The sequence below is a fragment of the Barbus barbus genome, assembly GCF_936440315.1.
Source record: "Barbus barbus genome assembly, chromosome: 18".
Lineage (NCBI taxonomy): Eukaryota > Metazoa > Chordata > Actinopteri > Cypriniformes > Cyprinidae > Barbus > Barbus barbus.
The window spans coordinates 8315571-8587929 of record NC_136746.1 but is presented as its reverse complement, the minus strand read 5'-3'; the positions used below and the strand labels follow the sequence as shown (position 1 = coordinate 8587929).

General features: G+C 37.3%; 5 protein-coding genes across 7 annotated transcripts; 3 read left to right on the top strand and 2 right to left on the bottom strand.

Annotated features, from left to right (window-relative positions):
• Positions 1–10137: 10137 nt before the first annotated feature.
• calm2a (calmodulin 2a (phosphorylase kinase, delta)) lies at positions 10138–14982 on the bottom strand. The gene is made up of 6 exons (XM_079440071.1): positions 14625–14982; positions 13714–13744; positions 11728–11871; positions 11527–11633; positions 11313–11448; positions 10138–11114 (listed from the first exon to the last, which is right to left on the bottom strand). Exons 1-6 carry the CDS (start codon positions 14625–14627, stop codon positions 11086–11088), a joined length of 450 nt encoding a protein of 149 aa, XP_079296197.1. The 5' UTR covers positions 14628–14982; the 3' UTR covers positions 10138–11085.
• Positions 14983–58343: 43361 nt separating this feature from the next.
• Positions 58344–63842, top strand: LOC306884027 (epithelial cell adhesion molecule-like). Of its 2 annotated transcripts, none has more exons than XM_079439630.1 (10): positions 58344–58505; positions 61616–61687; positions 61925–62026; positions 62287–62545; positions 62680–62745; positions 62833–62896; positions 62979–63077; positions 63163–63360; positions 63432–63476; positions 63568–63842. In XM_079439630.1, the coding sequence occupies exons 2-10, from the start codon at positions 61633–61635 to the stop codon at positions 63592–63594; spliced, it is 915 nt and encodes a 304-aa protein (XP_079295756.1). In that variant the 5' UTR covers positions 58344–58505; positions 61616–61632; the 3' UTR covers positions 63595–63842. The 2 variants fall into 2 exon arrangements, with proteins under 2 accessions (XP_079295756.1, XP_079295755.1); XM_079439629.1 differs by lacking the exon at positions 58344–58505 and adding an exon at positions 61333–61497.
• Positions 63843–67398: 3556 nt separating this feature from the next.
• On the bottom strand, positions 67399–100382 carry LOC306884026 (pleckstrin homology domain-containing family H member 2-like). The gene is made up of 29 exons (XM_079439628.1): positions 100204–100382; positions 97614–97751; positions 87547–87609; positions 86406–86555; positions 86242–86325; positions 86083–86164; positions 84784–84987; positions 82004–82800; positions 81841–81916; positions 80563–80657; positions 80263–80434; positions 79543–79679; positions 79346–79459; positions 79097–79183; positions 78838–78996; positions 77596–77829; positions 76751–76859; positions 74438–74550; positions 74177–74356; positions 73962–74059; positions 73706–73883; positions 72309–72464; positions 72130–72227; positions 71902–72043; positions 70244–70389; positions 70023–70152; positions 69834–69917; positions 69586–69735; positions 67399–68787 (listed from the first exon to the last, which is right to left on the bottom strand). Exons 2-29 carry the CDS (start codon positions 97731–97733, stop codon positions 68614–68616), a joined length of 4332 nt encoding a protein of 1443 aa, XP_079295754.1. The 5' UTR covers positions 97734–97751; positions 100204–100382; the 3' UTR covers positions 67399–68613.
• Positions 100383–100536: 154 nt separating this feature from the next.
• LOC306884461 (tRNA (32-2'-O)-methyltransferase regulator THADA-like) lies at positions 100537–193644 on the top strand. Its single transcript, XM_079440333.1, has 38 exons — positions 100537–100643; positions 100878–100958; positions 101028–101134; positions 101210–101343; positions 101477–101625; positions 102168–102200; positions 102285–102333; positions 102467–102663; positions 102799–102893; positions 102981–103204; positions 104435–105138; positions 105488–105642; positions 105755–105910; positions 105999–106094; positions 107468–107591; positions 107979–108121; positions 108201–108432; positions 109454–109589; positions 109681–109817; positions 110551–110712; positions 111012–111178; positions 120724–120833; positions 124150–124282; positions 128008–128130; positions 128222–128344; positions 130663–130754; positions 137904–137993; positions 141171–141302; positions 152535–152703; positions 160455–160567; positions 162793–162875; positions 171058–171455; positions 173977–174101; positions 180050–180122; positions 181470–181629; positions 181736–181858; positions 191272–191441; positions 192441–193644. Exons 2-38 carry the CDS (start codon positions 100886–100888, stop codon positions 192744–192746), a joined length of 5796 nt encoding a protein of 1931 aa, XP_079296459.1. The 5' UTR covers positions 100537–100643; positions 100878–100885; the 3' UTR covers positions 192747–193644.
• Positions 193645–194323: 679 nt separating this feature from the next.
• LOC306884399 (mRNA decay activator protein ZFP36L2-A-like) lies at positions 194324–197495 on the top strand. Of its 2 annotated transcripts, none has more exons than XM_079440215.1 (2): positions 194324–194644; positions 194775–197495. In XM_079440215.1, exons 1-2 carry the CDS (start codon positions 194552–194554, stop codon positions 195873–195875), a joined length of 1194 nt encoding a protein of 397 aa, XP_079296341.1. In that variant the 5' UTR covers positions 194324–194551; the 3' UTR covers positions 195876–197495. The 2 variants fall into 2 exon arrangements, with proteins under 2 accessions (XP_079296341.1, XP_079296342.1); XM_079440216.1 differs by having other exon boundaries at positions 194366–194644; positions 194778–197488.
• The last annotated feature ends 74864 nt before the right edge of the window (positions 197496–272359 follow it).

Below are 272359 nucleotides of genomic sequence, written 5' to 3'. Positions count from 1 at the left end.
TTTGTGGTAGTAGGTAGGTTGTAAATGACGGACGTGCTGGTGTTTTAAATGGGTCGTATAACGGCAAATCAAATGTTGTCATTCTGCTTATCCTTCCAAAGATTCTTAAAGTTATAAACGTGGCTGAAGTTTACTATTAGAAATATATACTATTAGATATATATCTTGATGCGCGAAAATAGCTAAAACTGAAATAACATTAGTATAAATCTAAAAAAGAAACCAATTTAGACATGTTTATGAAAAATAAAAATGACATTGTTACTAAAACTTAACCTAAAATTAAATTATTTTAGATTAAATTATTTAAAATTAAATTACAAGTAAATATAAAATAAGAAGTAATTGAAAATATTAATTAAAACCGTAAAAATGTCTTAATTATAATAAAATAACAAAATCTGACCAAACAATTATTCAGCACATTTCAGCATGAATTATTTTATTAATCTGTCATAATGGGAGACAGTTACTAAAGAAAAAGCAATATTACTCATTGCATATGCAAAGAGGACATGACAAAAATCAGAAATACCCATTTAATTTTTAGAATCAGAAAGAGGATGAAAATGGTCATTAAAAACACTGGTTTGAGTGGTGGTGGGGATTTACAAACTTTAAAAAAAATGATGATATGACCACTTTAAATGTATTGATTGTCATTGTTTTCAATGTCGTTAACCTTGCATTCACCCTCACATTCGGAGTGCTCAATCAGTTCTTGTTCTCAGTATATGGACAAAATAAGCTGCTACACAATTTGTGCTGTTCATATTTCACAAACAATAGTACCACTCCCTGCTGTCCTGATCCCAGACCATCCTCTTTAAAGTATTATGAGTCATATAATAGACCTGTGATATAGTACCAGCACCTGACCATTGCAATGTAACATGATACGAAGCCTCCAAACACTTTTGTCTTGTGTGATATTGACTCTGAACCTGACCCTGTTAGAAAAGACATGAAGCCCTACAGTGTCACCTGACTGCACATTAGTCTCGTTCACATTCTATTTTGGGAAGAATGGAAATGGTCACCATCTTAGCGGTGCACTTATCTTGGGCACGGGTATACTAATTTTGTACTGACTTTGTGCAGTTGTTGATTTGACCCCAATAGTTTTGGTTTCCCTTCTTTTATAAAACAGTATATATGAGCAATATCACACTAGCAGCCGCGTGATATCGCTCTATACCAGCATGGCTGTGATTCGGCTGTAGACACGAGATGCATGCATTTGACTAATGTTTCTCTATCGCTCTCTCAATGTATAACCCACACGGAGACTACATTCTCAGTCTCATTAATGTCAGCAGAATTATTCAGGACCTCAACAATGGAGTTAATCTAGCTATTGGTGTGAGAGTGTTGTAAACAGCTGTTTTATTGTGTGACACTGACCTCTTTGTTCAGGCTGAATGAGTTATGTGAGTGTGAGAGTCATCACAAAGCTTTGTGCATTATCCATGTTTTTCCTACGCCCCATAACACTTTGCACAAATTATAGGAGTAACTTCCGTTTACACTGTAAACAATCAGCAAAAGGTTCGCTCTGTGAATGCAATAGCAAGCATTTTCCAAAAACTGGGTCCAATGCGGTGACATTATTTTACTCACCCTTCAACCATCGATCATTAAAAGGAAATTTAAAAGTGTAAAAGCATTAACAAATTACTTTCAACATACCGTGAGTAATTCCTAAAGATCCTCCTTCTATCCACAGCAATATTACGGACGTGTTAAATATCATTATAGTAATATATGTATATATTTAGTAACAATTACATTTTACAGCATCCGTGTGAAATCAAACCTGGAAAGAAAATGAATGAAAATTTACAGCCCATTCAGTCAAAATGACGGATAAGGATTATTTGTAGCACAATCTTATGATTTGAAATGATTTGTTACAGTCTTTTTGAACGGAACTTCCCTAAACCGGAAGTTCCTCACATAATTTTAAATACAGTGGGCTCGTTTGGAAAAAGGTGGATATGGGCGGTCAGAGCATGACTAATAGAGATAGCAATGAAACCTTGCATTGTGAAATTAAAGTGTGTGAAAATGTATTAAATGTGCACCTGTAATATACTTTCATCTTAAAATAATATTTTTAAAAATATGTATTTCATAATCATTTTTAATTGATTTGTACCCTTTTAAGAGGGGAGCATTTAAACAATTATTCACAGGTGAAGCAACATCATGGATAAAGGTTGAATCACTATTGAATTTTGTTTTGATTTTTCAAATGGAATCAATGTAAATATGGCAATGTTGTTTCAATGTCTCTTCAATATCTTGTTAAACTTTCAGTGTAGACATACATCTTTTGTTAACTTTTTTTTTTACAACAATTCAGAATTATTGATTTTTTGTTCCAATGTTAAAACAACAGCTGGCAGCACTGTATTTCAACTACATTTCAACACTGAAGGTCAGTGGGAAACACTTTAATTGCAAAAGAATGGGAAATAATAAAAAAGCAATATATGAAGTTCAAGGTATGTTGCGAAAAAGGAGGTCATGGGCCCAGTCCACTTTGACATCAGTGCTAAGCCGCTGACCTTTGTGCCATGTGGTCTCATACACACCTGACCCTGGAGTTCCCTGTCAAAAACAGGCAAAATAGCAAGGTTTTGACATTTTTAACATCATTTCACTCAAAAACATGTACTTCCTTCCTCTATATGATGGTCAATACACTGGCTGTGGTGTTTTTTGGCCTTAAAACTGGTTTTGCTGTTTATAGCTTACCGAGTGCATGCTTTACAGCCGTGGTACAGTAGACCTAAAGCAGGAAGTGACTGCAATGCATGGTCTTGGGTTGTAATGTCCAGGTGCTGGTCCCTCCTTCTAAATCCGTCAGTGGAAGTCAATGAAACAAAAGAGAAATGATCCTTTTAGGACCTCTTTTAGAATTTCGGACCATATTAGTTTAAGTCACTACTCGCTTCCATTGTATGGAATAGAGCAGCTAGGACATTCTGTTAAACTTCTCCTTTTGGCTGAGCTATTATTTAAAGATCCAAAATTAAATTAGAAGATCAAATCCCCAAAAAAGCAATTCATCAACTTTAGCTTTAATGCATAAACACCAATAGGCCTATTTATTTGCTTTCAAAAGTGTAGTTGAGAAAACGCCTGTGCTAGAAAAGCTGTCTGCTATCATTATATGCCATTTGACTCCCCCGGCGGCTTCACTTGATCCAGCTGGCCTGTGCTGTGGTGTGTAGTGGGTTGAACTGTGCCGGAGGTGTTAATGCTGGCCGCAGGGGAGCTCAGTTCCCTCTGCCTGCTTGCCGATGAGGTCAGCTTCCAATGGTCTTAGAGCCCTCATGCCGTTGCGCCCTTCTTCTATGTTACGACCAGCCAGCTCGACATTCCCCTGGATAAGAGCGGATAGCTGTGCCATAGTGCACATGTCTGTAGAGGCACTGAGCTATTATTTCATTACGGGTGTAATGAGTCCTGTCTAGAAGGGCCAAATTCAACACCCTCCACTGCCAGCAACTCACAACTCCGCAAAGAAAAATACGATATTAGTAATTAAAAAAAACTATTTCATTATATTTTCAAATGTTGGATCTGTGAAGGCCAAAATGACCCAGCAATGATAAGGTCTTTATAGTATCTCATTTGTTCTCTTAGGTATCAATTAGGTTAAATTACACCTTTCCCCTGTTCGAAATACCCTGGTAATTGAGTTTTAGAAACAAGAGACCTTTTTTCATCAAATAACCTGAACTATGCTATCCACATTAATTTTATAGCTCTATATGCTTACTTTGCCAACAACTGTCTTATTACATGTCTATTTTTATATCTCCTAAGAAATACTATCAGAGGGTTCTGAGATTAGCACACAGCCTGATGTTACAGTCCAACAGCATTGGGACGTGTCACTATTTGAATCACTCCACTTGTCTGTTTTTGTATGTTGCAGACAGACTCACTTCCAGAATAACATTTTCCTGATAATTTACTCACTCCTATGTCATCCAAGATGTTCATGTCTTTCTTCAGTCGAAAAAGAAATGAAGGTTTTTGAGGAAAACATTCCAGGATTTTTCTCCATATAGTGGACTTCAATGGGAGGCGACGAGTTGAAGGTCCAAATTGCAGTTTCAGTGCAGCTTCAAAGGGCTCGACACGATCCCAGCTGAGGAATAAGGGTCTTATCTGTCGAAGCGATCGGTCAATTTCTAAAAAAATATATTAATTTATCTACTTTTTAACAACAAATGCTCGTCTTGCACTAGCTCTGTGATGCGCATGCGCGTTTTCTGCTTCTCCATAAGTTTATTGTGTTCAGAAAGACTTGAAAGTCTGGTAGTGTGTGATGCCTAGTATAACCACTTACAATATTGGCAAGTGTACGATGTCTAGTGTTTTAATATATGTTCAGAAGAAGTGTTTTGTGTATTACAGTCTTAAGCTATAAAAGATCATCCAGCGAGTAATAGAATTTGGCTGTTTGCTGCTGATCTGCCATCTTAAGAATAAGCTTGAGGTTTCTTAGCTACTTAACCTTTGACAAAACACTTGTCTTACATGAAATGACACACTCTTACAACCACACAAAGCCCTAACGTTCAGTCTAATGAGACCCAGAGGATGACTTAGCATCCTCACTGTTCCGTCAACACCAGACAGCTGCCAGCACAGCTCGAATAACCAGCCAACACGCCACTGAAGCCATGGTGCAACACTGACGCACAGCAGTGAAACTCACTCACAGGAAACTAGATGCTTTAGAAAACATTCTGGGCAAAAACAGGAAAAGCATTTAATATGCACATAATAGATTAGTTTACCGGGAGAAAGCTGACCCTCTGTACCACTGATCGGAACATCACGTGTCTGCAATAAGAGACCAGTGTCATAATACAAGACAATAAAACGGTGCAGACAGGCTGGAGGAGAGGAAAGAGTCAACAGACAGGTGAAACGCTACAGGCCTCAACAATAGGTCAGACTGTGATTCAGATTTGTACTTGCTCTGCTAATATTTTATTGGCCCCATTACAAAAATAATGCATTGTATGTATTTACTTATTCATTTATATTCTCATTTACGGTAAAATGGGTAGTTGACATGAAATTTACAGCACTTTTATCACTGTCCTGTCATGTGACCTTCTATAATTCAGAAGTCTGTGAAGTACTTGGGTAACTGTATTTCATACTATTTTGAGGAACTTGTGTACTACTGAAACTGAATACTTTTACTCAATCGCATTTTTTAAGAAGTAGTCATACCTTTCAGTTGCATTTTCAGATAACACATTTGACTGGTCATTATGAAGCAATATGTCCTCTCATTTCTTCTTATTTAGTGGAAAAAATCTCCACTGTTTCTTGATTTCAGCAGTAAATTTCCAAAGCTATGAAAAAGTGTTAACTTTTTATTTAAGGCCTTTTAGAACAATTAAATTGAGTAAACTTTGAACATTAGATATTTGGCTTGATACTTCAACGCTAAATTGATTAATTGTCCACATTAGTTAAACTATTTACTGAATTTTAGGAATTGAATGTTCCTCTACGTTTAACCAGTGTTAAAGGTATGTTTTTGAGCTACTTTAGTATAATTTAAAGCTTGTTTAGTCTTATTTTAAATCATTTTAAGTTATCACAAGTTGACCCCGGAAGCCTGGTTGAGAACCACTGCTCTAGAATTCATCTAAAACATTTAAACAAGTCTACAACAGCAAGTAATGTAAATGTCTTGCAGCATTTAAAATGAACTAGTGATTACAAAGATTATTTAAAACGTTCAGAAGAAATGATAACAAGTTACAGGACCTAAGATAACTTATGTCAATTTTAACACTTTTTTGTCAACTGTATGTCAATATATGTCTGTATAAGTTTTTCCCCACAATAAAAAAAGTAACAAATAATTTGGAAAGTTGTTTAAATCAGCAGCAACAGTGTTCAGGTAAGTACATCACAGAAAGCCAGAAACACATGGATTTGAGCATCAAGTGCAAATGCAATGGAAAGCACCATGAGAAGTTAATATCCTGCGTTAAACACACACAAACACCACATAAACCAATTGTTTTCACATACTGAGTGTGAGCTCCAGCCACTGATTATCACATAAATATGTTGCCTGTTTTTAGTGTCAGGTACTAAGAAACTTCAGCGTAATGCTGTTTACACTAAACATATACATACATGTCATGGAATAAAAGGCAGAATGTTGTAGCCACCTTGAGGAACGTTTTAATGCTTAGAAATGATTGGGGTCAGGGGTGCAACAAACAGCTATTTGTTTACATTCAGCTGTCTTAATTAAAACTCTGTCACATTGAATTCTGGGCAAAGTTATAAAGCATAGAAACCAATTCTGAACAGTGGTATAATTACCTCATCAGATTTCTGAATCAATTTGTTGAAACCTGTAGACCAGAAACACCTACCGGCCGGAAAATGTAGGCCTTTTGTGGGAAAATGTAGGTTTTTCCATTCCAATTGACCATATGCACTTGTTCCGTTCCATTCATTTTCCTATGTCAACATGCGCTATACTGTCTAACTGTTAAGAAGGTTCAGTTTTTAAAAATGCATCTCAAAACTCACATCTCACTGCACTATCGTACTTTTAACAGTAAAAAGCATTCTGTGTGATTCGTGTGAACTGCGTTCGTTCAGCTGGCTATATTTTGTTCTGTGTGTTGACCCTGCATTTTGTTCCATTTCACTGCACTGTAATACATATAAAAAGGTCAACAAAATTATATGGAGTCATTAAGATTTTAATCTGGAACATGTTTATTTTTTATGTTTTTCAGCCAAAATGTCCTTACCGCAACGTTACGATAACGTTCATTATATACATTTTTCTTTTTTTAATTTCTATAAAAAATTTAAATAGCTTTTTCAAATGTTGTGCAGTTTTGTAAATACTGATATTAAAAAGTAATATACAAAATACGGGATTTCATGGTTTTCTCTATGCCATATAAAATTTAGACTAACCTTAGATGTCAGTTGTTTCCATACACACTAAAGATAACATATTTAGCTTTTTATGACAGATGTTGCAATTTCAATGTGTAAATCATCTCAACTTAAGTGTTAAAACATTTTTTTGCAAATAAAAATATGAAAAAATAAATAAAGCTACGGTAATGACATCTTGTGTCGGTAAGGACACAATGTTAAAGTGCCATGAAATCAAAAATAGGCTACTCTAGAGAACAACAGTATAAAAGAAAAAGAATAGACTGAATATTAAATATAGACTGAATATTTGTAATTTAATATACAGTAAACCTTGAACTTGTCTCTACTGCAACACCTAAATTTGCTGCGGTAAAGACATCTTGCAGAAATGACATTTTTGCTAATATTGCAGCTAATTGGGAGCATTTAGTTGAGAAAAAAAAAGATAATTAAATAATACAAAAAATTTAAGATGCTGTAAATTAATATGTATATTAATCAATTCCATGTCAAATTGCAATTCAATTAGCTTATTTTATGTATCTCAACATTGTGAACAGAGTTGTGGGACATGAACAAAAAGTGGTGTTTGGACCTATAAATGCTTCATAATTTTATATTAAATCACATTAATCATATATTTGTGTAATGACACTGTGAATATATTTATAAAGCATCATATGACAAATTTTAACGTAAATCTAAAATTTCACTGCTGGGACTTAAAAGTGCACGTAGTTGCGGCATGAGTTGAAATGCTGGTGATGTCAGGGCACAGGGCACTGATTTCGGTGACTGACTGACCTTATCCCTGAGGCCCAAAGTGTGGATGTCTGGTCTGGGGCAGCTTTTGAAGAGCAAGTTGCCTGGCGCCGCAGAGCCTCATTGGTTGAGTCGGTGAAGTTATATGCTCCAGGCAATAGCATGTCCCCTCAACGCACAGTCGACATGAGGGTGTTTCACTCGGGGCCTTTGAAGCTATACGTCCTATGCACAGGGTTAAGACCCATCTCCTCTATGAAGTCCCGAATGTGGTAACTGCCAGGAATGGGATAGTCCTGGTGGAAGAAAGAGGAGACCTATTTTACACCAGTTTCACGCCTAACATGATTCCTTGGGGTACTACACTGAATATTATGTGCTTTTGTAAAATAGGAAATCCACATTCACATCCAAAGGGCTATTAATCTACATGATGTGAAGCCCAAAGTTTAAGAAACGGCTGGACTGAAAACAAAATTGTATCGATAGTAGGTTTATAATGCTTTTTTTTCCATGGCAAAAATAAGGTCTACTTGCAGCTATACGGTGCTGCTTATGCAGGCAGTGTGAAAGCTGTAACCTGTTAATATGAGAACCAAAATAAATACAAGCTGCTTTCGTGTGTGCTTTGAAACAGGCCTTATGTTTGCCACTTGTACACCAAAAATGCACATAAATGTTTCAGAACAAGTGTTCTTGTTATTTTTAACTCTTTGCTGGATATTTCGTAAAATATCACCTACCTTAAGTGTTTCTCCACCACCCACTTCTGTCAGTGTACATTTCTTTCAGTTTCAGAATAAAAACAACTTTTTTCAGAATACTTTGATGAATTTAAGTTTAAAAGAACATTTTTGTACAATTATAAATGTGTTTACTGTCACTTGATCAATTGAACGCATCCTTGCTTTGTAAGAGTATTAATAAATCAATTAAAAAAAAAACCATTATTGTCATCAAACCTTTGTAGGTGCACATTGATCCAACTCAGATCAAACACGTTTGTTAGAAAATTACTAGAAGGTGTGTTTGGTGAGGGTTGGAACGAAACCCCTTAAACTCTGCATGACTGAAGATCCCTGTGCAATAGAGAAATATGGTCTTCCACCGCAGTAAATGTGAAAACTTACCCCATCTATACCTTTTCCTTTGGGTAATGTTTTCTCTCTTCCTGTGGTCATACTTCTGTTGTTCCTGTTTGTCTTCTGTAACAGACACCTCAAGGACAAGAAGCGTTGCTTAGATACTAACACTATTTAACTATTAATCAAGAGTACTGAATACACAAGTTCTGCTATTTGTTTGCTCCCTTATTCATTAGTTACATTTGCTGATTTAGTTTGATATTGTAAAAAAAGTATCTTGATTAGTTTGTACATCAAAATTCTGAAATTTCAATCTAAATTCAGTCATTTCTTATCATTTTTTTTTCCAGACTAGATAAACTGCTATTTTACTCATTCTGTATGTACATATGTTACGTTAGACAACAAAACTAGTCATAAGTAGCAATAGCCAACAATACATTGTATGGATCAAAATGATTGATTTTTCTTTTATGCCAAAATTAATCAGGATATTAAGATCACATTCCATGAAGATATTTTGTAAATTTCCTACCATAAATATATCAAAACTTAATTTTTGATTAGTAATATGCATTGTCAAGAACTTGGACAACTTCTCAATATTTAGATTGTTTTGCACCCTCAGATTCCAGATTTTCAAATGGTTATGTCTCGACTAAATATTGTCCTGTCCAGTCATCCTTATGACTGGTTTTGTGGTCCAGGGTCACATATGATTCAATTTCTCATAAAGAATCTGCAGAGTTCTGCAAAAAAAAAAATCAGCCAAACTTAAATCTAAGTTGCTGAAACGATTTAAAATAGTTTGATTTATATAAACGCGTTTGCAAGGGTTTGTCACGCATGAATAACAGCAAAGAAAGCAGCTCTCTCTGGGAGTTTAGGGCAGAATGATCTGCTCTGTTGTTAGGTGACCAGGAACACATGCTTCTAACAAGCAGCTGAAGGGCCCAGTGTTTACTGTTTGTCAGAGCTGTCTCTCGTACCAGTGCACTTCAACACTGACATACCGTGAATAACCAAGCCATGCTTCACGGCTTACTGCGATTATTGTAATGAGCTCATGAAAAAAAAAAAAAAAAAATCAGTGTAACATTCTCATACTTTTGCTCTGCATTACCCAAAACGCTCCTCTAGTGTTAGTCTAGAAAATCTTTAAACCAAATGCATGCATGCTGCTTTATAGAGGTCTAATAACTTCGCTAATATTGTGTAACACTAGGTCTTAGTACAGCATACTCCAAAGATACATAAAAACAACTAGCCCCACAGCTACATTTCTGAATAACACATATTTATAGTCAATGGAATAATGACATACAACATTTGTCATTCAAGAGTACTTTAATGAGCTTTTTTGACATGGAGGCCTCACCCCAATCCTTTCCTGTGTATACACATTTTTTCCAGCTGACTCAGAGACGCATTGAATAGTGATTTACAAATGAATCATTTCAACTATTACAATAAATATTGTAAACATCTCGGTTAAATTAGCGGTTTCAAACCACTATAAATCAGCTCTGGGATGCATAATGATTAACATAAGAGTTTTTAATTAGATGCTAAAAGACGCATCGCAAACAAAGAAACTTTTCAGTATGGGTAAATAGTAAATTTTATTGGAAAACAAATATACAACTTGGAATGGACTATCTGAGGCATGACAATGCCATTAAGCGGCTTTTAAAAAAAAAAGAAACGAAGAAGTAAAGAAAGAAAAAAAATAGTGTGAATAAGTGAATAAAACATTTAAAAGCATTGTAAGATTCAAACTAGTTCTTGGTATAGAACAGCAGATACAAAAAGAGTTTATGTACGAGTATCTTGTAGATACACCCGTGTCTTTTTTTTTTTTGCAGTAGTGCAATGCTGAGAAATTTCATATATATATTATATACTTTGTCCATAGTCCATGCAGAGTTACTCCTCTACATTGATGCCATGCCAGCGTCGCTGCCAAGAGACAACCAGCTGGCAGGTCTCCACTCTTGCTACGCATGAGGAGGGTAGACAGACGTGACGTGAGGTTTTTTTGCACGTCACAACCCCCTCTTCGCGGCAACAAGCACCTGATCGTGTAACCGCACCGCCACTCCAAAAACACGATGACAGCAAAAGAAAGGGACATGAGGACTGAAGATCCTATGCAGTTTACATGCAGTTCCTTTGGACAGCCGGGAGGAGGAAGGGGAGGGGACTTAACGTTTTACAGATAAATTAAACAGAAAAAAGGCAAATTATTTATAGAAGAGAGAGGATCTGTACAAGGCCTTCATTTCGCCGTCATCATCTGTACAAATTCTGTGGAGACAGAGAACGTGTTAGTCCGTTTCCGAAAGAGGAGACGATTTCATCCGTGAAGTAAAGTTGCATGTCTTGTGGAAATCTTATTGGCCCAGAAATCCCAATTAAACAAACCACGTTCTGATAAGCTGTGATCGCGCAGTCTCACTCTTATTGAGGACGAGTTGTTATAAATCAACTTCACAATGAACTCACCTTCGTAGTTAACCTGTCCGTCTCCATCAATGTCTGCTTCTCTGATCATCTCATCAACCTCTTCGTCGGTCAACTTCTCTCCGAGGTTTGTCATGACGTGACGCAGTTCAGCTGCGCTGATGTAGCCATTCCCATCCTAAAGCACAGGATATCCAGGTCAGCAACTGCACGTGACTTCACGTGTGGCGCTATTCTGGAACAGGACGAGCTTTACCTTATCAAAGACACGGAATGCTTCTCTGATCTCCTCCTCGCTGTCTGTGTCCTTCATCTTCCTCGCCATCATGGTCAGGAACTCTGGGAAGTCTATCGTCCCATTTCCTGTGCAGAAAGCAGAAGTATTTATTTTTTAACAAGCCCCAACTTTTATCATTCAACACTTGGGTCGAGGATGGATGCTCACAGTCGTCCTTACCATCAGCATCCACTTCATTGATCATGTCTTGCAGCTCAGCCTCTGTTGGATTCTGTCCGAGCGAGCGCATGACAGTACCCAGCTCTTTGGTTGTGATGGTGCCATCGCCGTCCTTGTCAAAGAGTGAGAAAGCCTCTTTGAATTCTGCGAAGGGTGACAGATAAATGAAGCAGGACCTTGTATTAACAGAATCTCCCAAAGATAAACAAACACTGAACACAACAGACACAGAGGAACCAGTGGGGCCAGTTCCGAAGAAGGGATGCCCTTCTTTACACATTCACTTCCAAAACAAGCTTTTTCAGATATTAATGCCAAAGAAGCTTGAAGCCAAAGAGCATTTAAAGTCAACATGACGCATACTGACTTTGTTTACATTAACGAATGTTCCTGGTCTTAATGAACAATCGATTCATCAGTGCCTGTTGTTCTAAAGAAAACAAATGTTTTAGCTTTTTGGCTGACATAAATCCATAAGGCTTCATTCTGGAAAATAACGGCCACTTTTACAAATCAAACCAACAACATATCCTGATGAATATTTGCTTTCACTGAAATTCACGCTGCATTCAGAAAAAATAGAATTTTGGAAGCAAACAAAGTTTCATGTCAGCTTTAAAATGTATGATCAGAGAGACAACTACAGAAAGCAACAGCAAAGCTGTCCATACTCACAATGAATATTACAGTATGCACACACACACACACACACAAAAAACTCTACATACACGCCTCCATTGCTACATTAATCTGTAATTATCAGTTTATTACACAAGACACACGCAGGAAGAACAAGTGTGACACCAAAACTAGAACAGGCTTGAATGACTAAAATGGAAAACAAAAGTCCCAGACATCAATTCCTCTAAAGAGAAAAGTGATGCATCTATGTAAAAATGCCACTGGCTGCTACAACGGCCTGTCCCCGTGCAAACAAAACCTTACCCTGCTTCTATGCAAACCATCAACTCAGAGGCACGGTTTCTATTGAGATCCAGCACTTGTGACCTCACTCTGTTCCTATGGAGACCCGCTGAACCATATGGAGATCTAATGCTGTGACCCCATTGAGCTGATATAGGATCTAGACTTCAGAGCAGTATGGAAACACTGTCGTGACCTCACACGATCTCCAGGGAAGCACACTTCAGTGACTAGGTCTCCATGGATAAACCACCATGACCTCACTGTCGCTATAGTGACCGGCCACAATGACCTAAATGGTTTCACAGCCTATGTGTTTGAGGTTCTCAACTGTAATCGCACAACCACGGTTAAAACATTAGTAAAAAACAAAAGCCGTGCATCTTGAAAGTGAGAGGTTTCACATCCATTTTCTTCCAATGTATTTAGAATAGACTGGATGGCCTTTGCACGTAACACCAGAAACATGAACCCCAAAATATTTCTGTTGACATAAACGAGCACACTATCACAATTCTAGCTCATATAAGATACACAGAGAAAAACAGAATTCACAAATTTAACACTTGGCTACTTAAAGTTACCTAAATAAGCCAAACACCCTAGAAATGCATTATAATGACAGCATGTCCCACCCATACAAGTCCATCATGATAGCGGAACCTGCAATATTAGGTCATAAATGACTCAAACTGAACCAGCGCCTGGTGAAACAGTAACTTCACGTCAAAGCCATCGAGATGTTCAGTCCAACAGGGGACACACCCTTGTTCCTCGGTGCCTGCAGTTACTAACTCTCTCCAACAGAGAAGAGGGTGTGCTCATCGAAAACTACAAGCCCTGGGAATTACTCATTCACTAAGTCTTAAACACTGGTGTTACAGGTTTCCCAACACAACAACCTGTCCATTCATTCAGGGAATGTGTCCCGACCGAGTCTCAAGGCTCGCCATAAAAGGAAATAAGATAAATCCACGGAGAGAGGGGGGCGGAGAAGGGGGTAAAACCACCGAATCCACACCACCGGCCACGTGCAAGTGGACAGGAGGGGGTATATCTTACCGGCAATCTGCTCTTCTGTCAACTGGTCAGCCTGCAAAGAAGAAAAAGAGAAGACACACACTGAAAACGAGGATGACACCTCATCTAAAAATGTACAAATCAGCCATCAGAAAACATATACTGATCCACTATTAATAGCAAAATTGGTGGCTTAAAACACAGACGTCACAAAAGATCAGATTCTCTTCTATTAAAGGAATAATTCACCCCAGAATTAGACAGAATGACAGCTTCATTCGCTTTCATTATGTGTGTGTGTGTGTGTGTGTGTGTGTGGGGGGGGGGGGGGGGGGGGGTATTAGACCCTTACATCTCCTTTTGTCTTCCAAATTAGAAAGTCAATCAGTCTTATGAATTTATAGCAACACGAGAGTCAATAAATGCCAGTTTTCATTTTGGGATGAACTATGCCAAACTGCAGAAGGTGGCGCAACCCCTCTTAAAGTCTTTGTACTGCTTTATTCATTTAAAGATGGTTAAATTAAAAGACCACAGACATCAAATGCTTTCCATATAAGTATATATATATATATAGTATATATATATTCAAACATGAGCTAAAAGCGCGACAGAAATGCGCCATATTTGCAGCTGACGCGCCTGTATTCGCCATCAATGAAGCTTTTCCAAGCTGTTGCTTTAAATTATTACAAGTTACAGCAAGAACTGAATATTTAACTTGATGTTTACATACGAAATTAAATGCCTACGCCTACATAAAACCACGGCAGAAGACTGCCTGCTACTAAACCATATCACTCCCATAAATTAAAGGAAAATTATACACAGCCATTCAATATCAAGGAACTGTATGCCGACTGTAACGCGCATTATTTTACATATGCTGACTATAATAACTGCGTTTTGCACTAAATAAACAGTGAAGTTAAAATATAACAGTTTTTACTCACCATCGCGCTGTTTTAACAGATGTATCTCCACACAGAACAACAGTCCGCAGCTGGCAAACAAACAGGATGCACTCATACAGAGCAAGACGCGCCTTTAATGGTCGCTTATAGACTCCTCCCCCTGCTCTCTCTACATCCGCCAACACACTTCCTTCCCTATCAGAAACGATCGTCAAAAATATCACTATTGTGATGCCTGAACGTGCAATACAGAGTACCGTGGATCTTATACGATAGCGACGTCTTCAAATCGCAAAGATGTGCCAAATGCAGAGAGCTGGACCTGTTTTTAGCGGAACTAACTAACCGGCGGACTCATACATTCTGCTAAAGTGTGATGCGGCAATAGCAGTACTGTACGCTATGGCCAGGAGAGGCGGCTTCTGATTGGTCCTTTCGCAGCCGCAATGCGTCACTCGCTAAGATCCGAGTAGAGCTGCATTCCCAGCTAGACTCACTCACTCACTACACATCAGAACCAGGGCTTGTGGCAGGAATGCCACGGAAAGGGACAAATTTAATCAACTATTTAAAATATTAGGGGGGAATTTATGATATGTAATATTTTATATATTTAATAATATTATTTTCTGAGCTTATCACATTTATTATGTGTTGACTGAACATAAATTGTTATGATGCAATGAAAACTGGCTTGAAAATCGACACCCTAATGTTGCCTATTAAAAATAATAATTAAAAAGTTCATTTTTGACACTACATCAAGTCATGCACACGGAGATAGTGTAGCATTTAAGCATCAAGTGATCTAAGACACATTTACATTTTTTTTTTTTTTTTATGATGATAAAAGCAAATGATTCACTACAATCATTAGGAGTGGCAAGCAATGTGGAGAAGCAAAAAATTTCTCCACATATTCAGGATTGAGCCCCATAATACATTATTAATCAAATCATCAAAAAACATAACGGTCAACCGCTAATCTGAATATTGTGGGGAGCGTGTCGTTATCGATGCAACTTGAAGAAAAATTTATTAAATCTATAGGCCGGCATATAGTAGGCCACAGAGCATTGCATGTAATATTATGCCTTTAATGTAATCAATTAAATAAAACATGGTTGAACTGATCCCGCTCTGTTAAAAGGATTTGAACATTAGTTATGGAGAGCAATCCACTTAATTTCTTTATCAGATTGATTTGGCAAGGACGGACCGCTGCAAGCTTTGCAGAAAGTCTGCCTAAAATGTTTTATATATGGCATGAAGAATAAAGCATTTAGAGGCATTGGCAATTAAAAGCCCCTGTGACGATTCAGATCCCATTAATAGGACATATACATCAACTGAAGTAGAATAAAATTCGGCTTGATTGCAATTAAACCACATGGTTATGGAGATATAAAACATCTCACTGTATTAGATCCATAGCTCCTCGTAACAGGTTATGAGCAAGTGACTGACGGTGACTGATGCTTTCGGCGTGCATGCAATCGAGTGTAACATCAGCTGAGACAGGCTCATCTAGCGATATGTCAGATGTGGCATAAGGAGCAGCAGGTTTGTGGGCACACGTACAGTAGACGCTAGGCCTGCTTGTGCTCATTGAATGCATGGGAGTATCTGATGGCCTGCTTCTCTATGCTTGGCTGCCTGGCTCTCTCTCTCCCACTGGCCACCTGTCTCTGGACCAAACCCAGGGAAGCTGCAGGTGGGAGAGAGTTGAAACTCCAGGGTCAGTTTGAGACTATCACAACAGGCCTTGTAACAAAACATGAGGTTTTTGTCCATGCAATGAAGATCAGGGACCAGAGTTGTTCTGGACACCACTGACTTTCACTGCATGGAGAAAAATAGTTGAAACAAACAAATGTACAGAGGTCGTTTTTTTTTTATCAGTGGCCTACAGAACAACAAGAGGACAGTTAAAATGGGCTTATTAAAAAATAAATAAAAAGTTATTGCAATTGATATCATATAACCAGGTATCTGCAGGATTTTTAAAATCAAATTTAAGACATTTAAAGACCTGCACTTCACATTTCAGCCTTTAAACATTTTTTAAGAAAAGGAATGAGTCAAAAGTATTAGTTATTGTATTAATTTAAACAATTATTATCAATTAATTATTATATTATCTAACAAATATATCTTAGTGTCTTAATTGTTTATATTTTTATCATGCATTAGATTCTCGTCGATCCATCGGTTCACATATAACAAATATGTAGCAAAAATAGCAGATGCGGGCTTATTAAAAATGCATATTCGTTCTCTGCCAGCAGGTGTCACTCTCGGAACTGCAGAAATATAGCGGTTTCCCCGGTAACCGCATTTCCCAAAACAGCAGCGCCTGACTTTGATACATTCAGCGGTCATATTTATTCAGTGAAATCATAGCCTTTTACGTTTAATCGCATTATTAATCTATATAGCAATTCTTGTCTTTCCGTCTCCAAATTTAGGACCTCTTATAATTAAGACTTTTTGTACCAAGAGTTTTCATGGCCTTAAATTTAAACAATTGAACTGAAGACTTTTTAAGGACCCGCGGAAACCCTAAGAACATAGTTCAGTGCAAACATTTCTGTCATGCATTTAGCAAAAAGTTTTTGTTGACTATGCAATTTACCTTTAAAATCTGAGGAAAGTGCAACTCTGCCGTTGTTTGTGAGCAGTGGTGTGATGGCGATTTAAATAAAAATATAGATTTCCAAATATATGGGTATCCCCTTGAACTTGGTAAAAAGATATTCTGTTTACCATCTTGACTGGAAAATACTGCTTTCATGCTCAGTTTTTCATTTATTATTTGCTATTCCAAATGTTTTAAAATGTATCACCCAAGTCTAATATGATCCAGCGGGCCGTATTTAAAGACACTGCAGGCCGTATACGCCAGTTGCCCATCCCTGTCATAGATTGTAGTTGAAATCATGTTGGTTAGAAATGACATCAAGCAGGTTGTGGAGTGATAACTTCTGCTAATTAATCCATTCAAGATCAAATTAATGTCAAATTATAATCATGGCATTTGAGGAATGTTTCGCTATTGTTCTCTGTTGTATTTTGCAGGTTTCCTTATTATGCACGCATGCGTTCTTCAAAAACACTATACTGATGTAGAATGAAATTGGTTATTTGTGGAATGAAAGATCAAGATTGTACATTAACTTGCTTACTTTGCTCAAGTGCATGATCTATTTATGTTTTATAATCTTAGGTTGAGAGCTGTAGTTCCAACCACACAACTTTGCGATGCTGTTTGCAAATGTTTGTTAGAACTATGGATTTTGGAAACACCGAATCATTGAACTGTGTTGGAATGATGGAACTTGTGACCATAGTTGGCTAACATACTTTTGAGAAATGCACCTCTGGTTTGGAATAAACATAAGTGCAATTAAAGCACGATAGAATTTTCATTTTTAGGTTAACTATGCCTTTAAACTGACCACAACATGTTCCCAGATTGCATAATTAACATGAAATTGTTGATTCATAAATAGATGCAAACATTCACACACAAACAGGAAGCTTACAATCCACACCCATATGCATAAACACAGACAGACACACACATACGGTACGCAAGCGCACCATTTAGCAATCCTTATAAGTAACTGCTTCAGTGTCCACTTGGCACTTGCCACCGTCTCTGCTGCCTAATCCCCAACACAGTGGCGTCTATTCATTCAAATCTGCGTTTCTACCCTGGGATTGCAACTCATAGAGAAGATTATGCAACAAAGAAAGGAGAAACATCATAAAGGGCCTTGCTATATAAATCACAAGGGGAAGTTAAGCTGGATTCAGAATGAGCATGAATGCACAGTCTTGAAGAAGAGGAAGAAACAAACATATTTGTAACAATGGCTAAATGTTAACATGTTCTAAGGCTTTCTGTGTATTTTAGCTTTGAATGAGATCCTCTTGTTTAATATAAAGATGTTTTTTTATTAGGAAGTTCTTCACCTACTCCAACATACAGTACTGGGGATTTGTTTCAAGTCAGAGTTTAATGTGAAAATAACCAAATAGATGTATAAAATTGGTCCTTGAAATATTTTATATAGCAAAAGACTATATATTAAAATGATCCTGCCTTCTGATTGACCAATACAGAATTGCAGCCTTGCAATTCCATTCCATCAGTCACCATAGTGACAAAATATTGACCTTAAATAGCTAACATATTTACTTATTAAAATAAAGATTAGCCTACATTAAAAAATCGATGAAGTCATAATGAAACAGAAGCAGACAGATATTTTCTTTCATATTGTGATGTACATCCATGTGAAACTGATTATCGAAAAAGGGAGGTCGGGACTTGGTTTTGTACATCAGTTATTGATTGGATTGAGCTAAATCTGAATGCATGCTTGCAGTCGATTGTATGAAACGGGGCAAAGTTTAACCAGACTAAATGATTCTCGATACATCACCAGAGATATGTCTGTAGTTTCACCAGATTGAAATTACACGGTCAACAAAATGTAAAAAATGAAAATGCATGGATTAATCATTCAATTTGTAATATATATCATCAATATGCCTGTCGCTCTGCACCAACACCTATTCTCTGTGACGTCTACAGATAAATGAAAATCTAATTAAATTCATATGCTTTTGAGAGTAACATTGTCATGAAGGCACCATTGTGGGTGTTAAGAATTTCAATCTCGAGCTATTTTGAGTTAACGTGGCGGTATGCTTTGAGCATGTTTGAACGTAAAACTGCATGACGTGTTTGCCCTACAATAGTTTTGGGTAGTGCTTGAGCGATGGTACCATACGTGGGCTGTAGTGTGAAGGCAAGTCGTTTATGTATATACTTCTCTAAATGTGTTGTTCTCTTGAAATGACTCACTCTTCCATGTTTTTTCAAGCCCATTTATCCGCTCGGCGCTTGGCTCTTCTCTTGTGAAGCATGCAGAAATGTGCCACTTTAAGGAAGGGAGGCCTTATCTGCCACATAACATTCCAGATCTTTACACAGTTCTCATACCTTGAGCATTTCTAGGCAAGACAAGGCAAGACTACACAGGGTCAGGCACTCAAAATACATCGCAAAACACCACTTTACAGGAAGCAGACTGCATATTTCTCCTCTTAAGGGCAAATGTTGAGAACCGCGAGGCATGCTCCGGTTTGTTCGCTGTAGGAGTCTTCATCAAATGGCTTGTGGGAGTGGATACTGAGGCCAGAGCAGGTGTCTGGGTGTAGATGTCCGCCTGTGTAACTGGAGGTTGTGTCGTCTTTAATTTATGAAGCCTGACAATGCTGGAGGGGATAGAGTTGGTTTTCAGGGGTGTATGAGGATGTTAAGCTCAACAAGAATGTACAGTGGTGGTTTCAGATGGTAATACCATGGATTTTTTTATTTAATTATTAAAATATTAATGTAGCATGTTCACATATTACTGCAAGAATACCATCCAAACAACAAGCTATTGTGGCCAAAAAATTAAGAATGCTTGGTAACATTTTAGTATAGGGACCAATTCTCAGTTGCTTATTAGCATGCCTATTATTAACATACTGGCTGTTTATTAATATTAATAAAGCACATATTCTGCATGACCATATTCTACATCCTTAATCTTACCCAATACCTAAACTTAACAACTACCATACTAACTATTAATAAGCAACAAATTAGTAGTTTATTGAGGCAAAAGTCGTAGTTAATGGTTTGTTAATAGCGAGAATTGGACCTTAAAATAAAGTGTGACTGAATTCTCTCTCACGTCTTTGTCACAATTTACAGTAACTAAATTAAAACAAGGTAATAAATTAGTACAATGTAGCCACTTATTTAGCTCCTACAAGCTACTTGTAACAAGGACATACAATGATGGTATCAGATGGTAATAACATTGTACTAAATGATTATACAAATATTGATGTAGCATGGTTTTTATATACTCCATAGTAATATACAATGTATAAAAAATATAGAGCTCTGCATAACATGCGGGCAGGGGTGGATCTAGAAATTAATGTTATGGGTGGCAAAGGGGTGGCATAGGGTCTATGAGGGGTGACAACACTAAAGCAAGCCCCCATGCATAGTTTTTGGGGATTTATTGTCTGACATGCACAGTTGTTGACAAGAGTAACACTTTTGAATTTCCTAACATTAGAAAGAAATACAATAATATCAAAGCACTGAAACTGGATCAGTTTTGAAAACTGTTTGAATTTCTGTTATTACCAGAGGTGGGCATGTCTGTAATCACCCACACTATCAATAGTCTAGCAATACCCCAGCAACTGCATAGCAAGAGCCTAGCAACCACCCAGAATATCCTGAAACCAGAAACACTTTAGCAAACATCTAGAACATCTAACTAACCAAACTGTTTATGTTTCTTAAACAAGACTTTAAGACGAGCAAGCATAAATTTGCCTTTCACATTTTTCAATCTAGTTATTACAGGTATTCTTTGTTCATTTAAATGGGGAGTCATCTCAATTATCACCAGTAAAGTATGGAGTACCACAAGGATCTGTCCTAGGTCCTCTGTTATTTTCAATATACATGTTGCCCCTTGGTAATATTATTAGAAAATACTGGATTAGTTTTCATTGTTATGCTGATGATACTCAACTAAATATCTCAACAAGACCAGATGAAACTAAACTAAACTATCTAAGATAATAGATTGTGTAAAAAATTTAAAAGATTGGATGACCAATAATTTCCTCCTATTACATTCAGATAAGACAGAGATATTACTTATTGGACCAATAAACAGTTCACAGAATCTCTTGGATTACAATTTGCAACTAGACGGATGTACTGGTATGTCCTCTAAAGTCACAAATCTGGGTGTTATATTAGACAGCAACTTGTCCTTTGAAAATCATATTTCCCATGTTACAAAAACAGCATTCTTCCATCTTAGAAACATTTCCTGTAGAGCTGCTTTGCAACGATTTGTATCGTAAAAAGCGCTATACAAATAAACTTGACCTTGAATTCTTAAATGCTTACACACAATTCAAATACACAGATGACTTTCCTGCCAAGTGAACACTCATGAGATCAATAACACTTAACAAAAAACTCTTATTAGGATTCAGGAATTATTTTTGCAGCTCAATGTCCATTACATTATTCAACATAAATGAAATTACAGATAATACTAATAATAATAATAAAAATAATTCAGCAATGAACTTTTGGGAACAGATCATTTCCATTTTACTACTGTAAAGTAATCTTGCAGTAGATGAAAAACACTAGAAAAGTTCAAATACCAAATAATTGTTTATGAACTTGGTATGCACCACAATACAGTACAGTAAACAATAAAATAAAAAAAGTAAATTCAGCATCCTCTGCACATTTGGTCAAATTTCATTACAGTATACAGCACTGTAGCAGTTTCTTGGTCTCCTGACTCAAGACTAGCTATACAGTATATCTAGGCAGTCATTTCCCAGTTCTGCTAACAGTGCACATAAAAAATGGTTACAAATAAAATTTGAGTCACACGTTTGAAGGTGTACAACATTTGCTACAGTTTACTGTACAGAATAGTGAAATTTCCATCATCGAATGTACTGGTACTGTACTGTAATTATACTGAATGTGAAAGTATAAAACCCATGTATATTATTCATTCAGCTCTCTCCTCTCTCAATTGCTAGGATGCAGAGATTCTGATCGGTCACCAGTTTTGCTACCTAATGTTTAACTTACTCATTGTTAAACTTTTTGAGAAATGTGTCTTTGTTTTGAGAACTGAATTAATGGTTTGGGAAAATAGGCAAACTAAATCAGTTATATTATGTTAACAATCGAGAAAACTGCAATACAAGATTCTTACCTAACTCTGCTATTAGTTTTCGTGATCGGCATCTTCTTATTGATTTCATGTTATTGTTTCCTCCGATATGGCAGAAAGGCCTATATCTATGAAAAAAGTGGAGCGAGCGGTTCACCAAACAATTACGGGATGAATCTCAGACATATCCGGATGGGATTGGATTCTCAGAGGGCTTCTGAATAAACCGAGAAGACAAGATATTGTGACCATGAATTAATAATTTGTTCCCATGATTGATTTATTTGTTTCCTTGTTTTAGGTACATTGTTTGTGGATACTTTGTATTAATTAATTCCCTTGCTTTGCCATGACTTACACTAAGTAAATTAAAATGAGGGAACAAATTACTGCAATGTGGCCACTTATTTACCATTTACAAGAATGCGCAGTAGTGGTAGCAGATGGTAATACTATAGTATTTTTGATTTATACCATAACAATAATTAAAATATTCTTGTAGCATGGTTTACATGCTGCTCCAAGAATACCATGGCACAATGTCTCAAAAATACAGAGCCCCATATGACATGCGTGGGATGAAAACAAGATATCGTGTCCATGAATTAAGAAATTGTTCCTTTGACTTATTAATTTGTTCCCTCAGTTAAGGTACATTGTGGCCACATTATACTAATTCGTTCCCTTGTTTTACTTAAATCATGGACAAGACTTAGAATAACAAATTAAAATGAGGGAACAAATTAGTACAATGTAGCCACGTTTTAAATAAAAGGGGTCATATGATGCGATTTCAAGTGTTCCTTTCTCTTTGGAGTGTTACAAGCTGTTTGTGCATAGATAAGCTCAACCCAAATATTAGAGTGTGTGCAGCGCATTTTATAAAGGACTATTTCCTGAACCTGGGAGTAGCCTGCCAGCTATGCTCAGGCTGTTTCTATAAAGCGGGGCAATTCCAACTTTGCAAGGACAGTCTGGCGCTTCTGACTCACAGCCTGTAAGTAGGTTTTCTTATTTAAAGAATTTGCCACTGACTATTCAAACACGAGTTTTGAGTAGTGTAGAGTAGTGCTTGTTGTTTGTCGTTTTTCCGATCACAAATGCAGACATGGTAATGTTTATGCGGCGCGATGCGTAAAAAGACAGTATTAGTCTTTATTATCAGTAATTATGTCCCTACTGGATGCAACAAATGCCTTGTTTATAATGGGTTTTATTGTTTTTGTGTCGTCACGCCGGGACACTTCATCACAATCCGGTGAGGGGCGTAACATTTCCGACTCACGCTTGAGGTATTTAGCCAATCACAATGCACTGGATAGCTGGCCAATCAGAGCACGCTTCGCTTCTCAGAACAATGGGCTTTGTAAAAATCGAAGCGTTTCAGAAAGGCGGGGCATAGAGGAGCAACAATAATGCACTGTATGTGGAAAATTATGTTGAACCTTAAACCGCATTAACACATTGCATTACACCAAATACACAAAATAATGTTCTTTTTAGCAACGTCATACTACAATATGGCCATTTATTTAACTCTTACTTCTATGAGAACAGTTGTGATATCATATGGTAATACCATGGTATTTTTGACTTGTACCATGGTAGCAAATAATTAAAATATAATTGTTTTAGTTAAATTATGGCCACAATTTAAAATACCTAAATTGAATCAAGGGAACAAATTAGCACAACGTCGCCACAATTTAAGGAAAATTTTTATGCACTATATCTCTTCTTGTAGTTTAAACAGTAGAACATAGCACTAGCAACCCCAAGGTCATGGGTCTGATTCCCAGGCAAAACAAGAATGGATTAAATGTGTACGTTGAATGCAAAGTAAGTAGCTTTGGATAAAAGTGCCTTTTAAATGCATAAATGTTACTGTTATTTACTACAATATGACCACTATTGAACTAAAACAAAGGAACAAATTATTACAACATGGCCATGAATGAATAAGTAGTAGGAAATTTATTCTTAATTTGTGTCTACAATACCTATTTATTTTCTCATGCTGGTCTTCATACAAAAACACATACTTTTTATTATCGATCCTTATGTCTGCAGAGTTGTGAGAGTCTATTAAAACCATTAAGCTCTTGTGCATCCAATAGCGATGTGGGCTGTTTAAAACAGCATAAGTACTTTCACCCTCGAGTTCAGTAAAGATTTACAGCCAGATGTTGTTGCATTCATGCTGTTTCTTAACTGCTCTGTTACACTTAGATTGAAAAGCTGTACTCAGCATTACTCAGAGCCCAACTCTGGATTAAAGTGTTGGCAAAAAGCAAGTCGAGGGCTTGCAGAAATTACGTAAAGGGGAGATAAGACCGGAGCATGAAAGAGCTTAGTTCACATCCCAAACTTTATAGTTTTATGGCTGGGAGATAAACGCTTGCAAAGTGCAGAGTCCAATGGCAAGACCATAAGAGCAACCAATAGCTCTTTCTTTTAAGAGTTTACTGCTTCAGTGTGGCAAACAATCCAGATTCAACTAGGCATCACTTTTGATCCCCAGGTAATATAACTTCATGCCATTAAACAATGTCACTAAAAACAGGAAGAGAAAATGGGTGTCAAAAAGACATAGGCCTATTGAGTCTTATCTGAATGGAAAAAAGGGTTGTGAATAGAAGCTTGTTGTTTCCAGGTAACCTGAAAAGTTAACATACCTAAGTGACAGTCGTACACCCAGGTTGCACCTTTCAAAATATGCAATAACATTACTTTTGTTTGGGCCTCGGAGATCCTAAATATAAAAGATGAATAAATGCAAATGATTTGAATTCAAACTGATCCAATGCATCGCATTGGATTCTTGTTTATTTATTTTTTTCAAAGAAGTGTTCACTGAAAGGGAACCAAAAATGGTTCTTCGGTCACAATTCTTGCTATTAATAAACAATTAACTATGAGTTTTGCCTCAATAAACTCCTAATTTGCTGCTTATTAATAGTTAGTAAGCTAGTTATTGAGCTAAGGTATTGGGTAGGAATAGGGATGTAGAATGCAGAAATGTGCTTTATAATAAACAGCCAATATGTTAATATTAGGCATGTTAATAAGCAACTAGTTAATAGTGAGAATAGGTGTTACCGGTTTTTCTATTGCATCGCAACAAAAAAGTGCGTACTATATTGAACACATTTATGAAAAGTGCATGTTTGCTTTTTGACACAAAAGGACACCCTGCCCTTGACCCCCTCTCCCTGTGTGGGCCTTCCTCTGCAGTGCAGGGCTGCAAACAATTCTGATGATCTCATCTGGCAGGCGCCACCACACACACACACACACACACACTGCATAGGGAGAAGTGCAGGTGTCTGCCTGGTGCCTCTTGTGATTGACTGTCTGCTCTCCACATCACAGAAAGATGCTGCCGCCACCCAGGGGTGAAGAGTACACAGTACACTTTCACAACACGTATGTACAAAAAGTCTGAGACCTTCGACCGTGCATATAAAATGCAATTTATCCCAAAGCTGAATTTTCAGCATTATTATTTCAGTCTTCAGTGTCACATGATCCTTTAAAATCATTCTAATATGTTGATTTGTTGTTCAAGAAACATTTCTTATTATTAGGCTATCAATGATGAAAACAGTTGTGCTGCTTAATATTTTTGTGCAAACCCTGTTATAGCATAATTAAAGTATTATTTTAAGACATTTATGCAAAATATATTCTACTCAAATTGTTATGCTAATGATAACATTTGTAATAAAAACTACTAATATAATTAATAGAAAATAATGAAAGATAGATGTATATTCATTGGTTAGATGTCTCAGAGTTTTAGACCCCACTGTATGCTGTAAAAATCATGTTTCCTCACACATTCAGTTTTTAAAAGGAAACATCCAGTAGTCTATTAAAAAAGAAATTTTTATTTTATTTTATTTGACAAAAGAGTACTAGTGTATGTAGAAATATCATAACCATTGCTAAGTATTTTAAGACAAAGTGTTTGAATGGGTTTGATGGTGCCTTATGTGTGTTTACAGACAACATACATACACAGTTGCTTTGCTTTCAACAGGAAAATTTTGACGATGAGATAAAAAATGTAATGTAGAATGCCATATTTCACGCCCAAACTAAGGGGAAAATGTATTACAGAACCATTTTTGTTGTATTTGACATTATTTCATAACATGAATGCACATTTTACCACTATTCTAGTAAGTAAAATGCATCCAGACCTTATAAAATTTTGAGTGGTCCTAAAATGTACCTAATTTCCCTAAATGTAACCATATTTCCAGCAATACCAGCAACTGATGTCTCTCCTCTTACATAAACATATTTAAATGGTAGCTTTGTTTTTTAAGGTCAGTGCTACAGAAGTGCAACTAATGCATGTCAACTGATAATTTTGTTGAAATTTGATGAGAACACATATATTATTTTCTTCACAAGAGTTAATAATTCAGCAGAGCTTGTTGCTCACAGATCGCTCCATGTTTGTTTTGCATGTGTTCTTTCACTTTCACAAATGAAAAAGTCAGCAGTCTCTGTTTAATATAAATAATATCATGCTGGGATTTCTTTTTAAACACAAATGTACATCTGCACTGATGCTGCATGAACCACACGGGGCCTGTGTTATCGATACCGGCGCTTCTGTTGAGGAGTGAGGTTATTATCAATGATACGTGGGCTAAAGTGGGTGAAGTACTGCAGAGAGGGGTTGTCATAGTTGGACGGAGGGTTGAACTGCTCCTGAATGTACTCGGGCAGCAGATGAGGAATACTTGATGGAAAGAGAGAGAGATAGAGAGAGTTAAGATCTAGCATGTAAGCATCCACATATTGTAAATGTCGTTGTATGTGTGATCAGGACACTCACTCCCCAGAGATGGTTTTCTTGCGTGAGCAGCAGCAGAAGCAGGCAAGCGCCGCCAGCAATAGCAGCAGAAGGAGGGGGATACCAATGCCCAGGACCAGCCCCAAAATTAATGACCTCTTATCCTCCGCAGTCTGAGTACCCGTCAGGTCTGTGCGGTTAACACTGTTCCAGTCTGAAGTGGAGGAGAAAAACAAATTTTGGTGAAAAATCTAATGACCAGACTCACACAGAGCCTGAACGCTGTTTTCTGGTGATGCTCTTACCAAAACTGCACGACTGTGATTCCTCCTTTAGATCAGTGCCATTGCACACACACCTGTAGCCCCCATAGGTGTTGACACACTGGGCTGTTTTTGAACACGGAGGCTCTTTTGTCGTACATTCATCAAGGTCTAAAGAAAACAAAGAATACAAAGTTTAAAGACAAGCAGTAGAACTTAAGACCTCATAAGCACAGTGGAATTACAGGTTATTATCTTATATGTAAGTTAATTCCAGTAGCAAAATACAATTGGTCGAATAGTGTTTCAAGAGGGCTGATATTCAGTACAACAGCACTGTTTGCTTTCACCGTTTATAGCGTTTGATGTCTGTGTTCCAGATAGACTGTCGGTGTGTGTGTTAGTGGTGGAGATGTTTCATTGAGTCTTTCTGCAGGTTACATTTTTATACCAGTAGGTGGCGACAAGTGACTGTCTTTATTAGTGAGTCATTTAATAACTCAAGGATTTGTTCAAAAACACTGTTGCATTCAGGAACAAAACAAGGTACTGTCTTTGTGAGTGGGTCACTGACTCATTCCCTGAAGGATTCATTCAACAATTTGCTCAAAAACACTGTTTTATTCTCGTACGAAATATGTGATTTTCTTCATGAGTGAATCATTGAATCATTCACTCAATGATTCATTCAAAAACACTGATTCATTCAAGAACAAAATGTCTTATTTTCTTTATAAACGAGTCATTGATTCATTCACACAAACAATATGCTCAAATACTGATTTATTCAAGAACATTCTTCATGAATGAGACACCCATTCACTGAACAAATTTGTTAAAGGGGTCATATGATGCGATTTCCAGTTTTCTTGTCTCTTTGGAGTGTTACAAGCTGATTATGCATAGATAAGATCCCTGAAGTTGCAAAGACTAGAGTCTCAAAACCAAAGACATATTCTTTATCGAAGTTAAGACTTGTCCACGCCCCCTTAAAACGGCTCGTTCAAACACGCCCCCACATGTCTACGTCACCATGTGGAAATATTTACGTAATGCCACCCCAAATGTTCTCACAGAGAAAGAAGGCATGGTTTCAGTAACCGCAGTAGTGTTGATGCAGCCATGACAGGGAGACGCTGTGAGTTTCTATGCGAAAGCAAAAGCACTTTATTTGGCCTTCCGAAAGTAGATGCAATTAGTAATCATTAAGATTACTTACAACAGCAACGCATTTTTTGGACGACCGTTTCGTGAACCTAGGAGAGGAGGTAATTCTGACTTTGCTATGACAATCTGGCACTTCTGAAACAGCGTCTGTAAATATGTTTTGTATTAATTTAAGTTTAAGTTTATTACTAAGTATATTAGTATTTGCTGTTGACTGTTCAAGTGCAGAGTTTTGCGTGTCGTGTGTGTGTGTTTGTGTTTGTGTGTGTAGAGGGAGAGAGAGAGAGACAGGGTCACATCACAGTGGAGTCAGCAATCTTAATCGCGGCTTGTGTTCAAACACATACGAGCATCATCACTGCATCTGACACGCGACTCTGTTCCCCTTTCGGGCTTGAACTGATGGTAAAACAAAGGACATTACTAACTGTCTTTACTTTTATTTTGAAAGCTGAAGCTCACGACTGTTGTAAGGGGCGTTACATTTCGGGCGCATGCTTGTGGTGTTCGGCCAATCACAATGCTCTGTGCCAGTTGGCCAATCAGAACAGACTGCGCTTGTCGTAAGGAGGGACTTTGTAGAAAACGAAGTGTTTGAGAGAGGCGGGGCATAGAGGACCTACAATAATGTACAGTATTTAAAAAATATTGTGTTTTTTGAACATTAAAGCATGTCGACATATTCTGTTACACCAAATACACAAAATAATGATCTTTAAATGAGCATCATATGACCCCTTTAAAATAATAATAATATTAATAATAATAATAATAACATTAATTCTCGGACTACTACAGATGATACTTAATGAGAGAGTCTTTAAATCAATAAACAATACTGATTCATTCAGACACAAAATTACTATGAGCTGCTCTACTATCACATGCAGCAGCTGGCTTTGTTTCGAATATATTTCATTGGCAGAGCAAAAACAGACAAATTAATTGGCAATATGGTTTGATATGGTTTGATCACACTCACTTTTGATAAAGCAGTGATTGGCCAATCAAAAGCAAACCGTACACAGAGTCATGTAAAAAGTGAAAATCAAATGTTTTAGTATGTTCTTACCGTCCACAGAGGCTGAACGGATGCCGTAGTACTGACTGACTCGGCTCAGATAGTCCATGACATACCAGTGCGGCGTATCACTGGACACATTGATCCTGTACTCATTCTGCCCACCTGCTGATGCTGAATCTGGAGCTATAGCACTGGCATTGTAGAACTTGTTCTGGAAACCCATTGATAGGATCTCCTCCAGCTGCAGAGCATGCAGAAATTAATGTGAGCTGTAGTGTTAATGACATGCCATGTCTGAATTTATCTGACATTTTCACAACTCAGATATATGCACTGACCTTACTAAGTTCCGGTGCTGATGCCTGATTTCCCCAGCCCAAGGACACGTTAAAAACATTCCATCCTAAAGAAAAAAAAGCATTTTTGTTGATTCATAAATTATGAAACCTAGGGTACGGTTTGCAGGAAAGGATATGGGGCAGTTTTCCCTGCCTCTGTTTTTGATATCCCCCTTCAAGTCGTTAATTTTTAGGGGCCAAGCACCGAAGGTGTTCTTCTTTTTTGTCTTTTTCTGCTCTGTAAGTCTATGGCAGCCCATAGAACCATATTGTAAAAAGTTGTGAAATTTGTCAGAGAGTGGACAGTCTGAACATGAACCAAGCCAAATTTGGAGTCTCTAACTCAAACCCTCTAGTGCCACCACTTGTCCAAATTTGGACTCATGTTTGTGCTAATAACTTTTGAACTGTAAAAGGCTAGAAACAAAATATGTGTTTCCTCTGATTCCTTGGCTCAAGATGATTGCATTCCTTGGCTAGACAAATGCACCTTATAACATAATTTTCCATCCTAAATTTTTTTTCCACCGTTTTCAATAAAAAACCAACTACTTTTTCACGTGCAAATTAATTTGTCGAAGAGCGGATGTGAGACTATATATCTGCAATGCTTTAGCATTCCCTGCACAGTGTTATCTAGTGGTCAGGAGATATTTTTATGAAAGTAAATTTGGTGCAAAACAACTGAGCGTCTGTGACAGCAGAATTTGTAGTTGTAGAGAATAGCCACACGTGTGTATCAGCAAATTTGAAGCCACAGACAAACACAACACAACAGTTACACCTTCTCGAATCCTTCATTGCAGGTACACAAATACAATTCTACGAATCCCAAATCAAGAAACTTGTACGCTCACATGTTTTGCTACTAGTGATGCAGTGAATATGGTGCAAAACACACTCACACACCTGCATCAAAAATGTGAAGTCACGGACGAATTTTGTACATCCACAAATCAGTATTTGAATTCTTGCAATGAGATTTGCACACTTGTAGAATGTTTTCTTACTTATATATGTTTTTTTCTCAGATGCCTTTTCTTCTGAACGGTTTGGCCAAAAAATCACTAGACTGGTCTCTTTGCATGGCAGCCATTTTGAATTTTGACAAAAAATGCCATATTTTGCATTGGCTTTTCTGTACGAAACTTGGTATGTGTCTACTCAACCACCACCTTGTGGTAAAAAAAAACACATTTCTTAACATTTCATGATTCCTTGGATCATGTTGAGAACATCAATATCAGTTATGGCATAACTTCCTGTCTGGCATTTTGATCTATATTGAAAACCTGCTTTTTCGTATTCCTCCTAGATTGTTGGTCCGATTTTCACCAAATTTGCCTCAAATCATCTTCAGAATTCAAGTTGATAGTTTAAATATTTTTCATTTACCGCATCAACAATTTGATGGCATGATGCCAAACTGCATCTGAGGCTTTATATCTCTGTAGAGCTTTGACATACTGACACCAAACTTTATGCGTGTCATCATCACCTCACACTGACCACAACCCATCAATTTGGTAACATCACCACCTAAGTTAATCAATAAAACAGCCTCACCTGTAGGATTAGCAGAGTCACCTAAAAAAGTAAAATAAAACAAAAGTGAAACATAAAAACAGTCAGTCATGTAATGAAGCTATTGGTTTAACTGATTGAAAGTTTCAAAATCTTGTTTTCTTCAATCGGTTACCTGTGTACAGTAAATGTAAAGTTAAAGTCATGTTGATCAGTTGTGAAATTAAAACCACTTACCACAGCCATCGGTATCTCTGGTCTTCTGATAACGGCATGAGCAGCGCACTGATCCCGGCATGTTCACACATTCAAACTTGGCGTTGGGACAGGCCGAGGGGTCCAGACACTCGTTAATATCTGTGGGTAAAATAAAGCATGCGTGACTGCAAGCGTGTCTCAGAGAGTGACTGTTAGCATGTTCATTGTTGTGGCATACCTTCACACTGTTTTCCATCACCTCTGTAGCCACGCTTACATTTACATGTGTAGTTGTAGCCGGTGCTGGTGCAGTCTGCCATTTCATGACAGGGGAAGGGGAACGGAGGGAGGCAGAAGTCTGTGGGACAGAGTTAGACAAACTTGGTTTAAGAAAAAATGATTATAACGGCTCTAAAATCTCATTTGAAGCTGTTGCAATGAAGAATAGCAAAATAAGTGTGCCTTTTAAATAACTACTCACCATTTTCAAAGCACTTGTATCCTTGTTTGCCCTGGTGAACAGTCGGAGGAGGGCACGGTCCACATGTGAACAGGTCTCCTTCTTTCGGTCTTATGCATTCAACACCAGGAAAACAGGGTTTGCCTTTACACACATCTACTCTGTTATCACAGTACTTGCCACTGAAACCCGATGGACAAAGACATCCCACAATCTAGATGTAAACACACAGAAAAACATGTTTAGGAAGCATTACAGAGCACCACTGCCCAGCCAACATTTGTATGTGGGGCCCATATGGGTATGAAGTGGGCTGAAAAATGGGCCCCATGTAGGATTGTCCGCGGGTTACATAATGGCCCCATGTTAATTGCCCAGATGAATTTCATGTAGGATTGTACTTCGTACTAGGTGGGACCCAAGTGGGCAACATGCACAAAACCCATATTGATCCCAGCTTTATGTACAGAACTGAACGCCACATACTGATTAACTTAGAATTCACCTGGTGACTTGTACACTCTAAATAAAGCTGTAGGTAAAATAAAATAAAATAAAGCTGACGTTATATATTTTTAGCCAAATATTTTGCACTATACTACTTAATTAATCAGTTTTTTTTTTCAAGATATATACACAACAGTTAAAAGTTTTGGGTCATTACACTTTTTTTTAAAGAAATTAATTATGTTATTCAGCAAGTATGCATTAAATTGCACAAACAAATGAGACATTTATAATGTTAAAAAGATTTCCATTTCAAATAAACACTGTTCTTTTTCAACCTTTCTATTCATCAAGAATTCCTGATGTATATAAATCAAGCACCACAAGGAAACCAACGTTGACTATAATAATAAGAAATGTTTCTTGAGCAGCACCATATTAGAACGATCTCTGAAGGATCATGTGACACAATTCAACATTGTATCACTCGAATAAATTTATTCAAACAGAAAACAATTATTTAAGACTGTAATAATATTTTACAGTATTACTGTTTTTTACTGTATTTTTGCTTCCAACCGGTGGTATCACACCCAATTTAAATCTAAAGTCTCTCTGCATGTTCACCTGAAACTTTCCCTGCAGATGGTTCTCAACCACGCTGTCGTACTGGCAGCTTCCTCCGTTCATACAGTTACAGAGCTGCAGAACAGGGGTGATCACAGAGCTGGATGTTTGATCGCTCACTTGAACTGTCAGATTGACTGGCTGAATACCAGAAGGGGTCCACGTGAAGATACCATCACCTTCCGAATGCAAATAAACCAATGAAATATTGATGCACCAAAATGTAGAGCATGCATGGCATTCGTTTTACAGGCATTATAATACTTTAGACATAGATCTAACAGATGATCTCACTGACGTGTGTATTACTTTGTAAGCAGACTAAGTTTATAAAAAGTATGCTTTGCAATAAATCATACCGCTGCCAATGGTGACCCGTGGAGAGCGCGGTAAAGCAATGGAGAAGGTGATTGGGTCTCTGTTTGGATCCTGCGCCTTGAACCGAACTCTAACTGCACTATTGACTTTACACATGATAACAAATGGCTCTGTCACAATGGGTGGCAGGTTTCCTGTTGAACACAAGCAAAGGGAGAGAATCGTTAAAATGTCCTAGACAGTGAATGAATGAATGTATGAAAAAATAAATGAACAATTATTGTGACTAACAAGAGGACAATTTTATCATTCACAATTGTAAAACACATATGTGACCCTGGACCACAAAACTAGCCTTAAGTGTACATTTTTCGAAATTGAGATTTATACATGATCTGAAAGCGGAATAAATAAGCTTTGCATTGATGTATGGTTTGTTGGGATCGGACAGCATTTGGCAGAGATACAACTATTTAAAAATCTGGAATCTGAGGGTGCATCTAAATATTGAGAAAATCGCCTTTAAAGTTGTCCAAACGAAGTTCTTAGCAATGCATATTACTAATCAAAAATGTAGTTTGTATATGTAAATGTAGATATATTTACAGTGGGAAATGTATAAAATATCTTCACGGAACATGATCTTTACTTAATATCCTAATGATTTTAGGCATAAAAGAAAAATCGATAATTGTGACCCATGCAATGTATTTTTGGCTATTGCTACAAATATACCCGTGTGACTTAAGACTGGTTTTGTGCTCCAGGGTCACATATTAGAAGAATTTAAAAATAAATGTTTGAGTTCAAATTGAGATTTCTTTGGTGCTGTAATATACTGTGCTAAAAATCTGAGTACAGCTTGAAATACTGTTATGGTGTCTTCTGAGCAAGTCTTTTTTTCATTTAAAAAAAATCATGGTTTCGTTTAATCTCATTAGTAACAACTGACATTAAATTTCCTTTTTGATTTTTCTTTCCCAAGTGATAAGCATAAAACAGTACCAAAAAAGACAAAAGTTTGGGGTTAGTAAGAATTATTATAATTTTTTTTAAGAAATTGATACAGTACTTTTGCATTATATTCATTAAAACTGGGAGTAAATATATCTATAATGTATGAAATCTAAAATAATTATATTCCAAATACATGCTGTTCTTTAGAAAGTTCTATTCACCAAGAATACAGTATATGTGTGTGTGTGTGTGTGTGTGTGTGTGTGTGTGTGTATTGTGGTTTTTACAAAAAAAAAAAAAACTGTACAATTATTTGCACATTGATAATAATAAGAAACGTTTCTTGAGCAGCATATTAGAATGATTTCTGAAGGATTATGTGACACTGAAGACTGGAGTAATGATGCTGAAAATTCAACATTGCAACACATAAATAAATTACATTTTAAAGTATATTCAACTAGAAAACAGATATTTTAAATAGTAATATTTCCCAATGTTACTGTTTTTACTGTATTTTTGATCAAATAAATGCAGCCTTGGTGATGATAAGAGACTTCTTTCAAAAATATTAAAACATCTTGCCAACCCCATTTTTTAGTTTAGTAAAGTTTTTAGTTAGGTTAATATATCTTTGTGCTTTAGATGAAGGTCAGTTGATGCAGATGATCAGCTAACCGTAAATTTGAGCTCGGCTCTGAAGCTGCTGCTGGTCTTTCTGAACATCCTGTCCGAGGATAATGTTTCCTGTGGCCAGGATGTCATGCACACACTGCATGCTGCCCTGGCATGTCTGACTGTGTTTGGCCAGCACATCTGGGCTCACTGAGGACATCAGTTTCTCTGTCATGACGGGACTGAATGAAGCACTAGGAGGCTCTGACAACAGAAGACTCTCTGGAGCAGGAACAGCCCCTGTGGAAAACAATCAGACAAGGAAGAAACCATAAGTACAGTGACCAATAAAATTGAAATCTTAAAGGAATATATACAGTATATGAATTTTCTTAGTATTTCAACATAGAACAAAACAGAAACTCCTTAAAACAACTTGAAACTCGTATAACAACATATTTGATTTCCTTCCACTGTCCAGCAGCAACATTATTTCAGTATAATACAGTAAGAAATAGTAAAAAAAAGTCTTTATTTAATTTATCCAGTAGGAACTTATTCGATTCTTACAGGATTCTGATTCCAAATTCTGATTCTAACACGAATCCTGTATATATTTCTTCCATACTATTTGATCCACGGTACACAATATTAAAAATGGATGAATGGCAGTTCATAATAATGGTAAATGCTTACCCTTGTAAAAAAACCAAAAAAAAGAGTACACGTAAGGATACTTTTAAAAAGAATACCTATTAAGGAAATAATATAGACTGAAGTGCAAACTAAATGTAATATTTTGGAAATGCATTATATTTACAATTAAATGAAAACGTATTATAGTTTACATTTATATTAAATGCAATTAGTTGAACTCAAGAGTGCCATTTTTGACCCACAAGTAGGGCTAAGGTACATCTGTATATGTAATTTCATAATTACTTCTATTGTCTTTGAAATATGGTTAAAATACTGCTGAATGTACTGACAAACATTTATGGTAAACTAAAATATAAAATGCTATTTCTGTTGAAACTTGTATGTTATGTATTTAAATAGCCTACATTTGTAATGAAGAAGTTGCAACTTAAATTTGAAATATTTTAACTTTGAATGCAATATCAAATAACACTACAATTAAAATGGCAGGCTAATCCAGTACTTTACATATGCTTTAGTGTGTTAGTCAACACATCAAAATGTGTACTTCTTTAAATATTATTAAAACGTAATGATTTAAAATGTACTTTTAGTAAAAGACATTTTTACAAAGTGCACTTTTTAAGTGGTCTTATCTTCCAGTTTCTTAAGCCTAGTCCCAGACTAAAATGTAAGTCTGAGCTGTTTCAACTGAAAGAAACTTGCACTGATTGATCTTTAAATATTTCAGTGCCTTTGTTTTGTGTCAAGATGGATACCAGTAATGTTTTTTCGAAGGCACATTTATAAAAATGACTTAAATGTCCTAATTGAACTATGGCCTAATCCTGGCTTAGTTTTAGTCATGAAAGTGTCTGTCTTCAAGTAAACTTAATTGGCCATTTATTTCTTTAATATTATAGCCTATTATCTGCAAGTACCATTTTTTTAAATATACTTTTAAGATACACAAAAAAGTTGCAGTTTCTACAATATTTAACATTTTCACACAAATATTGAATCCGGCTGTAAAGTTCACACACATGACTGCCCAAAGGGAAGCAGACTCTCTTCAGAGGGGACGTTGTTATTTAGAGAAGGCACCATATGGCCATTGGAGAGCAGAAAGTCATCGGTCCTGTTGGCGGTCCAGTGTCCCAGCAAACCCAGTGTACGGTTGTAGAACCTCTGTGGGACCTCCACCAGAGCGCTGAGCCTCCTAGCATTGCCTCTCCACACGAGCACGTATAAGCCCTCGCCATAAACCACTGCACAGCGGCTCACAGAGGTACAGCGCACAGCAAAGCCCCGCTCATTTACAAGCACCACTCCTGTTAGAACAGCAGAGAGCGCTCGGTTAAATCTAAACAGGAGCTGCATCAAAAATCCCTATATAGTAGGCAAAAAAATAACAGCATATGAAAGGAGCTGTATGTCTGAATTCACAGTATTCATAAAACATTTGACGTACTATTTCCTGCGAGATTCTGAAGTGCACATCTGATTGACACTGATAATGTGGGAAAAGCATTTAACAAGAGCCAGGAAACATGAAAACACCTTCAAAACTATTTAAAATGCATCCCTGGATGCTTATGGTATGCCATATGTACATTTGTGTTACTTCATAGGTATGATTATTGTTCTAAAATATGGAAAACAGAGACTTTTTTCTCTGATTGATGTTGCAAATAGAAGGACAGCATTATTATTTCTTTGCTTCAGCAAGTGAAAACGTTTAAATGCTTCTTACCAACAGACACGGGAATGACCTCATCATTAACCAAAATCTTAAGTCCATCCCCAGATTCAGCACATCGCCACTCCATCTTTCGAAAAATTATTTTACAACCTTTACATTGTGGACACACTCATTTATGCATGTAGATCTATATTTAAGCTGAAATGTCAGACTCACCTTTCCAGCACCCTGATAGAAGGCGGCTAATCGTACCAGAGCAGGCACAAGTTTGGGCTGCCCGTTGACCACTAGAACTTCTGTTTGTCCCTGCAGGGTGAAGATGTTTGAACCCGTGCTGGAGGAGAGACGGACTATAACGTACTCCCCCAAACCTTTGAAGCTATACTCACTCCCGTCAAAGGTAATAAAGTGGAGACTACCGTATACCATGCCTGGATGAAAAAGAGTACAACAGAGACTCTTTAAAGATACTTCCTTGTCAATATGAGCTTCAGTTTTATATATATATATATATATATATATATATTCAATCAAGCAGTAGTCATAAGGACTGTAAAAGTGATCGAAACTGGCAAAGAAAATGCAATCATAGATTATATAAATATGTAATAATGATGCACAATATACAGGAACCATATCAGTTATGCATACTCATTTGCCCTGTATTTACATGTAGATTACCTTTAAAAACATTAATAGTTTAATAATGAATATAATCTTAAGCAAAGTTCAAAATGACTATTTCATACTGTACATATAGTGTTAGATGCATGTAGCATTTCAAATGACTGATTTAAGTTTTTAAGGTTTTATTTTTAATTTTATGTAAACTACATACTCTGAAAATTTTTTGTGTAGGATTTACTTTACTCAGAAATTGCTAGTAAATTTCATAAACAATTATGAAGAAATGGAAAGTAACATCCTGAATTAAATGTGAAATTGTGAAGTAGAAAGACTAAAATAGTAGCAATAATCTTTGTTTTATTTATCATTTTGAAAAAAAAAATTTTTTTTTACAGTACTCTAGCATTTTAATATAACCCATATATCATTTACTGGCCATAACGTGACAATAATTATCGGCTTATTGGTATCAACTAAAATGTAATATCTGTGCACCCAGAATAATAATTTACTACAATATTCAATGCATTACATTTAATTTATTATCCAAAGTGCAATTCTCGACATACTTTCAGATGTTTAATCCATCAAACTCAGATCCCCAATCTACTTTGAGTGCTGTGCTCCACAATTTGAAAATAATTGTAGATGTCACCAAATTGTGACCACATTTCAGATTTCTTGATGTGTTGTGCAAGTAAGGAACCCCAATGAAATCAAATCATCTCCAGAGCAAATATTTACACCCTTGGTAGTCATACATAATCGATTTGATGAGGTCTAGAGCTCTTACCAATGCCTGGTGCTCCCCGGTTCCCAGGTATACTGCTGTCAGAGCTGTTCCAGCTGTACCCTTGGCACCGGTCAAGTGGTCTCTTTGCCAAGTAAATGTCACACAGAGAAGACTGAACACAGCACCACTGGAAGGGTAAAAGATCCTTGTCTAGTAACAAAGACAGCATGAAAAAAAGTCAAATCAATGATCAGGTAACACGATTACAGGTTCAACTTACAAAGCCAAAACTTCATAAGAAGAAATTATATTTGAAATGGCTTTACCTATATGTTGTTGCATCTTGTCCTCAGTATAGTACCGTTCACTGTATCCAGCCAGCAGGGGGCCCTCTGGATCATACACACATCTCTTTCCTGCCTTTTGTTTGTTATACAGGACAGACTGAAAGACACGGCCCCTGCTGCCACCCCACCTAAGAGCTCTCAGATCCCTCACTTGTGCCATCTGTTCTGACGGGAGAGTCTCAAGGCTAAAAGCCAGGTCCTCCTGCGCTTGAGCCCGAGTGCAGGGACATGGTGCCAGTCCTAATGCCCATTCTTTAGGATCTGGCTCACTGAAGGCCCATACCTGGCATTGCCTCTGAGGATCCGAGCTGACTTCAGAAGAGCCTGTCAGGTCATACACCAGCTGCCCCAGTTTGCCTGTGTTACCCATGGCAGTCTGGGGACGATAACGCCCTCCTGGGCCAAACAGGTTGTTTGGTGGCTTTGGAATCTCATTGTGAAAGTTGCTCTTGCCATCAGTGTAGCCTATAAGAGCATTATGATCAGTCCTCTGTCCTGGACCCCAGTTCATGTCGCTGTAGCGGAGCAGAGCAAATGAACGTAGTCCATCTGTGGTCAGAATGCACTGGAAGGTGTTGGTCTGTGGAGGACGTTAGGATGATTATTATACAGTAAAATTTAAAGGCCTTTAAAACAGGACCTACTTGCCAGGATAAAAGTATTTTAACTTTGAAATATCTGTCTTAAGAACCCCATGGTTTCTTCTATTCCATTCTGTGTAGCTGTGTTTGAAAACAAGAATGCATCCTGCATGAACAGCCTATTAGTCATTGCAAAAAACAATTCCCAGGATTTTTCTAATAATACAAACTAGGACAGAGAGTGGGGGTTTGGGTGGGGACAGCAACACTACACCAAGTCCATAAATCTACTACCCATATCAGGAACTAGTGAGAGAAAGGATGTAGCTTTCTCATTGTGTAAGATGAGACCATAACCCCCAATTTTATTTTCACTGTTGACTGAAATAACTTTGCAACATTGAATGAAGGTCTTATGGGTTTGGAACAACATGAGTGTGAGTAATTAATGACAGAATTTTTATTTTTGGGTGAACTATACCTTTAATGTAAATTTATCATCTTACAGGCAAAAGTAATAGGCCTACATCTTATTGCTTAGAAAAATAATGGCACACCTCTCCTCAACAAGCCATGCTATTTTTTGTGTCATTCATCATCCATGTCCACAGTACAAATGGTGTGGGATTAGTTACATGCTAAAGTTTACAACTTTGGTTTAGTTTGTTCAAATCCCTCTAATTATAAGCAATATTAATAATATTGCAGTAGCAAACATTCATAATTATAGCTACGGTTGCTGTAGTTCCTTTTGTGTGTATTCATTCATCTAACACTCACCTCAGAGAAGTTGATCTTTTGATACGACACAGGCATAACGTGATCCCATGTGATTTTCAGTATCCAGGAGGGGGAAAAGGGGGGTTTGCCCCTTTGAGTCTCAAATTTGCTAACATCTTGTGCTGTTCGTTGAAATATTGCCTCAGCATAGATGTCAGATACATTGTGCAGGCTGTATTCCTGTTGGACAGAAAGGGAGAATATCCTTCAAGGTAATTACCACGAAAATACAGTGTATTGTTCTATTTCTACAAAAAAGGGAAATTTTTACTTAAGTGAAACTTAAAAATGGTTAAATGTTAAATTAATGTTAAATTAATTTCTACAATATGCATTAATTAATGTCAATATGCACACCATTTGTTAACACAGTTTGTTTAAAAATAGTAATTTTATTATCGGTACAGCACCTTCATAACCAGGTCAACAACCATGTTTTTACATTATTAATACAGTATAATTAAAAAAAAAGCGTAGTAGAAGCATAGCCACAAAATGTTGCATTACTTATTGCAATGCTAACCTGGTATAGCAGTTTTCCATCCCCGAGTGTAAGGTCAGCATCGTCCCAGAACACAGCCAGCATGGGCTGGCCCTCATTACCATTGAAACCCTCTGGGAATGGAGCAGGGAGCAACAGTTTCTCATTCTCACTGACCGACTGGAACTCAACCAAGCCATTATCTGAAAACTGAAAATGTTCATATATCAAGAAACTGTTAACCTTTAAAATGTGAACACAGGTAAGCCTAACTGTAAGTAGACACTGTGTTTCCCATAAAAGCTATATATGGTATATTAGTTTGTTAATTTCAGATATATTACCCTGCTCACCACTAAATGGCTATTAAAACGTGAACAGTTAATTGTGCATGCTTACAAACAGTCGCTCATATATTTTGCCCATGAATGGAAAGCCTGCAGGAGGAGTGATGTATGGAGAATTTCCATCTGCCTCTGTCTTTGGCAACCCAGCATCACCTGCTTCCTCTCCAAATGGATACAGGTCACTTTCTGTGAAAATATATACAAAATACACCCCATGGGGTCAAGGTTTGGTTGGTTAGAATGGGCATTTAGCCACTGCTGACTACACCATCTGGTCACAAAAAAAAATTGTGTGATTAGGTTGACCAGTACACAACATAACATGTTGGCATTCTCTGTCTGGAAAATAAGTTTAGTAAGTTTAAGTTCATTAAGTTCATGATATGACTGGAATCTCGAGTCATGTAAGTGTGCATCATTTACTTGCACCAAAGTATTTTAGCACCAAAGTGCCAAAAGTCAGAGAGAGACACAAAGGGACAGAGAGAATGAGAAAAAATAAATACAGAGGTATTATTTTATATTGAAATATTATATTCATGATTGTAATATAATACCCACCCATTGGCGGCAGCTGTGGGCAGTGGGTATCTCTGGTAGAGCAGGCACAGCTGTAAGATCCTACGAAATTGGTGCAAATTCTGTTGCCATAACACACGTCAGGAGCGATACACTCATTCTGGTCTATGCATCCATCCATTCCTTGCCCATTTCTGGTTGAGGCATCCCATCCGTTGCCACACTGGCATTGAAAACCACCTGCAGAGTTGTAGCATGTGGCAGCAGGATGGCATCCACCCCTATTGGACTGACATTCGTCTAGATCCACACAAAGAGACCCTAGTGCAATAAAACCTGGTGCACATACACATACATAAGATCCAGGGGTATTGATGCATTGGCTTGACTTGTGGCAACGTAAGGGTGATTTGGAACACTCATCAATGTCTTTACAGTGTGTCCCATTTCCAGTGTAACCTAAGTGACACTGGCATGTAAAAGAGCCCACTGTGTTCCAGCATCTTGCCATGGGGTGGCAGGTAGAGTTATTCGCACATTCATTATTGTCAATGCAGGTACCATTTTCCTCATGATGTCCTGGTGGACAAGAGCACTGGTATGATCCAGGTTCATTGATGCATACCTGATCGGGACGGCAAATTGTGTTCAAATTCTGGCATTCATCTATATCTGTACATCTTTGGCCCTGGGCTTTAAAACCAGTTGCACATGGACACTGGAAAGACCCTGCTGTATTTACACATACAGCGTTGGCAGTGCAGGGACTGTTATTTGCAAGGCATTCATCAATGTCTTGACACACGGTTCTGTTAAGAACGTAACCCAAGTTGCAATTACATTCATAAGACCCAGGGATATTGACACATGTAGAGTGAGGTTGACATATGGATTCATTCTTTTCACACTCATCTATGTCAAGACACCTAGTGTCATTGCTCCAGAATCCTTTGTTACAAGCACAGTAGAATGAGCCAATTGTGTTAATGCAATTCCCATAAGTGCAGAGTGGGCCAAACTCTGGGTGTGAGCACTCATCTATATCCTCACATTGGGTACTACTGGTACCATTAGAGGAAAATCCATGATCACAAAGGCACAGAAATGAACCTTCAGTGTTGACACAGACACTGTGGTCTGAACATGTAGAATTGTTCAGGCATTCATCAACATCCTCACAGACTGTCTGATTGCCTGCATACCCATCCCAGCATTCACAGAAATACCATCCTGCTGTGTTTTGGCAGTTGGAGGCATTTGGGCACTGTGCTTTCCCTGTGGCACATTCATCAACATCCAAACACAGAGAGTTGTTAGAGTAAAGGAAACCACTATTACATGAACAATTATACCCTCCCTCTTTATTGTGGCAGGTGCTGTTGTCAGGGCAAGTGAAGGTTCCTACACTGCACTCATTTATGTCTTCACAGTGTGTCCCGTTGTAATGGTAACCTTCCCAGCAGTCACAACGAAAGGACCCTTCTGTATTGAAACATTGGGACAACTCTGGGCAAGCTCCTGTTTGTGCACATTCATCTACATCCCGACAGTCTCTACCATTCCCAAGAAACCCTTCCTTGCAGGAGCAATAGTTTGACCCACGGATGTTTTTGCACTCAGCATGGGTGTTGCATGCATTGGTTACATTTTTACAGTCTCTCTCATTCACACAGGTACCCAAACCATAGACTAGACCAAGGGTGCATGTGCATGTATATGTTCCAGGAAAGTTTTGGCAGGTCATGTTGTTCTCACAGATTGAGGGTGACAAGCACTCATCCACATCCTCACAAGTAAACCCATCTCCTTGGTATCCTTCCATGCACTTGCAAAGGTAGGATCCCTCTGTGTTGTTGCACATGGCAAGAAGGCTGCAGCTATGGGGTAAAGTTGAGTTTTCATTACACTCGTCCACATCTTGGCAATCAAACCCAGATCCAGTCATGCCAAAGGGACAGGTACAGTTGTAGGAGCCAGGGGAGTTAGTGCAGCTGGCAGCTGGGTGGCATCCTCCATGTTGGGATTGGCACTCATTAATGTCTATAAGTCATCCAAAATGGGACAGGGTTAGCAAAGAGGTGCAAAAAATAATTTAGAAATGGAAGAAATACTTACCAGAGCAGTTTTTTCCATCCCCAGTGAAGCCGTTGAGACAGGAACACAGGTGACTGCCAATTGTGTTGACACAATGTGCAAACTTGCTGCAGTTATTGACTCCAGATTCACATTCATCCACATCTGAAAGGTTGGGAAAAGAGTAATGTGAGAAGAAAAGACTGAAAGAATATTACCATTCCCTGGCTAACTGAACCCAGGAACTTGGATTATGTAAATATAAATGTGTTTTTATAAATGCAAGTTTATTGCACATACCTATGCATTCTGTTCCGCTAAGAGTGTAACCCACTTTGCAAATGCAATCAAAGGATCCTGGGTTATTGACACATTGTGTCTCTTTCTTTGGGCACACATTCTCTTCACATTCATCGATGTCTGAGCAAGTGAGTCCATCCCCTTTGAATCCCACATCACACACACACTGATACTTTGAAGGTGTAGGATGACACAGTCCATGTGGATGGCAGGCAGGATCACATTCACGACTAGGGAGAACACAAGTGTTGTTGTATGCTACTGTGCCATTCAGACAAGAACAGACATATGATCCAGGGGAATTGACACATACAGAGACGACTGGGCAAGTAATTTTTGAAAGAGCACATTCATCCATGTCTGTACAGATAGAACCATCTCCTGTAAAGCCCTGGTGACATACGCACAAGAAGTCACCAGCATAATTGTAGCAGTTGGCATGTAGATGGCACATACCCTCAATTGAACATTCATTTATATCTTCACATGCAATGCCATTTCCTGAGAAGCCATGATTGCAGGTGCATGAAAAGGAGCCTTCTAAATTCAAGCATGTGCCATTCTGGTGACAAGGCTTCTGCTGTTCACATTCATCAATATCAGAGCAGTCTGAATCCTTAGTGATTCGACTGAAGCCTGTTTTACACTGGCATGAATATGACCCTTCCACGTTTGAGCACTGCTCATTGATGCCACAAGCCTTTTCAGGTACCTGGCATTCATCTATGTCCTGGCAGGTGGTATGATTAACTAGCTGAAAGCCTGAGGGGCAAACACAAGAGAAAGACCCCTTGCTGTTTAAACATTGTGCTCTGTTTCTGCAGCCACCGTTATCAACAAGACACTCGTCCACATCTGTGCACTGCGATACACCATTCCCTGTGTATCCCACCATACAACTGCAGTTGTATTTCCCTGGTACATTAATACAGTGTGCATTAACATGGCACCGCTTTCCTGTGGCACACTCATCCACATCCTCGCATATTAACCCATCACCTTCGAAACCAGATACACATGCGCAGATGAATGAACCAGGTAAGTTTTCACAAGAGGCGTAAGCACTGCAATGTCCTATGGCACATTCATTCACATCTATACACTGGGTTTGGTTAAAGCTGTAGCCTGGACCACAGTCACAGAAGAATGAACCTGGCGTGTTGACACATGCAGTTTTTGCTGGGCAAATGTTATTGATGGCACATTCGTCAATGTCAGTACACTTTGAACCTGTGCCCAGGAACCCTGGGCGGCAAGTGCATTGATAGCTTCCTAGCAAATTGGCACATATTGCGTTGGGGTCACAGCTGTTCTTTCTGTCACACTCATTAATGTCTATGCACGTCAAGCCATTCCCCGCAAATCCATCGGGACAAGTACAACGAAATGAGCCTGGCAAGTTTGTACATTCAGCAAATAAGCTGCAGAAGTTGATTTCACATTCATCTATGTCCTCACATGTCTTTCCGTTGCTTTGGTAGCCATTGTTGCAGAGGCAGGTGTAGGTTCCTGGCAGGTTCTTGCAACCTTTGTACCCAAAGAAAGCAGAGCACACATTTGGAGTCTCAGAGCACTCATCAACGTCTAGGCAGAGATAATTTCCATTGCCTTTGTAGCCAGCATTGCATGTGCACACGTAGGAGCCAGGGTTGTTGGTGCAAGTGGCATTCCAGTGGCAGATTCCCGGTCTTGCGCACTCATTATCATCATTGCACTCAAATCCATTTCCAGTGAAACCAGACTTGCAACTGCAGTCTCTTCCTCCATCTCTGTTGGTGCAAAGCGCATTAACATGGCATCCACCATTATCAATTTGACACTCATTGATATCTTGGCATTCGAAACCATCGCCAAAATAACCTTTTTGGCATGAACAGGTGTAACTGCCCAGAGTGTTACTGCAGACCGCTTCTGCATGGCAGCTGTGTAGACCAGTTGTACACTCATCGATGTCCTGGCATTGCACTCCAGTGCCCCTGTATCCCATTCGGCACATGCAGACAAACTTATCATCACGTTTTTTGAAGCAATCTGCGTTTTCATGACATATGCTCCCTGCAGTTGCACAGTCACTAAGATCCGCAACTGTGTAGACAGAATGAATAAGAGGTGGGTAAGTCTGGCAATAAGTGACTGTATTCTGTAACTGTGCCTTGATCAAAAGTAGAGGACTCTGATCTTGACCATGCTACTCACCTGCAGATGTGTGCCTGAGCATGAAACACAGGCAAAGCAGATACAGCAGCAGACTCCTGCAAGAGAAAGTCAACAAAATATGAAGTCACAAAAAATAACAAAAATCGACACTAAAGCTGGTGTTTCAGTAGTTGATTTTCTGTGTAGGCCTCATGTACTTCTGGAGCTTTAGCAGCTTCACTGACTCTACTCCCTGTTAAGTTAATGACTTTAGGCTGTGGCAGGTGACCAGTTGAGTCAATGATTTGCTCACATTTGATTTGATCCAAAAAAAAATTCCTCAGAAAAAGCAAAAGCAACATACTGCTAATTTTGATTGTGTCCATGATGATTGTTTAATTTGGCAGTTTTCTGGGCTTCACTGAAAGAAAATGACTTAAAGAACAGAAACTTCAGCCTATTTTGTTGAATTTAATTATTTTTGCATCAAAGCTCCATTTTTTAACTTCTGTTCTGACGCTACAGGAAATGGTGTGTCAAAGGAAATGTTTTAGAAGCCTTTTTTGATACACTGCATCAGAATTTGGAGGCAACCCAGAGCCACCTCAGAGCTCAGTGTGAAGATATAATTTCTTTTCAATTCTTTTTTTTTAACATGTCATTAACATGACTCCCTAAATGGGAAGAAAATGTCTTGATGTGAGTAATTAGGTGAATTCCTAGTGGTTACTTATATGCATGTATATCTTTACATCTATAGAGTTACATCTATCAAGATGAACCAGTTCACAGAGAGATTGTGATTACTTTTTTTCTAAGCCTCAATTCATGGGCACAAAAAGGGATGGACATGTTCATTCCACAGAAAAATAACTTTGTTAGAAACCTAAGACATCCTACTGCTCTTGAAGAAGTCATTTGTACTACCATTTTGCCATCTCTAATATCCACAATGTAAATTTCAAGATGATAGCATTTCTCATTATCATAGCTCTCTGAAGTTGTATTGATTAATTGATGTGATAATAATTGTAATGTTCTATTTCAAATAAAGACTAGTATCACTGAGAAAAAAGAAACAAAGAGTTTCTCAAGTTTGGTAACTGAAGTCAACATGGAAGATGTCCTGAATAGGAAAAATGGAGACAATAATCCCCTATCTCTGACTGTATTAGATGCTGAAAGTTTTACTTCCGTGTGCGTCAGATTCAGTCATTGTTTGTCTGATGGAATCTACTGTATAGAAATCCATGTGGTGCATCAGAATCAAATTACATCAAGATGTGTCTCTGGCATACTAAGAACCTACTCGAAAGAACATCCTTCTCAACATCACAACATGGCTGAACATCATTACCCAAAAAGTATATTTAGCATTACAGATTGGAATTGTGTTACGACTGAAATTACCCATTAAAACAAGTGTGAGACAATTGTTATGTAATGTAATATAAAGTTTTTTCTAAAATCCTCCTAGTCTGTCCATATCAATACATCAAATAGAATTTTCTCAGTATTCAGAACATACACATTCATGTATGTTCTGAATATCATATACATCATGTGTATAATCTGGAACTCATATTATAGTATGATTAGAGTAAACTGTTATTTGCTCAATTCTGTATTTGTGATCTGAAAATAAATCATGAGCGATAATCTATAGCTCTTATTAGACAGATTTAGCACTTAACACTTTTACAGAAACAAGCCAACAATTTCCAGTTTTACTTTAAAGGAACCTGACAAACAAAAATAATCAATTTAAATCAGTACTTACAGCATATCTCACAGATGGCTGGTTGTCCTATAAGGTGGACATTCGTACAGAGAGCGAGTGGGTCCTTCTCAGGATTCAGAAAGTATGTGACTTCCCTTTTCTATGGACTCTTCTGCCCAAGTTACAACACTTTGTCCTTCCTGGTACAAAGCATAATGACCCATCTCAGCACCTGAGACATCCTAAACCAGCATAATAGGCAACACCCAGATATCCCTATGATTATGTTTCTCTCTCCTAGTAAGTGTACTACTCCCATTGGGCTTTAACTTGCCTCTGGGTGTAAAATAAAGGTTGGGGCAATAAAGACCAGCATTCAATAGTCAGTGTTTTGTGTTGAGAGAACCTTTACCTCATACACAAATACTAGATTATTATTACACGGGATGGACTTGGTCTACAAATCAGCCCTTGATTTATAGCTTAAAGGCCCATGACAGCCCTCTGGTGGATAAGCATCACACACATATAATTCAAAGTATTTGGTTCAATTTGCATGATATACTGGAAGTGTATTTCTATATAGCCCTATGTTAGATGCTTTCTTATAATTTAATTGAAATATAATTCTATCATGATTCATGACAACTCTCAGAGGGATTGGCATGGTAATGTACATGACAATGTTAATGTGTTAAGTCTTGATGGAATAGATTTGTTACGCTGCTGCTGCGGCAGAGCAAGTAGATACTTGCTGCCAATACATGATCCACAACATGCTGCTGTGAGCATGTAAGAATTACTGCTGCTGCACATATAACATACGTGAAATATCCCCCATATAGGGTAAACATACCTATTACTCTCACTAAAATCTACATTGAGACAATTTTAGTGCACAAGATATCGGTTTCAGTACAAGAGTTCTTAAAATAAAATATGAATCTCTCACACAATAATATTTTATTTTATTTTAAATGAAATAAAGCATTTCAATTAAGATGTACATAATTAAATGCAAAAGTCTGGCTGTGCTTAATGTGTATAGTACATTTAAACACATTGCAACATTGTTATAAACATATACACATTACAAATTAGGTCTAATACCATCGATAAAACCACAAAGCTGACACAGCTATGTATAATTACAATATAAAGTCATTGTGAGTGTTATTGTTATTAATATTATTTTCTAAAATAAGGCACATGATGCAATAAAAGTGCACATGTGACCAGGGGCGTGTCTAGAGGGGTGGCACTAGAGTAAACCAGTAAGTTATTAAGTTACCAATATATTACCAATAGAGTAGATAATATATTGAGTATGATGAGTATGAAGAGCTGTAGAGTATGAAGAGAATGAAGAATATGTAGAGTATGAAGTATGTAGAGTAAGAGTATGTAGAGTATGAAGAGTTGACAAGGTGGCGCCACTCATGGCAGCCTCCGTGGCATTGTCCGCAGTTGTTTTTATGTTTTTGTTAGTTTGTCCTGTCTTTAGTTATATCCCTGCAATCAGTTTCACCAGAGACAAATTGCTGGACATTCAGCAGTACACACAACCTGATATGTAATCGGTTTTCGATTATTCTGATGTTTTGCTGGACATTGCAGTCGGCGGAGTGGCGGCGCTGATGAAACGCAGGACGCGCAGATGGGGGAAGCTCAGACAGTGCAGATTTCGAATGCCGTTGCCTGGCGAATATTCGCTCTCTACCCAACAAAACGGACAAAATCCTTCCTTCTGCTTTCCCGGACAAATAAGGATTTCTCACACTCTGCTGTGCTGTGTTTCACGGAAACCTGGCTGAATGTGTAGAAGATTTTTATTAGTCAAAATATGAATTAATCAAGTATAATTAATGTGAATCTAACCACTTGTGTATTAAGTTATATTTCCAATATAAGCATATGCCTGTGTGTTAAGGGCTCGCATGGAGGGCATGTTCTGACCCTTATGATGGAAAACATATGTGGAAATACAAAGAAGGCTTCTTTCCTTAAACACGTCTAGGAGCCTTCTCTCTAGGGAAAGAACATATGTATAAATATTGCCAAAAAAGGAAATATGCACATGTATGAAATGTTCTGAACACGCCTAGAAGATAGACTATATAAAGAGAAACTCAGAGAACGTTGGGAGGACTGTTCTGCAGAAGACTCCTCAGCTTTATTGTCTTGTTATAATAAAGTCTATTTTCTGGCATCAAAACCCCACAAGACTCTAAGAGTGATTCTTCAGAAAGAAGGGAAACCACCACAAATGATGCCATTCCAGACAGCGCGCTTCATCTGCCGATTTTTCAGCTGTTTAGAGCGAACCGCGACGCAGATTCAACGGGGAAATCTCGTGGAGGTGGGACATGCTTTTACATCAATGAGAGGTGGTGTACAGACGTAACAGTGTTAAAGAAGATGTGCTGTTCAGATCTAGAAGTGCTATTCATTAACTGTAAGCCTTTCTACTCGCTGTGGGAGTTTTGCTCGTTCATTCTCGTGAGTGTTGGCTTTAGAGAAACTCGCTGATCTGATCAACAACACCCAGACTCTGTTTTACCGGAGACAGTAATATATTGGATCACTGTTACACAGCAATATAAGATGCATATCACTCTGTCCCACGGGCAGCTTTAGGACTCTCTGATCACAGTTTGGTTCATCTTATACCAACCTACAGGCAGAAACTGAAATCAGCTAAACCTGTATTAAGGGCTGTTAAAAGATGGACTAATGAAACTAAGCGGGTTTTACAAGCCTGTTTCCACCTCACTGATTGGAGTGTATTTGAAGCTGCTGCAAACGATCTGGACGAGCTCACAGAGACTGTAACATCTTATATCAGTTTCTGTGAAGATGTGTGCATTCCTACCAGGACTCATTTAACCTACAACAACGACAAACTGTGGTTCACTGCAAAACTCAGACAGCTCCATCAGCTCAGCCAACATGTCCATGTGGGCCCCACGTGGGATTTATCTGGGCCATACAGGCGTCAACTGGGCATGGGTTCAGAGTGGGCACTTTGATGGGCTGAATATGTCCCAGTTAGGTTGCCCATTATTGTTTATTTGTGGGTCCCATATTGGCCACATTTGGGCTATATTAGGCTATATTTATAGTTACAAGAATTTAGTTTTTTGCAGTTGATTTATTTTTATGCAATTATGGGTAACTACATTACTCTAACAATTGAATAAATTGATAAGATTTTAAGTATTTCATGTGTTTTTAAAGGATTATATCATAATGTACTGTATAGACCAATCCAAGACTGTTTATTTTAGGAATTTCATTTTTTTTTTTTCAAATTTATTTATTTATAAGCATCTCCAAAAAAGTAGGCCTACTCAAAAGTTTTTTTTTCTTCTTATAATCTAAAATCACTTGTGTTATGCAGTCATTACATCATGTGAAGATTGGCGTGCGTGTCTTCCCGCCAGTTCTCATTTAAAAAAAAAACGGTTTGCCACTCGCCACCAGTGTTGCCAGATTGGGCGGGTTTTGAATTTGATTGTGCGGGTAAATATTGGCTTGGGCGGGTGGACAAAATTTGGGCTGGTTTTTGGTCAGTTTGGCGGTTTTCAAAACTTATAAATTGTATAGGCGTAATTTGTTAACAAACAAGCCCAAGTGTGCATATATAGCCTACTGCATGCATCCAATCAGTCATCACAAAGTTACTAAACACACACAAGCTGCAAAGACGACTGGTGCTGACGTCATGGCCGCACTTTTAGCCAATCACTCAGCAGACAGATGTGATGATTCATGAGCAACGGGTTTTTAGCGCGATAACGGATCTGATTTTGGATGTATAACTGTAAGTGATCATAATGCCTATATATAAGTTCGATGGTAAAGAGCGGAGAATGTTTTAACTCTCAAAAGGTGAATTACACCTGTTAAGGGAGATGACGGCTATCACTGCAACTCAGAGCACAGTAAAATTATTTAATCAAAATCTATTTATATCTATACAATCCTGTCTTTTATCTTTTAAACGGACCAGATTGGTAGCCTGTATTCTTTAAAGACGCTGGACTTGTTAGTTTTGACTGTGCAAAATTCTTTATTAGCCTTTGTTCAATATGAACTTCATGAAAGACTTAGTTCTGTGTGGAATTATAGAGCAACACGAAGGTAAGAGCATTATTGTTCTTGTTTTGACTGTCATTGTGTGTGCATGAACGAGTGTGAAATACCTATAATTACGTTGCTTATTCTGATCACTTATATTGGGCACTTTTTTGCATTTAAATTCTGATTGTTGACATTGAAAATGATGCATGTGTTTTTCAAGGGTATCGGTTAATTTCTTGATTACCGTTTTGACAATGTCTGCTTGCATATTTTAATCATATTTGGTAGTAAACTCTAGGCCTAATCTTTCAAGGTAAGATTTATATGAAATTTTATATTAGCTGAGTTACTGCTGCTTTTATCTAACTGGATATTTTTTTCCACGCGGCGCGTCTGGTGGACCGGCAGGGAGACTCATCGTGAAGGCGAAAGTCTTAAGAGTGTGTTAAATGGGTAGGTATACATTAAAATGCATGTATACACTTTTCTTAATTGTCTTGTATGTATTATTTTAATGTAACTTACTCACTTTCCCAGTAAAGCTGTGCTAACTATTTTCCTCCCGCAGCGCGCTGGCAGACTGGCAGGGAGACTCGCGAAGACGAAAAGCCCTACGAATACTTTAAATAGATAGGTGAATGTTAAAACACTTGCAGTCGCATCATTTGTCTTATACCAATGCTATTTGCAATGTATAAATATGTAGAGTAGAGTTAATAAATGTCTGTAACTAACATCGGATCGGGACATCGGGTGCTCATCTCTCAGTTAAGCCGTGCTAAGCAGCATTTCTCTAAAAAATCTACATGGGCCCCACCTAGAGCCCACTATGGACCCATCATGTGCCCCTATGGGCTAACACACATGGGGCCCAAGTGGAGCCGGACAAAATTGTATGGGTCCCATTTGGGTTGCCCATGCAGCGCGCAAGTGGCAGCCCATGAAAAACCCACATGGGGCCCACGTGGAAATGTTGGCTGGGAGGCCAAAGAAGATGTTTACAGGAAGGGGGACAAAGTCTTGTATAAACAGGCTAAATACACACCGGAAAAGGAGATCAGAGTGGCAAAGAGGAATTATTCTGAAAAACTAAGGATTCAGTTCACTTCCAGCGACTCGGCATCAGTTTGGAAAGGTCTGAAAGAGATCACCAACTACAAGACACCATCCCCCAGCACTGTGGAGAATCAACAACTGGCAGTCGATCTGAATGAGTTCTTGAAAAAACACCCCACACCCGCTCTGAACAGCTCTCCACACAACCATTAACACATCCAGCAACCCCCCTGGTTGGCTGGCCCACCTGAAGGACATTCCTGGACCCTTACTGGATCCTCTTCAGTTTGCCTACAGAGCAAACAGGTCTGTGGACGATGCAGTCAACATGGGACTGCATTATGCATTATGCAACATCTTGACAGACCAGGGACATATGTGAGGATCCTGTTTGTGGACTTCAGCTCGGCCTTTAACACTATCATTCCAAACCACTTCAATAACTTTCTGGTTCAGCTCAGCTACCAAATCTGACCTCAAAAGACTACAGAGGGTAGTCCGGACTGCTGAGCGAATCATTGGTACAACCCTCCCCACTCTCCAAGAACTGTATTCATCCAGAGTGAGCAAAAGGGCTGGCAAAATCACTCTGGACCCCTCACATCCAGAACACTCCCTCTTTGAACTGTTGCCGTCTGGCACAGAAACAGTTTCTTCCCTCAGGCAATCCATCTCATGAACACTTGACAATAATCGTGGAACACATAACACTATTATACACTTATATACTTACTTATCTAACACATACTTAGTTTACATTTTGAATTTGCACATAATATACATACAAAACTGTCTATTGTATTACACCTGTACATGCAACTGTCAGTTTGTATATTGTTATTCCCTATTTACTTGTTCTATTTTTATTCTTTTATTATCTGTGTTTTCTGTTCTGTCACTGTCATCCTGTTGCACTGCGGAAGCTTCTGTCACGAAAACAAATTCCTCGTATGTGTAAACATACCTGGCAATAAAGCTCATTCTGATTCTGATTCTTTTCATGTCCTTTTATATACAACTCTTATGTTCTGTAACTCGTAAGTCCTTCTATCACAAGGGACTGCCTTATACACAGAGGCACTGTCATGTTAGAATAGAAAAGGGTCCTGTCCAAACTGTTGCTATAAAATTAAAAGCACACAATTCCCAAGAATATCATTATATGCTTTAACATTAAGATTTGTACTCTGTACAAATCTTAATGTTGTACTGTTGTACTCTTAATGTTTTGTACTTTGTATAGAAATGACTAAAGTAGTCAAACATGTTTATTAGAAGGGGGTGGCCCAATACGTTTGGCAATACAGTGTATATATATGTGCCTATATATATATATATGAATTTTTGCCTTGTGCAAGGTTTCTTGCCATAAATTAAAAACATTAGCTCACTGAAGATGTTAACTACCAATTTGAGGAGGAAATTGTGTTATATAATGAAAGGATGCGTGATGTACACTTTTCTGTAAACTGACCCCCCCCAAAAAACATTTTTTTTGTACCACTTGTAACGTTTGGTTGAATGGGAAAGCCCGTTTTCATTGATTTAGGGTAGTGCAAGAATATTTACTGTATTGTACAAGTTAGCTCATACTTTGATACAAATTTATATGCAATATTTCCTTTTCTGTTCATCATCATTAAGAGCCCATGTTTTTTTCTGGTCAACTTTATTTCTCAGTTCATAAATCCATCCACAATTCATACAATACAACACATGTAACTGAAGTAAAAGAAGGCTTGAAGTCTAAAAGGCATTGAAAACATTTAAAAATCAAATAGACAAGTAAAAAAAATGCTTCAGGTCGAAAATAAATAAATAAAATAAAATGTTGGGTGGCCCCATCACCAATTAACTTTTTTTTACCAATTTAACCTGCACAAACCTTTAAACAGAAACATGAATATGGTTTATTACTGCAACAAAAACAGTACAAACAAACAACAACAAAAAAACGCTTTTAAAATGCTTTTATTTTCAAAATGCTTCTATTTCAGATTTTTATTTTAGCAAAATCTAGCTAGTTCATGAATATTTTGTGCTCGATTAGGGCTTGCACAAATAAAAAGGTTGGAAACCACTGATTTAGGGCATAGGGAGCATATTCAGTGGTTCTCTACGAGGTCTATCATTTTATTAATTAGCAAAGACTTTAAGCACTGTCCCAATCACCCAAAATCATGCTGTCCCATGATCCACCCAAATTGAGTTTGAGTGGGTGGGACAAAATAAAAACAACCTGATTCTGAAAATAGAAACATGATATTAACACATTCTTACTGGTTTTGTAGAAGCAGTGCATCATATTTATGTTTCTTTCAAAAGTATAATACAGCAGCTATGACAATTTTAGGACCTTATTATGAAAACTAGCAAAAGATTATGTAATTTTCCTCAGTTCATGCCAAAGCCACTAGAAGGCCAAGCCTGCAATCTGCCGTCGAAAAAGCATAACGGCTAAAGCTAACTCTTCCGGTCTGGCAGCATGTGGGAAAGGAGAACAGAGGCTGTTGTTTTTGAATGGATGTCAATGGACGAGAGGCTTCACTACGCTGAATAAACAGCTTTTTAGCCTAAACAGCTCATCATTTATTGAATCGACAGCCTATCTGCTAATCTACAACATGTTTTACACCAACCAATACTTTTGAATTGAACTATTTTTAGAGTTAACCATGAAACCAATGCTGTTTTATAAGAGAGGAAGTCACTGACTTTTTGCGACAGGTGGGATTCAGTTTATGGCACTTCTCATTCATTCCTGTGGTATCTGTAAATGACTAATGAGTGTCACACAACTCTGACTGAAATTCTATGATGTCATGGCTGTAATGTGATTGGTTATTAAGGCGCATGTGATTGAATCACATCACTCCCCCCACTGACAATTCCTGGTGGACCTGAGACTCGAACCCACAACCTTCAGGTTACAAGGCCGACTCTCTATCCATTAGGCCACGACTGCCCCTTAATGTGAAGTTTAATGGCATTCAGTGTTAGCATTTTAGGTCCATGTGTTCCCCAAGGGTTTTCATGTGACTTAAATTAAAATTGTAATAGGCCCATATAACTTAAAGCGTTTTAAAGGGGTCATAGGATGCAAAATTCACTTTATACGTTGTTTGAACATAAATGTGTGTTGGAATTGTGTGTATACATCCATCCTATAATGATAAAAATCCAGCCAGTGGTTATTTTAAAATACCCTTTCTCAAATCAGGCTGTACTGAGATTCCTGCCAGAATGGCGTAGTTCTGTACAGGCCCCTCCCACGACAGTTGATTGACAAGACTGTCTTACCTTAAACCCGCCCTGAGTGAGCTGTCGTCTGTCCACCATTGTGTCGACTCTGGTGCAGGGTAAGACAAGAATGTCTCAGATTGTGTGATTGAGGTGTTTTGTTGTTGGATGTAATAATGAACATAGCAGTTGTCATTTACTCCGGACATCTGAGCTGCTGAAGATGCAGAGGATTAACGTTAATTTGAAGGGAATGCGCCGATCCCCGATCTGCCTAAATGCGTCAATGTTCGCGCAAATCATTCGTGATCCGGCTTCATCTACAGAAGAAGTGAGTATACAGTTTATGAATCTTTGCAAATCGCCTTTCCTAATAACGTGCAAGTTAGCCAGTTTCGCGGCTAAAGTAAACAGTACTGCTTGTCACCCCACAGAAGAGCAATTAAAGGAACATGGACTAGAATGGCTTGCTAAAAACAGAGCTGATTTTGACATGGTAAAAAAGGTGGGGTTTTTTACACTACCAGTGAGAAATTTTAACCAAAGTATGTTATAGACTTTTCATTTAGAGCCTAAAGTATCATATCAACTTGTGGAAAATGGGCATCCGATAACTCCTTTAAAGGATAAAAGATATTCTCAAGTTTTGTTCTACAGCTTCATTTCACACAAGCTACATAATAAAAGCGTTGGTTAAAAAAAATAAATCATAACTTTTAGTATGAGCTCAATAAGTAGGCTATAATACAAGTTGAAAAATACTCTTTGTTTGTTTTCAGCAGTACAGCAGCAAGTATTCAGCAGTTCAAGTTATTCAGTTGTTTTTACTTTTTTTTTTCCCCCCTTGTTTGGATCACAAATACTTCGTCCACAGAAATAAATAAAACTTTAACATATTTCATAATCATTAAATTTCCCCATAACTTTCATAAACTTTTTTAAATAAAAATTGCCAGTTGCCCTGACCAAGGTTGCTTTATAAAACAGAAAACAGCGCCTTACCACAGCGACGGAAGTGGCTACTTTGTGGCCAAACGTCTGCCACAGTCTGTCAAATTTTCAAAAGTGTGAAATAATGTTTCAGCATCACAAATAGCCTCCTTTGCTGTTGATCGTGAGAAAAAGAAGTCGAGATCACAAGAAAATTAATTCATGATCACGTGAAAACAAGAAGAAAAAAATTAATAATGCATGGCCGCTTAGAACTTCTGTAGGAATATGTTGAACTACTTTATTGTTTAATTTCACACACAAATGGAAAAGACAAAGTATCTGTTTCTGTTCAGTTAAACCTGTTAACTGTCACCCGTCCCCTCTGCGGGACACCTAAATTTACTTCACTATTTTACAATTAAATCCTAATCTAATCAAACTATACAAACGATATATCATTGGAAAGGTCTAAGACTCCTAAATAGATATTTTTCCACCTTTTTTGTTAAAAAATTATGTAGGCAAATTAATAGATTAATTTATGACAAGAGTGCACCTGAAAAATCTACATCAACAGGAGTTCTGACATTTTTCCTAGTTGCCTTTTTCCCTCTCACGCTTTAGAAATCATAAGAAACGATATAGTTGAAAACTTAAAATCTCAAAATTCATCCTTTGAAACCCATTTTAAAATCAGACATTGCATTACCATGGAAATGGTACATGAAAATCATGTTACAAAATGTTTTCGTTCATGAATTATAAACATTTAAGTTTGAATAGTGCTCTATAATCTCTATGTTCAAAACTGTGAGTGACAGTTAAGGGGTTTTTTAAGCAAAATTTTAACAGTTAAGCATTTACTAAACTAGTGAGATATCAATAATACAGATGCACTCTTGGAAACCACTACATTTTGTGTGGTGAGAACAGCTAAACAGGAAGCTGCTGCTAACAAATCAGAATGTGTTTATTTAAATTAAAGAGAGAACTATAAAAGAGAGATGGGTGACCTACCAGTTATTTTAGAGCATAACTATTCCACCTTAATTTCCAGATTGTGTGAATTCTGAGTGAGTATATTGTCTTTTAATTTAGTTTTGGTTGTTTAACATGCTTAAGTTTCTTCAGATAAAGAAAAAAAATGTATAGGTTAAATTATGGTCAGATGTTTTAGTGCTGTTTCTATGACGTTTACAAATATTAACAAGCTAACTTTAGAAACTGCTACAGATTCAATGTAAATGATGTGTAATAATAGTAGTAATAAAAGACATTTTATGTAGCCATAGCTGTTTGTTTAGGAAATAGTGTGTGTGTGTGTGTGGGGGGGGGGGGTCTAAATCTTAAACTAAAACTAAGACTAGAAATAATTTAGAACACATAATTGCTTTCAAGCTTTATGAGCACATATGAAATGTAACGTTTTGAGAAGCTTAAGTGATTATAGAGCTTTTCAATGGATTCAGCTTTGTTCTGTAACAAACAAGATTGCCATATTCTGGTGAGTGAGACCTTTGATAAAGTTTGTGTGTGTGTGCGTGTGTGTGTGTGTGAAAATAAAATATGACCTGCAGAGTCTGTTGTTCTTAGTTGCAACAGAATCAAGTCACACCTTAGAAGTGCAATCCTGAACATTTAAAAATGTAACACATGGTGTAGTCACAAAATATAAGACACAGTATCACTGAAGGAAAACATATAAGATGGAGATATGCAATGGAACATAGTTGTGTTAACCACATATTTTTGTTCAAACACAAGCAATGAGGACAGATCAAAACAATGTGTGACATCTTGAAATGTTTTTATGAAGGAGAGTGTGATAAATAGGCTGCAAATTTAAATTTGACTCTAGATATTCCCCGACATTTTTACATTAAGAGAATAGGTTTTATAACCATAGAGCTATACAGTAAGCGAAGTTTCACATCCATAAAGGCTCTGGCACATTAAAAACTTAAGTTAGAGCCTAAAATAGAAAGCACAACAAAACAAGCATTAAGCATCTACGAGATGTTGTTAGAGATACTACAGAGAATATGACGTCAGTTTCGGTGTTGTTGTGGGTATCAGTCGGGAAGGGTGTGTCCATTTTACAAATTGATCAGCTTTGACAGCGCTGTGTTTCTCATGAAGTCATAATACTGTACATGACAAAGATGAAATTTACGACGCAGTCCAAAAGGTTTCTGGAGAAGCTTCCAGTTTTGCTCTAAACACCTATAGCATACTATTAAAATATCCTGACTGTAAAATGCTCAGAAAGTATGACTGGCGGTTGGGCCACACTTCTGTCCAAACTTGTTCACCTGGTTTTGGCTGCATTCTTTGAGAAACACATTCAGAGAGAGAGAGAGTGTTGATGTCTAGTTGAAAGAATTCAACTAACACTTAATGTCTCATTACTGACCATTAACGCTATTGTATGTGACTCTGTTAGTGCCATTCTATCACCTATCTTCTTTTGACAGACACTGTAGTGGCATGACCTATGTTTATGCAAAACCAATTCTCTAGGTGTAACATTTATTAGATTTTTTTGCAATATGTGGCTCAAAATGTCATATTATATTTCCACAGGTTTATCGGCTGTAATTGCAAGGGGTTTAGAACTCTACTTTTTCAAAACTATGTAAATTAAGGAATGGGCATTTTAGCTGTTGTGTTTGAATTTATTGTGGTTATCAAATGTAAACAATTATTGTCACATGCCATCATCCACCCAAACCCAAAATTAGGATACATTGTGTGGGTCAAAATTATAGATTTTACTTTTATGCCAAAAATCATTAGGATATTAAATAAAGATCATGATCCATGAAGATATTTAGTAAATTTCCTATCGTAAATATATAAAAAATGTAATTTTGATTAGTAATATGCATTGCTAAGAACTTCATTTGGACAACTTTAAAGGCAATTTTCTCAGCATTTTTTTTTCTTTCACCCTCAGATTCCAGATTTTCAAATAGTTGTATCTCAGCCAAATATTGTCCTAACAAACCATACATCAAAGGAAAGCTTATTTATTCAGCTTAATCTCAATTTTTAAATAAATGGACACTTGACTGGTTTTGTGGTCCAGGGTCACAAATGTCTGTACACTGTTCCATTTTTTCAAAGCCCCATATAGTCAGGCATGATATATATATATATATATATATATATATATATATATATATATATATATATATATATATATATATATATATATAAGCTTTTTATTTATATATTTATTTTTAACTTGTAAATTAAAAGCTTGTATTGTATATTACATTGAACAAGAGAATAGTTTATTCTGATTTAGATACCGGTCAGTCATTTAAAATGAACAATGATCAAATGTAACTGTGAAAAAGGGTACATTTAAGTTACTTAAAACAGTTTGTAGTCATGTAATTTTTTAAGTCTTACAAGTTCAGTTTTTTTTCTTTAATTAGACTTTTATTCTTTACTCTTTAATAAGACTTTTATCATTTTATTGTGTTTTTCTTTCCATATTCATATTCTTCAATATTTTTGTTCTTAAATTATTTTAAAAATGCATTATTACGTTTTTGTTTCGTTATGCATAAGGCATTTGGAATCACTATTTTGAATGAAATGCAAGCAGTATTTTAGAAATTATAGAAATATTGTCCTATAGTCACCTTTCATTATGGTTTTGTTTCTAGTCTTTGTCATATGCAGCAAATGCTGCAGTTTCACCTGGCAGTACTGGAGTTGCATATGTTGAGTTTCAACCGAGAATCTTGTAGGTGCTTTACATTTCCAAAATGGAGATAGAAAGTTTTGCGTTCACTCTCGATGCGTCAAATGGCCATATATGGTCACGGGCGGAACAAGAGGTGAGGCGTTTTAGAGCTAACTCCGCCCATTTGCACCTGACGTCACTTTACTCAAACAGGTATACATAATTTGACACCTGTTGCGCGTTTAGATCAGTCGTTTGGAGGGGAAGAGAGAGGATATCTGCGGGATCTATTCCTAATTAAGCTCGAGATTTAACAAAAAGCGGAATAACTCTTTCTGGTCGGATTTCTAGTTTTTCTTAAAGCTTTGGTAAGAAGACTTTATTGTTTAAAGACTGGTTGAATTGCGTGGAGGTTCTGGAGATTAATGCACGCATCAGTTCCTCATACGGAGTGATTTCTAACGCCGAAACTATTTGTTTTTTCAGTCCTCTCTAATACCAAGATGAAGGTTTTAGTCGCCTTGGTTGTTGCGGTGTTAGTGGAAGTGGCCGCCTCATGTAAGTAACAACTATTTTAACTTAAATTAAAACGAGATGTTTAAAAGTAAACTAAATCGGGTTAAACTATGACAAACTGTTTAATCCTAGTCGATAACTTTGTAGTTAGCAGGCAAACAACCATGAGCTGGATCCAGGGTGTGGTTCAGTATGTGGGGGTGGGGGAGCTCTACTTGGACTGGGTTATGCGTTTCAGCAAAACAATTGTCTTTTTTTTTTTTTTTTTTTGTCAAACAGGTACTTGTAACAATATGAAATGGGCCAGATGTGAAGAACCGCCATGCCAGTGCACTCTTCAATTTTCTAGCACACTCAAGCAGCCGATTGATTGTACAAAATGTGAGTTTTCCCTTATTTGCACTTAAAATTGGTAACTATCTTATTGGTAATTTTTGGCCCCCTTACGACAATGCTAAAGTTTTTTTCAAATGTTTTAAGTTGGTTTAACTTGTCTCCCAGTCTGGTTTTAGAGGAGTTTTGACGTCTTGCCTAAACTAGCTGAGCTCCAGATTCCCTATCTCCTACAAACCAGGCAGGTTTAAGGCACTTTGTTCCTCCCATCAAATGTGGTAAACGTCTTAATTTCTCCCTACCCACAGTGATTCCCAAGTGCTTCCTCATGAAAGCAGAGATGTATCGTGCCAGGAACAACATGACCACAAGATCAATTGGTGGCAAGCCAGTAGAATCTGCCTTTGTGGACAATGATGGCATCTATGACCCAGAGTGTGAGAGTAATGGAAAGTTCAAGGCCGTCCAGTGTAACGGCACTGAAGTGTGCTGGTGCGTCAACAGCGCCGGTGTGCGCAGAAGTGACAAGGGAGACAAGAACCTCAAGTGTGAGCCTGTGGAGACCTAGTGAGTGCACTTTTGTTGTCAACAGGATGTTCTTCTGACTGACACGCCTAGTATAAAGTGTGGTTAGAATGGTACTGCTGTTTGTGGAAGGAAGCAAGACTTGTAAATTGACACTGCCATGTGTTCTCCTCTAGTTGGGTTCGTATGGAACTGAAGCATAAAGATGTGCCTGCTACTGACGAGGTTGCCAAATGGAAGACGTATGTTACTATTGATTTCTAGGGTCTTGCTGGAACATGTAATATGAAGCTTGTCTTGTTTTGCTGATGTTTTTGTTATTTTTACAGTGGAATTGAAAATGTTTTATTGGAACGTTACAAGTTGCCAAAGACACTTGTGTCTGAGGTTCAGGTAAGCATTTACCATTGTCATCCAGCCCCTTAACTTTTGCTTGTGGTACACAGCCTAACAAAACCCACTTCCTCTTTCCCAGTATGACAAAGCTGGCCGTGTCATTGTTGTGGATGTGAAAAAGCCCATTGGAACTAGTGATCCAGACCTGTCCCTCATGACTTACTACATGGAGAAGGATGTGAGTCCCATTGATGATTTCTCAGTTGTAATGCCTGATATTTATATTTTGTAACTTGTGTGCAAAAATTCATGTGACTTCACAGGTCAAAGCTCTGCCACTCTTTATATCCTCTGACCCATTCGAAGTCAGTGTTGAGGGATCAAAGGTGCCCATGGAGAACATCCTGGTGTACTATGTAGATGAAAAGGCACCCACCTTTACCATGCAGAAGCTGACTGGTGGTATCATTGCTGTCATTGTGGTGGTCAGCTTGATTGTGATCGCAGGGCTTCTGGCTACTGTAAGTGCCATTTCTTCTTGGTTTCTTAAGGTAATGTGTGCTTGTAATCTAACTGTTCCTCCTCTTTTTAGTTCTTCCTCGCACGGCAACAGAAGGCCAAGTACAGTAAAGCACAGGTTGGTTTATTTCAGCATGATCTAAACTTTATTTTTTTTTTCTCCTCAAAAGGAAGCAAGCTTGTTAACACGTTTCCTTCTGTTCTTGCAGCCCAGAGAACTGGAGACCATGTCTTAAAGCTGTTAATGACCTCTCACTTGAGTCTGATGCTGGGATGTGCCCAGTGCTGAAGCTTAGACCTGCTGCACGTTTGCTTGTAACCTTTTATTAGAAATTAAGTGTCTTACATGCAGAGTACAGTTTTTGTTTTTAATGGTTTCTGTTACTTTTCTATTTAATGAGGGCTCACTTTCAATTGGATCAATGTTTTAAACACTGTACAGTTTGTGACTTGTAAATTTTTAATAAAATTTGTTTTAAACATTGTCATGCAAGTTCTTAATATTCCGGCATGTGGTAGTCTTAGTAAATCAAAATCCTTTTTTCTATAGAACTGTAATGGTGTTGCTAAATGAAAAGGACTATCCTAGCACAAAACAATCCCTAGCTTTTGTTTGCAACCATGATTTGTCCTTTTCAGCCCAGGGCAAGCAGTTGAGCTGCACCTGTTCTCTGCCTTATGAGATTCACCTCAATTCAAATGTGATGGAAACTTGTTGAATGGGACTAGTTTTAGCGTGACTCACTTGTCTAAATGTAAATGATGCAGTGTCAAGTAGACAATTCTGCATTGCAAAACTATTTCATGTGAATGTGAATCACTACAGGAACAAATAGAAAAAAAAATAGAATAACATGCGGTAAACGACAGAACTGCTTGTGCTACAAACTGGAATGATTGACAAATGCCATTTTGCATTATCAAGCAGCATAGTGGACTGGTTTTGTACTGTTAATGTAAGCGCAAGCTTTGGGAATTGTCAGTTATAAATGGTGGCGTGTGCATTATCCACTTTTTTTTTACTTCTAAGCATGTGTTTTAAATAATATAGGGTCTAATAATAGCCCCCTAAAACCTGTGCATTTGTACGAACCTTTTTCTTTCAAAATGTAAAACAATGAGGCTGTTTAACTTGAAGTTGCTGACCATTCAAGTGCTCAGAAAGACTAATAATTAAACCCACGAGAGAGCCGTGTACAGAGCGGTTTGAAATACAGGTCAGACCTGTTGCTCAAGTTTCGGGCAACGAAGTTCCTATATCATTGTGGTATGACTTATGCAAAGTTCTGACTAACAAAGACTACAACCTCCTCCCAGGAACCAGGAAGCTGTGTTTACACAAATTCTGTTTTGGTTGAAGAGTTTGTCAGGTTTTAACAGGCACATTAATGAATGACTAACGAATTCGTATTGAGAAGCTTTCCCACACTTGCTAATGGCACGCGCTACAATGTGTAACACTCTGCAAAAATGTTGCTGCATTCATTTTGTGTGACCTAATGAAATATTGTGAGCTTTTATTGAAGCAGTCAAAGTGGCATAGGTCCAAACTAAATCTGACTTATTTTTTTCAAGAGAAATCTCCAAACAATAGCTTGGCTGGCATTCCCTTGCCTTGAATTCTTTGCCTTTTCGTCTAGTCCCCCAGTATATTTCCCATAAGAGCCTAGATCGTTTGTTTCTCAGACTAGTTGAGACCGGTTTGGGTGGATCACGTTGCCCTCCCCCATCCGCACTCGCACCTGAGTTAGAAGTCACACAGTCTCTGTGTTTCCATGGCAGAAAAGGAGGGATTAAATGACAAAGCCTATCAGACGAGTGTGGGTCACGGTAAGGAGGGACATTTTCACGAGGATGGTTCACCCTCACCTGTTTGGACAGAGTCAACAGTGTTTAAAAGTTATTTAAAAGCAGTACACTAAAATTCACGCGATTCCTTTTAAACAAGTCACTGTTGTTAAGGTTTTGTTACATCTTTGGCTTTAGAGTATATAAGTCATCATCTTAAGTAGTTTTCAGATTTCAGGTGTTTATGTAGATCACTAGATATTCTGCATTCCTGCTTAAATAATAAAACGGCAGAGGATGACAACAACTCAGCCTATAACATGATTTAAAGTGTGAATGGTTCCAAGTAACGTACCGACGTAACTGTAAAATGGATTTTAATCAGTGTGACGATGTGAGGCAATCAACCAGTGGAACAAGAAGAAATGCTCCTATAAAAACAACTTTGTGCCAAATGGGAGGTTGTGACATGGGGAGAATATCTGGTTTTTAATTTCAATAGATTATTGGGGAAATATCAAGGAGTGTGGCAGCCAAGGCAACACAACAAAACAGTCATTTGGGTAATATATAAAATGAGTTTGCATCATCAGAACACTGATGACAAGTAACCAAACAATCATTCACATCCTGTGCAATTTTTTTTCCTCGGTCTCTCATGGTTGAATAAATGATATTACATGGCATACACAGCTGTTATCTGGTGAACTGTAGCTTTGTTGAATTCTTGAGAAGTATAGGTACACAGTTGTTAAGTTTAAATCGATCCAAAAGTGACAAACAGGATATTTATAATGTTGGAAAATAATTCCAATTTAAATAAAAGCTGTTCTTTTTACATTTCTATTTATCAAAGAATCACGGTTTGAAGCAGCATAACTGTTTTCAACATTGATAATAATAATAATAATAAATGTTTCTTGAGCAGCAAATCAATTTTAGAAAGATTTCTGAAGGATCATGTGACACTGAAGACTCGATGCTGAAGATTTAGCTTTGCATGCAAAAGTAATTTAAAATAGAAAACTTTTATTTTTAATTTTGCAATATTTCACAATATTAAAATGTTTACCGTATTTTTGATTAAATAAATAGAGCCTTAGTGAGCATAAGAGATTAATGCCCCCGAACTTGTGAAACGAAGTATATTAACATAACTTAGAATGAATTTCTACCAAATTATGTATCTATTTGAAAAAAAATAAAATAAATAAATATAAAAATCTAACTTTCCTTTTTGAGTAAGGACATTTATTTAAAGCTGCATAATAGATGATAGAAAATACACTTTAAGAAATAAATACAATTTGCTATGACATCATCTGTCGCAGTATACCTTGTTCATTAATGTCAGTAATGCTTTGGTATTCTAAAAAACAAAACAAAGCAAAGCCTTCCAGTTTCTATCTCCTGCAGTGAATCTTTTTATGAATCTCACACCCCATATTCATTACACCAGTACAATATGTACTCTCAAAAACACCTCAGCTGTCCTACGGTATATGACTCCATGTTAGCTTCCAAAGACCACATGTATTGTTTGGTAGTGCACTTCCTGTTTTATCATAATCCATGCATTCTCTCTGCATGCTTCAACATGCTAACGTGAGAAGAGATTACAGCGAAGGGAGGTTGCAGAACTCTAGTGTTACTCATTCTGTTTGAACTCATTTTCAATTCCAGTTTAGTCAACTTCATGTCGTAATAATGTATGGCCTACATATGTAGTGTACTTGATATAATGATGGAAGGAAATGTTGTTTACTTAGTGTTTTGGGTTTCTATATTTCTTGTAGGGCATGGGCGATTTTTCTGATTTTATCGATTTATTCGAATAAAAAATTTTTTTAAAGTATTTTTCTTGATTATTTCTGAACATTTGTAAAAGATGTAGTTGTAGTTCATGCATCTTTTCACCATTTTCCATCATGCATAATTTTTTGTTTAAAATTTACATCATGTTGACAACTTCCTGTGTGCTGCACTTGGAATAGAAGTTTCGTTAACAAGAGCGTTAATAAAAAAACAAGTTACTTGAATCACGTTGTAGTTACATTTTCAATTTGACTGGTTAAAAATCGTGAATCGGTCAAACGTTCTGAAAAAATAAAGATTTGAATTTTAAGATTTTGCCATATCGCCCAGCCCTAATTTATTGCAAAAGAGATTGTTGGTAAAGCCTGAACAATAAATAAAATAAATAAAACAAATTGATGTATTTGGGTGAATCTCATGAAAACTGAAGAACAGTTCTGGCCATATTTATTTATTTATTTTTGTCTTGGGGAAAAATTAAGATCCTTTGACATTTTCTTGACAATTATGCACATTTCAACCAAAAAATGTCATTACCATAATTCATAATTCAAATTTAAAGACATCAATACTGTACAAAACTCTACTTGTAAAAGTCAGCATAAATTAATAAATTACGCAGTGTTTTGTACAGTATTGTTGCTTTTTTTAATATATACACACACACATACATATATATGAGAATTGAGAATGTGCATTACAAAAAAACTCTCAAAAAGTACAATGTCTGGACAAAATATGTTAATGACAATTAGGTGGAAAATGTCATAAAAATACGTCACAGTGCGAACAAACAAAAGCACACTTCATTTCTATATACAAAATACTATTTGTTTTGATTATTTCTGGGGTGAACTTGACTTGGACATGTTCATGAGATCTCACCCATAATGTTGAGAACTACTGTCAGTCATGTCACCCTCAGCCGCAACAGGAAGCATAAGATGATTTTTTTTTTCAACAATTCATCTCTGGATCAGCATAGCGTCATTTTGGAGAATATCCACTGAACACTGAATACGCCGCGCCACACAGATACACCGTTTTCATTCAAATCAAAGCGTAAACAAACATAGATGATGTATCCGTTTGCTGCGGCTGACACAGAACAGCATATGCAGTTTGTGTTCAGCGGATATTCTCCAAAATGACGCTACGCTGACGCAGAGGAGACGAATTGTTGAATAAAATCTTTTTTTTTTCTTTGCGTACAAAAAGTATTCTCGTAGCTTCATAACGTTACGGTTGAACCACTGATGGCAGATGGACTATTCTGACAATGTTTTTTTTATATTTTTCTAGGCTTTGACAATGTTAATTGTTTGGCAGTCAATGGGACAGTCACAAGCCTCCTGGGTTTCATCCAAAATATCTTATTCATTCCAAAATATCTTATATATTTTTAAATAGTGTTCCGAAGACGAACAAAGCTTTTATGGGTTTGGAACGATATGGGGGTAAGTGATTAATGACAAAATTTTCATTTTGGGGGTTAAAAGAAATACATCTCTTATTTCATTTTCAGATCCCCTTTGATGTGAACCAGTGTGTTGCAAATATGGTTTTGAACACTAGCCAGGGATTTTGAACTGGGATCAACTAATGAACTAGGGAATATGTCCTAAGTGAACACCAACACATACTGTGAATGCTTAAAGGAGGGTGGGTGCTTTGCTGGGTCTGCAGGCGGCTGGAGGAGACTTGCTCTTCTTCATCTCTCCAGATAGAGCCAGCAGCAGGGCTGGGGCAGACAGGTGGTGCGCTGCTGCTTTTTGTTGTTGTGTGCAGTTAATGTAGCTGGCTATGAGCAACGTCACGTCTCGAACCTAAACAACACAAGGAAAGCAGAGAAATGCTGTGTCACGCTATAATATACATAGCAAACAGAAGTACACATGAGTCTGTGTGTTTCTGTGTACTTTGGTGTGTGTGTGTGTGTGTGTTTTCTCTCTATGTGTAAAAGAGAATATACTGTATGTACAATTATGTTCAAACGTTGCTAAGATTTTTTTTTTGCTTTTGAACATAGTCTTTTATTCTCACCAGGGCTGCATTTATTTGATCAGAACAGTAAAACAGTAATAATGTTACAATTTAAAATAACTGTGTTCTATTTTAATATGTTTTAAAATGTAATTTATTTCTGTGATGGTAAAGCTGAATTTTCAGTATCATTACTATAGTCTTCAGTCTCACATGATCCTTCAGAAATCATACTGATATGCTGATTTGATCCTCAAGATACATTTCTTATTATTATCAATGTTAAAAACAGTTGTGCTGCTTAATATTTTTCAGAAACCATCTTTTCAGGACTCTTAAAGTAAACTCACCCTCCACTTGTTCCCAACCTGTATTAATTTTGGGGTGTACTGTACCTTTAATTAAATAGGAAGTTCAAAACAGCAGCAACCGTTTGAAACAATAAAATCTGATAAATTTTAATGCGTCTTTGCTGCATGAAAGTATTAATTTCTTTAAATGTATTTTCTTACTGGCCCCAGACTTTTGAACAGTAGTGAAAAAAACAACAACTGAATATTTCATATCATTTTCACACAAATTACAACTCTCCCTACAACAACAAAAAGAAAAAGACTCTTCTAAGAGAACTAAATACCTACCTTTGACGGGGCCATGGCAAACAGATGCTTCTCTGTAGACTTATCTTTGGATGTGTTGGTGGCAGAACTCAGAGCTACTACCAGCATAAAGTCCTGACCACACGCTCCAAATGTCACGATGCTTTTATAAGGGTAGGACGCAAGGACTTTCTAGAAAACAAGCAGTGAAAACTCATCTTAGCTCTTCACTAACAACATGAAGTGATTTGGAAATACTGTGAAACACTGTAGAGAATGTGTTCACTTACTACAGAGTTGAACTCTAGCATGTTGACTCCATCTTCATGTACTGCCAGCCAAACACGCACGTTCTTCTGTGATGTACTTACAGACTGCAGGGAGAAAGAGAGTGAGATTAAGAAATAATGCCACAGCATTTACACTTTTTTGAGTATTTAAATTGTACAAATCACCTTTAGCCTTAGAGAAACACTCACCTCAGCCTCAAATAGTTTGGCTCCAAAAAATGACCACTTACGAGCCACGGTCAGGTAGATTCGTATGCACTCTGATGAACTCCGACCCCTCAGAGATGCCCATCGGGCAGAGAGCCTTTGCAGCAACTGCCTGTGACGCATGCGTTTCAGTGCGTAAGATAATCAAACAGATTCGTCGTGTTCATATTTGTGGTTATGGGATGCACTGGAGGCATAAATACCTCATTTGTTCCTCAGTGCTGGAATTTCGGTATTGCTTCGGGTAGAAACGCTCAAAAACCTGTTTCAGGGTCTGGTTAGATTTAGTCTGTGCAGCTCCTGAACTACCTGGACTAGAAAATGGACGCTCAAAGTCCCCAAACTCCACCTGTACGACACAAAAAATTTATATATATATATATATATATATATATATATATATATATATATATATGTATATATAAAAATGTAAATGAAGCCTACATTAGGTCAATTAAGATTTTTTTGGATGGTGACATTATTTCTCTGACCATTAAGCATATTTCTTCTCAAATTATCATTACTGTAATGTGATATATCATCCATTACCAAATGATTGTAGAACAATAACTTTCTTTTAAAAACAGTACAATAAATACCAATGTGATGTATAAATACTGTTAATTAAATTTGTATACTTTTTGGCAAGTTACACAAATGATTAATAGTAATGATTAAATTCACATTAATGAAAACACACACACACACACAAAATTAACTGTTCCTAAAGCTTAGCTTATTTTTTGTATTTGTAAGTGATTTATAATGGATAGGTGTTTTACCATGACATCGTGATTTTTTTACTTTCCAAATGTCTTTTATGCATAGTTTGCATTGTTTTACTTTATGTCCCAGTCTTAAAATTTTAAAAATGTAAAAACTCCATTCAACTCCATCCATTCAACATTAATTATGCTTAAATCTATGATGGGTCTAAGCTAAATTTGTTAATTGTTTCATTATTTATCATGTGTAAATGATTTATATAATTTTTACACAAATTACTTTTATTTTTAAATTGGTTTTGAATTGACCTCGAAAAAAAATTGTACCTAAAATTGAGCTTGTTTTCTTCAGATATTGCTGTAAGAAATTTATTTCAGACAGGAATTGGATGGGAATCATACAATTCAAAGATTTTGGTTCTAAAAGGATACTGTTAATATTTTGTTAGCATTTGTAGAGCTGAGGGAGCTAATTTGTGTTTCTGACATTAAAAGAACATTCATTAAATTAATTCAGAATTCATTCAAAAAACTAGTTCATAATCCTCATATATTGTAAATCAGACTGTTTCAGTTGCATTGCATGTTTGTTGATACGTGCAACCAGCAAGGATAACAGAAAAATGTATTGTCTTGTATTATTTTATGGCACCGTCTTTCTCTAAAAAAAAAAAAAAAAAAAAAAAAAAAAAAAAGATATTTTTTGAATGGTGCAGTAGATTAAGTAGCAATGCAGGAAACACTTTCACAGTATTTTAGTATCATGGAAATCATTTGCTTCAAGCTATTTTTAAAAATAGAAAAGGTTCTGAGTAACTGTACTACTACCTGACTCCTATCACTGAGATAAAAACAGCCCTAGGCTGTGGAAACAATGAAAAGAGACAGGATCACCCCACATCTTTTAGCAAATAAAAAAAAAACTAGCCAATCAGATCCACGGTGAGCCTGAGAGTCATTTTGTTTGAGCATTTGAGTTTGCTGACATTGGGTTGGTCGATGTGTCTTTGGAGGTGTGGTTTCAGACAGACGGTGTGATTTTAAATGTAGTGGGCTGTTTAATTAAATGACAAAGTTAGGTAATATATAACAGGTTTGTGAGATGCATTAATATTCTGAGGAGCAGCACTGTGTACCTGAGCAAGCAGGGCGGCCATTTCTAAAGCAAGCTCTTTGTTGACAGGGAAGTGACCAGCTGTAATTTCTTCATTTGTTTGGTACGCCAAAAGCAAACGCTCTCTCTCGGTCTCCCCTCTCATCTGCTGGGAGAAGTATAACCTAGAGGAAACAAACTAGTGGTTAGTCACAAATTATGGGCTTTTGGAAATAGGTATTTTGTTTATGCTTAGGAATCTGTACTCTACCGGTTCTTATAAGTGAGTTTCACCGTCCTGGCGTTCTCGGATTTGCCTGTGTGCTGCTCCTTCGAGACCTGCTCCCATTTTGAAATAATGTCACAGATCTGAGGACACAGCACATTTTTTAAGATAAAGACACAAAGTACAGTTTCTAAAATAATAGGGTGTTTTTGTGTGAGTCTCACCTTCAGGTTTCCCTGAAGACAGTGCTCAAGGTCTTTGCCAGTGGGGTCGTCAGAATAAAGGCTGAAACCAGACTGACCAGTTTTCCTCATGCCCGTGTCCTGGTTCAGCTGACTCTGGAACTCCTCCACCGTGGTTGAAGCATCAAAACTAACAACCTGACACACACAAGACGGTTAAATTAGACAGATTACCTGCTGTGTGTAATTGACTTTTTACCAGTGAATTTCCATGACTTTTGCAGTTTTTCATGGTTAGTGGATCAAGATTTAATAATATTTTACAGAGTGGTGTGGATGAGGAAGTTTTTTTTTCTCACTTAAAGAAATTAATACTTATATTCAGCATACCGAGCATATATCACAATTCTTTTCAATAAGTAGTAGTGCTGGGCAGCGATTAATCGCATTCAAAATAAAAGTTTTTGTTTTTATAATTTGTGTGTGTACTGTATATTTATTATGTATATATAAAAACACACACATACAGTATTATTTTGAAAATATTTACATGTATTAACATGTATATATTTATATTCATATAATTTATATTATATATAAATATATTTAATATAATACAAACATAACGTATTTCTCTTAAATGTATACATGCATGTGTGTTTATTTAGATATACATAATAAATATACACAGTACACACACATAAACATTATGATGTACACAAAAACGTTTATTTTGGATGCGATTAATCGTTGCCCAGCACTAATAATAAGAAATATGTTTGAGTACCAAATCATCATATTAAACTGATTTCTGAAGGATCATGTAACACTGAAGATCTGAGTAATTATGCAGAAAATTCAGCTTTGCCATCACAGCAATACATTACATTTTAAAATATATTCAAATAGAAAAAAGTTATTTTGAACTGCAATTATATTTTGCTATTTTTACTGTGATATGTTTTAAGATTTGTTGAGAGCCGAGCATAACTAGAAAAAAAAATACTGTAATTCTCATTCAAATTAAAATTCAATGATACATCTAAGTTTTACATGACTATGGTATTATTATTATTATTTTTTGAAGAATCTTCATGCAGCTTTTTTCCTATAAGTTTGACAGATACTGAAAAGCAACTAGCATAAATAATCATTTGTTGCTTTGGGTATCAAACTCAAGTTGTTAACATCATGCTTTTCCATTCAAGCTACAGGAAAATGATTCATAGTGAATACATAAAGATACAACATGCATAATAAACTGTTATAATATTAATTAATATTTTTTAAAACTACTTTTATAATACTTTATTTTTTTTAAATAATATTAAAAAGAGCTGCATGAAGATGTAGAAGACCATAAGGATGAGTAAATAACAGATTTCTATTTCTAAATGAACTGTTCTTTCATCATGAGGCTGTTTTGCATATGTGTGGACCTGGTAGGTGTTGTTAAGGAAGTGTACAGGGACGCTGAAAGGCAGAGAGTGATGATAAGGGTTCCTGAGTAAGATTGATAGGATCTCCATTCGTGACGATCGGGCTTGCCGATCCCCCTTCTGCTGCGTCCGCTCCAATGAGCGCTGACAGTAAATGGCATACTTTCCTACTTCCGTCCTGGGAAAAAAGCAGAGACTAAGCGACTGTGTGCTGTGCTTCCAGGAATCCTAAAATATAGTTTCTGTTTTTATTTACCTGGAATCTCCATGCCTTTTGAGATGAACCTGCAAATACCAAAGAATGGGAGGCGTGGGCAGGAAAAGCCCGACACACAGAGCCAGGAACTGCCATCCCTGTGTTACAGAACATGGAAACAAGTCAAGACATCTCATGTGGCTTCACTCCCAAGATGAGGAGAAACACAAAACAAAAGCAATCACTCCCTCTAGTGGTGTGTGTTCAGATCTGACCTGCAGGGGTCCTGGCGGTCCGTGCGGCTGCCTCTTCCGTGTCTGTTTGATAAGCTGGCAGTAGATCTCGTTCTGCAGCTCTGGGTGGGTGAGACACACTTGTAGAGCACACTGGGCAAGAGTCACGTGATAATCTATGGCTGGAGTGTCAATGGCCACGTTAATGAAGAGCTGACATGTCTGTAAAAAAAGAAAAGGAGTGTTTCTCCCTGTTTTTTAAGGGTTGTTCCCTCCAAATGTGTATTGAATGAAGAGTTTAACCTTAAAGAGCTTGATGGCTTCGGTTTGTAGAGCTTGTGAAGGAAGGGTGGTGAGTGGAGACGGTAGCCCTTCCTTAGTGAAGCAGAGCATCGGGTATCTCCAGAGCTGAGACCCTGAGAAACAACGGGACAAACATTGGACATTAAATTGTTTTTATGTAGCTACAGTTTAAAAGGGCAGAATGGGGTTGAAGTAAACAAGTTGTGAATAAACTGAATTTATGATGTAATGTTTGCCATGCTTATATTTAATAACATATGTCAAATCAGTCTCAGCCTCAAGCAGCACACCCACACACCACAGTCCTTTCATTTAGAGGTGTTTACCACCGCACTAATGCTTGAGGCCCCAGAGATTTGAGGGACCCCTGCTTGCCATAAGGAACTGAATAAACCAGTTAGTTACTGCATTACATTATAGTCTTGTTGGCTTATAGTATATGTAACCGCATGAAAATTAAAACAGACACTTAAACTTAGGTCTTAACCTTTTTGACTCCAAGGCCCCCCATTATCTACAACATTATTTGAAGGGCTGAATGTTCTTCAGGATTCCCACTCTTTTTAACCAATTTACACAACTTTTCCAGTTGTTCATCATTTACTGAATAAAGACTAAGAACGACAATTTAAGAATATTTTTTAGAATACAACCTGAATTCCGGAAATGTTGGGATGTTTTTTTTTTATTTGAATAAAATGAAAACTAAAAGAATTTCAAATCACATGAGCCAATATTTTATTCAAATTAGAACATAGATAACAAATGTTTAAACTGATACATTTTATGCACAAAATGAACTCATTTTAAATTTGATGCTTGCTAGAGGTCTCAAAATAGTTGGGACGGGGGCATGGGGCATGTTGCAGCATTTCCTCTTCTTTTCAAAACAGTTTGAAGACGTCTGGGCATCGAGGTTATGAGTTTCTGGGAATTTGGTCCCATTCTTGCCTGATATAGGTTTCCAGCTGCTGAAGAGTTCTTGGTCATCTTTGACGTATTTTTCGTTTAATGATGCACCAAATGTTCTGTATAGATGAAAGATCTGGACTGCAGGCAGGCCACTTCAGAAGTACTCTTCTACTACGAAGCCATGCTGTTGTAATAGCTGCAGTATGTGGTTTTGCATTGTCCTGCTGAAATACACAAGGCCTTCCCTGAAACAGACGTTGTCTGGAGGGGAGCATATGTTGCTCTAAAACCTTTATATAACTTCTATTTATATTAAACCTTTATATAGGCTTCAGCATTCATAGTGCCTTCAAAAACATGCAAGCTGCCTATATCGTATGCACTTATGCACCCCCATACCATCAGAGCCACTGGCTTTTGAACTGAATGCTGATAACATGCTGGAAGGTCTCCCTCCTGTTTAATCCAGAGGACATGGTATCAGTGATTTCCAACAAGAATGTCAAATTTGGACTCGTCTGACCATAGAACACTTTTCCACTTTGAAACAGTCCATTTTAAATGAGCCTTGGCCCACAGGACAGGACGACGCTTCTGGACCATGTTCACAAATGGTTTCCTTTTTGCACGATAGAGCTTTAGTTGGCATCTGCAGATGGCACGGCGGATTGTGTTTAGCGATAGTGGTTTCTGGAAGTATTCCTGAGCCCATTTAGTAATGTCAATGACAGAATCATGCCGATGAATGATGCGGAGACGTCTGAGAGCCTGAAGACCACGGACATCCAACAAAGGTCTTCGGCCTTATCCCTTACGCACAGAGATTTCTCCAGTTTCTCTGAATCTTTTGATGATGTTATGCATTGTAGATGATGAGATTTGTAAAGCCTTTGCAATTTGAGATTAAGGAATGTTGTTTTTAAAGTATTCCACAATCTTTTTACACACTCTTTCACAGATTGGAGAGCCTATGCCCATCTTTACTTCTGAGAGACTCTGCCTCTCTAAGACATCGCTTTCATAGCTAATCATATTACAGACTTGATGTTGATTAGCTTAATTAGCTGCTAGATGTCCTCCCAGCTGAATCTTTTCAAAATGTCTTGCATTTTCAGTCCTTTAGAGAGCTAGTGTTAATTAGGTTTATTAAGAAATGTATTTCTATTTCAATAATTGTACTATTGTTCTGTAAAATAAAAAGAGAGAACTTATTGATAATAATAATAATAATAATAATAATAATTGAGATTCCGGTTTCATTATTTGAATGATATACTGGGATTCATATCCCATAGCTGATTTTTCAACAGGTGGCATGTCTTCCCCTTATATTTTCTGTGACTGATGTGAGATATTCGATCACAATTAAATATAGGAAATGAATACAGATCTGAGACTTACCTGGATCTCCCTCTATGCTGAGCAGTTTACCAATTATTTGCTCGAACTCAGTCCCCACCTGCCCCACTGCGGTGCCCGCGGCCATGGACAAATGGTACAGCCAGGCCGTCTACAGGACAGGAGCACAGACAGACAGGCAACAATGACATTTCGTTTCATGAACTCCCCAAACATTTAGGATTATCTTTGAATATATTCCTTTTCTGTGCCATGATGAAATTAGATCCTTTGTTAAATAGAAGTACACATACTAAAACCATACTTTTAAAAGGAGTACTATGTAAATAATATACATTAAAGTAATAATTAAATAACATCAGACTGTTAATTGCATGTAATTTACAATTAACTGAAAATGATTCAAGTTTAAATTTCTAAATGTAGTAGGACTGAAATACATCATGTAATTTCATAATTACTTTTATTATCTTTGAAATATGGATAATGTGTACTGCTGAATGTATTAAGAAGCATTTAAGGTAAAATAAAGCATACTTTAATGCCATTTCTACATGTTTAATGTTTTAATTTATACAGTATATAAACATATTTCATATATTTAAATATATTGAAATAACACATTTGTAATGGAGTTACAATTTACTAACTTTACAACTTAGTTAACTAATTTTCCAAATTACAAATTATTAATTTAGTCACGAAAATGTGCTCACTTGCATTTTTATTTCATTTATTTTACATTGTCTACAAGTACAGTTTTAAAAAATATACTTATAAAATCTGAAATTCACATCCAGCACAATTAAGTGCACTTGTTTTTCACAAGGGATGTGCAACAGTTATTTGTGGCTCTATTTCAACTAAATTCATTATGGCTTGCCTACCTTCTCATAAGGAGAGTCGATGAGCAGGTATGTCAGGTCCTGATTCACTGACTGAATGGAGAGCGTGTACTGAGCAGGGACTTCAGCTACGTCACATGATTTATGCACTTCCTCCACACGAGCCTCCCACAGTTTGATCTGACCCAGAGGAAACTTGTCTTCTTGATTTCTGAAGTAGTAGAGAGTCTTCCCAAACAGCGCACACCACACATGCTTTGAGTAGCCATGCTTCACCTTAAAGAGTCAGAGACAAAAATGTTATTAACAGCTACAACTTGATACTGTATATATTTTTATATATTATATCTGGGTGGCTTATGGTTCAAACTGGTAAAGTGACCTGACCAGCACAGTACTAACATCTTTCATGCTTTCATTTCTCAATTTTTTTTTTATATCAGTTTAAAAAGTTTATTTAAAAAATCAATTTACAGAGATTAAACAAGTGATGACAAATTTTTTTGTTTTGTCCAGGAAAGAAATGTAAATTTATTTAACATGTTAACAGCTATCACTTTACAAATCTGTTTTTGAATTTGGAGTAGAAAAACAACACATCTTTATTTAAATAATTTAATATTTAGTATTATAGGCTATTCTTTCCAGCAATAATATACACAGTAAACCATTATGAAAAGCAAAATCCATAAAACAGCAGCAATGAAAAAAGATTATCAAACAATTATTTTGGACAACAGCAAATGAAATAGAAACATTTACACTACTGTTGTTGAAAATTTGTTGCTTTTTTAAAAGAAATTAACAATTTAATGAAAATAATTTTTCAGCGAGGATGCATCAAATTATTCAAAAGTGACACTATCAACATGTATAATGTATAAAATATTTTTTTTTCAAATAATTGCTGTTCTTTTGAACTTTCCATTTATCAAAGAATCCTGAAAAACGCTCATCACGCTTTCCATAAAAATATCAAAGAGCACAACTGTTTTCATCACTGATAATGATAAATGTTTCTTGAGCTGGAAATCAGCATATTAGAATGATTTCTGAAGGATCATGTGACACTGAAAACTGGAGTGATGATGCTGATAATTCAGCTTTGCATCACAGGAATTTAAAAAAATATGTTCAAATAGAAAACAGCTATTTTAAATTATAATAATATTTCACAATATTACTGCTATACTGTAATGCAAACTTGGTGAAGATAAGAGACATTAAACAAAAACTTTTGAACAGTAACATATCTAAAAAAAAAAATTCTTTCCAACAGTATACCTTTGTCAGATGTCCTTTCATAACGGGCCGTGTGTCAGGGTGAGTGAAGAGCGGACTAGCAGCTTTGATCCTCAGGATGCTCTGCAGGACCCTCAGCCACTCCTCCAGCAGGTTTGGGGAGTCTGCCTTCAGATTACACACACTCTTACCCGTCACCACCTGAAGGGAAGCATCATCAACATCATGGATGGACATGTGAAATAATCTGAGACGCATGAACAAACATTCTCTCACACACACACACACACACACACTTTACCTGAAGCATCTGTTTGCCATCACCACGAGCTATAGTGCTGCATGCGTTCAGCTCAATCTGACCTTGGGGTTTACGGATCACGTCACTCTATGAAACAAAATCAAAGATCCACAGGAGATGTAGGAAATACAGAATGTATAATAAGAATAAAACAAAAAATTAATATAAGAACTTTATGAATGAAATAAAGAATAAAACAGAACAACCATAAGAAATAAAATAAGAGATAAATGAGTCATTTAAACTGACTGGTGATTTGTAGTAGAGAAGCTCCCCATCCTTCAGAACAAACCAGTGTCTCTTCCACGTCTTCTTCCACGTCTTTACCATCTTGAGCAGGTACCCAGACTTCTCCATAGACTCCTGGAACACGAAACATTCTCATTTGGTCTGACCTCTGTGTGTGTGTGTGTGTGTGTGTGTGTGTGTGTGTGTATGGGTCTTACAGTCTTGCCGTTGTCAGTGCTGGAGGAGCAGGTCTTTGGGAGTTTGTTTTCAGGTTCAGAGCACTCTGTGTCAGTGGAGTAAGCATCAGGAGGAATGGCGTAGTCACACTCAGATGTCATAGAAGACAATGACACAGCTGAGAAAAACAACACGTTCAGTGACTGGGGGGGGGGGGGGGGGGGGGGGGGGTTGGTGGTCTCTGAAATCCATTTTATTTTTCCCAAATTCTGTGTGTTACATTTGAATTTCTCTGGATATGGTTTTAAAGGGTTAATTTAATCAGCAAAAAACAAAAAAACAAACAAAAAAAACATGGTCTATTCTGTTTAATTTACAAAACTTAAACTATTTAATATTTTGAAATCAATGAAAATAAGGGTTGCTAAAGTTAAAAAGTAAAACGATAACAAAAAAAATTACTTGAAATAAAATAAATGTTAACTGAAATAAAATATACAAAAATAATAAACTTATTTTATTTCAGCTAGTTGAACAATATTTGAAGGCTTACATGCTAAAGTTTTACTGCATTATTTACATAATTACTAAAATTATTAATAATTAACTAATATTATTTAGTTGATATTTTTATTTTCATATCAAAATAAAACAGTTACAATATTTTTTGCTATGGTACCGAACTTGGTACAGAGAATTGTGTAATTTTACTAGTATTGGTACTGACTACTGAAATTTTGGTACCATGAAAACACATGTACCTCTCTTAAGTGAGCGGGGGCTTTCATGGCTACTGCTCTTGTGTGACTCTGATCCAGAGGTCTGGGAGTTCTCCTCCTCTCCAGAATTAGACTGACCCTCCTCCGAACTGTCCTCCTCCTCAGAACTAGACGACTCCACGGAGAACTGACTGGTGCTTAACAAAGTCGCTTTCTATGAGAGTAAAAAACACACATTGCATTCATGAATATGTAATTCAAATATTTCCTTCTATTACTGATAGAAGTGCTGACTCTTACACACACACACACACACACACACACACACACACAGGCTCCTACCCCTTTGTGTGTGGCAAAGACAGGTGTGCTTGTGTTCCTGTAGATGAGGGATGTGTAGAGCATGTAGGCGGTGCATGAGGATGGGTGGGAGGAGTCTGGAAGAAGAGGATTGGACATTTTCACTAGCCGTTAGTAAATGCACAATATGATTTAGGCAAGTAGAAATGTTTCTTGAGTACTTTGTTGGTCCTGGACTGATATTTACATTTCTATGCAACAATCATTGTCCAAACTCAATCCCATAACCAAAAACTAAAACTATAGCTCCTAAAATCAAAAGGATTAGAGGTAGATAAGGACATTTGGACAGCTGATGCAGGAACATGTCCAACTTGGGTAAATCACTATGAATATGCACATCATGTGTACCAGTAATATGACTACTGAATCAAAATTGGCAAGCTGTTGGTGTTCTTACTTTGCGCCATTAAAATTAGTTTTACATATGATAAGGACTCTAATAATTCTGCCTTCTAATTGTAGTAATTCAAGGGAAATTGCGTGAATCTCCAAAATTTGACCAAAGCTTTTTTTTTTATATATAATTTTTTTTTTGTAACATTAGTAATTACACAAATTGTACATTGTAATGTAATTAAATTTTTAAATTTCCTTCCCACAAATATCTGCCAATAAGGCAAAAAAGTAATGCAAAATAAAATACTTTTTCATTTTAATTTAATTTCTAAAAATTATAAAATACTAACTGTAAAATATACACAATTCAAATTAAATTCATATTTGAATAATAAAATGTTTATTTAAATTGTAATATAAATTTGTTAAGCCAATCTGATTTTTAATTTCAGAATTTAATCTATGCAAATTTTAAAATTAATAAAACTTTTTTTTTTTTGCATTTTGGGAATCTTATAGCCAGAATGCAAAAATTCTTATCGGTCTTAAAAATAGGATTGCTTTTTATTGCAAAATAAAGAAAATTTAAAGAAATATTTTTTATATTTATAAACTAGCTGTAAACTGGCAGTATTTCTAGTTATACAATGGCTGAGGTCACACAACTCATACAAATGCTATTCTGTTTGATTTCTTTTGCTATTTGTGCAAATCTGAGCACAAAAATTATATTTGTTGAAGTTTCCATCACTATAGAAGATTACTAAATTATGACAACTTCTGCTTCTGAAATGCATAACATCGGTTTGGATTTTTCCTCAATAAGTGAATGTGAATGACAATGAAGATACAAAATGATTGGCTGGATTGAGAATATGTGAAAATGTACACCCCCCCCCCCCAACCCAAAAAAACACACACCTTTATTAGCTACATCTGTGCACGACGTCTCTGACAGACGAATTCCAGATTTTGCCACAGCATATATTCTGCTCTCCTGGAGATAACATGAAACTACAAATTTACCACATGAACCAAAATGACAGAAATTCCTATTAGTTGTACTATTTGTGGCATGACTCACCCAAGAGGGCAGTCTGTGCAGCGGAGGGGTCGGAGGTTTACTCCCAGGCACGGCTGCAGAGGTGTCGGGTGTTTCTGGTTCCTCAGGTGGCACTTCAGCTGAGGGCACATCAACATGCTCTCGTTCACCAGTCTCCATCTTTTGCTCTTGGCCCATGTCCTTTTCCTGAGGCCGTAGAGGACGTAGCATGCTGATGGCATTTCGTGTCCGCCCATGGGTGGCTTCACTGTACAGCGGAGGCTGACTCAGATGCTTTTTAGCCAATGCCAAACTAACATTAAACGCATTTGGATTGCGCAGTCGGGGCTGTTTGGGGGAGGCTGGAGTGTCTTGGGAGTCCTGGGATGGGGTGGGTCTCTTTGGTGTGAGAGCTGGAGTTAATATGGGGCTGGGAGTGTTTGTGTCACTGGAGGATGACGAGGAATCAAGACATTGTGACTGGAAGCGTTTATTCAGCTCATCTGAGTATCCATCCTCAGCGTCCATCTTCTTGCTGTCTTTTTTTGAAGAGCTCTTGGTGCCAGGAAGGCAAAGTCTGGAGCACTCCACGCGCTGCATGTCATCGTCAAACAGCGAGCTGCTGTCGTCTGAGGCTGTGTGGTAGGTCTCACTAGCGGGTCGACTGAAACGCAAACCTCCAAACAGACTCCTCTCCCCTTCAGAGGCAGCAGTGGACAGGATAGAGGACACACCACAGGACAGTGTGTGTCTGGTACTGTCCCGCTCATCCTCTGATCCTGCCTTAGGGCAACGGCCAACACACTCTGTTTCTGGACAATCTTGTTTCATTCCAGAATCTGGATCAGACCAAACACACAGACTTGGTTAATATGTGAATACATGTAGTAAGTACTAGATATATTAAAAGACATCTCTGATTCAAAATGTCAAAATGCTGATAAATGGATCAATTGATTCAATTTTGCAAATCACTGTCAAGTCATTCATTTCAATGAATGAGATTCAAGACAAATGACTCATTTGAGTGGTTCATTTAGTGAGTCAAAATGATTCTTGAACAAATTACTCTTTTTAGTCAGTTCTGAATCAAAAACAGAAAAAGCTTTGAGAGAATTTCACTCTCTAGATATATGTTGATATTGATAGGGAAATGCAATTGATGGATCAAAACGATGGCTTCTCATTTGAAGTTGACACACATATATAAGAGTAGCAAATACAGTTGGGCAAAAAAGTATTTAGTCAGCCACCAATTGTGCAAGTTCTCCCACTTAAAAAGATGAGAGAGGCCTGTAATTTTCATCATAGGTACACTTCAACTATGAGAGACAGAATGGGGGGAAAGAATCCAGGAAATCACATTGTAGGATTTTTAAAGAATTTATTTGCAAATTATGGTGGAAAATAAGTATTTGGTCAATAACAAAAGTTAATCTCAATACTTTGTTATATACCCTTTGTTGGCAATGGCAGAGGTCAAACGTTTTCTCTAAGTCTTCACAAGGTTTTCACACACTGTTGCTGGTATTTTGGCCCATTCCTCCATGCAGATCTCCTCTAGAGCAGTGATGCTTTGGGGATGTCGCTGGGCAACACGGACTTTCAACTCCCTCCAAATATTTTCTATGGGGTTGAGATCTGGAGACTGGCTAGGCCGCTACAGGACCTTGAAATGCTTCTTACGAAGCCACTCCTTCATTGCCCGGGCGGTGTGTTTGGGATCATTGTCATGCTGAAAGACCCAGCCACGTTTCATCTTCAATGCCCTTTCTGATGGAAGGAGGTTTTCACTCAAAATCTCACGATACATGGCCCCATTCATTCTTTCCTTTACACGGAGCAGTCGTCCTGGTCCCTTTGCAGAAAAACAGCCCCAAAGCATGATGTTTCCACCCATGCTTCACAGTAGGTATGGTGTTCTTTGGATGCAACTCAGCATTCTTTCTCCTCCAAACACGACGAGTTGAGTTTTTACCAAAAAGTTCTATTTTGGTATCTGACCATACATCTGACCATATGACATTCTCCCAATCCTCTTCTGGATCATCGTAATGCTCTCTAGCAAACTTCAGTCGGGCCCGGACATGTACTGGCTTAAGCAGGGGGACACGTCTGGCACTGCAGGATTTGAGTCCCTGGCGGCGTAGTGTGTTACTGATGGTAGCCTTTGTTACTTTGGTCCCAGCTCTCTGCAGGTCATTCACTAGGTCCCCCCGTGTGGTTCTGGGATTTTTTCTCACCGTTCTTGTGATCATTTTGACCCCACGGGGTGAGATCTTGCATGGAGCCCCAGATCGAGGGAGATTATCAGTGGTCTTGTATGTCTTCCATTTTCTAATAATTGCTCCCACAGTTGATTTCTTCACACCAAGCTGCTTTCCTATTGCAGATTCAGTCTTCCCAGCCTGGTGCAGGTCTACAATTTTGTTTCTGGTGTCCTTCGACAGCTCTTTGGTCTTGGCCATAGCGGAGTTTGGAGTGTGACTGTTTGAGGTTGTGGACAGGTGTCTTTTATACTGATAACGAGTTCAAACAGGTGCCATTAATACAGGTAACGATTGGAGGAATGGACAGTGTTGAAATCAGTTGAGCTGCTTATTATTTTTGCGGAAACCATGATACAAATTCTTTGATAAATAGAAAGCAAAAAAAAAAAAAAAGAATTCATTTGAAAAACATTTTTTGTAACACTGTAAAAGTCTTTACTTTCACTTCTGATCTTTTAACATGTCCTTGCTGTATTATGAATTATGTATTACTCAGATTATGAACTAATACTTTCAGTCAAACAGCTACAGATATCATATCAGTCTTCTGACCAGTAGAGGGTCTCCTGCAGTCTGTGTGTGTGGGGTCACCATCCGGCAGGGTGCTGATGCTCTTCTGGGACGGCTCTGGGCCCGTCAGTACCTGAGGGCTCTTCCCTCTGATTTGGAAACAGCCAAAAGTCAGATTGCTGAGCCGCTGGGCCTCACCCACATTGGGCTGGATTGAACCACCAGAACCCAAAGTCAGCTCCATGGCTAAAACACATCACAAAAACATGACACTTAATAGCTCCATTTCATCACTGGAAAAATGATACAAAATTTCCTGTATCTTTTTAAAACTTATGCTGTGCTTGTTAACCCAATTCCTGTTATTTATTTATTTACATATTACATTACATATGTATTTATTTGCTGTTGTTTAGCTTGTATTCATTGCTTTGTATATAAAAACTGAAAACAATATATAAAAAATAATAAAGCACACTACATTTTGGGATAAATGCAGTGTGCTTTGTTTTATACTGCACATGTTGGCAAAGTTCTGTACTGTGTACAGTGTGCACAATATGCATGCTACATACTCAGTGTTCATTTTTACATAGTGTTTGTTTAAACTGCCCCTATTATGGATTTTTGAAAATGACCTTTCATGCAGTGTGTAACACAGCTCTAAGTGAATGAAAACATCCTGCAAAGTTTTAAATCTGAAAGTGCACCATGTATAAAGTTATTGTCTCTCAAAAGAAAGAGCTGACTCTGAATCATTGAAAAGAGTTGTTTTTAAAACGAATCTCAAGCCGTTTCATGTTGATGTCAACATGAAACATTAGCATATTGCCCGCCCTTAATTCATTCTTTGCCACTAGGTGTAGCTTTTAGAGCAGTAAAAATAGCGGTTTCACCGGTAACGCTGCACACAAAGCAGCACTGCTCACAAATGCTGCTTTATCAGGCATTACAGGCCAGATGAAATGAAAATGAGACCAATTGGACCAATCAGCGCAGATTAGCGTCACTCAAAGGAGGGGTTTGGAAATATGAATCATTGAGCGAATTGTTTGGGAGTCATTGAGCAAATAAGGTAAAAATAAATGCATATTATAAGACAATGAAAGTGTTTTTTGACCTTGCATGCATGTCAAGCTGTTGTTGGGGACTCTCAAATCAAAATATGAACCTTTCATTACCCATAGGGGCACTTTAAGTCATAGTTTTGATGAAAAATTTATCGGACAGGCCTAACCCTGGACATACTGCAGAACCAGCAGGAATAATGTGGTAGAATGCTATTTTGAAAACACAGTAGCCATGGCTTAACTTGCTATGAATGATTACATGCATGAATACCTTGCAGTCGTCTTCTCAGGTCTTGTATCTCAGCCTCCTGTTGTTGGTTGATCTCTCTCAGGGAGGCATTCTCTATATCAAACTACAAGAGTGAAACATTTACACAATTTCCTTCCACCTATTCTAGAACAAACACACGTACAAAAAGCATGAACATACTTCATTCAGCTTCCTCATGACCCATTCTTTGATCTTTGCTGCTTTTTCTTCAACCGTCTTGGCATCTTGGATTCGGTTCTGTTTCTGAAGGTGTAATGTAATGGATTTAAATAAGCCTCTAAGATGCAAACCTGATGGTTTTAGAGACTGGAGTTGGGACTGACCTGTTCATCCAGCTGTTGCTCTAGGGTGGCAATAAGCTCGTCTTTCTCCTGCAGTAGTGCTTGAAGATTTTGACAGCGCCTGAACAACCGCAGCTCTGAATCACTCGACTGGATGTCTGATGACTTTAGACGCTCTTCCATCCATTGCACCTAGTAATGGTTATATTATTATATAAAAAATAAAAATTACAGGGGTTGGACAAAATAATTAAAATAATGTGAACACCCATTATTATGGGTGTTAATATAATTTGTGTAGACTACAGAGAAAATTTGTGGTTCCGTTGTTTCTCCTGCCTCCTCCTCCTCAGATTTGACACTCACATGGGTTGCCAGATTGACACGCTACAAGAACAAGCGCAATTTACAATGGAAGGTGACGAGCCTTACACACTGCAAGTTGATGAACCGATTTACTCGTATTTAAATATTACTCTGTTCATAGATCTTTTTAGATGGATTCCAAGGCTTTTTAGTTCCAGTAGAATCTAGAATCTCACTGCAAAACGCTGTGTTTTCCACCACCTGGCAACCCAGGGAGTCGAAATACTAATGGGTAAATTGGCAGTGGGCGGAATCACACAGACCAAAACAAAAACATTCATGGAACCACATTTCAAAACAGAATAATTGAGAAACATGTATGTAACCTTAGCATGTTACCTAAATATTTGCAAACATATTTTGGTATTTTTATGCTTCAGTACAGTCAAAAAAAATTACATACAGCACCTTTAATAAAGGAATATTGCCTATTTCCAAGGTGTTCACATTATTTTGTTCCACCCCTGTGAATGATTAATATAAATTCTAATATAGTTTTGTTGAAATTATCCTTTAAATGTTGTCACCTGACCATTTTACTCCCAATAAAATGGTGTTTACTAATTTGAGGCATTTTCGTTGATGATAATATGCAAAATGATGAAAACTTTGACAAACCATAATAACATAAAACCTTTTTGTCAAGAAATATTTTCATATACATTTGTCACATTACATTAGTATTAATTGTACCAAAAATAATCAAATCATTTAGCAAGCCATTTAGGTAAAGAATCATAATTTAAATAAATCATTGTCAGTGCAGATACTTAACATTCCTAATATCGGATGAAATGTCCAAGAGAGTGTTATTTACCTGCTGGTTGGCCTCATATGCCCGACGCTCGGCTTCCAGTACCTGCGTCTCCAACTGCTGCATCTGAGAGAGAGCAAGAAGCACTGTTTAAATGAATGAGCCATGCTTGTGCATTAATATGTATACATATGAGAATTTACATCAAAACTTTCCTCATGCATAACATTTTCCATACAAATATCCTTCTGTGCTGGGATTTGATCTTTTAAAACATGTACTCGTCTCATAGCATAGTATTGGCAGGAATGCAGCACATCCATTTGCAAATCATTTTTATCATAGCTGGAATGTCATGCTATATTACTGTTAATGTTATTCCTTTAAGCCTTTTATTTTTATTTTTTTCAGATGAAAAGACCATGAGAGAAAATTGTTTATAAAGTTACGGAAATTAAAAAAACTACCAAGCAAAAACATTTCCCCCAAAACTGAAGCTGTGTTGTATTGGTTTCATTTTTGGACTGTATTGTATGTGCAGTCACAATTATAGTTGTGTATGCAGAAAAAAAAGTGGTAAACCAGAGGTAATGATTTAGTTACCGGTCATTTTGATGATTATTTCCTGTCATCAAATTCAGTGAAATTTCGGGGAATTTTGACCACTGTATTTCCAATCCTCATATTTTCAAGTTAATCTCTATTATAAATTCCCTAATCCACTTGCCAGTGTCATAAAAGTCTCACTCCACACATTCTGTGGCTTCGTTGTGCTCATCAGATTGGAGTTTGCTGAATGGGTCTTGGAGACTGAATGTGGACAACTAGTACAAATGTATTATATTTAAAATACTTTTTTCCCCCCATCACACATCACAACTTGTTTTTGTTTTTTTTAAAGAAGAAAAATGAGATGAGCTGAACAAATTTTATAATCCAACGTGCTTTATTGGAAGAACAACACGAGAAACATACTTTATCAAAATATTTCTGCATTTTTTCACATTATAATATTAAAAATATATTTTTTTTAATTATGGTAATTAGAGGTTGACTATTTGTCATAAAAAAGAGAGAATTCTATTAATTCTGCTTAAAAATATTTTATTGTTAGACAAAAAACAAAATGATATATATGCAAAAAGGTGCCGTTTTTAATCATTATGCAAAATCCCTTGACATACTACGATAGCATATGTGCTTTCCAATTTAATATATTTTTCTTATTACAGTATTGTTCAGGGTTAGCTGCTACTGCGTGGAGTGAGGAACAAAGAGACGTGGATAAACTCACACAACAGTCTTTAATAAGAATCCAAGGGCTAAGACAGGGCAGGCAGGAACACAAGTAGCACATAACACAGATATGCGAGGACGTTTACACCGAACACTCGACACAGGAAAACACAGGGCTTAAATAACCAGGGAGTAAATGAGGAAATTAATGGAACACAGCTGAAACTAATGAACAATCAAACACAGGGAGAAACTAGGTCACGGAGCACATGGGAAACAAACACATTCAGACAGTCCAATATTCCTGACAAGTACTGAGAATGTCATTTTTATTGACGGCATTGTGGTAATGATATATTAGGGGGTGCCTAATTGTCCAAAATAAATAAATAAAATAAAATCAATGTCTATAAATTTGCTTCATTTTCTGGCATTTCCTTTATTATAACTGAGAATTATTTTAAGATGGAAAAAAAGTATATTTATGTGGAAAGGTGCAACATTTTTTTGCTTTCTTTTTGGTGCTTTATCGATATAAAACCCCAAATATTACTAATAATATTATATTACTAATATATATATATATTTTTAGAATTATTATATTATTAATATAATATTATTTTTCACATTAGAGTACTGCAAATATCAATTTAATTGGATAACGTTAATGGACAGAAAAAATCTTTTAAGTAATTATTTTGTCTTATGTCTTTTTGACTTTGGGGTTAAATTACCATGATTAGCATAACACCATACAAAATTTGTGAGACATAACACCGAACATTTTGGGGTTAAATTCGCTTGTTCTGTGTTATGCGCTTGTTTCTGCTTTGGCAGGAGCTCCATCAACAACCTGTTTCTCTTCAAACAGTTCCCAAAGGACAGCAGACAAATATGACCTAACACACTGCTAATAGTTACCGCTGCACTCATATTTTCCACTGTACCCCATACAAAAGTGTTTTTATGCATCTCTGTGTATTTGACCCAATGGTATTCTGATCTTTCTAACAGCCTCTTTTCTTTACAAGCCTCCATCATTAAAGAGGTTTAATAAGTCCCAACACACAAAAGCACTATTGACAAAACTATCTTAATGATGACTCTGAGCCAGTCCAGTCCATGTTCTGCTCTAGTCCTTAAGTTAAAGCAGATTTTGTTGGATTTGTTAATGGTGCATTAGTCAGAGCTTGATGAATGACGTAAATCTCTGATTTGAAGTTGGAAGTTAAAAAGATTCACAGACTCTGGTTAGTTTTCCATGATAGAAGTCCATTGATATTCAAGGTTTAGAGAGCCAATGCCTACCGGACTAAACCAAAGGGTGTGTCCACCAAAACAGACTGATGGTCAGAAATACATCACACACTCATTATCTCTGTTGTCCACACACAGCCACTATCCCCACAGACTATTCATACACACAAGCTTAATGTGGAACTAACTATATGTATGTTTATACCACAACAACCACACACACACACGGGTACACAGTACACACCCAACCTCATCTGTGGTCAAGCTGGTCCACCATTGCCCAATGGTGCAGATATAGAATATAAAAAATAACAGAGTAATTACAGACTGTTCTGAGAACAGCTGCACAAACCCAGACAGACTCTGAATGGTTCAGCCACAGGTTAGCGCTACATATTAACGTGCTATTTTCTTGTCTTGGTGAAGACTTGGTGCTTGAATCATCTGATTGCCTGGTGCTACATACACTAACATTCACACATTTTTTTATTTATTATTATTTTAAAGAAATGTATGCTTTTATTCAGCAAAGATTCATTACACTGATCAAAAGGGGACGACATTTATAATGTATGTTCTTTTGAGCTTTCTCTTCATCAGAGGATCCAGAATATCACACAGATAAACTAATCACTAATAAAGCAGATTACTCAGGACCTCGGAAAAAGAGTTGATGTCGCTCATCAAAGCTAGAAAAGGTTACAAAACCATCTCTAAAGAGTTTGGATTCCAGTCAGACAGACTGTGTACGAATGGAGGAAACTCAAGACCACTGTTACCTTCCTGAGAAGTGGTCGACCAACAAAGACCACTCCAAAGCAGAACGTGTAATAGTCTGTGAGGTTGGTAACTTCTAAGCAACTAAACGCCTTTCTCACATTGGCTAATGTTAATGTTCATGAGCCCACCATCAGGAGAACACTAAGCAACCATGGTGTGCATGGCAGAGTTGCAAGATGAAATCCACTGTTCTCCAAAGAGAAAATTGCTTGCTAAAGATCAGGTGGACAAGCCAGAGGACTACTGGAGAAAGGTTTAATGCATGCATGAAACCAAAATGGAACACATTGGTTTAAATGAGAAGCTATTATGTTCAGAGAAAAGAATACCCTGCATTCCAGCTTAAGAATCTTATCCCATCTGTGAAACATGGTGGTGGTATCATGGCTTGGGCCTGTTTTGTGATTAAATAATCACATTGTGATTAAAAGCTGTCAAAACCTAAAAGATAAATTTTTTCCCCCACATTTAGCAGCAATATTGACAAATTCCACTAAGTTTTTGACTGATCTGCAGTGTCAGTCCGATTTGGTACTCTGATAATTCAAACAATTCAGTACGCAAGTGAGCTGTCCAATTGACTCGGAATGAATCACAAACTAATTCAGTGATCTCACAATATCTAGTTTTTCTTCTTCATGTCATGAGCAGGGCTCCATACAAAAGTGCATTGTTCTTTTTGACCAGGAGATGGTGCTCTAGGAGGACAATGGGGTGATTTGAAGCAACAAAGTGACCAGCATCATTCATTTTCAAAGATATATGGCAATTACTGGTGAAGCAAGCTATAGAGACTGCTGATGATGAGACAAAGCTCGACTTTATGTAAATGAGTGGTGACGGCCAATGGGAGTGCTGTAAACCAAAACAAATAAAAAACCTTCATGGATGCTTTCATCAGTTTGCACATGTAAACTTCACATTTCCATCAACAGCTCTTTGAATCTTCTACAATCCCCCTCACTTCTCTGCTCCATACGCTCCTGGCTACAGTCAGTCTTCCATTCCATGCATTCCATCCTCGGCCTTCTGTGGCCGGCCCGCCCTGCACCCCTCAACCGGCCTTCCTCCACAGGCCAGCTCACAAAGCCTGTCTGTGTGACAGCCTTCACTGCACCACAGCTCCAAATTCCCCAGCGTCACCCGGCCTTCTGCTCCACACTGCACTCATCTGTGTCCTGCAGCAGCACACTGTATACTACACTAGAAGCTCGCGTTTCCATTCTAGTCGAATCCCTTGCTAAAGATAGCACTGAAATAGATGGCTATTTATTATGGGGCTAAATTCTGAAATACCATTAAACTTTTATTTCACATATGTGACCCTGGAGCACAAAACCAGTCACCAGATTTTTTTGCACACTCAGATTCCAGATTTTCAAATAGCTGTATCTCGACCAAATATTGTCCTATCCTGCCAAACCATATATAACCATACATAAACCTAAATTAAAAAAAAAAAAAAGACTGGTTTTGTGGTCCAGGGTCAAATATATGGAAACATCTAATTTTATATAAAATAAATTATATTAATTATTATCAATATTAATATAATATTGCTCATTTTTAGTTTGTGTCAGCTAATTCATTGACTAAAGTTAACAAATGTTACCAATTATACATACATTAAAGCTCTAATAGTGTGTACAAAAAGAGACTAATACAATCTAAACATTTTCCAGATAATAGTAGTATCAATATAAAACGCAAATATATAATTTTGTAGAGGTATATATATAATTTTGTAGAGGTATATATATATATATATATATATATATATATATATATATATATATATATATATATATATATATATATATATATATATATATATATATATATATATATATATATATTGTAGGCCTGTTGAAGAAATGTCTAAACAGAGACTCAAGCCTTAGAAACATATCACAATAAAACAATGCCTGTAACATCACTGAATCGTACAATGTTCTCTCTGGCTACTGCCACCCAAATGTGGAATCAATCTGAGGGTGTTGCTAACCAACAACAGCTTCCTGCTTCACATAATGTGCTCTCAGTGTGAGAACACAAGTTCATATGTATTTGACTGCACTTGAAAGTTGCCATAATGGTTTAAAAGAAAGGTTTGCATCTGTTCATAAGCAGGATATGGTGTAGGCACTGAAGTCTTCATGTGCGCCTTTGTGACATTTTTTGAGGATGGCTCACAGCGAAAGTCCATTACTGTTTTGAGTTTCTTTACATGATGAACAATTGCTGTCCAAGTCTGGTTGATTCATTTAAACTTCACCAAACAGGATGTAAACCAGGGGAGAAAATGACCTACATTTCTCCCAACAAACCACACTTGGATTAGCATATATGTGTTTGTGTATGTATTTAGCATGCTAACTTCCTGTATAGCACGAGGCCAGGCATTTCCTCCCTTGGGAGTCTCAGTGATTAAAGGAAAGTTTGTTTTGCCACATGGTTCGTATGTCTTTCTCCTCCCATTTTACTCCCTCTCTTTCCCTTTCACTCTTATACCTTCTCATCCGTCCTACAACAAGACGTGTAAAACGCGTAAATCATAGTTTGAGACAACCCACTGATTAGGAGAGATAAATAGGGTCTACTGTCCCAAATCAGATACGTTTCGCTTTATATGCTCTATACATAAAGCAATATAAAAAAAGACAGAATAAGAGAATATCTTTTCACCTATAAACAGGCTAAATATTTGTAACATTTTATACAACAGTTATATTCATTCATATTTCAGATAGACTGTCAGTCTGTGAGGAATTTCTTTTTCTGCAGGCTACATCTTTACATCAGAACAAGCCATCTTCATGACTGAGTCATTTGAATCACTTTGAACTGATTCATTCAAAAATACTGATTCACTGTGGAACAAAACGTATGACTGTCTTTATAAGTGAGTCATTGAATAATTCACTCAACCGATTAGTTCAAAATCACTGATTTGTTGAGGAACGAAACACTACATGTAAGTGTGGGACCTTTTCAGTAGGTGTGTGCGATATATAACGTCTGCAATAATATCGTAATTGTTGATTTAACGATGTGAAATTTGACATTATCAAGTATTTTGCAAAAACCAAACAAAACAGCTACGGAGTGCATGCATACATTAGCCTACGTGATGAAGTGGGTTAAACAGTGCACGTGCGCATTTAGAGTGTGTTCTTTCACTGCATGATTTCAAAAATCCAAGATTTACATCATTTCATATATTTCACACAAAGAATGCCATTTTTCTTCAAAAATAAGCATGATTACAAATGTGATATTGGTTTGATACAACAGTTCAATAAACAATAAGTTAATATTAAGAGACTTACGTTTTAGACACCATATTGCCTGCTTTTGCCCCATTTCGCCAACAAAAAATAATTCCAAACAGCTACAGCACTGTTTTGCATCTCTGAGCAACATGACGATGCCTGCGTCCCAATGTGCATACTATCCATCCTAAATTCTATGTGATAGTAGTCATTTTCAATACTTTTTAGGGAAGATAGGGTGGATAGTATGCACATTGGGATGCAGGGGGTGTTTCGTTCCTGAATGAATCAACTGTTTAAATAATTTGGTTCAGTCGCAATGACTCACTTATTAACAGTGATTTTCTGCCACCTACTGGTGGTTTTAATTTCACATTTAAAGTCATTTTCATTTTTAAAATAATTTAAAATATCAGTATTCTACGGAGCCCCTTAGAGCTCATGGTGGTGGAAAGATTTCGGACTTTGCATTCTCTAGTTTTGCGAGGGAACGCAAAAGTTTTGCGAGAGAACGCAACGTTTTGCGAGAGAACGCAAAAGATTTGAAAAATATTTTTTCCTCCCACCCCAATTTTTTTTTCACCCACCCCGAAATCTTTCCACCACCATGAGCTCTTAGGGGCTCCGTAGTATTCAATGTTTTATGTTTAAAATGTCAAAAAAATTAGTATTTGTAACTGGTTAAAGCACTCCATGTCCCTCTGAGCTGCATTAAATAGTGTGTAAATACATATAAATGCCACTTCGAATGCAACTTCTGCAAAGATTAATTTTGATGATAATGGTTTCATTTGTTTGGTCACAGCCTAAATGTCATATTATCTTAATTGACTGATTAAATGTAACAATTCGACTCAAAAGATGCATACTTTTAGAAAAAATGGCTTTATTAAAGGTAAAAATCAATTTAAACTTATATGAAAAGATTAATTAATCACTGATGTGAACTGACCACCCAGAATATGAAGAATATCAAAACCTGCAGCTGTCCACGGTAGTCAGATATCAGCACAATAACACACTCTGCAAAATATTGTCTAATTATCGTTATCGAAAAAACAATATTGAGATATAATTTTTTTTCAATATCGCACACCCCTACTTTTCAGTGAATCTTTCTGCAGGTTACGCCAGAATGTTGTGCCATCTTTATGCGGTAGGTAAGTGACCTTCTTTATGAATGATTCAATAACTCACTTATAAAGACAGACAATCTTGATACGTCACTTCACAGGAAGTGGAGAGGGAAATTTAAAGCAATTTGAACAACTGGTTCAAAAACTGATTTAAGACCGAAACAACTGACTGCCTTTATAAGTGAGTCATTGAATCATTCACTAAACCTATTAGTTCAAAAACACTCTCTTTAGAAAACAACACTCTCTTTAGACTGGAATCTCATTCAAGATGTTGGAATACCCTTTGAAGTCCACTTCGCAGGGCACTTAGGTTCAAAAGGAGCGCACCTACTGTCTTAATAAGTGAGTCATTTAATCATTCACTTAACCAATTTGTTCAAAATCACAGATTCATCGTGTAAAGAAACGCCACTACTGTTTGTTGCTCAGAGATGGACAACTGTTCTTTTGTGAACTATTTTAGTTGGAGCAAAAATAGACAAAGTAACTGGTAATATTATGTGTAAAATGTAAGTAACTAACATTGTTGTAATATAGTTTCAATAGTAACATTGTTTATTAAACTGCATAAAACTGTGATTTAAATCTTATGTTACAATCTAGACTGCAAATTTGTTCCAAAAGCACTGTGCTTTAAATGAGGTTGAGGCCTATTCACTCAAAGAGCGATAACGATAATCTAATTCTATGAGAATAGTGAAATCTGTTTCTTGAGTAAATAGCAAATAACGTTAATGTCTAATATATTTATTGTTATAATTCTCTTTATAGTTATTGTTCTTGGTGTAAATGGGCCTTTAATTTAATGACACAACTTAATAGCAGGTTTTAGCATCACAGGATGCAAAAATTCTCTCTACGAAGTCTTAATTCACCTCCTTTAAAGTGCCGTTGCTTAAAACACAGCTTTAAAAATCTACATAAACTAGTCGCCCCTTTATTTGATTATTTGGGTGACTAGTTGATCATCCTGCCCATTCCTACTTCTCTACTTTCTTTATCCTGTGTCTCAATCCTTCCCATTCATCCTCTTCCTCTGTTTTTTTTTCCACCACAGGATTAATCTCTGACATATCCTCAGCTTAGACATATCCTCAGCTATGCTTCCCAGCTATCTGTGTTTTAACAGCTCAGCTGATCCAGGACCTACAGTGAGAGGACAATTCAGGAAAGAGGCCCTATGTAAACATTTAATGGCAGCTTTTAGTCACTGCAATAAGGGATTCTGTCCACATATGCAAGGGAGGAATAATAGATGGCACACATAAGTAAGGCAAGACGCTACCCAGCTGCTATCAATAATATGCCTACTGATGAAGGAATGAGAAACAATTACAATAAGATTCTCATATGATGAAATCATACACTTGAATCAGCATCATTGGGGTTATGATGCTGATTCATCACGCTTACTGAGACCGAGGCTGCATTCAAAATTACGCATTCACAGTATGTGAAAAGATATGTCCGAATTCACACTATTCATAAAATAATACGACTACGAGACAAGTATGCAGATCACATACTTCTGACAAATTCCTGAAGTGCATGCTTTGCTATCCCATGAGGCCATGGGAGAGGAGTTGTGAATCAACTCAAACTGGTTATTTTTGTTTTCTTTTGCACACAAAATGTACTCTCGTAGTTTCGTAAAATTACAGTTGAAGCACTGATGTCCCATTTTACAGATGTCCTTGAGCCTTGATCGTGGTAGTACCCTTGCTGTCTATGCAGGGTCAGAAAGCTCTCGGATTTCATCAAAAAATATCTTAATTTGTGTTTCGAAGATAAACGAAGGTCTGATGGATTTGAAATGACATGAGGGTGAGTAATTAATTACAGAATTTTCATTTTTGGCTGAACTATCCCTTTAAAACTATGAGATTTGGGGAACCACCAATCGTTAAAATTGCTTAAGAAAGATCATCATCACAATAGCTGACTATACATTTCCTAAACTTTACCTCTCCCCAAGGGCAAGACATATAAAGCACCCGAATACGTCCTGAGTCTGTAATTCAAAGAGGATTCTGCTATCCCAGAATGCAGCAGTCTGGAGCCCTGTGGTCAGGCGTCTGTTTATATTAACCTCTAATCTACTCTCCCTCGAGATAGGCCAAAGAAACAGGCCATGGCACGCATATACACACACACTCTTTCGTGGAAATGAGCAAATACTTTAATAGGTGGCTTCTTTGCCTTTCCTAGAATTCCCTTCGATTGAGTATCTCGGCAATATAAATACAGGCGGGAATTAGCAGGGCGGTGACAGTTACAGACAAATCATATGCCTGTTCTGTTATTACTTTAATAAAAGATGGCTGGGGTACGTTGAGTTTTACTTGCTCAGCATGCGGTCTGATGTAATGATTTTTAAAGGTCCAAGAGCAGACCAGCAAGCCGAGTGAAGGGACTCTGGGACCGAGATGTAGTGCGTTTGACTGACCTTTTCTGCCGTGAGCTCTCGGATCACGCTCATCTGTCCACGGAACTTGAAGAGCAGGGCCTCAAGCGCCATGTATTTCTCTTTCCACTCCCCGCCTGCGCTTTCATCGCCCTCCGACATGCCGTCACCCCTCAGGCCCTGTCACATCACACAACATGAGGCACACTCAAGAAGATAAACTATGAATCAGATGTAGGAATGGCTGGGTGATATATACCAAATCAACTATCTTGATATTTTTCAGCCTCTTCATGATATTTGATATACATCTTTGCTCTAAGGAACCATGCTTTTGACCAACCAGCCACATTTCAACATTGAAATATGGTTAAGATAATGTTTTTTCAGCACTGAAAAACATTGAAACAATACCTAATGTGGTAAAAACATTGTTTGTTCGCTTATGGTGAAAATGAAGATGTTTAAACAATGTTGGAATATCAATGAACGTTGTTTCCTTTTGCAAAATTGAAACAAAATTCAACTGATTAAACCTTGATCCATGACCTTGAGTCACACATTGAAAATAACATCCATAAACATCCATTTAAAAATAGTGTAAGCATGTATCCACATAATTATCTACATGCATTTTACTGAAACATTGTAGAACATGAAAAATGTCAAAATTTGTCTCATGACATGGTCTTTCGGAAACGTATTGGCCAAACAAACAAGTCGGTGTGTGACTGACCTTCAAATGTAAAAACAATATCAGTTGCTGTTTCAATGGTGAAAAAACATTGGAATAATATTGAAACAATGTTTAATGGTTGTAAAAAGTACTTAGAAATCAAAATACTTGTATAAATTAGTGCTGCCAAATGATTAATCGCGATTTGTTTACATAATATATGTATGCTGTTTATATTTATTATGTATATATAAATACACACACACATGCATGTATATATTTTGAAAACATTTACATGTTTATATTTTCATAAACTTTATATTTTAAATAAATATATTTAATATATAAACATAACATTTTTCTGAAATATATACTTGCATGTGTGTGTATTTATATATACATAACAAATATAAACAGCATATATACATATATTATGTAAACAAAAACCTTTATTATGGATTAATCGCTTGACAGCACTAGTATAAACACTTAAAATACCAATAAATCAACACTGAAATTAATTCACGCATATCAAAAAGATGTTGAAACACAACATTGCAATATCAACATTAATTTAATTTGCAATATCAAAACAAAATTCAACAGTGATTCATCTTCGATCCATGATGAGTACAGACTGACATCTAAAAATAATCATCATTATGAATTGCAAAATTTAATTCTTTTAACATTTGGACAAAAGAATCTGTCTCCTCCTTTCTGCAAAAATATGCTTCTTCCACATTTTGGGTTTTCACAGCTTCCCATGTTTCACAGAACTCATCATTACATTTGTTTGGTCACGCACAGATGTAAATGAACAGTGAATATTCTGAATAGGATGCTTATTTGACACAGAATTCTGATTAAGTGTATGCCAGCTGTCGATATTAACTGAAATGCTCATATAGCTGTATGCCATGTAAGGTACATTTGAACTTTAATCAGTTGGAAAGAAACTGCATTGGTTGGAAAGAGAGGCAGTGAAACATTCTTGGTCTCGAATGGCCAAAGTAAGTGTTTGAGGGCCAGGCAGGCAGAGCCCTGGACAAACTGACCACCACTACAAAAACAAACCCTACCAGCCAGCACTGATGCACCATCATAACACTTTTCCATCATAAAAGTTTAATTATGAAAAACATGTGTCAACTGATGCAAAGCAGGTGGGGGAAAGCACAACAGCAATGTGTGACAACACATTTCACTACAACTTCTCTTAAACTTTTGGTTATAATAAGCTCTCATTATAGCACTGGCACAGGCACAAAGAGAGTGCAAACATGCACTGAGCTCAATTAAGCTGTCCTGGTAAATAAGACTGAGGTTTTGACTCTTAACCAATGTGGATAAAAACAACATCTTTTACTGTGGAACTAACTTCTTAAGAGGAAAATGTAGGGAAAGTGAGCCAAAGTGGATAACAGGGTCATTATGTAGATCTAGAATAAAAGGATTTGTGCATGGAAGATCAGGAAGTTAATATATACAGTGCAGTATGTGAGGAAACGGCTCCTTTCCTAATCATGAAAAGTAGAAATATGTGTTTAGCAATGAGTTCTACAATATGATACACATATGATGCATATGTTGTGAATTACACTGTTGAGTCATATTAAAGGTTCTGTCAGTTCCACCACATAACACAGATCAAATATGCAGTGATTCAACATAGCATTATATATATGTATATATATATATATATATATATATATATATATATATATATATATATATATATATATATATATATATATATATAATTTTTTTTTCACTTTTAAAACAATCAGCAGGCTACATTTCATTTTAGAATGTATTTTCATCTAAATATATAATATTGCACTTTCATATTTGAATAAGTAGAAATAGAAACTTCAATACTTTAATATCGTATTCCCTTTACCAAGAAACAAAAACAACACTTTTTTTGTTAATAGTTAAAGATTTTATCCTTACCCGGCAATCAGTGTTACAGTACTGGAGATGGAACTGGTTTCACACCATAATAAAAAATAGTATTCCGTCTTGTCGTAGTCGTTATTGCACTAATATTGATATAATTATGATATAAAGAGCGAATGTTTTCTAGCTTGAAGTTTTCACTCCAGCATCGTCCTGTGGAAGTGGGCGGGACCGGGGGCGTGTTTTTACGAGCACGTACAATCAAACTATTGTAGGCGTGGTTAGGGAATGGCGATGTAACGATTGATTGACTTTGTTGTGGACCAATCACGCATCAGAAGTAGTCTGCCTGAACCAATCATCTTTGAGCTGGGCGGGTCTTCCAGCGCGACCCCGGAATTGACGCGTCACACGTGTTTGTTGTGTTGCTGTGGAAATACTTATTTCTACATGCAGCGTTGATCTTTTTCACCGGTACTTACTTTGTTACAAAGGTATGACAGTATATCATGTCTCAGAATGTTTTGAATGTGTAGTAGTTCGGGGTGGAGGAGAATGTAATATAAATAGCTGCAGGAAACAGTAATTGACGAGCACTAGGTAACAATAGGTTGAGCCAGAGCTGTTATAACTTCCTTAAGTCGATCTTCAGCACTTGTTGTATGATCGTTGTAAGTAATTATACATTTAATTTATGATACACATCTGCAGTTGTTGTTATGTCTCAGATCTAGTCATGGTTGTGAAGAAGAAAACACCTAAAGTGGAGGCTGTAGCTTTGGATGATGTCCAGCTGAAGAGTCTGACAGGTAAGTGACAGAAATCAAGTTTTAGTGGTTGTGCATGAGTTACCTGTAATATTTCATGCTTTCTCTCAGATTCCCTGTCTGTGGAGGGGGACAGTAGATCCACAGAGCTTGCTCAGGTTCTGAAGGACAGTTTATCATCCTCTGACCCTGTTGAGCAGATCCAGCTCATCTCTAAGGTAAAGATCATCATTGAGTTATACTGAATGTATTGCAATCGTACAACACTTCATTGGTTTGTATGTTGACTGCAGGCAGGCTTCCTGTTGGAGCAGTTGAGAGAGGATGAGTCCCCTATGGGTCCTTTAGTGCAGGCTTGCCTGAGCACACTAGCGTTCCTGTTTACCACACTGCCAGCTAAGAACCCACTTAAGAGAGCCGTAGCAAGGTTCCCACATTTCTCTATCACTCATACTACTGGAAAATCAATAACTCTTATTTGAATGTGATTGACGTCTGTGTGCTTTGTTTACATATATTTATCTATTTAACACTAGCATTAACTTTTTCTTTGTTATCAGTGCACTAGGAAGTGGCCCGGATTGGCTGCAGGAGCAGACTGTTGGATGTTTGTCTGAGAGCCTGTCTTCATGTCTCTGCTCTACGAGCACAGATCACTGCTCACACTTAACAAATAGCATCACTTCCTGTCTGGATGGCTTTAAAATCGGTATGTTTGAGTGACGTAATTTTAAAGATTATTTCATGACACACGCTGCTTCAAAAGTTTGGAATCATTAAGTGTTTTTTTTTATCAGCAAGTATGCATTAATTAAACTTGACACTAAATGCATTCATAATAACAAAATCATGTAATTTACAATTACAACATTTTCAATTTTAAATAAACATTGTGCTTTTAAACTTTCTATTTTTTCAGAGAGTCCTGAAAAAAAAAATATAATGATTTTCACAAAATTACTTGGCAACACAACTAGTTTCAACATTGCTGATGATGATAAGAAATGTTTCTTGAGCAGCATATTAGAATGATTTGTGAAGGATCATGTGACACTGAAGACTGGAGTAATGATGCTGACAATGTAGCTTTACAATCACAGGAATACATTGCATTAAACGCCAATTTTAAGTTACACTAATATTTAACAATATTTCTGTTTTTACTGTATTTTTGAAAATGAAATGTTACCGACCCCAAGTGGTAGTGTGTGCGTTGTAATGTATATTAAAATTGTTCTGCTTGGTTTACAGGTGAGAAATGTATTCACCGTTTGCTAGCAGAAGGTTAGTATACAAGTTAAATCCTTTGGCTTATCTTGACTTTCTCCTTTCTGCAAACTCGGTCACAATTATTTTTTTTTCTCATAGTCCTCCAGTTCTTCCAAAGGATTTTGAATTCTTATGTGGAGCAGAACAGGTAAACTGTTCGCTATTGTATTGTATAATGTGCTGTATGCATGGAAGAACATGCTGACATCTAATTCCTATTACCCAGAATTCTTCTTTTATTTGTATCTTGTTTTGTTATTGACTTTTGATGTGTTGTTCAGGGGTTTGTCTGGTCGTCATGTGGCCCAGGCTCAGCTGATGCAGTCGTGTCTGGCAGCGGTGAAGGCCTCAATGCTGGTGGTTCAGAGGTCTCAGGAAGCCATCAGTACTGCAGTGCTTTCAGCTTCAGATGACCAATCTGATCTACATCAGGCTCTCAGTGGACTGCTCAGCTGCTATACATGTATCTTGGCTGATGGTAAAGACCATCTATAGACCACTTTATTCTTCAGATGCAACTTCACATTGAGTGTTTTTGTATTTCTTTACACTTTTTTTATATATTGTATTTATGTAGATTTTTGTATTATACTTAAGTTCTTTTCCCATCTAGAGGAGTTTGTTCAGACGGTCCAGAGCACTGCTGGGATGGCTGTTGTTTTGCTCATCAGATCTATTATGGGCAACGGAGATGATGTAGCTGTCATAGTAAGTGAGAAGCAAGAAGCTTATTCTATACTCTCTCTCTCCATTCCTGGCTGTGGAAGTGCTGTTAAGTGTGAAGTGTGTTTCTAGGTTGCGAGTCTCCTGCAGTGTTCAGTTGATGCAGGCAGCATCGCTCCCCAGTGGCTGAGACAGAGCTGTGCAGGTCTGTATGAGAGCAGCAGGCCTGCAGCGGTGGCTCTGTATCTCAGTCATGGAGCTCTGGCTATGCTCAGCTGGAGAGGAAAGACTCTTGGTCCACAGGCCGAGAAACTGCTGCTGCTCATACCTGAAGTACTCCTGTCTCTAGATACAAGGTACTAAAGCATACCAAATGCATTCACTAAAAAGGACATGCAAAACTACATCATTTTAGTCAGTGGGTTTTCTGAATGAGGGATTTGTTTGCAAAATTAAATAACTGCACTTGCTACAGCCTAAAGAAATATTATTTACTTTCTATTAAGTTGACAGCGTATTTTTTTCTTCCCACAGTTGTGTATAAACTTGAAGATTAACATTTTCTATTCAATTTTATATACACTACCTTTCAAAAGTTTGAAATTGGAAAAATTTAAAATGTTTTTGAAAGAAGTCTCTTATGCTCACCAAGGCTGCATTTATTTGGTCAAAAATACAGGAAAACAGTAATATTGTGAAGTATTATTACAACTTAAAATAGCGGTTTTCTTTTTTAATATATTTTCAAATGTAATTTATTCCTGTGCAAAGCTGAATTTTTAGCATCGTTACTCCAGTCCTCAGTGTCACATGATCCTTTAGAAATTTGCTGATTTGATTTGCTGCTCAATAAATAAATAAATAAATTAATTCTTATCAATTGTTTCTAATTATCAGTTGTTATCAACCGTTAAAACAGTTGTGCTGCTTAATACTTACTGTGGAAATTGAAATACATTTTCTTTAGGAGAATATTCTTTGATGAATAAAAAGTTCAAAAGAAAAGTATTTATTTGAATAGAAATCTTTATTTTAACATGATAAATATCTTAACTGTCACCTTTTCAATTTAAATCATCCATGCTGAAAGTTGAAAATATTAAAATAATAAAAAAAAAATACTGAGAAACGGTAGTGTATATTCATAATTTTTATGTTTTTCCACAATAATATTTCTGAAGCTGCATTACAGTAAATACCGTGAATATTTACAGAGCAAGCTAAAAGTGACAGGAAATGAGAAACTCCCTGGAAAGACATAATATAAACCATTTTAAAAACTCTAAAAACCCTCCTTTTCTATCAACCATTTTTATGTTAAAAGGACAAAAAGATGAAAATATTTGTAGTATTTTTCTCTTCACATTTGTTTTTGGTAAAAATGAATGTCAATAGAAAATAATGATTAATCTTGTAGTTTCAGTTGTGAGAAAGCAAAATGAGACAGTAGTAATACATTTAAATTCAAGTTGCATAACTAAATTCATCCCCCTAATTCACATCGTACTACTGAGCTTAGTTGATTTTGAAGTTGATCAGCCTGGATTTCCATTTGAACTGCTCTTCATCATTGATCTCTCTCTCAGAGTGAAGGAGTCCAGTACGGTGATGGTAGTGGCTCGGGTTTTGACACTTTGGAGTGGAGCTGCGGTTGACTGCGTCCGGGTGGACACATGTCCCCCTCTCCTTCGCCCGTCTCTAATCGGAGGCTCTTCTCTAATTGCACGCCTTCACCACCACATCTACGCCCACTGGGAGCACCCTCTGGACGGGGTTCGGCACCAGATGTGCTCCATGTTTCAGAACCTCCTCACGCTCCACCAGCACTGCAGTGAGCACAAGTCCGATCCCACCGGTGACCCTTACATCACCCAGCTCACCCAGGACCTTCTAACGCTGGAGTGGCATATGAAAGGGAAGTACGGCACACTGGGCTGCCTGGTGGAGCATTTAGGAGCAGAGTATTTACTCAAGCTTGATGGTGGCCTGCCACCCAGGCTGCTGGGTCTGATGGGGGATCAGACGATGGCACCATACGCCAGCGACCTTCTGGAGAAGCTGTTTGTCAGCCATAAGGCCCAGTTGTGTGCACGGTTTAGGGATGAGGATGCCTGGATAGATGGGTGGCATAAAGTTTGGGTGAGGCCTCTGCTAAAGGTACTGTGCACAGCCCGATTGGATCAAACCACTTATATACTGGACTACTTCCTGCCCAAACTGCTACGCTGCAACCCTTCCAGCCTTAGCCACATGGTACAAGCCCTGCAGGAGATGCCAGCTTGCACTGAGGGTAAGAGTCTTGTGTATATACAGTACCGAAAGATTGGGGTCAGTAAGACTTTTTTTAAAAATTGTTTTAATTTATTTAGTTTTTATTCAGCAAGGGCATTAAACTAATCAAAGTGACAGTAAAAACATATTGTAATGTTACAAAAGATTTTATTTAAAAAAATGCGAAATAGTAAGCAGTACAAATGTTTTCGCCATTATAATAATAGCAGTGTTTCTTTAGAAGCAAGTCAGTATATTAAAATGAAAACAGTGTTATCGAATTTGAATGAGGATTTTGAGGAATGAGGAGTATTGTGTAGAACTTATTTAGTTTTATTTTTTGTAAGTGTTAAGTGTTTGTTCCTCAGGGTCAAATGGCAGCAGAGGTGCGTTGGGGGCTTTGATGACGTGTCTGCGGGCAGCCCGGTCTCAGGGTGTTCTCAAGTCTGTGGAGGAGGAATTGTGGGGTGGCCTAGTGCCGCTCCCACTAATGCAACAGGCTCTGGTGCACAAACACGAGCAGGTAGACAGGAACCACATTATATTTTACTGTACCTTTAATAGTTAATGTCTGACATGCTAAACTGTCATTTCTATAACACAAAGCGAAATGAAGGCTGTTTATATGAATTCAGGTGCGAATGGATGCTCTGGGCTTGGTATGTGAGAGCCATCGCAGCACAGAAACTCTGTCCAGACAGGAAATAGAGCTGATCCGCCACTTCCTGCCCTTTAATCTAAACAGTCAGTCACCAGGAGTCAGACAGCAGACTGTCAGTCTGTTAAAGAAGGTAGAAAATGATGACAGCCCAAGCTTTGATTGGCCGGAGGGCATTGTAAGCGTGTTCTGATTGGCTCGTGTCTGTTTTATGTTGTCAGCTCTTGTGTAGGGTGAAGGACAGCACTCAGCTGCTGCAAAAGAAACTGGACCAACATCACAACCACGAAGACCAGCAAGTTTTCAACATGTACCAGGTAGAACTGTGATACTAACTGAGCTGTAAGATAAACTCCACAGACAGGAGATTCATTGATTCTTACTCAATAGACATTTTTGCATTTGAAACTGATCAGATAACTGACTAAACCAAAAAGTTGCATGGAAAATATAGATAAGGAGTGAATTTAGAAGTCTAAACAACAAGAAGTGCCAAGGAACATCAGGAACCAAGTGATAAGAGTCCTCTGATTACACAGACATTGAGTGATGCGTTAAACACAGGAGACACGCATGAAGCAATAAACATTAAGATAACAGAAGAAAAATGTGTTTTTTTTTCCATTAGCAGGAGTTCTGTTAGTTGTGATGAATATATTGGCAATTTTCCACTTTTTTTTTTTTTTTTTTCGTGAGTTATTAAACATCATCGCGCCATACTCTTGCTTTTACGGGTTTAGACGCCATGGGGGTAAGTAATTAATGACAAAATTTTCATTTTGGGGTGGAGTAACCCTTTAAAGGGGACATGAACTGCCTTTGTTTTTTTATTTTGCACTGTTCTCTGAGGTCCACTTATAAAATTATGAAGATTTTTACACAAAAAACATCATAATTTAGAAGTAAAAGGCTATTTTCTTTCCTGATTTGACCCCCCCCCCCCCCTCTCATCTGAATGCTTTGTTAGAATAGGCATGGCAGATTGTAGACGCGGAAGTAAATGCCCACTGCTATGATTGGCTAACAGTTGAGTGTTTGACTGTGTACATTCCTCATAGATGGAAGCTGTAGGCTAAAAACACAAAAATATGCAGTATACATATCAAACGATGTGTAATAACAGACAAAGCAAAAGTGACTATGTAATAAAAACAGTTACTCACACTTGTGTGTTGCAACATTACTGTCGGATCCAATATAGTCAGCACAGCATCGTCTTTTAGTTTCAGTCTTTCTTAAAATCCTGTGTTGAATTGAGCCTTGTTTCTAAACGAATCTGTGGTAAAATGAAGTGAACAAAAGACCAAGTTCTCACTGATGTGGTCTGGCACTTCATTTAAACAAAGTTATTCAAAAAAAGTTTATAGTTTGGTTTCTGCATAGACCTGCGTTTTGTCCCTCTTTATTTACACTACATGCGTGAATCGGTAGGCGGGGCTAGACAGGCAGTGATGTAGAAGCAGGTGTTGATCATCTTTTGCAGAAGCGGGGTTTAGCCACACTATTATGTCATAGAGTAGAACATTTGACAAGCTGTTGTTTTGGCTACAGTATAAGCTGTTTTTAGACTAACGAGAAAATTTTGAGTTCTGAAACTTACAGGACGTTTTTATATCAAAAGATCAAGGGAATTTGACCCCGAGGGAATTTTGACCCCTTTAAACTGAAAATCAATTTTCTCTCTTATCAGGAGTTTCTGCGCTGGTTCTGTGAGACGCTCTTCCAGGTGTTTCACCCAGGAGCCTCATTCTCCAGGTGTCTAATGGCTCTACACCTGCTGGGGCTGATCGCTGAGCATTTCACATTTAACACAGGTATTTTTATAACTTTTTCTTGCACAAGGATGTCACCTTAAGTGGTCAACCGAAATATTGCCAATACTAATATTATTGGTCGATATACAGTATGCCATTCTTTTAAATTTATTGCTGTTTTTAATTATTGTTGGTAAAATAAAAATCTGTTTATCTGTTTACAGGTTTATCAAGTTAAAATAATTTCCCCCTAATTATTTCTAATAATTTTAGCGCATATTATGTAAAATAAATATTATTATTGCAGAAGTATTCCTGTCTAACTATCTTTAAATAGCATGGTATCATATATCAGCCGCCAGCCGCCCTGCCATCTATTCACTACTTCTACTCACCTCAGTATACATAGATTCATCTGTTCACCTCTTTTTTTTTTGTTTTTTTCAGGCTGTGGCTTTGCTCTTGGAGAGTCAGTGAGCTTTTGTCATGCTCAGGCTGTGCTGTGCTGTCTTGCAAACAACTTTCTTGAAGTCAAACAGCTCGCCTGCAACCTCTTACAAAAACTGCCCCCCGCAGCAGTGCGACTCCAGGTCAGTGTGGAAGTAAGAGTCTGAGACTAGTATTGAGCTATGTTCAAATTAACATGAATGCATGTCCTCCTCTGTGTAGGAGCCGGAGAGGCTTCAGTCTTTGCTTCAGGTTGCTCTGGACCTCAGCACCAGCACCAAACCCTTCGACAGCGTCACTGCCGCTCATATTCTCAACCTGCTGCTGCACCAACCGGGTCTGAAGGATGCGTTACTCAGCTGTATCCAGAAGCAGCACGTCCCTGTCCAGCCACCAGCACTGATCCAGTCCCAGACATCTGAGGCTTCCAGTCTGGAGCAGAACACCTTGGCAGGTACGCTAGTGTTAGATGACCATCACTCAAGATTGGTTTATGATCCAGGCTGTCATGTGAAAGATTGTAGGTTAAAGCAGGATATCAATTTTCAAGACTTCATAATTTCTATAATTTAATTGTGAACTTTAAAATTGCAAAATACATGTACAAGACTTCAAAAACCAAGTGTCCATTCTTAAAGGGACAGTTCATCCAAAAAATAAAATTGGCATCAGTTATGCACAGTCACATCTTTCTAAACCCATAAGACTTTAAAAAGATCTTGTACCTTTTTGTTTTGAAGATAAATGAATGGAAAACCTGACAGGTCCCAAAAATTGAAATTCCATGAAACCAAAGCTTTGAAAAAAGTTTATGAAGACTTTCATTGTAAAATGAATCCTTATGAATCGAGCGGTTTAATCAAAGTCTTCTGAAGAGACGTGATGACTATTTAATTAACAGATTTTATTTAGGTTTTTCACATTTTATTTGCTTCCTCCATTGAACATTTATATAACCAACTTTTTGAACCTTTTTTTAAATTTATTTTAAATTAACTTTTTGAATTATGAAGGTTTAGCTTACTTGTGGAGGGACCAAATCTTTCTGGTTATAGTAAAAATATCTTCATTTGTGTTTTGAAGATTAATGTAAGTGCATTTTGAAAGACATGAGGATGAGTACTTTTTTATTTTTATTCGCCCTATAAGCTAGAATTTTCAGAAATATACTTGAAAATGATATATATACATTATTTAGAATTTTCATCCTAACAATTGTAACACTACTACTGCTATTATCAATAATAATAATAATATTACTGATTTTTAATATACAGGTAATTATTTTGATTAATGTTTTGTAGAAAACAAAGATTCAAACACAAAATATACATTACCAATATACATGAGTGGAAATGACCAGGGAGACTTTTGCGGTTGTTTTAACTCTATACATTTATCTAAATTTAATTGTGTATATGTATGTATCTAACAAATGTATGTCTAAATTTGAGAGCATATCTGTGATGATTCAGTGGTACAGTGGCTGATGGTGTGTCTGAAGGAAGAGGTTTTGAAGGCCGAGTCGTCACTTCTGCAGGCTGCTGCTTCCTATCCTTTATATGGCAGAGCTCACTGCATCACTGCAGTCCTGCAGCAGCTCAACACTGGGTACATCTACACACACTTGTCTATTACAGAGGCCTTTGCATTCCTTTTGTTTGGTGTGTGTGTGGTTGATATGATATTTCTGTGTATTTAGATCACTTGTACTGTTGTCTGAGTGGAGGGCTGTTGTGTCAGAGCTCATAGGCCTGTGCTACAGGATGTCTGATGTCGTGTCACCTGTGGTTCAGAGCTCTTCCCCTGAGGGCCTCATTCCCATGGATACAGAGTCTGGTAAATGCATCTAACACTGTCTTAACCAGCTGGCAGCACTGGTAGACATTTTGTCTGTCGCTTGATTTGCCGCTCGTTTGCCGTGGTAATGGGTGGTATGTAATATGTGACAGTAGAAATGTCAACTGATTGCTATACTGTATAGATTGTGATTGCTACACATGAGAGGGACGTGTTAAAAACATGTAGTAATACTAAAAATGTAAAGCGGGACATGTTCCAAGAAAGTTAAGGCGAGGAAGAACATCTTAGTTTGTGTTGCTGACCAAAAAGAACAAAAGTTTTATGTTCAGTTGTCCAGCAATATCACAACTTGGCACTTTCATATAGAATTACATACATACATACATTTAAAACTTGACATTTCTGTAGTTACATTGTGTACTAAGACCAATGGAAAATGAAAAGTTGCGATTTTCTAGGCCGATATGGCTAGGAACTACACTCTTGTTCCGGCGTAATAATCAAGGAACTTTGCTGCCATACAATGAGTGCCTGAAAGTAGTCCCCAGCTCAGTAGCTTATGATATAGCTGTAGACTACTTTCAGGAGCTGAGTGATATCATTGCACCTGCTGCACTCATGGTACGGCAGCAAAGTTCCTTGATTATAGGAACATTACATTTCAATGTAGCATTGTGCATGGTTAGGAGTCAGGACAGTATATTGTCCCACTTTAAATCTGTCAATTGCATGTATGTGATAACCATACATATTTTTCTTCTCTCCACAGAGACCTCTGCTGGCCTCCAGAAGATCCTGCAGGAGATTCAACCTCGTGACACAAATGATTTTTTCACTAGTGCCAGAGAGCTAGACCCCAGCGAGAGCGACTGTAACAGTGAACAGAAAGAGCCAGAGAATGCAGTTCATAAACCACAATCCTGTAACAGCGGTACAAACACATCGCCCTTCACTAAATACAGTTCAAACACATCTACAATAGCATCTGTATCAAAAAATGTTTTTTAACTCAAATTTCATACATTCAGACACGTCATAAATTCACTAGTATTATATCTATAGGAAACACACTCATATTTTAATCATTATACTTTGTGGACCCAGAATTGATTTACATTGACTTGTTGTAATACATGTTCTGTCCATGAGAGGCCAACATTTGATCAGCGTTTTGCGAGTGTTTATTTGGGTGTGTGTGTGTGTGTGTGTGTGTGTATTTGTGTTGTCTAGGTGGCGGTGACGGAGAGGCCTATCGAGTCACCGCTCAGATGGTGCTGGTGTGTTGCTGGAGGACCATGAAAGAGGTGTCCATGTTGCTGGGTCATCTGTGTCAGAGCATGCCTCTGCGCTGTTCTCTCACACATGCTGACGGTAGAGGAGTCGTCACAGAGGGCCAGGTCAGTCGACAGGTGTCACCTAATCTAGCATTCATTGTCTGACATGCATACACACGCTCATCTCAAAGAGACCGTTTTGATGGAAGCCACCGAGCCTCCCTCAAGCCAAGATCTCGGTTACATAAGCGAGTGAGATATAATGGAGAACTGTACCTCATGCCGTTGAGTGGAGACTTTTTCCAGTAAGCTGATCTTTTTGAGCTCAGGGCCGAGAGATGAGACATCATGGTAATTGCTAATACAGGCTTAAATATGGTCTAGCATATTTAACAGCCCCTGAAGAGGCGTCAGGAAATGTGATCACGGTGAATACAACTTCATTTGCCATAAAATTGAGCCTGGCGGCCATTAAAAAGAGAACGTCAAATGTATTTCCAGTACAGACTCAAAGACTCTGTTCTAAACCCTGGGGACTAGGCTTCCTTCTGAGGTAGCACCCTATCCACAATATGTCTTAACTTGCATATAATAATGATGATAATAATAATCATAATTTTAAGGGATAGTTCACCCAAAATTTTATATTTCACTTGGTCCAAAAGAGTATACATTTCTTTCTTCTGTTAAACACAAAAGCAAATATTTTGAAGAATGTTGGTAACTAAAAAGTATTTTTTCTGTACTATGGAAGTCAATGGTTACCGTCAACTGTTTGGTTACCAACATTCTTCAAAATATTTGCTTTTGTGTTCAACAGCTGAAAGAAATTAAAGAGTAAATGATGACAGAATTGTAATTTTTGGATAAATAAATAAATTATAAAAAAATTGTTTATACTATATTATACTATTATATTATATATTGTACTAATATTATATTAAATGATATACAGTTAGGTCCATATTTGCACACTGACACAACTTTCATAATTTCAGCTAAATTTTAATAAACCGTAGTAAATAAATAAATAATATATATATATATATTTTTTTTTTAAATAAATATAGACTGTAATCATTGATATAAATGATAAAATCCGAAGACTATTTAATATTTCTGTTCAATAAAACCATTCAACTATGAGTTATCTCATAATTAAAAAAAAACATAAATTGTCAGAAACAATATACGGGCCATAGGTAGAATTATACCTTTTGGTACATGACGCCCACTGTAGTGGACAGATATATTTTCTGTTACAGAAAAAAAATTATAAGAAACATTAATTAAAATCTGGATGAAAGTATTTCTGACATCCTATTTAGGTGAAAAATATTTTTTGTACCTGTCTGATTTTCTGAGAATAACATGATTTAACACTTATTCCTGAGGTACTTGGTGCATCTCCTCTTTCCTCCGCCTTTTTGAATATATTATGCAATATCTCAAAACAAAAAAGATATACTAAGACAATAATTAAATGAAATCATAGACAACACGTTGGTGGTTCGCCAGTTTGTGGTTGGGACCTGGTGCTACAACTTAAATGGTTCAAAACGGCTTCCAAATATCTGTCCACTGTAGTGGACACCGTTCATGAAAGGGTTAAAAAGTGAGAATTGTGAAAATTACATAATCTAGGACCTTTATACAGTGAGTGCCATTGTAAAGATTGTAAATCTATCCATCACAGCCTCATAAGACATACATAAGATGCCTTTGTATTTGGCTAAAATGAGGTATGGTATATGATTTTGCTCCATATGGTTCAGGACAGTGAAAAGCACCAGCTGCCTGCGCTTAGCAGTGCAGTTATTTTCCGTCGGCAGTAGTTTAAACCATGTGAATGTATATGTTGTCTCCTGCTGTGCCCGTCTACAATTAACATGTGCCCTCTTAGCATAGAGCTTTCATTTCAGACCAGCCTGCTGTTTAATGGGCCGACTACCTTTCCTATCCTGCATTCTTTTCAAATGGCTTCCTTTTTCCCTGAAGAGCCGAACCACTTCACACAGAACTCATTCAGCAGCTTTTTACACCTGAGTCTCTGGCAGCACCTTGGTCCTGTGTGCCAGTACGATACATAAACATCAACACTTCCTACATCCTGGTATATGCTCAAAATCTCATGGGTGACTTAAAGCCACAAGCACTTAGAGTACAATGTGAACGTGTTTGTACCAGTTTGCAACCGTGTACGTTGAACAGGGCAAAAAAATAAAAAATAGCTTGGTGTAAAGTAAAAATTTCCTCTCTCAAATAGGCCGTGTCCTGAAACCTACTGCCCTTAAAGCCAAAAATCATCTTTTACTCAACCTTGAGTTGTTACAAACACATTTTTTTCTGTGGAAAAGAAGAGGAGATATTAGTCAGATATTTTCCATACAATGAAAATGAATAGGAACAGATGCTGTTGAGCTTAAAAACAAAACACTGAAATGAGTGGTTTTAAGAAGTTTTTTTTAATTTAATTAGACTTTTTTTTGTTTTCTTTTAGTTTTTTAATTAATTTGTTTTATAAAGCTTTATGTTTTTGTACTTTAGCATCGTTTTATTTAATTTAAGCATTTCATGTTTAATGGTTGTAGGTTTTTATACCGGTAATATACCATGTATCAAATATATATTTTTTTGGATATGTTTATTTTACTTCAGGTAGTTTTGGAGTCATTAAAATGTATTTAATGTAGTTTCAGTTGACACTTTAGTTTTAATTTTAATTTCACAGTCTGAAGCCAAAATGCAAGCCATTATTTGTGTAAAATCATAAGATCTTTTAACCGATGAAGTGGAAATGCAAAAGTGCAAATAAGATTTGAGAGGTACATTAGAGGCTTTTCAGAGATTTTTAGTGAGTAGCAGGTTAAATTTCAAACTCTTTCTCACACAAAACGAATGCATGACTTGAGAAGAATATATTGCATACATATGGCCATTGCATGTCATTTTTGAAGCTCTGACTCAATTTTAAGGCATCTGACCCAATATGATTGTGGGTTTCTTTTGTAGCACATCCTGTGGAGAGCAGCTTTTCAGTTTAAGAGGCAGAAGGTTTAAACTCTTAAATTAGTTTTTGATGTCTTAAGCTAAGAGCATAGCTTCGGCCAAAACCAGACAGCTTGATCAAATGTTCCCACTTTGTTTTTCGTGATAGATCGCTATATTTTCCAAATCCAGAAATTAGCGAGGGAGTGAGCAGACTTTGCAAGATCTTTGCACATACAGAAAAATGAAGCAATAAATCCTAAGAACTGTTACTTGATATCTGTGCGAAGGTTTCAGAATGGGCCTCGGCGAGCGCGTTTATGTGTCGGTGCGATTGTTATTTTCCCTGCTCTGTCCTGCTGAATGACCTCAGCGCTTTAACAGATGGAGTGGAGTTATTCAGTAATGTCACCATGGCATATTCGCCTGTTATATAAAGGATGATCTAATGATGCTGCCGGGGTCCACATGGCTTGTGTTTGCGGTTTGTGTTTATGCCTCGTACTACATCTTTTTCCAGACCGCATTTCTTCGGAGGGATCGGGCCGAGCGTGTGTTTATGACAGCAAAATTTCTGTTTCCCAAACGTGTGTGTCCTGCATCCTGTTATGTCCTCCGTCTCTGTGGAAACCCGGCACATGTTTTCGGACTGCGGAGGAGCCATGGCAACTGCAAACAGTTAGTCACATCCCAGTGATGGATAATTCCTTGAGTTGAGAGGAAACTGCCTCTCGGTAGGGGATCATTGTGGTACCCGAAGAAGTCATACTCTGGTCATTTGAATATCAAATCTGACAGTTTCTATTGCGTAGGTAGCCTTTGAGAAAGAAAGTTGGTGGTCCTTTTCATTTGTTTCGAGATCATGTTTGGTTTGCATAGATGGGCTAATCCGGAGCTAAAGTTGGGTCTGTCTGGCTCTCCCATGGCTTTGGTTAAGATGGGGGTCTCTCCGTCCCCTTTGGGCTGAGCTGAGAGTCTTGTGAGCAATTTGGATAATCCAGGGCCCTTATAAGCTTTAAGTGCTGTTGGAGCGCCTCACTCTGTTTACAAGTTGGTTGCATTAGCTTGAACTGTTCTGAGAGCTGATAGTGATTATAAATGAATACTTTTAGCACGGCTTTGCAATTTTTCATGGGTGAAATTATCGAATGCAATAATATGACCCTGGACCACAAAACCAGTCTTAAGTGTAATTTTTCCGAAATTGAGATTTATACATCATCTGAAAGCTGAATAAATAAGCTTAGGATAGAACAACATTTGGCCGAGATACAACTATTTGAAAATCTGGAATCTGAGGGTACAAAAAAAATCTAAATATTGAGAAAATCGCCTTTAAAGTTTTCCAAATTAAGTTCTTAGCAATGCATAGTACTAATCAAAGAAGTTTTGATATATTTGAGGTAAGAAATTTACAAAATATCTTCATGGAACATGATCTGTTCTTAATATCCTATTAGTGATGTCAAATGATTAATCGCGATTAATAGCATCCAAAATAAAAGTTTTTGTTTACATAATATATTATTTGTACTGTGTATATTTATTATGTCTATACAAATACACACACATACAGTATATATTTTGAAAATATTTACATGTATATACATTTATATTTATATTCTCATTTTATATTATATATAAATATATTTAATATATAAACATAACTTATTTTTCTTAAATATATACATGCATTTGTTTTTATTTATATACACATAATAAATATACACCGTATACCCATATATATTATGTAAACAATAACTTTTATTTTGGATGCGATTAAATGCGATGTAATCATTTGACAGCACTAATATATATGTGTGTATATATATATATATATATGTGTGTGTGTGTATGAAAGGCCTATTTCTCTCAAATATTGTTCACAAATCTGTCTATATCTGTGTTAGTGAGCACTTCTCCTTTGCCGAGATAATCCATCCACCTCACAGGTGTGGCATATCAAGATGCTGATTAGACAGCATGATTACTGCACAGGTGTGCCTTAGGCTGGCCACAATAAAAGCCCACTCTAAAATGTGCAGTTTTATCACACAACACAATGCCACAGATGTTTTGAGGGAGCGTGCAATTGGCATGCTGACTGCAGGAATGTCCACCAGAGCTGTTGCCCGTGAATTGAATGTTAATTTCTCTACCATAAGCCGTCTCCAAAGGCATTTCAGAGAATTTGGCAATGCATCCAACCGGCCTCACAAACGCAGACCACGTGTAACCACACCAGCCCAGGACCTCCACATGCAGCATCTTCACCTCCAAGATCGTCTGAGGCCAGCCACCCAGACAGCTGCTGCAATAATCGGTTTGCATAACCAAAGAATTTCTGCACAAACTGTCAGAAACCACCTCAGGGAAACTCATCTGCATGCTCGTCGTCCTCATTGGGGTCTCGACCTGACTTCAGTTAATCATCGTAACCGACTTGAGTGGGCAAATGCTCACATTCGATGGCGTCTGGCACTTTGGAGAGGTGTTCTCTTCACGGATGAATCCCGGTTTTCACTGTACAGGGCAGATGGCAGACAGCGTGTATGGTGTCGTGTGGGTGAGCGGTTTGCTGATGTCATCGTTGTGGATCGAGTGGCCCATGGTGGTGGTGGGGTTATGGTATGGGCACTTTATTGATGGCATTTTGAATGCACAGAGATACCGTGACGAGATCCTGAGGCCCATTGTTGTGCCATTCATTCACGACCATCACCTCATGTTGCAGCATGATAATGCACGGCCCCATGTTGCAAGGATCTGTACACAATTCCTGGAAGCTGAAAACATCCCAGTTCTTCCATGGCCAGCATCCATCCTAAATTCTATGTGATATTAGTAATTTTCAATACCATTTAGAGCAGATAGGGTTGATAGTATACACATTGGGACGCAGGGATTGTGTGATTATGAGGCGCCGGGCTCGACAAAAGTGAAGCGAACGCGGAGAGAGAGAGCGAGTGTGTCCGACAGAGACAGAGAGAGAGAGAGAGAGAGAGTGCGCGAAGGAGAGGGAGTGTGTCCGAGAGAGAGAGCGACAGTGTACGAGAGATATGTATACTCATATGTGATAAGGGTACAGTGAACCAGTGTTGCCAGGGTTGCGGTTTTCCCGCACAATTGGGCTATTTTGAAAATGCAGTCGTGGTAAAAATTACAGAGCTGTAGGTTGCGGTTTTTTGGGCTACTTTTATAATGTACCGCGGCCGCCCAAAGTATACACATGTGATCGCAAAAGGAAGTTATTACAAACACTCGATGGTGGTTTAAAGTGAGTTCTGAGTAAAAGTGTACTATTAATCTCATAAATTGAATTGAATTGTCTTATGTAGCATGATGCTAATGTTAGCTCTAATGCATCTGCAGAACATGTCCAATTCTTCTTCATAATGCATCTTATCATAATACAACAAAACATTATCTTGCGACCTTATGAAGTATTTATTTAGAAATACTTTTGATAATAGTTGGGTAAATGTGTACTGGGATTGAAGCGATGTGGCTTGGTAAACGTTTTATTGTCAGTATAATGGCTGAATTAAAACAAAAGAATAATAAGGATTATGTCTCATTCCTGGCGGAGATGTGAAAAACTAGTTTAATGAAACAGATCCTGTCATGCATTCCTTTATTTCAACACATTTACAGGGAAATCCTAGTATTCTAAATTTGTGATTTAATATGCGATTTTTTTTTTTTTTTTAATCGATTGACAGCTAAATTAATTTAAAAAAATTATATTTATTAAAGCTAAATAGAACTATAAAAAAAATAAAATTACATTCACGAAAAAATACTGAAACTTAAATTAAAATGACAACTGAAAACAAAATAAATAGAAGCTAATTGAAAATATTATTAAATACTATGTTAGTATATCATTAACACTGGTTTGAAAGTGACTCTTTTTATGAGCTTTATACATCACTACACTGTTAATAGCAGATGGTAGAACTTGTTTTCCGTCAAACTTTTACTAATGCACCTTTATCCTTCATATAATCTTTATGTAAATACTGTTTTTCTCAACTGTATACAGTATGTTTGATCAAAGACGCTTGTCACTTGACTCGTGGTTTAGGTCCATGGTTTTGCTATAGGATTCAGAGTTTATGTTGTACCAAACCTGTACACAAACATGCTCTTGAAAGAATCATTGACATATTATAACTAGGGATGTGCCAAAATTTCTGCCGCCAAAAATAATTGGCCAAAAATAGCATTTTTGGTTTTCGGCTGAAAGAAAAAAACAGCCGAAAATATGAGTCAGGAAAAAAATAAAATATATATATATTATTTTTTAATTCAGTATCATTAAAATTGAGTTAAATTAAAGTCTTATATAATTACTTTATATTATTTAATAAAATAATACATCATTATTACAAAACGTTATAACCATGAGCTGTATATCGTCACTGTTGTGCAGAAGCCTTGTTTGTTAAAACCTGCTACTTTTTAGGAAATGAACACCCTGTAGTTTCTAAATAATTAAACTGTGTCATCAAAGTTGGTTTTGTGGCTTTACATATTGTCAGACACTTGCATGTATCAATAGCATTTAACTACAAGCAAGCTTAAATGGTGTTATGAGGTTTTTGACCAGGGAATGTCACAGATATGCATTTTGTCCATCATTAGAAAAGCTGCATCTGAGGCAATAAGAGCATCACTTTGTTTTCATCAACTTACAGTCGGTCTGTGTGTACTATCACTTTAAGACAGTATTGTCTATGATTACCTAGTTAATGCTAGATTAAGACACTCTTTTCCGTCTTTATAGACATATATTGTTTTATGAGTAAAGGAAATGCTGTGCTTAAACAACTGGTTCACACAGGACACAAGCACTTTTTAATACTTTTCTTTGGTTAAATATTTGTAAAACCAGCAGACAGACATAAAGAGTGACCCAAAAAAAAGGCTAAATATGGAGATACAAGGTTTCTGCCTGTCTGTATGCTTGTCAGTGTGTATTTTTTCCCCCTTGTTTGATGGGATCCATTTGTAAGTTGTGACCAACCAGAATTACTTGTTACTGACTTGTATTGGTCAAAATAATTTTCAACCTGCTAGTTAACTGCACTCTGCATCCAGTCTTTCATAATTTGCTGATCACACCATTGGTGGTATTTGTTTGTATTTTTCTCAATACCTGTTTAACCAGAATGTCCTAATCCATAGAAAGTTTGAGCTTGAAATCAAAACAACCAGCAAACAACAGCATTAGACTTGTGTTAACTCCTCTTAGTGCTCAACGTGCAGGGAAAGCTTCTATTTAGGTCACTGACCTGACGTGTAATTAGCTGGCTGTATTGGGAAATGTCTCGGCGCACGTGGAGCGTAAGCAAAGTTTAGTGGTGGTGGGGGGTGTGGGCGAAACTGCAAACAGAAAGTGTTTGCCTAAATAAAGTCCTGCAGAAGCTGAAGCGTTTGGAGTACGATGTAAATAGCTGCTCTGCTGCCATGTGGACCTTAACCGCTGGCCGCCTGTGGGAGGAGCCGTTTTGTTTTGATTTGAGAGCCAGGCTGGACATCTGTCTGTTTTTCAAGGCATATTCATTAAAGGGGTAGTTCAGCCAAAAATGAAATTTCTGTCATTAATTAACCCCCCCCCCCCCCCCCATGTCGTTCCAAACCTGTAGACCTTCGTTCATCTTCAGAACACAAATTAAGGTATTTTTGATGAATTCCGAGAGCTCTCTGACCCTCCCATAGACCCGATCAAGGTCCAGAAACGTAGCAAGGTGATCAGTAAAGTAATCCATGTGACAAAAATAACAACTTTATTCAACAATTCGTCTCCTCTGCGTCACCTTAGTGCCGTTTTGGAGAGTATCACAACGTAAACAACGCATCCTGTTCTGTGTCAGCTGCGTCACGCGGATACATTGTTTACGCTTTGATCTGAACGTAAACAACGTACCCTCAAGGTGCTGTTGACACAGAACAACATACGTTATTTACATGCTAGGAAAGTGCGCGCATATGTCGTGATGCTCTCCAAAATGGTGCCAGAGTGACGTAGAGGAGAAAGTTGTTATTTTTGTTTTCATTTTCAAAAATTAAATGTATTGACAGAACACACACACACACACACATATATAGAAATAAAATGTTCTGTCTATACATTTAATGTTTAATAAATATATTTAAAAAAAATAACATTTAATGTAGAAAAGTTTCATTTTAATGAATTAATAAAAAATAAAATGGTTATAATTTGCTTAATTTCATTGACATAATTTATTTTTATGAGTCTGTTATATTCTAAAAGTGTGTATAATTACACGGAATTCCCTAATTTACTCAGTATGTTTAGTAGATTCAAATTGTGATGTCTAATTATTTTAGATATTATCTGAAAATGATGTAGTGGACATTTTAGTGGTGCTATATGGAAGTAATAAATCCTGTATTGTTGTGCTGAGAAAAAACAAACAAACAAAAAGTAAAAAAAAATCTCTCTCTCTCTCTATATACATACATACATACATACATACATACATACATACATACATACACACACACACACACACACACACACACACACACACACACACACACGGGTTCAAGAAACCTAACTGTGGCAGTATGTGCAAAATTTTATCTTTTTAATTTGATTGTTCAATTCCACATGTCTGTCTTAATCTCTGTGCCCCTCTTTCTGTCAGGTGGAAGGTGTGGGGAAGTACTTTCGGGAGCAGCTGCTGCAGTCTCGTCACAGGGGGGCGTTTGAACTGGCCTACGTGGGTTTTGTTCGGCTCACTGAGATGCTCTGCAGGTGAGAGATCTAAGCCGATCAGATTGCTCGTCCTATCCCAGCGGTTATATAATAATGATTAAAACACACGTCCAGGCTCATCAGCTCTCTGTCCAGTAAAATAGGCCCGTTGTCATTACAAAATTCAAGATGTTTTCAACCCAAAGGCCTTAGTCCGAACAAGTGCACATCTTTATTAATGAGGCAGTCATAGACAGCTCCACCAGAGCCCCTGATGTTGTGCTTGGCAATAATGCTTCATACCTGAAGGAGTACAGTCCTCCTCATCCCTGTTCCCTCTCAGCTGCTGGGCTGGAAACCAGCACAGCTCCTGAAGGACAAGCTTCAAATAACCAGGAAGTGAAACTGTTAACATCTGGAAATGTGAGATTTAATGAGCTTTGGAATGTTGTCTCTGTGCAGAGGTTGAGGAAATTGGCTCGCTCGCTGCCATGAGTGTGACATGAATGGGACATCAGATCGCTTCTGCTGCTGTGGAGTTGCTGAGGGAGCGTCTTTAATGATCTGACTCCATTCCTGCCTTCTGCTTTCCTCTTCTGCTTTTAATTCGCCTCTCTACTTCGTTTTCATGACAGTCTTTTGAAATTTGAAAACAGTATCCAGTGTTATTATCATAAACTTAAATTATTAAATATTTTTGTAAATTGAAATAAAGCTAAAATTAAATTTAGAAATATTTATTTAGTAAAAAAAAAACAAAAAAATTGAAATGTTGCCTTGGTAAATATCTGAAATAAGTTTAAGTACTAATCAGGTTTTCAGTTGGTCTAAAAGGTTGTAAAAAATCTTAAATTAAACTAAAATAAATTAATTCATTTAATAATCCAATTCATTGGCATTACATGTTGCAAAAAAATAAAAATAAAATCTTCATCAGTATTTTTGTTTTCCCAATACACATATCTTTAAATCCAGATACTCAACATGCAAATGTAAAATTAAGTCTTAAAACTCAACAGAATTATGCGAGTTTATGCTTAAAACAACATAAATATGTCAATGAGGTATGAAAACTTTTGAATTATGAACACACTTCATTTAATTTAGCTTTTCAAGTAAATGTATCTTAAAAACAAGACAAAAATACTGATGAGCATCACTTTTGTTTGCAGCAGAAATACAGTAACATTTACTTTCACATTATTGTGGTTTGGAGCAGAGGTATTCAAGCCTAAATGTTGTTTTTTTTTGTCTTAAAATGGCTTTAAAAAGTCTTCAGTTTACTTTCATAAAACCTTCAGAAACTCTGAACATTTGGAATAATATTGAAACTGAAATCCTAATAAATTGCAACTGCTTAGAAATATTTTAATACAAAAAATAAATGAGGAAAAGACAGTCATCTAAAATTATTTAAAAATAGAAAGTTAAAATGAAAACTAAAAAGCTAATTGAAAATAATAATTGTAACTACTCACAAAATAATCCAAAAATAACACTGGGCGTAGTTGTTGTCTAGTCTGTTAGGAGTGATACATAGTTTTGTTAATCAAAAGCATTATACAATAACAGAAGAGACTCGTTTACATTATCAAGACTCGCAACTCAAATTTGAAAGTGAGTTTGGTTAATGTTTGCTGCATAAATATCAACAACCAGTTGTTTCGTCATTTACATCCATACGACTTGAGGCAAGCACTACATGTTAATCGCAATGTTGGTGCTGCCAACCTCCCTCAGCTTATGAGAAATATCGAAAAGTAGGTGTATTGTGTGCTTTTAATTGCTTGGGCAAAAACAAAAATTGAACTAGATTAAACTGGATAGTTATTTGGACTGCGTATCTGAGAATAAAAGAAAAGTGGGCACTACATACCATAATGAAGCCAGACCTGTTCGTAAATATGGTTTGTATTAGTGTGTAGTACTGACTAGCCTTTGAGATGTTGTGCTCAAGTGGGTGGTCTGTTTTTCTTTTTTTGCCTATAATTTTACTGTCATTTTTCTGGCATCCCTATCTATTAAAAAAACAGGCATGCAAACAAATGCTCGAACCTGAGATGGCAAAAAAAAATTAAATCCCTGAGGAAGCGATTGTGGTGGATGGGCCTGGATTAGCAGTTGTGTCTGTATGGAGACTCAGAGGTGCTTCTGGAGGAAAAACATTGCTGTGTGATTACACGGCTCCACCGGCAACCACTAAGCCCGTTACGAGGTGTTGATTGTGGGGCGTTCGATGCCTGCCTTTTGAAGGTTTCTCCTTGTGTTTGGGGTAGTGTATTACTGAGTGAGGTGTGTGTGTGTGTGTGCCAGGGCGCTCTGTGTGGTTTGGATTGTTTGATCTGGCCTGTCCGGTCCAGCGTGTCTGGTATAACGGTATTTTTCATAACGAGAGCCTCGCATTTTTCTCCGCTCTCAAAGTGGGCATCCTGCACACGCTTGGGCAGCTCCTGCTATGTGTTTGTGTGTGTATTCAACCGAGGTTTGCAGTGTAATTACAGTGCTTACTTAGGCAAGCATCTCTATTATTATTGCTCATACTTTAGAATAGGGTTTTGAACAAACTTTTAAGATGAAATATTAATCGTTGTGTAACTCATCCTATACTGTTTGTGCTACGAACATGAATGATTGCTTAAATGGTGTGGCTTACTGAGATTTCTTTTCTTAATCATGCCTTTTGTGAGTAAAATCATTTTCCTGTTGCATTTGCTACAGTTAAGGTTTGGGATCTTTTATGATTTTGGTAAGAAGTAATGACCAGGGCTGCATTTATTTGACCAAAAATACAGTAAAAATTGTAATATCATGGAAAAGTTTTACTATTTCAAAAAACTATTTTCTATTTGAGTATATTTTAAAATGTAATTTATTCCTGTGATCAAAGCTGAATTGTCAGCATCATTACTCCAGTCTTCAGTGTCTCATGATCCTTCAGAAATCAGTCTAATATAATGATTTGCTGCTCAAGAATATATCGAATTATTATCAAACAGTTGTGCTGCGTAATATTGTTTTTGGAAACCATGACTGACAACAGAGTAAGTCTTTGTATGATTACACAACGACCATTTATAAAAATTTATGTTTATCTTCACAACTTTTCCTCTGTAGTATAACTTGGCTCTAGTCTGACATTTTCCTAGTCTGAGTGTTTAAATTAAATTAATTTTATAGTCTTTGCTTTGAGATCACATTTGGATGTGCTTTTAAAACTGTGGATAATATCACATCAGAGAAAACATAAACAGAAATGTCTGAGAGACACTGGGAACCACACAAAACTTGTATACCAACAGTCCTGGGAGCAAATGTCTTGTTCAGAATTCCACAAGAAGGTCTTATGTGGGTTTGTGTGTGTGTGTGTGTGTGTTAGGAGTGGGAGCGCTACGCTCCAGCAGCTGCCAGCACACTGGCTGAAGGAGGTTCTTGAGGAAGTGAAATCCAGTGACCCCTCCTCGAAACTGTGTGCGACCCGCCGCAGTGCAGGAATACCCTTCTATATACAGGTTAGTACCTTGGGCCTCCTTTATGTACAGCACAGACCACTAGAATTCTTATCCTTCCAAATTAAACATTTACTCCTAAAGAAACAATAGCACTTTCCTCTTGTATACATTTCTAAACTTAAAGTTGACCAATTAGAAATTCCCGCACTATTTTCTTAATACATCTTTTTCATTTTATTTGTGAATGGTTTGTCCATGCATGTCATGTCAGACTTTTTCTGATCATTTAGTCTGCTTAAACACCAATCCTTTCTTACTTTATAATCACGTGCAAGCTCACATTCAGATCTGTCTCCATCCAACCAACAACCGATGGATAAAACCAAGTCCCCGCCCTACATTTACCCCACCCAGTAATCCATTTCTCTTTAATGTACAGCACAATACAGAACGTACGTTACACTGCAATTACAACTTTTAAAGGGGTCATCGGATGCAAAATTCTCTTTACAAGTTGTTTGAACATAAATGTGTGTTGGAAGTGTGTGTACACATCCATCCTATGATAAAAATCCACCCAGTGTTTTTGTTTTTTTAATTCCTATTTTAAAATCCCCTTTCTCAAATCAGACTGTTCCTGTCAGAATGACGCAGTTCTGTGCAGGCCGCTCCCACTATAGTTGATTGACAAGGCCGTCTTACCTTAGACCCGCCCTGAGTGAGCTGAGAGCTGTCTGCCATTGTGTAGACTCCGGTGCAGTGGAAGACAAGAATGTCTCCGATTAAGCGATTGAGGTTTTTTTGTTGTTGGATGTAATAATGAACATAGCAGTCATCGTTTATTGCCAACATCTGAGCTGCTGAAGATGCAGAGGATTAACGTTACTTTAGTTTTTAAGGGAATGCGCCGATACCCAATCTGCCTAAATGCGTCTATGGGTGCTTTCAGACCTGTAGATCATTTGCTTTGTTCTGAAACAGGGATTAATTTATTACATTGTTGCATTTTCTTCTTGGTTCGATTCGCTTTCACACGGCAACATTGCAAAGCATACCAAACTGTGTTTATGCAAGTCACATGTGAGTAAAGCTGTCCTCTTATTGGTCAGAGTTCACCTGTTTACGTTCCTTTGCATCATTCATCAAGATGTATTGAGAAGTTTGCTTATAGCTGTCTTGGCAAACGCAAAACGAATGTAGCCGTCATTATGCTCCTATCTATCTATCTATCTATCTATCTATCTATCTATCTATCTATCTATCTATCTATCTATCTATCTATCTATCTATCTATCTATCTATCTATCTATCTATCTATCTATCTATCTATCTATCTATCTATCTATCTATCTATCTATCTATCTATCTATCTATCTATCTATCTATCTATCTATCATTCATTATATTTACACTATATGTATGTAGTGGCTGGAATCGTGTGTATATATATATACATACATACATGCATGCATGTATGCATACATCCATCCATCCATCCAGCGGGAATCGAGGCTTCGTCCAGACAGCATGCTTGTAATGCACAGAGAAGAGCAATTAATTACACAACGTTTTAATATGAAGAGGTGCTCTTTGGTTTTCAACTGCAATAACAAGTATAGTCACTAACAAAATCAAAGTTTCTCACAAATTCTCACTCGCATTCACAAAAGACACTGACTGTTGCTTTTTATATAACATATTTCCCGTTATGAATTATATGATACCACTTGGTTCCTTGGTCCGTTGAGTTGGATTGCTTTCTCACCACGAGCGAACCACTCCAGAGTCCGTTTGCAATCGAGCCGAGACCACGTCTTCAAGGAGGTGTCGGTACGCTTGTTTGGTCCACTTTTGGTGCGCACCTGAGTGCAATTTGCTGCATTCACACCTGCCCAAATGAACGGCACCAAGAGGGACAATGAACTCTAGTGCGATTCAACCAAACTAAATGAGGCAAGTGTGAAAACACCCTATGTTCGCGCGAATAATTTGTGATCCAGCTTCATCTACAGAAGAAGTGAGTGTAAGTTTTTTTTTTTTTTTTTTTTTTTTTTTTTTTAATGAATCTTTGCAAATCGCTTTTCTTAATAATGTGCTAGTTAGCCAGTTTCGCAGCTGAAGTAAACACCCCACGGAAGAGAGGGGCAGGGTCAGCAGAGCTCATTAGCATTTAAAGCAACATGGACTAGAATGGCTTGCTAAAAACAGAGCTGATTTTGATTGGTTAAAATTTCTCAATGGTAGTGTAAAAAACACCTTTTTACCCTAAGTATGTTATAGGCTTTTCATTAAGACCCTAAAGAATCATATCAACTTGTGGAAAATGGGCATCTGATGACCCCTTGAAAATAAAAAAATTAAAACCTGGGGAAATTTTTTTTTAAAATTACAGCTCGTTAGTTCACCAGAGAAATTAAGTCTAGAGAAGAGCATTTTGCTCATATTTGATTTTAAAAATTAAAACCGAGGTACGTACCGAACCGTCATATTTGTGTACCGTTACACCCCAAATCACGAGTGTTTCTGTCATTTAAGTACACACAAAACAAAACGATGTTTGAAGACGTTCTCATATTAACTCAAAACTGAATTCATAAATTTCAATGGGGAATTTTTTTTTTTTTTTTTGCTGTATACAAGTTGCAGTATTAATAGGTAAATAGGGTATTCTACAGTGTATTTATAATGACAAAAGAATGGAGTGGGACCAATTCTCACTATTAACTAGTTGCTTATAGCATGCCTATTATTAACATTGGCTGTTCATTAGTGCTTATAAAACACATTCTGCATGACCATATTGGTCACACTTTATTTTAAGGTCCAATTATCGCTATTAACAAGCCATTAACTACTAATTTGCTGCTTATTAATAGTTAGTAAGGTAGTTAAGTTTAGGTATTGGGTAGAATTAAAGTGACACTAAATACTTTTATATTTTCATAGATTTCTCTTTTAAATAAATGCTGTTCATTTAACTTGCATCACAGTTTCCACAAATGTATTAGGCAGTACAACTGTTTTCAAGAAGAAGGCGGCTCTTATAATAGTGTTGGTGCAGAATCTATTAGCAGGAGCTGCGTGAACATAAAATTACTTTGGTGAAACTTTTAATGCCTAGAGGTACTTAACTGTAAAATTCCCCACAAATGTATGTGTGTGTATTAGTTGCATAGTACCTCCAAAACAATCATACTTACACAAGTAATAACCTGACAATCTCTGAAGATTCCCACCGCCAGGAATTAGTTTCATTAGTGTTACTTGAACATCTGCAGAGCAGTAATTGATTCCATATAGTTTTTATGATGGAGATCATCCCTAGTGGACAGTCCTCTGAGAGATCAGAATAGCTGAATACTGAAGTCAAGGAAAAATGAGCTTTGGATCTGAAACGCAAGATAATGAGAGGGTTTTAGGGAAGAATAAGACAGGGAGTGGATGGATAGACTCAACACCTGGCATGAGCGCACATTACTGCGGTGTGTTCCGGAAAAGGTGGTCTTGCACGATGAGTTCACACCCTTTGGCACGAGGACAAAAGAACAGAGGCCGTATTCGGTTACACACTGTGAGTCATTTTTCCTCTGTCATGCTGTCATTCACTGTCCCATTCTCAAAGGAATGTGTTGTCTGAAATACAGCTTAAAGGACAGTTCACCTAAAATTGAAGCTTCTTTACTCAGCCTCATGTCATTACAAACCATGTCAATTGTGTGGGAACCTAACTTGCGTCTTAATCTTCCGTTGTAAGTGATAACTGTAATAATGTTGTCTCTTTGTAGGCCCTGCTGTCCTCTGAGCCCAAATCATCCAGCTGTGGACTCCTGAAGATGACCATGAGATCTCTGACGGCATTGGCTATGCCCTCTAATGATGGAGATACTGAGAGCAGCTCTGTGCCACAGGTGGACACACACACACTTCATCTCTAAGAGGAAAATATGAGTAGAATCAGGCATATGTAATGAGTCTTTGTTTGTTTTTATGTACATACAGGTCCACGCTCTGAACATCCTGAGGGCTTTGTATCGAGACACGCGTCTGGGGGAGAACATTGTGCCGTTTGTGTCAGAGGGCATGCAAGCTGCTATCCTGGGTTTCACTTCTCCTGTGTGGGCCGTGAGTATACCCTTTTACTTATTTTTATACAATGTCAATTTTATACAAAAAGATATGATCTCGAAGTGCCATCAAAGTACCATCATGCCATTTTATTAGATATAGTGGTAACACATTATAAAGGTATGCATAATGTACAGTGCAATGAATTATATCTTTTTATAAATGATTCTAACCAAAATTAAAATGCATGATAATATTTGAAGGTTTGTTTGTTACATGCTTTAATGCATTGCCATTTCTACAGGCGTAACAGTTAACATTGGCAGTATTATAATGCATTGAATACAGTATCACAAAATTAAATGCACTTGACTCTACTTTCTATTTTCAGCATGAAGAATGAACAAATATGTATTAACTGTAATATTTTCTCGTTATTCAATCAGTCTGAAAAAAAAATGCAATTTTATATTAAGTTATATAAAAAGGGCAAAATAACTCTATTTTCATGATGATCTTGGGCAAAAATATAGCATACTCCCTCAGAATCAGTTGGCTCATAATACAAATAGAAAAGCTCTAGGGTCATTTGTTAGCACTTGATTTCATATTTTGTATCTAATGTAATGACATTTAAATATTTTAGAGTTTGACTTGAAGCATCCAAATATATATATGCATTGCACCAACTAAACGTATATTTTGTTTTATTATTTTGTAAAAGGGGCTTAAAGTGTATATAATTCTCTCTCCAGTGTTGCTCGTCTCTTCATCCTTTCTCACACTCATTTGTTCACTGTTCCTCACATACACATACAGGTTAATAATTAAAGTGAATGAGAACACTAGGGACAAGGAGCCGTATGTGCGGACACACACACACTCTCACACAGCTGTGTGGTGGTCTTGGCCGATTGCCCTAGATTGCTTGCTTTGATCACCTCCACATGGGCGACACAGCTACTACAGGTCACGATGGCAATAACTCCCGGTCACATTCCTGTGCTCTCCTCCTTCATACCTGTCTATCTGCTTTTATGTCTCTTCATACATCTCTCCTCACTTCATTTTCTTATCAGTTCATTCCTTTTGAGTCCCCCCACCCCACTCGTTCCTTACTCTCAGGATGTTAAAAGATCTGCTACCGTAGCCATTTTCCTCTTTACCGCAGCGCTCCAGCCAGCAGGCTTTACTGTACAGTACAGTAGGCATAATCCTTCCCAGAATGCAGCAGTCGGTCAGTCACAGGAAACACACAGTCTTCTTGTAGTCTGTGAGGAATGTTTCTTAAGCTGAGATAAAAATGTGATCATGAGGCAGTAACACTTTGAACATTAAGTTTGGTGTGTCCAGCATTACTTTAGCCACAAAAGATTGTGATTTGAAGGCCTTTTACTGTTTCTGGAACAAGATGTCATCAGACCCTGCAAATCCTGCATGACGTGGACTTTGTGACTCTTGTACACCCTTGAGTTCCAAGACCAATTTTTGCATTGCAATCGTCTCGAGGGCCATCATCATGTGCTCTGACTCACTACTCTCTCATGTTAAAGAGGTCATATCATATTTTTTTATTACACTTTCCCCCTGAGGTCTATTTAAAGAAATAATCCACCCAAAAATGAAAGTTTTTCTCACCCTCAAGTTGTTCCAAACCTGTATAACTTCCTTTCTTCTGTGAAACATGAAGATATTTTGAAGAACGTTGGAGCTCATTGACTTCCATTGTATGATCACAAAATAACACTGACGCATTTCTCAATGTTTTTTTTTATTTAATTTTTTATGTGCCACAGAAGTGACAACATCGTACAGACATAAGTTTGAAAAAAAAAAAAAAAAAAAAAAAAAAAAAAAATATATATATATATATATATATATATATATATATATATATATATATATATTTATTTATATATTTATTATTATTATTATTATTATTATTATTTTTTTTTCAAACTTATGTCTGTACGATGTTATGTCACTTCTATCCCTTTGAAGTGTTTGTGCAAACAGTCACAATTTAGTTTTCATGAGCATTTTCTACTTTTCAAATTTTATTAGCAGAATTTGGGGGAAGTTTTACAGGCATTGTCAGTCCATTGTTTGTTGTCAATAGTGTAGCGATATACTCTATGAAACAGCTCATCGCATTTTTTATATTTTCGTTTCAATTGTTTGCAATATTTGTTTTAATTGTCTGTCTGTGTGCACAGCATGCTGATGTTTGGAGTAACCACAAGCGCCACATTTTTAAGATTTGAGTTGAAGTTGACCTCTTTAATGTAATATTGTGGGTCAAAGCGTGAATGATAAATGTACATGGAGGGAGGGTTTGCTCTAATGTCAGTTTCTCCATCCTGTCCTCTTTCTAGGTGAGGAACTCCTCGACTCTCCTGTTCAGCACTCTGATTACGCGGATATTCGGGGTAAAGAAGGGAAAAGATGAGCACTCCAAAAAGAACAGGTGTGACTTCAGTTGTTTTATGTACCACTCCCAACTACACTGTAAAAAAAAAAAAAAAACACTAGTTGAGAACACTTTAAGAAGACTTAAATCAAACCGTTTCATTACTTTTTTATTTTTTAAACTTTGAATTTAACTTAATTTTTAACTTCAGCTCAACTTACAGAAGAATTACTTGTCAACTTAACAATTAAAATTGGTCTCTGCTTTCAGCAAACTTAATAAAACAAGTTTTATAAACTTTATAAACTTGTGAATCAAAGTTTAATATATTCTAAAATATATATTAGAGCCTGACCGATATATCCTTTTGCTGATATTATTGGCTGATGTGAGCCTGTCGCAAGATGTATCGGCAAATATGCTAAAATATATATTAGAGCCTGACCGATATATCATTTTGCTGATATTATTGGCTGATGTGAGCCTGTCGCAAGATGTATCTGCAAATATGCTAAAATATATATTAGAGCCTGACCGATATATAATTTTGCTGATATTATCGGCTGATGTGAGCCTGTCGCAAGATGTATCGGCAAATATGGCTAATTTATTATAATTTTTTTTACAGAACATATAATGCAGATTAAATGCTACTAAATGGTGTAATTACTTTGTTTGTCCAGCAAAGCACACTCTATTGTTTGCTACTGGAGCCTCAGGTCAGTGTAGAGATGCGCGGATGAGCTCAAACTTAACTTTAGTCTGCTACTTCAAATAAATGATCCGCCCTCCACCCACCCACACCTATATTTGATCGTCACATTACAATGATTCTAATTCTTAGTTTTGCATGATGATGTGATGAATGGATGGTTAATTTGCCCTTAGTAAATGTCCGATTTGATAGTTAACCGTGTATGTTAATGAGTTCCAATCACTCGTAAAAAGGGCGCTCATGCACGTTCATTCACAATTAGCATAATCCCCGCCTACAGCTACGCAAATTTCGTGTCCAGGAACGCAGTGGAATATTCTGGTCAACTTTCTCAAGTTTGGCTCCATAAATGCAAAAAAGACTTATTGGCCATATGTGTAACAATAAATATTCAATAACGTGTGTCCACCAAAGCGTTTTTTAGCTGAAAAATGTCAGGTGCTCTTCTGAAAACGGCCAGCTGGCGGCGCTTGAAAACGCTTTGGTACCAACTAACGTTTTGAAAATACGAACTTTGAAATTTTACATCAGAACGGCTTTACGAACGATTTACACAAATTCGTTCTGCTCGTGTTTCATGAATGAGGCATGTATGTGTATATATAAATTCTATTTATGCATATACTGTATTCTATATACAGTACCAGTCAAAATTTTGGACCCACAAATACGAAGTTAGACCAAACTTTTGACTATACTGTACTATAATATATCGATAGCAGTCTTTCTTTTTTTTTTTTTTACTCCCTAATATCGGTATCGATAAATGACTACAGTATTAATATTGCACATTTTGACGGTAAAACAATCTTATTTTGGCCGACCTTTCCACTAAACAATTAAAGGTTGCTTAACATGTGTAGGAGTTATTTGCACAAATGCAAAAGGTCAAATAAAGTTGTTTCTATGCACCAAATTAACTTCATAAAACTTGCTCTTTAAAATTTAAAGAAACTTCACCAAAGTGACAACTACCCTAATAAACAAAACATGACTTTTTAAACAGAACAGGTCGGCACCGATAGCCTTGTATGGGCAGTGTGCTGACATATAGTGCCTCGATACTGTCCTATAGTAATAAAAGGCAAAAAAAAAAAAAAACAACTAAACAAAGCACATTTTAAATGGCAAATAATTGCATGTACTCGTAAGTCCCCATGTTTTAACTAAAAACTAAAATGATTCAAGTGCAAGGGATTATGGGTGATCAGTGAGCAAACTCAGCCTGGTAGTTTGATAAAATATTAAACTGCAAGAACTCAGTGTCAACTTTGAAGTTGCTCATAGTAAATGTACTAAAAGTTTGCTTTAATATTTTCTGCAGTGTCAACTTTTTCTGCAGTCTGTCAACTGTCAAAATAGAGTTTTCTGACAGAATAGAAGTTACAATTGTTACAGTGTACTAACTTGTCCGGTCATCTGTGACTCAATACCTTCACTGTTTGAAAAAACAAACAAAATGCTATTGCAACCCATGATACTAATGTAATTTGATATATTTGCAAATAAGTTGGCATAAAGTGTCAAGTTGGCCAGGTGGTTTGAGAGAAAAGATTGAGAAGAGACATTTGTGATACCAAAAAGGAAAGGCATTTAAGATGCAAAGCAAGTGTTAAGACTTGATGCAAGCATTCCATTACAATGCATTGTTTTGATGCAAGGCTTGCCACTGCTCACTTAATGTGAATCGATCTTGAGGCGAGTTCTGTGTGATCCTGCTCTGTCAGGGGTTGTTCACTAGGGGGCACTGAAGTTCTGTGCTTGTTCTCCTTCCAAGCCTCTATTCCAGTCATTAATCTCTGTTGTATGTTGGACTACAGCGCATGGACACCTTCCAGCCCCTTAAATGTTCTGGATGTTCCTCCTAACTCCCTGATGGCCTTTGTTTGTTTGTGTTCTGCTTCTATCCTCATCCCACGTTTATCCACCCTCGCAAAGACTTACTCTTTTGTTCGTGGTTTCAACTCTTCCCTTGTACTGATAGCCTCAACTCTTGACAGGCATTGGAGCTGACGCACAGGGGTTAACGCACTTCGACGCATGTTTATCTTTTCCGTAGTTGAGGGAATGCTAACAACATCTTGCCCAAGCACGCACAAACGTTGACACAATTCTTGCACACATTCACACCCTCTCCATCGCTGCCCGGTTGACCATGACCTCTGATCCCTGGCCACCGCAGGACAGGGCGGGTGGGCCGTGATGGGACCTCCTGCTGCGGCGACTGCTCTGCATCAGCTCCCTAATCTCATCCAAACCAGTGGAGCGCAAGCTGTTGCAAGAATGTCCTGATGCATTCTGGGATTGAATGCAGAGAGGTCACGGATGGAGTGAGGAATGACTAAACAGGCGTGGCACTGACCTGCTGAAAAACAATAATGGCTCACTCATGAGATCAGGGTTTGTTGTGATTAATCTGTGTTCTGATTGGACTTAATTGGAAATCAAGCGGGCCGTAATGACACAAGCCAGTGTGTTGGACTACCTCACACTTCAAAGAGCCCATGTGCTCCCAGGTCAGCTGACCATGGCGTTACCTTGGGATTTTTTTAAAGAAACACTGTCACTGAAACTCAGTATAATCGCAATGAAATAACGCTGACTCTTCGGTCTGGATTTATTCCCCATAGTCAGGACAGTTTACTTTTTGGATAACCCTGCCGCCAGCTTGTCCAACATCTCAATGTGTTTGTCTTTAGTTTTATGTGTTTGTATGGCAGCCATCTTCATCCTGCATGGTCACTCGGCTATTGCTTGTTGTTTTGTTCAATTTCTCTTCCTTATGTGTTTTTGTGAGTCTTGTGCGAGTACTTGTCAAACATTTTGACATGCCGTTCTCTTATGACTTTTTGTTTACAATATGTGTACTGTGGCTATGTTCTGAATAGCATACTATCTCACTGTTTCTGCAGCATAGAGTGTGTATACTGTGCACAGTATGCAAATTTTCTTTTTGCACAGAAGACTGACTGCATTCTCCAAAATGCAAGGTGCACCCATCTCACATACTTTTTTGCTATGAATTCGCATGCTTTTAAAAGGAAATGGATATTTTACCTTTCTAAATGGATACCTTTCTAGATTTCAGAGTACAAGTTAAGTGTAAGGCTCTAAAACTACCACTACGTTTATTTGATCAACAATACAGTAAAAAGAGTAATGTTGTGAAAAATTATGATTTAAAATAACTTCTTAACTGTCTATTTGAATATATTTTAAAATGTAATTTATTCCTTTGACACAAAGCTGAATTGTCAGCATCATTACTCCAGTCCTCAGTGTCACATGATCCTTCAGAAATCATTCTAATATGCTGATTTCTTATTATTATCACTGTTGAAAACAGTGCTGCTTAATAGTTTTGTGGAAATACTTTTTCAGGATTGTTTGAATAGAGACTAGAGAGTTTAAAAGAACAACAATTATTTAAAGATTTTTGTTACAATGCAAAAGTCTTTACTGTCATCATTTCTGAATAAAAATATTAATTTATTTTTAAAAACCAATTACACCCAGTAGTGTAATTTGGGACATATTTGCTTTATACATACAATAAATTATCGCAGTATGTTTTCCCAAGAAAGTCAGTCTATCTATCTCAATATTTCATGTTTATTTACCCAAAGTGTAAATCATGCACCATATTTTTTTTTCTTTTGTGTGTGTACCTAAAACAAGAGAGTTGTATAATCTTTAATTTGTTTATCAAACACACATTTGTTTATCTAATCTGAGTTTTAGTAGCTGTGCTCTTCCGAATTCATTGGTGTAAGTGGGGTTTGTTTGTGTTTCTTGGATTCGTTTGCTTTTCAAACATGTTTTACATTTAGATTTTTTGTTTTGTGCAACTATAAAAAAAATGAATTGATGTGCTTCTTGCCATTAAAACAACGATTACGGTCAAAACAAAGCACTCAGAGCAATGTTTTCGGTGGTCTGTTTGGACTAGATCAAAGGAGTCAAATCAGAGTTTGAAAAACAAATGACACAGATCTTAGTTAAACACTGAAACGAATCAAGACAAAAGTCTTTAAACCATTCTAGAAAACATATTTTGACAAGTAATGACTTCAGTTGCACTCAAGTTTATAAACAAGGCTAGCATCTGATACCATCTTCTCGCTTAGGTAATTTCATTTGTACTCTTTAAACATGCCTTTTTTGGAGTAGCTTGTTTGACTGTTTTCCCCCGCAAAGAAGAAACTTTTGTTAATTTGTGTTTGCTTGGACTCATCAGAATATGATCAGAGAGTTTGCTTGGTCCTAAGACTTTTATTGGCTGACCTTAGTCATCTAGTGCACAATACAAAAAAAAAAATGTTTCCTGTTTTCATGATCTGAATGTTATTTACGTTATACATAAACAAATTAGCTGAAGAAATACAGTAATGTAGTGTGTGTGTTTTCAGCATTTGTGGTTATGATGGCCCTATGCAACACACTCAAGCGCATTATACATAATATGCAAATTTATATCAGTTTACATTCATTTGTGAACATAAGTAATGACAAACGAGCGGTTAAAGCTGGTTTAAGCTCGACAGACTGCATTTATGGACATCTTGGAAGTGTTTTGCCTGGAAGACTCTAATCCATATTGAAGGTATGCAGGGTTGAGCTTAACTGCAACCATATTTGCCCACGTCAGAGCTTGTGTGTGTGTGTGTGTGTGTTGCTAGTATGCAGCATGTGGCCAGGTTGCAGTCGTAGCTGACCCACCTTGTTACCATGACACCACCCTGGCCTAAGTTCAGACCAGAGTGTGTGCATTAGCGGTTGAAACAGGATGTGGTGTGTTTGTGTGTGTGTGTATTTTACATAGCTGAAGTCACAACATGTGTGTTTGAAACATTGGCTTTTGAGCTAAAGTTAGCCCTGTATGGGCTGTTTCAGTTAGACATGAAGAAAAAAAGTTTTATTAGATGGTCTATCTTAAACACAGAGGCTTAGCTAAATAAAGATACGTTTATGTGCGTCACACACGCATACGCTTTCACTGTCTGTCTTAACACACATGCATTTGTCTCGAGTGAAATTCCCAGGGTTTATTCCAGCTGTGCTGCTTTCTAAGGAATAAACAAGCAGGGCCTGTGAGCCGCGTGTCCCTGCAGCGCTGCATCAGAGGCTGCTCTAATGAGAGCTTTATAGAGCTGTAAAGAGCGCAGACTTTAGGAAGTGGTTTACAAACCAGACCTTTAAAGGTTGCAGTCTCTTTCTCTCCTCTCCTCTCCTTGTGTCACTTGGGCTCTGTTCCAAAATCTAGTGAGCTGCCTACGTAGGCAGCACATTCCTGACACAGAGTGTTCCAAAAGGAAATACCTTCTTTTGCAGAAATGCATGTATCCATAGCAGAGCATAATGCACCGAGATTTGAAATGACAATTACACATGTTTTTTTTTTTTTTTTTCATGGTAAAATATGAATATTTTTCACCTATAATGCCTGACATATGCAGTAGGTCAGAAAAATCAAATTTTAGTTTGCATGTGTTTTTTTAGTTGTTGTGATTTTTGTATTTATCGATTGATCGATCATGCACTTTCTTCACTGAATTGTGAAAAGCTGACCTCTGTGTTATCTTTCTCTGGCTCATGGTTTCTTCTCTGGTGACTGAAACCTCAATGCATTATTCTTGATAACTATATTTATTTATACCAGACATTTTATAACACACCTCTGCATGATTTGAGGGTCTTTTGTCTTATTTTCACTTTAAATGCAAAGGTTTCACTTTTCTACCATCCAGTGACTGTTCTGAAAGTACTGCGAGTCTATGTTGCTATAGTAGGCAATGCAACATGATTGAAAAATAAACCGCACATCCTTATTTCACTGTTGTTGTTGTTTACATTGTGGTTAGGCAGACAGTTTGCTACTTGCATTCAGTTTAACGTCATTAACAGCAGGTCAAAGAGGGCAAGCTTTCGACTGAACTGCACACATGAATTTTAAACATTTTCACCATGTTCTTGCTCCGTCTATGCAATAAATGCACATTTTTGGAGGAGCAGGTTTTTCTATCATATTTAATTCAACTTCTCTGGTAATTTCAATGTTATGACCTATTTCAGGGGTGGCCAAAATTACACTTTTAAATCAATCAGAGCTGCAATTAAATATGAGGATAAATATTCATGAAGATGCATATTAAACCCATATTCGCACCCTTATAGCATGCAAATATTTTTGCCCTTTATCACTCATGTGATAGTCAACCTTTTAGTCTGAAGCTGCCATTTGGGTGTAATAACAGACCTTTGTTTTCAGCAAAAAAAAAAAAAAAGAGAATTACAGAGCTGTTAAACACCATAAACTAAGAATAGGCGCTCTAGTCTGCAAAATACTGTTAAAATAAATAAGTCTCACTTATGAATTTTATTAGCCACACAGAAAAACTGATTAATGTCATTCATTTGTCATTTATTTTCTGATCCAATCTCCAGTCCTACACACACTTTAACCTTATTTTTTCTCACTCTTCTTCTAACAGAATGACCGGCCGAGAGTTTTTCACTCGTTTTCCTGCCCTCTATCCCTTCCTCCTCAGTCAGCTACAGGAAGCTGCAGCCTCTGTGAACAGGTGAGAATTTCCCAACAAAAGGCCCCCTATAACATCACAGGACCCCGCAATGTGTGTGCGATTTGCGTCGGATGTTGTTAAAGAGCTGAACGATCCCAGCGTTTGCTAAACAGACCCAGTTCTTCTTCTCACCCTTCTTTAATTTCTCAGAGGCCCTTATTTAAGATCGTTTAAGTGGCCCATCAAACCTCTTTAGACCTATTAAGCATTTTGACCACACTGATGGACAGATTCCTAGCTGAGTTGCCTCAGATAAGTAAACCACTTGTGGGAGTTTCGGCCATGTTGGATCCAGACCTCGCTCTTCGGCGGCTGTGGGAACATGTTAGTCTCTTATCTCCCTCAAATAATTTCTCCACAGACTGATGCGCCACTCTTCCAAATAGCACTTACGTTGTGCAAGAGGCCCTTGAGCCAATATTATCTTAATATGTATCAAATTATTTTAATGCGTTTTCAGTCTGGCGTTCTCTCCTTTTAGCTAAGAGTGGTCTGACTCTTTCCCACGGCCTAGTCTTTGCGTCCCACTTGCCAAGCTAGGCAACGCTCGTATTTTATACCACCTATAAATTATTTAGCATATAAATAAGGGTAGAAAGAAGTGCGAAGAGGTTTGTGCCACCCACCTTTACCAAATATAAAAAGAGCATCATGGGATGTCTGGGGGGGGGGGGGGTCGCTATTTAGCATGATTGAGAAGTTTTTCCTATTGAAGTTCAATCCAGAATGTTTCTTTTATCTGGAATGCAGGCTGTAAAAAGCATGTGGGAACGCTGGAATACGGTTCATCGCCCTCTTCGCAATTTGTAAACCGGTTCGTGATATGAAGATTTCACGAGCATGGATGAAATCGTGATGAATGATTTGCCTCAGCTTGAGGGGTTTATAACAATTTTAAACGTTTAACATGGGAAATGAGTGCCGAGAGGGTTCGGTTGGACATGCACCAGATATGAAATGAGATGAAAAGACCGGGGCAAGTGGAGCCAAGACTGAAACTCGCTTTGGTAATCTCACATGCTCTTCCAGGCTTATCACCTCTTCACCCTCGCTGAACTTTTTTTGCTCATTTTAACATCTTTTTCCATTCCTCTGATTCATCATATTTCATTGGGTCGTTCTCTTACTCCCCTTCCAGCTTTTTCTTGAATGTGCATGATGTTTAACACTTCAATCTCACTGGTCTTGGTGATAATCTCAAGTTCTTGGCTGTCCCACACTGTGCCTGACTGAAATCAGACTCTAAACGCATTACCCGGGCCCTGATTAGCAAAATAGCATTTCCTGCACTCTGGCCCGAGGTCTACGGCTCCTGGGACCCCTTTGGTGTTGGGGATTTTGGCCATGTTTGATGTAATAATGACAAGCGTATCCACAGCTGGCAGCTGTGCCGTGGAAAGCATGGCCTGTTGAGAACAGAACAGATTTGGGCCCTTTCAGAGTAATAGAAAGATAGGAGTAATTTACATTTGTGTTTTTCTGTCTTTTTTTTTTTTTTTTGGTTTGCTCGCTCTGGCTTAAGTCTTGAGTTTCCACTGGACTGTCAGAGAAACGTGCAGAAATGTAGTAAAAGATAAAGGAAGTGAAAGGCCATTGGGTTAGTAATGGTGACCATGTTTACATGTGCTCATCTTGTCATTGAAACTGTTAGCTGTATGTGTTTGGCTGCTAATTCTGAAACCTCAGCTAAAACATCAGTTATAATATACAGGTAAGATACATTATGTATGTTAGTAAGTGCAGTTTAGTAAATGCTAGTTTAGTAATTAGAGAAGTCACATGTGGGTAAGTTGGTTAAGTTAGTACTGTTGTATGTCAGTAAGTGAAAGACGTTTAATCACTGAAGAAGTTATGCAATCACATATAGATGAGTTAGATTAGTTCAGTTAGTAAATTATTTGTATTTGGAGAAAGCCATGTTAAGCTATACTAGTTAAATAAGTTAGTTGGAGAAGTTACAAAGTCACAAAGTTAAGTTAATTCAGTTATTTATATATGTTAATATGTGAAGAAAGTTATGCTAGTTAAGTTAGACAAATGAAGAAGTCACACAGGTTTGTTCAGGTTTACATTAGTAAGTGGAGGAGGTTATGCTAGTAAAATAAGTAAGAGAAGTTATAAAGTCACATACAGGTAAGTTAGTTGGGTTAGTTAATTTTGTTATATATGTTAGTAAGTGAAGGATGTCATCCCAGTTTAGTAATTAGAGAAGTAATGAAAATACATCAAGATAGGTTAGTTACATTAGTATGTAGAGGAAATTATGTTAGCTAACTGTATTATACAAGTTAAATTAGTTAAAGACGTTATGACATCACAAACAGGTGAGTTGGTTAGGTTAGTACTGTTGAATATCAGCAAGTGCAGGGTGTTTAATCATTAAAGAAGTTATGAAATCACATAGATGAGTTAGATTAGTTCATTTATTAACTTCTATTTGAATCTGGGAAAGTTATGTTATGAAAGTAAGCTATTCTAGTTAAATAAGTCAGTTGGAGAAGTTATAAAATCACATATAGGTAAGTTAGGTTAACCCTCTGGGGGCGAAGCCCGCACTGAGTTATTTATATATGCTAGTACATGACGTTATGCTAGTTACATTAGAAAAGTTATGAAGTCACATGCAGGTAAGTTAGTTGGGTTAGTTAATTTCATGTATGTTCGTAAGTGAAGGAATCTATGGTAGTTTAGTAATTAGAGGAGTTATGAAAACATTTAGATAAGTTAGTTTAGGTTAGTTGCATAAGAGGTTGTGTTAGCTAAATGTGTTATATAAGTTAAATAAGTAAGTTAAAGAAGTTATGAAGTCATGTATGGTTTAGTTAAGTGAAGGAAGCTGTGGTAATTAGATAAGTTATGAACTCGTGGAAGTTATTCTAGTTTGAGTTAGAGACATTTGTGAAGCCACATACAGGTAAGTTAGTTAGGTTAGTTCAGTTAGTAATATACAGTAGGTTAGTGAGTGAATGAAGCTTTGCTAGTTTAAGGAAGTTATGTTCTGAAGCCAATCATTATTTTTGTTAGCCATGTTAGTAGCTTAAGTTTTGTTAATTTAGTAGTTCTCCTTTGTTGGTTATATTATTACATAAGGAAGTTAACTTGTTAGTTAAGGTAGTTACGTAAGTCAAGTATTTTGTCAAAGTAAATGTTATGTATTTCCCTTTCTCTCTCTTTCAGTGATTCAGGGCAGGTGAAGCTGCATCCCAGTCTTTTCTTGTTGCTGTTGGTTTTGGGTCGTCTCTACCCATCTCCTATGGATGGTTCATCATCTCCTCTGGGATTAGCTCCCTTTATGCCCTTAATCATCAGGTAGGTATAGACATTTAGATTACCTTTAAATGCAATGCTGACCTGCATGATGATCTGCACTGAATGTTTGAATGAAATCAAAATTAATTTAGATTTCATTCAGCTGACTAATTCTCCGCCCTCTCGTCTCACAGGACACTCCCTTTGCGCACGGTTAAAAAAAAAAAAGTTGATCTGACTAAAAAAAAATAAAGCAACCTATCACAATCAACTTTGTTAACTCAATTAGCAACCGACAACATATAAAAGTCAATCTACTGATTGTTAAAAGATCTGTTAGAGCAACCAAAGAGGTTTTAGAATTTAACAATGCTAATCTTGTTTAACAATCCTCTTTCTTTTAGATTTATGTTTATTTTCAAAGCCTGCTACATAATATGGATAGTATTGCCTCTTAAAACGAAATGCAAACATTTATGCTAATAGACAAATGTATTAAACAAGTTTGAGATGCACAGTAATCAGTAAAATCAGTCAAAATATGCTCTCTGATCCACATGACAGCTAACTGACAGTGACAGCAGCAGCAGCAACATAAATTAAGCCAATAAAATGTTTATAACAATGATAATATTTGCATGCATGCTGGGAACTTGTGCAATGTTGTTCAATGTAAAATAGTTTGTTCAGATGACTCAATTTGAAAAGTTGGGAGAACATTTGGATATGTTGTCTACAAATACTTGAGTATCTAAGTCAGGTAAACAAAACGTTTGCTAGCGATATGTTTGGAGTATTTTTGTTCAGTTCACATAAAAAATTAAACTGACTTCTCCTACTAAAAAGTCTTTGTTCAGGCAAATGTTTTACATTGGTTAGTGGTTAGTTTGAAAGTTGGATTTCTTACAGTGCATGTCTTTCTATCCGTCAACTCAGCGCATCCATTCCTGCAATAGATGTTTTCCACTGACTCCACATTTTTCTTCTTTTACAGTTTGTAATGCTTGAGATGTGCAGCTACTGTTGCTGTTCCCGTTTACACATTTTTTTCATTGTTTGAGACGGAGTAGGAAAATATTTTTGGAACACATTCTACAAGTACCTGTAGAGGCATCCAAACATAGACGTGTCTTATATACACACACACACACACACACACACACACACACACAGTGAAGGATAGGTCACAGTTGTTATTCCAGAGTCAGGAATAATCCTTTCCACTCCCATTTGTGTGTCACAGAACACTGTGTTCCTCCAGCTGGGGAGCAATAGATCTATTCGGATGAAAGAAACAATAGCAGGATAGTGTTTGTTTTGGATCAGAATAAGGGTGGAGAAGTCTTGCTCCTACTGCTGCTTCTGATAACACAGCTCCTGACTTTGCATGCTACACGCATGACTGACACCATTTGAAATCTCATTGTATGTTGAATACATTTTGCAATTTCATCAGTTTTCAGGTAAAGCAATAAAATAACACGTAGGCTTTGTTGCAGAACCTCATGAGTTGCCTTCATAGGCATCATAGACGCATTCCCGAACATAAAGGGTTTTCTAAAAAATTTGGCCCACACAATATAATAATGACAAAGAAAAACAAACGCAAAATAAAAAAGCCACTGCTTTACTGAAAAAATTTTTTTTTTTGTCTACACACCTAATTTCAGACTTTTTTGAAGGTGCAGTGAGTTTTTGGTTACTTTTCTAAAAAGTATGCAGTTTGTTTCTCTCGTTTTCCTTCCAAGATGGCAGACGAGTCAAAGAGATTGTAGTTTATATAAATAGTTAAAATTCCTTTAATAATAAGATTTGTTTATAAAATAGTTCCTAGTTCCAGTCATAAAAATTGACCTTGTACCTAATTTATGTATTTAAGAAAATGAATATTTTGCTGTTAGCTTAACATGCTAATACGATACTCTCTTTAAAACAATTGTGATTCAAGTCCCATGGGTTACTGCCTATAGTGTGTTCCAGTTAGGATGCCTTAAGGCACCCGTAAGCTCCGTCATGATATTAACGTGATGAAGAAGAACATCATGGAAGAGCTTCTGTTGAAACTGATGGTCCTGATAGTGACCCACTTCAGAGCAGAACGGTGAGCTCAGCACATTAGGTAACAGTCACATGAGCATGTTGAGTACAGGTGTGTGAATGTGCACAACTGTTGCTGCCTTTTGCTTTGGTGACCAAAAGCCTTGGACTCTCACCAGTTTCCTCTCTGTGACATTATTTTCACTAATGTTTATGCCAGGAATGCTCTCGCTCACACACACACGAGGAATGTGTTTGGGCTTCTGCAATGACTTTCTTTAGCCTTCTTTTTCTTTTAGCACAGTGTGTGTGTTTAGTTATCTGTATTTCTGTGGGTATATTTGAACTAGTGAGAAAGTATGTGTGTTAGTTAAAACTGGTTTGGCTTTTGTGGCTTCTGTGTGAATTAAGATGTTGTGGCCTGTTTTCTACATGGGAAATATTAGAGCTGTTATTAAATTCTTGGTTTAATGAATAGTGATTTTTAAAGTGATCTTTATTCACTTATTTATTTGTTTGTTTTTAGTTCCTTGATAAGGAATCAAAATAAGTGCAATTAATTGACATAGATAATGTGTATATGGATGGATATATGCATAAAAATTGATTTATATATATATATATATATATATATATATATATATATATATAAGAAGTTCCTTATTTATTACAATAAGTTACAATTTCCTCCAGATTTTATGGTCTGTTATGTAATTGATATTTTACAAAGATTTTTTTTCAGGTCACTGACAAGAGTATCAAACAAAAGCAAATCTTAAATGTGTAGTTTCTTATGGTTAAAAAATAAAAATAAATTAATTCCATTTTTATTAAAAATTTAATTTTATGTACGTAGTGTAAAAATATAATGTGGTGAAACCTTCAGATAAAAAAAGATAATAACAATTTTATTTTAATTTAAGTTATGTTTTCCTTAGTTTTCCAAGTTAAAAATTTAAAAAATCTTGAATTGGTAATTCATAGATATCATTAAATTCTAAAATATCATTGTTTGTTTTTGTGGGGTCAGGGTCATAAAATCAATTTCTAAAAATGGATTATAATTTTTTTTTTCTGCTTGTTGATTTCGTGGGTTAATCACATGACTGTTGATTATGCCACATGACCTTGACTAAAAGAAAATTGTTTAATGATATTTAACTGCTGTATCATTTTTGATCATGATAAAAGATTTAGCTAAACCGTTTACTGTTTTTTTTTTTTTTGTTTTTTTCTTAAGAATTGTATAATTTTAATAAGATTTTATGATGTCAGCAGAACACTTGCAACACCCAGATATTTATGACCTTATGGCTTTAACACTGTTAAACATATATTTAATTGCATTTTGAAAGCACTGGATCATTGCTTGGGTGTCAGGGCCTGTATAGTATCATAATTGTGTTATGAGCCCATGTGTGTGCTACAGACATCTGGAGCGGAGCAGAGGTGTGGAGGGGCTGGAGAAAGGATCTAAGGCCTCAGGTCTGGAACACAGATAACACAGAACAGAGAGAAACAGATTAAGCTCACGACTCTCATGCACTCTGAGTGATCAATGCCACCATAAGAAACAGACCACATGACCACATATCAGCAAACGTCTCAGCCCTTCTGAATCAAACGCAAGACAACCTGATCATCATCCCCCTCTTCAGTTAAACCATGTCACATTATGGATGGATTTTCCTAACAGTCAAGGAATGACAGGAGAGTCAGACCTTCAGATTAATAGAAGGGGCTAAGTCAATAGAGTTCAGCCTTTCTCGGTACAGGGACGCAAGGGTTAAGAGATTGGATGATTGGGGTCTGCCTGGTTCTTGTCAGTGGAGGTATGCAGGCCCATTCACCCAAATGAAGCCCACATGTAGAAGATGTTAAATATAGCTTGGTTTTGGCTTCCACGGCCCCCTCCTCTCCCCTAGGCGTGTATTTGTGAGTGTCTGGGTGTCCGGTGTTGATCGGGCCTCTCTTTACAACAACACAAGTTCTCAGCAAAGCACTCAAGGAATCGGAGTTGTTAATTATTGTGCTGGTTGACATACGAGACAACCCGTGATTAGTTACCTGAGCAGACTGTGATTTCATTCCACAATCAGTGTTTAATTCTTCTTTCAGAGTTGTTTTCTTTAGATTAGGCCCACAGTGTTGCCTTCGCAGTTATAAATCCTAGAGATCTGATCTATTTGCAGGTCACACTGTGAATTTTTATTGTGTGCCTAAGCCTTCAAAGCCTCGTCTTCGTGTCGGAGTAGATCTTTTAAGCTCCACTCTGTGAAATATTTGAGAAATAAGGCTTTGTTGGGCTTCACCGCAACAAGCTCTTTTCTGTTATCCAGACTGGAAGAAAACATGGGTGCATTTGAATTGGGCTGAATCTTGCACTCATGAAAATCCATTTGTTAACATTATCACACGCTAAACAAACATGGGTTTACATTATGTGCATGAGAGCCGTGACCGGAAACCCTGCTGCTAAAACCAGGTCATGGCGGATTTAGGTGGTCAAGCTGGTTTTTGTAACAATTAATAATTAATAATTTAGTCTAATTTAGGTTTAATTTTTTTTTTCTTCAGTTTTAGTAATATTAGTAGTTCACCTGAAACTTTATTTATTTTCTCATTATTATTTCAGCTGTAAAAATTATTTTTAATAGCTTTAGTTTTAGTTTCTCCACACTTTAGATAAACATGTTGAGATAAACAAGGAATTGATTGAGTAGGTGTTTCATATCAAATTGTAGCTGAATTTGAGTGGATATTTGAAATGGATTGAAGAAAGAATGGACTGAGAAATCTTGACGTATACCAATTCTAACGCTTCTTTTTGTCCTCCTTTCAAATCTTTTTATTGACTTTACATAGCATAAAATGGTAAATCCATTTTGAAAACAGGATAAGTGTGTCTATCTAGCATGACGGTAATCTTATTTCCATGCTGTAGCTGGCATGTCTGGTCTTGAGGAAATGCCAAACAAGGGTTGGGGTCTCCATCGGTGTTGAGGGCTTACTTAAATGTGTCAAATACCCTTGACCAAAAGTCTGTCAGCCACAGACATGTCCAGAACATATGCAAGTGGTTGGTTTGAAATTGCTTACATCTATAGTAAATTATACCTCGGACATATGGATGAGGAGTTTACCAGATCCAGAATGTCACACCACCGGTCATCCAAGATGGAAATTCCTAGGTCATGTTCCCAAGTAGGACATGGTGGATGTCCATTTCCATACTGTTTTTGACAGCGTTGGTAACGTTTCTGACAGATAATATCATGATATTTTGGCATTTCCCTTACCAAATGTGGTATCCTGTCAGCAATAACATGCCGATGGGCTTGAGTGCTGGCGATGCAGTGTTGCCAGATATTTCTGTTAAAAAACGAAAAATAAATACATTCTTATCTTATTTGCAAAATATTTGAAATAAATTCAAAGATATTGCTTACTCTAAACTACAACTTCCTACTTCATTAACTTTCTAAAGTGTCAAATTAAGTGGAAAAGACAATGCTTATCATAGCTGGATCTGGCAACGGGTCTGATGGCTGTGCCCGCGTCCTCATTCACAACTCTCTCAACGAGGCTAAAGAGACTCGTTTACTTCGTCAGCATCTGGCAATGATCATTTTTATACCAAGGATGCTAAAATTCTTACAAACTGTCTAAACTGAATTATACATGTCATGCAGACATTCATATGGGGAGTTTAACAGCAAATTAGTCATTCAGAGAACACATTTTATTTTTGAACATGAAACATTTACAGAGGTCCGGACCTCAGTGGCCTCATAGCTGGCTACGTGCCTGGGCCTCACTATTAATTCCAGTAGACCGATAATTCGAATCTTATTTTATCAAGTATAAGACACAAGGTCAGTGACTTTAGCACACAGCTTAGCATTTCTATCAGTCAAAGAAGCACAGTGTGTTTCCAGTGCAAGCATGCGCTTATCAGCATCGGGTTCCTACAGACATTTTTTTTGATGTGTTTAAAAATCAATGTCTAAATTAGTATTTGGCTGCTGGTTAACATTATGTAGTCAAGCAGTGTTATTTTAGTATTAATACTTAATCTTACTATTTTAATATAGCCTTTATTTTAATATTTTCAGTTTAAGGTTTAATTTTCCTAATAGCTCTTAATTTGCTGCTCATTTATAGCTAGTTGTTAAAATAAGGATTAGGGATCTAAACTATAGTCATGCAGAATTATGAAGGCATTAATGTATGCTTAATCAGTACTAATAAACAGCCAATATGCTAGTAAATGTATTTTTATTTATTTAATTTTATGGAAGTTTTTGTAAATGAAATAAGTCTTCAAATTTTGGTCTATCATCTGATATTAATATTTTATTTTGTTTTATTCAGTTACTGAAAACAATTTTGGTAACAATGTGCATTATAAATGGTTATTACAGGCAATAATGCATTATAATTATTCATAATGTGCACTGTAATACATTATATCTTGTAAATAATTATAACCGAAATTAAAATGCATAGGATAACAATGAACTTCTAATGAATTAACTGTGGTTACAGTTATTCATGATATTGTTCAATGCATTATAATGTGTATTACAAGGCATAATTCATGCATTAAAACTACTTTTACAATGCATTATACATAGGGCTGGGCGATATAATGCACAGCCATAGTTCACTGACAAGCTACACAATATATGTTCATTATCGCAGCTGAATCACCTTCGGTAATGTACGTGATATTGTGTAGCTTGTCAGTGAACTACGGCTCTGTGTATTAAATGCCGCTCCATTTGAAAGCAGGTAATGGAGATTTACTACTGATCACAGAACCGGCTTTACCGAGGAGATGCGCATGACAATCGCGTTCGATATATCACCCAGCGCTAATTATACATAAAGGCTTTAAATAAAGTGTTTCCAACATTTTTAATGGTTTTAGTTTCTGAACAGTAAACGTTAAATGCCACTTTTTTTTTTTTTTTTTTGTTAAATGTACCATTTCAGTATTAATGTCACTGCTTTTGTTATGTCACAACTTTGAAGAAAATGTTGTGATTTTCATGTGGCGGACTTCAAACTTGTTTTAGGCGGATAGTCCAGCAACGCGCAGGTCATACAAAATCAAGTGTGTTTATACACTCATGTGCTTTCTGGAGCGTGTGATGGAACTGCATGTACTCTTTCTCATTTCATTTCTCCAGTGCTCCTCAAGAGCCAGACGAACTCGAATAAACAAGATGTGTTATGGCGCTCTCGCCAGGTGCTGTCCAACACAGTCTCGGCCTGTTGTCTTCGAGCCAGACTAAGATTAGGTTTGTTTGGTGCTTGCAGACTGCCGAGTCATACTTGGGGAAACTGTACCACCGTGCCTAATAAGAGCCAGATGGCCTTTGAGCCATAATGGCGGGTCGAGACTGAGAAAGCCCCCTGGAGATGACTCGCCTCAGACTGCTGTTTCTAAAATTACACCCTTCCAAACTGTCATTTCCTCTAAAAAGATTTTTAATGGGACAAATTAGCAATGATAGTTAACATATGAGGCCAGAAAGGGGGAACAGTACAGACTTGGGCAGTCATTAGATCCAAATGTGTTCCTACCGATTTTTATGCATTTATTTTATTTACATTAAAGGAGTAGTTCACCAAATCTGTATGACCATTCTTCTGTGGCACAAAAAGAGAAGATTTTAATATTACACTGGTCACAGGGTCTGTGGAAGACGAAGTCAAATTTAAGACCATAATAATATCAAATATCTTGATAATAATAATAATATTCATTCTCAAATTTGATCCATCTAGTTTTTGATTCCTCAATGATCTGGTAGCCTCACTGTAGTGGAAGATCATAACGATTTGGAATTGCATCAGTTTGAGGTGGTTTATTTCTGGGTAAATATTACTTTACTGCGTAAAGGAAAAGGTGAACACAAAAGGTTAGGCTGGTTTTGTGTGTGCCGTGTATTTGCAGCCACAAACAGCTCTCTGCATCATGTGACGGGTCGCGTCTGTGGCCTGTTGTCATGCTGTGACTGCTGAAGGCAACATGTATGCCATGTGGCTTAATGTGGATGTCTGTATGTTGGAGGAATTTAAACTCAGCAGGTGAAGGTTCACATGCCTGGCAGGCTGTTGTTGGCGTCTCCTGCTTTCTTTCTTTTCCATTTAGAGAGTACAGTCTGTATGGTGCGTAGACCAGTGGTTGGTGACTGTTTACTTGTGTATGACATGCCTCACCTTCTCTTTCTATATTATCATGTCCCTCTTGCTAACCAGTGCACTAAACAGGTTACATACGAGACATCCCCATGGGCCATGCCCATTTGTGGCTGTTTGTGTAATATCATGGCCTAAAATTAAAGTGATGAATGATTCAGCGAGAATTCGCCAAGTTACTTAAGGGATATTTCCCCTTAAAAGGAAAATCATTTTCTTGTCGTTCCAAACCTGTAAGAAAGAAAGTCATTCAGGTTTGGAACAAACTGTGGGGAAAGAAGTGATTACACAACTTTCATTTTTGGGTGAACTACTCCATTACTCCTGATTAGGTGAAATGGGGTTTGTACTATGTAATTTTAATAACCCTTAATATTAACCCTGCCTACCATGACCTATCACTGGCCCTTTGGCAGGACAGTGGGACACCTCTTTTTTTCCCCATTAATTTGGTCACCTTCACTTTATGAAATATATGTTAATTATGAATCTCCAGTTGTCAGAATTTGGTTTTAGATGCACACTTTGACATTTTGAAGTCTGGCCACAAACCAAATTCTGTGCTTGGTTATTTATAAAAAAAAAAAAAAAAAAAAAAAAAAGTCTGCCAGGTGTTATGTAGATGTCATTACAAAACAGGCATTATGTAAATATCTTCATCTTAATTTAGTCATTGAGCATGTCCCAATACCCTCTCTTGCAAGTCTTGGGAGCTTGAGAGGAAGCGTACAAGACAGTCCCAGGACTAAAAAACCGCCAAATATCAAAGTCCTTAAAGGGATAGTTCACCCAAAAATGAATATTTATTGTTAATTTACCCACCCTAGTTGACTTTTTACTTCAGAACAGTAAGGAAGCTTTTTAGCTGAAACCGTGGTCCTTGTTGATTCATAAAAAGTCAGCGGCTACCAGCGCTTGAGTCTGAAAAGCATATACAGGCAGCACAAAATTAATACCCGTGGCTCCTGATGATGTATTGAGGTCTATGAAGCTAAATGATCTGTTTGTGCAAGAAACTGAACATTTATTTGCAATATTATTGCCTGTAATCCATTGACAATCTCTAATACCGTTTTCGAAGCAATATTTGAGACTAAACGTATCCCATCATTCATCCCGTTAAGGAGCTCACATTCTCCAAAACTGTGGGAATTCCAGGACAACTTTCAGGTGTAAGTCAAGCTATATTTAATTGGTCGTAAAATATAAAATATTGGTGTAGAAAGAGGTGCTTGACTATTCAAGCTCCAGTCCTAAACACTGACTATGTGAATATAGTCAATAGAAGTGCATGATATCCCATAGTCTATGTTGTACATTATTTCTTTCTCAGAAACAGCAGTTACATGTAACTTAATGTTTAATTTGTTATGACATGAGCTTAATTCACCTCTGCAGAAGTTGTTACTGTACAGATTCACATGCCCCCTTTAGAATCCATATGACATTCCTGATTTGAGGTCAGCAGATCTCTGTTCTCAAACTGCGGTTAGGTCTGGTGAAGAATGCGAATGTTAACACACATTCATACCTCCATGCTTGCTTCCATCTGCTGTCAGCAGATCCCAATCACAGCTTTGCAAGTCTAGCTATGGTTTATTTTTTGTTTCTATCTATTCATCTGTTGAACGTCTATTCATTTATCTACAAACATGATTGCTACATTGTTTTTCTTTTCCCAATTCCCTTCTTTTTGATGGATGGATATTCCCTATTTCATTTCTCTGGAGCTTCTTGGGGGAGTTTCCAGAACTTTGGAGAGGCTTTGTTGATTTAGTGCTTGTAAAGAAGTCGTCTTAGTCATCAGGGGGCTGCTCTGAAAATGAAATCAGCAAGACCCCTTCCCCGAATACGTATATTACCAGTCCAGAAGAGTTCAGTGAACCTTCCAGGAATCTATACAATTTAGTTTGTCATAAAATAAATATATGTACATAAAATATAGTACTGGTAAAAGTTTGAAGGCACTAATTTTAATTTGTGTTTCTCGTGATCTTTAATAATTTTTTATCTAAAGGCTTCTGTTTTAATGTGTGATTATTAATTTTGTAGGCAGCTAAAGATAAATTTGCCTATGTATCCATTTCTTTCCCCCCAAAAATACATGTACACTACTGCTCAAAAGTTTGAGGTCAGTAGGATTTTCTTTTTTGGAAAGAAATTAATACTTTGGTCCAGCAAGGACCAAATTTATCAAAGTGACAGCAAAGACTTCAAGATTGTTACAAAAATCTAGCCTATTTCAAATAAATGCTTTTCTTTTAAACTCTCAATGCATCTTAAAATCCTGATTTGTTTTATTTTTTTTTTTTATCATGGCTTTCTTTGATAATAATAAGAAATGTGTCTTGAGCAGTAATAAATTACATTTTAAAATATATTCAAATATAAAACTATGGAAGTCCGTTTCCACCACTAAATACAAAATAAAAAAAAGGTAATTGTGACTTTTTGTAAGTTTATATCTTACAATTCTGACTTAACTCGCAGTTGTGTTATAAAGTCAGAGATATAAACTCGCAATTCTGACTTTTTTTTTTCTCAGACTTGCCAGTTTATATCTCACAATTCTGACTTTATAACCTGCAATTGCTAGTTTATATCATGCAATTCTGAGGGGGAAAAGTCAGAATTGTGAGTTTATATCACCGAATTGTGAGTTTATATCACAATTCTGAGAAAAAAAGTCAGAATGTGGGATAAAAAGTCGCAATTATATTTTTCTATTGTTTTATTCAGTGAATGAAACAGGCTTCCATATAAAACAGAAATACTGTGAAATATTATTAGAATTTGAAATAACTTTTTTTTACTGTATAAAGTTTTTACTGTTTGCAATACATGTGAATTAATGTATTTAAAAGTATTCCAGGATGCACCTCATGAAGATGTGAACAGCTATAATCTCAAGAAGAGAGTTTAATTCCAAAAATACTTCTCCGTATCCCCCTCAGAACCATGCAGTTACTCTGAGTTGAAGAGATCATGAAGTGGCTGAAATATACTTGTGAACCTGTTGTCCCTTGTCCTGTTGTTGTCTTGTAGGTGTGGTCGCTCTGCAGTGTACCGCACGCGTGAAATGGCAGCGAGAGCCCTGGTTCCGTTTGTCCTGGTGACCCAAGTTCCCTCCACCATCCAGACTCTCCTGGAGGAGCTGCCTCAAGAACCTGGACCAGGACTCCAACAAAACCACATCCATGGGACACTGCTTCAGGTGTGTGAATCCCCCCTAGTCACATGCTCCTTTCAGCAATCCATTAACTTAGCATGCTACATGACATATAAAGTGTGTACAATAGTGTAAAGTATTTGCAGAGACTTTTAAATGTGTTATCTGAAGAATCATTCCTGTTTGAAAAAATGAAGTGTTGATGTGTTTAGTAAAAAAATGCACGGTAAATTTAAATATATGTATCAGTGGTACACCGAGCAAATGATTGAGCAAAGCAGATGGAACTGCATTAGGGAATGTGACACACACACATAACTGAACTCCAAAGGGAAATTCAAGCGCTCAACAAGCATCAATATAAAACCTAGAAGCTTAGATAAATGCAGATAGCAACAGAGAGATGTTGTAATTTTGACACTGAAGCAGGTTTCTGGACATGAAACTGGAATAGTTTGCTAGCATGTGGGTGTGTGAGACGGACAGAACTGTAGAGGGCTGGGATGAAGATGTGCTCGGGTAAGGAAAGAGCTGGATTTGGTGTTCTTTCCTGTCATGGCAGTCATATATCTGCTCAAAGCTCCTGCAGATGCGGAGGGTATTAGACTGTGGTGGGGAGATCCACGTGAGGGATGTTGTGTGGGTGGTGCTCTGGTGACAAGTGGTGGCAGATAACTGTCTTATGCAGTATTTTATTTAGAAATGAGACAAATTATTCAAGTCTTTATGCGAAATGCCTGCCACTTGATGCTTCAGTCTGTTCTTAAACTAGAAAGATCAATATTGTCTTATTTTATGTTTCTTTTTACTCAAATGTATTTTCTATTTTTTTTTTATACACATTACCATTCATAAGTACCACCAAATCAGCATATTAGAAATATTTCTAAAGGTTCATGTGACTGAAGACTGGAGTAATGCTGAGACTGATGAGATATCAGCTTTGCATCACAGGAATAAATTACATTTTAAAACATATATTCACATATAAACGCATATCAAAAATAAATGAATAAATAATTATAGAATTACATGAGACAACAAAAGGGAAATCGAGAGTGAAAGGTCTCTTTATTTTCCTGTTTGACTGTATGTTTTCGATTTGCTGTGTTACAGTGGCTCTCTAGACTCTTTGAATATGGAAATGATGGATGTTTGTGTGTACAACCAGAGTAGGAACAGATAACAGACTTATGATACATAATCTTGTCTGTGTGGGGAGCTGATGGTGTGAAGTATGTTCAGATCAGCTGGAGATAACGTCATGATGCTTTCAGTGGAGAACTTCCCTCATGCTGCTATCTGATGCGAATACCTGAGTTGCATGCAGGAGTGGTGTACGTGTGGATCACAGCATCAGCTAAGAGATAGATAAAGTTGGCGCTGCCAATGCATGGCTTTTTTACTAAATTCTTAAAGAGACAGTTCCACCAAAAAAAGGACAATTCCGTCATTATTTACCAACCCTTATGTCGTTCCAAACCCACAAGCATTAATGTTTAGGTTTGAAACACAAATGAAGATCTTTTTAATGAAGCCTGAGCGATTTCTGACCTTCCAGTCACGAATTGAAATACTATTTCTATAATGTTCTTAGTGGGTTCTAGGGTGTTTACCAGGTGGTTTCATACTGGCTTAAGTAAAAAAAAAAAAACCATGCCCTCTTATTTTTATGAAACGATATCGATTCCTAAAGTGCCCCTATTAATGAGTAACGAAAGGTTCATATTTTGGTTTTGGGAGTCCCCAACAACTGGTTGACATGCATGCAAGGTAAAAAAAAAACACATTCATTGTCTTATAATATGCATTTATTTTTACATAACTTGCTCAACGACTCCCAAACGATTCGCTCAACGATTCATATTTCCAAACCCCTCCTTTATGTGATGCTAATCAGTGGTGATTGGTCCAATTGCTCTCATTTTCATTTGATCATGCCTGTAATGCCTGATAAAGCAGCGTTTGTGAGCGCAGTGCTGCTTTGTGTACAGCCTTACCGGGGAAACAGCTATTTTTACCGCTCCAAAAGCAGCACCTAGTGGCAAAGAATAAATTAGCATTTTTATTCAGACCAACCTGAAAAGACCAACAAGTGGGCGGGCAATAGGGCTGGACGATATGGCCAAAATTTATATCACAATATATTTCTTAATTTCGGTCGATACGATATAATTCCGATATCGATATTAACTGTAGTTTAAAAAAGCCTCATAAAAACTGACAAGAATGGCTGCGACAGATGTCTGTACCTACAAACTTATGAAAAATAAATTTATATAAAAAAACCGCACAAATACATAATGTTCACCTTTTATTTGTATTTAGCCTTCATACAAACAAGAAATGTGAAATCACTGTCAAATAAACATCTCAGACTCACCTTATTAATATTAATATCTTTAACTTCAAACTATAGGCTAACATATTACCGGTCAAAAGTTTTTGAACCGTATGATTTTTAATGTTTTTTTTAAAGAATTCTCTTCTGCTCACCAAGCCTGCATTTATTTGATCCAAAATACAGCAAAAACAGTACAATTTTTAAATAATTTGCTATTTAAAATAACTTTCTATTTTAAAATGTAATTTATTCCTGTGATTTCAAAGCTGAATGTTTAGCATCATTACTCCAGTCACATGAGAAATCATTCTAATATTCTGATATACTGCTCAAAAAACATTTATTATAATGTTGAAAACAGCTAAATAGATTTTTTCAGGTTTCTTTGATGAATAGAAAGTTCAGAAAAACAGCATTTATCTGAAATACAACTCTTTTGTAACATTATAAATGTCTTTATCAATCACTTTTGATCAATTTAAAGCATCCTTGTTAAATAAAAGTATTAATTTCTATCATTTCTTTCCAAAAAAATAAAAATAAATTATACTGACTCAAAGGTTTTGAATGGAATAGTGTATAAATGTAACAAAAGCTTTTTATTTCAGATAAATGCTGATCTATCAGCATATTAGAATGATTTCTGAAGGGTCATATGGCACTGAAGACTGGAGAAATGATGCAGAAAATGTAGCTTTGATTACAGAAATAAATTTACATTTTAAAATATATTCAAACAGAAAACAGTTATTTTAAATAGTAAAAATATTTCAAAATGTTACTGTTTTTGCTGTACTTTGGATCAAATAAATGCAGGCTTGGTGAACGGATGAGAATTCTTTAAAAAACAAGCAAAAAAAAAAACGTTAAAACCTTACTGTTCAAAAACTTTTTAATTTTCAAAAATCCATAATAGGGGCAGTTTAAGTAATATATAATCAACGGCTAGCCGTGCATTAAAGGATTTTAATGCACGACGTGGAGGCAAAGAACCGCCCGACGCGAAGCGGAGGAGCATGCATTTCAATTAATTGTCAATTGAGAGAGAGAGAGAGAGAGAGAGAGAGAGAGAGATGACAGTTGTGTGTACCTGCTTGCTGCGTCTGCACGTCTCTCTCTACAAATAATTAATTCAAAAACAGCGATTTTATCACCTAGTTGCTGGGGAATATAATGTAGCGATCTAGTATCTATCTTTTATTTTAGTAATAAAAATCGCGGGGAAGCATTGACAACAAGTTTATGTGTGTGTGCATCAATTAAAGCAGCGCATTAATATGGAACGGTGATTAAACTGACCTGAAACTACCTGTGCAGTTAAACGAATTTAATCAACACCTGCCAGCCAATCAGAATCGAGTATTCAGACAGACCATGGAATAAATTCCAAGAATCGATTAGTCTAGCCTGTTTTCAGTTAAAGAACGGATCATTCCAATGATGAACTCTATTGAACTCCAATCCAATAAATCGCAGCTTTGTGCTTTTGTTACTTTTGATATGAAACTAATTTCAAATTCGTTCCATTTTATTACAATATTCAAACAATAAATGCTGTTTTGGTGCTGTTTGATGTGGAGTGACAGATCACTGTGACGCCTCAGTTCAAGAGAAGCGGCAGCGTGAAATGCACATGAACTGGTCATCTACTCTGCTTTAAAGGGGGAAGTCGTGGCCTAATGGTTAGAGAGTCGGACTCGTAATCCAAAGGTTGCGGGTTCGAGTCTCGGGCCGGCAGGGATTGTAGGTGGGGGGAGTGAATGTCCAGCGCTCTCTCCACCCTCAATACCACGACTGAGGTGCCCTTGAGCAAGGCACCGAACCCCCAACTGCTCCCCGGGCGCCGCAGCATAAATGGCTGCCCACTGCTCCGGGTGTATGTTCACGGTGTGTGTGTGTTCACTGCTGTGTGTGTGCACGTTGGATGGGTTAAATGCAGAGCACGAATTCCGAGTATGGGTCACTATGTTACTTCACTCACTCACTCACTCACTCACTACTTGTTATATATCCAAAATTATCAATATCGAATCAAATCCAATCACAAGCTTGTGAATGAGAATCGAATCATGAAATTTGTGTCAAAACTAGATATGTCATCTGCCAAAAAAATGTAAATCACTTAGAAAAAGAACATAATTTGAGGTGTTAATCATCTCTGTAGTGTACAATTTATCATTCTAATATTCCTTTGGACATTACTGACCGTAAGAAAATTATACAGTGTGTTTTTGTTTAAACAGATATGGCAAGAGAAATTGAAATACGAAAAAAGGAAAAAGCGGGGGTGGAAGGAAAACAGGTTGCAGATGTTGTTGTATCAGACCTGAATTAAAGCCTTTTTGTTCTTTGTTTGAATCTGTGATCTATAAAAATAGCTTTACTGTATGTACACCTTCCTCAACGCAACACCCACAACCCTCAATTTGCATTACAGAGTTCTGATACCAGGATGAAATGAAGAAGCGTGTCACCACAGTGTTTCAAAGTGCCATTTTGATTACAAAACCAGCTTGGCTGAGTAAAACCCTTGAACCCTGCTGAGTTCACCTAAAAATCCCTGTTGACACAACTGACTGGTTCTCTTAAGGAGCCAGCTAACGAGGGAAACAGATTGAGCAGCACTAACCTAACCTGACGCTCGGCCCCTGCTCCGAGCACTCTCCACCACTGCTGCTTACCCACAATGCAACAGCTTCATTTTAAAAGTCCTGTGTAACATCCAGGGAAATTAATCCACTGTGTGTTTTGAAAACAGTAAATCAGATCAGCAGATATACTCCGCTCAATGGGGGTCTTGCACACGTACACTAGTGCACACACCTTCAGGTAAAGTAGTGTGTGTTGCTTCAACTTATGACTGTGAATGTATATTGTTTTTTGTATGTGTGTTTTATTTTATTTATTTAAGTGAGAGCAGTCCTTTGTTTATTTAAGGTCTTTTAAGATCAACTTTATTTTAGTTTAGTTTTTTGGTTTTGTGTGTGTGTTTTTGTTTTGTAAATGGAGAACAGACAGAATATTATTTTCTATTCTTGTTTTTTTTGTATTTGTTTTTATTTGTTCCAGATTTGTTTTTTGTTTTTTTTACTTTAATCCTGTTTTGGTTGGTTGGTTTGTTTTTCTTTCTGTTTATTTTTTTTTTTGTTTAGTTTTGTAAATGGAGAACAGATTTTTTTTTCTTATTTTGTTTTGCTTCTGTTTTTTTTTTTCAATTCTGTAAATGACAACAACCAGATTAAGTGTTCATGAATATAGACACAAGACAGGGTGCTTGTGTGTTGGTGCTTTTTATCTCGTCTTAGTGTCAAGTAAGAATGTATTTCATGTACATTCATGTATTTCAAGTATGCATTTTTAAATATGTACTAATTTGTATTACTTGCCTGATTTTTGTTTTCACTATTAAGCAAACTCTGTCACGTGTTGTTTTTTTTTTTTTTTTTGTGCCTTTCCTCTTTTTGTGCATTGCTGCCAAAGTCTGGGTTTAGTGACCCCTTCAATAGGCCTTGAAACACCCACTCATACAAGCTTTGTTTCTGCTTTAAGGAAAAGCCTGTAAAAAAATAAAAATGTCAAACTGATGAGACAAATTAGCTTAATTGGATTCAGATTGTGTCCAGACTTTCCAAATCTACTCATAAAAGCATCCACCCACAGGTTGGCTTTTAAAACATTTCCTCGAAGCCTTATTTAATGGCTGACCCCAAGGTCTTAGTGTGTCAAAGGTCAATATCTAGCACTGTATTCAGGCCGTGCGCTGGTGTTTGTTTGTGCGTGTTTCTTTTCCAAATGTGTGCACGGCTCTCTGTACACTCTGCTGAATTATGGACCTCTACAGGGTGTTTATTTTTGCCTTTAGCCACTGCCATTGGTTTGTGGTCAGTCACAAGTTGTGTAGCTCGTCGCTATAAATACACGCACTTTCCTCCGAGGGAGCAGAAGAGGCCGGCCGTCATGGGCCTTCCCACCCGACGGCGCGAGCAGGCCTGGGCTAGATGTGTGGGATACAGGGTGTGGGCCGCTAGTGTCGGGGGTGTCCGCAGCTGGAAGACCAGTCCTAGTATTTCATGGTCAAACTTGTTTTGCCCTGTGCCTCTCCTGCCTTGGGCATAATGAGTGGCTTCCACATTGCGGCTATAAACCAGTAAAGAGACTATTTCAGCCCTGTACACTCTTTAACTTTGCATGCATAGTTGTCTATTACCCATTTACTTCATTTTATTTTTCTCTACAGACTATTACATGTAAGGATATGTAAAATAAGCTTAAAACACTAATTTCTCTGCCTAATCTCTAATTTCTCGCTCTTTTTGATTAAGAACGATGAACTAATGAAGAATCTGATCTGTCTTTCTAATTTCTCTGTCGGTTGTCTTTCCAACTGCTGTGTCTGATCTCTGTCTGATCCCTCTCTTTGATTTATGTCTGATCTGATTTCTCTCTTTAATGTCTGATCCCTCTTCAATTTATATGTCCGATCTCTGATTTGATCTCTCTTTGAGATCAATCTGATGTCTCTGTCTGATCTCTCTTTGAGTTATGTCTGATCTTTGTGATTTCTCTTTTTGATCTGACTGTCTGATCTATGTCTTGAATTCTCTCTTTGATCGTTATCTGATGTCCGATCTCTCATTGATTTATCTATCTGATCTGATTTCCATTTTTGAAGTCTATATCTGATCCCTCTATTATTTATTACCGGATGTCTCTTTGATATCAATCTGATATCTCCATCTGATCTATCTCTGAGTTATCTGTCTGATCCATCCTTGATTTATCTATCTGATCAGATTTCTATCTTTAATGTCTCTATCTGATCCCTCTATTATGTATTTGTCCGATGTCTGATTTATGCATCTGATATCTCTCAACGATATCTGATGTCTCTGTCTGATTTTTTTTTTTTTTTTTTATAATTTGTAGCTGGATATGTTGGTATAATTATAATTTTGTTGTATGTAAAGTACAATGACAATAAACAACAATCTGAATCTCTATCTTATTTATCTCTTTGGTCTGATCTCTGTTATTTCTCTCTTTAATGTCTCTGTGATCCCTCTCTTGTTTATCTGACTTTTCTCTGATTTATGTATAATCTCTAACTGTTAATCTCTATCTGTTTTCTCTGATATCTGTGATTTAAATCTGATCACTTAATTTCCGATCTATGATCACAATTAAAGGAAAAAAGTAAACGACAGAGTACTTAGCAAGAATAATAGTGAAATTGTGACGAGTACAAAGACGTTGTTTTCTGTCTCTGAACTGTCTAAAACCTTTCTGTCTGATCTTGATTGTTTTAGTATTAGTAGAGTGATTGCACTGATCTCTCTGTATACTTCTATATACTTTTTCTTTATGATCTCTCTCTGCGATATCAATCTCTGATCTCTCTATTTATTTCTCTCCAGCTTATTCTCACAGTAAAGGTGTGTCATCATCTTCACAGGTGCTGTCGCTGTTACGTTCCTACCTGGCGGACACACACAGACCTCAGTCAGGAAATGAGCAGGACTGTGACCTCTCCAGTGCCGTTTTTCCATGGCTGTGGCTTGCCACAAGGTAGATACTGTCATTCTGATGTACTAACCACAGCTGTCATTATTTGCATATATATCAGCAAATATAGTGTGCATACCAGCATCATTTTGGTTAGGCATTTGCAAATAATATTATTTTACAAAATAAGATGGCTGCTCTGTTCACACACCAGCTTACTGGTTTGTAAAGCGAGCTCTGTGTTTCAAAGGCTGCTCTCTGCTCAGTGACCCAGCACACGGACAGCAGCGCTGCAGGACGAGTCAAACGGCTGCGTGCTCTTTGACCACTCTCACTCATCCATACTGATGCTTTATAACAAATGCCCTAATGAGAGAGAGAGAGAGAGACAGAGAGGGAGATTTGGGAAAGTTTATGAAGATGGAACATGGCAGTGCATTCAGAATAGAATATTATGCATGCTGAGCAAGATATAGTGTATTCTGCCTACTAGAAAAGTATATGAAACGGCATGCAATGATAAATGTTTCAAACAATTGAATGCTACATTGTCCCATGACAGTGCTATATTGCATATTTCATTCATTAAGTGGTGTCCCAGTCAGGGTTATTATAGTTACCAAAAACTAAAAACCATAAAGTACATACAATAAATGCTAACTGTACATACATACATGCATACATTAAATAAATAAATATAAAATACAAATAAAAAAAAAATAAAAAAATGATATATGCATAAAAAAGTTGCAAATATAAATGTCAAAAACTCACGACCAAATTGCAACTTTAACTAAGATTAAAATGAAAACGGAAAATGAAAACTTAATCCAAATGTGCAAATGTGTATATATAAAAAATAGTATCTCAATCAAAATTAAATAACACTGGTCCTAAATAATTAATGGTAGTTATTTATCATTTCTAATCCAGTTTTGTGTGAAATGACTGACCTTTTAACAGCCTAATCAAATGAGTCAAGAAGGAGAAGAATAATACAGTTTCTGATTCATCCCTATTACTGGAAAGTGAATGTCAAGCTGAGTGATTTGCATTTTGGCAGACTGTGCTATTTTTGTATATTGCACAATTTGGCAAATGTAATAGGTAATTTAAGTATTTCATGCATATAGAAAATGTTCACACTGTGCATAGTATACATTCTGCATACTGTAGTATGTCATTCCAAATATATACAATAAAGAGATTTTGGGAACATTTATAAAGATGGAAAAATTCCAGAGGAACGAAAGAAGATCTAGAAGTGGAGGTGATGAAATGACAGAGTTCCCAAACTGACCAAATTTCCCAAGAATCCTTAGCTTTGTAATTTGTTGAACTCTGAGTAATATTATGTGTTTAAAGAGAAACAGAGTGACACAAAATGATGAAACCAGACATTCAAAGAGAGGGAGAGCGTTTGTGTTATTAATATCTCAGTGATGAAATACTGACGTCAGCCCTGAACACTGGGCCTCTTGTTCTCGCCCATGTCCATGAGCGTTTGCTGCGCTGTGGTCTCACACACACACACACACACACAAACGCACACACTCGTACGTAATTGATTTACTCTTCCACATACCCACTCCTGTCTCTATCCACAAAACATCCACCCTCTCCCACAAATGTTACCCCTGCAGTTAGTCTGAGATACAGGGCCCAGAATTCCCTTTGTGCCCATGGGCAGCACATGTGATTCTTTATCCTCAGCATCCACAATCACTGTTTTACTGCTCTCAACTGCAGAATAAAAATCAGTTACTCTGACTATAATACAGTGACCCAAGAAAGTGTTTTGACACAAATACCAAATAAATAATTTTCTGTAATTTTGCAGAAGTAAAAAAGCACAAAGCTCTTTGCAGTTGTTGAGTAGGATGCATGCTACAAATGTTTGGTGAAGGGATAAAACTTGGACCTGGCAACCCGTCTTTGACTATGAGCGATTCATAGGAACAAATAGAGCCTGTGTTAAATGCACTGTTTGTTTTGTTTAATTGAGATTGCATTAACTTTGACAGCCAATTATTGGCTGATACATTGGTGCATCTCTAATAATTTTATATAAATTGCACTGTATTTCTACATTGTCTATTTCTCTCCATTAAAATTTCAATCAAATATCCCTCCTCAGTTTTTTTTTTTCTCACACTTTGCGTTTGCCACACTTGAAAAATAAAATGTCTAATTTTAGTACAATTCGTTGAGTAAATGCAATGAAATCTATGATGTATATAGTTATCATTAACATAATATCTCTCTCTCTCACACACACAAACTGACAGGCAGAATCCATGTCTGGTAACACGTGGTGCGTTTCTAGACCTGCTGGCCTGTCTTTGTGGTTGTCTTCCTGTTCCTGTATCAGGTAAGAATTCAAAACACCATCTCTAGTGAAATAAACACCAGTATTATGTTCTTGTTTCAGAATCTCTAACTTCCAGTCTAGTTTTATTCCAAGGAAATATGGTGTCTGCTTTGAGTGTGTGTTAGTTTGAGTGTGCTGGAGGCCTGTGGGTCTTTGATATAAGGAAAAACTGTCTCTGACAGATGGTACAATTGTGCCCGTGTGACCCAGTTAAATGGGGCGGCCCCTGCATGTTTGCGGCCCCCATGTGTCGCACATATGTGGGCATGGTGGCGGTGTTTATCACTTTAAAACAAGCATATTCCTACAGTCCCACCCGCCTGCCATCACTTACATAACAAACAGTGGGCGCGCACACACACACACACACACACTTGTGCTGTTCATAGATTTATTTATACACTCTGCCCTGTACTCTCAGTCTTAACACCCTCTTAATCTCTGTCTACCTTTCCTTTCATTTCTCTTAACATAAATTTCACTCAATCTATCTCAATATTTCACACTCTGTCTGGCTTTTTGTAGTGTTTTCCTAGGAATCACCCTAAATTAAAATTGCCAGCAAACTTTGTTAAAGTCTGTCAAAGTTGTATGACTTACTTTCTCCCGGGTAACACAAAAAGAGATGTTAGGCCAAATGTTCACACTTTGTCATACAGTGTGAGGAGATGATAAAAGGGGTTGTCAAGTTAAAAATGACTGAGAATAAACTACAAAATATTATATTTATATAATATTATATTTCTGTTTCTACATTCCAAGTTTTCTGAAGTCATATGATGTGCAAGAAACAATACAGGTTTGTTTTATTGACATCAGACCAAATGTAGGACTTCAGAAGACTTGAAATGCAGCACACAAGCATATGGACAATTTTATGGTGCTTTTTTTTGCCCTTTTGCAGCGTGACTGACCCTGGTCAATGTTCGCTTTCATTGCATGGGAACATATTTCTATGAAACATCTCCTTTTGTGTTACATAGAAGAAAGTAAGTCATATGGAAAAGTGAGTTATGGCAGAATATTTTATTTATTTATTGACTGATTGATTGGAAATTTTCTTTTAAAAACAATCCTTTTCATGTCATAAAATCTGAACATGTGCAGGTCACATTTTACACCTGAAAGAGTATATATATATATATATATATATATATATATATATATATATATATATATATATATATATATATATATATAAAAATAATATGTTGCATTAAGAAAATAAAATAAATTCTTAATAATAAATAAATAAAATAAAATGTATTTTGACATTATTGACATTATTTTAATGTCAGGTAAGCAACGTGATGCAAAACAAGTCAGTTTAAGTTCTGTAAGGCAAAGAAATGTTTATATATAAAAAAAAATGAATGAATAAATTAATTAATAAACAAACCTCAAAAAATATTACTGTAAGAGAATCACCATTGAAAATAATGGGAGGTACCAAAAAAGTTTTACAAAAACATAAAACTTTGTATAAAAAAATAAATTATTATATTAAAAAAAAAAAAACAATAATCAAATAATAAAAATCGTAATGTTCTAAAATCATCTTCATTTTCATTAAGCAAAATATTTTGGTAATACTTTTTAAAAATATTTTACAGTACCCTTGTTTATGTTACATATAATTGCGCATCACTTACTCTTGTTACATTTATACTAATTATAAGCAACCAGCCTGAAAGCAAACACTAATTCTAATCCTAACCCAATTGTAAACAAAGTAAATGTTGTTAATTAATAATATCACTCAGTAATTAGGACACTAACTAGGACACTGTAAAATAAAGTGTAACCAATATTTATTTTTTCCCCCATTTTTATTTTAGGATATATGTGTGATTCATCCTTCCATACTTTTTTATTTCTTTCTCTGTCTGTTTATATCTTTCTCACTCAGCCAGTCACTCTCTTTCCTAAAGCACACTCTTCACAGGTGTTAGTAACCTCAGTAAAGAAATGAACATTTTAATTTGTCACTAGGACTTGAAGCTGGTCAGCAGGACAATCTGCTTTTGCATTCGTCTTGGAACTATTAAGTAGGAGTTGAAATTTTCTGGGCAGTTCTTGCATGTATTCCCATTCTGATGTACTGCTCACTGGAACAGGACGTGTGTGTGTGTGTGTGAGGCCGAGAGCTCTAAGTACTTTGGCTCTGAGATTCTGAGCAGAGTTTGTGATGGTGTTTTTACTGGCGATGCTTTAGCTGGGCATGAGATGTACGGGTTTACGAGCCTGTGTGGATCAAACATTGTACCGCCTGAAAAATGCTCCACCACACAAATTCTCTCACTTTCTCTCTCTGATGGCCATTCAAACCATCGTTTTGGCACAAGCGGTACTGTATTCCCCATATTTCTCTCTCTCAGGTGAATAAATCGTGGATACCGCGCACACACTTACGGCAGTAGGTGGTTGGCAGTGTAGGGGTCGCCCACTGTGGGAAAGCGTTTGCATGCTCACATCTGCTCTGCACGTTCCTCCCTCATCTGTGTTTTGTTTTTCACAGTTTGGGTAATGATGGCAGGGCATGATGTAAAATCAATGTGTGCACGCACGTTGCCGCATGTGTGTATCGGTGTGTATTTACTACTGTAGTGAGTACAGACGGCCTACTGTTTCCCTGCACCATAAACTTTAGCTGAACACTTAGAAACAAAAAGATCGCACATGTACTTTAACTGTTAGCGTGTCGTAAAAGTGCTTGGGCAGTAATATTGTATTTCACAGAATTATAAAGTGTTCCATCTTATATACAGTGAGGAAGTGTTATGAATAACTAAAGGGAGTCAAAATTACCTCTTCGTTTACTAGGGGTGTGTTGCAAATATCAGTTAGTTGACTTTAATTAATCTACATTTAGATAAACTCATATGGGTTCTTAAATGTCAAAATCAGTCTTTTAGCCTATTCTATGTGAAAAGCATTGGAAAGCTTTTTAGAAGAAACTCAGCTTTCAAATTCTGTCAAAAATTCTAATTCAAATTTAAGAATTCTGACAAACTTCAAACAATGTTTGTGGTTTTGATGCTTGTTAATGTGGTGTTACAGATATTGTAGCTGCCTCAGTTTAAATAGCAGTGATCATCTCTTCCTTTTTTACTATTTTATTTCATAAAATAAACAAGAATGAACATCAGAAGGTGTGTTAAAAGAAACATTGTTTATTGTAATGTATCGTGCAACTCAATCAGTGTTTCAACTGTGACGTCAGTAAAACAGCTTATATACAATGTCATGTATCATAACATTTACCTCAGGAAAGACATTGGGCCTCATTTATGAAACGAACGTACGACCAAAACTTGGAATTTATCAATATGGACGTGAGCGGTGGCTACGATCAAATCTCACGTCAGGTCTGAGCTCGTGTACGCAAGTTTTTGAGTTAGCCTGAACTTGCGTGCAGCATAAAGAATTTCGGAGAATTGTATAATGACAGCATTTTGTTCATTTAGATTATTTTCCCAAACCGACAAATGAAGCTTTTTTTTTTTTTTTTCTTTCGGGACTTCAGCTTTATGTGCAAATAGCAGCATAAACAACAGACCGTGAGGAATCACACATCGTCGTATCACACACCTGCAGCGCTTCTATGAATGGAGAAAAACATAAATTATAAAATGAATAAAATAAATATAGCTACACAAAATATATTTATCTTAATTAACAGATTAACAAAAGAAGAAAAAAACAGTGCGACAAGTATAGGCCACTTTTATTTTTGTGACACTCTTAATACATTTTATTTGTTTTCTATAACTTTTTTTTTTTATTATTTATTTAACTGATTGGTGATTATTGCGCATGTGAAGGGTGATATTTTACGTGGATATTGGAACACAAGTGAAGTACAAAGCCTTGTGTACATCATAGATAATAGTTTAGCAACCAAATGTTACATGGCAAAAATGGAAACATCTGGATGTCGAATGAGAGAGGCTTGTGTCTCCCCTCCTTGCTGAACGCGATCGATTTCGAAAGCACCGATAAAACAGCGTAAATAAGAAAGCGAGTGATATTCAAATGACGATTGTTTTCTGCCGCCACATTTATCAATGTGCGATCTTTTGTACGATGGGATTGGCGGCATACGAATGTTTCATAAATCACACGTGAGCTCTGTCGTAAATTGATTTGTGCGCTCGGATCTGCGCTCGTTTCTACGTTAGATTGATAAATGAGACCCATTGTGTTTATAGCTTGTCAACTAGAATAAAATAACTTTAGAGAGTAGCATTTTTCTAAATATATTACGTATTTACTATATTTTTACTAGTGCTGTCAAACAATTAATCGCATCCAAAATAAAAGTTTTTGTTTATATAATATATGTGAGTGTACTGTGTATATTTATGTATATATAAATACACGCATGCATGTATATATTTAAGAAAAATGTTATATTTGTATATTAATTAAATATATTTATATAAATTATATAAATATATACATGTACATATTTACTGTACAGTATGTGTTTGTATATGTATTATGTATATATAAATACACAGTACACTCACATATATTATATAAACAAAAACTTTTATTTTGGATGCGATTAATCGTTTGACAGCACTAATTTTTACATAACTTGTTCATAATGCATTATGTCATTGGGCCGTATGTCATTAATGTATGTTTGAATAAATCTGTCAAATTAAAGTTTTAATGACAGCCACCGTTTGAATATTGTGTAATATAAATGTTTGTATGCAACTAAATTTTTGGTTGTTGATTATTATATCAAAAACTAAATATCAATTTATTTTAATAGCTTAATTTTAATATGTTAGTGTTGTACCAACTGACAGGATACCTGTAGAGTTCAGAGCTATACTTGAAATGTCTTAGGAAATCTTTACATTTATTGTACCTGATATACATCCAAGTGAACCGATATTGAATTGAAATTGGAAACAAATGAGGAGCTTGTGAATTTGAAACAGAGTCATGCAATCTGTGTCAATACCCAGTCCTATGACTGACTCGCCCTCATGTTGTTCTAAACAGATTTTTTGAACATGTTGAACAAAGTTTGTTGAAATTTAATTTTTTGTTGAAAAAAAATTCTTAAAACAAAATATTGTGAAAGTGGTCCATGTGACTAAGTCTTTTGAAGTCATACAATATGTACTATATCTTTGTGTACTCTATAAAGTGTTATGCAAATGAATTTGAGTTTGTATGATAAGCCGAAATTTACATTTAATATTCTTCAAAACATCTAATTTTGTGCTAAAGGGAAGATGTTAAAACACGTTCGGAACCACGTGAGGGTGACCTAATGATGACAGTTTACAATTTCGGGTTAAATATCCCTTTAAATGTCTCTCTTTTTGCTGTTTTCATTTCTCCTTTTTCATTTCTCCTTTTTATTTATTTAAATTTTTTTGCTGAGAGGTTCAAAAGAAAACTGCCTCTCCAGGTTGTGAGTTTTTTTTTTTTTCCCCAGTGTTTGATTTCACTGCCCTGGGCTTTATTTTCTATTGCCAGTGACTGTAATATTGCTATTTTTATGAGAGAGCAAAATTTGGTCATTGAGACTTGGTGGTCGTGGCATTGATGAAACCACAGCTTTCTCTGAGTCAAGCTGTGTTTGTGTGTAACGCTCTGAATGTCTCACTGGGCTGTTTAGGTTTTTATAAAGATTCTAGCACATCCCCAGAACTACTGTCTCCAAACTCACACATATTGTCTGCCACAGTCCGTCCTGCTGAGAAATGCCTTTCATTTCCGAGATTAATCGTTACCGTGCTCCTCCGTCTCTCCAGAGGGCCAGTGATATTAATAAATGCCATAGCAAATCGTTCTTTCTCTCCACCGCACTCCCTCTTTACTCTCATTTCCTCTTTCTTCCCCTCTTCTGGGTTTCTGCATCTGTGTATGTTGGAGGAAAACAGAGATAGAGAGAGTTTAAAAGAGAAATAAATCAGAACAGTTAAGCAAAGTCTGTCTCATGACTGACTAGTTCTCATCTCCCTCCCTCTGTTAATGATGTTTTTCTCCCAGTGTGTTGTTTTGTGGTCATAAGTACTTGGCTTGAGTTTAAAGACTTGAGAATGGTTACCATCACTCCTCTTATGACCTACTACAGTTTAGTTTTTACTTCATTTCTCTCGCTCTGAGTAACCGCTGCATTCTTGGTTTATTTATTGGAACCTGTAGGAGAGCCGTTCTGTGAAACTGTGCTTTCTATATTGAGGGACAATGTTTGTTAAAGTACTTGTTTTCTGTATGGTTTTAAACACCTAGCAGACATCTGTAATACTTGTTCTATTGTGAATGGGGGGGGGGACTATTTATTTATGGAAATGCTATTTTGAATGGGTATATTTATAATTAATTGTTTTTAATGAATATATTTAAGTTTTCAAAACTATATATTCACTACCATTCAAAAGTTTGGTATCAGTATTTTTTTTATTTTTTTTTTTAGGATGCAGTAAATTGACAAAAGTGAATGTAAAGATATTTATATTGCTACAAAAGATTTCTATTTGAAAATAATTTATGTTCTAATATAATTTTTTAAATAAAAATGTAGTGCTCTCAAACGATTAATCGCGATTAATCACATCCAAAATAAAAGTTAATACATTTAAATACAAGTAAATATTTCATAATATATATGTCACGGTGCACACACGAGGAGGATACAGGAACACGCAGACGAGGAGTAAACTCAAGATAACAGTCCTTAATGACTCCAAACAAAGCAGGGCAAGACAAGGCAAGGCTGACACAGACAGGAACACCGGGGAGTAACGAGTAGACCAGGCGACACGAAACTGAGCAGGCAGGAATACACAGGCTAATTACACAAACACAGCTGAACAAGAATGAACTAATAATCACACTTAACAAGGACAGGAAACAAACCAAATATAGACTCAAGAGGCGGGGACACATGACTCACACGACAGAGGACTGACAATATACTGTATATGTGTGTATTTATATATACATAATAAATATACACAGTACACGCACAAATATTATGTAAACAACAAACAAACTTTTATTTTGGATGGGATCAATATATATATGTGTGTGTATATATATATATATATATATATATATATATATATATATATATATATATATATATATATATATATATATATATATATATATATATATATATATATAGTTATTTTAAATTGAAATTAGTTTTGCAAAATTACATTGTTGATCAAAAATAATAGCAGCCTTGGTGAGCATAAGAGAAATATGTAAGAATTTTAATGGAATGCAGTTCTGCAGATGTTTGTGCCTGTGTCTTGAGTGTAGCAAGAAAACATGAACTAAAGCATGTGGAAGTGATCTGTATTTATGATAAATGACTCTTTAAATGGCTCACTGTCTGTTTCTTGGGTTGACGTTGTGTTGGCGATGTCTGTGTCAGGGTTCTGGTGAAGAGGTATTTTCCACATTAGAATAGATGTTCCTGTTCTCATGACTACAAAAGTTTGTCAACATCTCCACCCTGATTTTAAACATCCCTTCCCATCACCCCTGTCTTATAATAACGGTCAGGGTCTGTGTGAACATGTCAACAATTCACATCATTGAAGCTGGTGTTGAGCAATGTCTGTGCCACTAAAGAGACATGCAAGTACATACACATTCAGAATCCCCTCTCACGCTTGGCTAAATTAGAGTGCGGCGCACGCTGGCTGCTTTAGGTCAGTCTGAGCGTTCTCAGAGAAGGGTACGAGAGATCTTTTGATGATCGGGTGTCAGGGTAACTGGGCCCGTCTCTTGGGGAATGCAGCATGGCCCCGCCCTCTGGTCCACTCCTTGTTGAATCGTGTGCTGGGCTGGATTGAGTTGCATTGTGGACGTTTGAATGGGTCCTTGATTGGAGAAGTGGGCTTTATTTTAGCTTTCAGAAGGATATTGTCTTTATAATTATTCAATAAGGAAAAAATAAGGCTCTGAAGCTCTTGTAATTCCCAGGATGCTTTTCAGCAGTGATGTCATACTGAAGTTGATTCAATATTTAGCAGCGAAAGTTCAAAGCGTGATGATCTTTCACTAATATACACCAATTAAAGTAGTTCTCTCATTGCTTTGTATACTTTGATATGTCACCTAATATCAATTGTGCTTTCATTTTAGAATTTTTTTGTCACTTGTAATTGAGTTAATTTGTTGTTTTCTGCTCTAGAGTCACAGCTGAAGAAACTGCGCGAGGAAACTCTGCAGATTCTTATGGCCTCTGAACTTGTGGCTCCTCAGGGGCCCCATGATATGAACCTCTCAGTCCCTGGAGCCACACAGTATCTGCAGAGTCTGGCTCGCATAGCTGTCAGCGTCTGTGTGGAATCACCTCACCTGTGGGATTGTCCAGAGTCTGCCGGGTTTCAGAGAGACCTTCTGGAGCAACTGCTGCGGTGCCCGCACTATGAGGTTCGGCTGTTTGCTCTTGATCAGCTCCTTAGGAGACTTCAGAAGACAGAGGAAGAGTCTCAGCGTCGTGCTCAGGGATCCTTGCCCTTTGACCTCAGTGTGTCCAGCCTAACCTCCCTGGCCCTTCGTGAGACTTACCCTGGGTGTCAAGCCAAGGTGAGGAAATCAAGCTTTGCTTCAGAATACTGTACACAACTTTATAAAACACTGCAAAAACTGGAAAAAAACAACACAAAAACAACTTTTTCAAAAGCTGCAACTTTACACACTTTACAAAAACAAAACCTCAGTAACAACTTCACAAAATGACTTGCATTACTTCAACTTTAAACACTCATCTAAGCCTTACAAAACACAATACACACTCCAAAAAATTAACAAATTCACAAAATGCAATGAAAAACTTTACAAAATATCACTCTGAAAAACTCTACAAAACCCTACAAAAAACAAAAAACTGTTTAACATAACTTTAAAAAAATGCAACTTTACAAAATTTAAAACACTCTACAAAAACAAAAAAACACTAAATTTAAACACTTTACAAATAACTGAAAACTTGACACAACTTCACAAAATGCAGTGCAAAAGTTTACAAAACATTAAGCTTGACAAAAATGCTCCACAAAACCCCAGAAGCCTTACAACAAACACTACAACGATTTATATAAAAAACTAAAAATACAAAAAAAAAACACACACAACAAAACTGTTTTTAAAATTGTGACCTTTCAAAACTTTAAACACACTTTTGAAGTTTTGTTAAAAATAAAATAAATTTGCATCACAACTTCAGACACTCTGCTAAGCTTTACAAAAAAATACAAAAGCTTTAGAAAACTTGGCACAACTTCACAAATGCAGTGCAAAACTACAAAATGTCAAACATTGCAAAACGTAAACACTATACAAAAACATGATGAATAAATTTAGCACACAAACAACAAAAAGAACTATTTAACAAAACTTGAAACAACTTTACAAGACTTTAAACTCTACAAAACTGTTAACAAAATGCCACAAAAAAAGATTTAAAAGATATAATTTCAAGCGTAACAAAACACGATACAAAAACAATCACTATATATCAAACACTGAAAAACACTCTACAATCCCCCCACCCCCCAAACCTTACATCAAACACTACAGAAAAAACAAAAACTACAAAAACAGAAATGTGAAGCAATGAAATTACTTTGGACTATACGAGTTCTAGGAGAAATAATCTTTGCAGATCTCAACTTAATGCAGGTTAGCAGTCAGAATCCTTGGATTTCACCAGGTTGAAATCCACCGTAACCCTGATCACAGATCCGGTCCTGAGATTAGTGAATTCAGTCGTCTAAATGACACATGCCTTCATAAGGGGATTCTCTCTGATTAGCTGAATAAACATCTACACTGTATAAACCTGCTGGACAAGAGCTACTCACAGCTGTGTCTCTGAATGAAACTGGCTGAATGTCATTTAATTTCCATTCACAGACTCAATACACACAGCTCAGAGCTTAAGCCCTGCAAAGTGAAATGGCAGGCGATTTCCTGTTTAGAAAAAAGGGTCGTGTTTCAATTCCTCATAAACACTCAACCAACCATCAATTACCCTGCTGTTTTGCCGTTTCTATCATTAAGCAACATTCAAGCTGATGGGAATCAGCTTTTCTGGAAGGTCGTGTGTGTTTGTGTCTGGAGATGCATGTTTTTCTACGTGTCTGTTGCAGTGAGTTTGGCTGACTGGGAGTGTGTGTTCTTAAAAGCTGTTTTATTGGCCAACTGTTAATGTTTAAAGTGCTGCTGCTCTCGATATGGCCTGGTTTCCATGGTAAGTCTACTGTTCCACCAAAGCATTCTGGGAAGTGATGAGGAAAGTTAGGTTAATTTCCTCTGTGGGCTCAAATGGCAACGCTAATAAGAAAATATGCATCGAACTGCAATTGCACTAAAACCTAGAGCCTAAATCCATCCTGAATATTCATTTGACTTAAAACTAAATCCACAACGGTTTCGTCATGTGCTTAAATATAATATAATGCACTGTAGTATAAAAGACTGAAATGCCCATTAAAAAGATGTCTTAAATGCCCTTATTTAAGGCTCTTGTGGACTCCATGAAATAATAATCGACCAAACAAGCCTAAATAATGTCAACAAACCACTGTAAGGTACCTGGCCTGTCACAGGAGGGGAAAGGAAAGACGGTGGGGGTCTGAGGAGAAGAAAAACAAGTCTTCCGTTAACTCCCTCGCTCTGCTGAGGGGAAACCCGAGGGCCAGAGCTGAACCAGATGTGTTTTATGTGCAGGGGGATGGAGGGATAGATGGATGGATGGGGAGGGAGGAATGTTACTGACAGACAGGAGGGTGGAATAAGGGAATGTTCATATGGATGAAAGGAATATGGGTTGAGAGGTGTGCCTGGCAAATGAAAGCATTGAAAATATTCACAAAACATCCTGGACAGACTTCAGCACATTGTCTCGTGCTCCTTGTGTATGATTAGTCAGGGTAGATGCCATATTTATTTAGATGTGAATGGAAACAAGGCTGTGTAGGATAGATGTAGTCTGTTATACTGTTGGAAACCCTTTGATCGCTCACAACATTGAAAATATGACTTATTTTATGAAAATACGGCATCTAGCCTTAATAAAGTCTCTATTTGTTTTGGTGATTCGCAGGTTTTACAGGTTCTCGCTGTTCTCCCGCTTTCTTCCCTGCTGCCCTGGAGAGATGGGATGACGTCTTTGAGCTGTCTGGAGGTTCTTGAGCATCTCCTTATACTGCTGGAAACCTCTACACACAGGTGAGCCATACAGATGAAACTATATCATGTTTTTTTTTTTCCATGGACTGTTGAATTGTACCCAGGGGTGCAAACTTGTCACCTTTCGGCGAAATTTGCTGTTTTCACCGACGGGTTGTCGTCGTATCTGCGAGTCATCTGTGTCACGTCACCTGTAGCGTATTTTTCCCCTGTTGGCAAAGGAATGGACCCGCCCTACTCTGCCTCTGATTGGCTTACCTTGATGTTCTTTTCCTCATCCAACCAATCTCACTCCTGAAGCCTAACTTTTAGACGCTGCAGGCAACTGTCCATATTTCAGACGGGATGCATTTGTATCTGCTATAAATTATGGTGTTTCAGTTTAAATGGTGATTACCGCGTGAGGCTGCTGTTTTTTTGTTTGTTTGTTTTGCGTGAGGCTGTTGTTGCGATCGCTATGAAGATTGTAAGTTTCGTTATCGCTACATTAGTTCGCTACCCTTTGCAAAAATGCTCCTCGGCCTCGACCTTAACATTTGTCTCACATATCAGTAAGCTATTACTCTGACATGAAGTCGATTTGAGAACTGTTCGACCTACAAGTAAAGCATACCGTTTAATGTACAGTAATATTATTATCACTCAACTCGAGTGGAGGCAGCGCTAAGCCATAAGCGTCAGCCTGTAACAGCCTGTTTCAAGACGGAGAAACACCTCGCGTTTAGCCCGTCAGCTGCTTCAAAAATGAAGATTTACAGTGGTTTATTTGCCCTAAGTTCATGTAACATCTTAACAACAATCCTTGTTGATTGTAGACCGTAGTTTTCGCTCAAACGTCTTTTAATAATATAAAGGTATTTATCCTTGAATGGTACACTGCAAAAAATGCTTTCCTACTTTTGTCTTGTTTCTAGTCCAAATCAAGAAGCATTTTCTAGACAAGTAAAAGTTATTGTTATTTAGTTTGTCACCTATTTCATCTTTTTTTTTTTTACACGTTTTGTTCATCATGATAATCTTCACAAATAAACACAACTTATGAATTTTGAAGCATAAATACAATCAGCAAAAGTAAAAAGCTATACGCTGTAAACAAATTACACCACGGTTGCATGAGTTCAATGTCACCACCAATAAGCTTCCAGAAACGTTCTTATATATATATTGCCTTTATTTAACCAGGAAAAGACTCACTAAGATTAAAAATCTCTTTTACAGGAGTGTCCTGGCCAAGATAGGCAGCCGAGTTTGCGTATACAAATAAACAACAGTTACAACCAACAATACTGAAGCCATCATACAAACATATAACCAATTAAAAACAATTACACACCATTAATTCACTCGCTGGATTACTTAATGCTTTTTTAAAATAATTATAAGACACCAAGATGTGAAACTTCATATCCTTTGGAGAAGATTCGGCAGTGGCGGCATATTTGAAGGTTTTACCAAGCTCAGTTCTGACAAGGAGCACACCAAGATTATACTTTGTCTGAGAACATAATGAGTGATTGCCAGACAAAGTCCTTTTAATGAAAAAAAAAAAAAAAAAAAAAAAAAGGCAAATAACCCAAGATGGCCCACAAAACCAGTCATAAGGTTCAATTTTTTTAAATTGAGATTTAAACTTCAGCTGAAAACTTAATAAATAAGCTTTCCATTGATGTATAGTTTGAATATTAGGCTGAGATGCAACTATTTGAAAATCTGCAATCTGTGCAAAAAATGTTTATTGCCAAATGAAAAAGTTGTCCAAATGAAGTTCTTAGCAATGCAAATTACTAATCAAAAATTAAGTTTTAATATATTCACGTAGGAAATTTACAAAATATCTTCATGGAACATCATCTTTACTTGATATCCTAATGAATTTTGGCATAAAAGAAAAATATATAATTTTGACCAATACAATGTATTTTTGGCTATTGCTACAAATATACCCCAGCGACTTGAGATTGGTTTTGTGGTCCAGGGACACATGCACACACACACACACAGTGGTGTGAAAAAGTGTTGGCCCCCTTCCGATAACTTGCAATGAGTCTGTTACAGCGCTGTGGAGGAATTTTGGCCCACTCATCTTGGCAGAATTGTTGTAATTCAGCCACAATGGAGCGTTTTTGAGCATGAACCGCCTTTTTAAGGTCATGCCACAGCATCTCAAGAGGATTCAGTTCAGGACTTTGACTAGGCCACTCCAAAGTCTTCATTTTGTTTTTCTTCAGCCATTCAGAGGTGGATTTGCTGGTATGTTTTGGATCATTGTCCTGCTGCAGAACCCAAGTTCGCTTCAGCTTGAGGTCACGAACAGATGGCCGGACATTGTCCTTCAGGATTTGGTAGACAGCTGAATTCATGGTTCCATTTATCACAGCAAGTCTTCCAGGTCCTGAAGCAGCAAAACAGCCCCAGACCATCACACTACCACCACCATATTTTACTGCTGGTATGATGTTCTTTTTCTGAAATGCTGTGTTACTTTTACGCCAGATGTAATGGGACACACACCTTCCAAAAAGTTCAACTTTTGTCTCATCAGTCCACAGAGTATTTTTCCAAAAGTCTTGGGGATCATCAAGATCATCAAAACATTTTTTCACACAGGGCCATGTGGGTTTGGATTTTGTTTTCCCTTCATAAAAAAACCCTTTCATTTAAAAACTGCATGTTGTGTTTACTTGTGTTATCTTAGATTAATATTTAAATTTGTTTGATCTGAAACATTAAAGTGTGACAAACATGCAATAAAATAAAAAATCAGGAAGGGGGCCAACACTTTTTCACACCACTGTATATATATATCTCAATAGAACAACTTTATATACCAATAGATACCGATGCATTTTTCTCAGTATTTTTCTTCTTAATCTTTATTTAAAATCTACAAATGGAAAAGTTTGAGTTAAAATAGAATAGTTCCCAAAACCACAATTTATAAACATGATGCTGTGAAGGACAAGTTGAGTGATTAGATTTGCAGTTTGCCATGATAATGTTTACTGTCCCAAACAACCTCTATAGTCCCAAGACACACGTTGTATTTTGTGTAGCTTGTGTTGACCACTAACCTTATTTCAGGCATTTAACCAAAAACCCATTCAAAAAAACATTGACTTTGGGACGTCGAAACCAGTAGTGCGTGAACTATCAAAGGTTATGCAAAGTCCTAGGCCTGTCCTGTTCCAAGGATAAGGATGGAACTCTAAACAAGACCAAATCTCAATAATATTTTAGAAATAGAGTTTACCATATGTCTATTTGCTGTTATTAAGCTGCATTATGTAGCCTTTATATCAGCATTCAGCAGCCTATAGCTTATATATAAGCAGTCTATACATCAGCATTGTATTAGCCGTCCTACTCTTCACATATCAGTAACAACAATGGACACTGACACTTGACCAGTAGTCCAAACAATTGGAAGGCAGGGAACCTTCATATTAGACAAATTTTGGTGAAATTTCACAGGCTAAAAAAAAGATGCAGTGTATATTGTCAATAGTGCCGATATAGAAATCACCGCTTACACAGAAGTCACCTTCAAACCAAGCAGCTTTCTGTTTGACAAAGTGGTGAATCCGTGTGACCAGCTTGAACCTGTTACAAAATCTGCATGGATAAATCTTTCAAAATTCCATGTAACTTGAATTCCCCAATTGAAAAGAACTGGATTTTGCCCCTGAAAATTCACCAGACATGATGAACGTTTATTTTCCATTCGTTTCTAGTTGTGCACACCAGATTTAAAAGATTAATATTGCATACTAGATTGCACTCAGCAGCTGTGGACTCCAACAAACCTCCTCATTGTTGAGGCAGCGGTTTGAGGTGGTGGAGATCCCTCTGGGGACGCGAGAGGTACTCTGTTGAGCGGCTAGCGCTGTTAGCGGGAAGCGTAATGGCTTCAGATGTGGGCTCCGACTACGAAAGAAACCACACATACCTGTGGTCGCCAGCAGGCCCGTGTACATCAATCACCCTTTCATACCTACGGCAGAGCGGGAGGGAGATTGATTTACACATTAAAGGGTCACAGCTACCTGTGCTTTCAATCGAGAGAGCGTTCGTATACCTTTACATAGGGTTATTCCCTATAATTTGTGGGTATGTACATGCTAGGAGGTTGTGTGCATGTCTTAATGTGTGTTTATGTGGCAGCAGGTGCAGTTGGACTGTTGTTTTTGGCTCCTAGGTGCCTGTAGGGGCCTCAGGATAACAGACACCTTCACATCCCAGTGTGCAGTGAACACAGGCCGTCGGTATTACATTACAAAGACTCCCGCTCCCTGCGACGCTTCTACGCATTCAATTTCTCCTCTTAAGTTCAGTCTTGTGAAACGCTTCGCAGTGTATTGCTATTTGTACAGTGTGACATGATACGTGTCTTTTGTAGCAGTCGCCCTGTGATTAAGCAACACCGTAGTACTTACAGTTAGCTGTGTGTGTCTGCGATTGTGTAAAGCACTTGGCCACTTGCAGTGTTGTGTAATGGCACATTTGCTGAGTGTATTTTGGTAGCCGTGTTCTGTTGGACAACACATGCTGGATTACACCTGTTCTGAGATCGAGTTTGTAAAACAGCCCCTCTGGACTCGGCCTGGGGGTCGTTTTCAAGTGTGTGTCAGTGTATCGTCAGTTTATGATCAGAAAGCATTTATGATGAGGGTCCAGATGGTCGTGGAAAAATCTGGAAATTCTAAAATGATTATTTACAGAACTGGAAAGTTCAGGGGTGAAAGTTCTGAATAGCTTTGAATAATAATAAAATCATGGAAATTTCCATAGTAAATAGGATTTTTGTGAATAATTAATTGTCTTAAAAATGCTACTAAAATGCTAATAAATTTCAGTTAATTAAAAAGAAATGGCAAGAATGAAATGGATTAAAAACAAACAAAATCTGAAGAAGAAAGACAGAAATAGTACTTCCTTGTTAAACATACTCCTATAATCTTAGTAATAATTTTAATGATTTTTACAGTGTCGAGAAAATAATAATCAGTATAATTGTTTTAATCTAATAATATATAATATAAAATATATTAATAATATAATTGTAAGAACCTTATAACGCTAGATTAGACCTTATTTGCTAATTTATTTATTAATTCATTAATTTATTATTCTATGCATATTCTATGCTTTTTTTATTCATTTTATCCATGTTTTCTAGGTGGGTTTTGTGTCACTCATGTCAGATAGATCATGTAGATATTTTATATTAACATGTAAATGTAATTTTTTCCCCCTTGATTTAAACCTCACTTACAAAAACAAATCTGTATGTCGTTCAAAAGTTTGGGATCAGTAGTGTTTTTAATGTTTTTTAAAATAAATCTCTTCTGCTCATCGAGGCTGCATTTATTTGATCAAAAATACAGAAAATATTGTGAAATATTATTGCAATTTATAATAAGTTTTCTATTTTATACTCTAAAATATAATGTATACTCGTTACTCCAGTCTTCAGTGTCACATGATCCTTCAGAAATGTTCTAATATGCAGATTTATTATCAATGTTGGAAACAATTGTACTGCTTCATATTTTTTGGAACCTTTTTTTTTTTTTTTTTCTGGATTTGTTTGATGAATAAAAAGGTAAAAAGAACAGCATTTATTCAAAATAGACATAGACATCTTTTCTAACAATATAACTCTCTTTACTGTCACTTTGTCAATTTAACACATCCTTTTTCATTTCTTAAAAAAGAAAAGAAAATTGACTTACCCCAAACTTTTGAACAGTATATTGTTACAAAAGATTTTGCAAGAAAATGTGTTGTTAGCCAGTCAATGAATTTACATGACAACCCTGTTCAACTTCTGTTGAATTACTTTGGGAAAATCAGTTCATGTGGAGCACATGCCTCGAGCCATCAACATGACTTATGACAATATTTGATGTATTATTGTTGCATCACCCTCACTTTCCCAGATTTTGGTAATAAACTGAAGTATGCAGATGTTCTTGTGTGTGTTTCAGTGTGGAGCTCTACTGTGCCGCTCTCTCCCTAACCTCATCGCTGGTGCTGCACCTGGCCGAGTCAACGCCGCAGGTAAGGAAGAAGAAAAGAAACAAAAGCCTGGGGAAGGGAAAGAGTGAAGCATTTTGTTGGAAGTTTCCAGACAGACTTAAGCAAGTTAAACTGCACACTCTATCACTCTCTATCTAGACTGGAGCAGATTACAGATACTTAACCTTATAGAGGTTTAACATTCCGCCACATCTCACTACAAATATGAAAAGCCCTGAGAAAAAAAAGAGCATATGTGCTTTAGCTTAACCACAGGCTCTGGAAAGATTAACCTGTTTGATTTCACACAAGTTTTTAAGAGTTGTTAATGTTGTTTGTAGTGAAGTGAAATGAAATGTTTGTGAATGGTTGTTAGGCGATTAGCCGCTAGGTGTGATGAGGGGGAGGGGGACTGAGCTTTATGGCTTGCAAGATCATTTTTTCTTAGTTGACTGTGATTTCAATGACAACGGTTCAAAAGTTTGTGCTTTTTTTTTTTAACTAATACTTTATTCAGCAAAGATTTTTTGACTTCAGGTGTCAGTATAGATTTTTACATTGTTACAAAAAAATCGTATTTTATTTTAATGTTAAATAAACACTGTTCTTAAAAACTAAAAAAAATCACATTTTCTACAACAATATTACCCAGCACTCTTTTCAACATTGATAAGAAATGTTTCTTGAGCATGAAATCAGCATATTAGAATGATTTCTAATGTGACACTGAAGACTGGAGTAATGATGCATCACAGGAGTCAAATACATTTAAAAAAAATATTATTGCATGTTTTAGTGTATTTTTGCTTTTGAACAGAAGTGTTTTGTCAAAGCGTGATCACGATCGCATAGCACAATAATATATTTTTAGTTGTATTATAATGTTATTTTTGCTGGAAATTCAATAAAATATGGTTTATGTTTTAAATGTGGTAACATTTGGATAATAATGTTAATTAAAATTTTCTTCTATTAATTTGGAACTTGATGGGTGCAAACCAATACTTTGCATTACATGAACAACAAATTAATTGATTCATAAGCAAGTGAATGACAAGTTTGGCATCAATGCAAAAAAACAACAACAAAAGACTCAAAACAGTAAAACTAATATTAAAAAATGGATTGTGCCAGTTATGATTAGATTAATCACTTTCTGAATCACAAGCTGTTGCTGTGCAATAATATGTGCACAATAATAACATACATTGAAGTATCTAATAATAGTCATAATATAATACAAACGTACAGCACTATGGTGTATATATCAACTTTCCAAGGCATTACTATTTTATGCATCACTGTACCATGGTATCACCACATAATTTTTTTCCCCTAAGGGACTGATGTTCTTTCAGTAATGTGTGTTTGTGTGTGTGTGTCTTACAGCAGGATCTCAGTGAGGCTGCAGTGGTCTCTCTGAACAGATGGGGGGCGCTGGTCACGCAGGGCTGTGCTGAGGATCAACCTGCAGAAGTCAAACTCACATCAGCAGAGGTGCTGGTGAAGGCCGTCCCCACCTTACTGACTGCGCCAGCCCTGCCTCTGGGTGAGTGGACATCTGTGGACAAGAACACATATGCAGGAATCTGAACTAAAGCTTACTGTGTGTGTGTGTGTGTGTGTGTGTGTGTGTGTGTGTGTGTGTTTTCCAGGTATCACACATACTGTGGCACTATGGAAGAGCCTGTTGACATTATTACAGGATGAAGATCAGGATGTCAGAGACGGAGCAGCTGACTTCACCTGCTACATACCAGCCCATTTACACAACACAGGTACACACACATGCACACACACATTAAAAGAACACTCTGGGTTCAGTGCAAATGAAGCTCTACTGACAGTCTTTGTGCCGTAACATTGAATACCATAGACTAGGGACCCCCCCCCCCCCCCCCCCCTTTTTTTTTTTTTGTCAGCCAAACCATTTTGACCTAAAATATTTACTTGATTTTCACATTTACAGTTGTCTGGTGTTGGTTAATGGTCACATGACATGCAGGTAAACAAATAAAATATTAATTTTATAATATAAACGTTTTGTAGTATTTTAAGTATTTATTTTTGGTGGTTTTTGTTTCAAATTTATTCATTTATGTATGTATTTGCAAGCAAACAAACATTTTATGTGTGTTAGGCTGAAACTAGTATGCTGAAATCACTTACAAAGCTTGTTGTGTGCAAATATTCAGTATATCATTGTCATGATTTGTATCTGATTTTTAAATAATTATTAGCATTATTAGCTTTTCATCAACTCATGAACCCCAGTTTAGGAAATCCTAAAGACACTTATTAAAAACTAAATTATTAAATTATTGTGTGTGTGTGTATATGTATATGTGTGTGCATATACGCATACAGTATATAATATTGTGTTTGTGTGTATGTATATATATATATATATATATGGTTACAGTAGCACAACACAAGTGCACCGGCAATAAACATTAAAATATACACAGTTCATGAAATATAGCCACAATACTTGAACTTTGTAAGTGTTTGCATGAAAACTAGCGTGGTAAAGTCGCTTGCTAACCTGGTCTGTGCAAAGAAATATTCAATATTTCAGTGTCATGGCCACATAAAACCAAGAACACTTGAAAGGGACAGTTTACATGAGCGCAAGCTCACTCATTTACAGGACAGACATCTGTAACACATACCAAAAGTTCCTCAAAGTAGTTTCACCACTTAAAGAATGATTTAGTCACTTTTTACAACTTTAACCAAACTGATTTTGCAACTTCAAATCAATACGAATACAAAGAAAATGCAAGCTGCATATTTTTAAACACTTCCATTGTGAATGCATTACTTTGCAGATTTTTCTAAGGAAAACGTTGTAGGTGTAATTTCTGTGCTTGTATTGAACCCAGAACATTGATTTAAATCAATGGAGACATGGCCTACACAGGACATATACACAGAACAACACTCTCTCAGGAGATCAGATGAGGGAGGTGTTTCTGAGGGATGGGGGGAGGTCAGGTCAGTGTTGTTTACGAGCTCGCCTGACTGAGTGACAGAGGAGAGGCGGTGAACGGCAGCCCTGTGCCTTTGAAATGGAGGTGTGTGGGTCAGCGATGCAGAGAGGAGCAGCACCGCTGTCCCATAAATCAGTCACATCAAAACCACATCATTACCACATTCTCTGACACGCTGATAATCCTGCTTCACATGGGCTAGAAAAACAAGAGCAGGGTGGGGGAAGAGTCTGAGAAAGCCTTGTGCCACAATCCTTTGTGCCTTCTCTTGTCGCCAACCCGGTTATTGGTCAATCACTACATTTTTGTATAATGATCGTTGAACTGTATAATTATTACATTATTGTCTCTCAACTTTCATCAGCCAGTCATTATCACAAAATATTGGGTTTATTTTGTGTTTAGTGAATGGCTAGCTGCAAATGATCCCAAACGACAATGGCATATTTGTACTTTAAAAATTAATTTGTCACTGCGCACAAGTGTATAACTTTATATTTTATAATTTTGTGTATAATTTTATGTATTATATTTAGGCCTGTTGATTTAACATGTTAATTTGGTGCAATTAATTTTGGAATTACATTTATTAATGCATCATATTATATTATATTATATTATAATTTATTACATTATAAAACACTACTGTTCAAAGGTTTGGCGTCAGTAAGGTTTTTTATTTTATTTTTAGGACACTTTAAATTAGAATTAGAAACTTTTACATTGTTGCAGAAGTTTTCCAAAAATTCCAGAAAAAAAAATATATATATCACAGTTTAAATATTAAGCAGAACAACTCTTTTTCAACATTGATAATAATAGGAAATGTTTGCAAATATATGCAAATCAGCAAATTAGAATGATTTCTGTCATGTGATGCTGACAATTCAGCTTTGCATCACAGGAATAAATTACATTTTAAAATATTTTCAAATAGAAGAAAAAGTTATTTTAAATTGTAATAATATATCACAATATTATGGTTTTACTGTATTTTCGATCAAATAAATGCAGCCTTGGTGAACACGAGAGACTATTTTCAAAAACATTTAATTCAAATCTTTCCAGCCCCAACCTTTTGAACTGTACTGTATATGTAAATTGTATCCTAAAATGTTGATGGTGAAAAAATAGTTTATTGGTAGGTTATTTTTCAACAGACTTCTAGATTTAGAAAGAAACTTGACTCTGAGAAAGCTGAAGCAGTTCAGATATATATGAAGAAACTCCATCATGATCTCCCATGCAGTGTAATCACATTTCTGGCTTTGTATTTGGCCCTCTTTCTTTTCGTCCGTCACAGTGAAGTCTTTGTGCAGTACACGAAACCAAATTCAATTACACACTTTTATTCCTCTGCTATCTCAATACAAATTAGGTTGGAAATCAGAACCCCTGGCATCACTTGACAAGGCTTTTAGGAGGGTGAGAGGTACATCTGATAACAGCATTAAGACGGAATAGGACCATATTCTCACGGGGGGAACTCGGGAGTGTTCAAGCATTTCAAATGTAATTACTGTCCCCGAAATGCTCAGCGCTTTTCACTTGCGTTTGCCAGGTTTTTTTCGGGACTGGTTTGCCTCTGTTACAGAGACATAGCCTTGAACAAGTGTAAATATTGGTTGATGAGTAGTTGCTAAGGTGTTGCTTATGCAAGTCTATAGCATTAAAGTGACTTTTTTTTGCCCGTTTTTCCTCTACCAGGCAAAAATCACATTCTGATTGCTTAGAAATAACCTTTAGTCAACAAAACGTGATTTGAGGCATTACTCATGTCAGAAGTTCAAACAGTGTGGGACGCATAGTTTATTGCTTAGGGTTAAAGGTTTGTTTGAATCCCTAAACCAAGAACCATTAATTATGTTGCCTTGGTGTGTTATTGTTGTCGTCATAATGTGAATCACCATAATAATGCTTCTTCTTGTTCCACTACCGAATCACATTTTAACTTGCCATATTTAAATATAAAGCATTATTACTGTTATTACATGTCAATTGCAAAGCTTTTTCCCCCATGTTATATCCAAGTACAACATCAGTTCAACCCTTTTGAAAAACCTTAAACATTTGTTGCTCGCATTACTCCGGTTGGTATTGTTCTTGGCGCATCTGGTTTCGTTTTGAGGATGTTCTCACCAGTCAGCTAGTGTCCAACTCCAGTGTTGTGCGTGTAATGTCTTTAGCAGTAGATGCCCTGTACTCATTCATGTAATGGATTACAAGACGAGGTCTGAACTGATCCGTGGATCATCCATCCGTTAAACCCATAGTGTAGCTCAAAGGTGCTCAATCATTAAAGCAGGGGTCTTTGGCACTAATAGTTTAGGCATATTGGCCCTGTCATTCATTTTAGCTTGTAAGTACATCTTAAACATGTTCTTGAACTAAAATCCTGTTTTCTCCATAAATAAACTGATTTTTAATTATATAAATCATAGAATCTTTCCATGAGCTCTGAGATTGTACAATTTCAACAAATTAATTATTATTATAATTATTTAATTATATGCTGAATTTCTGTACAGAATCTGTATTAGATCCATGGAAAAGAACAACTGTTGGTCTCAGATTATTGAGTACTTTTTAACTTCATATCATAATTTATACATATTCACTATTAAGAGATTTGCCTCAATAAACTCATAATTTGCTGCTTATTAATAGCTAGTAAGGTAGTTGTTAAGTTTAGGTATGGGGTCGGGTTAAAAGATCTAGAACTAAGTCATGCAGAATAAGGCATTAATATATGTCTAATAAGTAATATAAACAGCCGCCAATATGCTAGTAATATGCATGCTAATAAGCAACTAGTTAATAGTGAAAATTGGACCTTAAAATAAAGTGTTACCAAGTTTATAAAGTTGCAATACAACTCTAATACAGCTTTTTGGCCTAGATTATTTATAAGAAATAAAAATTAATAGGATAAATGCTTCCTGACCCAAGGCCTCTGAAAAAATGGGCAGCCACTGTCTATTGACACAGGAAGAATTCTAAGGATTCTGAGTCTTTTTCCCATCAGTCGTAGGGTCATGTGACCGTGTGCCAGGCCTTTTAACCAGCAGACACCTGGGTGATACTGTAACACTCCCGTTAGACAGGTTAGGCTGATGTAAGGGACACTAAAGAACTCTAGCAGACGTCTTAGTTTTGGCATAGATGTGTCAGATGATATCCGACTCCAGCGTTTCACCTGATTCTGCTGGCCTGCTGAATATCCAGGGCCATGATCATAAACGTAAGCTGCACTGAAAACCAAATGTAGGTTTAAGGTATGCAGTTTATGGTCTCTTGCTCTCCCGATAGGAGCTGACAGAGATTGAGATTTTTTTGTCAACCGATAATCAGTTTTAGCTTCTGCTTTTGACAGCTGCAACAGTATAATTCAATATAAAAGATCACAAAAATTGCACAAATATAAGGGTATAATAATAGAATTATTATTTATACCCTTTATATTTGTGCAATTTTGTAAAACTTTTCTATCATTAGTACATAAATTAAAAACTACATTTTTGTCATTTAAATATAATGGAATAAATATTAAGTTGATATTTATATTTATCGGATTGTAGTTTATGGGATTGTCGGTCTATCTAGTTTGTGCGTGTGAGAATGCTTGCATGTGTTTGTGTTTGAGTCTCCTCTAGTTCCTTGGTTCTCATAGATCTCTGAAGGAAGTTAGAGCTGTAAAAGGAGTCTGTTTTCGCACCTTGACACCACTCTCGCCCACACCAACACTTCCTGCCCGCAGACTTCTTGCACCTTGTTCTGGGTGTGTGTCCAAATATGCATGTATGTATGTGAGAGAGCGTGCAATGATGCACATGTGGTCATTCCCACATGCGCTGAAATCTCTCACCACATATAAGCTCTGTGCCTTCGATTTAACATTTGATTTACCTTGATAAGTAAGACTGTGTGTGTATACAGAATTTAAATTTCTGTATGTATTTCTTTCCAAACCTGTATGACTTTCTTCTGTGGAATACAATGTTATCATAGGGCCTCTGAGGACTTGCTGTCATGTGAATACTTTAATGGTGCTTTTTTTTTGTTCTTCTGGAGCTAGGGGAGCGAGTACCCATCCTCATTCACTTTCATTATACTAAGAAAAGCAGTCAAGATTTTCTTTAGAAAGTAATATTTTATGTCCCACTGAAGAAAGTATGTCATACAGGTTTGGAACAATATGAGAGTGAGTAAATGATGACAGAATTTCCATTTTTAGGTTTGTTTAGTCATCTAGTTTATTGGGATAAAGTGGTCAAACCCGCTATGAGACCCCTGTTGCATCATGATAAATAAGGATTTGGAGAGGTCGTCTCATTCATCCAGCCCATCTTCCTGCTCGCCCGCCATCCCTCCCTCCCTCATGCCCGACACCCGACACTTGCCCAGCTGCGCTCGCTCACATCCCAGATTTGCCACACACTAAAGCTCTTCTTGCTCTCATTATTCAGAAAGTTTTTTAATTAGTTCCAGTCCCACGACTCCCACAGATCGATTACGGGAATGAAACTGCCCTCCTCTTCCTTGTGGAATCTCTGCACAACTGTGTACGCCTAGACGCAAACCGGCTGGGCGAAGTGCCCCGGAACAACAACCACCTCACAAACATTTCTGCTGCCAAGATCTAGAAGCTTCTTTACATTAACTTAAAAGGGATAGTTGAGCCAAAAGTCTGTTATTATATACTCGTTCCAAACCTGTCATTTTTTTTTTTTTTTTTCCTTCTTCTGTGGGACCTTAAAGACGATATTTTGAGGAATGTCTCAGTAGCTATGTTTCCATCACCCTTTTTGTATGCGCATTTTGAAGTATCGCATAAGATGAGTGATGAAAATGCCAAATTTCTAATTAATTCGCTAAAAAGTTTTTACGCTCGCTTGAGGTGGTTTAAGTAAGACTTGTGCGAAAAAGGGTTAATGCGAGTAATGGAAGATGGAAACATTATGCCAAATAAATTCCTCCATGCACATCAAAAAAGTTATGTAACTTTGCGTTATGGGACGGCAAAACCTGACCGATCTCGTTCCACAGCATCTGAAATGTTCTGTCTCTCATAAAAGTATTTCTATATTCCTCCCAGAACTGTCTTAAACAACGGCATTCCCAAACAGCAATGACCACATTTATTGTTTTTGTCTGCTCGCTCTGAGGTGTGAGTAATTTACTATACTATATATTCAAATAATATTCAGTGGCTTATATATATATATTAGGGCCGGGACTCGATTAAAAAAATTAATCTAATTAATTAGAGGCTTTGTAATTAATTAATCGAAATTAATCGCATTTTAATCGCATATAAATATTTGACCTGAGAACAATGAGAAGTACGTTTTTTTTATATGGATTTTTAAATTTCCCATCCACAGGGCCAACCAAAGCGGTCTCATCAGCTTCTTTGTCCATGTTCACTGTGGTTTGTTTTTGGCTGTTTCTCAATATGCGTTCTTCAGCGATCTTGCATCCTTGTGTTCTCGTTCTACGTCATCATTAACCGTCAAAGTTCAGTTCCAATTCTCAAGAACGCAAGTACAGAGGATGCATGAAAGTGCCCGGATATGTTCTTGAAACTGAGGATGCATGGAGTGCAGACTTGAGAGAATCGAGCCGCTAGAAATCCCAGAAAACGCTGTGGGTGGCCGGTGTACGGAAGCCTGTAAGCTTTAAAGTCGCTCTCACAAATATGGCTCTTCAAGTTGAAAGTAAACATTTATCGTTTTGTTTTGGTTAATTTTAATAAAGTTATAAGACCCGGAGAAAGTCTGCATTTTTATTGGCATATTAAAATGAATCTTAACAGTAAAACATATAACGCTGTAAAATAAAACAATACAATTATATGAAAGTAATATCTATAATAGTATGAAATGTTTTAATAAGTTATGACATTTTGTAATATTTATTGTTCATTGGTCGCTGCTTATGCTGAGACTATGCGGTCAGTTAAGCAGGAATGCAGTACATCTCAGTTCTCATAAGTGTGCGTTCTGTGTTCTCGCGTCCTTCCGAGTTCGTTCTTCCAAGGAAGCTTGGCAAGACCGGTCTCCACGAGAACGCAAGTCCGTTCTGCCTAGAACGCTAGTTGGTGCTCCAGTATAATCGGTCCGCCGAAACTCATCCAGTGAGAAACGTTCCGCGGTGCAAAAATAAGTGCGATTAAAATGCGTTAAAAAAATTTAACGCGTTATTTTTGTGTAATTAATTAATCTAAATTAACGCGTTAAAGTCCCGGCCCTAATATATATATATATAGTGCTAGTTTATCAGAAAGTGACTCGTTGGATGGAAACGGTGCTTATTCGCAAATGTTTTATTTGCAATATTCCAATTTTGCGCACACGTTAAATTCACAACTTTGGATGGAAACCCAGCTAGTGTGTTTATGTCCACATAATAGAAGCCACTGGTCACCAAAACAGTTTGGTTTCAAGCATTCTTCAAAATATCCACAGAAGAAAAAACATCATACAGGTTTGAAGAACATGAGGGTGAGTCAATGGTGACAGAATTTTAGTTTTTGGGTAAACTATCCCTTTAAGAGCAGAAAGGCCTTGAACACTGCTCCATACGCCGTTAGAAACATAATGGAAATACAGAAGTGGTAAAAGGACAACTTTGTACCTTGTCTACTCATTAAAGGTGCACAATAGTACCTTAGAGTAGTAATATGTACACTTAAGGTGCTACTATGATCGTTAAAGGTACAATAAAGTATCATAAAAAGGGTACTGCACAAGTGACAAGCTGTTGTACTCCCAAAAGTAGTTTTTTTTAATGAGAGTATAAATTTTCAGCCTTTAAATTTGGAAATTATACAGATGCGATATGTTGTATGAATGTTCTGAAACGCATCAAAAGGTTCTCCTTAATGAGTGTTCAAGGCCTTTCTCTGTTTTTGCTGTATTGTATTTGTATTTGTTGTACAGCACTTTGGTGCAACTCTGTTGCTTTTAAACGTGCTATAGAAATAAACTTTGACTTGACTTAAAAATAACTCCGAAAACACTCATTCTTGCAGATGCGAGCAGAACATCCTGTTGAGTAAGCACTGAAGGGATTGTGAAATCATGTTATTGAAGTGCTAAACCACAGAAAAGGGAATGGAAAGAGCTTGAGTTTCCTATTATTTCTTAATGTCTGGGTGCCGGTTATTTGTTCGGCCTTGGATGGCGTCCAGCACCAAAGCCCATGGGGATGAAAAGCACCTCTGACATCAGACTCCGGTAAAGCAAGAGATGGGGCGTCCCAACACATCACAGAGAGAAAGGACCGTGTCACCATCTGAGTCTACACAATCGACATCTTTCCACGTTCTTGTAACGTCTGCCTGTGGCCTTCTACTTAAGTTTGCCTTGGAAAGCCGATCTGTGTAGAGGTTGCTTTCCCAGAGTTCCTTTTGGGGGAGGGGTGAATGGGTGGGCAGCCTTTAAGGTGTTGCTTTACTCTTGTTCTCTCTCTTTTGGTTTTGACTGGCAAGTCCTGGTGACTTTTAAAGTCGCCTTAGTAATTTGCATGTCAGATTCTGGTTAGGAAGGGGGTTGATGGAGGGAAACCGGAGTTCAAAACAAACTGCACCAGATCTCTCACGTTACTGCTTTGATGCATGAACAACTGGGGTCGTTAAAGCCAAAGGGAGGTCAACAGCCGTCCTGAATGGGCGTCAGTGTTGTTGTGTCTTCTTTCACGTACTTGGATATTTTCTCACTTCCCTTATCTCGCGTCTAAATCTATTCTTAGATGCAACTTCCCGACCGTTGAGTCAAAAACGGCCCGTCTCAAATGCCTGCACGCGAGCATATGGCACGTTGTGGTTTCCATTGTGTGCGTTTTGCTTCTGAGGTATAGTTTTGTTTTTCTCAAATGAGTTCCATGCCAGGCGAAGATGGAAACATGCTGTCTAGAGAACAAAAAGAGAGCGAGGCATCAATCTCAGGCTGTTGCTCTACATCCAACGCTCTGGCAAATCTCAGATTGGGAGCAGATTGCATTGTGGCAAAGCACCACCTCCATTGCCTCAACCCAGTAATGCCTTGGAGACGAAAGAAACCAGACTAAGATTGACGTGGCTCATTAAATTGATCTATTTAAACTTTCCATACATGTGTTCCAGAATCATTCGTTTCGCTGAATTCTGTTACATCAGGGAATATTTGTCAGACTTCTGTGTTCTGCTGCATTTCTAGGTGTTTCTATGGGTGCCGTCTCTCCTCCGGTTGCCCTGGATATGGGGGTGGGTCTTTTGTGCCAGCTGTTCCAGATGTGGGGCCAGGTGGCTGCTGGAATGGTGAACCTGATACAATGGCTCCTGGGAGATGAACAATCGGATACAAGGCGTGAAGAGTCACTTGACTTGGTAAGGAGCACTTTTGCTTTTTTCTTGTGTAACTTTTTTTTAATGCATCACTGATTTTGCTCATGTTTGGGAGCTTTTTTAAACTTTGGCACTAAATTCGTCCCTCGTTTGTTCTGCGGCCACAAATGACATCAGAATCATGACACAAAAATTTGGCAAATTATTGTGGAGAGGTGTGCTATTACTATTCAAAACTCTGAAATGTTTAGGTTTCACATAGCGGGTGATAAAATTGTGTGGAAAACCCCATAGACTAAAAAAGTCTTTGTTGAAGAGTTACAAGGTGAATCACAACATTACAAACTTTGATTTGAAGCTAAAAAATTTATTTAAGAATTGGATTCTTAACAGCTTCAATGAGGAAAGGTCTACAAATCCCATAAAGCACTGAGAATGACTTAATAGAAGCAATATATTTAGTTTATTGAAAATTATGTTTTAATAAACAAATATTAATATACAAAGTAGTTTAAGAGCATATGGAGACTGACTCAAGTATGTCATAACAGATGCTAAAGTATTCTTTTGTGAATTGCTTGTCGCAGTTCACTGATTGGTGGATATTTTTCTGCAGAATCATGGGTAATGTAGTTTTTCCACCAGGAATTCCTCTATTCAATATGATCATTTTAAAAATAAGGGACTGGCGGCTTCAACAAAAGCATATACCATTGATTTACAACCTCACTGCTCAAAGTGATTTTGTCTTTAAAGGTGAATGTTACAGTTTAAAATCTATAAATTGGATTTTTAGTTCTAGAATCCAACTGTTGCACTTTATATGACCTGTCTATTAAAATAGGCCACTAAGCATTCACTTATTAACACCCTAGAAATCCCCCAGAACACCCTACTGCATATCAAAGAACTAAAAATCACTCAAAACACTGCATAGCAATTCCCTGGAAGCACCCATCGTCTCCATTGTCGATGCCCTGCTCACTTTGTTTTCAGAAAATCTAGTTTAAATAGGTTCTTCTTATTGTCTTGTTTTTCCAGGATGAGGAGTTCCTCTTTGAGAAGGGAGATCTTAATCTGTGGGCAGAGCCTTTGTTATGGGCACGAATGTTGCACAGACATCTCTCTTCCCTCCTAAGAGTGACACATTCACCTGATGTAAGCTCCGCAGAACTGGACCGACTATCAGCCATCGCAAAGAGCAATGCCCTGGCAGCTCAGAGTTCGATGAAAGCCCTCCCTGCACTGCCCCAGTTTTCAGCCACCATCGAGTATGCCAAGATATCGCTGCTGAAAGAGAGAACATCACTCGTTCAGAATCTTCTAGATGCACTTAGATCTTCTTAGATGACTGTGAAAGATGGAGAAAGTGAAAGGGGTCATGCATTATGAACCTATTTTAATCTCACCGTGGTTTTCCTGTTTAAGAGCTGAATTGCATGCAGGCATAACCACAAGCTTTTTTAATTCAAATAAAGTTTATTACGTTCATTTAACTGTGGGATTACGTTTGTACAGTAATGTGTGTTTGCGATACTGAGAATGAGAGAGGTTTTATTCTCCTCAGCTGTGTTTTCAATATCACACCTTGTGGTATTTGAGCAAGCTGTTGTATTTTTAATGCATAGCTTAACTGTTTTTAGTTAAAGAAATTGTTTGGTTGCTCCTCCTGTGTATGTTATGCAATCTGAGCAAAACCGTCTGGTGTCCGTTTGCTAAGTAGACAGCTGGGCTGCCTGCAGGGGCTGTAGTAGCAATGTTCCCTATTTTACTGTAAAATGATGTAATGCTTTGGAATGTCAGCAGCCTATTCCACACACACACACACACACACACACACTCACAGGGTTGGTAAAATAATACATACCGTTCTCCTCAAGAGGATCAGGAGGGGTTTTTTTCATTTATGTATAAATGTGCTTCACTGAAACCATAAAAAAGGAATTGTAATACAAGAGTACTGCTGAGATATGCAATGGGAACTGAAAGAGGAAAAAAGAGGGAATGTGAAGTGAAATATATTTTCGGCCTGTTATATTTTGTGCCTGTAGGTGGCGCTCAAGCCCTTTTTTTCGACGATAGGCGTTGAGACCGTTAGGGGGCAGTATTGTATCGTTTTTATTAGAGTTTCTTGAAGGATTTGATTTTTACTTTGTTGCAACTTGTTGAAACTTTTAGGTTTCGTATGTCTGTATTTTCTAAATTAATGACACAATGCAAAAAATAATAAATAATGAAATATTGCTTTTTTGTGTTTTTTTTTTATGCATTTCCAGGCTAAAATGCACTTTATTTATACAGGGAAAGATAATCAGAGGAAAAGGTAACATGCAGATAAGTATCATAGTTTCTCACTCTGTGTATCAGATTTGGCACAACTTCAAAGTGTGGCCTCTCGGTCTCGATTATGCAATCGAACTCCCAGTGACCAGTCTCGAGCCGCCGCATGAATCTCCTGCACGCCAAGTGTCAATACCGTGCGTGTCTGCATGATATAACATATATATATATATATATATATACACACACACACACACACACACACACACACACACACACACACACACACACACACACACACACACACACACACACACACACACACTAGTTAGTCAGTTGATCAAAACCTTTGATCAAGGTTGTCCTAAAACCTAAATGCTTGAAAATATATTATGTATTAGTATTTCTATATTATTTTGAAGTATTTATTGACTTTTCTTGAATTGGAAATGTATGTTGATTGCACTGAGTTCATCTTGTAAGTTGTTCAGTGTTGGAGAGGTGCTGTGAGTGAGTGAGTGAGTACGCCGCAGGAGGGGTGCAGAAAGCGACCAATCAGCTCCACAGTCCCGGCGACACTTGAAAAAACAGGGCGTAACTTTGAGGCAACTTTCACAGTGAGTGCCGCCTCCTCTTTACGCGCTGTCCTCAAGCATATATGTGCGGGAGAGTAAAACAGGCTCTTTACTGTTCTGGCTCGGCACTGCGCGGTGGGAGAAGACTGACAACACAACGAGGAACTCAGCCTTCCCTCTCTTGAGTTTCAGAGCACTTCTGAGACTAGCCTTTTTTGTTCCGTATCTTTTGCACAAACTCTAAGCCAGTAGCAAACTAAAAGCCTTCGCATCCAAAGGCTCCAGGTCGGTCCTCAAATGAGAGATAATCTGCGACTGTCTTCTTCTGAAGAAACAGAAATGTCTGCGACCATCCTGTCCGCTTTCTACGACATCGACATGCTGTACAAGGTACTTTGCTTCTTATCTTTGCTGGAACTTTACTAAGTTAACGCACGGCACAAACGAGTGCATAAATAGTTTTGCAACTACTTTGCATTGATTGTAACTGTGTTTCTCCTCTTTCCTCCTCTCTGCATAGCAGGAGAAGAGCCTCAACATGAACGCCATTCACATTAACAGCATGCTGGATAAGAAAGCAGTCGGGGCCCCGGTAACAACCTCCAGCAGCAGCACCAACAACTGCAACTCGTACGCGTCAGGATTCTTCCGTCGAAACTCCACCAGCAACATGGAGTCCATGACAAACGGCAACAAGTACCCCGCCAGCTCCTACAGCAGCATGAAGGAGAACGCCATCATGAACAAGGAGAACAAGTTCCGCGACCGCGCCTACAGCGAGAGCGCCCAGCAGCTGCAGCAGAAGCCGGGCTCGCAGATCAACTCCACCCGCTACAAGACGGAGCTCTGCAGGCCCTTCGAGGAAAACGGCGCTTGCAAGTACGGCGAGAAGTGCCAGTTTGCGCACGGCTACCACGAGCTGAGAAGCCTGTCTCGCCACCCCAAGTACAAAACCGAGCCCTGTCGCACTTTCCACACCATCGGCTTCTGCCCATACGGTCCGCGGTGCCACTTCATCCACAACGCCGACGAGCGCAGACCGGCGCCGAGCAACGCCAACAGCGTGCAGGGAGAGTCCGCCAAGCCCGCTCGGTGCGAGCCGGTGAGCGGCTACGGACAGCAGCACCAGCACCGACCGAAACTCCACCACAGCCTCAGCTTCTCGGGTTTCTCCAGCCACCACCACCACCACCACCACGGACTCGACTCGCCCCTCCTCGAGAGCCCCACGTCGCGCACTCCGCCTCCCTCCAGCGGCTCCTCCTTCGCCGCGAGCTTCTACGAAGACGCTCGGTGCCTCGGAAACAGTGCCTTCTCTTTCACCGGCCAAGACCTCAAAGCCCTGCTCGCGCCGCTGGCCGTGCACACGCAAAACGGTTATTACGCAAACCTTCAGGTCAACATGGGGGACGGCCTCAGCCACTTGCAGTCCCTCCAGCGCCTGTCAGAGTCGCCGGTGTTCGACTCGCCCCCCAGCCCGCCTGACAGCATCTCTGACCGGGAGAGCTACGCCAGCGGCTCGCTCAGCTCCTCCGGAAGTCTCAGCGGCTCTGAGTCTCCCAGTCTGGACGGCGGAAGGCGTTTGCCAATCTTCAGCAGGCTGTCGATTTCCGATGATTAATCCGCTTTTGTTGTCGTAGTGGACTCGATAGCGGAGGAGTCTCCCGTAGACTTTAATATCGAGGGAGATGGATTTGTTCGACATGGCATTAGTCTGTTTGAACTGCTTTGAAGGCATTCCACCGGTGCAGTTTGTTGCATTCTCCTGGTCTTTTTGGACCACTTACTTTCCAGATTTTTGTACAAAAGACTTGTGAACGTGAAAGACAGAGCGGTTTCAGATTTTCCTTCATCCTTGCCAAGAATATGCCTTGACGAAAAGTATACTAGTTTTCAAAGTATGTGCATTCATTCCAAAAGTGTATCCAGTTTCGCGGCGCCACCCAGTGGTTTGGTTGGTTTGTGCAGTTTGAAGCTCTCTCGTTTGGCTTGTTGGGAAATCGCTGCTGATGGTTGAATATATCTTTTTTTTATTTTTTAGCTGATACAAGTGATTACATAGCAGTGCTTAACTGGCTATGAACTATTTAACTTATTTATTTTATCTTGTGAAAAGTATAGGCTACATTGTTAATTATGTCCATACTGTATTTATCGAGTATGATGAAGCAATAGATCTATATTCTTTTATGTTTAAATTATGATCGCCATTATTAATCTACATAAAGTGGAGTGTATGTTCTTTTCACAGTAATATATATTTTTGTTTGGTCTCTTTTTGTAACTCTTTATTTTATTGTAAATGAGTAAAAAAAAAAAATCTTAATTTAAGAGATTGTGATATTTATTTCATTAATTTTGTTTCCTTGTTTACGTTCATTAAAAAAACAGTGTGTGATTTGCTGTTTGTTGGGATGTTACTTTTCAGAAGGTTTTTGTCAGTTTGGAGTCCCTTTAGGTTTGTCTGTAGAAGGTATAAACTGGTTGGCAGAGGACCGTCCGAACATGTACTAGCCTTACATTTTCATAGAAATCAGATTTCAAAGATCCCAAGTAAATCGATTAACCAAAAAGTATTTTATTTAATTTTTTTTTTTTATAAGTATATATCTATACAATGCACGGCAGCCACGTGCGTGAGAATGTAGCAGACCAGAGCCCCAGTATTACTGCCTAGTGCCTGTGGGGATTCACCATCTTACATTGCCTTATGATTAACCAAATAAAGTATTTTCATACATGTTATTGTTTTACAACAAGAGGAAATGAATGTAGTTTGTAATTTAAACTTCTTGGAAGGTTGTTACCACTTATCAAAGGAGAGAAATAGAGACTTGGAGCAACAATCTGAGTTGTATTTTTCTATTACTCCCTATTCCTTGCATTGTTTTGCCTTTTTGTTTGTTCTCTTGCTTTCCTATGATATGGTAATGGTCTGAATCTTCCAAACTTGCTGGACGGGGAAGAGTTTGAACACATTTAGTTTGTACATAGTAGGTACAGGGGATTCGCACTATGTACCTTTTTGACTACTTTATCAGAAGTAAAGCTTTTTGAATGTAATAAAAAATACAAAAAGAACAGGATTTGTAACACATTTGTTTTTCGGGGAGTCAGTTCACTACAAATTGCGTGTGAGACTGTTAACTTTGTACTGTATATTTTTGTAGTTCTCCCAATAAAATAATTTTGAAAAAAAACAAAACAAACGTTGGAATGTAGTCCATGTGGTTTTCATTGCAAAAAAAAAAAAAAAAAAAACGAGCTGTTTTGCAACATGCTTATGCATTAGCTCTTAAAGTCACACACACACACAAGCCACCTTTTCTATTGTAGTTTTTCCCTGAAAACAATCTCTCTCTCGATTCGCATGAACCCTGACGGCTTCTGCATGCTGAGGTTGAGTCTAACCGCAGTGGTCTGCATTCTGTCTGCATGTTTAGCTGCCTTTGAAAGGCGTTATAGGGGTTGCCCCAACCTGGTAGTTTTGTTTTCTATGGCTGACTAAGACTGAACTCATCTGTATGCAGTGTCAAAACCTGCTCGGTGCATATAAATGCATATTTCAAACAATACATGATTCATGACAGTTCGCTTGCTTTGGTTATATGATAGCACTTGCATAACACAGCCTTCTCTAAAATAAACAGAAGAAAATGAGCGTTCACTCAAGAAAGGATGAGAACGTTTAGCACACTGCCATTCACATATTGCTCACCATTCATAAATGACCATGATTCACATGTGGCTCAGACTTCTGCCTGTTGTACACAACAGATACTGCAGGGCATTCAGGCAACCTTGACTCGGTTTAGTCATTCAAAGCTGTTTGTTTTTGCCAGCGTTTTAAAGCACTGTAGTGACTTTGATAAAAGCTATCACCACCATTGAAGTCATATATAAAATAAGGAAGAATGATAACAGCGGGGAAATATTTATATAGCCCCACTCTGTTTATGATAAAGTATTTATCAAGAACCACGGCGAGCAGATCAGTGCCAAATGGGCCGTGATGTATTTCTTTAGTGCGGTAACATTTGTCCGTCAGGAATGTGTTGTAAATCTGTATGCCGTGTCTTATATGTGTGAATGCAAACGCTTGAGTGTGCATGTTTGTGTGTCAGCGTGGTCAATGGCCCTGGAGCTCCTACAATGACAGGAAATGCTCTGACTTCTGATTATGGCAGGAAAGACCCGGTTCCTCACCGCCTCCCATTTCCAGCCTCTCTCCTGCTGGTTTTGTCATCTTTATTGGCATCGTCAGTCAAGCCTTCTGAAAGTTTCTATTTGTGCTGCACTGTGTTTGACAGGAATTGCTGGTTAAGGGGGTGCCAGATTCATGAAACACTGCTGTCGTGTCCAGTAAATCTATCTATCTATCTATCTATCTATCTATCTATCTATCTATCTATCTATCTATCTATCTATCTATCTATCTATCTATCTATCTATCTATACAGTGCTGGATAGATTGATTCCAAATTACATGACAAAAATTCTAGTCAGTAACATAATTCATTACATTATGTATTGAAGGCAATATAATCTGACTACTTTTTGATTACTTTTAGATTACTTTTTTAGATTACTAACCTGTTTATCACATTGATTTAAATAGGATAATCTGTCTATCTGTTTACGACAGACAGACAGACAGACCGATCGATCGATAGATAATCATGCACAAGCTTTACAGTTTATTTCATGCTGTAGTTGTGTCGTTGGTTTTGAGGTGTAAATCAGTGTCCAGAAAATCCCCTGATGAAGAAAAAAGACTTCAAAGAAATCCTGCTGGCTCTGCATGAGAGATGCAGCTTGGCCCTCAATCTTAACTATTTCACTAAATTGCAAATATTTACTCATAATGTGCGGGAGGTCACTGTTTACAGGCCGACAGATGGTGGACTGGCGACGACAATATCCATAAAGGGCAGGATAAGTCCAGTAGAGTGTTTCCCTGCTGGAGTCAGGCACTGCTCAGTTTCCTGATGTCACACATTATAATACTGCTAATATCACTATAAGAGAAACAGGTTGATCTACACATGTGAGTTGTGTTTACACGTTACTGTTGCTAGTAATGGGTGATGAGGAGGAGTGGGAACATTTTTTTGGTCCCCGTGAGTTTATAAATCGTACAGAATGATTTTTTTTTTTTTTTGAGGGACAGGTTTAGGGTAAATAGATAAAACAGTTTGTACAGAATAATAACCTTTATGTATTGTGTGTGTGTGTGTGTGTGTGTGTGTGTGTGCGCGCTCGCCTGCTCCTTTGTACTGGATAATTATAATGTAAATGACGGGTGTAGCTTTATCAGTTATGTTTCTCACTCTAAGAATGGACTGATCTAAATAAGCCTGAGATCAAGGGAGGAAGAAGAACTAGGTTATCCATGCCAAAAAAGTATAGAAAACTCATATAGAGGCATCAAAAAGTGTGTTTGGATACTGAAGCCACAATAAAAATGTACACTATTGGTTAAAAATAATTACTTTGTTTAATGCTTTTAAAAGTAGTCTCTTTTGCTCACCAAAGCTGTATTTATTTGAAATACTGTAAAAATAGTATTGTTCTAAAATATTATTACAGTTTATTTATATATATGTTAAAATGTAATTTATTCCTGTGATGAAAGCTGAATTTTTCCAGACTTCAGTATCACATGAACCTTCAGAAATCATTCTAATATGATGATTTGATTATTATATTTTTCTTCGAGGAATAGAAAGTTCAAAAGAACAGCTTTTGTTTGGAAATAGAAATCTTTTTGTCACTTTTTAGCAATTTAATGTGTCCATGCTGAATAAAAATGTTAAATTCTTAATAATGTTAATAAATGCAGTGTATTACGGGCTTCAAAACAACATAAGGCAGCACAACTTTTTTTCAACACTGATACTAATCAGAAATGTTTCTTGAGCAGCAAATCAGAATATTAGAATGATTTCTGAAGGATCATGTGACACTGAAGACTTCAGTAATGATGCTGGAAATTCAACTTTGCATCACAGCAATAAATTGCATTTTAAATATGTATTCAAATACAGAAGTTCTTTAAAATTGTAATAATATTTTACAATATTGCTGTTTTTACTGTTTTTGATTAGATGAATGAATGAATGATTGAATGAATGATGGTTTTAAATGACAAAAATGTGTAAAATACAGACAAAAAGTTCTATGAAACATTAGGGTTGTTAAACATTAGTAGATCAGATTGATGGTTAATGCAGTTCTCTACACCTGTGGTTATTCTGCTGGACACTTGTGTGAACTTGAGGAGAAGCGACTTTATACATCCACTAAAAATCATCAAAACACCAGTTGATGAAAAGTCATCTGTATTTGTTTACTCTTGCCACGTGCTTTAATATTTAATTCAGTGGCATTTACTGAATGTACTTACAATACTGAATTTACAAATACTTTCTGGGACACTTTTTCTAAAGCATTTTGATTACTTAAAATCACATTTGATATATATATATATAAAAAATCCAGTAATTCCCCTGTAAACCGGATATCTCCCTTGTTGTTTGGCCAGGCTTCCCCACCATTACTCCTCATTGTCTTGAGTTTACATTTGCCGGTCAAGATGTTCCTGCTGAGGTCGAGACGAACAGACCCTAAACAAATGTGAATAGAGCTCCAAAATAGACCAAATACCATTCAGGTTTTTCTTTGTTTTGAGGCTATGCTCCTTGTGCTCCAAGGCTACATGGAACCCTTATTTGTGCTTCAAATGGACAGTAAGAAAGACATGAGTATTTACTTAACTTATATTGCTTTATTCTCACACACAAACTAATAGGTTGGACCTGCTTTGCCCTATGGACCATGTGCGGTGGCTGTGAAGTATTACAATGTATGTATTGTATAGTTGTTTTGTTAGACTGGGTGGAGTTCAGCTTTGTGATAAGGAAGTACTCAAGCCGTAATAAAAGATGTGACAACTGTGTGTTGTGATCCTGAGAAACGTACTGTACAGCATCACATTCATGTATGAATCACAGGCCATATGAATCACAGTTAGGTGTTAGCATAGTCACAGTTATATTGTTACGATTTCAATATCAATGTGTTGTTTTCAAATACTAACTTTATTATTTTATGAAGTTTATGCTTTGAGATTGTCAGACGGAAATTGAAACATTTGTCATGCACGTTTCCCGAGCAAGATTGTTTATTAAATATCAAGAATTGACACTTGTGAAAACCAAGTGTGCTTAGTCATATTGAAAGTGCACTTGTTGTATATTTCAAATCTTAAAAGTACATAAAAACTGTACTTGCAGATAATATTAATGAACTAAAAAGATACTTATGTGTACATGACGAGAGTAGACTTTCACGGCTATGTTTCTTATCACACTTAAAGGGATAGTTCCCTCAAAAATGAAAATTCTGTCATGATTTACTCACCCGCATGTTGTTCCAAATGTGTATGTGTTTCTTTCTTTTGTTGAGCACAAAAGAAGATATTTTGAAGAATGTTGGTAACCAAAAAGCTGACGGTAGCCATTGACTTACATAGTAATTTCCCATACTATGGAAGTCAATGGCTACCGTCAGCTGCTACCAACATCCTTCAAAATATCTTCTTTTGTGTTTATCAGAGGGAAAAAAATTATACAGGTTTGGAACAACTTGTCGGTGGGTAAATCATGACAGAATTTGTGGTGAACTATCTCTTTAAGTACAGTTTTAAGAAGTAATTTCCAATGCACTTAATTGCAATTGAATCATTATAGATGTGAAATTACAAATATATTTAAATACATGACATACGAGGTTCAATAGAAATTATATTAAGGTATATTTTAGTTTAGCAGATGCTTGACAATACACTCGGCATACACTTTAACCGTATTTCAAAGTCAGTGGAAGTGATTATGAAATTAGGTATAAAGATCTGTTTAAGCCCTTAAACTATAATACATTTTCATTGCAATATTGCAATAACCATGCATTTAAGTCTCTGAAAACATTACATTCCGTTTGCACAAGTATATATTTTTAGTATATTATTTCTATAATAAGTACTTTTTAAATGTATGCTAACGTGTACTTTTCACAAGGATAGTACTCTCAGCTAAACACATTTTACACTGTTTAAAAGATAACAGTAGAGAGTCCAGCAGATTTTGTCACAAAATCAATACAGAAAAAAATGAAAGATTAAGATTCTGTACGGCCAGGCGATCAGTGCAAATCTGAATTGAGTAACATTGACTTATGTAAACTATTTACAATATCAAAACAGTAAATTTTATGACCAGAAATGTGGAAAACATTCTTCAGTGTGGTGGTCTAATAGTTTGCAAGTAAACACGCACTCCCACTCTTTGCTCTGTACATACACAAATTCAGTGGATCGTAAAATCAAGCAGCTTACACTTGTAAGTAGAAGCCTTATTTGAAAGACGTTTAATTGGCGCACGCACTCCAGCAATTTCTTGGCAGTGTGACGTGGATAACTGTACTCATTTGCGTTATTACTGAGTAAACATTTTACAACCCTTGAGATCTGTTGGTTTATGATGGAGGTGCATCTATGTGTGTGTGTATGAATATGTGTTTATGGACCACAAAGTAATTGCACGTAATCATCCAAAATGTTTACACTGTACCGATACTGTAGCTACGCTGAAAGCTTGTGAGCTTGGTCATTATCTGCTGTGTTATTGGTGACATTGGTTTGCAGCTGGCAAGAGCGTCACTCTGGAACATTTGTGAGAAAGAAGGACAAGGTCTTCAGGTTTCAATGTGTATATGTGGGAAGTTAAAGAGGTCAGAGGTGAGCTCTTTACGGATATTAGGTGAAGTTGAGTCTGAGGGGAAAGTAGGGTGGAGGACACCAAAGCGGAAGGTGCTGTGAAGGTGGTGTGTTTGGTCATGTTGAGATTTCATATCGACCGCTTTTCAGACAAAGGCTGCGTTGATAAGGTCTCTGAGGGAAATGAGTGCTGGAAATGAGTGTTTGTGCACATCAGGATGTTTATTATCCCTCTCTTTTCCCTTTTTCTCTCTTTCTTTCCCCACACTGGTTTTTCAAAGTCTTGTTTGTTTTTGAGATTGATGCTTAAAAATCATCGGCCACACTTTATTTTAAATTCCTTTTCTCACTATTAACTATTAATAATGCCTTTTGCCTCAGTAAATTCCTAATTACTGCTTATTAATATTTATTAAGGTAGTTTTTAAAGGGTTAGTTCACCCAAAAATGAAAATTTGCCTGTTTACTCACCCTCAAGCCATCCTAGGTGTATATGACGTTCTTCTTCCAAACGAATCAAATCGGAGTTATATTAAAAATTGTCCTGGCTCTTCTAAGCTCTATCATTGCAGTGGGTGGGTGTTTCTGTTCAACTGTCCAAAACACGTCAAATAAAGTGCACGCATCCATAATAAAATGTGCATCACACGGCTCCGGGGGGGAGAATAAAGGCCTCCTGTAGCGATTCCATGCATTTTTGTAAGAAAAATATCCATATTTCAAACATAATAAACACTTTTCACTCACTTCTGCTGACTGTCGTACGTGAAAGGTGTTCTGGCGGATGACATAGGATGTCGGCGTTGCGTGATTAGTGACGAACGTGGAGAGAGAACAAAACAAAACGCCGGTCATGAATTAGAAGTACAAACCAAGGATTTGTAAAGAAAAATACAGAGCCGTGTGAGGCATGTTTTTTTATGGAGGCGCATGCTTTATTTAACGTGTTTTGGAATGTTAAACACCATGAGAAACACCCACCCACTGCAATAAAAATGCTTGGAATAGCCAATTTCTGATATAACTTCGATTGGATTCGTCTGAAAGAAGAAAGTCATATGGCTTGAGGGTAAAACACTGGCTAATTTTCATTTTTGGGTGAACTATACCTTTAAGTTTAGGTGTTGGGTAGGATTAGAGATGTAGAATATGGTCATGCAGAATATGTGCTTTATAAGTACTAATAAACAGCCAATATGATAATAATATGCACGTCAATAAGCAGCTGTTACCAAATAATTTTCTTACCTTTATGTTGTTCCAACCTGCATGACTTTTGTTCTTTTGTAGAACACAGAAGGGAACTTTTGACATGCAATTCCATGTCTTCTGAAGCCATCTAATAGTTTGTGATGAACAAACTGAAATTTAAGAAATTACTAAATTAAAGTTGGCAGGTAATGAGAGATGCAGAGCTCTCTGATTTGTGAACAAATTTATATTTTGGGATTTTAGGAATTTAGGTGATCCCAATTTATTTTAGGTGTCCTTACTATGTACTTACATTTAAATTAATCATTTGATACAATGCACTTATTGTGTACTTATATTTTTAAACATGCCTGCATTATACTGTTGACACATCCCTTAAACCTTCACCCACCCTTAAACCTACTCAAACCTGTCCCTAAACGGGGGAAGTCGTGGCCTAATGGTTAGAGAGTTGGACTCGTAATCGAAAGGTTGTGGGTTCGAGTCCCCGGCCGGCAGGGATTGTAGGTGGGGGGAGTGAATGTACAGCGCTCTCTCCATCTTCAATACCACGACTGAGGTGAGACCCTTGAGCAAGGCACCGAACCCCCAACTGCTCCCCGGGCGCCGCTGCACACTGCTCCGGGTGTATGTTCACTGTGTGTGTGTGTGTGTGTGTGTTCACTACTCACTGCTGTGTGTGTGCACTTGGATGGGTTAAACGCAGAGCACCAATTTCGAGTATGGGTCACCATACTTGACAATACGTCACGACTTTACTTACTTTACTTTAAACTTACCCGTATCCCACCTCAATAGCAGCAAAAGTGATTTGCAATACAATATGAACCCAATAAGTAAATTGTACTTTTTTAAAGTACTCTTGTACTTGTGTAAGTACACAATAGTTAAGGCACCTAATATTAAGTGGGACCTTTAGGTAATACTTTAGATTAGGGAACACTATTAACAAGTTGTTATTAAGTAGCATGCATATCGGCTGTTTATTAGTACTTATAAAACACATGTGAATGCCTTATTCTGCATGACCATATTCTAGATCCCTTAACCCTATCCCATACCTGAACATAACTACTACAACAGCTATTTTACTAACTATCAATAAACAGCAAATTAAGAGTTTTGTGAGTATTGTTCCCTAATCTACAGTATTATCGGTATTTTCAATTAATCAGTTAATCCAGTTCACAAAACAGGTCTTAAATGTTCTAACACTCTGACTCAACGATCCAGTCATAGCCGTTAATAGGTCATTTTAGATTATCAGTGAATAATCTCATTTTCATGCTGCTCCTCACAGAAAGCTATAATATGATTTTAGAAGCCTATTGCGCATGAATCATGATAACTATGATTATGTCTTTCAAAGCTTCAGTTCAAAGCAAAATTGTATGGAAAATTTTGTTCTTATTCTTTCTTCAGAAGCAAGATGGTTCCTTGATGGTTCATGTGCATACTGTACATCTACAAGTACATCTACAAGTTGTTGTGCAATGACTGTTCAGTTCTAAAAAATGCTTTTGAAGCGGGGGTTGGGACGCTGCCCTCTGCCGATATTGCCCTTGAGAGCCTAGATCGTACCCTTAAACAGACCCTGAGCCAAAGAGATTTACACCACGAAAGGGATCCTATTGGAAGAATGTCTTTAAATAAACTATGTCCTATCTCCATGCACACTACACGATCTTGCTCACGCCCACTCAAACACGCCACAAATAAACTTCTATCTGCCAGTCCACACACACACACACCTCATGTACTGACACAGAAACAGCCTGAAACTAATCCGGCAATCGTACACATACCCGCAGACACACATGGAAAGCACAAACAGTCACTGTCAGCTAGCTGTGCTATTTGGATTTGTCATGCAGCCATAGCATAACAGGTCCATATCTTAATACGACTTTAACAGAACATAGCGGATTCATACTAGTATGCATTCATTACTGTGTTTAGAAATAGCTCAAGTAAACATGTACTGATATGTACTAACACTTATGTTTTGGCTATATGCAGTTGGTTCATTGCATTCAGTTATTGAGGTTAAAGTTCTGTTCACATCAACGCAAATGCTTGGCCCAAAAATTCATTCCAATTTGTCTGTTTAGACCAATGGGAAAAAATGACAGATGCACTTTCTGATACTAGGTGGTGAAGTTTTTTTTTTTGTATTTGCGATGGTGTTTATCAAATTACAAGAAATACAACAGGATAGACAGAAGAGAGATGGTACTACATTTGAATACGAAGAAGTTACTTCGCGACTGTTAAAAGACTATGTTCTATATAGTTTGAATGTGTGTTGGTCGAATTAAATCCAGACAAACAGCCAATCTGTCATGTAGGCCTTGCGATGTGACAATTGTGTCGCTTCACTGCCATTCACAGATCCTCTCCTGTAGCCTCAGGATGTAGTAAAGTCTCCATTGGATGTGCACTTCTCAACTTTTAGACTACTGTTTTATGCATACTGTGCATTTAGGACTCTTTTCACTCACAGCTTTTTGCCTAGTATATAACAGGAAAGAAGGCATATTTTAACATAGAGATAGCTTAATGTGACAGCAACGGCTTAGAACAAAACAAATGTGTCACACTGACAGCATGCAAATGTTTGTGTTCATCTGAAGAGATGCATTAACATCCGTTCATTCAAGTTTAAATGGTTTCCAAATATTCGTCTTGGTGTGAACAGGCCTTAACCATGTGCAGGCTTTAAGAGAGGATCCAAAGTAAGGGTAACAAACATACTAGATAGTCTCTAAAAATGCTGTCAAAAATGTTATATATGAGTTCTTGTATGCATATCTTGTATACAACCAAATATATATATATATATATACATATGTGTGTGTAAATATGAATGGGCTTGTATATACACCCTTATTCTTACTATTAACTGTATTCTTAATACATCTTAGTATTTGTTTGTAAGTTATAATAAACATTTTTGATACTCTGATGAGTCTAATAGTCACATACTTCTAAAAAATGGAATGAGTAACAGATCTTGTTTTCTGTATTGTGATGCACATCTGACTGTAATAGATTATTGAGAAAGACTTGGTTTCTGTCCATCATTTGTTGATTAGATTTTGAGATGTGAAAGTTGCACTCAAAGATGATTTCAAGCTTGCATTCAATTTAAATAAAAGGGTGGGGTTTAAGTTGACTAAATAATTATAGTAGTCCAGCATATGTCACCAGAGAGACCTGTGTTCTTTTCACCAGAAGTTAGCACATTTCAAAAATTTAAAACAAAAAATTATATATATAACAATTAAAAAAAATATTTGTTTTCCTTCAGCTGCAGTCCATTTTCCAGGCTGCTCTCTTTAGGGTGAGAGTGTGCTCTTTATACCACGGAGTCAGACTGTTTTCTTTGATCTTCCTTAAGCGTAAAGGAGCAACTGTATCTAAAGTGCTAGAAAAGAGAGAGTCTGTCACATCATCAAGTTTTTCTGCGCTGTTAGATATGCTGAGGAATTGAGATAAATCAGGAAGATTACTTACAAAGTAGTCTTTTGTGGTTCTACTTATAACAAGGAGTAGAATTTACAGTTTTAGCTATATGAAGTGAAGAGACATGTGACCAAGTACGGTGATCCATACTCAGAATTTGTGCTTGCATTTAACCCATCCAAGTGCACACACACCCGGAGCAGTAGGCAGCCAATGCTGTGGCGCCCGGGGAGCAGTTGGGGGTTCAGTGCCTTGCTCAAGGGTCTCACCTCAGTTGTGGTATTGAGGGTGGAGAGAGTGCTGGGCATTCACTCACCCCACCGAAAATTCCTGCCGGACCTGAGACTCGAACCCATGACTTTTGGGTTACAAGTCTGACTCTCTATCCATTAGGCCCCCTATATGGAGTTTACACAAGGCTAGATAATGATCTAAGATATCATCGCTTTGCTGCAGAATTTCAACACCACTAACATCAATTCCATGTGTCAGTATTAAATCTAGAGTATGATTTTGACAATGAGTAGGTCCTGAAACGTGTTGTCTAACCCCAATAGAGTTCAGCATGTCTATGAATGTTGATCCTTCATTATCGACATGGATATTAAAATTGACAACAATTAAGACCATATCTGCAGCCAGTACTAATTCTAAAACTTAACTAATTCTTTAATAAAGTCTGTGTGGTGCCCTGGTGGCCTGTATACAGTAGCCAGTATAAACATCACAGGGGATTTATCACTAACACGTGTTTCTCTAGATAATGTTATACGCAGCACCATAACTTCAAACGAGTTATATTTAAAGCCTGCCCTCTGAGAAATACTGAGAATATTGCTATAAATTGTAGCAACACCTCCCCCTTTACCTTTTGGACGTGGCTTAGCAGTAATCTTGGAGGGTAGACTCATTTAAAGTAATGTATTCATCTGGTTTTAGCCATGTTTCTGTCAAACAGAGCAAATCTAGATTATGATCATTGATCAAATCATTTACAAAAAGTGCTTTTGTAGAAAGGGACCTGATATTCAGTAAGCCAAGTTTTATCAATTGTTTCTCTGTATTGTAAAAAAAAATTATTTGTTGAACATCAATTAAATTGTTACTCTTATTTTGGTTTGGATGTTTTCTGTATTTTCTAGTTCGGGGAACAGACACAGTCTCTATAGTGTGATATCTAGGTGACGGAGTCTCTATGTGCTGAGAATTAACTAACTTCTGTGACGTGAGGTGGCTAGCAGATGGTCGGTTTAGCCAGTCTGTCTGCTTCCTGACCTGGGCCCCAATTAGTCAAGTACGAACTCTAAGACTATGTGCCATATTTCACCCCAAGAAGGATGAAGATCATCTCTTTTCAACAGGTCAGGTCTGCCCCCAAAACTCGTCCAATTGTCTATAAAGTCTATGTTATTCTGCGGGCACCACTTAGACATCCAGCCATTGAGTGACAGCAGTCTGCTATGTATCTCATCACCCCGGTAAGCAGGGAGCGGGCCAGAGCATATTACAGTGTCTGACATCGTACTTGCAAGTTCACACACCTCTTTAACATTATTTTTAGTGATCTCTGACCGGCGAAGTCAAACATCATTGGCGCCGAAGTGGATAAAAATCTGACTGAATTTACGTTTAGCATTAGCCAGCACTTTTAAATTTGCCAAGATGTCAGGCGCTCTGGCCCCCGGTAAACATTGGAGAAAAAAGAAAACAATAATAGGCGCGAATAGAAACGCGAATGGAACCGCGAGTAACAAGCTAACCGGCTAACGAATGCTAACGCGCTGTATTCGCGGTTTTAAAAGCGAACAATCAAATTAGTTAGATTACTTTGATAGATAATACCAGAAGTATGGTGGGAATTAAGTTATATGTTATCACTTTAAACAATAGAGAGTGAAATTAAGGTAAAGATTCAATAAAAAAAAAGCGGAGCTACAATCGCAAACCTCTCAGCAGCACAACAGACAGGAACAGACAAGTATAAGTATAAGATAAGATAAGATAAGTAATAGCGTACTTCTATACTGTCACATATGCAGGTGTGTCATCTCAGTACACCAATTTGATTGATATCTGTCAGAGAACGGGACATTTTCTGCATGCTGTTCCACAAAATGCCATACAACGCCTTCAGGAAAGCATATACAGGCAGGGATGTGGGTCACCTATAAATTGACAGTGTGGGTGTGCGCAGAGCTATACTATGCTAACTATGTCTAGTGTTGATTTATCACTGTTATGTGTGGCGTAGCATCCAAGTAACCCACTTTTAAATAGCAGTGGCTGTTCATTTCCCTCCCTGGTTTTCCCCTGGTACTGTAGCTCATGCCATTGAGCAGAGCTCCATCCTGTAGCACTGTCATCAATGACTCCTTCACAGGTCACGTGACCCGGCAGGCCAGGCGATCTGTCTCATAGATCGTCTTTATGCGGAGACTGAGGCAGGTCATTCATGGAGCGGGACTGAGGGAGCTCTCTGCCATGTGTGTGTGTTTGTAAGCATCCTCCTCACTCCTCAGGCCGAGCAAAGAGATCCTTCTACGACTGCCAACAGTGCACACACACTAAACACACAAACGTCTGTTTCTCTCGCTCACTTACTAGAAAGTAAATAAGTAAACGCTGATTATTCATATCTGTGCCCAATCGCTTTTTTGAAAGGGCTCGTGATTGTGTCCAAATAGTGTGTGGTACACAGAAAAGCAGATCGAAACACTCACCTGACCTTGACAGGCTTTTTTAGAACGTAGCTCCTTTGTTTAACCAATAAACTCCACACAAAACCAGAAAATAAAGTTTAATCGTTAACTGGAATTAGTCACTCACACAACAAGCGTTTAAGGAGCATGACTGCTGCACTTGTGCAGTGTCTATTTTCAATTGTGAGGTTAGGAAGCCCACTGACCTGAGTCCACAGATCTGGAAGTCATGCAAATATCACGGTCAGTTAGGCTTTAACCTAATAAGGGGACTTGCGTAAGATCCTAAATCCCTTTTCAGATAACTTAATTAAAAAGCCTGCAGCCCTTAATGAGGCAAAATGTTGCAACAAGCTGTTACACGCCAGTGTATGTGATTTTAGGGGGATCTGTAATCACTGTGCTTTATGCTTTTAGAGCTGGTTAAAGTCTTCTCAAGAGCAGATACTGAGATTGGGCTGTTTGTCTGTGGCTGTAAAACTGAGACAGGTGATAAGGAAAAGTTCACCTGGAAAGTCTTATATATTTAAAAAAAATTATGAATTAAAAAAAAAAAAAAAATATATATATATATATATACACACACACACACACACACACACACACATATACATGTCTGTCATAAGTCAGTTATTACATTTTGATCTTTTCTCACACACAGCTATTGTATGTAAATAAAACTAGTTTTATGGTACTTCAGCAGGGTTGGTATTGTTAACTAAAACTGTAACTATTACAACTTTGGTAACACTTCACTTTAGTGTCCAGTTCTCACTATTAACTAGTTTCTTATTAGCATTATTAGTGTATTATTAATGCTTATAAAGCACATATTAATCATGATCATACAACAACTACCTCACTAACTATTAATATGCAGCAAATTAGGAGTTTATTGAGTCAAAAGACATACCGGTAGTTAATAGTTAATAGAGAGAATTGGCCCCCAAACTAAAGTGTGACCAAAATGTTAGTTAATTGAAAAATAATGACTGAAATCAAATTAATATTAAGATTAGATGAAAAACGTAAGCATAAAAGATAATTAAACATGCCTTAGCAACTAAATGAAACAGAAAAGTTTAAGTAAATCACTAAAAATACTTAAAAACATTAAAATCAACACCAATTCAAAACATTAATAACACTATAGTACTATTTAAATACTGCTCAAATAACACTGTACTTCAGTGGTGCTTTTTGGCCTTTTTTGGAGATTGACAGCTCAACTGTTCAGCTAAAGGAGATCCTACAGGATTGGAAGGACGTTTGGAGCATGAGTAACACAATTTAAACTTGAATCACATATCTAGAACACTGTATCAAGTAATAATACTTGAAACCCCCTCTCACCTAAAGCCTCTGTTCTCCTGCAGTGGTTTAGTTCAGAGTGAAACCAGAGCGCTGAGCGGAAATGAAATGTGGAGATTTCTCCCCCCGTACAGACCCCTTCAGCCTGGCGATAACTGTTTTCATAACTGTTTATTACTCGGTGACCCTGGGCCAAGCACAGGGCTGCTGCCGTGTCTCAGATGACTTCCATTTTAAGGCTTTACCTTCTCGTTCCTGTCCGCTTTTATTGCAAATGTGGTGTTTATGAGTGAGGTGCTGGATAAACTGTTTATGAAAATGCCTCCGGTTTCATTTGAGGAAAAATATATGGCAGAGTGTTTGGCGAGACTCTATGGACTTTAGTTCCTGTCACATAGCAGAGATGGAAAGTCATATTCATAAAGCACGTATTCATAAAGAATCTGAGGCACCATGTGTGGCATGGGAAAAATGTCTTACTTATATACTCTGCTTAGCAGAAGAATTGGTGCGTTCAAGTAATGTCAAAAAGATCACATTTACGAGTTGAACGCACATGAATACCACCGTAATGTCGTAATTATGAGTGGGAAACTCAGAAGTTTCTTTAAGCCTGAGTTTCCGAAGGTTTTCAGATAGCTGACAATGCCTGTCGTGTGAGTTGTTGCTTGCCCACCTCCTTCAACCTATTTTCTGTAATTTCCTCCTGTCAATATTTGTGTCAGTAGTACTACATTCTATATGTGGACAGCTGGGGTGGATGAGACGGATGTTTCTAGGGTGCTTAGATGAACAGGAAGCATAACACATATTGCACAATAAGCATGAATTGTACTCGTAAATGATGTAGGCTTTTATATGGTTTCATTCGGGATTGGCTCAGACAGGTTTCGTTTGAATAAATGAATAAATGTTTGAATAAACATATGAATAAATGCTTTTGAATAGCTTTCGATAGTCATGCAGCAAAAATGCTTTGTAACCAATTTGCATTCACATTTGCTTTTTTTTTTTTTATATAAAAATTTTTTAAAAATGAATTAGTTTTGTAGTCATTTTCTTACAAATAAATAGTTTGGTTATTTATCCATTTTAAGTAAATAAAACAAATTTTACATTAACTTGCTGATTTATTAATTTATTTGCCTAGCTATCATAAAAGTGTCTCAATATATAATATAATATAATATAATATAATATAATATGATGTGATATAATATAATATAATATAATATGATGTGATATAATATAATATAATATGATGTGATATAATATAATATAATAGATATAATATAATATAATATGATGTGATATAATATAATATAATAGATATAATATAATATAATATAATATGATGTGATATAATATAATATAATAGATATAATATAATATGATGTGATATAATATAATATAATAGATATAATATAATATGATGTGATATAATATAATATAATATAATATGATGTGATATAATATAATATAATAGATATAATATAATATGATGTGATATAATATAATATAATATAATATGATGTGATATAATATAATATAATATGATGTGATATAATATAATATAATATAATATGATGTGATATAATATAATATAATATAATTTAATAGATATAATATAATATAATATAATATAATATGATGTGATATAATATAATATAATATAATATAATATAATATAATATAATATAATACCATTTAAAAATTTGGGGTCAGTGGAATTTTTTTTTTTTGAAAGTTGTTAATACTTTGAAAGTAACAGTAAAGACATTAATAATGTTAAAAATTAAATCTCAATCTATTTTTATTTACTGAAATTTCTAGTCATCAAAGGAAGAAAATGTATCATGATTTCCACAATAAGTAAAACAAAATCGATCAAAATTGATAATAAACATCAAGATTGATAATAAACAGAGATGTTTCTTGAGCGGCAAATCATCAAATTAGAATGATTTCTGAATGATCATGTGACAGAAGATTGGAGTAATGACTGCTAATTATTACAATATAATTGTTTTTACTGTATTTTGATCAAATAAATGCATCTTGGTGAGCATAAGAGACTCCACTGACCCCAATCTGTTAAATGGTAGTGTATTTTGAATTTTAACATTATTTTCTTTATGCAAAATGTAGCGATTTTGAGGCAAGCTATGACTGGGACATTTTCTTAAACAATGTTCTGTGAGATTTATCCTGATGAAGTGTGAATTTTAGAGCGTCACTGAGGTACACAGGAATGCTAGCGAGGCTATTGACACTGTCTATGTACTTTTGTTCTGTGTGAAATCGATGGATGAGCCCTTTAACCAGACCGTGCTTGTCCACATCCTGACGGTGGAGCAGGCATTTGATTTACCAAATAGTGTACATTCCTCACTATGATAAACACACAGTTTCATATGCACAGGCTGGACTTGGAAATGCACTTGGAAGCTGGATGAAGTGCAGGATTGCAGTGCATTCCAGCACATGCTGTTCTGAACGACAAATCAAATTTTTCTATAAATGGGAAAAGTTATGAACATTTCCTCATTTTTAAAATGTGTTGAAATTCTGTTATTCCTGTGTCATATCTGCTATTTAAGAATAATACACACACTGACACAGTCAGCTCAGACACCAGCTTTCCAGAGTGACTTGCCAACAAATCTGATAGAAATCATTCAGTCACCATTAGTCTCTCACCTCAGTCTAGATTGAACCGTTTCTCTGTTGTTTACATCCTTCAGTTCCCACTCCATTCCTTTTTTTTGTCAACTTACATGTTTATCTACCAGTGGGTTGAAAATGAATACAGTTTGTTATATTATAGGACATACATTTTTAAAAGGTAACAGGTTTGACATTTTTACAGGTTCATTTAACATTCATTTAACAACAGCCTTGTGCTTGGAAAACTAGAAGATGCTTAGAGAACTTAATGTTGGTAATTTATTAAATATTATACAAATATTTTAATAATACATAATGACAGCTTAAATCTAAAAACACATTATTGCTCAACACTTCAGGGCCGGTTAGATTTTTTTATGTGTTTATGGTCACCGAGGCTGTATTTATTTGATCAATGCAGTTAAATTACTGTGAAATATTATGTTTTTTTAAAAATAACTCTTTCTATTTTTATATATTTTAAAATGTAGTTTATTCATGTGATGGAAAAGCAGAATTTTCAGCATCATTACTCAAGTTTTCTGTGCCACATGATCCTCCAGAGATGATTTAAGTATGCTTGTAGCATGTATTATTATTATATTATATTACATAAGTATTATATTATATACATATTTTTTAGAAAGTAAGCATGTATTTGAAATAGGAATATTTTCTCTTATTTCTCTTATCTCTTATTTTTGAACAATTTAATGTGTCCTAGCTGAATAAAATTCATTATTTGTATTAATTTCTTTGAATAGCAGCATATAAACTCTCAAACATTTTATTTTCTATATAATCAGATTGCATTAAAATGTGCATATTTGCTAAGAGAAAACAGAGCTGGGGGAGGCAAAAACCATCATCCATCCAAATTATAAAGATTATTATTAATAATAATAATAATAATAAAGTTTTAAAAAGTTACTGGGTTTTTGTTTATTCAAAGCTTTGGCCTTCTTGATTGATCCGACTTAATCCTGATTTTTTATGTTGTCTCAGAAAGTAATGGGTTAAAATGAGCACCATTGTCATGCAGAGGATGTTGCAAAACATGGTCAATCTGAATCCCGCTGTTCTGTTCCTGTACCACAAGCATCGGAGAACAGCTTGTGTGTAACTCCTCATCACACAATGTTCAATGGAGGGATGTAAACAACAGCTGAACTCGAACCTGCTGCTGGAGTGTGTCGTCACACACGTTGAGGGCTCCCAGTCCTGATGGGAGACCTTCCCCGAATACACGTGTCCAGATCCCGACGATGCATGGCAAATCAACCCCTTCTCTGGACTCAGGCACCAACTGGGGCCAACAATTGTTCTTGGGTCTTATTTTGGTCGCTGTGAGCTCCGTGCTCCAGGAAGTATGTAGTATAGGGCCAGAAAGAAGATAGTCCTGCATGGACTCATCCTGTTTATGCACAACGACAAGTCTTACTGGCTCTATTCCAACACCTAGCGAGCTGCCTTGCTGTCTTCTGCTTATATAGGCAGCATCTGGACTCAAATGGACCCTTAAAAGTGAACAATTTAACACATTTAGGTTATAAAAACTATTGTGTGAACATTGTTTTGAAATGTTTCTAAAACATTGAAACGTCAAGTTTTCTTGTTGCGATAATAGCGTTATTTAAAGGCTACAAAAATTCTTACAGCATTCTACTAACTTTATTTTCACCCAATCCAGAACAATATTTAAATAATTATTTTAATATTCTTATAATGTTAAAAGTCCAGTTTTCTTGTCATGATTAGAACATTATTTAAAGGTCAGCATTTTTTAGAACGTTCATCAAGGACACATATCATAAGGAAATTCAAAAAATGTTGATCTCAGAACATTTTTCTCTCCACGTTATGAGAACGTACAGTCAAACCAAAATTTATTTAGACACCTTCAACATAATTAATTTATTTTTTTACTTTTACTTTTCTGTCTTGAATTAAAGCTCAAGTTATACTACAGTTTTGAAGCTAACGCTTAGCGTATGCTTACAGTCGAAGCACAGCCTTTCAAAGTACTCCACTTGATAGTGTGGATGAACAGAGGTGCTTGACACATTCGCACTAGAAAGTTTTATCTTTGTTCAGTGTCTGCGCTATTTCTCTCCAGAAGCTATAAGTGATAAAATGTATTCAAACTAGTTTAAACAGAGTTGCCTGTTTGGATGGATATTTAAAGGGGTCATCGGATGCAAAATTCACTTTACAAGTTGTTTGAACATAAATGTGCGTTGGAAGTGTGTGTACAAATCCACCCTATAATAATAAAAATCCACCCAGTGTTTTTTCTTTAAATCCCTATTTTAAAATCCCCTTTCTCAAAGCAGGCCGAGTCAGAGTGAGAGCCCTGTCAGAATGATGTAGTTCTGTACAGACCCCTCCCATGAAAGAGGCCATCTTACCTTAGACCTGCCCTGAGTGAACGGTCATCCGTCTGCCATTGTGTCGACTCCGGTGCAGGGGAAGACAAGATGTCTCAGATTAAGTGATTGAGGTGTTTTGTTGTTGGATGTAGTAATGAATATAGCAGTCGTCATTTACTCCCTACATCTGAGCTGCTGAAGACACAGAGGATTAATGTTATTTTAGTTTTCGAAGTGAATGCGCCGATCCCCAATATGCTTAAATGTGTCTATATTCGCGCAAATCATTCGTGATCCAGCTTCACCTACAGAAGAAGTGAGTATAAGGGTTTTTTTATGAATCTCTGCAAATCGCCTTTCCTAATAATGTGCCAGTTTTGCGGCTAAAGTAACCAGTACTGCTCATCACCCCGTGGAAGAGAGGGGCGGGGTCAGCAGAGCTCATTAGCATTTAAAGCAACATGGACTAAAAAACAGCTGGCTGAAAATAGAGCTGAGTTTGACAGGGTAAAAAGGGTGTTGTTTTAACCAATATTTTAACCAAAGTATGTTATAGACTTTTCATTAAGACCCTAAAGAATCATATCATCTGGAAAATGGGCATCCGATGATCCCTTTAAGCTTGTTTCAATGCATCATGGGGATTTCTTCAATGCAAAGGATGTTACCTTAAAATTGTCCAAAAGATAACATCTTTAAAGGCAGCACAACAATGCTCCCTACTTTTGGAATAGTCTTCACATCGAGAATGCACCTATGAAACCTATGATCCTGCCTACGTAGGTAGCACACTCTATTTTGATATATCGTTCTCTCTTTCTCTCCGCATCTATTGTTTTCCCCATTGCTTTTCATTATTCACTCTCTTATTCCTCAATAGTGTTTGGTTTTACTGGGTTATTTTCCTTGTTTTGGGTCATGTTTCTTCCATGGGTTTCCTCCTTTCAGGCCTGGAACAGACTGTACCTAACATCTGACACCTCAGTATGTGGGAGTAGACCTTTAACAATCATGTAGTGTCTGTATACACATACTGAACCAAAACCCCTAGCATACCACGCACTAAGGATATTGGACATTAGGAAGGACTTGGAACATTCCCAGGTCATGTGTCTTGTATCTCAGAAGGCCTTTTATTGTCCTATTTAGAGGCATGATAGTATAAGAGACTATAAAAACCTTTACCTCATTGGGAATCGTGAATCATTTAGGACAGAGGTTGGCCTTAATTGACTTATTTGTCTGGGCATTACCCTTGGAAATGCCCTTGGATGAGACGCACACACACATCCTGTCTTTAAATGCTGCTAAATGTTTTGCTTTGGCAAATATCACAGCACCAGAATCAAATGCCGTATTATTACCTAAATTAAGGTGCATTTTGAATGTGAATGTGAACACTGGAAAGGAAAGGACATGGACTGTAATGAGTATAAATAGGGGAAAAAATTTAGTCATTGAAACGATTGTTTTACGTCAGATAGCATGTGTTGATCTGCTGCATGGAGCTCATCAGATTAAGATATGGGGCTTGTTCTCAGCTGTTGTCATAGTTAATCATTAGCCTCCAGAATTATTGTATGTCTGTGAGCTGTAATAAACTATCCCACACATATGCCAGTAAAACGCTGAATCACCCTTACAGACTCAATGGCACAGTTACAGCAGGGTTCGGTGTGGAGGAAATTATTTTAAATCACAGTTTTATAAAACACCTACTCATTCTTCATTTAACATTCTCTCAAAAACGTCATGAGGTTCATGTGAGATCTTTTTAAATAGTATTGAAAAACTTCACACTTGTGCTGAACACTTGTCGACTTCTTTACCTTTACAAACTTATCTATTAAAACAAAAAAAGCTAATAATATAATATATAGAATGCTGTAGTGATGTTATTTTTTTGTAGGCCAACCTGGAATTTAGCATTACCTTGGTTTCCTCCATAGGATTTTCCCATTGGCGTTATTGCAGAAAACAAGCTCTGTGACCAGGAAAAGTTTATGATTCTTACAAGGTTTGTCTATCAAGATCTTAACAAATAAACATAACTTTTATGAATTTTATAGACTGATTACAGTTGGTATAATAAAAAGCTAAACAGAGCTCATAAACAAACCACACCACAATTGCATGACATCAGTGACATCAACATTAATAACTCTTGATCACATTTTAGTTTAGGGAACAGTTTTCACTATTAACTACGTTTTGCCTCAATAAACTCCTAATTTGCTGCTTATTAATAGTTAGTAATGTAGTCATTAGGTTTAGGTATGGTGTAGGTTTAAGGGGTCTAAAATATGGTCATGCAGAATAAGGCATTGATATGTGCTTTATAAGAGCTAATAAACAGTCAATATGCTAGTAATAAGCATGCTAATAAACAATTAGCCTAGTTAATGGTGAGAATTGGTCCCTTAACATTTTTTCCTGAACTATCATAATTTGATGGCTGTAATAGATTAAACCTTTTTCAAAACTAAAAAAAAGTCAATTTAAGTGTAAATCATCTAATCATTTTCAAACTACTAGTTATCTTTTGTCATCGCTCCACCACCTCAACTCCACCTTCATATGGAGAAATAATCAGGTCTGGGCTGTGGCGTAGTGGTTAATGCATGTGTTCTGACACACCAAGAGCTCATACGGGAGGCTCAGGTCCCTCCTTCAACGTAACTGTATGGAATCTTCATTGTTTTATCATCTATAAAGCAGTAATCACTCATCTGAAGAAGAACACCTCATCATGGCTGTAACAAAAACAATGTGTAATGTTGAGTACTTAGGGGTTTGTGGTAACATTTCAGATTAGGCAAAACTATTCACTATTAGCTAGCTGCTTATTAGTATGCATATTACTAGCATATTGGCTGTTCATTAGTAGTTGTAAAGCACATATTAATTTCTTATTATATATCCCTTAACCCTGTGAAAAACTGTGAAAATGCTACAGTAAAAACCTGTTAAATGGTTAACGGTAAGTTCCTGTAAAATTTACAGGGAAAAAACGTAAACTGACCTTCCTAGAATTCCCTGCGTTGCATTTCAAATTTTGTTTGAATTTGATGTCTTTTCTTTGAATAACTATGTTTCTTAGTTTTTTCTTATCAGTTATGTTTATTAGGGTTGTATGTTACATCTGATGTTGTTAAATGAATGTTTATTGCATATTTCAGTTTAATGAGTCTCACCATGGTGGTGTTTCGTGCTTGTGTGAATGATACTGTGCACCAATATATGTTATTATTTAAAAGCTGCTTGTGATGGGCTTTGGTTCATCACCACCTGCATTTGGTGGTTATCAGTGTATTTCAAAGGTACAAAAACAGCTTACAGTACTTCAGTAGGTTGGTATATTAACATTATATGAAATTTAATGAAATTAAATTTAAGTTAAAACCGTAAAATATAAAATGTAGTTACCGTATTTTTAACGGTATAATTCCGGAATCCACAGCTGCCGTTTTTTTTACCGTAAATTTTATGATTTTTTTTTTACAGTGTATACCCAATACCTAAACATAAATAGTTTATTGAGGGAAAATTGTTAGTTAACAATGAATATGTGTTCCCTAATCTAAAATGTTTCCGGGTTTGTTTGACGGGGCGAGGTTGTGGTTAGAACGCTTGGTTGAGTGCATCAGACAAGACGACAACGAAGAAGAAAAAGAAAAAAAAAAAACAATAATCTTACCACTCTAATATGTCTTGCAATATCCGTGCGTGCAAAGGTTCTGCGCAATCCTCTTGTTCAATATTCTGGGGGTCTGAATCCAGCTCAAATTGATATGCCAATATTGACGCCATCCTTAACTATACTGGAGCAGATGGATCTTGCTGTTTTGGCAAGGGGCGGAGCAGTACTGAAACACAGTCTAAGGTATTCGCCAATCACAACACACTGGGACAGCTAACCAATCACAAAACATTTTGTTTTCCGGAAGGCGGGCCTTCATCAAACCCGGAACTAATCAAGCCGTTTGTGCCGGGCTGGGGAGACAGGTATTTTAATAATGCAAATTATGTGAAAAATAATGCATTTTTCGAACCACCAAGCATGAGAGCATGTTCTAGTACATCCCCAAAACAAAATCAAGACTTTGTAAAAGAGCATAATAGGACCCCTTTAATAATCAAAAGACACTAGTCACAGTGAATTCACCAGAGGATGGACAAAACAACCGGATCTTGACCTTGTTTCTGAGTATTCATCACAATCATACAATTCAAAGAAAGAAAAAGGGCAAAACGTTCTGGGCACACTGAGGAGAGGGATGATGTATCATCCTCCGGTCACAGGAATTTGATAATGATTAAAGCACTGCTGCTCATCAGAAATGAACAGTTCATTGTGAAAGAAGTTTCACTCTGTACCTCTGTTATCTCTTGAAGTTTTATGTAGGCTGTCAAGTTGCCAAGTGACAGTTGATTACCTTTGTGAAGTTAGTGGGTTTATGTGTGCTTGTGTGTGTGTGTTGAGGCAGTTTGTCTCGTCCACCTTGAAATTCTTCACACATCAATTAGCGCAGATACACACACCACACCTTCACATACACACAGTACACTCCATCTTCTGCAACTATCTATCTATCTATCTATCTATCTATCTATCTATCTATCTATCTATCTATCTATCTATCTATCTATCTATCTATCTATCTATCTATCTATCTATCTATCTATCTATCTATGATTGTGAGCTTTTAAGCAGTAGACAATACAGAAAATAAAAAGATAGATAAGAGACAGGGAAATGGCAGGAAAGACTACAAGGTAAACATACGGTAACCATAAAATATAATAATAAAATGTAGCTTGAAGTAAAATACAATAGAAATGGATTTCCAAATGGATTTATAGAGTATGGTTTATGCGAAGTAATACATTACTCATCACAATAATATTTGTCGTTGTTGGTATGCCCGCTGACCCACTGCTGTTGAGCTGCCCTCTATTCTTGTTGATCTGTCTAACTGTACTCCTCTAAACTGAACAGCCCAGAGGTGAGCTGAGCTCCAGAGAAACAATTCTTCTGCCAAGCAATATAGTGTATCAGTGAAGTGGTGGGAGTATTTTTATTTGCTTTTCACAATGCTTTTTATTGGGTTTTCTATGCAAACATGACTTACATGGATACATTTGATGGCTGTATCACGTCTTTCCTTTTTCAACAAATTAAGAGCACATCATGAGACCCTATGTTTCCATTTTGCTGTGACATGTATAGTGTTTTACTGTTGCCAGGAAACTTGATGTAGTATTCACATGTTTTTTTTGTTTGTTTTTGTTTCCAAACACTGTTCATTTAACCAGAATTTAAGGTGCAATCACAGTAGCGAAATATTACAGGCAAAAATTCCACTGTCTATTGTCATTACAGTAGTTATGTTGGTCAACGTGGCAAATTTGTGTGACCAACATGAACCCAGTGCTGAATCTGCATGTGGAAATCTTTTGTCCTCATGAGAAATTTCCAGTTGTGTGGATACCTATTTAAGTAGCTGGATTTTGCCTACAAAAATTTGCCAAACAATGATAAATGTGACTGTACCGTTGAACAGCCAGTTTAAAAACTTGATGCTTTTTATGGCACTTAATACGGTTTTTCATATGTGAAAATTGTATTTTACACTGTACAGACTTAAACCCTGGGTTAATGTTCTTATTTGCATATTTGCAGTGTCAGTGTCATTGATTGATCTGTGAAAATAAAGATAAGAATAAAACAATCTCTTCTTCGCTCATGACTTTTCTGTCACCATTTGACATTTTTCCCCTCAAGCGCTGAAATAACGTGTTTTTGTATCCATCTATAAACGCCACTTCTAAATTACAAGTGTGAATCTGGGGTTAAGCACAGTGTGAAAAGCCCTAATGATTTTCACATTCATGTTTCCAAGGATACCATAGTATTTTCATACTATATGTCCCACAACATGATATTACTATGGTAAGTGTTTAAACTAAATGACTTATTCTCAAAATAGCATATGATAATAGAATATTTTTGGGGTCTTTTTTGTCATTGCTAGCTGACAGTAATATGGTATATAGGCCTAAAATTATATTTCCAGACTGTCAGACTGATCTATTTGCTGTTTGCTTAATAATCCAATTGAAAGTATTTTGCAGGTAAAGTATATACATATTCACTGGTATTCAATTCACATTGCAAACAACTGTGCAATAGCAGAGCTTCAGGGTAAGCAGACACACAAGCAAAACATGAAAATGAAAATTACTATGTATGTCAACAGGATGATGTAAAAGTGGAACACGTAACACTTTCTGTAAGACTGCTTAACCCATCAGCTTCCTGTATGTTGGGTGTGGTTGCATATGTGTGAGAGCTTTATTCTCAGCTGCATTAGAGTCAATTTGCTTTTGCAGCACTGCACAGTCACAAGTCAGTGGCTCGTCTTAGTAACACACACCCTTGCAAACACACACGGACGGTAAATCAAACAAGCATGACTAACCCCAGCAGAGATACCGCACTATTTGCTGATTCTGCTCCTTTGTGCCTGTGACCAGGGCAGGGGGCTTGCATGTCAGTAAGATGTGGTTGTGTGCGATACAGGCTGAGCGTGTCGTTAAAACTATGTAGCTCATGTCCTTGAAACTTTGGACATGGTCTCAGTCACAGACCAGCACCTTTGAAGTCTCTAATCGCTTTTATTATGGGCTGACTGGTCAGAGGTATGAGTAAGAGTCTGTGAAAGTGTGAGACGCTGTCTAGAGCAAGTGGCAAGTGTGCAAGTTTTTTTTAGAGTAAATGAAGTTACAGCTCCACACTGGCTTTGTTTTTATATAGGATGTTGGTGTTCATCAGATGACACTTCTGTTAGACAACATCAAGGTTTTATGGTTTTAAAAACAGAGCAAATGCTGTTTTCTTTAGGCTGTGTGATTATGTTAATGCGATTGTTTGAATAACCTTTATTCTAATTCCCAGCCTCCTGTTTACATATACAATATGTGAAATGTGGGTTAATGGTGGTGTTTGGTCTGTTATACTGGAAAAAAGACCAAAGCGACAAAACATTGGTACTGTCACATTTACAGCGTCCGAGTCAAAACCGTCCAGCATTCATAATGTCTGAATCTCAGAGAAATACCCCCTGTTGGCCACACATACACACACTAAACCATGAATAAACACTACTGTTTGCTCACCATTATATAAACATTCAGTTATTCCTTTGTTTACTTTGTGTGAAAGACCATGAGATCATCAACACATCATGAGTGCATCAATACATTTTCCAAATCACATGAGTAACAAGAACTGCACTTCATGGCTAACATGTCGTAACTATATAGCTTATCATAACTTTTCTCAACCGTTTGACTTGTCATAATATTTTTCCTTCTTTATCTGCAGATTTCTCTCCAAAATCAAAACAGAAAATATGAAAAAGTCGGTGATACTTTAGTGTAGGGACCAATTCTCACTGTTAACTATGCATATTAGCATGTATATTATAAACACACTGGCTGTTTATTAGTACTTATAAAGCACATATTCTGCATGACCATATTCTACATCCCTAATCCTAAACTTAACAACTACCTTACTAACTATTAATAAGCAGCAAATTAGGAGTTTATTGAGGCTAATTTTGTGGTTAATTGTTTGTTAATGGTGAGAATTGGACCTTAAAATAAAGTGTGACCAAAAAGTCAGTTTTCATCTACTCATGGTTATTAACTGTGGACATGAAACAATACAAGTATGATGAAAGATTGCTAACTAGTTGAAACGTTTAGTGCAAGCCATTGGAGAGCATGGAGTGGATGCTTACATATGCAAAGCAGTGTCAACCATTCAGTATAAATCATTTTAAACACACGCTGGACCACCTATTGGTGGATCTCACAAATAAACAGATGCACTATTGTAGATCAAGCTGAACGGTTCAGTTTGAAATCGCAGTGCCATTCATGTTCGATGGTTTTAGCCTTCAAAATAATACTTTGGCAGAGGCTTTTTGCAATAAGTGCAAAATGGTGCTATAGATGGTATTTAGACTAAACGCAAATAATGAAAGATGCTATTTAATTCTTTTTTATTCTTTGCACTAAGTGTGAATAGTGTTGGATTTTTTTATTTTTATTTATAATGGCAGCTAGGCCTACTATTTGCCCCTCAGTGTATTGTAGTACAGTAATTAACAGCATGCAATAATACCATTCTGGGAATATTTATTAAAATCATAAATGGATGCATTGGATCCCTTTTCAATTATAGACCAATTAAATATATTTTAATATTTTAATTAGAACTTGTATTAAAAACAATCAAGCCCTGCTCATATTTAAAAAGTAACCTAAAAGTAACGCAAAACTAGCGTAACACATTACATTACGCAATTAGTTACTTTTTTAGGGAGTAACGCAATATTGTAATGCATTCATTTTAAAAGTAACTTTCCCCAACACTGTTTATAAGTACTAATAAACAGCCACTATGCTAGCTAATAAGCAACCAATTAGAAAGAATTTGTTCTTAAAATAAAGTGTTACTGAAATTTAAACAGACACTCAAATGAAGGAATGTTAAAGCATAAAGTCAATATGACTAGTACAAATCTGTAGGGAGTGTGGTGGTTAATATGACACAGAGAATAACAAAACGACTCAAAATGGCAATTCCTGGTAAAGACAACACAAGCACAGTGGGGGGCAATTACGTCAATTTGACATAATTTAAACGTCACCTAGACTAGTTTTCCCACAGCTAGACTTGACACTCACTGGCCAATACGTAGTCTATGCTTTTCGTGACAAAACATTTAACCCTTTCATGTCTGACTCATAGTGTCTCATGATGCGCCTACTGACAGTGCATCAACTCTCAGTTTCAGTCACTCACATGTCCCTGCTAATTCTGTGTGGATGTATATTCTCAGAAGAGTTTTGAATATGCAGTCGCTGCATCAAACACAAGGACGCTTTGGAGGTGTTTTTGAGGAGACACTAGACTCCTGTTTCACCCACATACCATGTCAAATCACAACTGCTGATCTAACTGCATGGAAATGTGAAAAATATTTTAACCAAAAAGTCCTACATTTAAAGTAAATGCCTCCTCTTCTTTCTAAATAGCAATTTGTCAAGAAAGAAATCCCATCAGTTTGTATTAATGGTCACGCTAAGCTAATCCTTTTAAGCTATGTTTCACACTTATAAAATTGCGTTAGCACCACGGCTAACTTTTGGTAATAAAACTCCAATTCACAACAGGTTTATCAAATTAGGTAACAAATTTAGGTTATTAAAACATGGTGGGAACAGAAATGTTTCTAATTCTTATTTTGTTTTCTTAGTTACAAAAATGTTGATTAGAATGTTCAAGTCTACAAATAACATCATAAAGACGTTTTAAGAATGTTGTTCTAAGAACATTTTCTCATGTTTACGAGAAAACACTGCTTGAAGAACGTTTGTCCTAACATTTAGATAGCTTTTATAAAACGTTAGTGAAAGTTGTGAGAACATACCCTGTTAGCTGGGATAGCTTTTTGCTATGCTAACACCAAACTGCTGTACCACAGGTTACAGTGGGAACAAATGTGGTACTAAAATGTAATGGCAAGTGGTTTAGCAAACTGACAAACAATGATAAATAGAACAATGTTTGCGCCTCATTGAACTTTCACAGGCTTTTCACATTTACGACATTTATCACACACTAGCTGAGTATGAAATACTGCATACTGATACTGTTTACTTGTGTCTGATTAGTTATGTATTTAATTATTAAAGTAAACATAAGAAATAATTTCAGTGAGTTTTTCTGAATTTTAACACTAATAAGTGTGCATGTAGCTCATCTTGAGATATCTCTGATGTTTGATGGCTTCCTGATCAGTTATTCAACCTCTTGTCTGTTAGATGTTACGATGTCTGCATATTTGTTGACCCGAGTGTGTTGGCCCACATCTTAATGTGGCACAAACACACACGTTTCAGTCTGTCACTGCCTCTAAGAGCTTCCCAGAAGCTGTCTGTGACAATGAGGAAGCTTTGAAGATTTGTGGTCACAGCAGACAGACAAGAGCATATGAAAACAAAGCCAAGTACATCTTTAGCCAAGGGCCAGACTGAACTGACTGCGCACACTTTTATCTGCTCCTCCAACCATGAAGAAGCGACTCGGAGCAGATGCAAACACAAACAAATAGAAGTAATTTTCCTGTGAGCTCATAACTCACTCTGAGTCAGTCCTTTGTGAGATGGAACTGTTTCTGTGGAACATTCTCAATCTCAGGTTGTGCAAAACAGGAAATAATTAAGAGCTCACGTTACAGTAAATAGCAAGACATATTTTCCTCCATTTATTCACACTTAATTTCCATTATTGTGAATTGATGAACTGATAAAGTAATAGTGTGTGTTAGGAGCCCATTATTTCCTCTGTAATCTGCATTTCAGGGACTGTTCTGGTACACTTCTGTCACAAATTTAGGTTATAAAACATTGTGTGAGCATTGTTTCTAAAACATTCAAATGTCCAGTTTTCTTCTCACGATTAGAATGTTATTTAAAGGTCACAAAAAGGTTTCTTACAACATTCTAGCTTTATTTTCACCCACAATGTAACATTACTTGACTGTTTATTTTTAATATTCTAAGAATGTTAAAATATCCAGTTTTCTTATCGTAATTAGAACATTATTTTAAAAAGTTACTAAAATGTTTCTTGCAATATTCTGAGAATTTTGATCTCAGAATATTTTCTTTCAATGTTATGAGAACACTCATGAAATATTAATGATGCTATAAGAATGTTCCATAAGCATACAGATGCATACAAGTATCTACGAAAGACTAATTACACATGCAAATGTGGCTGTAGCGTGATTAGAGCCATTGTGATGCTTTTGAGGGTGTTGTGCATGAGCACGTATCTTTGTTTTCACTGCTGCCAGAAAAGCAACAGGAGATTGTTCATAATGATCCAGTTGTGGATCACACCCACTTTCCCATTCATGAATGTAAGAATACACACATTAACTATGCAATTTTGACCCCTTAGACTTTTAGGGATTAAACTCTCTTTAATGCTTCACTGAGTTATTTAGTTTGTTTATTAACAATATCAGACAATACAGGAGATTTATGTGATGGAAAATGGACATTTTTAACATTTTTGGAATTAACATCTATGTCTTGTAATTTTAATTTCATTTTATGTGTCCTAAATGAACAATTTTAAAAAATTTTGGGCTAATTTTACAGCTTTATTGGAAATAGCTAACAATAAAAAAAATTCTTATACGGGGCAAAATTTTTTAGTATAGTATGATGGAAATTGTGTAACAACTGAGGGACAGCTATCGTTTCTGGAAATATTGATGTAAATCATTTTCACACAAAAGTATTGAAATAGTTTAATTTTAATAATTGAGTGACTTTTACTCTTTGTTATGAGTTCTACAAATAAATTTCAAATGGATATTTTTATGTTTTTTTAAATATTTTTATGATTTAAGAGAATTTAGGGGAAATCTACAATAAAATCTATACATAAAGCATTTGAGAATAGCAAGAGTCATTGAAAACGTTTGCAGGAAAGTATTAATGAGCCCTACACGTAACACAAAAAAAGGTTATTTGAATCATAAAGTTCGAAGTAATCATGTGTAAAGCAATGCATAAACAGTCTAAAAGCAGAGGAATTATCAGCTAAAAACACACACTAGTGGAAGGTTTATGAGTAATAACCACAGACACACAAACACACACACACACACTGAACTGAACACACTGCAACTGCAGGCGTGCTGCAAATCTGAACCGATAACCACCACAGTCACGTGAGTAACTGGACATGATCAAAGCTCCAATCAATTCAGAAGAGAACAAAATGTTTTGCTGTCTATCACACCCCACATCAGTTTGAGTTCTTATTTATGTTTAAGTTTTATTGTTGACACTGTCTTTTTCTATCAGCAGATGTGCTGTGAGATTGCTGTTGACTCATCTGGTCACGTGATTGTAATATTCTTGTATTGCATTTTCCTGTGCACGATGAAAACAGTGATAAGGTGATGAGATGGTTGCCAGGGTGTTGATGTGTGGTTGCTAAGGTGCACAGTGTGGTTTTAACCATGTTGCTGTGCCTTTTCTGCAGTGTTCTAATGATGGATTCTTATTTGCCTAAATCCCGCCTCTATGACATTCTGGCTTCTAGATGTGGCACAGATTTCCTCTGTCCATCTAAAAGTGTGCCCACATTAGTGAAATTTCTCTGGCAGAAAAGGTTGAAACTGTTGTGATACAACAAAGCACCAGTAATAGTGAAAATAAAATTGGTGTAGCATTTACTTTGAAACAATTTTCACTCAGAAACTGCTTCTAAAGTTCAGAATCAGAATCAGAATGAGCTTTATTGTCCAAGTTTGTTCACACATACGAGGAATTTGTTTTAGTGACAGAAGCTCCACAGTGCAACAGAGAGACAGCAACAGGACAGGACACAGATAAGAAAAGAATAATATCCAAATAGGCAATGTACAAAACAGCAAAAACACAATATATAATATAGACAATTATGTGTGTACTGGTCTGATATGTGCAAATCTGAAATTAATAAAATAAATAAATAAAAAATAAGTAAGTGTGGTGAATAAATAATCACAGATAATTATAGATATATAGCAAGTAAGACATGGCAAGTGAGGCATTCAATTAAACGTTACATTCTTAAGTAATAAGACATTTTTAATTATTAAAATGTACTCCAATTTTGTGTGCTTTATTTTTTATCAGTGTTTTATCAGATAATTTCCATGAAAAGTGAAATTCACATGGATTCTGGTAAATTTGACACCTTAAAGGGATAGTTTACCCTCAAGTTGTTTAAAACCTGTATGGGTTTCTTTATTCTGTTGAACACAAAAGAAGATATTTTGTAGAATGTTGGTAACCAAAAAATGTGATGGTACCCAATAGTATAAAAAACACTATGAAAGTCAATGGCTACCATCAACTGTTTGGTTACCAACATTCTTCAATATATATATATATATATATATATATATATATATATATATATATATATATATATTTCTTCAGAGTATCTTCCTTTGTGTTCAGCAGAAGAAAGAAACTAATATAAGTTTGGAACAGAATGATGAACTATACCTCTAAATCAATTGGCTTTTTCACCCATCGTATCATCCGCCAGGCAACAATCATAAGTCAGATCAGTTAGAAAAGTTTGCAGGGTTTGAGGAACCATCCATCTGGATGTAACACAAATGCTGGATGATTTCAAACCCTAACACATAGTCCGCAACAGAACAATCAATGTGACTTTTATGAAGAAACAGATAAACAGAGACGAGCAACATGCACCAGCATCCTGCACCAGCATCCTGGCCCAAAGTGAGACAGGAAATGACACGGGAGAGACTTCTATCCATGCAGTCTGGTGGCCGGGGGCCAGGCCACAGCAGGCAAACGTGGGAAACAGGAGACAGGGTGATTGACAAGCACAAAAGGCCATAACATAACAGGTTTGGATTTTAAAGTGTGTGAAAGAGAGGAAAGGGTGAGGGAAAAAGCGCTTGTTGTGTCTGTCCTTGATTATGCATGGTAGTATAACCACTTATGTCGGTATGTGCGTGTGGGGGGTGTAGAGTGGGTTTTTTGCTGCATGTCTCTATGTGTTTCAGTAAGTGTGCAGCTGAAGCATGTGTGTGTGTGTGTGTGTTATTGCTGACAGCAGTGCTCTGCTCTGATTGCTGGATGACTGCTAGGTGTTGACAGGTATCTGTTATATCATGACCCCATAGCGAACGAGCATGATAGAACGGGTTGTGTGTGTTTTGTGAGTCTGTACGTGTGTGGTTGTGAGTGAGAGAATCCCGCTGGCAGTGGATGTTGGGTGAATATCTGCATTTGGGACGGGCTGGCAAGTCAGCGCAGTTTGGAAAAACACTTCATTCACACAAACACTATCCCATTAATGGAAAATTCCATTCAGAACTTGATTAAACTGGGTTCAGGGATAAACTGTGGAATAGCACAAAGGATATCCTGTGCGATTGTGAATCTTTCCCATTGTTTCCCAACATACTTTCTTTCAGTTCAGTCATTAAATGTAACGTAGCACCAAACGGAATTGGAAAAATAGCAAAATATATGCACTTTCTGAAGAAAATGTTAGTTGTACTTGCATTCTTCTGCATCTCATTCTTAAAAGCTAAAGTGTGAGTGTTGCCACCTACTGGACACACAATCAATTACAAGCACATGTGACAAATTCAGATGCATAAATCTAGACAAGTCTACAAAATTTGAGCTGCACTTCCTTCTGATGACGACATATGCTTTATATTCGTTGTGCATGAGATATAAATGTAAGTGGACATTCTAGTTGGCAAAAGCTGTTTGCACTAACTCCACAACCATTGTCTGTTTGAGCCAGACAAAATTTCAAAAGAAACCAAGGCAGTAATTGGGACTTGTTGCGCAATCACAACCATTTGTATCCACTATTTTCCCATCCCACTCTTCTCCCCTTTTACATATCAATCCCTATATGAATTTATTTTAAATGTGAAATTAAGAAAATATTTGAAAAGTGGCTAACAGGTAATAGTGGCCATAAAGTGCCTAATGGGTATTTAGTTGGTCGATAGTTGATGTGATGTTCTTGGGTTCATCAGACAGCTCATTATACACCAGTTCATATAACTCATACTGTTATTGTGCAGTGACTTCCTTCCTCGAACTTTATGATTTTAATAAAAATACCCAGAATATGTTGTTATTATTGCATACTGTTTTAAAATGTACTACGATACATCGATGAGCAAATAGCATCAGCCAGTACTTGCACAAAGTATAAATAGCATCTGACACTTAATGCTAATTAAAAAATTTTTTAATAAAAATTAACTATTTACACTTGGACTAAATGAAATCTATTACTAGTTGGACTTAGTGTAGCCACTGCCAAAACAAACAAACCAAAAAAAAAATTAATAATAATAATAATCTTATAATAATAAGGCAGTGAGTCTGTCCTTCTCTTTTTATATACACGATGGGAAAAGATGGACAGACAGAACAACTTAATGACTCGTTAGCGTAACAGGCCTTGGAAAAGGAATACTTTCGTTCTTGCTGGTCATGAGATAAATTTGCAGAAGGGCTGATGAGTCGCTTAGCCACCAGTGGTCATTTTATTCCCTTTTTTTTGTCAATGGAACTTGTAATTCCATTGACATCTATCATGCGCTTCTGAGAATTTCATGACAGAAGACAAACACACACACAAATGCTTTACAGAAGAGTGAAGGCTGCTCTCCACACCAGTGTCTCCACCACCCTTGCAGATTTGGCCTCTCGTGATAAGTGATAGTCCCTAAATATAGAGTGCTATCAAGGCCAGCGCCTATTTTCCTCTACTAACGTAAGGTGCAGAATGGAGGCCGAATTTAAAAATGTTCTTTCAGCAAACAGATACTCTGCATTTCAGGATCAAATAAACAGATAATGCTGTTATCTGAAGTTTTATCAAGGTCAGTTGAAACTGTAAGAACAAAGGCTAACAGCATGTGTATGTTTAGTTCAGTTATACTAGATCATCCCTGGTCCTGTTCCTGTCACCACACATTTTCAACAGTTAGGCTAAATATTATGTAGCGGAATAACTGTTTATTATTTTGATAAATTTGAACTGTTTATTGAGTATTGGTGATCATATTGCTGTTGTCGCAGTTTTATAAAAGATTTATAACCCATTTACCACAGTTGAGGGGGATTTAGTCACTTCACTTCATGTTGATCTTAAAGGCCCCAATATATTTCACTAAATTGTAATGTCATTTCGAACATAATCATGCAAAACAAAGTTTGTTTCGAATTTGAAACAAAGCCAAAGCAAAGTTTCTGGGAAAGTTCACTCCAGCTGGTAAACGCTGTGAAACTATCATTGGCCTGCAGTGATTATGTAATAGGTGGGAGGGGCTCTGGAACTCCGCCTTCTTTGACATGGAAATCTTCTCCGGTTCATTTCTTCTGTTCAGTTCGTGGAGGTCAGATGGGAGTAAAAACGGGAACACACTGGAGAGCTGCTTTATTATAGAAAATGGAGTGTTTTTTTTTTTTTTATTGTAACTGAAATTGTATCGAAGTTTTGTATATGGAAGCGACACTGATGCTATAGTTTTTTAAATTTAATGCTGTAAAGCTACTTGTTTTATGAACTGGTTATTAACTGCATTAGCTTTTTATTTTGTACTGTTCCCTGAGGTCCACTTTATAATGTTATCAATATTTTTACATCCCAAATCAATCATCCAATATAGTGAGTACTCGGCACAGCATCATCTTTTAGTTTCAATCTTTCTGAAAATTCTGCATCAAACTGTACTTTGTTTGTAAACAAATCCATGGTAAAATAAAGTGAACAAAGGACCACGTACTTACTGATGTGGTCTGCTTGCCTCTCTCGTTATTTACCTACTACATACATGAATTGGTGGGCGGGGCTAAACAGGCAGCGATGTAGAAGCAGGCGTTGATCTCCTTCTGCGAAGGCAGTGTTTAGCTGCACAAATGTGTCATAAAGTGTCACATTCCACAGCCTGTCTTTTGGCAGATTGGCTTCAATATAAGCTGTTTTTACATTAACAAGAAAGTTTGGAATTCTGAAACGTATAGGATGTTTTTAGAGTACAATTACCTCTTAAATGTCAAAATATCAAGGGAATTTTGATTTCTCAGTTCATGACCCCTTTAAAGCAATCTATTGTATAAAGAGCTACATACTGTAAATACTACTGGAGTGTCAAATTGTAGATGTGGTGCAAACATATTGCTATGATCAGATGCTTTCTTAACTGCTGTTTTCTCAGCGCTATAATTTTTGTTGTGTGTTTATTTTGTTATAAGAGGATAGTGTGCAGCTCATATTCACATATTTACATCTAAATGCCAATCTCAGCAGTGTGGGTGGCTTTAGGAAATTCGTCAACAAGTTACTGCTGCTTAGATATTTCCAACTTCTTTTTACTCCTAAGGGAAGAACGAAATACAGGGGCCTTGAAAACACCACCTTCTGTTGTAAAATCTCAATAACATGAAACCTCTTTTGGCTTATGCTACTGAATATGAAGCTGTTTGGGTATCACCTCAATATGAACTGTTGGAGAACCGTTGTAGACAGCTTGTCCGATAACCTCCGAACCCACAAACCTTAAAGCAACATTCCCATTCTTCATCCAGCCATCAATGCCTGCTACAGACGAGACAACGCATGCCTTCTTTCTCCTCAAAGCAACATCTGCTTGTCGAGAAATGACACATTGCCATGTCTTTATTATTTGCGAATGATGTCCAGGCCACTGAAAATGAAGGTGCTTGTGTGTGTGTGTGTGTGTGTGTGTGTGTGTGTAAACGAACGCTCTTGGCTTTCCGAGCGTTGCGCACACACTTCTGAGGTTTGGATAAGTTTATCCATCATCACTCTCCAAGCTAAATCAACAAAGTTTTCTGAAGGAACAGGGTGGGGCAAAGCTTCAGCAGAAATATGACGAAGAATGAAAGAGAAAGCAAGGAATAGACATACTAAACTAAGATGAAGACCTACATGACCAACAATGTGACCACAATGAGATGGCAAGAAAAAAAGAGTGAGTAAATTGGCTTGAAAGATATAAGACAGTTATTGTTTCAGGAATGCAAACATGCACTGGGGTTTCACAGACTCCCCTCAGACTGCACACTTTGGGGTCAGGAGTGTCGGCGTCAGGTCAGAGTCCTCCATCACATAACACTGTCCTCCAGGACACTAAGATCTGTGGGAAGAAACAAAATGGCCATCCCTTGGGCCTGGAACAGATTAATCTGCTCATTCACTGACCGTCAACTCAAATGCTAAATGTGGCGTCCTTGGATAGGAGTGACTTTTTGTATTGTGGTGTTAACATACTTGAGTAAGAGTAAAAGTACCCATTTTAAAATATACTCTAAAAGTATTAGTTACCCAAAAAATGTACTCAAGTAAATGTAACGAAGTAAATGTAACTCGTTACTACCCACCTCTGAACACAGGTGATAACAAAAAAACATGTGTTTATAGGGATTAGTCATTATACAAGAAAATACAAGCAAGGCTGATGAATCATGCACAGAAACAGAAATAGACTGTACATGATGGAATTCTCTGGAGTTCTTTGGAACCTTATTTGAAACAACTCAGATGTTTCTCCTCAATTTTTTTGTCAGCATTTTGAACAATATATTTATTTATTTATTCTTTTAATTTTGTGACATTTATCGATTGTGTGTTTGTGCTGTATTTACACGCTCTCAGAACAAAACGTACAAAAGCTGTCACTGGGACAGTGCCCTTTTTAAAAGGTAACTTTGTATTTTCCCCTAAAGGGTAACTTAAAAGTACATATTTCTACATAAGTGGTACATAATAGTACCTTTTGAAAGAATACAGCCTCAGAGACAGCTTTTGTACCTTTTTTCTGTTTGTGCATGTTTTGTTTATTAAAGGGGTCATGAACTCCCTTTATTTTAATTTTGTACTGTTCTCTGAGGTCAGCTTATAATGTTATCAAGATTTTTACATAAAAAACATAATTTAGAAGTAATAAGCTATGTCCTGTTTTTGACCCTCTCATCAGAACAATTTGTTTGAATAGCCGTGGTGGATTTTAGACTCGGAAGTAAATGCCCATTGCTATGATTGGCTAGCTGTGTATGTTTGACAGCATGCATTCCTCATAGATGGGCGCTGCTGTGATTTAGGTTAAAACCACATATATAACTCAATACATAGCAAGCGATCTGTAGAATTACTCACACTTGTGTTGCGACATTACTGTCAGATCTAATAAAGCCGTCACAGCATCGTCTTTTAGTTTCAATCTTTTTGAAAATCCCACGTTGAATTGTGCCTTGTTTGTAAACAAATCTGCTGTAAAATGAAGTGAACAAAGGACCAAGTTTCTGGATTCTTCATTAAAAATAAAGTTCATTACTCTTTCCTAACATTGGGATCAGAAGGAAGGCAATGCAAAGACTGTTTTTCCACACCTTGACACTGCACAGCAACTTGTTGTTTTCAGAGCCTTCTTTATCGTTTGGTTTCTGCGTAGACCTGCGCATTCGTCTCTTTCATAAAACTACATGCACAAATCGGTCGGCGGGGCTAAAGAGGCAGTGACGTCGAAGCAGGTGTCGATCTAAAGCTGTGGAGGCGGAGCTTATCCACACTATTACATCATAGAGTAGAACATTCCACAAGCTGTGGTTTTAGCAGACTGCCTTCAATATAAGCTGTTTTTAGACTAACAAGAAAGTTTTGAGCTCTGAAACTTGCAGGATTTATTTATAATACCATGACTGCTTACATGCCAAAAGATCAAAGAAACTTTGGTTTCTCAGTTCATGACCCATTTAATGCAGTTATATATTTATATATTTTTAAATGTGGTAGTTGTGTCCAAATACTTGTTTAAGTATATAAGCCTAAATGAGGTTCTTATGTCTACTATGCATGCTAATAAATAACATCTTTTGATTTAGACTTAGCATGCACTTTATGCACACACGGTATGTCACAGCAGAATGTGCAGAAACACAAATGACTGATATAAAGGGCCAGACATGACGCATACAGTCATTAGCCAACCCTTTTTTTTTTTTTTAATTCAACGCAACTTATTACAGGAACTATAAGTAATGAACTGGGCATCTATGTGTGTTCTCCTGGAAACTGAGCCCAAACTGGTCATGATCTTGAAATCAGTGCTAACTAAGTCTTAGTACTCGTAAGCAATGTGTTAATATTTAAAATTGGAGACCAACGTGTCAGTTGTTTTCATCTCTCCATCTGCAGTCATCCATCAGTGGGACTGTCACTCGGGGCGGCTGGGATGGCCAGAGGATGTGAGTAATCCTCTAAAGTGACTCCACAGAACGACTTGGCTGAACTTTCGTACAGCAGTCACCCTGAACCCTGCACACACTGCCAATACCACAGCCAGGCTGTCATTCTTGGTTAGGCTCTACCTGACTGAGTGGAAGGAAATAGGACAAGGAAAAAAGGCTTTTGACTCAATGAGGAGGGCCAGGTGCATTCTGGGAACTGCGGTGCCCTAAGGGGGGCCCTGAAGGAGAGCTGAAGGGCGTGGCTCCCTCCTGCTGTGGTTTACAGCTCACTTGTCATTTCTGCAGACACGTTGGCAGGGCAACCGGCACTTTCCCTCCAGGCTGGTGTTCGCACAGAACATAATCCTGGTGGAGGCTGTCATTTCGGCAACCTCCGTCTTTTTTAAGCACTTTTTTTAAGTTGTCATTTGGGCTGTTTGTGTGACTTTATGCATGCCTGTTCAGCTTCAAGGGCAGCCCAAAAACCTTAGCACCTTTTTTTAGCCCGTAGTGTTTGTGTGTGTGTGTGTATGTGCGAGCGTTTGTGCGTTTGCTCAACTATACCCACACGATACCTTCTGGTGTGTCCTTGGGAGTCTGAAAAGTCTTTGGTCTGGCCTGAATGTCTCTCTCTGCCAGAGGCCTATAATGAATCAGTCAGAAAGAGGATTCCACAGTGTTTTTCTCCGGCTCGGATAAACACGTGTTTTTTCCATTCACCCTCTCAAGGAAGCACCGAGCTTGTGAGTAACTTGACCTGCATTTCAAAGACACTGTTCATCATATTGTAGTCGGCTTGGAAAGTATGGCTAAACTTCCTCGGGCAACCTCAGAGCTATTGAAGAGATAACAAGAGGGGAGAGTGTTTGGAGCAATAAATCCTGACACGATAATAAATGGTAATCAAGTGAGCAACTTTTGCCAGCAACCACAGATGTTTGTTGATTTGTCTCGATGCTTTCATCAGTGTTACACGAGGACATGGCTTTGTGAACATGAATTGTGCCCGACATTCTCAGTGCAGATGGCTATTAAGTTATGTAATGTGTGCATGCCAAAATGATCTGATTAATGAGGAGGAAAATTCTGCAGTGCTCCAGTCTGCGTTAACTTTTTACAGTTGTGTTCAAGAATGGCCTGAGCTACGCACAGTAGGTTTTTCTACAGTGTTCAAATGTATTTGGACTTAATATAGAAATGTAATCGATGTATGAAGAGTTCAGATGCAAAAGCCTCTAAGTGCCGTTTGAAATTTTCTTCTAAAATGAGCATTTTTCTCAGGCTCCTATGTTTATGTTCAGTTATTTCACGTTAATGGCAAGGAAAAAAACCTGCTTGGCAATGAACTAGATCTTAAAATAACAGACTTTCAAATAAAAGCTTAGAAATTAGATTTTGTTATTTGAGTTTATCATAATTTAAAAAAATACAATACATTTTTTTTAACCCCTCCCCCCATGTGTTAAAATTGATGGTGTTTTCTGGGATATGAGACCATTTTTTATCAATTTACGCCAATGTATGTGAGTAGGGCACACTTTTACATTCAGGTATTCCAAAATCAGTAAAAAATCTAAAATATGCTTAAGAGGTTAAATCAATTCCACCCAGTGAATTTGAAATGGTTTAGTCTTAAGGAAATCATTGACATAAGTTGAAATAGCATCAGAAATCACAAACAAATATCACAAATATAAATTTTTCATTAATTAAGTTAATTATAATCAGCTATTTAATTCAATTAACTTTAAAAGATTTATAAATGTTTATACATCTCTAAAGTTGTTCATACGTAAAATGTTTATTTTAGATGCTATTACTGCACCTTTTTTTGTGTCTATGCAAAAATGTATAAGAACCAAAATTTACATATGAATACCTGGGGTTGCTAATGAGATCATGCTAGTTGTCCACATGCTCACAGCATAGGAGTCATTTGTTCATGGGTCAAATTACTTGGGAAATGATTTATTTTGTTCTTGGTTGCAAACATACTGGTGTGTACTTTGAATTTTGTTTAATTTGGACTTTGTGCTTCTTCTATGTGATCTGTTGGTCTAGCTTAACATGATTTACTTATTCAGATAAAAGAGAAATGTGCTTTTCATTTTCATCTTTGTCAATCTTGTCCTCTCTCTTCTCTTCATCTCCATTCATTATTTTCTGTAATCATTATTCCTTTCTATCTCTTTGTCTTCTTGTTCCTGCATTCTGATTTCCCCCTCTTTCTTTCAGATGTTCTCCCTTCTGTTATTTTTGTCACCCATTTCCATTCAAAGACTGAGAAAAATGAGCATGTGTCAATCAAGTCAGGTAACCCTTCCTGTCTGGGGAAACTCCCTCCTCCAAACCCTGTCCACCAAGGTTAAAATAGTTGATGAAGATTAAATGAAGAGATAATAAAACATTTCTGTCAATAACATTTGTCTACCATTTTGAATTTTGGGACAGTCCGTTTTACACAAGATTTGATGTCATATCATATCAGTGTTGTTATTGTTAAAGCTGAAACTATTAAAAAAAAATCAAAAAAATAAAACAATAAATCTAAATACTGAGAAAATCGCCTTTAAAGTTGTCCAAATGAAGTTCTTAGCAAAGCATATTACTAATCAAAAATGAAGTTTTAATAGATTTACGTAGGAAATTTACAAAATATCTTCATGGAACATGATCTTTACTTAATATCCTAATGATTTTTGGCATAAAATAAATAGATAATTTTGACCCATACAATGTATTTTTTGGCTATTGCTACAAATATACCCCAGCGACTTAAGACACACACACACACATACATATATATATATATATAAATATAAATATGTGGTCCAGGGTCACATTGTATAAATAAATATACAAAAATAAATATTAGATGAAAAATGTTAACAAAAATTGGAAATACTGAAATACTGTACTTTTAACTAACTGTTACTAAAATTACTAAAACTTAAAAACAAATGAAATCTAAATAGAAATATAATAGAAAAAGCGAAGAGTAATAAAAATGACAAGCATATAACAAACATTTTTAAACTAAACATCAAAATTAAAAACTGAAAATATAAAAAGTAAAGCTAAATCAAAAACTGGATAAACACTATAATAGTATATAAATAATACTAAAATAATATTGAACTGGATATGTTAATATTAATATTAACCTTATTTCCATAGAGATCCATATTTTCTGAGGATGCATGCCAAATTTTGTGCAATTATTCTCAAAGGGACATTGCAACTACACAGCCTTTTCATTTATTTTGCATTTTCTTGTGACACATTGTATTTTAATAACTATTTTAAACTTGAGGGAGAAGCCCATTCTGCATCGAGAGAGAGAAAGAAAAAAAAAAAGCTGTGTATGCTATTCATTGTGAAATGAATCTATTAGGTGACGTGAATAATGGATAATTTATAAGAATGCACTCTCACTTATACATTCAACATTTGAAGTACAGCTAGATGCAATTCCCTCACATAGAGAGTCTGCACTGTACATCACGGCCTGCGCTGAGCTTCCTCATTATGTGAAGTAAATCAGTTCCTCCCTAGTGGAGAGGAGACAGTAGGGAGTTTCTGCTGATTCAAGGTTTGTTTGCTCTGGCTGAAGTTATGATCGTCTAAGCGCTCCATGCCATTCAGAGTGGATGCCAGTGCACTCATGTAGAGAGCTACCTTCAGATTCCTGCAGGCTTTCTGAATCACAGACCTGTCTTGATTAATACTCGCTCTCTTACTAATGGGACGGTCTACACATTAGTCATAGATAGAAACTCTGCAGTCGAGAGCTCTCGTAATCTCCGGTCATGGACCAGATACCTCCAGAAGTGCTCTTTGGACTAATGCAGTGACTTTGATGGATTAGAAGCTAATTCCAAGACACTGCTGTCTCTTGAAAACTGTGTAATATTTCTGTCTCTTTCCTGAAAGCATGCAAGTCGCAAACATAAACACACTGCTCATTGTTCCTACTCAGTGTTCCATGCCAGTGGGGACAATAGAGGACATTTGGAGCCGTATGAAAGCCCGCTTCTATTGATGATGACATAAGCAGGTGCAGCAGTGAGCTATCAGATTTCCTTAGTAATCATTAACCACCTAAAGCTGCCTCATGCCAGCGACTGCCTCGGCCAGAAAACTCTCTTTCTCTCGTTCTCTCCTCTTGGGCTTGAGCTAATCGGCTGGTTGTCACAGCTTACATAACACACAGGCCTCTTTTGTTGCCTTTGAGTAATGATTCTGTCATAGCCGACAGCTATGTTGGACACCTATGAATAGTGTTGTCACTCTGCAGGTGTCTGAGTGTGTGTGTGTGTACCTTTATTTATTTATTATGTTACACTCTTAAAAATAAAGGGGCTTCAAAATGTTCTTCAAAGCGATGCCATAGAAGAACCATTTTTAGTTCCACAAAGAACCATTCAGTCAATGTTCTTTAAAGAACCATCTCTTTCTTATCTTTTTTTATAATCAAGTACATTTTTTACTTTGTGGGGCCATTTCTTTGGTCCCCATGAGGAAACAAGCTTATAAATCATACAGAATGAAGTGTTTTGAAAATCTGAAATAGCAGAAAGTTTTGTGTGAGGGGTAGGTGTTGGTGTAGAGTTAGGAGATAAAAACCATTATGTCTATGGAATGTCCCCACAAAAATGGAAACCAGTATGTGCTACACATCTAGTCAGTCATTTGAATGTGAAATTGGTGGTCACACTTTATTTTAAGGTCCAATTCTTGCTATTAACAAATCATTAACTGTGTAGAATTAGGGATATAGAATTTGGTCATGCAGATTATGTTCTTTATAAGTATTAATAAACAGCCAATATGTTATTAACAGGCATGCTAATAAGCAACTAGTTAATACTAGGAATTGGTCCCTATACTAAAGTGTTAATTGGTTCTAAAATAAAGATTCTAATAAGATCCATTAAATGAATAGTTGTGTTTAAGAACACTGATACAACTTAGAACATAAAAACATGGTCATTTTCAAGCTGTTGCCTCCTGTATTTTAAAGGTGATTTGAATATTTTTCAAATATGTTCTCCTATCCCAGCTTAATGTGTAAAGACAAGTAAGCCGTTCATGAGTTGATTCCCTTGAAAAGTGTAAACACATCAGTATGTTTACATGTGAAGTTATAATCAAGCTGCAGGGTTTTCGCACAGTCAAGCTCCTATATGCAAAATTTGGATTGTAAAATGCCATGTGAGCACTTTAGTGAGACTGAAATCATAGCAAAGACATATCTTTGTTTTAGTCAGAATGAAATCAAATTGGCTCAACCAATGGTGTAAGTTTGGGCGCAGGCCAATGTAAAAAAAGGGACATTTTTGGAAACTTGTTTGATAACAGTTATAGTTTTTGTACTAAGTTTTGTGTCAAAGAAATAAGAGACTTCACCTTTAAAATGGATTAAACTTGGAACTGGTTTATGTTTTTTTGTGTAACTATATAACTGAGATAATGTTTAGTGAAAACTGGGTTTAAGGGGTTGTTTCCTTGCATATCTTCAGGGCAAACATTGAAACAAGGTTTTTAGTATTCCCTCACAGCGTCCAAGGCACTTTAGCTTAGTGCACTGAGAGTGAGTCAATAAGGAAGGGCTCTTACTTACTCTTTCCCTGCCACTTAGCCCTTTACTAAACCAGCTTTAAGCTGCCAAAACATTCCTATCAAATTGAACAAAACGGGTAATTACCTGTGACAAGTACCTTCCCACCTCTCTCTCCCTTTCTTTATCTTCTCTCATTCCACCCTTTGATGGATCCTTGGCCTCCTCTGGAGGGTTATGTAAGAGAACGAACCAGAGAGCAAGCAGCTTGTGCAAACAGGCATGTACTCTGCAGCAGATACGACCTGCAGTCTGACCAGAGCCAAACCACACTTCACTTGAACTCAGCAGGATGGGGGAACTGACCTGGAGTCTGCCCTAAAATGCCCATGTCATGTTTGAGGTCCAACCCTGTGATTGATTACCAACCCCGCACTCAAGAGAACGTCACTGAGAGATAAGGAGGTGGTTTGAGCGGTAAAGAAAGAGAAGTTACAGAGCAATGAAATAGTTCTTAGCTTTATCAAGATTTCAGACTGTTCACAAGATGAATTGATCTTTGATTATTGTAATCCATTTACAACAATGTTTCACCTTGAATGGTGACTTAATAAACTTGTTATTAAATCCTTATCTTAAACCAGCATGAAGATAAAGTATAAATACTTGGATTGCAAAGTAACATTCCAAAATATGTACGTATGTATTTTCAAGGTTCTGAGATTCCTCTTTTTTGAAAAATACGTTTCAAAATATATTTACAAAAATATATATTTTATGCCTTTGCAATTTACTTTTTTTCTGGTATTTTTGAAAAATTATTTTAAATGTAATTATATATATTTAAAAGCATTTATGAATATATTTTTCTCTCTACATTTCAGTCTAAGAGAGTACATTTACATATGTCACATTTGAAGAAAAGCAAAGTTTAATAAAAACAAAAGCATGCGAACATATAACACATTTGCATAAACTTTAGCAAGGAGCATAAATAAATAAATGAATGACTGAATGAATTAATTAATAAAATGCAGTATTGCAATATATAAAAATATTAAAAGAACATTATAATTAATTATAAATCTAGTTTTGATCTCAAGTAGGCCATCCACATCTGTATTTAGCCTAAATGTAGGCTACTGTAAGACTTGAAATTAATTTTCTTTTGCCTGAAATACATTTAGAAATATATACAGTAAAGTATATTTGGTATTTGAACTAAATTTGTTTATATGTTTCTATGTCAAAAATACATTTAATTGAGCTTTACTTTTTGCAATATATATTTAGCATATATTTCAAATATATTTTAGTCACAAAATTTAAATTTTTTGCAATATGCGGTAGATGCCATATTGAATTTTATGAGCATGAAAATGAAGCTGTGACTTACAATCTTTATCATGGCATGCACTGATTAAATATCCTAGATCACATCATTTTACAAACTCTTTTTTTTATCAGAAGTTTAATCAGCTGAACAATTGGCAACAATACAGACTTCTGAACACACTATGTCCTTCTATATGCTCATTTTCATTTCTGTCAAAAATTAAACATGACAGTATACCCTGATTAAGTCTATTCTGTGAAAACTTTCTGGACTTTCTGCTGAGTTCTATGCTGGGCCATTTATCACGTGATCTATTTCCATTTTGCTAATTCATCTATCCACACTAGCTCTACAGATTTCTAGAAAGGGGCCCTCGGCAGCTCACAATAGCAGTGCCCTTGACCGTTGAGATGCGATGCACACATTGCGCCAATTCAATACCCAAACCCCCTCCGCTCACTGTAAAGGCACCATGTGCCCATCAGCGTATCCACAGTGACACACTGGTGAACACTGAGCACTACAAAGCAATAACATCAATCACATTTACAGGTCTACCCGACACGGCAGGATGGCTGTTTGCGCTTGCAACTCTCGCGCAAAGACACACTCCCCAAACTCATGTGGCTTGGCCCATATTTGATTGTCTTTGTGACACTGGGCCAAGTGACAAAAAAAACATTGGCTACTGATTGCGTTGAATATTCCATTCTCGGTTTGTTTCTACACACGATTGTAAAAAACACAATGGCAGGAAAAAGAGTAGTGTGACAATGTGAGGGATGGGTGCGGCATACCATCACCAGATGCTGTCCATGGCCCTTGTGTATGTGTGAACATACAAATGTGAAGATGATGTTAATGTGTGAAGTGTGAATAATATATTTTCAATTCTGATAAATGTCTGGGGAATCCCAAAGTTTAAATCTGATCTCTGATGAATTCTAATTTTTGGCCAGCAACTGATTCAGTTTTCACTTTTTGTGACCTGCACAAACTGTCGTTTGAAATGTCTCTTTCAGGCTGTGGTGTGAACACGTGTGTGCTCTTCAGCGTTCAGTGCAACTGTCAGTGTTTATTGGGAAAGAATGACTCAAAAGGCTGGTGTTTCACACCCCAGACCACAGCAAAACCTCAGAACATCATTACCAAACTACAGACTGACTCATTGACCCTTCATTGTTATTCAGCCGTCTTCCTCTCTAACCCTCACCTTTGCTCTGTTTTCCCTTCACGACTCAAAATGGGAGTTTTGAAACGGTCTCCAAGAAGATCTTAAGGAGTCCTAAGAGAGGTTGACCACTTTTATCTTTGTGTCTGCTCTTTCCTGTGCTCCCCTTTGAGGCACAATAGGAGGAACCACAGTCAGAGGCCGTCCAAAACAACCCCTGACCTGCTCTCTGGAGAGGGTCGAGGAGGCCAGCGGACAGCAGGAAGAGCAGGTTCCTGTTCGGACTGGCTTCTACATGCAAAACCTTGAGATTAGAGAAAAGAGGAGCTTTTGTGTTTCTTTCAGACACCAGCTGGTTTTGGAAGCAGTCTGTTCCCAGTCATAGTGACTTTGCAAGTTTAATTGCACTCAGACTGTGAGATCACATTCACTATGGTGAGTAAGAGGTGGTTTCTGTCTTGGTGAAGAGTAGATGTCAACTGACCCTTCGTGGGGAGTTTGATTGACAGGCGAACTGACCAATCGTAACACTGAATCTGAATTTTTGTTGGACAAACAAACCAGACTGGAGAGTAGATTAACGTCAGTGGACTTAAACTTGAAAAATGGTGTGTAAAGACATCTTTCCGTGTTTGAAACAAGATACCTTCTGCTGTTCATTCATGTTTATTTCATGCTATAACTAGTAAAGAGGAAGAAATAATCGGTTCACGTGCCGCTTGAACTGAGACGCAACATCGATCAGTCACGACACATTAAAGATCCACAAAAGGGTATTTATTGTTTGAATTTATTTAAAAATGTCACAATTTGAAAGTTGAGACTTTGTTTCATACCTAAAGTAACCTGCTCTTTCTTGTCTGTTGGCATGTTGTCAATTTGCAAAAAGTTTTGTCTTTGCAAAGTGTCAGATAAGCAGACTTGAATTAATTTCCTTGCTGCTCTACACTGGTTAGTGCTGGCTTTGGAGGTGATGTAGCTGATCGATTTCTGCTAATGCTTGTTGACCAAGAAAGAATCATCCAAAAGACTCAAAATCCCAGTGCATGCTGGAAAATAGTAATGCTAGTCTTTTCAGTAGGGCTATGTCTAACAGAGGAAAGACTGCAACTCAGAGAGTGTGAGAAAAAGTTTTCAGATACTCTGCCGACCTGAGCTGGACAGCACTCCAAATCCTTCCTCGCTCTTTCTTTTACACGCATGCACTGGAAAACCAGGAATTCATTTTTAATTTGACAACAAAACGACTTTGACGGGCAGACGGCGGGACACAGGCCTCGGCTCTGCGGGCAGCTCACAGGAGATCTGATGAGTGACAGGCCTTTTTAACAGCCCAGATTAACTCTAATCTCCAAGAGCCCTACCTGGAGCTCTCAACCCCCCATAACCCTGCACGCTCAATACCAAACCATTCATATGCTGTGCATCCTTTGAATAAAACCCAGATGCTCCAGAATGACCAAATCAGCACCCTACCAGCCTCCGAATACCGGAATGTTTTACCCCCGTGGCTAGTTCTGAAATGCAACTGTCTCTTTGCCGATGAAGACATTCATTTACCCCCCCATAGACGGGCAGTGGAATTTCAGAGTGTTGCTTCTCATGTCTTTCTGAAAGGCTCGGGGCAGGCCTCAAAGGGAAAGCACCCTGGAAAGAGCTCTTGAGGCTTTTCACTAAAGGAACACCCAGAGAGGGAACAGGGGTTCTTCTTGCGCTTGCTCTCGCTGGGCACATTAAGAGGCTCACAATGCCAGGAGCCAGTGCATTACAGTAAAGGGTGGGGGTGGGGGGGGGGTCGCCTCTGAAATAGGGGGGCCGAGAGGGAGGGCTGCTTTCTCTGGACTCCAATAGAGGCATCTGCAATCTGCCACCCTACAGTCAGCCTTTACTCCATCTTGCCATTGACAGCTAACTGTTCCATAAACAAGGACCAATCCAGCTTGAATTCCACAGCGCCTGGCAGACGTTGCCCTCTCTCTGGTCTTTTCATGATTTCGCTCTCTCTCTCTGTGTCGTTCTCCCTCCCTTCACTTTGTCTTTTGTTGCAGGGATCCCAGAAAGGCTGTTTTTCCCTCGTTTTTTTTCTCTCTCACTAGCCTTCTGTCCATCTTTCAATCATCTCCTCTCTCTCTCTGATTTCTGTCATTCCAGGAGAAGGAACAAAACTCAATGGGCGCATGCTAATGAACAGCATTCCAATAAAGGCTCTTTAGCGCGGCTGCTGAATGAAACTCTGGGATTACAGCCATCCATAGGGCCCCTGAAACACACAACCTGTTCTCTTCCACAAAATAACGCACGGATCCACACTTTCGCCTTGATTTAGTGACCTTTTCTAATAGAACACATGAGCACAGAAGAGGAGTTAGTGTGGGCAGCTGCAAGGCTGAGCTACAGGGTTTAAATCCCCACAACAGAGAGATACCACCCAACCTCACAAATCCATTTTGGTTAGCAACAGATGCTAGCCGTTATTGGGCCCAGTATGAAGTCAGGTGGTGATCATTAGTGAAAATCTGGATTTTGATTGCACATGGAGTTCAGAGCATACTTTATTCCGAAGAGTGATGCTGTATACACATCATGATGAAATTCCCCAAATCACCAATCGCATTGTTGTAGTACTGGTAGTTACAGGATAAGAAATCATTGTGGCATCAAATATAAAGGTCAGTTAGATACATATTTGGGTTAGTTCCTCTAATTTTACTGTTTATTATGTCTTAAAAATAGAGCATAGTATAGACATAAAACATACCTCAACAGCAGAGTTTTGCATGGATCCATTTTGCTATTATATGAGTTGATATGGAAACTGAAGATGTAAGTGTCTCTAAGTAGAATGGTTGATCTAGCATTTTATTACATTTGTGCATACTGTCATCACATTTATTCCTACATGGTGTGAAAGCAACATAACTTTAGAAGCTATAGTGAAATAATTTTCCAACTAGAAGATGAAAATTCAAAGCTTGCACTCAAGGAGAACATAGAACAAATCTTTCACATTAATTTTATTAAGAGGTCCAAGTGAAAAATGTAAACATGCAAAAGTACTAAGTGGAAAATGTTTTTGTAAATGTCCCTTTATTAGGGCAACGTAGCAGCACAGCTGCAAACATTCATAGTATAATCATGTTTTGTAAATATTCTAATATTTTACAGTGTATGTCATATACTTTTTTTATACACATCTCACAAATATATATCACAGTATATAAAATATCAGACAATATTCTTTATCAATATTACAATCCTATAATAATTTGTTCTATTTATAAAGAACAACATTTAGAATATTATTATATATTGTAGTATATAAAATTATGGTCACACTTTATTTTAAGGTCCAATTCTTGCTATTAACAAACCCTTAATTATAACTTTTGCCTCAATAAACTCCTAATTTTCTGCTTATTAATAGTTAGTAAGGTAGTTGTTAAGTTTAGGTATTGGGTAGGTTTAGGGGTGTAGAATATGGTCATGCAGAATATGTGCTTTATAAGTACTAATAAATAGCCAATATGTTAATAATAACCCTATCCATAACAGTTAGGTCCTAATAGTGAGAACTGGTCCCTATATAAAAGTGTTACCAAAATTATACATAAATTTTTCCTTGGCTTCTTAAAATTACTTTCCACTGGTATTCCAGGCCTAGAAATGTAAAATTTTTCCGGGTGTTTCATGCAGGTGCCTCAAATAACTGCAATAATGTTTTCATTTTTGTATAGCAGTGATTTATTACAGCTGAACCTATGAAGATCAAGTTCTCACATGCTTTCACGTGTTTTATTTAAAAAATTATCTTTTCAATCTTTTACAAAAAGCTTTTAGAATTTAACAAAACAGCATTGAAAATTTTACCTACTGTACAACAAACTGAAATGTGAAGAGTGGACAGTTATTGTGAACCACCTGTTTTCCGTATCGCCCACTCACCCTTTTTTACTCTCTCTCCCTCAGTGTGTTTGGGGCTGCTTTGGAAACAGCTAAGGAGTCAGATCACAGACTTTGGTTACACAATGTCATTCCAAGGGCACCATGGGCCCCTGTCACAAACACACACACACACACACACACACACACACACTGGCCCCCTTAAACCCAGGCAATCACTCATGCAAGACCAGGGCGCTCTTATGTACACATCTGCCATGCTGGGCAGTGTGGGCAGAGAGACAGAGAGAGAGAGAATAGGAGAGGGCACTGGCTTTAGGAGGCCAGGCAGATGCCTGCTAATACTGCCGTGGCTGCCATGGTAATAGCCTTACAGTGTTTACTGCCCCCCAGTAGAGGACCCCCATCCCCTCCTCCGTGTCATTCTCTGTCTTCCTCTCCTTCTAATGTAAATTACTTACTGTGTTAAAAAAGGAGGGAGGTGTTTTGTGCTTGCTGTTTTTCTCTTTCTCTCTAGATGTGTGTAGGTTGAGTTCTCTGTGTGTGTAGGGTCAGGTTTACGGTGACAGTCTTTTGGAAATAGCCTTTGGCTGTGTGAGGGTTCTGGCAGGCTCATTTCGAAGCCTATAGAACTCATTAAAGCCAGAAACATACTCTACGGTATTATGCAATGCAGGTCAACAAACTCCAAGTATGTGGTCCCATTATGAAGTGTGCAATTTCTTTGCTACTAGTGTCACCAAACATAAATACAAAAATAATGACTGTATCAAACAGGTTTCTTGAACAATACCCCCATCTGCCATTGGTTCGTTGGATTCTGTACTGTGCTTGATTAAAGGGATAGTTTCTTTCCGATGTTGGACATAAAATAATATATTCTGAATAATGCTGGTAACCAAACAGTTGACGGTATCCATAGTATAGAAAAACATACTATAGATGCCAAAGGCTACCATCAGTTGTTTGGTTACCAACATTCTTCAGAATATTCAGTAAATATTTGGGTGAACTAATCCCTTTAATATTAGATTTTGGATGATCAATAAACCTACAAATTTGTTGTATATGACATACGTGGTGCCACGTGGTAAAAAAACAATAAAATAAAAATAATTAAATTATGTTCTATGCCTCATAATTAAAGTTATAAATAGTAAAATGAAGCATTCCTATTTTCATGCCTTTTATACATTTTGGGAAAAAATACAATGTAGAAAAGTTGGGAAAGAATACTTAACCTGCAAGCTTAGCTAACTGCTAACTGATTAGCCATCTTGTTTAGCTAGTTATTTGACCTGCTATAGCACTGTTAAAAAGATAACAAAAATACTTTTCTGAAGATATTGTATTAACATAATACATTTTGAATGTACATTACAGGTGGCTTCCTCTTGGGTGATTGGATTCTGGATACAAATCTTGCACAAAACCACAACCACAATCGATTGATTGCGAATTATGCCAAATTTGTGTCAAGATAAGACATTTCCTGACATACTTATCAGATGTCTTCCTTTTCTGAGAAATGAAAGGTAGAGGGAGAGAAGACTAACATAAACTTCATTTGGTGTGGTTGCACCATGTGAAACTGGTTTCAAATAATACAGAAAATATCAGCTATAGATTTGACATATTTCTTAAAGATTGTAACATATCACAGAGGAGAGATATGCAAGGGATGCAAAAAACACTTCCATGTATCCATCAGTTTTGAGATGCACAGTATAATCAGTAAATATCAGTATGGAAGAAACTCTAAGCTATTTTTATGGAATAGCACATAGAAAAATGCTCATAATACCTAACAGGCATCACTGGAATAGGTGTCATGAGATTTCACATCTATACCTATGACAGCTTGTCACATATTTTAAGCTTTCCATACTGGAAAATCCATCTGGTAGTTAGTTTCTTGCTGACCCAAGATGGCAAGGCTCAGCTTCCAGCTGGTCCTACCAGTTCTGGTTTTTGGAAACTGGTAGGCAGCTGGTCAAACAGCCAATAACAGATTTGGCTGACTGGTTTGAGCCAGCTAGAAACCAGTTATCAGGGTTCAGAATTGCAGTTTTTGGGTTTGCTGACCTGGTTTTGGAAAGCAAGAGAGCTTTTTGGTGGTTACATCTGGTGGACATTAGCAAATCTTCAGCTGACAGCTTTTTTAACTCTACAGAGATATTGCATACATATTGCATAAGCTAGTTTTTATAACAGGGTGGTCCATGGTAGCATCACAGTACTCTTTTGTGAGTATGAGATGGAATTGAATGTGTGGGTGTATGTGTGTGCATGTATGTTAGCATTTCAGGGGATGTGTGCTAAAAAGCATATGCCTTGGTCTTTAAAAAAGCAGGTGTAAGGTCCACGTAAAGAGGGGTTCAGTGCACCCATCTGCCCAGCTGTGCCTCTCTTTATCTCCACTTCCGGACCCCATCAACCAGCTTTTCCATGGTCTTCACCCTTTAGCTGGCCCTAAATCCTCACCCTCACTCACACACACACACACACACACCTTTCACCCCAGCCCATATACTATAGGCCCATATCCTCTGCCCACTGTTGCATCAAAGCCACACACACTTCACCAGACGATCCTTCACTTTAAGACAGGAGGAAGCTTAGTGCTGGAGCTTTTGTCATGTCACTTTTCTCTTTAAAGAGCCATTCTGGAGAGCGCCTACCTATCTCATTCATTTAAGACTCGTAAAGGGAGATTGTTGAGTTTATAAAGGGCTGCTTAGGCAGGGAAGCATTGTGTGGAAGGGGCCGTACAAATCGATATCCCTGCTGGACAGGACAATAGAGGGCTCTATGGGTGCTTGGCAGGGAATAGCGGGGAGGACGGGGAACAAAGGTGTTTGGGTGAGAGAGAAAGTGATTGTGTGTTACAGGCAGAGGATTGTGATGGATGGGAGTTGAAGGTGTTTGCATGAGAGGAAAAGGGATTGTGTGTGTGTGTGTATGCCTGTTCAAGATTGCATCGAACAGAATGACAGGAAACACAAAAGTTCTAATTCTTACAATGCCAAGTATCAAGATTAATGTTGTTCTTACTTAGGGTTAAGGATTTGAAGAAACCTTGAAGTATTGATATTGATTCTTAGTGTTTTAAAATCTGAACAGATTTGTAGTGTAGTGTATACCAGCATTGTAGCAGCAAGTTCTGTTATCATTTTAACAAATGACCAGCCTACGCTGGTTTCTGGTCTCACAGCTGGTGTTCAGATGGTTTAGGTGGATGCAAAGCTTAAGTAAGACCAGCAAACCAGTTTAGACTGGATTTATGTATTTATTTTAGAATAAATGCACCATTAAATTATTTTGTTGATGCAAAAATGCTGTGTTTGATTCATAAGAGCGTGCAGAAATGTTGTGTCACAAAGGCAATCGAAATTTCTTAGAAGCTTTAAGAAACGACTAAGAATCATCCCTTTCTAAACAAGCCGAAACCTCTTCAAAGCATAATTCTGCACAGCTTTTTCTGTAAACCACATGCTACATTCTGACAAACATTTGAAGAGTGAGCAAACCGCAGATCTGATCCCAGAGACAATGATAGCATCAGAACACCTTGTTCTTATTTGTTCCCTGTTAAACGTCACACATCAGGTTTAGTCAACCGCACTGGTTACAGTTAGTGGCATTTGCCTTTATTTTGCTGCTGCTCTTGCTCTGAGTGTGTGAATATGCTCATTAGAATATAACATTTGCTCAGTTGCAAAAGTTAGCATAGCGGAAGCATAGGTGTGCTCCTAATGTACCGAATATATATTTTATTTACCATAAATGCTTGTCGGTATATTCGACAGTAATCATATTTTAAAGACAATAGCAGTAATTATGAACTAAAGATGCACTTATAGGTCCAATAAGCACTCTAAAGTTCAAATGCATTTAACATACATGAATTATAATACATTTTTATTTAATTCTAAATAACATCCAATTAAGTGTCTGAAGCATTACATTTTTTTAAAAGTATATTATTCCAATAATAACCACTCTTTTTATAAGTGTGCTAAAGTGTACACAAGGGTATATAATAGCAAGTGCTTTTTGTATCTTGGTGTAATAAAAAAATGGCCTGGTATTTGTGTGTGCTTTGAATTTTTTTAGAGTAAGATTAAGACACAGTTAGCTTAGCAACATGCTAATGCCAAAGGTATCACTAGTAGTTTTGGAATGTAATTGTATGTTGCTGCCTATTTACAGCATTCTTGTCAATTCCAAGCTGTTGCCTAAGAAGGCAGCTATCTTTTGTAGACACTACTAGTCCCTAGTTGCAACAGAGCTTGTGTGAACACTGCACACTCATCTTAAGATCTCTGTTACTCAGTTAATGCGTGTTGTTGAGAGCATGTGTGAATTCAGGGACAAATGCATTTGTTTAAGTTAGCAAATTCACAGGCTGGATCTACGTCAGAATGACAAGTACGTTACTGTGTTTGTTTGAATGTAAAGTTTCCTTTTGACCTTTTGTACAAAGAAACAAACCACAGACAATAGCATAATTCTGTCAGAAAGTGTGTGTGTGCAGGCAAACAGCACTGTGGGTGCTGGACTACGGTGAAACCGGCAGCCCCACTTACGTGTGTGAGGTTAACCCTTGACCCTGAAATATAGGCAAGCAGATAGCACAAAGCAGGTCTGTGTACTAACTTGTCATGCGCACCATCCAGGACATCACATTGTGTAAACATAGCAGAGAGTGAGGAAGAAAATATATCAAACACACACACACTCTCTCTCTCTTTTTGGTTACTTCAATCATGCAATTGACATCACCAACAATAAAACTGCTAATGCTTTAAGAACACTAAACTGTAAAATTTGTGTTTTTTAAGTGTCCAAGTGAGCGAAAGTTTGAGTTAAATTAATGGTTAGGTTTTTATTCACATATAAATGCACTAGCCTGCACATGTGTGCATGCTAAAGTGAGTATTCGCTGGCATACATGTGTTTTTTTTCACAAAAGGAAGTCAGTGCGGTAAGATAAAGTGAGTTGCTATGTCGCCACGTGTGTTGCTGAGCCGAGAAACCTCAATGTGCGTAATTGATATCAGGTGCACAAAAAACTTGACTTGTGTACACAGATGAGAATGCAGATTAACTACCAGCTGCACACACACAACAACACATTCTGTGGGTGTGTACGCTTTCTGCAGTGGCTGAAGACGAAAGGTTTAGTGCGTATGAACTTCCTGTACTCATAGGTCTGTCTGAAGTGCAGCAAAGAAACGTTGAGCATCACCAATGTCCAAAATTAAAAGCGAGATGAAGAAGTTGCTTCTAGAACATCATGTTCTGAATGACTGCATGTGCTGGCATATGATTGGTGCAGAAAGGAAGTACATGTACTGTTTATGCATGCTCACACTTTGTTTTTTTTTGTTTTTTTGTTTTTTTTTTGTACAATATGCAGCATTGTTTGTATTACCAAGCTCATGGAACACATTATGCAGGGCAATGATGCATTTACTTGCAAAAACTTAAAAATATATAAAATCTAAAATTACATTTACAATTTTATTTTATTTTATTTATTTATTTATTTATTTTTGTTTTGTTTTGTTTTGTTTTGTTTGGAACGATAAAGTTGAAAAAAAAGCCCCATCACAATTAATGTGAGACATAATGAGAAATTATGAAAAAGTAAAGTTACAATTTTGTGAAATAAAGTCAAAATTAAAGTTTTGTCACACTAACTTCTGATACTGTTTATACCAGATGTGAGCTGCATGATGCAAAAAGATAAATAATTAGGTAATTAAAAAAATAAATTTAGGAAAATAAATAGAGGAACCATTATAACGATTGATACTCTCTTCACTGTACCACACTGCATTGAGACAGCGGCAGTAATCTCAAAATAATGCCCCATTCTATCTCTGACATATTGCATAAACTTTCTCTTCTTACAGTTCAAATCGATTTGTAGCTTTCACTTTAATGCATTCAATACCGCATGGTGTGATGTGACAATGGGCGAATTCCAAACAGCATCTGCGTCCAAAAGCAGTTACATCTTTTGAATGAGTAATTAATTAAAGACAGTTAAAAAGTACATTCTATGTAGAATGAATGTAATCTGGATGTATAACGTTTGTCATTGCCATGTGACCTATATCAGCATCACTTGTTGATTCACTGCAATTCGCAAATCCTCTCCTGTGGCCTCATGGGATAATGAAGTGTTCATTGGATGTGCACTTCAGAGTAGTAAGTCCTCCAGGGACTTTTTGCATACTGTATTATGAATACTGTGTATTCCGACATAATACATTCACATTGTTTTCCTTATGCGATGTAATATGGAAGTATGCAATTTTGGATGCAGCCAGCATTTTTGCACCCTTTAAAGGTACTATTTCAGCCAACTGTTTATATAGTTAAATTAGTTGCATTTCCTGATTACAATGATGAACCTTCACAAAGGTGTATGGTTGCAGCTAAAGCACAGAAGCATAGTTTTTTTAGTATGACGTGGACTTAAAGGGATTGTTCACCCAAAAAATTAAAATTCTGTCCTTCATTACTCACCCTCATGTCGTTCCAAACCCATAACACCTTCGTTCATCTTTGGAACAAAAATTAAGATTTTTTTTATGAAATCTGAGAGCTTTTTGAGCCTGCATATAGACAGCAATGGAACTACCATTTTTAAGGCCCAGAAAGGTAGTAAAGACCTTCTTAAAATAGTCCATGTGACATCAGTGGTTCAACCATAATTTTATGAAACTGCAAGAAAACTTTTTGTGTCACATGGACTATTTTAACGATGTCCTTACTACTTTTCTGGGTCTTGATCGTGGTAGTTTTGTTGTTGTCTGTGCAGTCTCAGAGAGCTCTCGGAATTCATCAAAAACATCTTAATTTGTGTTCCGAAGATGAACAAAGGTATTACGGGTTTGGAATGACGTGAGGGTGAGTAATAATGACAGAATTAAAATTTTTGGATGAGCTATCCCTTTAAATAGTTATTGCGCAAGCTAGCTTGTAGTTCAATCTATATCTTTCATTCCACATACATACATATTTAATTTAGTTCGATAAGAGGATGAAAGCACAATTTTTGAGTATAGCAAATGTGGTCTAGTAACGTTATGATGTAAGAAGGAACCTGCAATTGAATCAAACATCTGGAAATAAAGCAAAATAAAAGTTATCCTCAGATGTCGTTCATTAGTTATAATAATATGACATTATTTCAGTCTCAAATGGATTAATTAGCAGAAGTTGTCACTCCACCACCTGGATAACACGTATGATATTAATGTCATAATTAACGTCAGCTCTATATTGATGAACCAACATGATGGTTTGAATGATGAATGTGTGACAAAGTTACTATGGTGTTAGTAAGCAGTTGTGATTTAGATTTTACTAACAGTACATAAACAGCGAGTTACCATTTACAGGAATCGCATTTAACAGCGCACCGAGCAGAACCGGTTATACTGTGTGTGTAGTTCCGACATCTACCAGTTAGGCATTGCTAGCAGGTTAATTCTAGCCAGCCAAACCTAGACCGCTTGACTTAAATAAACAGAGTAATGTTTTTATAGCACCACAGAACCACCGTGTTTACACTTTTAAAAGAGATCAGTTTATGAATGGCTTATTTATAGTTGTCTGTGCATATTAAGCTCGGATAAGAGGAAGTATTTTAACAGAAAATATTGCATCTCCTTTTAGTAATCAATTGATGATTTAGTTATGTAGCTTAGCATAAAAAAAAACACTTCATATGCATTCATTATTCATCCACCACTTTGAATAAAAACTTTGATAAATGAATCAATGTATATTTATTTATTGCTTATTCCACAAAACTGCACCCACCCACAAATGAAAATCATCTCTCAGTGACCTTATGGCCCTGTGTCTCAACTCTGAAACCCCAGACACTCGGAGCAGGCGGGGGGCTTCAGCAGTGGTTTTGGAGGGGGTGGGGGGAATGCTGGCATGAGAATGCACCTGTCCCACAGAGAGGGAAATGCTGCTGCGCTTAACCAGAGTTGGCAGTACTTCGGCTCGATCTGCTCTCCGTTAACGCTATAGTGGCCGATGATCCCATTAGTGGCTGGACCGTGTTAGAAACAGAAGGAGAGGCCCCACATCCTTAATACAGCATTGACGACATCTCTGATTCAACTTTACCCGACACAGCTGACTAACGCTTATAGATGGTATCGTACACACGCTATAGAGATGAGTCTAACAGTACGTTTCTTTCAGTTGAAACAGCTCAGACTTAGATTTTAGTCTAGGACTAGGCTTAAGCCTTGTCTGTGAAACCGGGGGATTAAGTGTTAAATGCGACACTCTTTTGACAGGCCTCCAACTAAGAGGGCCAAAGATGGGCCAGACACCTGAAAACAAGCTGCTGCAGACGTAAAATCTAGATAGACAAACAGTAGATAGACAAACAGAGCTTCAAAATGTGTCATTGACTGCCACTCTGAGAAAAAAACATACTGTTCCTGGTGCCTAGTCAGCACTTTGAGTGGCTTCTTATTGCAGCTTTGATGTATACTTGTACCAATCAGAAGTTTGGGGACAGTAAGAGCTTGTATATGTATTTATTTATTTGTTTTTGATATACATTAATACTTTATTCAGATTAGACTTAAAAAAGACAATAAAAAGAAACTTTCCGTTTACTTTTTCCATCCCCTTTCATCCATTCAGGTATGCCACAACCACATTTTATGGTCATCAGTTAACAATGGACACAATTCCATGTTTTTTTCTTTTTTTTCCTGTTTCACTTTGAAATGTATGAGATGATGGAAGTAAAATATTTTTATTAAGTGACAAACACACAGGAATGCAAACTATCCAATAGCGCCACACAAAATAGTATTTGTAGTAGCACATCTCGGTTCGAGTGACAATCCCATGATCTTGAGCATGAATGTGTGTTTGTATGCAAGCTGTTTTGTACTGATGTGCATGTACATGTAGTATACTGTAAGCATATATGTGTGTGTGTGAGTGGATAGGGTGCTGGTCGACCTCGAGGATCAGAGCCACAGCTGCAGACACAGTAACCCAAGCTCCGTCTGGAGGCACCAGTCATCCAATCCACAATCCACAATCCATCCATCTCTCTCATTCCCTCGTTTTCATCCCCCTCCATCTCTCTGACAGGCTGTGACCTGCATCCGTCCCACGCAGCACACCTCTCCCCCGGGTCACCATCCACCCCCACTTATGAAACGCTTAATTCTTACGGTAACAAAACATGCTGTAGCCTGCAATGAACTCCATGACACACACACACACACACACACACACACACACACGTATACACCCTCATTTCCCATCGCATGTCCTTTCAAGAACACTGCTGTACAACTATTTGCAGACTGGGGGATTTTATAAGGTGCGGTTGGAATAAACTGGCATTATCTACAAATGAACCAATGGAAATGATTATATTTACATAATTAGCAAGTCCACATGTAATGTGTCTGCAGAACTCCAGAAAAAGCTCTGCAGAATTCCAGAAATTGAACACTGATCATTTGCAAAGTTCTATTTCGCTGCATGTTTGTTTATGAAATATTTAGGCTAATTTAATTATGCTTTCAGTTAGTAAGACTTTTCTTCAAACTGACACATTTTTCATGCTTAAATCCATTCCACAGATTTTCCTACTAAAATCAGCTCAGCAAATTCAGAATATTTGACAGATTCTATCTGGGCCTCAAGACGAGAGGAGGAAATCTGAAGTATATTTGTGCAGTTGACTTTACCTCCCCCAGCAGGCCATCTTATACCTTCACATCCTGATTCCTGTGACCAACTGAAAAAGAAGACCAATCCATATTCACTTTGTCCACCCATATACACAGAAAATTATTTTTGTGTGTGTGTGTTCAAAAGTGGTCTATAGGATTGATGTTCAGATTTTTGATAGTCATCATTTTGAAATCTGATCCATTTGTTCAGACAATAAAGTGTGTAGTTAATATTGTTTGCTCTTATGCTCATCAAGGCTGCATTTATTTAATAAAAATACAGTAATATTGTGAAATATTATTACATTTTAACATATCTGTTTTATATTTTAATATATTTTTATATGTAATTTATTCCTGTGATGCAAAGCTGAATTTTCAGCAGCATTACTCCAGTCTTCAGTGTCACATGATCCTTCAGAAATCATTTCAATATGTTGATTTGCCTCTCAAGACACATTTCTGATTATTATCAATGTTGAAAAAAGTTGTGCTGCTTATTTTTTTTGTTGAATCCATAATATATATTTTATTCTTTGACGTATAGAAGACATTATACTGCCACTTGATCAATCAGAAACTTGCTGAATAAAAGTGTTAATTTCTTTTTTTTTTTTTTATCTTTACAAAAAGCAAAGTGAATTGTTGTCTGAAAGTAACCAAAGGTTTTGATGGAAACCTTGAAACTTTGCCTTAGCTAATGCTCATTGTGCCACATCGCTGTCTTAAACAAGACAATCAGAAGATTTCCAAAAATCAAATTATATTTCGATTTCAAACCACCTATGAATGCGGTTTGGGATCAAGTTGTTACATTTGTTTAGAAAAATTAACAAGATTCTAAAAGAATATGCAGAATATCTATTTTTTTTTGCTGAGTGGCTGAGACTAAAGAGAGCGTTTGGATACAGCAACAGAGCTGAGGTGCTGTGAGTGTGTGTTGCTTCCATGTCATTCCTCAGGGTCTATTTTTGCCTCCGTCGCTCTAAAACAGGTCTACTGGTCTATGTGGCTTCAGTGACTATTACCATGACCCTAGTCATGACTGTGTGTGTGTGTGTGTGTGTGTGAGACCCCTAGGTTGTCTGGTAGGCTGACTCACTGAGAGTCTATGCTGTCTGCTGTTTCAACACCTGTCCATCTGCCCTGATGTCTAAAAACAGAAACAGTGTGCATGTATGTGTGTTTGTGATGTCTGCCTCTCACCTAGGTAGGCTAGTATACAGACACTCAAGGAATCTGTTGTGTGGACAAACAGCATGGCCATGGCCATAGTTACACACACACACACACACACACACACACACACACACACACACATTTCTCTAACCAAAACGCTATTAGCAGAGAGATGCCATCCTGTTTCCATGGTCTCGACAAAGAGTCCGTAAAGGTCAGAATTTGTTCTGGTTTACTTTTCTTCTGCGAAGAAATGAGGCGCGAAGACAGTGTGTTTGTGTTAAACCTCGTGCTGTGTGTGCCAAGAAAAGCTTTCCAAGTAAAACAGATGCATCACAAGAAAAACTGGCCCAGTTACTTTGTGAATACAAAAGCCTGAACCACACCAAACTAACAGGCCATTGGTCTGAATATAAAAGACAGAGATAGACAGATAAGATAGAGAGAAAGAAGGACAGAGAGAGTAGAATTATGTGACAGACTTTCCGTGGCCCACTTTCACACACAGATGACCACAGCGCCCCCTAGTGTCAGTAAAGCCACACATGCAACAGGTCATTCAACAAATCAGGATCTCTTTAATATCTCTGTTGTTTTTCTTAGATAGCACTGAGATTAAACAGAGAAAAAAAAGTATCTTGCCCATATTTTTCTTCTCAGAAAAAGACCAGGTTTTTCTCTAAAATTTTATTTCTAAGTCTCAATATGTGTTCAGATTAACCTAAATTTGAATGCAAAGTTTTTTTTTCTTCTTCTCAGAAAACCAAATTAACTGAGCTATGCTATTTATTTTCCTACTAAGAATCCATTCAAAAGTTTAAGGTTAGTAAGATTTAAGATAAATTACTACTTTTATATTTACTCAAAAATACTTTTATGGAGCAAGGACACATTAAATTGATCAAAAGTTGCATTAAATATATTTATAATATTGCTAAATATTGAAATAAACGCTGTTCTTTTAAATTGTCTATATATCAAATGATTGTAAAAATAATAATATACAAAGCACAAATGCTTTCAACAATGATAATAAGCAAGCAGCAAATCAGCATATTTTATATAGATATATATATGTTCACTTGGTATCATATGATAAGCAATATGCTGGTTTTGTCGTGAAGAACACGAGTGCAAACCACCTCTTTTTATTCCACTAAAATTAGTGTCCTCTTATGTTTGAAAACTTCAAAGTACTTTGATAAAGTGACTATTGGAAAACGTATAGTTTAGTACAGTAGTGTTAGTGTAAGCCAAGGAAATAGCAACCTTTGTGAATAAGCTCTCTGAATGGCATCCCCCCTCAGTGGTCAATGATGGGATACTGGCTTGGCAGGAGATGCTGTCGCAAAGATTACTGTCGGCCCACTGGGCGATTTGAAAATACAGCCCCCTACAGACAGACACGCACGCACGCAAGCACACACACACACACACACACACACACACACACACACACACACAGCTTCACTGGGCAGGCAGCCTGGTGTGGCTAAAACTCAACTCAGCTGTGTCAAGATTATTCATTCTGCTTTCTTTCTTTCTTTCTTTCTTTCTTTCTTTCTTTCTTTCTTTCTTTCTTTCTTTCTTTCTTTCTCTTTCTTTCTTTCTTTCTTTCTTTCTTTCTCTCTATCTCTTTTCATCTTTTTGTCTATCTGTCTGTCTGCTTTCCCCCTTTTGTCTCCGTTTTTTGCCTGTTGTATTAATCTTACAACCAAAAACATGCTCTTCGAAAATACAAATAGCTATGGGGTTTGGCCATATGAATCTAATGAAACCCAAATATCAATCATCTTGCTCATCTTGCTCATTAACTTTAAATTTGCCTCAGTGACATCAAAAGACAAGTCCGTCCCTCTAAAAACTCATCTAATCAACAACAATCACAGCTTCTCGGCAACCTCTCCTCAACCGTCCCTGTTCCTTCACTCTCAGAGGAAATGAGAGGGGTCCTACTGTGAGTCCAGCTAACTTTGCGGCAACGACCGCTAGCTTGATGAGTTTTCTTCAGTTCACCCCCCTCCTCCTCCTCCTCCTACTTCTCCTCCCTCTCACTCTCACTTTCTCTCCTCTTTTTCTCTGCCATTCTTTTTGAGCTCTTCTAATCCAATTTGGTAGGTGCAGGGTGATTTTTAGGCTGTGGTGTCTCTTGCCCCCGCTGGGCTGAGTTTTCCTCGCTTACCCAGCTGTCAGGAGTTATGGAGGGGGCAAAAATGTGGCCCGAGGAGCCGCTCCCTATGACACTGAAAGGGCCTCATTGTCCAGAATCTCCATCAGAGCCATTAATTATGGGCTGGAGAGCATGTCTCTGACATAGAAATGAATTCTCTCTCTCTCTCTCTCTCTCTCTCTCTCTCTCGCTCTCTCTCTCACACACAAGCCAGTCTGACCACTAGCCAGAATCTTCACACTTCGGAACGACTCTACACACAAACTCACCCAAACAAAGGCACAAACAAGGATGGTGGACATCATTACAGTTTTTTACGATTACTTAGGCACGATTTTAAAAACAAGGTTCATTTTGTCAAAACACTACACACAGTTCACACATATACACACACAAGTAGCAGAACATCTCAGATCTTTTGCTAAATGAAATACTTTATTCAAAACTTTACAATAATTTAACAAAACCCAGTTTCAATACCGTATGATACACACATGGTTCATACAGTCAGATTCTGTTTGAACCATTTACACACTGCTGTGCTCAATCTTAAACACTTGTTACATTTCTACCTTTCTAATGATATAGTCAGGGTTTGATTTTTTATTTTTATTTTTTTTTAGCCTTCATCTGAGCGCAACGTATTTCCTTGTCTTCTAGATATTGTTAAAGAACATGAATTGACCAAATACAATAAACGAAACAAGTGTTGCACACTGATGAAAATATTTATTTCTCACCACATTGAAAAATCCTTCAGTACATCATTGCAATTAGGCTGATTTCAGAACATATTCTAAATACAATATAGTACATAAACTACAAAACAAAAACAAAAAACAAAAAAAACACCTTAGCATCATCTCTTCATGTAGCTGGATATGGCCACTTCGTCCACATCACAGGCAATGTCCTCCCTCACAAAACAGCAAGGGAAGAATCTTCTCGAATGGCGACTTCATCCTTGCCCACCTGTTGCCTTTTTATAGTGCTTAAACCTTGATTGTTGAGTTTACAGTTAAGCACCTAAGTGTCTGCAGACCTTAGTATAAAGGGGCGCTGGGAAAATGCATCATTCACTTCTTCGTCTGAAGCTTGGGTCCGAAGCATGGCATCGAGCCTAGAGGACCCAGTGTCTAGTATGGTTACATATGTTACCTGAGACATTCCTTTTTGAGGGAACTTTGAACTGCGTCCTCTAGGGGACGCTATGGGGAACGGAATACTCATGCCACCTTGCTGAGGGGAGTGCAAGCAAAGCACAAAAGGCAAGCACTAAGTACCAACTCTACCAGGCTAAGGGAGTTGCCCCTGGGGCAGTTAGACGGCTGTCAGTGACATTATCCCCTACGGCCAAAGACCCGAGCTGCATACCCTAAAAACTTATCCTGTTAAGGGCCGGGACTCCCAGACATAGGGTAGAGCTCGAAGGCTTAGAATCATAAGAAAAGATTCCTTTAAAGGGATACGGCCAAGTGCCTAGGATAGTAGCTAGGTCCTGGCCTGTCACCCAGGGGCTACCGCTAGCTCTGCATGACCCTTGATCTCAACATACCCTTGGTAATAACCCACTGTTCAAGCCCAGAAACATTGGGAGAAATAAGTAGAGTGGGGCCCAAGGTGAAACTGGGGCCTAACCAACCCAAAGAAAGGGCACGAAGCCGCAGCGCGTAACCCATACCGTACAGGATTTTATAAAGAACACAAAACACTTGATGTGTGATCTTACCACAATGTGGCTTTCAGAAAGTGCACAGAGACTAGCGTGCGCACTTACCATAACATGGATTTGTAAACACCGTTCTAGGTAGCAAAGCGAGCAACTTAACAGGGAGGCAGAGAGAGGCAGGATGAGAGGGAAACTCCAATGCTCAGGGAGGGGTTGCGTGCTTATAAGAGACCCTCGGTGTGAGGGGAGCACTGTCGAACATACCATGAGATCAGCCTAAGGGGAAGGGTGGTCCTGACCCAATGGCATGACTGCACGGTGAATCCCACAGAGCAGAGAATCCAATTCTCAGGTGCTCGGAAGGGAGCAGCATGCTCATATGTGACCCTCTAAGTGAGGGGAGCAATGCTAGCTCTACCAACAAGGGGAGCATGAATGACAGAGCTCTGGAGAGTGGAGAACCCAATTCTCAGCATGAGAGGGAACTCAGACACTCAGAAGGGAGCGGCATGCTCATAGGTGACTCCCTATGGTGAGGGGAGCAATGCTAGCTCGACCAACAAGGAGAGCAACCTAACAGGGAGGCAAAGAGAGGCCTAGCAACCGGAGAACTCAACTCTCAGCATGAGAGTGAACTCAGACACTCAGAAGGGACTCTCTATGGTAACTAAGGGACATGCTCATAGGTGACTCTCTATGGTGAGGGGAGCAATGCTAGCTCTACCAACAAGGATATCAACCTAACAGGGCCACAGAGCTCTGGGGAGCGGAGAACTCAGCTCTCAGGATGAGAGGGAAACTCCAAAGCTCTGGAAGGAGCAGCGTGCTTGTAAGAGACCCTTGGAGTGAGGGGAGCACTGCTGAACTCACCATGAGATCAGCCTAAGGGGGAGGGTGGAGAAAGGGCCTGACCCCTTGGCATGGTTACACAGTGGATCCCACAGAGCAGAGATTCCACCTCTCAGGATGAGAGAGAAACTCCGACGCTCAGAAGGGAGCAGCTTGCTCATAGGTGACCCTCTATGGTGAGGGGAGCAATGCTAGCTCTACCAACAAGGAGAGCAACCCACAGGGAGGCATAGAGAGGAATAACAATCTGAGGCTGCTGAATGGCAGGGCTCTGGGGAGCTGAGAACTCAACTCTTAGAATGAGAGGGAACTCAGATGCTCTGGCGCCTGGTGAAGGCAATGCTCAAGCCATCCAAAGGGTGAGGAGAGTACTGCCAGGCTCAGCCCACTCAGATGACACATCAGAGAGACAGCAAGCAGACGGCTGTCTAATGATGCTGTCATGTAACTCAAACAGTAAAGAGAATGGTACTGGCCCAGGGGCAGGTTGCTTCTGTTTACACCCTCTATCAGCAGGTGATAACACACTAGCTAGCCTGAAAACCCCCAGTAAGCCCTCCAAAGAGGATGCCACAAGGGTGGGTTATACTTACACCCTGGCAGGGGGGAAGCACACTTTAGGCAAGGGCTCAGGGAGATCGCTACTTAAAAACCCCAGGAAGGGGAGCAGTCCCTGAGCTAGCACATAGATATAGAATGGCTACACAATACCAGTGATTTATTTTTATTTTTTTACTGTATAACTGGATCGTAATCACCCATCCATGGTTCCTGCGCATGAGATCAGTCCCGGAGGCGTCCGAAGAGTCGGGTCCGGACCATCAGTAAGGTAGTTTCTATGAAACATAGAACCTAACCAAAACATCATAAGTCCAGCATAGAGACTGCAATGTTTTTCAAGTGCAGGTTTCTAGGTTCCCACCTAACCTCGGTCTTTAATGGTGGTTGCAATTAGAGCGGGGAAGATGAGGGCAGATGACAGGCCCCCCAAGGGAAGGGAGTAGATGTTCAAGTCTTACTCTGGTCCGTACGAGAGTGTTGAGAACGCCTTGTCTGGATCACCTCCCTCAGGTCTTGCCTACCTCTCTTTGACCCACACCTCTCTCTAGCCCTACCCGCAGGCGGGGGAGGGGCACGAGTCGCGACACTAGCCTTCTGTGCCCATTTCTGATCCCCAGACGGAGATGGGCTAGGACCCCTGCATTGTTCGGGCTCAGACCTGGACCTTCTTGGAATGAAGGTTTTGAAGGCTGCTGAGCGTGCCTTCGCCTTCCTAAACTTGATTCACGCACAGATGACTCTCCATTACCACCATGGCCGCCATAGACCTGCCCATAGCAGTGGCAGCCTGTTTAGTGGCACAGAGAGCCAAATCCGTGGTGCGGAGCAGCTCAACTACTTCATCAGGTGACAAGCCCTGACCCTTATCCAGGTCTTTCAGCAGATCAGCCTGGTATGCCTGAAGCACTGCCATCGTGTGCAACGAAGCGACAGCCTGACCTGCTGCTGCGTATTCCCTGCCATTTAAGCGAGATGTTTCCTGTAGGGGCTTAGATGGCAAGGAGGGAGCCTTGAGAGAGGATGTCTCGCCCACAGAGAGATGCCCACAGGGGGCATCCCCTCATAGCCGTTTTCACGAATCCCCTCAATGTTAGCATAACTAGTATGCTGGAACCTATGAATGCGAGAGGAAAACGACCTTTTCCATTCCCTCTCAACCTCTGCATGGAGATCAGGAAGAAATGGAAGGCTCACTCGAGCTGGGGGACTATGGCCAGAAAGATAACGCTCATCGAGACGACCCCGCGGCGCCACCATCTTGGCCCGCTTCCACGGCGAGTCAAGCCGTGGCACATTCCATAACCTCCAACAAATCGTCATACACAGGGCAGGAGGATTGAGAGGGCTCAGTCTCAACCTCTTCGCCCTCAGACATCTCCTGCTCTTCCTGGGCATAACCCAGCAGAGCCCTAGTCACTGGATCAGATGATGTCAGAGAGATTACATCATCATCATCCAGCAACTCGCTCTTGTTCGCGGCCGATGAGCACGAGAAGGAAAGCCCCCTCTCTAACTCATCAGCCAGATCCGCCTGCGAGCCCCACAAGCTTATTCTCCTCCGTGCCTCGGCAACAGTGGATCTTGAACTGCGGGAAGCAGACAGCTGTCCCTCCTTCCTCGAAAAGAGAGACAGACGAGAACGGAGCTTTCTCATAGAAAAAAGCTCACAGCGCACACAGATTGCCCTCGAGGACATCGCGTGCGTGCTCCTCACCCAAACAAAAGACGCAAAGAGTGTGTGTGTCATCAGGTGTCAAATAACGAGGACACGGATGCACACATCTCTTAAACGCCTTGCTAGTGCTCGCCACGGTAACAGTAGAAAATCGTTCTTACCAGTAGAATGCCTGTTTCAAACAAAACAGTCACTGAAGACGAAGAAGAGAATGAGGTATTTTCCCGGCGCCCCTTTATACTGTGGTTGTGCCGGTAGTGACGTCATAGGCTGTCACCGGCCAACAGGTGGTGTTTTTGTATGTATGCTTCAGACATGGGTCACGCTGACAGCGTTCCCATAGCGACCCCTAGAGGATGCAGTTCGAAGTTCCCTCGAAAGGGAAGTTAGTTTTCTGTGTCTAATGTTGAGAAGTGTGTTTAGTGTCTTGCAAAACAATGTGTGTAGTGTTTTGCAAAAAGTGTGAGGTTGAGAATGTGCTTATAGTTTTTCGTAGATTTTATAGTTTTATACTTATAGATTTTATACTTTTATAGAAGATTTGGGCTGAAGTTTCGCTCCTTGGGTGTCAGGTTTCACTAATTGTGTGTTATTTTTAATATTGTAAAAAACTGTAAAGTCTTTTTCAAACTTTTTATGAGTTTTTTTGCTTTTAATCAGCTAGCAAAGCAGTGAAGTGAAATGATGAGGAGGGCAGGATCGGGCGATCCGGAATCGCACTCAGGTCACTCGCACATATGGGTCTTTAATAGAATTCTCCATTCTTAGAGTAAATATTATCAGATGTATTCTGTTTATATGGGCATACTCACTGAACAACTTACACAAAACACAATGGGAGGCCTGATACTGTGATAAGTCATGAATAAACAGCTTGGGATCTGGAAATAATGCAGGACAGAAATGTGACTAAATTCGCCTGGCGATTCGCCTCTTGATTTTAACAGGCACAGCATAAAAAACATTTTACTCTGCCCGTGAAATGCAACAGTGGTTTTAATTCAGACAAAGCAATCTCTCTCCAAAATCTGATGTACATTACAAAAATATACAGCATTTTAGCGCAAATCATCTGAATGGTTCACTGGCATATGAAAACCATGGGAAAGCAGGCTAGCATATATTCGTTTCATTTTAACATAGCGAAGAATCTGAATTGCAGAGATAAAGTTGAATGAAAGTTTATCACAGTGGTGCTTTTGTAGGAACCAGATATATTATGAAAATATGTAAATGAAGTGCCTCCGTGTCCGTTACCTCTGAATTTGGATCCTACACCTCATAGTAAAAATGTTAAACAAAATGCAGCAATGGCGTTTTGTGTAAAATGTATAGTTCACCCAAAACGAACATGAACTCACTTTCAGGCCAACCAAGTTGTAGATGAATTTGTTTCTTCATGGGAACATATTTGGATTAATTTTATTGTTACATTACTTGCTGACCAATGGATCCTCCGCAGTGAATGGGTGCCGTCAGAATGAGAGTCCAAAAAGCTGATGAAAACATCACAATAATCCACAAGTAATCCATGTAAGAAACAAATCCATCACTAAGGTGTTTTAACTTTAAACTGATGCTTCTATCTATGTAGAATGAGTCGATTCACAATGACGCTTACAAGAGACTGAACGTGATTCAAAGCACAAAGCAAAGTCCTTTTTCATTCTTCCCTTACGAAAATAAACCAAGTCTTTACTGCAGAAAACAAAAACAAAACAAAACATGATTACTATAGTGGGAATCAAAAATTAACCATGGTTTTGCTACACTAACCATAATGCAACCATGGTACTTGTAGTAAAACTGTGGTTATACAAATGGTAATTAACACAGCAGAAATCATGGTTACTACACTTTTACTATAATAAAACCATGGTTAATTTTCAAAAAGGTTGGCTGAGAAGTGGAGAGAAATATAGAAACCCCTTTGCAGCTATATGCTGTTAACAAACATACAGACGTCATCCACGCTAATAAGATTGACGTTTTGGTGACTGTAATTATATGATACATATTTTCCTCTTATTAACAAAATAAACACAAAACAAAAAAGACAGTGGTGAGAAAACAGTAGTTAAGAAAGCATCTGATCATAGCTATGTGGCTATTTGCACCAGTTCTGCAAATCAATGACATCATGTTGACAGATGAGGTAATCAGAAATACATTTTTTCATTGATTATAAAGTATATTTGAGAGTGTAGACTATATAGATCAAGCTAGGGAGCTGAATGAGATGCACCCTTACTTTAAATGTAATAATTATCAAGTACTGTCCATGTGCTTTCAGGTATACATAAAATAAGTGCATGGTATGCATCCAGCAAAAGACAAAAGATTATTTAAAAAGTGTTCCTTTAATATATGCTTAAATGTAAAACTTTGAATTTGACATTATTACAAAGTGCACTTTTTTTGCTTGTTATTGTTATCGTTATTGTGTTATTGTTATTGTTACAGCTTTGTTGATATTAATGTGAGTGACTCAATGCGAACACTTATCTGCTTTGCAGCATGCAAGTTTGTAGCATAAAGTGAAATACATATGCAGTAAACATAAATAGTTATGAAAAAAATAGTTATGAAAGAGAAAGAGAAACAAAAAGAGACATAGACAGGGAAAAATCCCTACGTGATTACAGGAAGCTTTTCTTTCCCTCGTTTTTCCCTTGCTTTCTTTCTCCCTCTTTCTCTATTTCTGCTGTTGGCTGTCCTTTCCCTCTGAGAGTTTGTTACATAACTTATTTCCACCTCTCTCCCTGGTCTGGCCATCAGTGTGGCCCTCACTCCCTCCCTTTTCCCTCTGAGCCTTCAACAGCTCGTCAGCTGTGAAATATTTTCAGCCTCGGATCCGCGCTGGAGAGCAGAGAACAGGTCTCGTAACTGAGCACGGCCTGCTTTTCCTCGGCCTGGTTCTTTGTGCTATCCATTGCCTCTCTCTCTCTCATCTTCCACCTCTTTCCTATCATCTCTGCGGCCAACAGGCCAATGCATTAATCAGGTCACTCTGTCAGCGTGACAATGCTCTGGTTTACATCACTGAATGAGATGCCCCCCCCCCCCCCCCCCATTCCCACTTGGTGGTGAATTGGAGGGGGGTGCAGGGGAAGGGCTCCTCACCCCTGGCATGTAAGTGCTGCTCCACAGGGTAGGACTCAGGGCAGTTATGTCAGCTTGGTGCTCTCATGGACAAAACATCTTTTAAAGGACAGAGAGAAAAGAGGCACCAGAGGGCACAGTGATATAATGAGGAATTAATGCATTATTCATGTGGCAAAGCCACTTTTGAATTCCAATAATTCTAATCACGGATGTAACCATTGATTCAGGATTAGGGGGGGACCAAATGTAATAATTAAAGACCATTGAAAAACCCATATTGTTTGAATATTGGGAGGCCTATGTCCACCTCATATGGGCCTACCTTTGAAAAGTTTGTGGTTGGTAAAACGTTGCTGGTTTTTGAATTAAATATCTGATGCTGAACCAAGCTTGCATTTATTTGATCAAAAATAAAAAAAGTGAAATATTATTACAATTTATTATTACAAACCGTTATTGAATTATATTTTAAAATATAATTTATTTATGTGAATGCTCAGCATAATTAGTCCAGTGTACGGTGTCACATGATCCTTAAGAAATCATTCTAATATGCTGATTTACTGCCCAAGAAACATTTATTATTATTATAAATGTTGAAAACAGTGCTATGCAATGTTTTTGTGGAAAACTGTGATTTTTAATAGAAAGAACATCACTTATTTGAAATAGAAATAATTTGTAACATTGTTTTCACTGTAATATTTGATCAAATTAACACATCCTTTAATACATTTAATACATCCTTGCTAAATAAAAATATTAATTTCTTACTAATCACAAAGAATATATATATATATATATATATATATATATTCTTATAGATACACATATCAGCAGTATACATTTCAAAATACTTTACAATAATACCATATCCTACCATGCACTTGACGTGTCCATCTATTTACAGTGCGATATATTAACTAAAATGCTAGCTGTGATTTTGATTTTCTAGACTCATTATGTGATTGAAATGCCAAAAGTTTTTTTTTTTATATTTTTTACACAAATGTGTTTACACTACACTGAATTGCTAAATAAATGTTTACTGAATGTTTGTTGTTACTTTCAAGTAACAACCAGAGACTGATGTGATGAGGTGATGTGACAAAAATGTAGCATGCTTATTAGTGTGTATGTTTATTATGGATTAATGCAGACAGTTTCACTATTAAACATATTCTGTAACATATAGTGTGTGCAGTGCAGTACTCAGTTAGTACACTAGCATGTTAGCATTGTATTCTGAACAGGTGGTTGCATTTTTGTGAAATGTGAAACAAATGGTGATGACCCAAATGGTCAGAGTAATGTCCAATGAGTATAACAAACATATGAGAACATTTCAAACACAAGAAAAAAAACAAAAACATTGTTCTCATGTTTCCACATGTCTTTTTAATTCTAACAAAATATTTCTTAACAAATCTCTGCAGGTCAGATCAAGGAAGATCCCTTTATCTGTCATTTTTTGTTCAATTCTGCGTCTTTTGTGTCAACTGTAAGCCGTACATACCTGAATTCGAGCCACTATTCAGTGTGTGTTGCGTCTGTCGATGTCGTGTCATAAGGTCACACTGTAGGGGAGGTGTGAAATACTGAGTGATGATTTTAATGTGGCTCTGATTTCTCATGCAGCTATTTTAATAACATGAGCGGATTTATGATATGAGTTACTGCGTCATTGGCAGGTTATTAAATTTAATTACAAAATAATATTTATGTAACACAGTGTTTTATTATCATTCATGACCTGGAGGTTGAGGAAATCGCCCAGTTGACTTGCAGAGGTGCAGTTTGGGATGGAAAGCTATGTGAAAGTGCGTTGGGAGGTTTCTTTGGGAATCTTTTTTTATGTTTTTCTTCCTGTCTTCTTTCTCCCTCTCTCAGAAAAAAAATAACACCACGACTTAGTTTTAATGCAAGAAATGTTGCAACCAATCAACTCCCACACTAATGCTGATAATTGAAATCATGTTTAAGCAGTAAATGAGTTCACAGTCTTACAGAAAACAAGTGAAAACTAAATCCTGCAAGTGCGGATGTGGAACAGATGGAGTTTGTGTGAGCCTTCAAATCGAGATCAAACAGACAAAATACGTCAGACATGCACAGACAGTCTAAAGTTAGTTTTAGTGTTGGTGAAATGGCACAAATCTGGCTTAAGTTTGGACAAAGCATTGGATTCACCTAGACCAGTCTTTATAAGTAGGCCCAAACAGAATACGCAGCTTTTTTCCACATTTTGAGCTGTGATTTAGTGGAAAAACTCAATGAAATGGATTTAAACATGGTAAAACTGAGCTGAGATGACAAGGCTGGATTTAGCATGGCGCTGGGGTGGGCACACTTGCTCGTATAATAGGTTTTATAGCACTGTCCAGTTTATGAGTCAGGGAAGAGCTGCTGGACTTGTAGCGTTAAAGGAGGATTTCAATTGTATAAAACTTTGCATTTTAAAAGCGCAGGACAAAAGCGAAGCGTCCTCTCTCTTGCCTGATCCTTTAATACATGGCAGGACCAATTCCACAGCCCAATGCAAATGAGTGCATGTGATGTTAGTGCTAGCAAACAAACACAGGCGCTGACTGCTAATGAGATGGGTATGCTTCCCACTGCTGCCTGTTTTGGGAGGTTTGAGCCATGGAATTAATGACTGCCACATTCCTACAGGCAGGGTGCAGGCAGCTATGGAAAAGACAAAGTGAGCCGAGCGACACACTAATTCACCCTTGGGTGGAAGGGGTAGAGGAGCCTTTTCAGCTCCAGAGAGT

Coding starts and splice junctions, on each gene's coding strand:
- LOC306884461 (XM_079440333.1), top strand. CDS start 100,886: ATGGTTGTGAAGAAGAAAACACCTAAAGTGGAGGCTGTAGCTTTGGAT. Junction 110,713..111,011: donor ACCACAATCCTGTAACAGCG/GTACAAACACAT, acceptor TGTGTTGTCTAG/GTGGCGGTGACGGAGAGGCC. Junction 181,859..191,271: donor AGCCCATTTACACAACACAG/GTACACACACAT, acceptor CTGCATTTCTAG/GTGTTTCTATGGGTGCCGTC.
- LOC306884399 (XM_079440215.1), top strand. CDS start 194,552: ATGAGAGATAATCTGCGACTGTCTTCTTCTGAAGAAACAGAAATGTCT. Junction 194,645..194,774: donor ACATCGACATGCTGTACAAG/GTACTTTGCTTC, acceptor CTCTCTGCATAG/CAGGAGAAGAGCCTCAACAT.
- LOC306884026 (XM_079439628.1), bottom strand. CDS start 97,733: ATGTCGGAGGGCGATGAAAGCGCAGGCGGGGAGTGGAAAGAGAAATAC. Junction 84,988..86,082: donor CCTGAGAAGACGACTGCAAG/GTATTCATGCAT, acceptor GATGTGTTTTAG/CCATGGAGCTGACTTTGGGT. Junction 70,153..70,243: donor AGCACTGAGGAACAAATGAG/GTATTTATGCCT, acceptor CATGCGTCACAG/GCAGTTGCTGCAAAGGCTCT.
- calm2a (XM_079440071.1), bottom strand. Junction 11,634..11,727: donor CAATGAAGTGGATGCTGATG/GTAAGGACGACT, acceptor CTTTCTGCACAG/GAAATGGGACGATAGACTTC. Junction 11,449..11,526: donor CATTCCGTGTCTTTGATAAG/GTAAAGCTCGTC, acceptor CCTGTGCTTTAG/GATGGGAATGGCTACATCAG.
- LOC306884027 (XM_079439630.1), top strand. CDS start 61,633: ATGAAGGTTTTAGTCGCCTTGGTTGTTGCGGTGTTAGTGGAAGTGGCC. Junction 62,027..62,286: donor GCCGATTGATTGTACAAAAT/GTGAGTTTTCCC, acceptor CCCTACCCACAG/TGATTCCCAAGTGCTTCCTC. Junction 62,546..62,679: donor TGTGAGCCTGTGGAGACCTA/GTGAGTGCACTT, acceptor GTTCTCCTCTAG/TTGGGTTCGTATGGAACTGA.